We start from the raw sequence: 288,358 nt of genomic DNA, 5'->3' as shown, positions 1-288,358 counted from the left end.
AAACTGTAAAACATGCCAGGTTGTAGCAGCCGGCTCACAGGTTTGCAGAGTGGATTAAATGAGTTCATATTCGCAGCGCACTTAAAGTAGTTCTTAGCACTGAATGTACGCGTACAGGTCGCTAAATAACTAATAAAGAAGGTGCGTGGGTTCCTTTTCATCTCCCTTGCCTCCCACCTCAGGCTGCCAGCACCACTTTCTAGAATCCTAACTGGAAGACAAGTTCACATGCATGGCTTTTTATCTACACGTCAAGTTCTGTAGGTATATACCTAGTATAGGTTATTTCTTGTACTGAGATGAGTTGCTTTCTGGCTTGTTTTTTTGATTTTCTACATATTTTAGAGGTAAAATCATTTGTTTCTTATACAGTGCTTCCCTCTCCTTTCCGCCATTATTTGGTCATGATGCCATTAGTTCTGGGTGGTTATTCTTCCCGACTCTTTCTCACTTTTTCTCCCTCGAAGACGCAGTGAAAGTGTCCCGGCCATTCTTGAGGCTTCTGAGTGTTCACAATTAATCTTTGGCTCTGGTGAGCGAGGGCTCGTTTGGAGAGAGAGCCTACATCTTTCCACCAAGACGGAGTCTCTGCTCTTACTCCATTTTGTTTCTTTCTGAATTAGGGGAGGGCATCGTGAATTGCGTTAAGATTCTTCATCTCGGTGTAGCTCTCTGACGAGGGATTAGAGAAGCTGCTGTCAATTCTGTCAGTTCGATTTTAGGATTAAAACGTGCACAAAGCTCATCTACCAGGAATAATGCTCAGGAGGTGCACAAACATATACACCAAACCTAATTAAAGGTGTGTGAAATACTAAGTTTGACATCAGTTTCTCGTTAAAAATGGCTAGGTCTGATGAATGGTGCAGATGAAATTTTTACCTAATATATATGGAAAAGGACATGTTTATTTCCTAGTAACTAATTGCTACGTTTACAGTCGAATATGCACACATGTGTTGTCAGTCACAATAACAATACCCTTTTTACCTGATATCATACTTCTAAATAGAGAACTGTCACGATGAGAAGGAGTTTCTGGCTCCCAGTGTACGTCCCTGTAACTAACGTTTTTATAAACTCATCCTAGGGCTCATCCTACAAGTATTTCACCTTAGGAAGAGAAATACACCACATGAAAATACCTTGCCTGCATTTGCCATTTTCAGAGTAAGGTATAATTATCTTCAATTTTCTCTTTTCTGAATTAAAAATACTTTTAGCTCATCTGTACAAACTCTAGAAATTTCCACTTAACGGTAAAGGTCAGTGAAGCAACTGAAATAGAGATACTTAGAATAAAGACAAAAAATCCTTTTACATAGGAAAATAGTCAGAACTTTCTGTGATAGGTCAATGGTTGCAGAGAAAGAAATGTTTCAAAAATGAAGAAAGAGAGGCTTCGTCACTTCAGTTCTTACAGGGTACATTATCTTATCAGGTCTTTCACCAAGTGTTTCACCAAAGCTCATTTTCATCTGTGTCTAGACTTCAGTATTATTTCTGCAATTCTTGAATATTGGGGCCCTTTCTTTATTCTCAGCCCTAAAAATGGAGTTGTCAGAACAGCAGAAAACATAGCATCTGACAGAACTGTAGGAGCCAAAGTCACTTCATTACCCAAAAAAGCTCCTTAAGCTATAAAATTGTGCGTCAAAACCCCTTTGAGTGAAATTCTCCTCAGGCTGGACAAGGAAAGTAACTTTGGGGGCTCACCCTGCTCTTTGCCCTACAGTTGGTCTTTAGATGCCCATTTGAAACAAAATAAGTGATTTCCTTTAAGACTCTAAAACAAAAAATCACTGTCACCTCTCTCAGTTCATAAACTACAGCATTTGTTCTCTTTAGAGATACACTTGTGTTTTAACATAAGCTTTTGTTTTAACTCCTCTTAGAGCTAGTCATAGTGGCATTAGGGAGGCTCTTTCTAGCCTCTTAATTGTAGAAGTCAGTCATGTTCTTGATTGGCCTAATAAGGTTCAGTGTAGTCACATATATATTTCAGCTGTCTCACCAGGCAGTTGTAGGTTCAAGGGAAATAGTCACAGTTACACGTGAGGAGCATGGATCTGGGCTTCCAGAAAACTGGGGGAAGAAGCCTGTCCTCTTTTTAACATCATTATACTTGAAGATAATTTTCTTGTATTCCTATCTACATCATTTTGTATTTTCACCTGTAACTTATTATTTAAGAGATCCAAATAAGTGGGTCTATACACATTTTTATTCCTGTTTATATAAAGTTCGAAACAGATTAAAGTGGTTAAGGATATATAAGTGATAAAAGCAAGGAAGGGGCCTCTAGAAAGGTTAGGGGAGTGACATTAATTTAGTGGTTGTATTCAGTAGGGGCAGGCTATAATGTTCTGGAATGAAAGCTGTATGTATTGATACTTCTTGACTTAAGTGGTGTGATAATGGTGTTCTCTGTGTACTAATTTGTTAAGCTGTACATTTTTATTTTATGATTTTTTCTGTTTTCTCCCAATTAAAATTTTAGTAGTAACAAAAGATTATCTTAAAAAAATTCTCATGCATTCAGAAGCAAAAGAAAGATAAATTTGATTGAAATTTTAAGTATTTTATTGGTTAAAAATAAATATAAAATAGAATAAAATTTCCAGCTTTTTTTAATTTTAAGAGCAGGAAAAGTAATGCTCTTTATTTCTCCAATCCTGGCGAGCCCCTAAAATGGATTTGAAAAGTCAGAATTATAGATAAAGAATTGATAAGAAAACAGAATTATTATTGTCAACCTCAGCAATACATGTGAGATTATATGCCTAGACTGGAATTATGGGCAACAATATAAATGATTTTTACCAGATGAGTATCTCTTATAGTTTGAACCCCAAGTTGAAATAAAGAAGCTTAAATTTAGACAAATATTGATCAATACTTAAGCTTGATTAAATAAGTTGATTAAACATCAGGTCTCTAGGAACTAAACTGAAATTCCTCAAGCTTTTTTATATTTTCAAATGTTTTTTCATAACTATAGCTCTTAACAGACAGAATACTAGAGATCACATGATAAATAAAAAACATTGTAGCAGACGTTTCCAAATGTACACATACTTTACAGATAGAATTTAGAGTGGAAGTTCTTGGTGCATCTGAATTAGTTGTTTCGATTGATATTTATTTTTTTATGCTATAACATATTATTGATATCAAATAGCACAGTATATATATATATATATATATATATATATTTTTTTTTTTTTTTTTTTGCGGTACGTGGGCCTCTCACTGTTGTGGCCTCTCCCATTGCGGAGCACAGGTTCCGGACGTGCAGGCTCAGCGGCCATGGCTCACGGGCCCAGCCGCTCTGCAGCATGTGGGATCTTCCCGGACTGGGGCACGAACCTGTGTGCCCTGCATCGGCAGGCGGACTCTCAACCACTGCACCACCAGGGTAGCCCATGCACAGTATTTTAAAAGGAAAATGTAGACTCAGTGACTTGTGACAATTTAGACATTAAATATTTTGAAAGTTAATGATTATCTTATGTTTAAAGAGTAGGACACATTTTCCTTGGCTGACACTGATTCATGTAATTGCTCCTTGATAGAAAGCCCCAATTAACTCCTATAGATTTGTAAAAGACAGTGAGGTAAACGTAGTGTTCATACTTAAGCATTTTGGGTTATTCCTCCAGGCTGTATATTTTACTCCATATTCATTTAGGTAGGATTTCTGAGCAAGAATTTTAAGTGAAATGAAGAATCCAAATTCAAAATATTAATTCGTTTTAAAGGTATTTAATTATATAATTTGTATGGACATCAAAAACACATTAATGACTAAATAGAGACCAGTTAAGTCCATTTAACTATTGTGACAACTATAAAAATAAAAACGAACTCTGCACACATTTTGAGAAAGGTTCACATGGGACCCTGTACTTTCCAGTTTCATCTATAAACATAACAAGAAAATATCTGGAATAAACGAAAATGTTTTCCCTGTATTTAATGATGATTTTTCCAAAAATAAAAATAGCATTTATACTTTCACTTGAAAAATGAATCCCCAGGTCTGTCTTTAGTACAAAAATTAAGAGAAAAAGGATAAATTTCAGTGTATTTTTGAGACTGCCTGATGCAACAAAAAATGCTAAATGCTAATTTTATTAGGAAAAAGATTGCCTTGAGTCACTTCTGAAACATTTCAGCAGAGATGAAGATATCTCCCTATCTGAGACATCACACTTAGAGGATATAGCTACCTCATTATCTAAATCAAACATCCCAGGGGCAGTAGAATTGCTGGTAAGAGCGATGCTTACCTCAGTCTAGAGTGAGTAAGTAGTGAGTAACTGAAACAACAGACAAAAAAACAAAACAAAATAGCCCCCAAACATGGAGTTGTTTATCTTTTAAAATGCTTGCCTATGCTTTCAATCATGACAATGATGCTAATTAGGTAATAGCTTTGAATACCTTGTACTAAAGAGTTTTTAATATAGTAGAATTGATATGGTGTACATTTTTATCCTATTGTTTTGTATTGAGTTCTTCAATAATTTCCTCAAGCCTTTGACTGATACTCTTAACCCTATATGACTGGTAACCTTGTAAGAAGAGACAGACACAGGGAAGATGGTCACGTGAAGATGGAGATAGATTAGAGGGATGCATCTACAAGCCAAGATGATGAACCACAAGGATGGCCAGTGGCTATGAGAAGCTAGGGCAAAGCAAGGAACGTTCCTGCCCTAGATCTTTCAGAGAAGGAATCAACCCTGCTGATGCTCTTTATTTTGGACTTAGAGCTTCCAGAATTGTGGGGTCATACAACTCTGCTGTTTTAAGCCATCCAGGTTTTGATGCTTTGACTTTTTCCTCCTCATTCTGTGTCATATGAAACTGACACAGTTGCCACAGGAAACTAATACAACATATATGAGAATATCTTTCCTGGGAGTAAAAAAGACCTAACAGAATTGTGATGGATGGATGTATCCCTTCAGTCTCTTGATCGGCCATAATTCCATAGAGGAAATCATTGTTGCTCCTTCAGCCCCATCTTGAGTGCTTATGATTCTAAGCTCACCATGGTTTGAGCAATGCTATGAAAATATGTTTTGTGTTAGGTAGATTTTCTGATATTTGCACCAATTTGTTCTTGTTCTGAGTTTTTGAGCTATAGAGCATAAATTTACCATCCATTAACATTAGAGCTTTTAAAATATTTGAAAGAGCACATTCCCTATACCCTAAATCTTCTCTTTTTCTCAGAATACTTGCAATATAAAGGACTGAAATGTTTACAGTCACATATTAAGGGATGTAACTCAATCATTACAAATGCATGCGTGCACACACACTCACACCTATCTGTTCTGTCAAGTAGATCTTAAAAGAAATCCATTCGGTCTTAACAAGTGATATGATAAAGTCTGAAGGGATAGCATGAAAAAGTTTGTCATAAAATAAATTCTTAAAGGACTTTACTAGTTAAAGAAACTACTGTTAGCCTGTGAACATCATGGAGTCAAGATTAAGACAAGCCTTTGAATATCTTGGTGAATATAATGGTTTGTACTGCGCAAGCTTGCCATAAATAATCAAATTGATTGGTAATTATGGGTCATAGTTGGAAAAAAATTCAAAGTAGTATTTGCGCCTTTTGCGTATTTGTTAGACTCTATAAAGAATTTTAAAAAATCATCTAAAAAAATCACAATACTCTTAAAATACGTGGATATGGAAGGGCAAGGCAAATCAAAGCCACATAACTTCGACTTCACGTTGCCCTTGGTACAAGCAGCTGGTTCTCCGACACATGGCATGTTCAGACACAGAAACATAAAGGGTGAATGTGCATCTCTATTAACTACCACATGGTGCTCCTTCATGGGTTTTTTTTTCATTTTTTCTGTTTGAGATTCATGATATATTCTCTTACTACATTAACCTCTTATAAAAGATCTTCAAATTAAGAAGAGAAACTGGGGGCGGTGGTTGTAGATGGATGCATGTGTCTGCGTTTATGTAATAAATAGTCTTTGTTACAAGCATCTCCCTGGAGGCTTATTTTAGGACTGACTTGTGATCCACCCGCCGGATGAATCTGTGGTTTAATGTCACTTGCTCTGATAGTCTGTCCTGCCTTGCTTTCATATGGTTTTCTACTTCATTCTTAGGTTATGCATTTTGACACTCCATCTGGTGTTCAGATCCTTCACAGAACTCACAGTAGAACAGCCTGTCATTTTAGTAGCTGGAAGTTTTGAATAGTCTGTGTCTTCTCTTCTTCAACCATTTGGAGATTTTTTTCCTGTCCTCATAATGGTAGGAAGCCCTCAAGAGCAATGCATGGGATTGGATCCTTAGGATGTGTGAGGGCCCATGTCTATCTCACTGCTAAACTGCAATTACCAACCTACCCTGAAGCATGTGAAAAAGCATAAAACCCAGAGGATTTGAAGGAGGCAGTCAACTAGGAATACACTGTTAGGATAAATTTAACAGTTCATATTTATGGCTTAATGGAAGTCATTTCTTAGCAAATGCTAAGTATTTATTAGCTATCAAAGAAGGATTTGTTTCAAAATCTTCTGAGTTGGGATTGTACAGATCTTAGTTTAGATTGTTCATGTGTATGAATGGCAAACTGAAGTCTTTGATCTTTGGTTATTTTCTTATTGTATCAGAATATATGGGATGGATAATGTTCAGAATATTCCCAATACTTAAAAAAATTTATCACTAAATTTTAAGACATTAATTAGCTATTTAATTTCATAAGTTGCAGTTTGGGATATTTTATAAAATACATTAATAATTTTATTTTTGCTTATTATCCTTTTCACCTTTGTCCATTGAATTGGTAATAGAATCAAACCATATTCCAATATTTTTTGCAGAAACTTTAAGGATTTCAATAACTAAGTTGCTTATAAAAATGTTACATGTAACTTATTTCTCATTTTAAAAATTTAAAAAAATTTTGAAGATGCCCGTATTCAATTATAGGTAATAAAAATCAGAGTTTATCTTTTTATGAGTTTTATGTTGTAACCATTTTCCAAGTAAAATACCATTTGAGCTTTCTCAGATTTGAGGTATTTCACTGTATGGATATTAATGTATATCAAGGATCAAAAGTATGTTTCAAAAGATAAAGTATTTTTATTTATTTTACTTAGTTTACAGTGTTTTTCCTGATTACAAAATGTAACTTCAGAAATGCAAATGATATAGGTAAAAATGTAACTTCAGAAATGCAAATGGGGGCTTCCCTGGTGGCGCAGTGGTTGAGAGTCCGCCTGCCGATGCAGGGCACACGGGTTCGTGCCCCGGTCCGGGAAGATCCCACATGCCGCGGAGCGGCTGGGCCCGTGAGCCATGGCCGCTGAGCCTGCGCGTCCGGAGCCTGTGCTCCGCAACGGGAGAGGCCACAACAGTGAGAAAAAGGAATGCAAATGATATAGGTAAAAATAACCTCTATGAATCTTCTAGAGTAGTGTTTAATTGTACACACACGTATCTGTGTATCTGTCTATATGTAAATAATTCAGGACTCTTCTGATTGCTTCAAAAACATTATGGGGCTAACAGAAGATGTTAGCTTAACAAAGCCCAAGACTAGAGATATTGAACACACTATCAATAATTACATATCTTTAGAAGATCATTTATTTTCTTTCAGTTTCATTCTTTGGAATAGTCACTTTGACTTTCAGAATTCTTGTAATTCAATATTTTTAATGGCTGGATAAATACATACACACTTAGGGCTTCCCTGGTGGCGCAGTGGTTGAGAGTCCACCTGCTGATGCAGGGAACACGGGTTCGTGCCCCGTTCCGGTAGATCCCACATGCCGCGGGGCCCGTGAGCCGTGGTCGCTGAGCCTGCGCGTCTGGAGCCTGTGCTCCGCAACGGGAGAGGCCACAACAGTGAGAGGCCCGCGTACCGCAAAAAAAAAAAAAAAAAACAGAAAAAAAAATACAAACACGCTTAAACTCATGCACACACACGGTGATGATCGCCAGTAGTTGAAACAATTTGAGCACATTTCTTGATGATTGAAGGAACACTGGCATCTCTGTAATCACAGAAACCAGGAAGACCTGGTATGAAACTGTAGCAAGTTCCAGAGCCATGCTTCTTAAACATATAGATCACCCAGTGATTGTATTAGAGTGTAGATTTTGATTTAGTAGGTCTGCGGTGGGATTGCAGTTCTAAGAAGCTCTCAGGTACTACTGTTGCTGCTGATTCTAGGACCACATTTTATATGACAAGATGCAGCAAGGAAGTCCTGTTGAGTGGGCCCTGGATAAGCCTGTCACACTCAGCACTTCTTAGGTTAGTGGATAATCAATCAAAAGTGTCCACAGTTACGGTTTTATAGATGCGATATGACTACAAAAGTCAATGCGAAAGTATAGTGATTGTTCCTCATTTTGTTATAAACTATAAACAATGTAATAAATTGGCACACATGGCAGAGTATGAAACATGGAAGTTCAGTCTAGGTAATACGGCTTACAGAAGGAAGTTTGTGTACCCACATGAGCTGAATTTGCTGAATTTTCAGGAAGAAATGGTTGGGCTGAGCATGTCTAGCAAATGCCCCATAGGTGGTTTTCACTTATTTGGTAGAACTCAGTGGTGCATAGATTAAAAACCCACTGAGATAAATACCAACCTGCCCATAACCCTAAAGGACTGGGGATACTTGAGACGTCAGGCTTAAGTAGTATCTTCCATCTTAACGATATTTGAAAGAATGCAGCCTTTGGGCTTATTACAGTCAAATATAACCTCTGCAGATTTGTATGGCAGATGCTCATTTTTGGCAAGACTCAAATCCAGGTGTTCATGGCACTTCATTAGAAAACCTAAAAATCATCTCTTGGTTTAAGCCCTAGCAGGCTAAAGATAGAGAGGTGGCCTCCTGATTTTTGGAGTGAACCTAAGCCTGGGACCCTTGGTAGCTCAAGATCTTAGAGACTTATTAGGACAGTCTCATGGGGAACCAAGTTATCTAATTTATGCTAGAGATTCAGTGTGGTGTCTTTGACTGTGGATGTTCCCATTTAATATTTATAACAGACATATGGATACGGTTCTTTTTTTTCTTATGAAAAGTCCAGAGTCAGCAAGATTAAGTTACTTGTCCAAACAGCATACCAAGAATTTAGAGTTAGAACTTGATTTTCTGACTAAATGTTTCACATAACAAGTGCCAGTGATTCTTTAAATGTAGCATTCAATCATTCAATCATTTGCTTGCTGTGTATTTTCTTGTTGGTCTATATTAAGCTTTGCTGGCTTTCCCAATGTGACAATTGAATAATATTTGATAGGTATTTTTACCAGGGTGGTAGTGTGGTAATTGGGTCCATGTAGAGGGAATTCGCAGTCTGTAAATCCCCAAAGGACACTCATCCCCAAATATACACGTATTACAGATATATATTGTCTAATTAGAAGGTGTGTGCTGCTTGGTTAAAGATTTTCAGATGACCCTGTTGAGAGTTTCCATTCATGCCCAAGATATCTAGAATAGGTATTTAAGGAGAAGTCATCAGGAGGCTTGTCAGAGTTCCCTGGGTACCCAGCTGTCAGCCACTGTGGTAAGAGTCCAGGGAGCTGTCCTCAGAAAGGTGCTTCTGTGCCACTGTGCCATATCCTGAGAAAAGATGTATTGATAACATAGGAGCTATGAAGCAAGGGCCTTGGGGGTGCCTTGTTATCAGTGTGCAGTCCTAGACTCAGACCAACGCTGCCCTATTTCTACTAGTCGCCTCTCTAACATTTAAAGGCGCACTGGTTTAAAAGTGTTGAGGGAAACTTTGACCAGGGGGCTGTATGCATGATGCAAAAAGAATAATATGGAAAAGTACTTGGCAGAAGTGTAGGAACAAAAAATTAAACTCAATTTCCATAAATGGCTAGCATTCGTTTATAGTGTTTTTATTGTCTACAAATGCTATGACTCAATTTCTTCCACAAGATTGAACATGTAAAGGTGGCCAGTTAGCTCAGTCGGTTAGAGCATGGTGCTAATAACATGTAAAAATTTGAAAACTGATTGGGAATATTTGAGAAGCAGTACGTTTTAAAGGCAATTTTGGAGGAAGCTGCAATAATTATATTTATTAGCTGTACAGTGTTGAAGTAAAGAATAACAATCATAGGAGAATGGTAATCTTGGTGTTTCAATGCAATTATAGAGACAAATAATTTGAAACAAATACACTTCTTCTACCTTCTAATTAAGATTAAGATAAGATTCTTAATCAGGAAAATATTACCAAACAGACAAAATTATTCCTATGCAAAGGTTACTTTAAGTTTCTTATGTGTAATAAATTTTGTGTTAGGAGTAGTCCTTAATTACTGGGAGACGAATTATCTGCTTTGTCAGTATCCCAGGACCTTTTTATTGCCTAGATTTCCTCCAGTTGGCCACTTTTTGCTGCTCCCCATACCTGTTGTGTTTAGGGGGTGCAGAAACTGGAGAGCAAGTTCTAAAAGCCAATACACAGAAAAAAGAGAGAGAACTCAATTTCATCCATTTTGATATTTAATTAAAGACAGTAATAGATATCTAAGAATGAAGACGATTGACAATTTAAATGAATTTTCAGATATTTTGTGACTATCAATTTGAAATGAGTGGAAGAGAAAATTCCTTTAAATCAATTCAGCAAAGAATATTATAAATAATATGCAAAATATATTTCACATTTGTCACCAGTAGTGCTAAGAATTCAACCCAAATGAGTGCTCCTACCTGTGGCTTGAGTCTTCACACAGGAATTTAAGCATCTGTTGTTTACAGTCAAGATATTTTTACTCAGAATATTAACAAAGTTCATATTTCTTGAAAAATAAAATGTTCGCAACTTGTACTCATTTATTTTATACTGCCATATCATTTTTATACTTCTCAATAGCAAAAAAGAACTGTCATAAATTATTTCCAAAAGTCTTGATTATTTTGTCCTACTGCAAGGAAGCACTAGTCTTAGCAATGAAAACTTTCAATTAATATTAAAGTATTATTTCTAATGAAGTGAACAAATTTGGGGCACAAAAGTTCAAAAAGTGATATGTTACTCTTTTTGGTAACATATCAAAAAGTGATATATTACATAACACATCCATAAAGGATACCGATACCTCAATGGTAATGCTAGAAGTGCCTGGGAATCCTGCGACACTGGGTGTATAGTAGATGGTAACTCTTGTCATGTAACAATCCTCCTCCATCTAGAAACAGTGGACTAATTTATTCATTTATTTTTATTTCATTTTTCAACCATTACTGATACATAACTGACACAAAACATTGTGTAATATTAAGGTGTACAACGTGATGACTCGATACATTTATACATCTCGAAATGATTACCGCAAGAAAGTTAGTTAACACATCCCAGTGAGTTTCACTGTCCCTAAAACACAGTATTACGGCTGGAGCTAGTCCATTGTGTTCTAGTGGCTATACAACAAATTACTCCCAAATTAGTGCCATTAAAGAACTGTTTATTTTACTCAGATTCCACTGGTTAGGAATTCAAGGAGGGCACAGGAGGGGGGATTTTCTCTGCTTTGTGATGCCTGAAGCCTCATCATAAGGTGTGAAGGCTGAGGTGTGGAATCTTATAAAGACTCACTCATGTGTCCGGTGCTCTAAGACTCACACAGCTGAAGGCTGGGCTGCTGGGGCATCTGTCTGTACGGTGGTAGTCTCTGTATCTCGCCAACAAGATGGCTTCAAGGTCACCAGATTTCTTACATAGTGACTCAGGGCTCTAAAGTCATATCCCCAAAGAGAGGGCAAGTCAGGAGGAACATGTATCGCCTTTTCTAACCTGGCATTAAGGCTAGCCCTCCCGTATTCACAAAATAATAATAAAAAATAGGAAAGTGGAATCAATTATTCTCAAATATGTCTTTAATAAAAACAAACAGCAAAGCCCATAGCACAGTGTAGGCTGAAGGCCACTGTGTACCGAGTGGCCCTGTTACCATGCAGGTCACTTAATTCACACAAGGGGAGCCCAAAGGACTGTTTCTAGAATTAGAATTTTTTTTAAAAACCAAACTTTTAAACAATTGAATAAATTGCCTGACTATAGATAAAACAGAAATGATATTTATGATAACAATATGTTGTCTAAAGTTTTGTATCTTGAAATATATTTTACAAAAAAGTGGACAAAATAGATGATTAGAGAAAACGGTCTCTCATATGTTGTCTCCCATTTGCTTCACACAGAGATAACTCAAAACTGCTTCTTCAGATTTGGGCAGAGATTTTCACATGTGACAAAGACCAGGGATGTTTCTTGATAATAAAATGTTTAGACAGCTTCATTTTTGGTCTAAGCATGACATCATTTTAGACACAGGCATTCATTTCACATTTTTGTTAATTTTGGTTCTTTTAGTGGTAATTCAAAAACAAATAACACCTTTACTTATCATTACTCCACTGTGGAACTCTTTACTTTAGATACAGGCATTTCTTCATCTCTTTTCTTTACCAGGTGATGAAGCAGGGTGCTAAATGACTAGAGGCTTCTAGATAGGAAATAATGTATGAAGATGAAGTTTTTGTGTGAGCTGTTTACAGACACTCATAGTTGGGAAAATATCTCAAACTCATCAAATTTATAGTATAAAGGGTAAAATATTAAAGAGCATCTTATGGTTCTCTTTGACAGCTTTCCTAAATTACATGGCTGGATTTGACATAGTATCGTTTTAACTTTCTCACAGGGGAATGTTCACCCCTGTTATCTCTTGACAAAAATTCCTTTAAAGGGAAAGAAAGCAATAAATTCCTTGATTATAGAGAGAACTTGACAAGTATTTGTCAAAGAAAATGCACGTGTTGTATGAATACATTTCACTCCCAAAATAATAAGTGCTCTGATGTCATGGGTGTGAAGGCATGGCGGGATAAACCAGCAGCTGTTAAGGGAAAACATAATCGAAAAGAAAGATTGGAAGTGCTGATAGATTGAAAGGACTTCCCAATGTTCAACACATATAAATCTATTCAAATGCTTTCTTCTTCTTCATCCATCGTGTCTGTGTGCGCACACACACACACACACACACACACACACGCAATCTGGAATGGTATTCACCTGATATTTATACACATTATTTCTTGATGACAGAATTTGGGTTTTAATTGTGTTCGGTGTGTCTCAGCATTTTAAAATATTTTGATTATAATACTGCTGAAAACCTGGTTATAAGAAACACATATTACTCTAAAATTTTATAATTTTATTAATCTTAAAATTTTCATTTAAAAAGTTTGTTACCCATTATTGTGTACTAATTTTCATGGTACTATTTTCATAAAATTAACACAAAATTCGTGGACAAGCACAGCACATACCAAACAGGATAATGATGATAGTTTTAGAAATCTGTGGAACTTTCACTGTGCTTGGCTTTCAATGAAGTGAACATGGCTCGATACCTTTGGTCAGTAGAAATCTTGCAAATCTAACTAAACATTTTTAACATCTTTGAGAGATAATTGACATATAATAAACTGCTTATATTTAGATTGTAAAACCCAAGTTTTGTCATATGTGTACACTTATAAGACATCACAGCAATCTACTTGATGAATGTATCCATCATCCCCCAAAATATCATGCTCCTTCCTCCCAAAGGCCCCCACCCTTCTACCCCCAGGCAACCACCCATCTGCTTTATTTCTTCATAGATTAGTTTGTTTCTTCTAGAATTTTATAGAAATGGAATAATATGGTATGTACTCTAATTTGCCTGACTTATTTCATTCACCAATATTTAACATAGATTAGGACATCTTTTTTAGAGTAACTCTTTAGTATTTTTGAAATAGCCTAATGGTAACTTTATTCCCTATTGCATATTACTTTTGTGTGTGTTGGATTTTGCAGTGGGCATAAGAATGTCATAAAATATTATTCTCCTGGACAGACCAAAGTATTGAAATAAAACAGTTTCATAGCTACATGACAGGCTATAATTACATTAAGAAAAATATCAACTCTAATAGGTGATGAAAGATTGGTTCACCTTATAGTAATGACTTCTTTTCTTAATTTAAAGCTATAAGGTATTTCAGAATAAGGCATGTTCTTGGAGTTCTGTAATTAATGTTATTGGAAGGCCAACATATATAAATGTAATATATTCAGGCTTATTTGACAATAAAAACCTATGAATGTCTAAAAAAATTAAGGATGCTACCTATAATCCATAATTTCTGCATAGTTATAATCCGACTGTATGTACAATATATATATGTACAATATATATAAATTAGCAATATATCATTTCTTGTCTCTACACTACTACCAGGCACTCTCTCTCCTGCCTTGTCACAGAGGCCTCCCAACTGGTCCCTCTACATCTGCATTCATCCTCCACGCTCTGTTCTCAGATAGACTGGTCCTTCTAAAATATGTTAGGTCATGTCACTGCTTTGCCCAAAACACTGACCCAGTAGCTTCTCATTTCTCTCTGAGTAAGAGACAGATTTTATCTCTACCCTTGCTTTTGCTTATGTCAATTTTGGCAGTAATGTAGCTAGGTTTGACAGAATAATTTTATCCAAAGATGTAAGGATCTTAAACAAGGTTAAATAGCTAGTATCCTTCTCGCCAAATGAGATTTATTACTTTGTACTTTTCAGGTGCATTGAAACAAAGCAGAAACATAATTTAACAACTTGCAGAGAATTCCCTTACCTTGTCCATGGATGAACAGAAAAGTTCATTATGCACATTAATTCACTTTTGATTCATATTAAGTATTTTTCCCATTTGTAGAACGTTGAAAGTTAGTTTAAAGCCATGAATGGTGACCTGGTTCTAAGAACTTTCCCAAGAAAACGTTGCATTTTCAATGATTTATTGACAGAATACAAGAATGAAATCAGTGTCTACTAGAACTAATGTGGTCTCTGCTATGATTCTCCTTTGTCTTTTTAAAAAAAATTTTTATTGGAGTATAGTTGCTTTACGATGTGTTAGTTTCTACTGTACAGCAAAGTGAATTAGCTATACATATATCCCCTGTTTTTTGGATTTCCTTCCCATTTAGGCCACCACAGAGCATTGAGTAGAGTTCCCTGTGCTATACAGTAGGTTCTCATTAGTTATCTATTTTATACATAGTATCAATAGTGTATATATGTCAATCCCAGTCTCCCAATTCATCCCACCCCCCCTTTCCCCCTTGGTATCCATATATTTATTCTCTACGTCTGTGTTTCTATTTCTGCTTTGAAAATAAGATTGTCTATACCAATTTTTTCAGATTCCACATATATGCATTAATATACAATATTTGTTTTTCTCTTTCTGACTTACTTCACTCTGTATGACAGTCTCTAGGTCCATCCACATCTCTACAAATGACCCAATTTCGTTCCTTTTTATGGCTGAGTAATATTCCATGATACCACCACTATGGAGAAGAGTACGGAGGTTCCTTAAAAAACTAAAAATAGAACTACCATATAACCCAGCAATCCCACTACTGGGCGTATACCCAGAGAATACCATAATTCAAAAAGATACATGCACCCTAATGTTCATTGCAGCACTATTTACAATAGCCAGGACATGGAAGGAGCTTCTCCTTTGTCTTGTAAGGTGTTTGGAGACTGGTAGTTGTATGTTCATCCAGGTTAGCACCATTACATGGAGATAAAAATGAAGCACTAAAATGGAAAAATCAAAGTAAGTTAGAAAACCTTAATAGATAATGTCATGCGACTTTAAGGTTGTTTACCTGTTGTGCGTTATAAAGGTATGTATCAATGAGTATGAAAAAATGTCAGTTTATGAGTGAAAAGTAGACACTTTTTCCATTTATTTGCCTCTCAACACATGCTCGCACATACACATCTGCTCACACATGCAAGAACGTGCGGACTGAAACTGGAAAGCACACAACTTTCTCCAAGAAGTTAAATTTCACAGGGTCAGTTCAAGGACTGACGCATACAAGTACACACACACACACACACACACACACACACAGCTTAATTTTGACTTTTTATTTTTGACTAACCCTCTTCAAAAATCCTCATTCCAGTAATTCAGTTGACTGAACTAGAGCAACAAAACACAAACACACATGAGAAACATTGAAAAGTTTAAAAACTTGACTGTGCTCTCTAATGCAACGAGAAGGTAGATGGTTTCTAAGGTGGATAATGAGAGAAAGAGTGAAAGAGACCTAAGAGTCCAGTTTAAGTGAAGTGGCAAACCCGCAAAATGCTTGAAATTTGCATGGATCATTTGGTTTCTCTGGGCCTTTGTTTTCTTATTGATGAACCTTAAATGGAACAAATGGTCTCTAAGGTCCCGTTCAGCAACGATACCCCAAGTCCCTGATTGCACTGAAAATGACCATGCCATTGATGCCAGCTGAGATGTGTCTTCCTTAAACCTTAGCTTCTGGTCTGCTGGGAAATTTCCCTGAATTCTTTGGCTGTTCTTACTTCCTTGTGATCTTTCTGATCAGAGTCAGCACCTCAGTGATACTGCCTGAAAATATCCAGGCCTTCTTTTTATTGCTTTCAAAAGACTGCTTGTTATTATGGGACGTGAGGGCATGGAGTTGATAGAACTCTATCAATCTAATCTCTGAATTAGAATAGCAATAGTCACATGTCTGGATAGGGCTCTTTTCTTACATAAATCTTCATACTTGGATACATAATTTTCTGACAATCCACATTCCATATTGTGCCAGTGTCACTGGTTGAAAAGTATTCTTATTATTGGTTCATCTTCTTCAAGGACCTATTATGTGCAAGATTCAAAGAAGTATAAAAACGATCCTCCAAAAAGAAAGTACAATTTAGTTAAATTTTATATATCAATCCAAATGTATTTGCAGGAATAAGAAAATCATAATTACTTTTTTGTTTAATTAAAATGATGAAGCATTTAAGAGGTGACACATCCTTAGAGGAGGTAGGTGCTGAAGACATGCTTTGATTCCATCTAGTTACACTGTTGCAAATGTAAATTGACTTAGTCTGAGTTCAATATGTATAATGAAGACTTATAAGAAATAGCATGTTCTCAATTAAAATCCTAGATGGCTATCTTAGTTAAGACATCGTTAGATCCAAAACTGATTCAGAAATGGCATATTTCCTTGTTTTTGCTTTTGTGTGATTATGTTATTTCTTCAAGGTCATAGATATTACAAAAAATTTAGAAATCATCCAGACTAAGACAATCCCCCTCATTTTGCAAACTGAAAATGAGGACCTAAGATACAACTTTGTAACAGTTTTATGTGGCTTGTTCCTAGAATGTGGGCAAGAACCCAAACCTGTCCAGAGACCTTGCTAGTGTGCTTCCCCTCTCCCAGCCCCCAGCATACACACAAATACTCGTATACGTGAGACACTCTGCTTGGGCAACTCTTCCATATATTTCTTCTGCTCATACATACATACATATGTACGTACATACATATATACATACATTTATTTATTTATTTATTTATTTCGGTAGGTGGGCCTCTCACTGTTGTGGCCTCTTCCGTTGTGGAGCGCAGGCTCAGCGGCCATGGCTCACGGGCCCAGCCGCTCAGCGGCATGTGGGATCTTCCCGGACCAGGACACGAACCCGTGTCCCCTGCATCGGCAGTCGGACTCTCAACCACTGCACCACCAGGGAAGCCCTGCTTATACATATTTTACCTCTATCTATACTTACCTATCTATCAAATATCATATGTGTATTCTTATATGAATATATTAAATTTACTATATATTTACATACTTATGTATTTATCTACTTCTAAATACTCACCAACTTATTTTCTAAAAGATGCATTTACTTATGTTAAATTTTATCAAGAAGTATCCTTGAGGGTAACATTTAAGCCACCTGCAAATATAGGCCGACATACTATACTCTTAAGATTAATACATGTTAAATATGCATTATATATGATGTGCCTATACATATGGGTATACACATATACACACAAATGCATTCACAGTGATGAACTGGCTATCAAGAAGAGTAATAAAAATGCTAATTAAGCCAAGTGACTCTCTATATCAAGGTGTATATTCTTAAATTTAATCCACACAGATATTTACATTATCTATTTTCTGTTGACTTACCCTGTAGCAGCAGTGCAGAGCTAACCAGCTCTTCGGATTTACTTGGATTACTTGGGTTTACTTTGCCTGCTTGGACATTCACAGACCCTGAGGTACTGTCTTAAGCACACAAGTAAAAGCCACATGTTGGATTTACTGGACTTTAGTGCTGAGGAAGGATAATGAAAAAAGTTCAGACCCTGTTAATTTTTTCCATTTTATTCTATAAAAACTGAGCACAGGAATGCAAAATACTATCTGTTCTATGACTAAGTTATAAAGACAAAGATAACCAGACTTGAAGGAATCAGGAAACCCATTCCCTGCTATGCAAACAAATGGGCACGATTGTTCAGAATACATTAATTTTGAGAGGAAAGGGCAAGAAAATCGCAGCCTTGAAAGCCGTGGCTTTGACATTTCCCCCAAATAGAAAAAGCTCTCTTGTTAAAACATCTAGAGAGAGAAAGAGACCTAGAAAAGCATAGAGGGCATATTCTGGCTGGTAGAGAAAGGTATTCATAGAGATTGTTTGTGAGAGATGGCATTTCCTTGCTGAGTTGGAAGGTGGGGAAGTTATTATTTAAGTGGAGGTAGTGAAATTCTTTGATAACAAAATGTGAGGGGTTTATAACTGATATGGAAAATTTGGAACCGTCTCAAATGTTAGTTTGTATTTTCATATTGATTTTAAACATGCCAAAATGGAAGAAATAATTCCTTTGGGGGTTTGATTAAGGTTAACACTGCTATATAATAAAAGGAGATACACTTTGGTTTTGTCAGAGACGGCTGTTGCCTCTCAAGTTCCATTTTCACTTTCTTTAGTAATAATACCCCAGTTGTTATTCCTGTGCATTGCCACTGTGATGAAGGCAGAATTTCCAGGCTACCTTGCTGTTCCATGTGGCCCTGTGACTAAAACCTGGCCCGTGAGAAGTCTGCACCATTGTCAGGGGCGCTTCTGGGAAGTTACCTTAGAACAGGGCACCTTCTTTTTGCACGTACCTTCTCTGTGAAACAGACACATGACAGACAGCTCAGTGTCTAGCAGTCATCAAAGAGTATAAAGATGCGGAAACTTGGAAGCCTGAGTTCCTGGCAACAACATGAAACTACTTTGCCAGGACTGGACTGCCATTCTGCCAGAGACTCATTTTTAGTGTAGAATGTTCTTTGTTTGCTTATTTGAGGTTTTTTTTCCCCCCTTGAAGGCACGCCTATCCTAGTTAGGTGTTACTGTTGATATCTCAAAAGATACAACAGCACTTACTCAGAAGATGGTATTGATAATTCTCTAACAATTTCATATAACATAATGATAATATTGTAAGGTCGAATCTTAACCAATGGCACCGAGAAACAGAGGAAAGCTTCAAGTGAGCTTTATTAGGGAGCGCTCCTGGGCGAGGTTCACTGGTTCGAGAGAAAGGGGCCAGAGAAGTCGCACCTGGGGAAGGTTGGGCAAGATTTTATAGGGGAAGAAGGGAAAGGGGTGTGGTGAATCTGGGAGGGCGCAGGGTATTCCTTATTTGGTGGTCTCTTCGGGTATCCTGGGGGACCGTTAGTCCCGCCCCTCGAAAGGCGGGAAGGCTGGGCCGGGTGGAAAGTCGCCAGGTCAGTTCCTGGAACTGGGTGGTCCGGAGAGTTTCGGTCTGATGCAACCTGTGAATCTGATTGCGTTCCCCTGCCTCGGGCCAGTTGGCCTTACAAATATAAGAATTGATATTTTTATGGAGCTTCAGAATTTTAGAGTTAGGATATACCTGATACCTTTAAATTCCATATTCAGTCAGCATGGGGAATTAGTGATAACATGAATTTATGAAAATGCAATAAAATTTTACAGACTGTTTCCCTGGCAAAAACACCCCTCAGAAGGAGAACTCAAGTCGAATCTGAATGATTTCCTCTTTGTAGTATCAAGTGGATTCATTCTAGCAGATAAACCTCAATTATCACAACTAGGACATTTTCTTGAATGTACTAAAAATACCCAATCTCTATGCTGTTGATAATACCCTTTAATTGTCAGTATAGTTGCGAATCCCTGTAAGTGGAAGGAATTGCCACTTCCTTGTGGATACAGATGAATTAGGTCGTCATATATAGAACAAAATACTATTTATGTATATAACTGGGATTAAAAAGGAGATGCTGAGTCTTGTGTCAAGACCCTGGGATATTTATGGGTACAAATTCAATATAATCATGAGACATAAGATATAATGTAAAAGAAATTAGCTTCCATATTAATGGGATTAGCAGAGTGCCAAGATGAGGTTGTCTCATATGCAATTTGCCTGCCCCTATCAGAGAGATATTTTGCTTGAGATTTGAATTCAATCTTAAATCTTCTTATAGTATATTCTCCATTATCATTAAGGTTGTTTTTCATATGTAGAGCAAAACATGTCCATCTTTTCTGGTTCAACAAAGAAGATCAATATTGTGATGCATATTTACATTTAAATTGACACCGTGGAATTCAAAGACCCTATCACTACTCAAGTATTCCTCTTGCTAAAAACTCTTACCTCCTTTCAATTACCATGGTTCCTGTGCTATTAGGAAAGTAATTAGTCATTTTAATAAAATGTGACTTTCTTAAAAGTTAATTATTAAATGGAAAATCATGGCTATCAGCAAAATGTTAGCTTTTCCTCCTGACATTAACTTTAAAGTTGTTATGTCTTAATAAAAGATAGCTGAATACTTTTCATGTTATGTGTTAGTTTTATTGTAATCTCCATTCTAAAATTAGATTGTTTTTTTAATCCCTAATACTAATTCAAAGACTATAAAACTACTTAAAATCACACATTCGATCTTATCTTTACTGAACAATTATGTTTACTAGTTGTACTAAAGTAAGATTTCCGGAAAAACTGGTGGACTAGTAGGCATGAAATTTGTTCTATAGCTTTAAAAATAGTTAATTTTTACATTTTTGTCAAATAAAAATCTAAATTACTTACCATTCGAAGATTTATTTCTGGTCGTTCCAGTGATTCCTAATGCATATTACGTTTAGGAAAAAAATAGTTTTTATGTAAAATTAAACACTGATTTTTCAAGCTAGTGAGAACAATATTAAAAGAGAATAACAAATAAATACACTGTGTATCCAACTAAATTTTTCATTTCCTGACTTTTTAAAACAACTTTATTGAGGTATAATTTACGTGCCATAAATTCTCCCATTTGAGGAATAACAATTCAGATTCAATGATATTTCGTAAATTTATTGAGTCATGCAATCATTTTCACAATCTGGTTTTATTTACCAACATAGAGATACAAGTAATAACCTGGTGAAGGAACCAGGTGGTAGAAATCCATGCAAAAGCAAAGTGTAGTCCTGGAGAGGTGGGAAATACTTCTCCCTTGAAAAATCAACATATCTAACTAATCGGAAGTTTTACTTCAGTTAATGATGCCAACTTAAAGTTTTCATTATAAAATGTAATGACCAAGTCTCACTTAAAGGTTAAAATCTAAAAATAAAATCAAATGGTAGACTTCCGCTTTCCAGTTCCTCATGTAACAAGCTTGGAAGGTGCCACTTTATCCTAACAATAAGCTGAGCAGACTGGGAAATCAGCAACTCTTTGGATCTGTAAGAAAAGGAAGACAGAGGTCAAATCACTGCCCCCAAGATTGCAGAGACAGGTGACTGCAGTGAGTCAAGTCTTCTCAGAACAGAGACTCACAAGCAGAAACATTCTGCGAACCAGGTTTGGGGGGACTGTAGTTGATGAATTGCTGGAGGCTCAGTGCTGACAACTCAGAGTTTTAAAGACCCAGTCACAGGAGGGTCCCAATAGTATCGTGAGATTTACCTCCGGGGCTTGGCCAGATTCCCCTCAGACTTCCTGCAGGGAGAGGGAAAAAGAAACGTTCGAAATATACCTGGGCACTCTGTTCTTCCTAAGGAGTCCTGCCCTAAGGAGAAACTAGTTAACTAGATCCCAACCTGTTGGGTGTTACCTGAGCCTCACTGCCCCGGGGTAGGGCAACACACAACTCCAGCCATCCTATTCCACCTGAGTGGGGAGAGAAAACAAACACTGAGTTTCACAGTGCAGAGGCTCAGGCTCACTGAAGACTGCTCACAGGACTATGGAATGCGTCCCCTCCACCCCCCCCTCCACCTCACTACCACGTGACTAGAGGCTTAATTACAGTAGTTCCTTTACCAGTGCATCATGTCCGACTATCAATAAAAACATACAAGGCATACCAAAAGCAAAAAACACAATTTGAAATGACAGATCAAGCATCAGAAACATATAGGGCAGGGATGCTAGGAGTTATCAGACCAGAAATTTCAATCAACTATGATTAATACAGTGAGGGCTCTCATGGATAAAGTAGACAGCACACAAAAACAGGTGGGCAGTGTAGGAGAGGTCAGAATTCTAAGAAAGAACCAAAAAAAGTTACAGATTTTAAAAATAACAGAAATGATGAATGTGTTTCATGGGTTGGACACAACAAGGAATCTCTGATCTGGAGACTATATCAACGGAATCCTCAAACCAGAAAACAAAAAGAACAAAAACTATAAAAGCCAGAACAGCCTATCTAAGGACTGTGGGACAATTGCAAAAGGTTTACCATACTAGTCATGGGAATACAGAAGGAGAAGAAAGAAAGGAATAGAAGAAGTATATGGAACAATAATGCCTGAGAATTTCCTAAAATTGTCAGGTATCAAAGCGCAGATTCAGGAGGATCAGTGACTACCAAGCAAGATAAATGCCAAAATAATAAAAATAATAAAAATTAAAAAAAACTACACATAGCTCATAAACCATAAAGAACTTGCCTAAACAAAAATAGGAAAATACTGATCTGTGTATTTAATATATTCCCATTTCATAAAGGTAAATTTAATTTTGCATAAAAATGTCAAACTGAGAACCTCAAAATAGTGAACAATGGTAATTTAATAACGAGAGTGCTTTTAAATTATCACATTAAAATAGAGGTGAACAAGTGTTTTATTGAGCAGTTACTGTTCTGGTTTCTGGTTTCAATGAGACCCCGTGGATGTCGATAAATTAAATGGCACTCGTGCACTTTTAATTGATTCGACTTGAGAGGGATTCGTGCACCTGATGAAATTCAAAGCAACATTCGAATAGTGTGAATCTTCAAGAATATAAATTGACAAGCAGCTGCCTCCAAACACTAGTTATTAAAACAAGCTGATTCACAGAATTCTGACACCTCCACACTTGCCCAGCTTTCCTGCTTGTCATTTATTCGCTTTATAACAAAGTAGATAAAAGGAAATTAACATTTCATCTTCTAACTTGGAATTTATAGACTCTGTCAAGTGTGTCATATATTATTTAGATACCTCTATTTTAACATCTTGCATGAAACATGAGTTGAAGAAATATATAGGAATCTAAATAGGATGTTGTGAGCAGCCTCTTGTACGTGGACATTTTTCCTATAGATGTTAATTCTTAAACATTATGAATACATTTGTGTTCATTGGAATGTGATTTGTAAATAGAACTGGAAAATATGTGCAACCTTGGCTCGACTGGGTAGGAAAATCTCAAAAAGAATTAAAAGTGTAGGTGATAATAGGAAACACAAAATAAATTGCTGTGGTATAGGTTGAGTCACAGAGAAAATCCTAAGAAGCAAGACTGGGTGCCTTGAGAAAAATACGGGCTAGTTGACCTAGACTGGATAACCTGGAAAAAAGATGTCAGGGCACAGGAAAGGCTCGATGAATGAAACAGCATAGGGACTGGCCTTATTGTCTGAACACATGGCGGAGAGCACCCTTGAAGGACTATATATTCCTAAGAATGGAAAGGTGGAATAACTTGATTGAAAATCAAAGCAGAGAAAAAATTTCCAAGAGACTACCTTTACCAGCTGAACCTAACCAAGCAAGTTTCTATGAGTAAAGTGTGTGCATTCATGGTTCATAGCACAGTCTGTCCACCAAGAAAATGGTTTCTTATGCTCTAAATAACTGCATGAAAGATAAATACTACACCTTCTAAATTTGAATTTATAAATCTGTCAATGCATAACATTGGTTGTTTAGCCACCCCTCTATTAAAATGTGAACTGGATAAACATATAAGGAGAACTGAGAAAGATTGTCTTCCTTAAGGTTCGGTTTTCTCTTTGAAAATCCGAGGAGTGTAGAGAGAACAGTGCAGAGAGAGCTCTGCATGGAAACAGCCCTCCTGTTTCCTAACATAGGGAAATCATTTCTACTTGACTGTTTACGAGGCCGACACTGTTTACAGGCTTCAAGCATTTTAGCATTTGATTAGACAGGTATATAACAGAAGAAAATTTAGGTGTATTGCTTGATGCTATTACTGGCTGTTTTTATACACCATTCAGGGAAATGATGGAAACGCAGTTAAATTTCAGAAATGATCTGTTATGACCCCATGAAAGGAACAGATGGCAGGTGAATTCATTCACTGGTGCTTTCAAAGGTTGACAATGACTACTCAGTTTCAGGTTCTGAAGTAAACAGTAATCTAATTACCAAAATGCCTGCCCGTTACAATGGGAGAAAGTGCAGTGGGACAGAGCATCTTCATTTTCAGTAACAGCTGCAGACACTAATCGAAACAAACGGTGCTAATTAAAACTGGAATAGAAAAGAGCAGTGACAAAAAAAACTGATTCTGTAGGATAACAACCACTGAAAAATGGACTCCATCTAACAGAGAAGTAGCCAAAGATACCATATATACAGGAGAATGCGTGAGAGAGCCATACCTTTTGTAACTCAATGAAAACGATTAAGCAGCAGTCTACAGGTGGGAAATTCTAAGAAAAACTATATTCATTACAGAAAAAAAATGAAGATTAAAAGATAACACTAATTAGAGCTAGAATTCCATAAGCATTAAATGAGGTCATCCGAAGGCTTTAGAAGAGCATTGGGAAGAGAGAGACTTCAAGAGAATCACACACAGAAGTTTAGAGTCTTCAATAAATATAGATGCAATGCTCAGTTAGATTCACTGAAACTGTGCTATTCAAATCATGGTTTGCAGATTGATGCTGGTCCTTCAATAAGATGAGGAATTTGTGCCAGAATATGAAGCAACTGCAGGTAAAGCAACTAAGCATGGTGTTTACTTCACTTAAAAATATATATAGTAAGACTTTATTAATGAGGAAATTAGTGTGTTGATTTACATCTTAGATGATCTCTATCGTGCTGCAGACAACTTTTAAGCAGTTATCTTAGTAGTACCTCTAGAATTCATTTTGCTGTGTTATGACAGTAATAATACTGAAATATAATGTTCCCTAAAATATAGTCTTTATTTTTAGATAGCCCATTAATACTTTAGATATTGTAGCTTTTGTCACTATAAGGATTAATTTCAAAAGCCCCGTATGTGCTGTAAACAAACAAGATGAGTGGTTAGAGGTAACACTTATTGAATATGTATATCAGTTACAATCCAGTCAAGAAACAAAAACACCACCAGTATCTGAACAAGGAATTTAGAAATTCTAAACTTTCATGCAGTATAGAAATAAGAATAATTGCTTTTCAGGCGACTACAAAGAAAATAATTATGATATCTAATACATTTAATTTTATAAGAAAAAATTGACCATAAAGTTGTCGGTGTTTCTGATACTTTTAACTCCAAAGGTAAGCATCTCTGTAGAATAAATATTCAATTTCTCAGAAAACAAGAGTGACACCATTTTCAGTACTACCTCCCAAGTAAAATTTAGTAGCTATGTGATTGACGATTTTTTGAGATCTTCTACATGCCATACACTGAGATTCACGTTTAATATGTAGTATCTCCCAACCTTGCAGTTATTCTCCATCTACAGTTTGCTTTAGTGGGAAAATCCTAATACATAAAGTCAATGACAATAGACCAGGCTGATAACTTCTAGATTCAAGGCATTCATTATATGAACTCACCATCTATGCAAAAACAATCCATGACATTGTAACTCAGTCCTTATACTTTTTAACTACCTCAGATTTTGTACTGGAGCAGGTAATCTATTCATAAACAGACAACCTTCTACATATTTATTGTAAACCACCATCAAGCCATATAAAAGGAGTTTTCTATGACAGGATTTTTTGACAGAAATATCCATTATATTTAATTGATCCTCTTAGACTGGAAATTACCAAGTAAAACTTATGCATATAAAATGGAGCAGAAAGCAATCATTTTAATTATGCAATCATTAATTATCACCATGTATGTGTAATACCTATTCCTTAACTAAGATATGTATAGACTTGGATCACTAGGTTTTCTTTTCAAATCAGTTACTGAAGTAATATACAAATATGTAACTGATTTTCATGCTCTCATCTAAACCACACAAAAGAGTGGTGTCCACAGTTTCATAATAAAAATAGGAACACACGGGATAACTTCCTTGCTCCAATCCATTTGCCCAAGGCTCACTCTTTGTTTAAGCCCCAGTTAAATTATACCCTATCAATCCGTGTACATCAGTCCTTGACAATTTACCATCCTCTCACACTTCTTAAAAATTTTTATAACTTCCTGAAAAGTTTGTACCCTACTTATCAGAATAGATCAAGAGGCTTTTAAGGCTAGGAATAATGTTATATGTCGTATTGTCCCCCAAGAACCTGTGTCCTATGTAGTTCATATATAGTAACCACCACAGGACAAAGCCTTGGACAGACTATTCCCAGCTAAGCTCAAACTCAGAACCAATAGACTCTTAGATTTACATACTGACATTGAGCGGCATTGTGTGATGGGAGATACTATACTCATCATAGACAAGTGGATATTTTTTGGTTTTACCCATAGTGATTATATGTAGCCACTGCCACAGCCATTGTAAGCACAGTACAAAGCAAGAGAACCTGTAGTGTATCACTAGTTATCATTTTATTACATGCACTTGAAGGATAGCCGTAGAAAAAGACAGTAAGTAGAGGTAATTATCTCTGTGTAATCAAGGCAAAGTGCTTCTGTATTAAGTAATAAATTCTGAGCATTTAAATCATTCCCAAAACATTCCCATAGCATAGAGATTCCCTCAAAGCATTCCTTTATATAAAAATCGATTATCTTTTCTAAACACAACAGAATTTAGAGGAATATTTTGGAGTGTGTTTTTGATGCGTATTAGGTGCTATATAAACAAGAAGATGTGTTTTTTGTTGTTGTTGTTGTTGTTTTGCGGTACGCGGGCCTCTCACTGTTGTGGCCTCTCCCGTTGCGGAGCACAGGCTCCGGACGCGCAGGCTCAGCGGCCATGGCTCACGGGCCCAGCCGCTCAGCGGCATGTTGGATCTTCCCGGACCGGGGCACGAACCCGTGTCCCCTGCATCGGCAGGTGGACTCTCTACCACTGCGCCACCGAAAGCAGTGTGTTATTCTTATTATTTAAAAAAGACACAAGGCAAATTTATTGATGTAAGATATGGGGCATCTCAACCAACCAATCAACAAAGCAAACCTAAAATATTTACTGGCACCCGTCATAGCACGGATGCCCATTTACCAGGCAAACTTACAGTGTCAAAATGCACTGTGCTTTAACTGTAGCCACGGCAGTAACTGAATTACCTGGCACATCTGAAGCCTGCTGTTACGGGTTTGGAAACTTGGAAAAGACTCTATCAACCTCTGGTTTCTTTTTCATTAAAGAAATACTTGAGGATCAGAAAACAGCAGTGATCTCCAGTTTAAGCTATGCAGCTTCAGTCCCTGTACTGTTTATAGTGACAAAGTCCATCACTGCATAGTGTGGTCTTATAAGAAATAAAAACATTAAAAACAACCTGATACCTCTCCACCATTCTGGGAAGACATCTGTGGCATGCCTGAGGAAGGTATATATTTCATAAAATAGACTATATCTCATCCCCAAATAATCTCCCCTCTGCTCTTGGGTCTTAACGTTTCCAGCTGCATGCTGGCAATATTCATAGACAGCACAAATGGACATTTCTAATCTAAAGTTGTACATTTGTCCATTCTCCACATAAAAATTCCTTTACTTCTTATATCTATGTCTATCCATATCCAGATATTTGTGTAGGTAATATATACATATATAATCACACACATTCTTAGTGCAATTGTGAAATGAGTGAATTATTCCTCGTGCAGAGACTTCTGTCTCATTTTTCTCCCCACTTTCTTCTAATTCAATGATAATAGAGTTTTAGATCTAAATATATCCTGAATCCAATTTCCAAAAACTGACATTTTTTTCACCTAGAGCCCTATTCCTACCCTAAATTCTTCAAATTTGATGGAGTTCTCATAATGCTCAACTTCAATCCTAAACCGGGTACCACCGAGACTGCAAGTTTCCCCAGTTAATGGAAGCACAAGATAAATGGAAATAAACAGAGGTGCTCACAGACACAGTTACAGCTCTGGTGGCTTCATGCTGAGATGCTGGAAAGGAGCTTGGCGCTGCCACTTTCACTGCCTCTATGACAGCTCCATGCAAAATAAATGCTGAAGGTTATATTTGCTTTTTGCCTTTTTATTTTTGTACATGCAAAAATCATCTTTGGATTTCTTTCAGTTAGCAAAAACAGGTACTAAAGTAGGTCTTTCATAAAGCCAAAGTGGCAGAAAAGGAACTTCGGAGAAGCAGGGAATAGCTGTGTCATATTTTTCCTGATTTCGAGGGTACAACAAGGCTACAACAAACAAAAAAAACATGTCTCAGAGGTGTAACTGACCTAAAATATAGGTTAATAATGTAAGTTTGGTATATTGCTTAATTCTGTCATGTTAAAGTATTTTAAAATAATTTGAGTCACAATTTATTGATGGAGCAAACACAAAAAATAGTTTGTTTTTTTCCCATTAAACCACCTAAATTAATTGTGGCAGGGAAAACTTCTAGCAACATAAGTATCATCATCTATTTTTCCTTTAGTAATCTTTATCTTGTACTCCTGGGACCAAAGCCTTGGGACTGAATAGCCTTTAAAAAAAAAAAAACATATTTATTGGAGTGCAATTTCTTTATAATGGTGTGTTAGTTTCTGCTTTATGACAAAGTGAATCAGCTATACATATACATACATCCCCATATCTCTTCCCTCTTGCGTCTCCCTCCCTCCCACCTTCCATATTCCACCCCTCTAGGTGGTCACAAAGCACAGAGCTGATCTCCCTGTGCTATGTGGCTGCTTCCCATTAGCTATCTACTTTATATTCGGTAGTGTACATATGTCCGTGCCACTCTCTCACTTCGTCCCAGCTCCCCATGTCCTCAAGTCCAATCTCTAGTAGGTCTACGTCTTTATTCCCGTCCTGCCCCTAGGTTCCTCATGACCATTTTTTTGGAGTCCATATATATGTGTTAGCATACGGTATTTGGTTTTCTCTTTCTGACTTACTTCACTCTGTATGACAGACTCTAGGTCCATCCACCTCACTACAAATAACTTTGTTTATTTTTATGGCTGAGTAATATTCCATTGTATATATGTGCCATATCTTCTTTATCCATTCATCTGTCGATGGACACTTAGGTTGCTTCCATGTCCTGGCTATTATAAATAGAGCTGCAGTGAACATTTTGGTACATGACTCTTTTTGAATTATGGTTTTCTCAGGGTATATGGCCATTAGTGGGATTGCTGGGTCATATGGTAGTTCTATTTTTACTTTTTTAAGGAACCTCCATACTGTTCTCCATAGTAGCTGTATCAATTTACATTCCCACCAACAGTGCAAGAGGGTTCCCTTTTCTCCACACCCTCTCCAGCATTTATTGTTTCTAGATTTTTTGATGATGGCCATTCTGACCGGCGTGAGATGATATCTCATTGTAGTTTTGATTTGCATTTCTCTAATGATTAATGATGTTGAGCATTCTTTCATGTGTTTCTTCAAAATCTGTATATCTTCTTTGGAGAAATGTCTGTTTAGGTCTTCTGCCCGTTTTTGGATTGGGTTGTTTGCTTTTTTGATTTTGAGCTGCATGAGCTGCTTGTAAATTTTGGAGATTGTCAGTTGCTTCATTTGCAAATATTTTCTCCCATTCTGAGGGTTGTCTTTTCGTCTTGTTTGTGGTTTCCTTTGCTGTGCAAAAGCTTTTAAGTTTCATTAGGTCCCATTAGTTTGTTTTTGTTTTTATTTCCATTTCTCTAGGATGTGGGTAAAAAAAGATCTTGCTGTGATTTATGTCATAGAGGGTTCTGTCTCTGTTTTCCTCTAAGAGTTTGATAGTGTCTGGCCTTACATTTAGGTCTTTAATCCATTTTGAGTTTATCCTTGTGTATGGTGTTAGGGAGTGTTCTAATTTCATTCTTTTACATGTAGCTGCCAGTTTTCCCAGCAACACTTATTGAAGAGGCTGTCTTTTCTCCATTGTATATTCTTGCCTCCTATGCGTGGGTTTATCTCTGGCATTTCTATCCTGTTCCATTGATCTAAATTTGTTTTTGTGCCAGTACCATACTGTCTTGATTACTGTAGCCCAGTAGTATAGTCTGAAGCCTGGGAGCCTGATTCCTCCAGCTCCATTTTTCTTTCTCAAGATTGCTTTGGCTATTCAGCGTCTTTTGTGTCTCCATACAAATTATGAAATTTTCTGTTCTATTTCACTGAAAAATGCCAGTGGTAGTTTGATAGGTATTGCATTCAATCTGTAGGTTGCTTTGGGTAGTATAGTCATTTTCACAATGTTGATTCTTCCAATCCCAAAACATGGTATGTCTCTCCATCTGTTTGTATCATCTTTAATTTGTCTCATCAGTGTATTATAATTTTCTGCATACAGGTCTTTTGTCTCCTTAGGTATGTTTATTCCTAGGTATTTTATTCTTTTTGTGCAATGGTAGATGGAAGTGTTTCCTTAATTTCACTTTCATATTTTTCATAATTAGTGTATAGGAATGCAAGAGATTTCTGTGCATTAATATTGTATCCTGCTACTTTGCCAAATTTATTGATTAGCTCTGGTAGTTTTCTGGTAGCATCTTTAGGATTCTCTATGTATCCTGTCATAGATATGTCTCATTCTCTGTCTCATGTCATCTGCAAAGAGTGACAGCTTTACTTCTTCTTTTCCAATTTGGATTCCTTTTATTTCTTTTTCTTCTCTGATTGCTGTGGCTATAACTTCCAAAACAATGTTGAATAATAGTGGTGAGAGTGGGCAACCTTGTCTTGCTCCTGATCTTACTGGAAATGGTTTCAGTTTCTCACCATTGAAGATGATGTTGGCTGTGGGTTTGTCATATATGGCCTTTATTATGTTGAGGAAAGCTCCCTCTATGCCTACTTTCTGGAGGGTTTTTATCATAAATGGGTGTTGAATTTTATTGAAAGCCTTTCCTGCATCTATTGAGATGATCATATGGTTTTTATTCTTCAATTTGTTAATATGGTGGATCACATTGATTGATTTGTGTATATTGAAGAATCCTTGCATTTCTGGGATAAACCCCATTTGATCATGGTGTATGATCCTTTTCATGTGCTGTTGGATTCTGTTTGCTAGTACTGTGTTGAGGATTTTTGCATCTATGTTCATCAGTGTTATTGGCCTGTAGTTTTCTTTGTGACATTTTTGTCTGGTTTTGGTTTCAGGGTGATGGTGGCCTCGTAGAATGAGTTTGGGAGTTTTCCTCCCTCTGCTATATTTCGGAAGAGTTTGAGAAGGATAGGTGTTAGCTCTTCCCTAAATGTTTGATAGAATTCGTCTGTGAAGCCATCTGGTCCTGGGCTTTTGTTTGTTAGAAGATTTTTAACCACAGTTGCAATATCAGTGCTTATGATTGGTCTGTTTATATTTTCTATTTCTTCCTGGTTCAGTCTCGGAAGGTTGTGCTTTTCTAAGAATTTGTCCATTTCTTCCAGTTTGTCCATTTTATTGGCATAGAGTTGCTTGTAGTAATCTCTCATGATTCTTTGTATTTCTGCAAAGGTCAGTTGTTACTTCTCCTTTTCATTTCTAATTATGTTAATCTGAGGCTCTCCCTTTTTTTCTTGTTGCATCTTGCTAATGGTTTATCATTTCTGTTTATCTTCTCAAAGAACCAGCTTTGAGTTTTATTGATCTGTGTTATTGTTTCCTTCATTTCTTTTTCATTGATTTCTGATCTCAACTTTACGATTTCTTTTCTTCTGCTAACTTTGGGGTGTTTTTGTTCTTCTTTCTCTAATTGCTTTAGGTGAATGTTAGGTGCTTTATGAGATGTTTCTTGTTTCTTAAGGTAGGATTGTATTGCTATAAACTTCCCTCTTAGAATTGCTTTTGCTGCATCCCATAGGTTTTGGGTCATTGTGTTTTCATTGTCATTTGTTTCTAGGTACTTTTTGATTTCCTCTGATTTCTTCAGTGATCTCTTGGTTATTTAGTAGTATATTGTTTAGCCTCCATGTGTTTGTATTTTTTACAGATATTTCCCTGTAATTGATATCCAGCTTCATAGCATTGTGGTTGGAAAATATACTTGATACGATTTCAATTTTATTAAATTTACCACAGCTTGATTTGTGACCCAAGATTTGACCTCTCCTGGAGACTGTTCCATGAGCACTTGAGAAGAAAGTGTGTTCTGTTGTTTTTGGGTGGAATATCCTATAAATATCAATTAAGTCCATCTTGTTTAATGTATCATTTAAAGCTTGTGTTTCCTTATTTATTTTCATTTTGGATGATCTGTCCATTGGTGAAAGTGGGGTGTTAAAGTCCCCTACTATGATTGCGTTACTGTCAATTTTCCCTTTTATGGCTGTTAGTATTTGCTTTATGTGTTGAGGTGCTCCTATGTTGGATGCCTAAATATTTACAATTGTTGTGTCTTCTTCCTGGGTTGATCCCTTGATCATTATGTAGTGTCTTTCTTTGTCTCTTGTAATAGTCTTTGTTTTAAAGTCTATTTTTTCTGATATGAGAATTGCTACTCTGGCTTTCTTTTGATTTCCATTTGCATGGAATATCGTTTTCCATCCCCTCACTTTCAGTCTGTATGTGTCCCTAGGTCTGAAGTGTGTCTCTTGTAGACAGCATATATACAGGTCTTGTTTTTGTATCCATTCAGCCAGTGTATGTCTTTTGGTTGGAACATTTAATCCATTTACATTTAAGGTAATTATCGATATGTATGTACCTATTACCATTTTCTTAATTGTTTTGGGTTTGTTATTGTAGGTCTTTTCCTTCTCTTGTGTTTCTTGCCTAGAGAAGTTCCTTTAGCATTTGTTGCAAAGCTGGTGTGGTGGTGCTGAATTCTCTTAGCTTTTGCTTGTCTGTAAAGTGTTTAATTTCTCCGTCAAACCTGAGTGAGATCCTTGCTGGGTAGAGGAATCTTGGTTGTAGGTTTTTCCCTTTCATCACCTTAAATATGTCCTGCCACTCCCTTCTGGCTTGCAGAGTTTCTGCTGAAAGATCAGCTGTTAACCCTATGGGGATTCCCTTTTATGTTATTTGTTGTTTTTCCCTTGTTGCTTTTAATAGTTTTTCTTTGTATTTAATTTTTGAGAGTTTGATTAATATGTATCTTTGCGTGTTTCTCCTGAGTTTATCCTGTATGGGACTCTCTGTGCTTCCTGGACTTGATTAACTGTTTCCTTTTCCATATTTAGGAAGTTTTCAACTATAATCTCTTCAAATATTTTCTCAGTCCCTTTCTTTTTCTTTTCTTCTTGTGGGACCTCTATAATTTGATTGTTGGTGCGTTTAATGTTGTCCCAGAGGTCTCTGAGCCTGTCCTTAGTTCTTTCATTGTTTTTTCCTTTTTCTGCTCTGCAGTAATTTCCACTCTTTTATCTTCCAGGTCACTTATCTATTCTTCTTCCTCAGTTATTCTGCTATTGATTCCTTCTACAGAATTTTTAATTTCACTTATTGTGTGTGTTCACCATTGTTTGTTTGCTCTTTAGTTCTTCTAGGTCCTTGTTAAACATTTCTGGTGTTTTCTCCATTCTATTTCCAAGATTTTGGATCATCTTTACTATCATTATTCTGAATTCTTTTTCAGGTAGACTGCCTATTTCCTCTTCATTTGTCAGGTCTGGTGGGTTTTTACCTTGCTCCTTCATCTGATGTGTGTTTTCTGTCTTCTCATTTTGCTTATCTTACTGTGTTTGGGGTCTCCTTTTGGCAGGCTGCAGGTTCGTAGTTCCCATTGTTTTTGGTGTCTGTCCCCAGTGGCTAAGGTTGGTTCAGTGGGTTGTGTAGGCTTCTTGATAGAGGAGAGTAGTGCCTGTGTTCTGGTGGGTGAGGCTGGATCTTGTCTTTCTGGTGGGCAGGTCCACATCTGGTGGTGTGTTTTGGGGTGTCTGTAACCTTATTATGATTTTAGGCAGCCTCTCTGCTAATGGGTGGGGTTGTGTTCCCGTCTTGCTAGTTGTTTGGCATAGGGTGTCCAGCACTGTAGCTTGCTGGTCGTTGAGTGGAGCTGGGTTTTGGCATTGAGATGGAGATCTCTGGGAGATTTTTGCTGTTTGATATTACATGAGGCTGGGACGTCTCTCGTGGACCAATGTCCTGAACTTGGCTCTCCCACCTCAGGGGCACAGACCTGACTCCCAGCAGGAGCACAAAGACCCTGTCATCCAGACGGCTCAGAATAAGAAAGAAAGAAAAGAAAGAAAGAAAAGAAAGAAAGAAAGAAAATAAAATAACAAAGTTATTAAAATAAAAATAATTATTAAAAATAATTTAAAAAATAGAAAAGAAAGAAGAGAGCAACCAAACCAAAAAACAAATCCACCAATGATAACAAGCGCTAAAAACTATACTTAAAAAAAAAAAAAAAAAAAGTGGAGACAGAACCCTAGGAAAAAATGGTAAAAGCAGAGTTATACAGACAAAATCACACACAGAAGCATACACACACACACACTCACAAAAAGAGAAAAAGGAAAGAATATACATATATCATTGCTCCCAAAGTCCACTGCCTCACTTTGGGATGATTTGTTGTCTATTCAGGTGTTCCACAGATGCAGGGTACATCAAGTTGACTGCCCAGATTTAATCTGCTGCTCCTGAGGCTGCTGGGAGAGATTTCCCTTTCTCTTCTTTGTTCGCACAGCTCCTGGGTTTCAGCTTTGGATTTGGCCCCGCCTCGGCGTGTAGGTCTCCGGAGGGCGTCTGTTCTTCACTCAGACAGGACAGGGTTAAAGGAGCCGCTGATTCAGAGGCTCCGGCTCACTTAGGCTGGGGGGGCGGGGGGGGCGGAGGGGCACGGAGTGCGGGGTGGGCCTGCGGCGGCAGAGGCAGGCATGACGTTGCACCAGCCTGAGGCGCGCCGTGCGTTCTCCCAGGGAAGTTGTCTCTGGATCCCGGGAACCCCGCAGTGGTGGGCTGCACAGGCTCCCAGGAGGGGCGTTGTGGATAGTGACCTGTGCTCGCACACAGGCTTCTTGGTGGCGGCAGCAGCACCCTTAGCGTCTCATGCCCATCTCTGGGATCTGCGCTTTTAGCTGCGGCTCGCGCCCGTCTCTGGAGCTCCTTTAAGCAGCACTCTGAATCCTCTCTCCTCGCGCACCAGGAAACAAAGAGGGAAAAAAAAGTCTCTTGCCTCTTCAGCAGCTCCATACTTTTTTCCCCGGACTCCCTCCTGGCCAGCCGTGGTGCACTAGCCCCTTCAGGCTGTGTTCACGCCGCCAACCCCAGTCCTCTCCCTGCGCTCCGACCTAAGCCCGAACCTCAGCTCCTAGCCCCGCCTGCCCTGGTGGGTGAGCAGACAAGCCTCTCAGGCTGGTGAGTGCCGGTCGGCACCGACCCTCTGTGCGGGAATCTCCCCGCTTTGCCCTCTGCACCCCTGTTGCTGTGCTGTCCTCCGCGGCTCCGAAGCTTTCCCCCTCTGCCACCCGCAGTCTCTGCCCACGAAGGAGCTTCCTAGTGTGTGGAAACCTTTCCTCCCACTGGTGCAGGTCCCGTCCCTATCCTTTTGTCTCTGTTTGTTCTTTTTTCTTTTTCCCTACCCAGGTACATGGGGAGTTTCTTGCCTTTTGGGAGGTCTGAGGTCTTCTGCCAGCGTTCAGTAGGTGTTCTGTAGGAGCTGTTCTACATGTAGATGTATTTCTGGTGTATCTGTGGGGAGGAAGGTGATCTCCACATCTCACTCTTCCACCATCTTGAAGCTCCTCCTCTCCTTTTTCTGAATAGCTTTTTATAACCAAATCACATCAGTTATGTGGAGATACTTTATTATTAAAGATGTAACAGAGTCAAGTCGGAAAATGTTGATTTAGGAGCATTATGTATATTCAGAATCAAAGGCACATGTGTGTGCTTAGTGGGCATTGCAATATAAGTTTGGATTTTGGTGTTGGTCATTTATTTAATCTGGAAACTGGAGAACTGAGGGAAAATATATTCTCTTACATCAGGATATATAGAAACATGGTAATAAGTGCAAATAATTGAAATATTTACAGTATTCTTCCAGTTCTTCATGTGTATAGTTTTATTCCCAGAAGAATGTAAGGTGAATTCATAACGTTTATCTCTAGATATAAAAATCAGGTTCTATTAAATTCAACATTTTTTGCCAAATATCAGATATCTTAAGTGTTAAATAACATTGTTTAAACTATAATTAAAATTTGAGCAACATGATTTAATTTCATATTAATTTATATATTATTGGACATGTTGAAACAGCAATGAAGTTTAAAGGATCCAATATCTATTACAAGAAAATGAAGGAAACGTCTTAAAAAGAGAATGATTAATATTATGGTTATTATTAATTTGTACTTATTATTAAAAAAGGATATAACCTGAGGAAGATAACCCCCAAATCATTAATTCTCTCTTCTGTCATGTGCACCCATAAGTGTGTACTTTGTAAACTCCTCTTACTGGCTTCTATTCCTTAATTTGATTTATTTTAAACATATTTATGTAAGATAGAAGATATTGAAATACAAAGGATAAAATAAACTTCCTTAAGGTTATACTTCATTTGTTGATTCAGCTTACGTCCAAATACATGGTGATTGTTACAAAATGATAATGATTTTGTTTAATTAAATCTCTGGGAAGAATGTTCTTTGCAGCTAAGCAGTTTACAGACCTGGGTTTGGAAGAGAGGGTTTAGTAATAGAAAAGGTACGGTGTTACACAGTTGACCCTTGAATGACATGAGTTTGAGCTACATGGCTCCAATTATACAGATTTTTTTTCCAGTAGTAAGTGCTACAGTACTGCATGATCGGTCGTTGGCTGAATCTGCTGATGTGGAGGGCCAATTATAAGTTATACATGATTTAACTCAGTGGATGGTTGGTGTCCCTAAACTCTGCGTTGTTCAACTGTATTTACAAACATCCTGATTATAACCCCAAACACACAAGTTCAGGCCCAGTGTTCTGTGCAGATTTCTATCCCATTTTACTGGAAGTGTAAGATTATATGTCTTCTTATTCCTCTAGAATATGAGCTCCAAAAGCATCAAAATTTGTCACTATTTGTTCACTGTTCGTTCCCTAGTGTCTAGAAAAAAATCTTGGCTTATTGCAGTCTCACAACAGTTAATAGCAGGATGAATGAATGAATGGAACGTATTATGAATTACTCTTAAACCAGATGCTTCCCACATCTATTAGTAAGTGTCTAATAGATGTTTTCTGAGCTGATTCTGTCTCTTTTATCCAAACTGCAGAATCCCAGGTTGATTACCAAATATGTATTGAGCAGGACATTAAAGCACAGATTTAATTAAGTTTGCTTACTTACTTAATTGTTAATTTGTATTTCTCAGGAAAAGTCTGCTACATATAATGTGTTTTTTTTATTATAAGAGATGCTGTTGAATTAGATATCTATTATTTTCTTAGTGCCATCAATTCATCTGTTTTAACCTCTAAATTGGAATGAGTAACTATTAAAATTGACATTTTACAAATGTTTTATAAGAACTAGATTTTAAGTGTTGAAAGAATTTATATATATATATATATATATATTTATTTATTTAGTGTCAGCTTTACCAACTTTTTAAAAACTATTTACTCTAGCTGGGAGAATAAAAAATATGTATTTGGGAAATTAGGAAAAGATATATAAAAAGCACTGGCAACATCTTGATTCCAATATTGGAAGATAAACATAATGAGTAGAGGGAGATTGTGCAAGTTCATTGTCTATGTTCAAAAACTGGGTTTCCTGCTGATGTCCAGCTCCATATAGTTTAAACAACATGTCTGTAGCCAAATTATGCTTCTGAGCCAAGCAAATACTGCAGTGGAAAAGTCATTCTGCAGAAATAATAGTACCTTAACTTTCTCTTCTCTGGGTGAGTTAATGCCATGATGTGGATACCTTCCCCATTTAGATAAGAGAAGATAAAGGAAATTGTATTGCAATTTTAATATTTCCTTTGTCACTTTGAATAAAATCCATTAATGCTTGGGCTTTTACAAAGATGTCCTATGTGAACGAAAAATACAGGCAGGTTATTAACCGAACGTAATTGCCTGGTGATAACAGATTCTCTATTTGACACTTATTTAACTTCAGAAAGCTATCAATTAGGACACCACATTTAAAGCAAGTGGGAGAATTATGCACGGACACTTTTATCAAAAAGGTGACATTTGCATAAAATAGTACATATCATTTTTAGAATACCAAAGTCCTACTTTAGTATTGTTTAAAAATGAAAGAACTTAATATCTTTTTTGTGTGTATCCCCAAGTGCCAAAAGGCATGAGCTAGCTAAACATACCAGAGCCTCCAATGCTGTGTGGAATATATATCCACACAATCATTTACCCCTTATTCTGGTGAATCTGCTCAAACAATTCAGATGATGCCAATAAAATAAAGTGTGTGTGTGTGTGTGTGTGTGTGTGTGTGTGTGTGTTCTAAGCGTTCCTAGTAATGAAACATACTAATTAGAACATTGAAAGTGTCTTTGGCTTTAGAAGTCAGATATCTAATTTTGAAGTCTAGAATCCAGAGCATTTTGTGTTCAGAGACATCATTTATATTTCGATTCCTGAGAGGGAGGCAGCAGACATTGATGGAAGGACACTGACTCTGGTAAAAACCTAAGCCCAGAACATTAGCTCTACAGAATGACTTTTTAAAAGTTTTGAGGGATTCCTCTGTGACAGGCACTTTTCTAAACACATAATAAATATGATATCATGAATTTAGGTGATCTTTCTAAGTATGAGTTTCTTCTTTTGTAAACATGTGTAATATATACGTTAGGGGAGACATTCTGAGTCATACTCAACGCACTTCTTCCTCTTTGCACTTGTTTTATTTCCCATGGAACAGGGAACTTAATCTGACCAGCCTGTTGGGCAAACTCCATATTCAATAGACACATTATACTTTCAGAGATCAGTTGAGATTATGATTACTCTTCCACTTTTGCCACGCCCTCTCTTTATTGTTGCTTTTTAATGACCAGGCATCCTGCTTATCATTGGATAAACTGTGATGAGCAAGATGTGTGGTCTGTGTTCTCATGGTCTTGGGGTCTCTGTCTCTGTCTCTCTCTTACAATCAGAATTGGTTAATTGACCCCTGAACTGTTTCTCTGGGACAGACCTGGCATTAATCTTTCTTCTCTCCATTCCACTCAGTAACAAAAGGTGAAGGCCACTGCTTCTGCTCTTTTTACTCTCCATGGGCCAGACCATGAAAAACAAATCTGAGAATCCTTATCTTGGGTGAAATGAACAAAAATGAAGAAATACCTTAATAAATATTTTACACTTGAAACTGGTAGCTTTCTCAAGCCATAAAAATTAAATGGGCAACATTTCTAAGCATTAGTTTGAGATACATTTTATTCTAAAATCATTTTATATTATGTTTTCCTCTTCAAATCTAATTTCGGATTGATACAATACTTTCATTTTCTCTAAGAGAGCTAATAGGGTCTGTATTTTTGCAGCTGAACAGCTTTAGACTTGAACAAACAGGAAAGTATCTTCTGGAGATACCTAGAAGAACACCTCAGAGTCTTGTACAGAACAGCTCCCAAATCTGAAAGAACTTGGTGGCAACTTCCAGAACTGATGAACATTCTAACGTATTACCGTTAGGGTAGCTTAGAACTGCAAACCATTCCAGCCTGCCTATTTGGGGAGGAAGCATCCCTTCTTCTTTTCCCAGAAGCCTCTGGAGAGATGCCTAGCCCAAACATAGAAGCAGAATGATCTGTGACCTCCACCATATGCATTTAATTTTCTATCCATCCAACCGCATGCCCTACTATTCCTCCAACATCACATTGAAACTATCTCTTGTCCCCTTGTCATGCTTCTGCATTCTCTCCTCTTCTCTTTGCTAAAGGTCCCATCTTTTCATTTACCCAAAACTTTTTGACACTTAAGTGCCCAGCCCCATCTCACCTTCTCCACAGATCCTGTCCAAAACTATCCGTTCCACCTAGATCATCCTGTCTCTGAATTCCCACAACACATATTCCATAGATTTGCCACACAATAACCTATTTCTCTGTGATACCTCTTCTCATTCTGCCTTGTGGCAGAGTTGCTTGAATGTGAATGAAATTTATACACCTGTATAACTCCTCTTTTCTACCAGCAAAGGAGCCCCTTGAGTGCTTCAAGTGAGTGTCTTGAATATAGTTCTACGGCACCGTGACACTATTGATGATAATTTTAAATTCGTGATTCCAGACAGCATGTTTCCAAGTTTTTTGGATAAGCCACCTTCGCTATTTATGTCACATGTGAGAATGGGGCACAAGCTCTCAGAGTCAACTAGGAACAGAATTGATGCATGTCTGTCAATTATACACTAGAATAATATAATTCTTTAAATACTAACAACAAGAACTAACATTTATTGAAAAGGGACAATGGGCCAAACTATTTCCCACTTTTAGGGTGAGGAATCGAGGTCACACAAGCCAAGGAGGAGGCAGGGGCCGGTCTCAAACTCAGGTCAGACTTTCTCCAAAATATTTTCTTCTCCTTAAAAATAGTTATCTAATAGGGAATACACATGTTGATTGATAGGACACAGGGCACCAAATCTCCTGCTAACACTTCAGTTCACTAGATCTGTCTAATATCCAAGATGATTTTTACACTATTGGCTATTACTTACTAGTGGCTGCATGGACAACTATTATTAACCCAGTTTTGTAGATGAGGAAACTAAATGATCTAATCGCCAAAGCATATGTCTACTCTGACTTCTCAGTCTAAGATCTTTCCATGATTCTATGTACTTTTTCCAACAAATTGAAGTACTTCCTGTACTTCAAAGGCCTTTCCCAACCCTGCTTACCTGGTGATTGCCCCTTCATCCCCAAAGACTAGCCAGTTGTCACTTTCATTATGTAGCTTTCCTGAACACTTTCTCTACAGAGAATGTGTTTTATTTATTTTTGTATTGTCAGCATACAGCAATTCCATAATAAGCTCTTTGGGTTAAAAATGATCCTGTAATTTCAATGTTGTATACTTATTTAAAGTTAACATTTCTTTTTTCTTATTTATTTTTGTGGCAAAATCTTTTCTTAGTCATAACTTTGGAGTTTAGATGATGAGGGCTGTTTTTTCCTTTTAAACATTACTAACATTTTATTTAGGCATATTTTTCCTCAGTGAGAAACAGTAGAAATTGGCATCATACCAAATAGGCTGATTCAGCAAGAATGCACCTGGCAAACTCAAATAATTTTGCTTCATACTTTTTGATTTTCTGCTGTGAAAGGCTATAATAGGTCACATAGTAGCTAGAGAGAGAACGATCATGCAAATTTGATTTTAATTCTTAACTGTCTTATATCAACTATGTTGATTCTTTTGTCAATATAGAAGACTTAGTATCTCTTGGCTATATGAGTCGTGTAAGCAAGACTCCTATTTTATTTTAATTATCTCCCTGTATACGTTCCTCCCTTTTGTAGAATTAAAAATTAAGCCTGCATATATGAGTCAATGGTTTGGCCAGATCATTATCAGTAGCTGATTTTAAATATAGAAACACTGTTTATAAATATAGGATTAAATTCAATAAGAGACCATGCTTTAAAATACATTTATACAGGCATATTCTTTTATTTTCTTTTTTTAACATCTTTATTGGAGTATAATTGCTTTACAAGTTTGTGTTAGTTTCTGCTATGTAACAAAGTGAATCAGCTATATGCATACATATATCCCCATATCCCCTCCCTCTTGCATCTCCCTCCCACCCTCCCTATCCCACCCCTCTAGGTGGTCAAAAAGCACTGAGCTGATCTCCCTGTGCTATGCAGCTGCTTCCCACTAGCTATCTGTTTTACATTTGGTAGCGTTTATATGTCAGTGCCACGCTCTCACTTCATCCCAGCTTACCCTTCCTCCTCCCCGTGTCCTCAAGTCCATTCTCTACGTCTGTGTCTTTATTCCTGTCTATACAGGCATATTCTAAAAGTCAAAACCCTAAAGAATATTATCTATCATAACTGTACAGAATATTTCAAATATTTTCACCAGCTCTTGGCTGAGATATAAGAGCGATTCTTTTCCTCAAAGTAATCAACAGCAAACTAAAATGTACTGGGTTCCTTCAATGTCCTAACAATTATGCTAAATTTTATATATTTTTACACATTTCACTGTCAAAATAATTCGATATAATAGATATAATATTCATATTACAGATACAGAAGGAGGAGCTAAGAATAACTTCTCAAAATCATACATCTTCTAAGTAATAAATAGCTGTGTTGGACTCCCAAATCTATGCTTGCTTTACATCCTCAGTTTATTAGAGAGAATGTGATACAGTTGTGAGACTATTAGAAAAATTTTTATTTGTTTCATGAGCATAAAGACGGTGACTCAGATTCTTTTTTTGGAACTATGACCCTTAAAACGGTCACATAACATAAACACCATCCCTCAAAGCCCCATTGTTTCTTTGCTGGAGGAAGTACGAATGTGATTAAAAATTCTTGGTTAGCAATACCACCAATAGTGCTGAAAATGACAATGTGTATGTCACAGAACAAGACTGAGGAAATCACAGTCTCAACAATACAAATGACTTAATTGTTAAGAGTTCTTAACATTTCCAAACAGAAGTGAGTATGGAATGGTGGCTTATAAAATTAAACCTTTCAAGGTTAGTTTTTGTTTGTTTGTTTTAAAATGTGTGTGAGTGTGTTGATAACATTGAGAGGGACTTCATGTTGGCATCGAAAATAGCAGGTCACTCTTTGCCACAAGAAAGGGAGGATTTATATTTGGCCAATGGAAAAGAATGTTGATATATATTTTGGTATTATACTACTGAAGAAAAAATGTCAGGTGGTCAAATTCTGAATAAGCAAGCCAATCTTCGGTTTATGGTCCTTAAAAAGTGCTCAATAATACCACAACTAATAAAGTTATTCATAATTTTTATCAATAATAATTCAAAACTTCTCTGGCCAAAACCCATTGACTTCCAAATTCCTTTTGCAAGAAAAACTTAAACTGCATATAAACTGCATATAATTTAATTATTTTGCTGTTTTATTTTTAAAAATCTGTAGTGTAACTTCCTTGATAAAACTTTATGCTTTTAAGTAGATCATATATAAAAATAATATGTGAAATTTCAAAAATAAACATTAAATGCGTAAATTAATGCAAACCATCAAGGATTCACAATGTAAAGGATAAAATACCATCTCTTAAAATTACTAATCATAAGCCTGTTTATATTTTAACAGTTAAAATTTCAAGGAAGAAAATCATTATGCAACCTTAATGTCGAAAGACTATACATTTTTAAAAAAAATAAATCATTTATTTATTTATTTATTTTTGGCTGTGTTGGGTCTTCGTTGCTGTGTGTGGGCTTTCTCTAGTTGCGGTGAGTGGGGAGCTCTTTGTTGCGGTGCTAGGGCTTCTCATTGTCGTGGCTGCTCTTGTTGTGGAGCACGGGCTCTAGGCGCGCAGGCTTCAGTAGTTGTGGCATGTGGGCTCAGTAGTTGTGGCTTGCGGGCTCTAGAGCTCAGGCTCAGTAGTTGTGGCTCACGGGCTTAGTTGCTCCATGGCACGTGGGATCTTCCCAGGCCAGGGCTCGAACCCATGTTCCTTGCATTGGCAGGCAGATTCTTAACCACTGCACTGCCAGGGAAGCCCAAAAGACCATATACATTTTTGTATTTTTAAATATTAAATGTATTTTGTAGGTTTACAAGCAAGGTAAACAAAATCATAGGTGAGAAGCTAAGTCTAATTTTAATTGAGGGATGACAGGTTGTTTGCAACTCTGAGAAAATATTCTGAATCAAAAGTAGATTTCCTTAATTCAGTGGCTACATTGTCACAGGGATACCTCTCATAAAAATAAAACTGAGCATCAGATTTCCCACTATTCTTCCTCACGTGGCAGAGTCTTTATACTAGGGCCCAGGGTTGTAGTGCAACAAAATGAGTATAAAATGAGCCATAGGGTCTGGTAGAAATGTGCTTGAAAGTCGGGCCTACGATGTTCTACCCATCTATAACTGGACAAGTTCCAGTACATGTGTGAACCTTGATTTGTTTGTCTACATAACATAGATAATAACCGTACCCCAGGAAACTCACCAAGTGCAGTGGACAGCACACAGAAGGAGTTAAATAAGGATGCCTATTTTTAAAGTCTGTTGCAAAGTGGTATTGTTATATAATGAAGTCACCTTGCTGCATAGGCATTTCATGCCTATGGTAGGTGTGAAAAGCATACAGAGGACTAACTAGGTTACCAGGCAAATTCTTAGTATGAAACCTTGTTCCCAAGCCTTGGCATATAAATACATTTTTTGTGAGTCTTTCTAGTAGAATACTTATAAATATACAGTGAGCTTTATGCTTGTATTTGGCATGTGTAGCTGGAGACAACTTCCAGAAACACCTTTGGGTCACCTCAACTCATCATTAAGTGATCTAGTGGGAAGGCAGAGAAATGGAAGCCATGATTATCCATTGGGTAAACAATACACACGTATATAATCAAATACCAAGTCAACCGTACTCTGCTTTCAAAGCAATATATGAACAGCCTTAAAGTCATTTAAATATATAAATGTGATATGCCACATGATATAGGATATAATACCTGCTTTTCCAAGCAGAATAAGATGATTAAAATAATTCAGTTGGGGGGCTTCCCTGGTGGCACAGTGGTTGGGAGTCCGCCTGCTGATGCAGGGAACACGGGTTCGTGCCCCGGTCCGGGAAGATCCCACATGCCGTGAAGTGGCTAGGCCCGTGAGCCATGGCCGCTGGGCCTGTGCGCCTGGAGCCTGTGCTCCGCAACGGGAGAGGCCACAACAGTGGGAGGCCCGCGTACCGCAAAAAAAAAAAAAAAAAAAAAAAAAAATTCAATAGGATAGAGCCATGGTACCCTTCATAAAACAGGATAGAAAATGAGATAATAACAATAAAGTTAATTATTGAGATACTAATATAAATCATTAAACATACAGAAAAACTCTCGACAGTTGAACATAACTTCACCTGAATTCTTAGGTTATCTTAAAAGAGAAAAATCTTTGCATAGGGGAACATTATTTGACACTCATGATCTACAAATAGTGAAGTTGGAAAGGTAGCAATTCCATAGGGCAGAGACAAAAACAGAACCAGGGTAACAATCACAAAATGGACAGTATTTAAGCTTTTCTATTCCACTTCTAAACTTTGCAAGATGACAGTCTTCTAGCCAAAGGCATCACCTAAAATAAAAGAAAAATGATTGTTAATGCACATAAGAAGCCAAAATAATAACAAAGTAGACAGAAATATAATTTCTTTCCTTTATTGCCTTCATGAGTCAAGGTAAAACTAAATTTTGCTATAGCTTTAGCATGTTTGCACTCACAGGAACAACTAATATCCCATCTAGAAAACATTCTCCCACAGGGAATCTGGCACAAATAACCTACAGGACACTGCTGCATAGATTAGCTTATAATTATCTATTTTGTAGATAAATATATTTATCTTTGGATTTTAGCTCTCTCTAAAATCATGCATCAGAACAAAACATAATCTTATGCATACATACAACAGACTACTTGAACTTCTGAATACGTCATACAGGCAGGAGTAAAGCTAATAGTCAGAAGATGTGCCTGGGACCCTGCAACAGAGGTGCTGTGAGTTCTAGCTGCATTGAGAGAAGAAATGCATAAATGCAGAGGCAGTGGTGTCAGAACATGGCAGGAGTTTGTTCACCTACACTTTTGGCATCTCTTGTTTGGACCTCAAATTATGGTTATGTTGAGCTCAAACCTTAATTGGCATTTTGCAGACTCTTTGATACCACTCTGTTTAATGCTGGTGCTGAGAGGTAAGACAGGAGTAGAACAAGGAATGTTGGATTTAGGGAAGATATTGCTATGGTCTGAATGTTTGTGGCCCCCAAAACTCACATGCTGGAATTTTTTTTTTTTTTTTTTTTGCGGTACATGGGCCTCTCAATGTTGTGGCCTCTCCAATTGTGGAGCACAGGCTCTGGACGCACAGGCTCAGCAGCCATGGCTCACAGGCCCAGCTGCTCTGTGGCATGTGGGATCTTCCCAGACCGGGGCACGAACCCGTGTCCCCTGCATCAGACTCTCAACCACTGCGCCACCAGGGAAGCCCCACATGCTGGAATTCTAAGGCCCATTGTGATGTATTAGAAGATAGGGCCTTTGGGAGGTGATTAGGGCAGGAGGGTGGAGCCCTCATGAGTGGGATTAGTGCCCTCATAAAAGAGACTCCACATTGCTCCCAGCCCCATCCACTCCATGAGGATATAAAAGGAAGTCTGTCATTGAAATACAGCCTTCCCCTGACCATGTGGGCACCTTCATCTTTGACTTCCAGCCTCCAGAACTGTGACAATTTTTTTTTTTTTTTTTGGTTTATAAGCCACCCAGTCTGTGGTAATTTGTTATAGCAGCCTGAACAGATTAAAACAGACATGGAGGTGGGACTGTTGAACATATTTTCAGAAATGAAAGCAGAAGGAAAATGGGATAGGATACAATTTATGCTAACTGGTCTTCCCAGCCCCCCAGGACAGAAACAAACAAGAAAGGGGAAAAATGATGTATTTTTAATGATATTAATGTTTTATCAATTTCAATTTTACCTTGATTCTTTACTAATTTTCACTTTAGATTGAAGAAAACTCATTGTTGCTAGAATTTGTTTTAACACTAAATAAATAGTATCTTTTGATACAAGAAATATTTAAGTATTTCTGATGTTAAGGCTATATATTTTGGACAAAGGAAATAAAACTAGGAAAGGGATGAGTAGTAATTAGCATGATTCTGGAAGGCTGAGCAAGTGGGTTTATAAAGATTAACAATGAAGTCCTCTGTTCTAATGGGACATCCACAAGTTACCCCTTCCTTTGGTTTGATCCAGAATACATGAATTCTTTTTGTAGTTCTGTAGTTCTATTTTTCTCTGAAAAATAATTTCTGTATGCTCAGTCATGACACAATGTAATTTCCTTACAGATGGGAGCTTCCCTTCTGAAGACATTAAAACACATTGAGCAGATTCTCACCCATAATAAAAAGCTATCAGAAGGTCTAACTGCAGTAATATACTTAAGGAAATAGATAAAGCATCATTTCCTTTGCAAGCTTAGTATGTAAGAATCGGGAATAGTTTCTTGCTTCATGATTCTGAACATAAACACCATTTCTCTTTACAAAAAAAGAAGCATATGAAGAAAAAAATTAAACATCCCTTTTCAAAAAATTTTTTAGTGGTGGACATTAGTCTTGCAATGAATGTTTTACTTCCCTTGAATTGTGAAAACACTCTCATGGAATTTGAAAATAATTATTTCAGTAAAAGGGTGTAGAGCTCCTGAACTTGCATAATTTCCCATAAGAAAAATTAAATCAGAATTATGTAAGTATATCATTCCAAATCCAGTTGGCCTTGAGGCAGTGCCTGGGAAGAAATAAGGATGCAGTGAGCCACAAAAATCAGGCTAGCCTCAAGGTCTACTCGTCCCCGGCAATCTTACTTCAGTGACGACTTGGAGTCACACCAAAGTGCATAAACTATCCATGGTGTTGAAACGATTTAAAGTGAAAAGCAGTAGAATATTTTACCAAAAACCCAAGCACAGAGTAAGAAAATGAAAGGGAAGAAATTCACTACATTAAAAGCAAGAGAGGTTGAATAATATGCAGCTAATTTGGCCTCGGCCTTCAGTGAAGCCAAGTGATTTGTGGAAGAAAACAAAATTAGCAGTGAGGCTAGGATTATTTGAATGAATACTCTACATCTATCAAATTATTCATATGGATGGTCATTTTTCCTTTCCAAACAAAGATCCCCGGAAGGAATTTTTAGAAGCCCTTTAGATTTCCTGGCCAAACTATAGTTCTTAGCTATGATATTTTTATATTATTGCAAATAATAGAAACCATAAAGTAGCTTCTACTCTCACACTATTGTCTATACAGTATCCTGATACTTCCTGTCAAAATAGCATGGAATCTTATTCACATTTGCATCTATTTTTGGATGCCTTGCCACCCCCCCCCACACATATTGACTCACTAACACACCCAAACATCAGTGACTGTATCTGTCTCCTCTGTCTCTAGAGTATTCTTAATAATGAAAAATTAGAGCAGAAATTTATATCCATAGATGTTTATTGCATTAATATGTACAATATTTAAAGATCTGAAAGGAGAAAAATGTTTAACAATAGAAAATAACAATATAATCATACGTTAGAATATTATGAATCCATTAAAATGGTGTTTTAATAATTTTAAATAGCAAAATATTTAAAACATAATTTTGAATAAAAAGCAGGGTCAAATCCACATAGACATCATAATTGTGGTTATACTATATACATAATCATGTAATTAACATATAGGTATATATTTAGCATATGTATGAGACAGAGAGAGAGAGAGAGAGAGAGAGTGTGTGTGTGTGTGTGTGTGTGTGTGTGTGTGTGTGTATCCCCAGAGAGAGGTTGTGTAGAATAGACATTATATATATGAGTTTGGACTCCAGAGTCATGCTGCCTGAATATGAATCCCAGTTTTGCCATTTAATAAGCAAATTATTTAACCTCTCTTTTCCTCAGTTTCCTCCTTTGTGAAATGGTGAAAATAAATATATGGTTGATGTTGAGATTAGATGGGTGAATTCTACTTAGAACAATGCATAACAGAGAGTATATAATTTTTAGCTCTTATGATCATCTAAATATATACACACATAAGTACACAAAATGAACCTATGCATACACACAGACAATTGCAAAACTATGCAAAATCGAGCAAAATGTTATCAGTATTTCTGACGTTTGAGATTGTGGATAACTTTTGTGTTTACATGTTTTTTTCTGTTTTCCAAGATTTTCTGGAATGAGCAAATCATACTTTTATAATCAGAGATAAATGTTTGCATGGTATTTAAGAACAGATGGATTGAGTTGCACACACATATAATGTGCTTAAAGTACAATACTGTATTAAAAATACAGTATTGCTTAAAGCAGTGCTCAGCCCATAGGATGACTTACAGAAACATTTATTAAATTAACATAAACGGTAATTGAGGAATTGGACATAGTAATTAGTAACTAGAGAATATTTAGCCCAAGAGTTTTGCAAGAAAGGAAGATAAAAAAAAATGAAATTGTAGAAGAAGGTAATATCTGTCTAGCAAAGTTTGGGTTTTATAATTCTAAGACTTAAGTATACATTTTCTAGGCAGCATTGAAGAAACCAGTACAAAAAGAAACTTAGAAAATCTATGAAGAGAGAAAATAAGCTTCATGGCCAAATTTAGACTCCAGAAAAGCTAGGGAAAATCAGAGCAAATGGGATAAATTTGTTTTAAAGAGGAAAAACTTTTACATGATCCTGGAATAAGGAATGTAGGGCTGGGTGTCGGTATGTAAAAGTTTGTGTTTTAAAAAGAAAAAAAAAATCCTTTTTTAATTTTTTGAGGAAACTCCATACTGTTTTCCATGGGGGCTTCACCAATTTACATTCCCAGCAAGAGTGTACTAGGTTTCTTTTTCTCCACATCCTTGCCAACACTTATTATTTCTTGTCTTTTTGACAGTAGGCATTCTGACACGTATTTGTTGATATCTCATTGTGGTTCTGATTTGTGTTTCCTTGATAATCCAGCAATTCTATTTCTGGGTATCTATCCAAAGAAAATGAAAACAGTAATTCAAAAAGACATATGTGCCCCAATGTTCATAGCAGCATTATTTGCAATGGCCAAGATATGGAAGCAACCTAAGTGTCCATCAACAGATAAACGGATAAAGGTGTGATACACACACACACACACAATGGAGTATTACTCAACCATATATAAAGAATGGCATTTTGCCATTTATGACAACATGGATGGATCTGGAGGATAGTATGCTTAGTGAAATAAGTCAGACAGAGAAAGACAAATGGTGTATATTTTCACTTATATGTGGAATCTAAAAAACAATCCAAATGAATATCACAAACAGAAACAGACCCACAGATACAGAGAACAAACTGGTGGTTAACCAAAGATGAGAATGAGTGCAAGGGGTGGGCAAGATAGGTGAAGGGGATTAAGAGGTACAAAGTACAAGGTATAAAATAAGTTAAAAGGATGTAATATACAGCACAGGGAATATAGCCAATATTTCATTGTGAAGAGTTAGACACTTACCCTTGAAATCAAGGCCATTTCTCTTGTCTTTAGAAATCACTGTGGGTACAAAAATGGGGAGATATTCCCTTAAACAGATAAAATGCCCTGCTTTCACATTCTGAAGCATATTTCTATGTAGAGATCTAGCAGTGAACTAAGATATTATAAAAGAAAATGATGAGGATAATATATAGAGTAGTATTTAGAGGATATAAATAAATCAGAATACCATGTAAGACAAAAATATGAATGATAAATTATATTAATCCATCTTAAGTTATATATATACTACATACATAAAGATCTTTAGTTAAGTCTATATCTTTTACTTGCTTCCTCTCAGTCAGTTATTTTCACCAAATTCTACTTAACTTTTATATGTTAAAAGAAGTAATGACCACATGTGTGTGTATATTTCTATATGTCTGAAAACAGAACATTTAAAAGTGTTCTAGGTAGCTGCATTAAGAATTCTCTTAAAAGTGTAGCTCCACTATGACTGTGATTGTGAGTTACTTAGCTATACTATAAAATAGCAGTTAGATAAGATTTAATGTAAAATGTGGTTTTTCATTCATGAGGTTGGTGAAATTTGGTTTCAATATACTTTTCCCACTGTACAATGAAAAAATAAACAATCACAGGATGGTGTCATATTTTATAATCTCATTCATGAAAATAAGAAAGGATTTAGAAATATATAAACTACATAGAAAAGTGCAGATTTGTTCATTCACATTGAAATTTTTCTTCTCTAAACCAAAATAAGAGGAAGATGAAGAAAATCTATTGAGAAACAATATAAATCAATATTAAATGCAAATAAATATGTAAGGTGATTACCAGCTCATTTTTTTGTAAATAATGCAAGCACATGCGTACATACACGACCCCCAAGAAAAATTAGAATGTTTGTTTGCTATCTTGGAATTCCATCTTTTAAAATGTCAAAGCTTTCCTATTACAATATTCACCTTGCCTCCAAAACTTAAATATAAGGCTTTATTTACTAACAGCATTTGGATTCTGGACTCAGAAACAAAAGAACAGAAATTGTGCTTCTATTTCTATAGGTCTTGTAGATAATATTACATTTTCAACCCAAATAGTATATGTTTCAAAGATTCATTAACTTACAAGTCTAGAAAAATTGGCAAACTGACATTAGGATAACATTTCCTTGTTTCTACTCCGTAAAATGTCTTATTCAGTTTCCCCACCAAAAAAATTACCTTTTGCAAATTGGAAATACACAGAATGACCCCTTTTTATGTATTTTTAACACAAAATTATCTAATCCAGCTGCCATGATAGTGTTTTTAAATAAAGGGGATACAGTTAAGAACAGTATATAATTTATTTCTTTAATGGGAAACTAGGATTTTTTATCAAAGAAAATATTTCTTATACATGTCATGTGTTCCAGACATTGTTCTAAGTGTTTGTTATAATAATAACAAACGATATCCTTGAAATCATGGAGCTACCTTTCTATCTATGTATCTATCCATACAAGCAATATCCTTGAAATCATGGAGCCACCTTTCTATCTATGTATCTATGTATCTATCCATCCATCCATTCCCATTTATCTATAACATATATGTATGTATAACTATTTTATCAAAACTGAAAACATTGCATCCACAAAAAAAAAGACTTTTGGAATTTGGTTGTGTTCACTGTGTTAGTTCATTTTTTTTTTTTTTTTTTTTTTTTGCGGTACGCGGGCCTCTGACTGTTGTGGCCTCTCCCATTGCGGAGCACAGGCTCCGGACGCGCAGGCTCAGCGGCCATGGCTCACGGGCCCAGCCGCTCCGCGGCATGTGGGGTCTTCCCGGACAGGGGCACGAACCCATGTCCCCTGCATCGGCAGGCAGACTCTCAACCACTGCGCCACCAGGGAAGCCCCCATTTTTAAAGTAATATAAATTATCAGAAGACATAACACCACCACCTGATCTTGTTCTTAAATTTGTGATTTCTAAGATAGCTAAAAGAAATGTTCCTAGGAAAATGTTATGGACATTCTTATATTTGACTTTAATAGGAAATACTATTCAGACAATGTTTATCTATGAATAAGTTGAACACATTCTACTTGCCTGCTATACAATTTTTCACAAGGTCAGTAAACATGTCATAATATCTATGAAACCAACAACCATTACCTTATAGCTTTAAGTGATTATTAATATGTGATGATGATTGAAGGCACCTCTTTTTTTATTTGCTGTCAGAAATAGCTATTCTTGAAACTTTACTCTCTTCAATGTGAACATCAGTACAATTTGACAAGTTCCATGCAGATTTCTGTTGATATTCTGATTGGAAATGTGTAAACTTAAAGATTAGTCTGGAGAGAAACGGCATCATTATTATAACATATTATCTATGAATGTAATAGAGCTCCTTATTTATTCAGGGCCCCGTTCAGCACCTAAAAAAGTTTTGGAAACTTCTCAAAAGGAGAAGTTGTTTTGATTTATTCAAAGACATCTTTTAAATTATTGGTTCATAAATTTTGGATTATTATTGGAACTTTTTTCTTATGTTTTTAGATTGTTGAACTTTTATCAAGAAAAGTTGTTTAACTTTTTATACAACTGGTCTGTACCTTGGATGTGTATTTCATCTGTATAAAACAGAAAAATTGACTCTTTTTTTCCAGTATTTACACCATTTTTTTCTTGCTTATTTATGACCTACTGTGGTACAACATTGAATAGCAGATTTACTAGTTAGTTTTGGGGTTTTTTGTTTGTTTCTGAACTCAGGAGGTTAAACGATTCCCTGTGAGGAACAATGTTTGATACTTTAAAGTAGAAATCCTAAGTGGATAGTGGAACTTCTTTTATATTAGTTTTAACCATGAATATGGGTTAATATTTTTTAATGATTTTATTTTATGTAATAATCATCCCATTTTTCTCAATTGGAGTGGTGGAATACGTTAATACATTTTTGATAGAGAATCTTGAATTCTAAGAATAAACATGATATGGTCATGATGAATATTTTATAACCCTTGTATATTCCATTTGCCAAGATTATCAGCTAGAACTTTTTCACCCATAATCATAGATAAATCTATAATTCACTTATACTATTTTCATCAAGTTTGTTTCAATAATTTCCTGTCTCATAACATAGGTTAGGAAATGCACTCTTGAATTTCTCTAAAACATTTTTTATCTGTTTCTTACAGTTTTGATAAAACTCACCTATAAAAATCAGCTGTAAAACTTGGTTTATTTGTTTCAAGGAGGAATAAGAAATTTGATGCATGAGCAAAGTATTTAATAATAATAATTACTCTATCAGGTTTCTTTTTTACTTTTGATGGAGTACTGGAAATTATTTTCCAGAAAATTTGAAGTATCTCAATTTATAATTTTAAAGTACTAAGGTTTTTCAGAATCTTTAGTTGTATTTTGTGATTGTCAACTATAACTGTAGTTATATTCTGTTTTTCAATCTTTAAGTTAGTTGGATGTTTCCTCCTTTTTCTTGATTAATTTTGGTAACAGGCTTTTGATATGATGAGAATTTTGGGGGATTCTTCAGTTGTCATGAATGTTTTTCCTTTCTCTCTCCCTCCACTCTGTTTTATAAGGGGTGAGTTTGGTTCTTGCCCCTCTGAGTCATACTCCCAGTCATCATGGCCCACATTTGGATCCAGATACAAGCAAACTCTTGCCTGCAGCTACACTGCTGTTTTGGGTTTCTGTGTTGTTTCTGGCCAATGGAATGTTTTATTTGTACCCCTAAACATGCCTAGGTTTCTTAATGACTTTTTAAAAACAGGTCTTATTGGTTAGTGCTATGTTTAGAGTAGAAAGTACAATCAATGCATAATCTTACCACATCATCTTGAAAAGGATTGCTTACATATTCTCATGTCAGGATTTTACATATGAATGTATAAATGATTTGTGCTATTAGATTTTAGTTTGATAACTAAAACACCCATATATCACATATAGTTTATATTTTTATTCACCCAGAATCTTAAAAGGATCAGATATGTAATTAGACCACCAAACACTTCCCCTTTTCCCAGATTAATGATGATCCATTGGCAGCAATTTGGAAAATGTAATTTATTGTGCTGAAACAATAACTTGTATAGTGATATCTGAGTGACCCTTCCAGTTTTAGAAGGGTCTAATATAGTCCCAAAGAAGAGCTAGGAGAAAGTGGGTCACTCTGTAAGCAAACCTCTACATCCCAAAGAATAGTGGTGATAAAAATGATTCAGAAACAGGGGCCAAAATAACAAAATAATTCAATTTTGCAAATTACTTCATGCATATAAAAGCAAACAACTGTGTCTGTGACTAGTGTTTAATTTTACTTATTTTTAAAAATGTATACCAGTTCTTTAAAATTATTTATGATTACAGTGGGCAGTATTAGAACATTTCATTTAAAAACTTTGAAAATGCTTTCAAATGTATTTCCTCACTTGACCATATTACAATTCTGTGATATGGAGTTTAGATATGCTTCTAAACCACACACACACACATACTGAGTGGGTAAGTAGATTTTCTATGTTACATATGAGTCTTCTCATTCAAAACAGTTACTCTATTTACTGTAATGCATACATACACAAAAACATTTTCATTTCTTTTTTTGACAATAAGATAATTAATGGGCAGATATGAACACTATATTTAAAATTTTTGACTTATCCTTGTTAATGTTAGCTAAAACACTTCTTTTTTTCCATAAATTCATTTTTTTAAATCTATATTTAATTTTGACTGACATTCAAAATTTGTAGTACACACAAATATGAATCATTAACTGTGCATAGTGATAAAGAAATAGATCTAATATATAGCTTAAAGAATACCAATAATGATAAAGCATCCAAAATGAAATGTCATTTTTTAACATTCAATGAAATGTAAGAATAATTTTCATTTCATTTTTCATTACATCTTTGAGAAGTTTATATTTGAACTCACTGTAAGGAGTTCAAATATTAACTGTAAGTTTAATAAGAAGCTATTGAGAAATTTCACCCAGAGAGGGACATAAGTTTTCTTTCTAGAATTCCACTCTATAATGTAGAGTATGTGCTGGAACTGGAGACATGAGTTGAAAGCTAGTGTAGGAATCCAGGGAAGAGATTATGATAATCTAGACCAGAGTAGTAGCAGAAAGGTAGACAGAAAAAGTGAAGATAACAGATTTAATCGAGAGTTTGGTCCTGCACCAGCCTGGCGGGCTTCCTCCCTGTACAGCCTGTGAGCACCAGCTCTTCTCTCACACCTGACTGGGCCTCTGGGGTAAGGAAGTGTGGCACGAGAGGAAATCTGAGGCACAGAGAAGTTAACTGCCTGGCCCAAGATCACAGAACTAAGCCGTGTGGCTGACAGGGTCATGTGGCTGACAGGGTTGTGGTGCTCCGGCCGGGTGTCAGACCTGAGCCTCTGAGTGGGAGAGCCAAGTTCAGGACTTTAGTCCACCAGAGACCTCCTGGCCCCACATAATATCAAATGGCAAAAGCTCTCCCAGAGATCTCTATCTCAATGCTAAGACCCAGCTCCACTCAATGACCAGCAAGCTACAGTGCTGGACACCATATGCCAAACAACTAGCAAGACAGGAACATAACCCTATCCATTAACAGAGAGGCTGCCTAGAATCATAATAAGTTCACAGACGCACAAAAACCACCACCAGATGAGGCCCTGCCCACCAGAAAGACAAGATCCAGCCTCATCCACCAGAACACAGGCAGCAGTCCCCTCCACCAGGAAGCCTACACAACCCACTGAACCAACCTTACTCACTGGGGGCAGACATCAAAAACAACAGGAACTATGGATATTCAGCCTGTGAAATGGAGACCCCCAAACACAGTAAGTTAAGCAAAATAGGAAGATAGAGAAATACACAGCAGATGAAGGAGCAAGGTAAAAACCCACCAGACCAAACAAATGAAGAGGAAATGTGCAGTCTACCGGAAAAAGAATTCAGAGTAATGATAGTAAAGATGATCCAAAATCTTGGAAATAGAATGGAGAAAACACAAGAAACGTTTAACAAGGACCTAGAAGAACTAAAGAGCAAACAAACTATGATGAACAATACAATAAATGAAATTAAAAATTCTCTAGAAGGACTCAATAGCAGAATAACTGAGGCAGAAGAGCAGAAAAGTGACCTGGAAGATAAAAGAGTGGAAATAACTACTGCAGAGCAGAATAAAGGGAAAAAAATGTAAAGAATTGAAAACAGTCTCAGAGACCTCTGGGACAACATTCAGTGCACCAACATTCAAATTATAGGGGTCCCAGAAGAAGACAAAAAAGGTACTGAGAAAATTTGAAGAGATTACAGTTGAAAAGTTCCCTAATATGGGAAGGGAAATAGTCAAGACCAGGAAGGGCAGAGACCCCCATACAGGATAAATCCAAGGAGAAATACACCAAGACACATACTAATTAAACTATTAAAAATTAAATAGAAAGAAAAAATATTAAAAGAAGCAAGGGAAGAGCAACAAATAAAAGACAAGGGACTCCCCATAATGTTAAAAGCTGATCTTCTAGCAGAAACACTGCAAGCCAGAAGGCGTGGCAGGACATATTTAAAGGGAAGAAAGGGAAAAACCTACAAGCAAGATTACTCTACCCAGCAAGGATCTCATTCAGATTTGATGGAGAAACTAAAACCTTTACAGACAAGCAAAAGCTAAGAGAATTCAGCACCACCAAACAAGCTCTACAACAAATGCTAAAGGAACTTCTCTAGGCAAGAAACACAAGAGAAGGAAAAGACCTACAGTAACAAACCCAAAACCATTAAGAAAATGGTAATAGGAAAATAATATCGATAATTACCTTAAATGTAAATGGATTAAATGCTCCAACCAAAAGATATAGACTAGTTGAATGGATACAAAAAGAAGACCCGTACATATGCTGTCTACAAGAGACCCACTTCAGACCTAGGAACACATACAGACTGAAAGTGAGGGGATGGAAAATGATATTCCATGCAAATGGAAATCAAAAGAAAGCTGGAGTAGCAATTCTCATATCAGAAAAAGACTTTAAAATAAAGACTATTACAAGAGACAAAGAAGGACAGTACATAATGATCAAGGGATCAATACAAGAAGAAGATATAAAAATTGTAAATATTTAGGCACCCAACATAGAAGCACCTCAATACCTAAGGCAAATGCTAACAACTATAAAAGGGGAAATTGACAGTAACACAATCATAGTAGGGGACTTTAACACCCCACTTTCACCAATGGACAGATCATCCAAAATGAAAATAAATAAGGAAACACAAGCTTTAAATGATCCATTAAACAAGATGGACTTAATTGATATTTATAGGACATTCCATCCAAAAAAACAGAATACACTTCCTTCTCAAGTGCTCATGGAACATTCTCCAGGATAGATCGTATCTTGGGTCACAAATCAAGCCTTGGTAAACTTAAGAAAATTGGAATTGTATAAAGTATCTTTTCTGACCACAACACTATGAGACTAGATATCAATTACAGAAAAAAAAATGTAAAAATACAAACATATGGAGGCTAAACAATACACTACTAAATAACCAAGAAATCACTGAAGAAATCAAAGAAAAAATTTTAAAAAGTACTTAGAAACAAATGACAGTGAAAACACGATGACCAAAAACCTATGGGATGCAGCAAAAGAAGTTGTAAGAGGGACGTTTATAGCAATACAATCCTACCTTAAGAAACAAGAAACATCTCAAATAAACAACCTAACCTTACACCTAAAGCAATTAGAGAAAGAAGAACAAGAAAACCCAAAAGTTAGCAGAAGGAAAGCAATCATAAAGATCAAATCAGAAATAAATGAAAAATGAGGAAACAATAGCAAAGATCAATAAATGTAATAGCTGGTTCATTGAGAAGATAAACAAAATTGATAAACCATTAGCCAGACTCATCAGGAAAAAAAAGCGAGAAGACTCAAATCAATAAAATTAGAAATGAGAAAGGAGAAGTAACAACTGACACTGAAGAAATACAAAGGATCATTAGAGATTACTCAAAGCAACTCTATGTAAATAACATGGACAACCTGGAAGAAATGGACAAATTCTTAGAAAAGCACAATCTTCGGAGACTGAACCAGGACAAACAGAAAATATGAACAGACCAATCACAGGTACTGAAATTGAAACCGTGATTAAAAATCTTCCAACAAACAAAAGCCCAGGACCAGACGGCTTCACAGGCAAATTCTATCAAACATTTAGAGAAGATGTAACACCTATCCTTCTCAAACTCCTCCAAAATATAGCAGAGGGAGGAAGACTCCCAAACTCACGCTACAAGGCCACCATCTCCCTGATACGAAAACCAGACAAAGTTGTCACAAAGAAAGAAAACTACAGGCCAATACCACGGATGAACATAGATGAAAAAATCCTCAACACAATACTAGCAAATAGAATCCAACAGCACATTAAAGGGTCATACACCATGATCAAGTGGGGTTTATCCCAGGAATGCAAGGATTCTTCAATATATGCAAATCAATCAATGTGATAAACCATATTAACAAATTGAAGGAGAAAAACCATATGATCATCTGAGTAGATGCAGAAAAATCTATCAACAAATTCAACACCTACTTATGATAAAAACCCTTCAGAAAGTAGGCATAGAGGAAACTTACCTCAACATAATAAAAGCCATATATGACAAACCACAGCCAACATTGTCCTCCATGGTGAAAAACTGAAACCATTTCCACTAAGATCAGGAACAAGACAGGGTTGCCCACTCTCACCACTATTATTCAACATAGTTTTGGAAGTTTTAACCACAGCAATCAGAGAAGAAAAGGAAATAAAAGGAATCCAAATAGGAAAAGAATTAAAACTGTCACTGTTTGCAGATGACATGATACTATACATACAGAATCCTAAAGATGCTACCAGAAAATTACTAGAGCTAATGAATGAATTTGGTAAAATAGCAAGATACAAAATTAACGCACAGAAATCTCTTGCATTCCTATACACAACTGATGAAAATCTGAAAGTGAAATTAAGAAAACACTCCTATTTACCATTGCAACCAAAGGAATAAAATACCTAGGAATAAACCTACCTAGGGAGACAAAAGACCTGTATGCAGAAAACTATGACACTGATGAAAGAAACTGAAGATGATACAAACAGATGGAGAGACATACCATGTTCTTGGATTAGAAGAATCATAATTGTGAAAATGACTATACTACCCAAAGCAGTTTACGTATTCAATGCAATCCCTATCAAACTACCACTGGCTTTTTTCACAGAACGAGTACAGAAAATTTCACAATTTGTATGGAAACACAAAAGACCCCTAATAGCCAAAGCAATCTTGAGAAAGAAAAATGGAGCTGGAAGAATCAGGCTCCCTGACTTCAGACTATACTACAAAGCTACAGTAATCAAGACAGTACGGTACTGGCACAGAAACAAATATAGTTGAATGGAACACATAGAAAGCACAGAGATAAGATACCCATTGGTGCATGGGTTTTATCTTTGAAAAAGGAGGCGAGAATATACAATGGAGAAAACAGAGCCTCTTCAATAAGTGGTGCTGGGAAAACTGGACAGCTACATGTAAAAGACTGATATTAGAACACCCCCTAATACCATACACAAAAATAAAAAATGGATTAGAGATCTAAATGTAAGGCCAGACACTATGAAACTCTTAGGGGAAAACATAGGCAGATCACTCTCTGACATAAATCACAGCAAGATCCTTTTTGACCCACCTCCTAGAGAAATGGAAATTAAAAAAAAAAAAAACAAATGGGACGTAATGAAACTTAAAATCTTTTGCACAGCCAAGGAAACCATAAAAAACACAAAAAGACAACTCTCAGAATGGGAGAAAATATTTGCAAACGAAGCAACTGACAAAGGATTAATCTCCAAAATATACAAGCAGCTCATGCAGCTCAATATCAAAAAAACAAAGAACCCAATCCAAAAATGGGCAGAAAACCTAAACAGACATTTCTCCAAAGAAGATATACAGATTGCCAACAAACATATGAAAGGATGCTCAACATCACTAATCATTAGAGAAATGTAAATCAAAACTACAATGAGGTATCACTTCACACCAGTCAGAATGGCCATCATCAAAAAATCTAGAAACAATAAATGCTGGAGAGGGTGTGGAGAAAAGGAAACCCTGTTGCACTGTTGGTGGGAATATAAATCGATACAGCCACTATGGAGAACAGTATGGAGGTTCCTTAAAAAACTAAAAATAAAATTACCATATGACCCAGCAATCCCACTACTGGGCATATACCCTGAGAAAACCGTAATTCAAAACGAGTCATATATTACAGTGTTCATTGCAGCTCTATTTACAATAACCAGGACATGGAAGCAACCTGTGTCCATTGACAGATGAATGGATAAAGAAGGTGTGACACATATATACAGTGGAATATTATTCAGCGATAAAAAGAAACGAAATTGAGCTTTTTGTAGTGAGGTGGATGGACCTAGAGCCTGTCATACAGAGTGAAGGTAAGTCAGAAAGAGGAAAACAAATACTGCACGCTAACACATATATATGGAATCTAAAAGGAAAAAAAATTGGTTCTGAAGAACCTAGGGGCAGGACAGGAATAAAGATATAGAGAATGGACTTGAGGACACGGGGAGGGGGAAGGGTAAGCTGGGATGAAGTGAGAGAGTGGCATGGACATACATATACCACCAAATATAAAACAGGTAGCTAGTGGGAAGCAGCTGCATAGTACAGGGAGATCAGCTCGGTGCTTTGTGACCACCTAAAGGGGTGGGATATGGAGGGTGGGAGGGGGGGAGATGCAAGAGAGAAAAGATATGGGGATATATGTATATGTATAACTGATTCACTGTTATACAGTAGAAACTAACACTCTATTGTAAAGCAATTATACTCCAAGAAAGATGTTAAAAAAATTTAATCAAATTTTCCGATTTTTAGGGAGTGGCTGAAGTAGATATGAAGAACTAATTAGTTTCTGAGCAGGACAAAATAGCTGGTATCAAACTTATTCAACTGCTGTAAACAATTATAAAAATGGTGCAAAATGTATAAAACACGTTTGAAAGCAATGACTACACTATGAACGTTAATAGAAGGGAAGCATATGAAGTGGGATCCACATTAAACCTGCATTTCTCACTGGGGACATTTTTTTAAATGTTGCACCGAAAAATAGAGGCAGATAGCACTGGTCTCAGTGAATGGAGGAGACAGAGATCAGAGTCTAGGGCTCTGGAAGTGGATGGGATTTAGATGGTAATAAATCAGGAGAAAAGGAGAGAGAAGCATTCCGAACATCTGCATAGAATATGCCCTAGGTCCTTTGACAGGTCCCAAGCTGACCATGTGCAAGACACGATTCCAGAAGGTCCAGCGGAGAATAGATACTGAGAAGCTAGGAGCTTTAGAGGTCTCACAATACTGGGGGAGTTTTGAGGTTCCTTCCCAGTTGTAATGGAGAAAACTTGATATACACATAAGCTTTGCAGTTGAGACACCAGAAACACTATTCCCTACATGCCTTAGTAGTAAGAGCTCTGCTCTGATGTGGGTATAAGTTAAAATACACCTGTGATAAAATGAATTAACAGCAAGCACCAGCAGTGTCTTAGTCTGTTGAGGCTGCCATAACAAAATACCATGGACTGGGTAGCTTACAAACAACAAACTTACCGAGATAGCTTATACTGTATGAACATTATACAGTGTTCTTACAGCATTGGAGGGGTATGTAATAAAATGATGAAATGGAAAATACACTTAAATTTTAGTAACTCATAATTTAAATGATAATTCTGCATTTAAATAAGTATTTGCAAGCAATGTACTGTAAAATGCTATTGACGTGCATAACTTTCTTTTCCACACAATGTATTTCTGTTTTTCAGAAAATAGACATTCCAGAAATTCACTGGTCACAATCAAACAATTAGAACAGTGTTAGGACTGATATTTTCAATAGAAATATAAGTAAGCTCTAAAAATTTATTTATATGCCCACATTTTGGAGGAAAGTCACTACAGACGAACGGGCAAAACAATGGCAGATGTTTGTAACTTGTGGCTTGGGGTAGAAAACGACCATTGTAAGTTGTCCAGATGGAAGGCAAAAATAATAATAATTAAGGAACATAAAATTTAAAAAGGTAGTCCCAGCCATGAAGGATCAGAAAGTGAGATTGTGGGTCTTCATCTCTCCCTCCTTCAGTCCTTAAATGAGGAAAAGTTCAGTTAAATCACAACAGTTGAACACAGAAAATATATTTTCACTTTGTCTTGATGACATCCATTTAGTAATGGTGAAAATACATTGTCAACAGAAAATAAGGGAAAAACCTATAATAACATGATATCCAAAGACATATTTCAATTATGTTCAATAATTATTGACCCAGAGACTTCTATTCCACATAATTAAAACATAAAAGAAGGAAGCATACACAATATTATTCATAAATGCATTCATTAAACAAGGAATTATTTTTAAGATGTTCCAAAGATTATTAACATGTAAAGATTATTATTCATGTAAAGACACTGGTTCACTGGCTCAATACAGAGTGGCCAGTAAGTGGTAGCTATTACTTCCTCAATTATAATTAGAATTAATTACATCTATATGAGATTTTAAAATGTGTGTTTTCCTATTACAAATGCTTAGAAGTACTATAGTAATTCAGAAAATCATTTAGTTAATTTAGTTTATCTAGGATAGATACTGCTTTTTGCTTTTCTCTCTTTTAAATTGTAATGTTTAAATAACCTTATTTGGAATATATAGAATTAGTATAAAAATAAATTTTGCTTTTTCTCAAATATTTATTATGACCTCTAGAAACAAAGAATTCAAATACTCTGCCTCACAGCTTGCTTCTGCACTTTCCAAAGTGGTAGCCACTAACCCCATTTGGCTATCAAGCAAAAGTAATGTGGTAGTACAAATAGAGATGTGTTGCTCTAAGTATAAAATAAATATAAAAAACTTGCAAATACTCTTTTTATTAAGCTATAATTGACATATTAGTTTCATGTGTAGAGCATAATGATTCAATATTTGTGTATATTATAAAGTGATCACCACAGTAAGTTTAGTTAACATCCATTACCACATATAGTTATCATTTTTTTCTGTTGATGAAAACTCTCTTAGCAACTTTAAATATTCAGTACAGGACTTCCCTGGTGGTCCAGGAGTTTGGACTCCATGCTTCCACTGCAGGGGCCACAGGTTTGATCCCTGGTTGGGAACTGAGATCCCGCATGCCGTGTGGCATGGTCAAAAAAAAAAAATTCCATATAGTGTTATTAACTATAGTCACCATGCTGCACACTACATCCCCATGCCTTCTTTTATAACTGGAAGTTTGTACCTTTTGACCCCCTTAACCCATTTGACCTCCTGCTGTCACCCTTTGCATCTGGCAACCACCAATCTGTCCTCAGTATCTGTGAGCTTCATTTGTTTGTTTAGATCCACATTTAAGTAAGATTATATGGTTTTTGTCGTTCTCTGATTTATGTGGCATAATGCCCTTAAGGTCCATCTGTATTGGACCTTGAGCGCAAGGTCCAATATGGCAAGGTCCAAAATGGCAAGATCTTTTTTTATGGCTAAATAATATTCCAGTGTATATTTATATATACCACATTTTCTTTATTCATTTATCCATTGATGGACACTTAGGCTGTATCCATGTCTTGGCTATTGAAAATAATGTTGCAATAAACATGAGGGTGCAGACATTTTCTTGTTACTATCTTCATTTTCTTCAGATAAATAACTAGTAGTGGATTGCTGGATCATATGGTAGTTCTGTTTTTAATTTTTTGAGGAACCCCATACTGTTTTCCATAGTGGCTGCACCAATTTACATCCTACCAACAGTGCACAGGGTTCCCTTTTCTCCACATCCTTCCTGGCATTTGATGTTTCTTGTCTTTTTGATCATAGCTGCTCTAACAGGTTTGAGGTGATACCTCACTGTGGTTTTGATTTGCATTTCCCTGATGATTAGCTATGTGGAATATTTTTTCATGTACCTGTTGGCCATCTGTATGTCTTCTTTGGAAAAAATGTCTATTCAGATCCTCTGCCCATTTTTTAATTGGATTGTTCGATTTTTTGCTATAGAGTTTTACGAGTTATTTATATGTTTTGGTTACTACCCCTTAACAGATTAATGATTTGCTAATATCTTCTCCCATTCGGAGGTTGCCTTTTTATTGATATTTGTTGATGGTTTCCTTTGCTGTGCAGAAGTTTTTAGTTTGATGTAATCTCAGTTGTTTATTTTTGCTTGTGTTACCTTTGCTTTTGGTGTCAGATCCAAAAAATCATCACCAAGAGCAATGTCAAGGAACTTACTGCCTATGTTTTCTTCTAAGAGTTTTATGGTTTCAGATCTTACATTCAAGTCTTTCATCCATTTTGAGTTAATTTTTTGTGTATGGTGTAAGACAGTGGTCCAGTTTCATTCTTTTGCATGTGACTTTCCAGTTTTCCCAACACCATCTACTGAAGGGACTGTTCTTTTCCCAACATATATTCTTGGCTTTTCTGTTGTAAATTAATTGACCATATATGTGTAGGTCTATTTCTGGGCTCTGTATTCAGTTCCATTGACCTATGTGTCTGTTTTTATGTCAAAACCTTAACGATTTGCTTACTATAACTTTATAATACAATTTGAAATCAGAGAGTGTGATGCCTCCAGCTTGGTTCTTCTTTCTCAAGATTAGTTTGGCTATTCAAGGTCTTTTGTGGTTCCATACAAATTTTAGTTTTTCAGGGTGTATTTCTGTGGAAAATGTCACTGGAATTTTGATAGAGATTGCATTGACTGTAGATTGCTTTGAGTAGTATGGATATTTTAACTCTTCTAATCCATGATTATGGAATATCTTTCCATTTGTTTATCTCATTTTTATATTTATTGTACATTGATAACGGTGATAGGCTGGATATGTTAGGCTATAACTAAAACATAGTATTATAGTTAATTTCAGAAACTCCTTTTTCCTTTTCTAAATGTGGCTCGTATCTGGCTCACATTGTATTTCTGTGGCACAGTGCCACTTGAAACATTAATGTTTAATACTGAAAATGAGAAGAAGAGAAAATATGTATTTTTCTGGTCAGCTCCTTTTCAGAAAACTTAATATTCTTTAGGAATGCTAATCTGCTGATCTAATCCACTGTGGATGCCACAGGGAAAGTCCTAGAAATAAGAGCTTATGCTGTACATTAAACAACTTGCTGTATCTGTTATTAAGGTAATTTAGTACGCTGTTTTACTGTGAATTATTTGGTATTGACAATGCACTGCCTTAAATCCCAAGTAACATTTAATTGACCGACAGCAATCCCAGTGCAATACTAGACCATAAACCATTGAAAAAAACATGTCAGCAGTTGACTCTTTTGAATAACATTAGACATTGATGACTGCAAGAGACTTCAAGTACCAACTGGGATTATGATACGATAGTATAGCTGTTGTGGTATAAAGCATACCACAATGACAGCCAAGTAGAAAACCTTAAACACATAGGGACTGAATCAACTAATTATGCCATATATCCTAAAGTCATTCATAGTCTTTTGCTTCCCTGCCAAGAGTTCCTGTCAAAACAGGAGGAGAGAATTATTCTGGCAGAAAAGGATAGAGAGTAGGGTGAGGAGTGGAAGGCATTCATGTGGTGACAGAAGAGCTGCCAAGCTAAATGAGGCACGCTCTTCTGTTACAAAGAGTGAAGAAAAATTAAAATTAGGACAGAAAGCAGTCAGAGTAAGCAGGGACGTGTGTGAGACAGAACAGAGAAGGAAACCAAAGATCTAGATGGTGCTTGGGTTGGGCACTCGGGTCCTGCCACTTCTCGACATAAACCCTATTTTCTCTCCATGCCAAAAAGTTACAGTATACTCTTTTCCAGTGCTGCTGAAATGGTTAAGATTTTGCAATGTTTAATAGGTATTTTAAAAGTAAGGTGTCAGAGCATTTCAACTATGACTAACACGGTACTACCAAATTGCTATAGATCTTTTTGCTTAAAAACCAACAGCTGGAACAAATTTTATTCTTACCCTTAGTCCCTATGACTCACTGTCTACATTGTCAAGGTAACTGTCATTCTGTGATAAGTTTGAGCTGGTGATGTTTTCTCTATCCACATATTATGAACGCTACAAAGCTTTTAGAAAATGAATTGATAATAATGTAGGTGCTTTGACCTGAATAAGTATCTCCTCATATAAGAAAAATTAAGTATACAAAACACTTAGCAGAAAAAAAGTGAACAGCCAGGACATTTTATCCAAGAAAAAATATTATATTAAAAAAGGAAAGGAAATAGTATTGTTAGAAGTCAAAATAAAGGAAACATTCAAAGACACCTTAAATTTGAAATTGTGTGTGTGTTTAATTCTGTTGGGCATCTCCTACAAGATGTAATCAGAAATGGCCTTTATGATGGAAGCATGAGACATAGAGAGAAGCTATGCTTAGTTAATGACTACCATGAAAAAAGAGCTGTCTAACATAAGAGAAAGACAAAAGGAAACCCATAAAACAGATCTTAAAATTGTCTTGAATGCAGAGTACTAGCAGCAATGAAAATTTAACAAATTTGAGAATCCCTCTCAGAATTCAGAGGGAGAAAATACCTAAGAGTTTAAAATGCACAGAGAGAATGTAATTGATACAGTAAAAAAAAAAAAAAGGCAAAGCAAACATCTATTGACATTGCTGAAGGAATAATTGATGATCCTGAGGTGGAAAGAAAACAGAAAAATAACACCTAAGAAATAATATTGCATCTAAACTCTTAACTGAAATTTAAAGACGTGAACATATAGATTAAATGTACTCTTCACACTTACATCTAACTTAAATCGACTATACTTCAATAAAAACAATTACATCTAATTATTAACTATGTATTTACTTCGGAATAGTGTCTGTTCACATTCAAAGTGAAAGAATAAGACTAATTTTAGTACTTTTGTAGGAAAAATAGTATACTTTCAAGAGGCAAGCATTAAATTGATGACAGATATCTCTTCTATAACACCAATATAGTAAAACAGTGTCTGTTGATGGCAATATTTTGTGAATCTAGAATTATAAGCAATCCAAGTTGTTCTTCATGTGTGAAAGCAACAGGAGCTGCTTATTATTCTGGGGCAAAATTACTGAAATGTATATCCTGGATTACTGAGTGAGGAACCAAAATAAAGAGGTCAGTAATAGCAAGAACTAGATCAAAATGTCAAACTTTATAACTAAGCAAGAGTACAAATAAAAATACTTAAATATGGTTTCATTTAAAAAAATGCAAATACCAAAAAATCTTAGAAGTATGGTCAACAAAGAAAATATGAATCTGAGTCTAATCCATGCTAAATAAGTTAATAAATATGAATTGGGAGCATGACCTTTATTGTAAGTTTAAATGTATCAACATATGAAGTTCTGACTTTGTTTGGCTGGACGGAAAAGATAAAGTACCCAAGGAACTGTCCCCCGCACACAAACAGACCTCAATCACCTGAAAAGTGACATAAATTTAGGGATTCAGCAATATGGAAAGTGTGGTGTAGGTTGACTACAAACGTAAAACATGATGAGTCATGGATTTAAATCTAAAGCATAACAGTTACAAATGGAAAATCAGGGTAAATAAAACTTATTTAATAAAACTATAAATTTATAGCTCCAGTTTATGTATTTTTACTCATGTAATATCTAGAAGGACAGGAAGAACAAAGGCAAGTATTAAGATAAACAATTCTTTATATAGGGAATATTTAAAATGTAATTTTATTATTCACTTTAATTACAGAGATGTAATCAAGAGGTTCAAGATTTTAAAAATAAACTTAAATGACTTTTCATAGAAACGAAATCAAGATATTTAACTCCCAAACCAAGTACAGAGAAGAAAACATAAAAGTAGTACTGCACAGCATAATCCCTGTAGGAAAATACAGAATGCATAGACAATCTCAGGCATGCAAAAGCAATAAAGAAAACATGCTAATTTTTAATTTATGACATTTTTGTTAATATTTTAAACCCTTTTACACATGATGAAACATTGACTTAAAGTAACACCCACTTATATTCTGTATAAAAGAGGCACAAGAGTGAATCTGGGAAGACGAAAGATGGCAATTTGAGCACAGACCCAGTGTTGGTCCTTGTGCCTGACCTGCACCTGCTTTTCTTCTCCAGACCCCCCCTCACTGCTCTCTGTAAAAATACAGAATTGTGGACCCAGATGTGCAGCCCCTAGAGGATGCTTCTTATGTTTTGATTTCTACTAGAATCATGGGAGTGAACAGCTGTGTGGGATCACATGGTTGATGGAACTGGGTAGATGCAGTTGGAAAACAAATGCAGCCTTGCCTTCCTGAGGGGTTTTCGGTCCCTGAAGGTCCTAGCTCAGCCCCTAGGAATCCCTTAGTGGAAACTGTGTGCCTTACTGTGGCTTATTCCTAAAGGGCCCTTCTAATCTGATCCAGAGGGTCTGGTGAATTTTTGGAGAACGGCATTGGAGAATGGTCTCAAAGTCTCTGGGTTGGTAGTGAGATGCATGTGAGTATATAGGGGCCTGAGAGCAGAAGAGCTTTCTCCTGCCACTCACCAGTGTGAGTCCTCCAGTATCTCCCTGTCACAGTAAGAGCGCAAACTGTGGGGCATTCCACGTCCATGGGATGTGCTCCAGCTGAGGGACTCTAACATCCTAAAATGTATAGCTACTGAGGGACAGAAAAATTAAATCCAAAATGATGATCTAGAATAGTACTTTGACCAGTAGACAGAATAATCCCATGGGGATGAAATCAGACTATAAAAACTACATTTTGTAACCAAAAAAAGTCACATAATGTTATAATTTAATTGATGGGACCTCTGCTTTAAAATAACAGATAATAGATCACCCCAGGCCAATCCCACTGCCAACAATTAAAAAGAAAATGGCCAGATTTCAAAAATCATAATTTTAAAGTCATCTGAAATGTGTAGACAACAGAACTAGATGGACTAAAAACTTCAGAGAGGCGAGAAATATTTGGATGTGAGCTGATGACCTCTGGCTGTTTTTTATTATTTTATTTCCCGGGAGAGCATGCCAGTTCTGATGGCTTAGTTCAGGCAGAGAACGGCTGCTGGGGGGACTGTGATGGGGGAGGAAACAAACAATGCTTCTAGGGGCCACAAGTGGCTGGAATGATGAATCCAGGAGTTGAAGGCCAGCTTTCTCTAGACATTTGTCAATTCTGAGGCTGTTTGGGAGGCTAACAAATTAAGCCAAAAGTTTCTAGAAAAAAGTCTCTTACATTCCACTAAAGAAAAGGGCCTGGAAATACAGCAAGCAGGAGATGAGAGCCTCAGAGAAAGCAGAGATTCACCCAGGGGCACCTACCAGTCCTGGGTGAAGATAGAAACTTCAGAATAACAAAGGTTGAAACCAACAAGCAAGAAAATTGTAATTAGGAGGAAAAAAGAAAAAGAGAATAAAATAAAAGTAAGTATTTACCTATTATCTTCAGAAAGGTCCCAAAGGACAATGCATCCATAAAACAAAGATGATATTTAACAAAAGAGAATAAGAAAAAGCTTAAAGGGTTAAATATTTTACCTTGATGCCTTTTTATTAAATTATGAGTAATATACTATAATAAATGTGTGATGAAGCACAAAAGATAAAGACAGGGAATTTAAGAATGTTGGGAAATGGAAATTCCAAGATGACACAGCTGTGCTTAAATAGCCATCACTCCCTATTAGTTTATCAGATATCACTGTTCACTTGAAATTAACTTATTGAGTAATAACAAAGGTAGTCTGCAGGAAAAAAATTAAAGATGGGTACATTGAAAATTACACAAGTAAATAAAACTAGGCAATGATTAAATATTTAAGAAAAAGGAACAGGTTCAGACAGAACACTTTGATATAGCACACCCCTGGGCTCTGCAGTAAACAATCTTAACATTCTCCCGAAAAATGTATCTCTATTTGATGCAAAATTTGGCATAAACTATATTGGCATGTTGAGATATGTAAAGAGTGGTTGAAGTTGTGGTCATGTAAGAGTTTAGTTTTGATCCAATAATGATTTCTCAAGAGATAATATGAAAAGAATAGTAGGAAAAACATATAATACAGATACATGAGGATAAGTAACAGGAAAAGCACCTAAGATACTTAAAAGTAGTTGGTCTGGGGAATGAACCTTTGATTAAAATAAATTTTAAAATTTCGTGAAATCAAATATGTCATAATTTATAACTTCTGAGATATGCGTTTGCTTTAAAAGGCATTCCCCCAAATGTTAACAATCTCTCATTTTCTTATAACACTTTCACCATTTACTTTTGTTCTCTCTTTAAAATCTACTTGTGAGCTTAATTTTATATGGTTTGTTATGGACGCTTTTTAAAAAAACTTTTATCTAACTCTGTATCTACTTTCAGATTTATTTTTAATGTTACTAATTTAAATAAACTTAGGTAGAGGGCTAATGGACTCATTTTCTCTGTTCAAAATCATAACTCCACTATGTTGTAATGAGGAAAAAATATAAAATTTATTTTGTAATGTTTTCAACATTATTTTATAGGTGTCTTACATATCACAAATGCCACTGTCATCCCCTAATAGAATTTAGTCACATTAAGGCATATTACGTTTCTACTTTTTGTAGTTATTATAGACTTCGAATTTTTAAAACATAAAGGGAATTTCATACAAGAGGAATTAGTAATCCTTCGTCAGAGGCTAACTATAGTTTTCAGTGGATTACTATAAAAGTTTCTCACATTGGTCACGTGTCAGTAGAATAATATAATCTTACTGAAAGCCGTGTGATTCATACTTTCCCTCTAGATCTCCTCCAGTCTCTGAGATTGGGGCACTGCCAGCATTGCCAAGCTATCAGGTCACAGCCATTGATAATCTCAGCACAGGTGTACTAAGAACAATCCTATCGTTGGTGAGTCTTGGCAACAGGGAATGCAGACTGCTGTTATGAAAGCATTCATGCTTTTCAATTCTGAAATTCCTGCTAAATATTACATTACACTTATTTTATGGTTCTGATGAATTTCTGGAATGAAAAAACACCAAGTTACCTGGCAGTCGTCAACATTTGTTGACCTATCCCCCTATCTCCCAGTTCCCAAATACTTGTAGTAACTATTGCCCCTTTTAAAACACCAGCTTATAATTGGAATCACTGAGTTATCAGAGCCCCAGATATTATCCTCATTCCTACTTTTGATGTGGAATAAGTACAACTGATCCTTGAACAACTCAGGTTTGAACTCTGTGGGTCCACTTGTACAAAGATATTTTTCAGTAGTAAATACTATAGAACGACAGGGTCAGTGGGTGGTTGAAGCTACTGCTGCTTCTGAACATGGATTAACCCCAGAGTTGTTCAAGGGTCAATTGTATTGGCATTCTTACATTTTCAAAAATTACATCATTTTTTCTTACTAACATCTGCACCATGTGTAGGTTCAAAGTAGGGGGATTGTGACGTGTGAATGCCTGTGAGTATTTTGTAGGCTCCAAATAAATATTTTTTTTTTTCATTTTCTAAATAATGGGTCAGATTCTGGAAAACTTAATCCTATCATACCACTGCAGGAATCTCTACTAAAATAAGATATAAAAGTACTAAATTCTATTCAACAGTTAAACTGAAAGAGTCACTTCTTAGATGTCACATTTAATATCAGAGAATTTAGCTCCAAAATATATTTCATACTTAGAGAAATTAAGTTAAAGATTTTGTATAAAAGCAGTATTTCCACTCAACCATAATATTCTGAGTTATTACCTAATCATTCACAGAGAATAAATAGATCTAAAAGCAAGCTAAAGAGAACTTATATAATGTGATTTTACATAACTGAATTAACCATACCTCTAAGGGTTCAGTAAAATGTTCATTCACAAAATTCTAATTTACAGATCTGAATACTATTATCTCTTTATCCTAAATTATAGCTTAATGTTAAAATGTCTTTTTAAAGTTCACATTTTTCTATTTAGTCATCTCTTGCTACAGAGGATTGCCCAGCATCCTCCTCTGAAAAAAATTTAATTTGTTTGATGGTAACAGTCAAATTGGAGCAACTGTTAAAAGTAACAGAAACTTAATTCCTTCTACTATCCCTTTATGGGAAATATTCTGAAACCTACTCATCCTTGCCATTCTTCCCAAGATCCTCTTAAATTTATTTGTGGTGACTAGGACTGAAAAGTATGGTCAGATTTAAATATTAAAGAAAAATGTATTAAATGAATAGATTAAAAAATTATTAGTGAAATCCTGGCTAATGAGAAACATTTTATTGGTGTAGTTCTCATCTTAATCTATCTTTAAGCCTCATAAAATAATCATTAAACGTCTTGGCCTTCTTTGAAATGGCACAGTTAGCATACACTAAATTATGGTTGCAAACTCATAAATAGGCATTGTTGGGGTTTTGTTTGGGAGGGTATTTATTGGAATTTCACATGACTTTTTTAATGTATTTTTTCACAACTTTTTTTTAATTGAAGTATAACTGATTTACAATGTTGTATTAATTACTGCTGTACAGCAAAGTGATTCACATACATTTTTAACATATTCTTTTCCATTATGGTTTATTATAGGATACTGAATATAGTTGCCTGTGCTATACAGTAGGACCTTGTTTATCCAATCTACATATAAAAGCTTACATCTGCTAATCCCAATCTCCTACTCCATCCCTCCCCCAACCCCCTCCCGCTTGGCAACCACCAGTCTGTTCTCTATGTCCATGATTCTGTTTCTGTTTCATAGGTAGGTTCATTTGTGTCATATTTTAGAGTCCACATATAAGTGATATCATATGGTATTTGCCTTTCTTTTTCTGACTTCACTTAGTATGATAATCTCCAGTTGTATCCATGTTGCTGCAAATGGCATTATTTCATTCTTTTTTATAGCTGAGTAGTATTTCATTGTATATATGTACCACATTTTTATCCATTCACCTGTTGATGGACATTCAGGTTGCTTCCATGTCTTGGCTATTGTGAATAGTGATGCTATGAACATAGGGGGTGCATGTATCTTTTTGGATTAGAGTTTTGTCTGGGTATATGCCCAGGAATGGGATTGCTGGATCATATGGTAATTCTATTTTTAGTTTTCTGAAGAACCTCCATACTGTTTTTCCACAATGGATCCACCAACTTACATTCCCACCAACAGTGTAGCAGGGTTCCGTTTTCTCCACACCCTCTCCAGCATTTATTATTTGTAGACTTTTTGATGATAGCCATTCTGACTGGTGTGAGATGATACCTCATTGTCATTTTGATTTTCATTTCTCTAATAATTAGCAATGTTGAGCATCTTTTCATGTGCCTATTGACCATCTGTATGTCTTCTTTGGAGAGATGTCTATTTAGGTCTTCTGCCTATTTTTGGATAGGGTTTTTTTGTTGTTGCTGAGTTGTATGAGCTGTTTTTATATTTTGGAAATTAAGCCTCTGTTGGTCACATCATTTGAAAATATTTTCTCCCATTCTGTGGGTTGTATTTTCATTTTGTTTATGGTTTCCTTTGTTGTGCAAAAGCTTGTAAGTTTGATTAGGTCCCATTTGTTTATTTTTGTTTTTATTGCTATGGCCTTGGGAGACTGACCAAAGAAAACACTGGTATGATTTATGTCAGAGAACGTTTTGCCTATGTTCTCTTCTAGGAGTTTTATGGTGTCATGTCTTATGTTTAAGTCTTTAAGCCATTTTGAGTTTATTTTTGCATATGGTGAAAGGGTGTGTTCCAACTTTATTGATTTACATGTGGCTGTCCAACTTTCCCAACATCACTTGCTGAAGGGACTTTTTCCCATTGTATATTCTTACCTCCTTTGTTGAAGATTAATTGACCATATGTGTGTGGGTTTATTTCTGTGCTCTGTATTCTGTTCCATTGATCCATATGTCTTTTTGTGCTAATACCATGCTGTTTTGATTAATTTAGCTTTGTAATATTATTTGAAGTCTGGGAGGGTTATGCCTCCTGCTTTGTTCTTTTTCTTCAGGATTTCTTTGGCAATTGAGTCTTTTATGGTTCCACATGAATTTTAGGATTGTTCTGTTCTGTGAAAAATGTCATGGGTAATTTGATAGGGATCACATTAAATCCATGTATTGCTTTGGGTAGTGTGGCCATTTTAACTATTAATTCTTCCAATCCAAGAGCATGGAATATCTTTCCGTTTCTTTGAATCATTTTCAATTTCCTTTATTAATGTTTTACAGTTCTCAGTATGTAAGTCTTTTATCTCCTTGGTCAGGTTTATTCTTAAGTATTTTATTTTTGGGGGTGTGATTTTAAAAGGTTGTTTTTTTTTTTACATTTCCTTTCTGATATTTCACTGTTGGTATAAAGAAATGCAACTGATTTCTGTATGTTAATCTTGTATCCAGCTACCTTGCTGAATTCCTTTATCAGTTCTAGTAGTTTTTGTGTGGAGTCTTTAGGGTTTTCTATATATAGTATCATATCATCTGTATATAATGACAATTTTACCTCTTCCCTTCCAATTTGGATACCTTTTATTTTTTTTTTTTGTTGGATTGCTGTGACTAGGACCTCCAATACTGTGTGGAATAGAAGAGGTGAGAGGGGCATCCTTGTCTTGTTACAGATTTTAGTGGGAAGGCTTTCAGCTTGTCACCATTATTATATTGGCTGTGGGTTTGTTGTAAATAGCTTTTATTATCTTGAGATATGCTCCCTCTCTACCCACTTTGGTAAGGGTTTTTATCATGAATGGATGTTGAATTTTGTCAAATGCTTTTTCTGCCTCTGTTGATGATCATGTGGTTTTTGTCTTGTCTTTTGTTTATGTGGTGTATCATATTGATTAATTTGCCTATGTTGAACCATCCTTGTGAACTTGAGATGAATCCCACTTGGTCATGGTGTATGATCTTTTTTATGTGTTGTTGATTCAGTTTGCTAATATTTTGTTGAGAATTTTTGCATCTATATTCATCAAAGGTATTGCCCTGAAATTTTCTTTTTTGGTGATGTCTTTGCTTTTGGTATCAGGATGATGATGGCTTCATAGAATGTCTTTAGTAATGTTCCTTCCTCTTCAGTTTTTTGGAAGAGTTTGAGAAGGATCGGTATAAGTTCTTTGTATGTCTGGTAGAATTCACCTATGAATTCACCTGTGAAGTCTGGTCCTGGACTTTTGTTTGTAGGGAGTTTTTAAATTACAGATTCTCTTTTATTTTTAGTGACTGGTCTGTTCAAATTACCTATTTCTTCTTGATTCAGTTTTGGTGGGCTGTATGTTTCTACAAACTTGTCCATTTCTTCTAGGTTGTTGAATTTTGTTCATAGTATTCCCTTATGTTTTTTTGTATTTCTGCAGTATCAATTATGTCTCCTTTTTTATTTCTTATTTTATTTGGGTTCTCTCTCTCTTTTCTCCTTGGTGAGTCTGGCCAGAGGTTTATCAATCTTGTTCCTCCTTTCAAAGAAACAGCCCTTGGTTTTATTAATTTTTTTCCTACTTTTAAATCTCTGTTTCCTCTCTGATCTTTATTATTTCCTTCATTCTGCTGACTTTAGGTTTTGTTTGTTCTTTTTCTAATTCTTTTAAGTGGTAGGTTAGGTTAAACAGGCATTGTTAACTCCACTTTACAGATTAGAAAACAAACACGTCAAAGGATCAAGTGAATTGCTTAAATGTCTTATGCATGTCTGACAGTTTCCAACCCTCTCCTCTGTAATTCTGGCAGGTCTAAAGTGAAAGGTCTTTTCCAATCCACAGACTTGCATATGACACTTAAGTAAGTCATGTATTCATTGAAGTCACTGTTTCTCACCTGTGAAGTGGAGATTCTAATTTCTATCTCATAAAGCAGGTAAGATAGTGCCTATAGGCCAAAAACATGAAATCCAATGTTAATATTACATTTGTGTTCCAGCAGCCCTTTCTTTTTTTTTCTTTGAAATTTTTACTTTCATTACTGATTTTTTTTAACAACTTTATTGGAGTATAATTGCTTTACAGTGTTGTGTTAGTTTCTGCTGTATAACAAAGTGAATCAGCTATTCATATCTCCATATCCCCTCCCTCTTGCGTCTCCCTCCCAGCCTCCTTATCCCACCCTTCTAGGTAGTCACAAAGCACCTAGCTGATCTCCCTATGCCATGCAGCTGCTTCCCACTAACTATCTATTTGGTAGTGTATATATGTCAATGCTACTCTCTCACTTTGTCCCAGCTTACCTTTCCCCCTCCCCGTGTCCTCAAGTCCATTCTCTGAGTCTGTGTCTTTGTTCCTGTCCTGCCCTAGGTTCTTCAGGACCTTTTTTTTTTAGATTCCATATGTACCTGTTAGCATATGGTATTTGTTTTTCTCTTTCTGACTTACTTCACTCTGTATGACAGACTCTAGGTCCATCCACCTCACTACAAATAATTTCGTTTCTTTTTATGGCTGAGTAATATTCCATTGTATATATGTGCCACATCTTCTTTATCCATTCATTTGTCAATGGACACTTAGGTTGCTTCCATGTCCTGGCTATTGTAAATAGAGCTGCAATGAACATTGTGGTACATGAATTATGGTTTTCTCAGGGTATATGCCCAGTAGTGGGATTGCTGGGTCATATGCTAGTTCTATTTTTAGTTGTTTAAGGAACCTCCATACTCTTCTCCATAGTGGCTGTATCAATTTCCATTCCCACCAAGAGGGAATGCAAGAGGGTTCCCTTTTCTCCACACCCTCTCCAGCATTTATTGTTTGTAGATTTTTTGATGATGGCCATTCCCAGCAGCCCTTTCTTATATCACTATGTTTTATTATGTGACTTATTCTTTAAAATTTTTCCTGGTTACATTCTCTTTAGAACAAGTGTTTATTTCTACTAACAGAAAATAATGTAGAATTTCATATTTGCTGTTTCTCTGTTTCTTTATCTGAGGCATCAATGTGGCTACTGAATAGGACAAATCTCTTTCACATTACTTGTTGCCAAAGATTGATACCTCGCTCTAATAATTATGGTTGAAGATGGACTCAGGAGTATTTTTTCCCAATAGAATACATTCAGAGACGAGGTATGTTCAAATGAGAACAATGTTACATTCAGTATACAAACTGTCTTCCTAGTTAAACTTGCTAAAGCTGTTATTGTGGAAAAAATTATATCAGTCTGTTAGTTTGCTTTTGAATAAGTCTTTGTAGTGTTTTAGCTGCTTTGGTGGATACAGTGCATATAGATGTATGAACACATCTCTAAAAATTACTCTTTTCCAGCCAGCAGAATCATCCTCAATGAGAGTAGAAAATTTCAAATGTTCCTTCATTAGTTATGTTCCCAGATGAATATAAATTTTAACCTTCATCTGAAGATACAGAAAGCAGATACTTGGAGGTGATTTCAGAAAATATTACTGTCTTCACAACAATATATAAAAGGGAGAAAAATATTATGTGTACTTCTTTAGAAATGGATCATGCCAACAAGATGAAAATATATTAAGATTAAAAATAACCATTCTCATGCTTTCCACTGCATTGGGTATGATGTACCCAAAGTTCAGTCACAGTGAAGACAGCAGTATGCCTACCAAGGTGAGAATGCTTTGGAGGTCATTTAATTCCCCACGCCAATCAAAGACTACAGTTTTATTCGTAGGAGTAAGTGAGGGCCAGGGGGCACACAGAAGGTCTTTGCATTTGGGAGGGGAAACATGCACAATGTATATGTTAGGTCGACACTAATCTTTGAAGTCTGTGTAACAGCTCCTCTTGGGATATGTAGACAATACCATATCTTCATTAGTTTGATTTAAAATCAGCTGACAGCTCATTTCTTCCATGCATTTTTTATAAACCTCTGTAAGAGCAGTGTCATAAGATAGGAATTATATTTTCTGTATATATCATTTCATATTTGGCATAAATAGGTGGCACTTTGCAGTATAATACTAAACATTCCCCATTGTGATATCATTTCTTTAGGGTTTTCAATATAAACCATGCTTAAGTTACTATAGTTCTATTTTAAAATGTTTATATTTGAAACTGGTTGATTTTACAATTAGTGCAAAGGGGTATTTTTAAAACAGCATTGGGGTTTCTTCATTAATGTGGTTATGAGTATTCTAATTTATGAAAATATTTAGATTTCAATTCTTTTATTAGTTTTCTAATATTTACAATATTTTCCTTAAAATGACAGATAACAATGTTTAAAGGGAAAAATTTCTGACGTTTCACTGGTTAGTGCCTATCTTTTTATATCACAATATTGTGTTCCTGACATTTTTTAGTCTAACATACAGGAGTTTAAGGTGTGTAATGTCAGGATTATTATAAAACGCTGTTTAGTAAAATGTGAATAATCTTACAAAGCGATTTCAAAACAGGTAAGAAAACATACCCAATAGGAGGTTATAGGTTTATGTAGTTGAAGTCAAGGGCAAGTAGTATTACTTTTTAAAATTTTTCTAGGAGGCATTTCCAAGATTTCTTTAAAATTTATTTTCTTTTTTGCACAAAAAATTTCTTTCTAAATATTTTCTCTGAAGGAAATTGCCTCTTAAAAAGTAGAGTGGGGCTTCCCTGGTGGCGCGGTGGTTGAGAGTCCGCCTGCCGATGCAGGGGACATGGGTTCGTGCCCCGGTCCGGGAAGATTCCACATGCCGCGGAGCAGCTGGGCCCGTAAGCCATGGCCGCTGAGCCTGCGCGTCCGGAGCCTGTGCTCCGCAACGGGAGAGGCCACAACAGTGAGAGGCCCTCGTACGGCAAAAAAAAAAAAAACAGTAGAGTGAGATGAATAAACTAATATTTGTTGCATATTTATTAATGTATAAGAAACATCTGACACAGCACATGACATTTTATTCAGTCTTTAAGGGGGTGTTACATAGTTCTATAAGTAACTTGCTCAAGGTCACAGAAATAATAAATAGCAAAGCTTATGTTCTGATTTAGCCTGAGGAATATAGGTAGGAGTGAAGTCTAATCAAAAGTTGCTGCATTTGTGGTACCTGCCTTGTCTGCAAAGATGATGGCAGCAATGTCTAGGATGTCCCTATGTGCACATATGGTTCTTTCCATAAAGCCATGGGGTCAGTTTCCTCAACTCTTGAACCTGGGATGGCCTAGTGACCTGCCATAGACTCTGACCAATAGAATCTGAAGGAAGGGGCACTGTGTGACTCCCCAGGGTGATCTTCAGGGCAAGGGAGAAGCCCAAGAAGCAACAGCCATTTCTCACTCCAGCTGAAGTATCAGATATAGGAGTGAGGTCATTTTGGACATTCTAGCCCCAGGGAGCTCTCTGTGGAATGCAGATGCAAGAGTTAACCCTGCCACCTCTATGTGAAGGAGAAGAACCACCCAGCTGAACCCAGAAAAACCCACAGAACTGTGATAAACAATAAATGTTTTAGGCAATTCAGTATTTGGGTAATTCATTTTGCAGCAATAGAGATCTCAGACACTGGTATCTGGAAGTGAGGGGCTGCCATAACAAAATAGGTGGCATTGGTTTAGGGAAATCAACAAGTAGAGAATGGAAAGATGGTGAGGAAGTTGTTAGGGCTGGTGTAAAAGCAGTGAAGCGATGGTCACTGGAGGCTGGAGAAGGGGAGACACTTATGCGTTGGTGCAACAATTAGCATTAGTGTCACCTGTGAGAACATGGAACCTATAACAAGCATGTAATAAACCTGTGGGTCAAAAAAACAAGATTCCCAGGCAGAATGTGAAAGTGAGAAATGGCTTCTTTTAAGTGGTCTTAAAAGAAAAATAAGTGAAAGAAATTAATTATTCATTTTTCAAGCAGATTTTAGAGGAAATAGAGAAGGCAGTCTCAAAGTAAGAAACTGTCTCCAGGTAAAGATAACAAGAAGTGTTATGGCCAATTTGCTTTTAAGAACTAAGCAAGACTTAAGACAGGGCTTAATAGAAGTTTGAAGGGTGTGCTGAGACGAAAGCCCATCCTGGGGCCCACACTCTTCACCAGTGCATATGCAATGGTCAGTGGAAGGCCACTGGCGGGCCTCTTTGTCTCCCCAGGCCTTAGAGTTCCCACCAGGCAGACCTTCCCCCATGTTAGAGAAAGACACAGGCACGGAAGGGAAGGCTGGGTGAATGATGAAGCCTTTTACAAAGAGACAAGCTGGATGATCAGATGAGAGGAAGCTTTACTTACAAATCAATTAGTAAATTTTCATTTGCACTAATGGGAAAGGAGGAAGACCAGGTATATTATTGACTGAGTTAAATTTTACAAGTAGGATTATATAGGGTCTCTTCTTAAGGTAAATTTCTTTATCTAAACGTAAATATGAAGCAGTAAACTATACTATATAAAAAGGTCTCAAATATTCCTCTATGTACAGTTTTATACTTTGCTTTTGTTTCATCCAACTCGAAGGAAATCATAGCTTTATTTCCACCTGATTTATTTCTAGATACTATTGTACTTGCCAGTGCTGGAGGGCTCTTCTATGACTTTCCTGCAAAATGTCTATCCAGTTAAAAGTCAAAAGCCCTTAGTTTCTGAGGTGCTTGTTGCTTTTCCTTAACTTCAGTCACAGGTGATCTATTACTTTGAGAGTATTCATATCAATTGGAGTGCAAATCTTAGCTTTGCTCCTTCAGTCTCTTTCTAATGCAAATCATAGCGTTTGACACCTCTGTCCACTTTTGCCTTGTATGAAGAATTATACCAAATTTATTGTTACCTCTCTGGGGTAAAAACATTTTTCACACAACACGCCACCCTTACCACATAGATTGTGAATATGTGTTTAATGTCTATCAATTACTTAAACCATTACTTTTTCTTAAGTACAGTGATTCTCTTATCAACTACCCAGCAATCTGTATGGTTTACAACTTCTGTTTTCTTGCAGGTATTATAACCCTTTCAGTTTGTGAAATGTATTCTGAAAGCTCCTTTTGCCTTTCAGAAATTTTACACCTTTAGAACTAGAGTTGCTTTTAAATGATATTTAAATTGTCTTTATCATAACATGTAACATTTATTGGGGGGAAAAAACAATAAGAGCCAAGAAGCCCATAAATTTAAGTACTGAGTGCCTGTAAGTTTCTTTTAATATTTCTAGTTAAATATCTATAACATTATTTTTGTTAAGAAAATGAGGAAAAAAGGACATCAAGATTTCCCTAAGATCTTGATCTTGAATTTGACATATTTTGTGAAATAATTACCAGTTTTGTAAGTGCCTGAGTTTAAGTTCCAAGTTTTCATTTGTTTCTTTCTGTTCATCCAAAGATCTCTGGAGCTTATGGATCTGATTCAGGAAATCATCAAGCTGAAAGCAAAATAGAAAATACCTCAGGTAAGATGATTGAAATAAGAAAATCCTTTTAAAAGCAAGTTTTTTGCATGACACATTCTTTTTTGTATATATACATGAATCCCAATTCTCTGATCTCTTGGTCAGTGTTATTCAAGTTAAATCATTTTAAACATTGGAAAGAACTATATAGAGTTGAGTTGGCATTATTATTTTCCAGGAGAAAAAAGCTATTTCTCTTCATACCCTCACCATTCTATAAACCCTTTTCATCAATTACTTGTGCCCATGAAGTAAACATTGTTAAGGTGTATCAAAATTAACTCTCAAATATTTTTATTTCTAGATGTCAAACATTCAGACATTTTTAGTAATACACACTTTTTTTGACATCCACAATTCTTAAGTTTATATATACACCTAACAGAATTACTTTTATATACATAATCCAAGTTTACTTTCTTACCATCAAAGTTCTCCCTTATCTAACCTGGGCAGGTTTTTGTGGACCTCACTTTTCCTAGTTTCTGCTTTATATAGATAAATGTTGAACCAGAAATTTTTTTACAGATATTCTACATGTCTCTAGTTCTAATGTTTCTGCAGTTAATGTAACATGTATTTGTTAATATATTAGGCTCATGTTGGATTTAATCATTATATTTTACATCGTTATTCAAATCAAGTGTTGCGTATTTTGCTAGATAAATGTTACAAAAATATTTATTAAAGTACAAACATGTCTGTATATATATTACTTAAAAGCTCTGATAAAATTCGCGTAGGCCAGGCATCCAGACTAATTTTGCTTCTTCAGATACAGTCTTGCATCCAATTTCATTATTTGGGGAGGAATCGGGATGCTCAACGTTCATGCCTCATTAAAGATTAATTTTCTATCAGGATAAAAATTAGAAGAATAAGGTAATAGGCTAATAATGATTGACTTATTATTCTGGAATGTCGGATTATTTCACATTTTCATTTTCTTTCAAATATCTACTTGGAAAAAACCCACCTATTTGGCATTACCAAGGGCAGTTCCCAAATCATTTACTTAACAAATGAGAAATGTTATCTTTTTGTACTTTTTCTTCAATTTATAAATTTTCAGCTTTTCTATCACTTGGGATTTTAATACTATGGGATATATGGTAACTACTTGGAAAGCTTAATTACAGACAGGTATTTTAAGGAATATTTTGGTACAACTATAAGAACAGCAGAGTTTAAGTTGATACTTAAGTTATTTATTATATTTGAAATTGGAATAACTGGAGTAAATAAATTTTGTAATGCATTTTGGAAATGTATACCAAAAGTTTTAACATTCATATTTTTAAAAATTCTTGTATTGAAATATCTGAAAAATAATATCAGACACATAAAAACTCTTTCATTATGTTCATGAAAAAGTCAAACTGACCTGAATGATTACTGAAAGTTGTATGTTTAATTATAATCCATCACTCTGACAGAACATTCTGCAGACATTAAGATGTTTAATTAGAATTCATAAAGCTATTTTATGATATTTAACTTTGGAAAAAAGGCTCACAATATTGTGAGTGATGCATGACATTTCTTATGTAAAATAACATACAAAGAAAAACCCAAAATGATACAAGATACTGGTGGAAGTGTTATATTTTCTAAATTTGCGTTAAGGATGTTGAAAATGCAATGGAAAATACCCAAGGTGTAATTCAGACCTCACCTTGGAGATTTGGCTAACATCCAATTCTGATCTTATCTCCCCACTTGACGAACCCCTCAAGAGCTCACAGTGCCCAGATGAGCACATAAACCCTCCTCCCATTTTCTCTCTCATATTACCTACCAGGGTAATCCCAGGTTTTCTTTTGTTCTCCAGCAGCCCCGAGCTTTTTGTATTTTTAGCCCACAACAGGGTGGGTTGGGTGGCAGTCATGCTCATTTTCTTTCTTTCCCCAATGTCTTTGCTCACATTCTCTCTTCTCTATGCAATGGACTATGACTCTACTCCTAAAATCCTTTAAGGGCTTCCCTGGTGGTGCAGTGGTTGAGAGTCCACCTGCCGATGCAGGGAACGCGGGTTCGTGCCCGGTCCGGGAAGATCCCACATGCCGCGGAGCGGCTGGGCCCGTGAGCCATGGCCGCTGAGCCTGCGCGTCCGGAGCCTGTGCTCCCCGCAACGGCAGAGGCCACAATAGTGAGAGGCCCACATACCAACAACAACAACAAAAAATCCTTTAAAACAGGCTTCTTAAACTTTAACATTCTATGAATCACCTTAGGATCTTGTTAAAATGCCAATAATGACTCAGTGGGTGTCAAGCAGGGTTCATGATTTTTCCATTTCTCAAGCTGCCAGGTGATACTGATGCTGCTGGCCCTTGGAACACACTGAGTAGAGGTCGGTACAATTACCCTGGCCCAAATGATGTAGCTTTTCTTAAATTCTCTGCTATGGAGCTTAGGCCGGGCTGCAGTGGATGCAGCCACAGAGTCATGGAGTCGGAAGGTCCTGGCAGGTGGAGGGGAAGATAGAACAGATTCTGAGGCGGCTGAAGGAGAGGAATCTGCAGGCCCTACCTGCAGCGAGGCCTGTGGAGAAGAAGGGCATCGGGAGAGTGACCCTTTACTACTGGTGGGACGATACTCCACCCACTCTAGCATTAATCTGGACAAATAGGAAAGGGACCAAGAGAATCTGGATCCTCTCTTAGAGGTCTGTGCTGTTTGGATTGGTGTTGATCCAGTGCCTTCAAAAGTGCCTCTCTTTCCTTACAACCTTTAAGAACAAATAGGACTGGAGTAAAGGCAAAGGTCCATCCTTCCCTAAGAGGGACCCAAGGCCACATGCACTTGTCAAGGTTGATCTGGAACAAAGTAAGTTTTTATTTTCCACTCCCCAGACAAAACGGTGGAGTAGAAGGACCTGAGCTCACTTCCTCTCACAAAAACACCAATATCACAACTAACTGCTGAATAACCATTGACAACAAAGGACTGGAACTTGCCAGGAAAGATACTCTACTTCTAAAGGCAGAGAAGAAGCCACAGTGAGACGGCAGGAGGCGTGCATTCATGATACAAACAAATCCCATACCCTCCGGGTGGGTGACCCACAAACTGGAAAATAATTATATCACACAGATTCTCCCACAGGAGTGAGAGTTCTGAGCCCCATGTCAGGCTCCCCAGTCTGGGGGTCTAACATCAGAAGGAGGGATAAATTAGGAGGTTGGAATTAACATATACATACTATTATATATAAAATAGATAATCAACACGGACCTACTGTATAGCGCAAGGAACTCTACTCAGTACTCTGTAATAACCTATATGGGAAAAGAATCTGAAAAAGAATATATATATGTATATGTATAACTGAATCACTGCATTTAAGTCAAATATACTCCAATATAAAATTTTTTAAAAGTAAAAAAAATGTTTTTAAATTTAAGAAACCAAAATCTACCAAATAAAAACTTATTTTTTTATTTTCCTCATTCACAGTTATAAATTCTGATATTAAGTAAGGAATGAACTGTTGATGAAGGTCTTGTGACATTTAGTGTATTCTTAGGCATTTAGATAAAAAAATTTTATTTAGATAATAAAAGCCTCTTCACATTAAAAACAAATACTCTGCTATGTCTGTTGTTTACCTTTACCCTTGATCTTAAACTTATCAAACTAAATTATCATAGTCATCGTCTCTCTCTCACAGGCTGTGAGGTTCTTGAAAGTGCTGCAGATACATACAAACACACTTTAACTTTCCCTGTTCCCACTTGTGCACCAGATCCCATGCTCGTTCACCTACTCGAGGACACACACAGTTTCATCAATACACGGTGCTGGGACTTCCCTGGCAGGACAGTGGTTAGAATCCACCTGCTAATGCAGAGGACACAGGTTCGAGCCCTGGTCCAGGAAGATCCCACATGCCGTGGAGCAACTAAGCCCATGTGCCACAACTACTGAAGCCCACACGCCTAGAGCACATGCTCCGCAACAAGAGAAGCCACCGCAACGAGAAGCCCCCGCTCACTGCAATTAGTGAAGAGCCCACGCGTAGCAACAAAGACCCAACACAGCCAAAAATAAATAAATTAAAAAAAAAAAAATACACGGTGCTCTCATATATCTTCCTGTTTCTTTCTCTACTTGATCCTTCCCATCAGGGGCTTTGCACTGACTGTTCCTTCTGCCTGGAACCTTCTTTCAACAGTTATCTGCATGATTAACTTTCATTAACATTTTCCATGTATTTATTCAAATCTGAGGCCAGACACCATATTTAACATTGCAACCTGCACCCAAAGCAAGAACACCTGTTTTTTTCCAGCAGTCATATGATTTATATATAAATTGTCTCCATCTCTCTCCACTGGAATGCAAATTCCATGCAGAAGGGATATTCATTTTATTCATGTATAGATTTCAAGTGCTTAGAATAGTCTTTGCATGTTTAAAAAAAAGAATAAATTAACGTTGGGTAGGCTAAAGCAACAGATGTCCTTCCACTTTTGTTAAATATGCCAAGAAAGAAGACCATAATTTGCAAATTCTATATCCATAGTATCCTAAAACATTCATATGCCAGATAAATTCAGTTCAATACTTACTGTTGAGCACAGAATAATTGCTTTGATCCTATTGCCAATCTGGTAAGGCCCTGGCCAGTCTGGCTGACATCTGGGTAGATTCCCAAAAATTTATGATTCAGGAAAAATGTTTACACCATATATTACAATCTGATCAAACTGGCAGTATAATAAGGTCCAGCTATCGTCTAAGACTTGGTAGTATGGAGACAATGACTTCAGCTAAAAAGGACTTGCAATTCCTGGAAAATGTTAATCTCCATCATTGAAAAGAAAGGAAAATAAAATGACAAAGGAAAGACTAGAAAAGGAAAGCCTGTTAGGTGATGCAGACAATAGCACGTAAACCCATTTTTTTTTTTATTACATACATCCTTACCTAAATATAGCTGGAAACCATTGATAATCAGTTTTGATACATCTTTCCATTAGCAATTGAGTGGGACCCATGTCACAGAAATTGAAGTGACATGTTTAGCATTGGGTATTCTGGCAACTCTTTCTGGCCAACCTGCTCCAACTCTGCTCTAGGGCATCCACAGTGGGGTGTCTTTATAATCTCTGCAGTTTGGAATTTGATTAAGGTAATGAGGAAAGATGGCACAAATTCAGATAAGTGTCCTGTTCACAAATTCCCTAAACCCAACTCATGTAATGTAGAGCCTCTGTAAGGAATAAGTGGGCATGACAACTTGCTGACTTTAAATAATTAGTACAGACTAATTTTTAATTGGAACTGAAATATTCTGAACCATTTCATTAAGGATTATACCACAATATGCTCTTCACCTAAAAAAGAAAAAATCATTAAAATCAACAGGAACATTTTACTAAAACTTCCTGGTGATCTCTGATGGAAAGTGGTTGCCTTTTGAGAAGTTTGCTAAGTATATAGCATGTGTTACATGAGTATACATATATTTCAATGTAAGAATTAACTTCAAGTTATTAAATATAATATCTTATTGCTACCTATATGGAAATTATTGGATGATTTATATTCAGTGACTCCAGCTAATTCTTACTAAGGTATTCAAAATTAAAATGTGATCTCACTTTAACAGAATACTAAATGTTCTGTAGTCTTGTAATCCATGATAATAGGTGTGATTTGCCAGAATTATTTATCAGTTTCCTTACTGGCCTTCTTTTTAAATACATATGTCACTGAATTTCACAGGCCTTTCATGAAAGGGCATAAATGTAATTGCTGAAATAATTTACTAAACTATAAATTTTCTAATGAGCTAAGGTAACAGTGCAATTATTATATAGGGTTAATGAAAGTACTATATCTCAGCTGAATGACAGAATTAAATTCTTCAGAGCAAAAGGAATAAGTTTGCTTTTAAGTGAATGGTTCAACTGAGTAATTCAATAAAGAATGACACATGGTTCAGATTTGAGAGATTCCCATTTTAAGGAAACTATTCTGGGAAACCTGGAGACAGTTTTCTCTAAGTGGACCTTACAGTGAATGAATGATAAAAATTACATTCCCAACGATGTGAATCAATTATTTCCCCAAAGGTTTTATTGTCATCTTAGTGACCAAAAAACAAAAACAAAAACAAAACCAATCCAGAATAATTTTCCAAGTAGCTGTACTTTAGTGCCAGTATTTCCTTCTCTTTGGGAACACATGTGGTTAAATCTGTGATGAAGCTCAACATTCTTAGCAACAACAAAAGTATGAAAACAGGAACAGAAGAATTACAAGAGAAGAATAAATCTGGAGAACTGACAATTCCTGATTTCAATACTTAACTAAAACTGTAGTAATCAAGACAATGCTTTACTGGCAGAAGGATACACTTTTAATCCATCGACCTAAATGTCTATCAAGAGTCCAGGGTCAGCTGGATTTTGATATGGGTGTCAAGATACTTCAGTGAGGCAAAGAATTATCTTTTCAACAAGTAGTTCCAGGACAATTAGATATCCACAAGCATAATTCTGAATTATGCTCACCTCATTTATAAAAATTAACTCAAAATGAATCATAGACCTAAATATATCTAAAACTGTAAAACTCTAAGAAAACATGGGAGTCAATCTTCATGACATTGAAATAGTCAATGTTTTTTACACAAAACAGCAGAGCACAAGCAACAAAAGAAAAAATAAACAAATTGGACTTGATTAAAATTATTTCTGAAAGTTTTATGCTTCAAATGAAACTATCAAGTTGAAAAGACAATATATGTAATGAGAGAAAATATTTGCAAATCATGTATTTGAGTAGGGATTTATATCCAGAATATACAAAAAACACAACTCAATATTTTTTTAAAAAATGGACAAAGAATCTGAATAAGTTGTTTCCAAGAAAATATACAAATAGCCAACTAGTACATGAAAACAGGATTAGCATTATTAGTCATTAAGTAAATTCAAATCAAAACCACAATAAGGTACCACTTCACCTCCACGAGGTTGGCTGTAATAAAAAAGATGAACTCTGACAAGCGGTGGTGAGAATGCAGAGAAATTGGAACCCTCAGACATTGCTTGTGAGAATGTAAAATGGTACAGCCACTGTGGAAAAGAGTTTGGTGCAAGGCAGAAATAGACACACAGACAACAAACATTTGAACACCAAGGGGAGAAGGGGGGCGTGGGATGAATTGGGAGATTGGGATTGATATATATATACCAATATGTATAAAATAGATAACTAATGAGAACCTGCTATATAGCACAGGGAACTCCACTTCACCGTACAGTAGAAACTTACACAACATTGTAAAACAACAGTACCCGAATTAAAAACAAATGTTAACAGAGTTACCATATGATCCAGCAATCCAAGGGAAATAAAAACATCTACACAAAGCTTGTAAATGAATGTTCATAACAGCATTATTCATAGTAGACAAGGAGTGTAACAACCCAATAACCCAAATACTCATCAACTGAAAAATGAAGGAAAAATGTGCTATATCCATGCAATGCACTATTATTCGGCCATACAAAGAATGAAGTATTGATCCCTGCTACAATATGGATGAACCTTGAAGACACTATACTAAGCGAAAGAAGCCAGTCACAAAAGGCCATAGCTTCTATAGATTCTATAGAATATAGAATAGGAGTTACCTATTCTAAAATAGGTAACTCCACAGTGATAGAAAGTAGGCCAGTGATTGCCAAGGGCTGGGGGTCTAGGGAGAATGGGGAACGACTGATAATGGGTTTGTGTTTTCTTTTTTGAGATAACGAAAATGTTTTAAACTTAGATTGTAGTAACTGTGGGACAAGTCTATTTTACTAGAAACCAATGAATTGAACACTTTAAAAGTGTATATGAATTAGATCTCAATAAAGACGTTAAAATAAACACCATAAGAGTAAATATGGCATACATTTCAGTTGCTATAATATTTATATATTAAGCCAAATCAAAATTAATTCTAAGGTATCTACAATAGAATTAAGCCAATTGAATATATCCAAGGATTCCAGAGCTCTTAAGAATGTTATCTTAAATAATAGTATCACTTGAATCTAGAATATTTCATTGCTTTACCTCTATATAATGAACTTTTGAAATATTCAAGAATTGGATGGACTTGATGCCTTAACAAGTCTAACAATTATTGGCATTGCTTTAACATGTATTGACCTAGATAATCTTATGTGACTATTTATTTATATACAAAGCATTCTATTAAACAGTTTATTTCAGCTCAGAGCTATTTTTCTTTTCTTTTCAATAAATTAAACCAGCATCATGGTCAGTGGGAGCTAAGCACCTGACATCCTACAGTACTGATGATTCTTAATTTATGTCCTGAGAGACTAATACTGAGTATTTGTTCAGGGTACCATAGCAACTGTAGAATCAAAGCTATGATATTATGTGACAAATTTGTAGCTGAGAGAACACTTCAGGATTCCATTGGATCACCTGGGGCAGCAATATTACAAGTGTTTATGGTGTGGTTTCTTGATAAGGGACACTTAATTTGTGTTAATTTTATCCAAATTACAGACAACTATAGGGCATCTATTTCCATAGAGTAGAAAAGTCTCATCAAGATGTGTGAGAAAACACTAAGTGTATTTAATTTGTAACTGGTATCTCACAAAGGTTTTGATATTGATCTTTATTAAAACTGACTTCAAGTTGCATTCACCTAACCAATATGCTAAAGTGTTTGCGCAGAGAATAATAATATCTTGTCTAACATCAAAGGAAGACAAAACATTGTGAAATAATATTAATTTTCGTGACAACAGCACTTGTATTTGATCAGCACCATAATGTATATATTTCCCACTTTCCTCTTTGAGAATCTGAATAGTAGAGAACACTAATAAAGTACCCAGGGAACAAACAATCCTTCCTTCCCTGTTTTATTTTACTCAATTAACACACAACAGATGTCTGCTTTCAGAAGGAAGCTTTGTAAGAGCACTGGGCTATGTGCCTCTTTGCCTTTGGATACTGGAGTGAATTCCAGCATCATGAAACTTAATGAAAGAAATGAAATTGCCATTTTTGTCCCAAGTTTTAATCTTGTATCACAGGTCTTGAATCACCAGGCTTAATCTCCAACTAATGTTGAACATGGGTATAAAAATACTGTTACTCCTCGTTATTTTAACCAAAAGAAAAGGAAATTGCAGAAACAGTTACAGAAATGCAAAGATGAAATGTGATTAGAATTGTAAAACTCTTATAGGAATGTAAACATTAAGAACAAGAATATTCAGTACGGAACTACTCAATTTTACTAATTATAACAGGGTTTGGAAACTCTTCCTCATGGCTCTGTACTCTAGCAATTCAGCCTAGGTATGAAGACAGTGCCTGGCACCCTATAGGCCATCTACACAGGTGACAACCTGCTAGTGAGTCAGAAAAATCTGTTTCTACAAATATGTGGTGAAACCTTTATAAAACATAGAAAACGGAAATCTTACTAAAAGCCACATGACTTGTATCTAAAAAACCACAAAGAAAAACAAGTTAGAAACTAACAGAATATTTAAAAACCAGTAATTACTCTTAATTGATTACAGCTAAGGCTCAAGCTCTTATTAAAACAAGAATTAGATAGCCAAAATTAGAAAGAGATACAATGTTATTTCAAAATAAAATTCATGAAAAGAATAACTAGAAAAGAAAAAGTCTTCAAAAATACGTTTCATAAATAAGCAGACTACAAAAATACATAAGATATGTATGTTAAGAGAAAGGGAAACAAGTGATATTTTTTGATTGATAAATCAAAGGACTAGTGCCTAATTTCCCACAGAGGATAGGGAAGACATCATAGTCTAATAGTCAGCTTTTATTCAGAAGAGACCCTTTAAGTGTTTGAAAAGGACTATAATGATAAAAGGGATAATTATAATGATAAAAGGAAGAAATGTTTTCCTCTATCATACAAATATCTTTCCAGATTACAATTTTCCAAAATGACAGAAACATATGGAGTGGAAGTTACTTACCCTGCAACTTCTCCACGAATGAAACTGTTTTCACTTATAGGCACCTAACTGCATTTATATCGGTTGCTTTCCTGGGGTGGAAAGTTAAGACGGAACAAAATCCTTCTTTAACTGAATAAGATTCAAATAGAAAACTTTATAATTAAAATATTATACTCTTCCTTTAAAGAGAAGATGCAAACTGACTTGGGAATGAACTTCTGCATACATAATCTATAAACGTGGTTATCGGCCACTTTTAATGGAAGTTTCAAAGAACTACAAGAGATTCCAAAAGTGCAATGTTTCTGAAACAGAAATGGACACCTCGTTATTTGTTGAATTATATTTAAGCTTCTGAGTTCCAAACTTCTGCAACTATCTATTATAACCTTGGTTATTTTGTAACTGAACCAACAGCCGTATCATTCCAGAAATCTCTTCACCAAGAAACTTTGATTAATTTCCTCTGAATAATTTTGATGACTGTTATCTAAAATAATCTACAGTTATAGCAGTAGCTGGATTGCTTAATATAAGAAAAAAAGTTAATGACACAGTAGGATAAGTGTTTTAAAATACAGAAAAATATTTAAGTATTTTGTTTTACATATTTCCTAGTAGAAAATGTTTATGATCAACTTAGCTTAACTGTGGTAGGGAAAACTCTATTTTAAATAACAGCAAGGAATAAGTAAATGGAAATGTAGTCATGATTTACAAAATTTATACAGTATTGAAATATGAAGAAAATATTTCTTCCCCTAAGCAGTAAGTAGAATAAAGCTGGCACACTTTAATTGCAATGCATCACTGCCATCATAGCCTTAGTAATATTACGAAAGTCAAAGGAGACCTAGTGCTGATGGAATAAAGATGGAAAACAGATATGTAGAGCACATATCTTAAAACAGAATTCTAATTCTGTACTTATGAAAACTAATGAGACGGTAGTAAGCATTCTTTCACTAGAGTAACATTCAGATTCCAAAATTTCAAAATATTTCCTTGCACCTTTCTTTGAACATAATCACTGCCCACCATCTGAGTCACTAGAACCAACTGTAAAGAGATTTACCTGCCATTTATTTTGTACTATCAAAACGAAGTCAATATAGTAAAAAGGGTGAAACACATCTTTAAGTTATTATGAAAGCAGTTTTGACCTCACAGACCTCCAGAAAAATTGTCTAGGACCTTCAGAGTTAAGAACTGCTGGTTTAAAGAACGTTTTCCCAATGAAGTACTTTCTAAGTTGGATGAGTTCAAACATGATTGGTTTACTTTGCATTTGGCTAGAAGTTTCTAGAAACAGTATGAAAAATATTCTCAAATATCTGACTCAAACCTCCTTGTGTATAGGTTATATATATAAATGAGGAAGCACATTATCCAACCTGATGGAGAATGGCGGCTTCTCATATTTAGAATATCACACAGCAACACATTAAAGTTACCAGCTTGGAATGCTGCTGTCCAATTCATCTAAGAATATCTGTAAATAATGGAGATTGCTTCCACTAATAGTGTGCAAGCTCTAGCACGTTTAGCCTCCTGATAAAGAACTATGAGGTAAGCAAGTAAATGAAAGCAAACCGACATGCCCTGAATGCATATAAATTAATGAAGTGGGAAATGTACTGGAAAAATTCCCGAATGCTATTGGTCATCCAACAAGGTATTTACTGCCTTTTTTTTCCCTCAACACGTCAATTTTGCCCGTCATACCTAGGTCATCACGTGAATACATCCCATGTAGATAGGCCAACGTAAGACTTTCTACAGCTACTTCGTGAAATAAAGATCATGCAACTCCTTGGAGTTCCAATTTGTCCTCAGTTTGGATAAACATAAACTGATTTAGCTATTAATACCTTAAATATTCTACATTAAAATGACAATAGATATTTTATGTAATAGAGACCTCTAGTTTTAAAAATAAACTGTAAACATCAAAGAAATGTTGCATTAGCTAAAGACTACAATTCAGAATGTCCTGGGCTATTTGTTTACTTTTTGTTATTCAGAGAATTTTGTGAAAAATTGACATCGCTATAGGATACCACTATAATTACTGCACTTGCATAAAAGACAGCCCTACTTCTCCTACATTTAGGAAGGCAATTATATTTCTCCTTTTGAAGACACTGTATTTAAACTGAGGGTTTTTTCCAAAGAAGACCATATTCTGCTAACGGACAATATGCTATGAAGTATTTAATTTTGTTTACTTAGTAATTAAAAGGAAATGCAGTTTGTTCAGTAGTATAGATACTGAAGTTAAATGTTATACCACTAGAAACGTTTAACTGACTACAGACTTAATAGACTTTTAGCATGTAAGATTTTTAGGGATTTTAATAGACTTTATTTTCTAGAGCAGTTTTAGATTTACATAAAAATTGAGAGGAAAGTAAAGAGTCCTCATGTAGTCCCTATGCCTGCCCCACACACATCCCCACCCCTGTTTCCCATTATTAACATCTTGCATTAGTGTCGAACAGACAAAAGATAATGTCATCTTGAGCAAGGCTGGCAGTCATGAGGGTGGTGATAGGTGGTCATTTTGTGATATGTTAGGAATACAGGACTTAAAGAATGTGAGGATTGATTTAATATGGAATAAGTGAGAAAGAGAGGAGTTAAAAATGATTAATTGTTTTGCCTGAGTAAAGGAACAGCTAGAGAAGTGGGTTTAAAGATATAAAGTTGAGAGTTCTCAGCATATAGATGGAATCTAAAGCCACGAGGTTTGAAGATATCACCTTTCTGACGCGCAGGCTCAGCGGCCATGACTCACGGGCCCAGCTGCTCCACCGCATGTAGGATCTTCCCAGACCGGGGCACGAACCCGCAATCCCTGCACCAACAGGCGGACGCTCAACCACTGCACCACCAGGGAAGTCCTGAAGATATCACCTTTGGAGCGAGTGTAGGTAGGCACAGAATAAATGAAAGGATAAGACACACATATAGAACTGAAGACGTGAAATCAAGATTGAGATCAAGAAGGGCAGAAGAAGGTGAAACCCCCAAAAAACACTGATTTTTCTAGATGCCTAGAGAGTATGTTACTTTAAGAATGGGACTGATTGTGTCAAATTATTATGATAGTTTGAGAAAGATGAAGCCCAAGAATGGAGCACTGGCTTTAAAAGTATGGAGCACATTTGTGGCCTTGAGGACTTTTCCATTGGTAAAGAGGCAGTGGTCAGAAGTATCACTGCTGTGATTAGAAACAGAATGAAGCTTGTGAAGATAAGAAGTTAATATATTTCTCTCAGGTTTTTTTTTTTTTAACTGTAAAGAGAGTTTAATAATAGCAAAAATGGAACGTGTACTTAAAGGAAGTCAGTTCATTTACAATACTTTATATATAAAATATTTAAATATACATGTATGTGTATATACACATGAATATATATATATATACTTGTGTATGTTTTTTTGTTTGTTTGTTTGTTTTTGCTGTACGCGGGCCTCTCACTGCTGTGGCCTCTCTCGTTGCAGAGCACAGGCTCCGGATGCGCAGGCTCAGCGGCCACGGCTCATGGGCCCAGCCGCTCCACGGCATGTGGGATCTTCCCAGACCAGGGCACGAACCCGTGTCCCCTGCATTGGCAGGCGGACTCGCAACCACTGCGCCACCAGGGAAGCCCCTTGTGTATGTTTTATATATATAGGCTGACCACAAACAGGAGCTGAGAAATTTCATCCATAGGATCAGATATGTAAGCAGAATATAATGGTTCCAACTGATATAGCTAATTTGGTAGATGTGATGGTGAGAAGTGTGTAAATATTCTGTATTCCACATTCCTGTTTCTTTTTGTTTCTCAGTAAATTCAGAAGAAAGATTATCATCTGAGAGTATGGAGGAGTGAGGAGGGATTAGAATAGAGATAGGAAGTGAAACAGTCATTTAGAAAAGTTAATGCTGGAATGCTAAGATGCTACTTGAGACTAGTGATCATGAATATAAACCAAGACCTGTTACCATAGCACTAGGTTCTTTAGTGCCACATGCACAGCTGATGAAGCAGAAGGTTGCATTTAATGATGAAGCAGAGCTTGAGCTTTACAAGTGAATGTCTACAAAGGATATGGGGGCAAGGAAATTAAGGTATATGCAGTGAAGGGATTATAATGTAGAGACATCACATTTATGGACAAGGGGTGAAATCAGAAACGGAAGTGGATAAGTGACAGTGAAAAAGCAGTATCATCAATAGATTATATGCCCCAGGGGGTTGAAGTTTTGTAGTACTTGGTACTGAAGAAAGTAAACTGGAAAGATAAGAGTATGTTTGGAGAGTTCGAGACCCTGAAGAAAGTCTAGTAATTGGTGAAGATAATATCTGCAATGTGACCTTGGGAGTAGGTTGGTAAAGTCGAGTGAAGGACAAGATAATTGGAAAAGAAGAATTTGAGGAACTGAGAGTGCAAAGTGCTGAAAGTTTTCATTTGGGATACTGTACTCAGTAATAGAGTCCAAAAGAATAGAGGAGTGACATTGCCAAGATGGTGACAGAGGTTGTTTTTGACTTCACTCCCCATCACAGGAAGAACAACTAGCAGCTACTCATGGACAAGGCATCACTGGGAGAATCCTAGAACACAGGAAGGAGGCTGAGGCAGTCGCCTGCACCCCAGAGACCAAGACACACTGAGGGGGAAGGTGAGAGGAACGGCTACACACTGACTGCATTGCCCCTCCCCCAGGCTGGGGCAGCACCAAGATCCTGTCACCTGGGACCCTGATTGAATCACTACAGTCTTCTCCTTCAGAACAAGAGTTCTTCCTTAGAACTCCATCCGAATGACTGCAAGTGCCTTTTATGATGGATGCTGATGACCGTACAATACCTCACCTTCAAAGACTACCCCTGGCTTCTTCAGAATCATGCCTACAACACCCATTTTGGATTTCTCTGATGTAGACTCTCTACCAAAAGGGTTTCAATCTAGAGTTGACATCCTGGCTCTGGCTTCCCTGCATCCCAGCCTCTAGATCAAGCTCTGGATCTCAACTCTCTTACTCTGCTCTACCCTTCTACTGTTAATGGAGTCCTGTCCCATTGTATTCTGAAATATGATTATCACCTCTGGAACATACAACTCAGTCATTCAATGCACTAATTTAACTCTCAAAAAGTGATTGCTTCCAATCAAATGCGCAATTATCGAGAAGTGACAGAACTATACTTTTCGCTTTCTTAAAATAATCAGGTAAATACTTGAAACAAACAACAACACAAAAAAGCCCACCAGAATCTGGTGGGGTTTTTTAATCTATAACTTTAACCAAAAGTAAAATATTTTCTGCTAATTAAAGCAATAATATGTGAAGATACAATAAGAACATAAATCTTATATCTTTAGGAGATGACTATAACTGTTGAATATTTCTTCATAATTTGTGCCAACATAAATTTGTCTTGCATTTATACTCATTGAGTGTGAAATGCATCAAATTACAAATTTAAATATGTCTAATTGTGTGCAGTTTATATTTTGTCATCTGATTTTCCAACTACAGCAGAACCACACAAATGAATAGTTATAGATTTTGCATATATATCTTTTTAAACATCAAAAGTTCTTAATTTATTATAGCATGAAGGGAAAATGACTCATAAGAATTTCATAGCCTTAGAGTTCTGAGTGTTTAAATACAAGTAGTCATACCTTTTTAAATAATTCCAGTTGAGCAACACTAAAAAAAATTTGTTTTCATATTAGTTAACTGAAATGTCTTGTAATAAATGACCTACCTGACAAATCTTTAAAAAAGACAGAAGTTCAAATATCATGATTATTATTTTAGAAAGTTAAAAAGCATGTAAACCTAAAAGTATAATTCCACTCTTGACATTTTTTTACAACACAATATTAATACCCTAAATATGTCACTCTTTCTCATTATATATTCCATATAAGAAAATTTTGAGAAAGATTTTTATTTCCTTTGACATAATAAAATGTCCCTTGTTTTATTTTTATCTTACTGGAACATTATTTGAAATGCTTTACCATTAAGCTCAATTATGGTTTTTTTCATGAAAAGAATATTCCAATTAGAGCAGAAAAAAAATAATTGTCCCTGAATATTCTCTTTGAAATGACCCACCAGAAACTTAAAACACTAATCTTTTTTTTTTTTTTTTTTTGCGGTACGCGGGCCTCTTACTGTTGTGGCCTCTCCAATTGCGGAGCACAGGCTCCGGACGTGCAGGCCCAGCGGCCATGGCTCACGGGCCCAGCCGCTCCGCGGCATGTGGGATCCTCCCGGACCGCGGCACGAACCCGTGTCCCCTGCATCGGCAGGCGGACTCCCAACCACTGCGCCACCAGGGAAGACCTAGACAGCAAATTCTTTTAGACAGTAAGTGGAGTTCAAAGGTTCTTCCTGAGTCTTATGGGCCTTGATTGTTTTCAGCTCAAAATAATCCACATGCCAGAGTGGCACATTCTAGGATGGCCTGTTTTGAACTCCATCAGAGACAATTTAGGTGGTTGGTAAAGTGAAGGAAGAGCAAGATCATGAAGAATGATTGCAGGAAATGGTACCCTTCAAATTATCCACAGAAAGTGGAGCAAAATTATTAGAAGGATTTAAATTAGCTGCATACATGTACAAGGATGCAAGACCTCTGTTCATGTGGTAGTGCTATGATGTCTTGATATTAGGGGTACCTGAGACCACTCTACTGATGCTGGCCCAGTTAGAGGCACAGGCTGTGCTGGTCCTTGCCCATATATTCCGGTTGGGGTGTCAGACAACAAATAATTAAATGCATAATTACAAATAGCCCTTAAGCACTGGAAGGAAAAGAAACATGGCCACCTGTTTCTGCTGCATCCTGTAAAAACCACCATTTTGACATTTATTTTGCTATATTTAACTTCAGACATTTACGTTGGACTATCCCCAGCCACACTGTAAACCTCTTCTTGGGAAGAACTCACTCAAGTATATTCTAACATCTAACACAGAGGTTAGGAAGTAATTAATATTAAATGAACCGGGCTGGTTTTTTACAGTTCAGTTCAGATCCTGGGTCTGTGGTTACCGCTTGTGTCCCCATGTAAACCTGAAGCCGGCCTCTTTATTATTTTTTTTTAATCTTAACCTGAAACACTTACCAGATCTTTTCCTTAGATAAATGTGAATTTCAGTCTACCGCTATTCTCACAATCTTAAAATTAGCAGGGTGTAAATTAATGAGATTTCACCAAAATATATTTCGGGCTGGGAAAGAATTCCTGTCCTTCCAAATAAAGGCTTGCTTAAAAAAATCAGCTGTTAATTTAGATAATTAATGTTCTGTAGGTTTAAACAGTGTCTCTCACATTCATCATTGCTGATGATATCAGACTTTTGAAAAGATTCACCTTTTTGACACCAGAAGCATTAAAATGTGAGGCCAGAATTAGCTAAGCAGTAATAAGGTGATAATTGCTAAGTGTGAAGCCACACAGACAATGCATTTAGAAAAACACCAGCACTTTGAGAGTGAACTTACAGTGCTCAATAGTACCTATTCTTTCCATCTGTTTAAGTGATTTTTTATCTTTTGAATTTCTCTCAAAACTAGAAGACATCAATTTGTTTTGCACATTACAATGCTACAGGTAGACTACAATGGACTAAACCTCATTTCCATAGCAAGCCATTTCATTTATGCCCTACTAGTAAAATCTGTTACAGTAAACACATGTGTTCAGTGGGGACCAAAGTTATGAATTTGAGTCTCAATGGTGGCAGTCTTTTCTCATTAGACCAGTGGTTCTGATATTTCAGTAGACATTAGAATCATTTGAGAAGCTTTTAAAAAATACTCATACACAGGCTCCACCCATAAAAATTGACTCGGCTAGTGGAGATGAGGCTTGAGTATTAGTATTTTTACAACTCAATCAAAAGATGCTCAGAAGACCTAAATAGACATTTCTCCAAAGACATAGAGATGGCCAAAAGGCACATGAAAAGATCCTCAACATCACTAATTATTAGAGAAATGCTAATCAAAACTACAATGAGGTATCACCTCACACCAGTCAGAATGGCCATCATCAAAGTCTATAAACAATAAGTGCTGGAGAGGGTGTGGAGAAAAGGGAACCCTCCTACACAGTTGGTGGGAATGTAAATTGGTACAACCACTATGGAGAACAGTATGGAGGTTCCTTAAAAAACTAAGAATAGAGTCACCATATGATCCAGCAATCCCACTCCTGGGCATATAACCAGAGAAAAAACATTGTTCAAAAGAATACATGCACCCCAATGTTTACTGCAGTGCTATTTACAATAGCCAAGACATGGAAGACCTAAGTGTCCATTGACAGATGAATGGATAAAGAAGATGTGGTATATTTATACACTGGAATATTACTCAGCCATTAAAAAGAATGAAATAATGCCATTGGCAGCAACATGTATGGACCTAGAAATTATCATACTAAGTGAAGTCAGACCGACAAAGACAAATATATGCAGAATCTAAAAAAAGTATGCAAATGAACTTATTTACAAAACAGAAACAGATTCACAGCCTCAGAAAACAAACTTATGGTTACCAAAGGGGAAAGGTTGGGGGGAGGGATAAATTGGGGGTTTGGGATTGACATATACACACCACTGTATTTAAAATAGATAACCAACAAGGACCTACTGTTTCTCATAGGGAACTCTACGCAATATTCTGTAATAACCTAAATGGGAAAAGAATTTGAAAAAGAATAGATACATGTATATGTATAACTGAATCACTTTGCTGTACACCGGAAACTAACACAACATTGTTATTCAACTATACTCCAATATAAAATAAAAATTTTTTTTAAATATCTAAAAAAAAAAATACTCCAAAAGGTATTTATTGCACAGACAGATTAGAAAATCATATTAGACTTTGACCTTTACACTGGGAATATATTTTATCTATAGCTATATTTGACTTACAATTGTGCTGAGCACTTATATCAAATTTCAGTTTTATGAAAAAAATCCACGAATTTCTGAAAGCAGGAATGTCATCTAAAAGTCAGGTGATTCTTCTTCCCTCACCATAGGACTTTTATTTGTCAATTACTATAGGCTAACTCTCACCCTCTGCTGCTTGGTTTGTGAATTGTAGGCATCTAGGGGCTAAGAACTACTTGAGCCCTGATTTACATCTCTTTTTAACACAACATAGTCACTAAGTATTTTTAAAGTCCTCTTACTATTAGAATCTATTACTAAAATATAAATAGAGAAAATAAGAGTAAGTATTGAGCTACAGTAAGGGAAAAGAATTTAACAAAAAGAAGAAACTGAAATTGAGAGTAAATCCAATTAACAACTCAGCAAACTGAGTGATTAAACTCTTAGCTTTATAAACAAATCATTTGAGATTTAACTTACTTTTGCATCAGTTAAGATGCAGTTAAGATTTTGCATAATAGCCAACGTTTCCACAATTTGACCTATCGCTGAGAAGCAAAGAAAATTAGTAATTCTGAATATATCAAGAGTCATATTATATTCATATCCTTTAAGCCCAATAATTCCACTTGGAAAACTTTTTTTTCCAATGGGGAAAAAGGTCTGTACAGTTGAATTTGAACAGCTTAGAAGTTAATCATCCTATAACTTAGAGTTGGCCCTACATGTGTGCGGATTCAACCAACCACGAACTGGGTAGAAAGTAGTATTTACTATCAAAAAATCTTCGTATTAAGTGGACCCACAGAGTTCAAACCCATGTTGTTCAAGGGTCAACTGTACATGAAAGTAGTCATGGTACAGTTATGTTGAGAAAAAAATCCAAACAACCTTCAGTAAAGGAGGCTTGGTTGATTAAATAAATTTATATCCAAGGAAATAAATATTATCCCACCCCTTAAAATACCAAGTATGAAAACTACATAGCAGCAGGAAAACTGATTATGGTAACTGGTAAAGCAGAGTATATTATTTCAAATGATGACTGCAATTCTGCATAAAATTGCCTAGGCATTAGAAGTTAATATACACTGAAGTAATATGATACGATGGTGTTATGATGGTTGATTTTTAAAAAATTTTTCCTTCTTTATATGATATGATATTGTTTTACAAAATTTAAAATATTCCTTGGCAAGCCTTATCTCATTCAGTCCTTCAGTCTTCTTGATACTAGTACAGTGTGGAGCACCCATGTGTCTTAGTAATTGTTTATATTATACTCCTTGCTTCTTAGGTACTATCTGTCCTGTCTCTACCAACTTTGGTTATTGCATCATTATATTATTCATTAGACTGTTTTTCCCACCATATTTATTAAAGTGGTAAGTTATTTTGGTATCTTAATGTGGATATATATGTAATTAGTTCTGCAATTCAATAATGAAGTCTCAATTAAAATTTGCCATCACATAATGGCTTCAATGAAATGATGAGAAAAGAATGTTTGACTTCTAACAAATACACATCAATTTAGAATTTTTTTTTTAGTAAGTTTGTTTAAAGAAAAGCAACTCATCCAAAATGAATTTTTTAATTTGCTCATTTCTTTAATCAGACCCTGGGTTTTCTCTTAAGGGCCCCCAAGTGTCCATTTCTCTTTTCAGTATAGAGGATTAATATCTCATTTTCATTTAATTAAAATTTGTTGACTTGTGGGAGTTGGGAACTTTGTATTTGACAGTTCCAATTAAACATTAATTTCAACTAATTGCAATTTGAAGAATTTGTTACTATGAAATTAAAAAACTCAGCAGTGAAACTAACAGAATTTCCTTTGCTTCTCTATGATAAGTCAAATTATAGTAATGTTGACTGCTATCTAATGCAAAATCTTATTTCCATGAGAAATATTTTCATTCCCAGCCACCAGAAAGCGTATGACCTTTAATCAAAGAAAAACTGAAGACTGACAACTGCAATTAAATAATCCAGATTACAATACCCATATGAGTTGATCGTGCTTTGGATCAGTCCTCTCCGGTGATCAACTGATTGGATGGAGAGGTGCAGAACACTGAACTATTTTACGTTTTGAACATATATTTCAATGCATCTATTTTTAAGCTTCAGATATGAAATATGTCCAAATACTTATCCATATGGAATTATAGTTCCAAAGGTTCTATTTCAAATCTGCACAAATTCCACTCGCCAAAGACCTCACAGGACCATGCCCACCATTTATGCTTGGGAACTATATTCCTCCCACAGATGGGGATTAAAATACACACACATACCCTTTCACTCATTCCTGCTCTCACATACAATACAACACAGCCCATCTTCCTGGTCACAAATGTTTGTTTTCCTTCCTTCAGCATTCAAAAATTTTCACCCTTTCTCCAAGAGAAATTACCCAAGCAACCTTCCAATCACAACCTTGATCTCAAAGTCAAAGATCTCATATCTATGTCAGATCTCAATACACCTTCTCTTGCTCCAGAATCTACGTACTCAAAAGTCAAGTAATTTATACTCTCCTCCCTCACCCACCCAATATACTATAGTGAAACTAGGACAGGAAAACTGCAATAAAAACTTCCATGTAGAAAAGAAAATCGAAAATATTTATGAAATCTAACTTTTCAGATGTTTCAAGGAGCTCCTGTTCTGCTCATGGGGAATGCTCCTTTATCCGGCCTGGGTTCTCCTCCCTGATAATAGCTGCCTAGTCTGTAGTTCTCCATGGTCTTTGTTCTCTAGGTGGTTCTTTTGCATTATTCACCATGTCCTTATTTGAATATGGCTCTGGACGTTACTCCTTCTCAGGTGTGGACAGCATGCCCAGCCAGCTCCTTGTCCGAGAAGTTTGGAGGAATGAAGAGTTCTTTCAAATCCTGATAAATCAGTCTATTTTATCCCAGGCTGGAAGCTCATTTGCCAGCGTATCTTTCACAAAAACAAGTCCTTTTTTCTTTTGATTCCAGCAAATACCACAGGTCAGTTGTCCCATCTGCAGTTCTCTGGGAGACATTCTATTGTCTCTGAGCTACCTGCAGTTGCCTTGAATCTGTGGGATGTTCTGAGAGAAGCACAATCTCATTCTCTTCTCCCTGTGCCATTTTGTTCAGCTTCAAGGATTTATACAAAATGACATTAATTAAGAGCTTTTAGCAACAGGCTTGAAGGCCACACTGTTGAATTGGTTCTTGCCTAAGCTTAATTGATGTTCTTGCTTAATTGATGTTCGTTGTTCAAAGCCATCCTCAGTTTTATGTATTACCATTTGCAAATGAAAATCAGACCCTGGCAGTCACAGAACTACTTAAATTTCTGTATTATCTTACATATCTTTTTGAAAATTCGACAAGTCTTTTCTGAGTTCATCTCTCTTTTAGGCACTAGTCAAACACACCAATAGCAAACAAGAAATACTAGCTACATACCTATTCATCTAAAAACCACAGCTGATTCTGTCCATCATCAGCTTTCCAAGGTATTAGAGGATATAATGTACCAAACCTTTCAGGACTCCATAAAATGCGTTGCCATCATTCTAACCTCCAATAAGTTTTCTCACCACCTACTTCTGGCACTGGAGTCAATGTAATATAAGCTGACCATACCAGTCAGCTTTAGCTAAGTTTTCCTATAGCAACAAACAAATCCAAAATGTCAGTGGCTTATCACAACAAATATTGATTTTTTTTTACCCATGTGGATCCATTTGGTCAGCAAAGCTCTGCTCCATATCCTTTCCACTTCAGAATTCCCGCTGAGAGGATGATGTCTACTTTGCACCTGCTGGCCTCATGACATGAGACAAGGCAGAAAAGACACATGGGAAAAGAGGCACAGCAGAGCCCTGTTTGGGCTCATAAAGCCCCTGATGGTAAGTGGCACGCGGAGCTTCTGCTCGTCAGGCAAAGCAAATGTCACATGTGCCAAGCCTGATGTTGATGATGTGAGAAGAATGATTCTCCTACAGGGAGGGGCAACGAACAGAATCCTTCTTAAAACCACAGCCGTTTTTAAAATTACATGATTAGATGGCTGTATCAGATTTTTGGGAACTAGTACTTCATTAGCCCTGGAAAACTGTGTATTATCACAATTTCCTTGCTGATGACTCAGTCCCAAGCAATTTCTTAAAGCCTGTATTGGCAAACCCAAAGGTTATTTACCACCACTTGCAACAAATGCTTTTATATCAAAACTATTCACAAGAATAATGGCTATGATGAAAATAAAAACCCAAAACCACTCTACATTCCTCTCCTGAATTACTCTTCCACAGTCCAGCCTCACTACCCACGTACACCATTAAAAACTACATATATGTCTTCATAAAAAGAGACATCAAGGATGAAATGCCCACGGACAAGTCAGCCCTAGTAAGATCAGGGATGATGTATGAGCCTCACTGGTCCAATCATTCTATTTTCATGTGATGTTATTAGATTAGAAAATCTGGTGTGCTTGACTGGAGTAGTTTTGATGAAAAATTAAATCTTAAAATGTGGACTGTGTTCTGTTACTGAATTACCCCTTGGAAAAACAATTCCGTTTTCTTTTTTAAATTTCCAACTGTTTGGCATTATCTGCAAACAGTCTCTCTAACCAGGGAAGTAATTATTTTTGCCTCAAAAGTTGTCCGCTAGAAGCAGATGCCGTGCCTGGAACCCCATCTGAAGTACTTGCCGCCATGGGGTGGCAGACGCTATCACATTGACAGTGGAGACCACTTCTTTCAAGAAAAATCTCTTTGTTGTCTGCAACTGCAGCTGAAATCACACCTCCCTGTTGCAGGTGTACTGTCAAGGTATCCCATTCTTAAACATGCCATAAACCATTAGCAAGTTGACCTTTCACAACAAAACAAGATGCCTACATTCTTTAAACATCAGAGAGCGCTGGGGAGAATGTATATATCATAACATGTAATCACAACATACATCATGTTTCTATAATATATAGAATTAAAGCTTAAAACTTAAAACACCAAGTTGTTTTTTTTGTTTTTTTTGTTTTTTGCGGTGCGCGGGCCTTTCACTGTTGTGGCCTCTCCCATTGCGGAGCACAGGCTCCGGACGCGCAGGCTCAGCGGCCATGGCTCACGGGCCCAGCCGCTCCGCGGCATGTGGGATCTTCCCGGACCGGGGCACGAACCCGTGTCCCCTGCATCGGCAGGCGGACTCTCAACCCCTGCGCCGCCAGGGAAGCCCAACACCAAGTTTTAATGATACCTATGGTACCATGCCTCCCCACACGACCAAGCTAAAACATACCTGAAGCGATAGGGCACACGTAAAAAATGCACTACTAACACTACAAAAATGAGCATGTTGTTTACAATAATAGTTTCCTCTCCTTACACTTACACTTTTTTTGATTTTAATTTTTAAAAATGTGAAGTTTTTACCTCAAGCAATGCCATATGCTAATAAAGAAAATGCTTTTTCTATGCTATGAAATGCAATTTTGAATCTATGTGACATATGTTCCACTTATAAGATACCTTATTTTCCTTTTGGTTGAGTCCCCATTTTAGTTCTTCTACTTGAAATCTCAGTTTCTTCACTTCGGCCTCATTTTGATCCATGAGGTTGTTGACGTGGGTCATTTCTGCCGTCTTTGCCTGGTGCTGCCTGCTTAGTTTATGGTAGGCATGTTGAAGGTCCAACAGTTCCTTTTAAAAGAAAACAGGGATTCCATTACTTATAGTTTACTCTGATAAAGTCAGAAGAATGGCAACTTGTTTGGAAAAAATAGAAAAGCACTTTAGGAAGAATTCAGATTAGGCATCTGGAACTCTACATTTCTGCAATTACATATTATGATTCGCATATAACTATAGGTGGAAGGTGTATTTCTGTGTGGCTAAAATACAGTGCAACTCTTTACGTGCTTGAGGGAATGACCTATTTTTCATGTTGTGCAAATTTAGTTTTTATGTATGCTTTCCAAAAGAGGAATCTCATCTCCATAAATGAAGAATAAAACATAATAAAAATAAGTACAAGAAGAACTGGTCATCTGCTAAATCAGCCTAAGTATTAAAAGTAAGCAGACTATCTGTTTTTAATTATTTTTCTCAAAAACAAAAAGGTTTTGTGCTGCTGTACTCATGCCGTGAATGGCACCCTCCTGAAACCACGTGAATCTGGCTCAGAGACCTGACGGGGCTGACCCTGGGGAAAATCCAGAGCAAATCCACCATGAAGTGACTGGATCACCAGTCAATCTTGTTATAATCAACATTCTACAGACATGAATTGACAGGTTACATTAATTCGCCTCAGATTTCTTACAGCTGCATATAAATCTACAATTATCAAAAATAAAAGTATAATGAAAAGAAACACATCAAGATGCCACTCCTCATGTCTTCAGACTGGCAAGATTATGTGTGATAAAATAATCTGTTGGTAAAATGTGAAGAAACTGAGATTCATTCATGGAAAAATGTTGACAAAACTATTTAACATGAAAAATGCATTAAAACTCCAACCCAGCCATTCTACTTCCAGGACTGTGTCCTACAGATACACACACAGTTGTGTGAAATGCTGTATGCATGTGGACATGTAGCACAGCATTATTTTTATGTTAATAGTGAATGATTGGAAATGAAGATCGTCATAATATCATCATATGGAGCTGATTAAATAAAAAGCCATTAAGCTTTTTAATGCTTAAAATATAATATGGCAGCCTTTTGTATAATGATATCTCTCAATATTCTATTAAGTAAAGCAAAATGCAAAACAGTGTGAAGCCTAAAAAAAAAAGCTGAATTTTTTTTTTAATAAATTTATTTATTTATTTATGGCTGCGTTGGGTCTTTGTTGCTCTGCGCGGCTTCTCATTGCAGTGGCTTCTGTTGTTGCAGAGCATGGGCTCTAGGTGTGTGGGCTTCAGTAGCTGTGGCTCGAAGGCTCTAGGGCACAGGCTCAGTAGTTGTGGCGCACAGGCTTAGTTGCTCCACGGCATGTGGGATCTTCCCGGACCAGGGATCGAACCCTTGTCTCCTGCATTGACAGGCGGATTCTTAACCACTGCGCCACCAGGGAAGCCCTAAAGTGAATTTTGATATGACACCATTGATTACTGGTAGCCTCCTGGTCTATATGAAACACAACTCCAACCAAACAGGTAAATGTCCTGCAGATGTGAGAAGAGGGTGTGGACTAGAGCGCAGGACCTGGGAGAAATTGCTGACCGCTCTCAGGAAGCCAGGAGGAGGAAAAGGCTCCCACGCCCACCAGCCACCCACCACACCTCCATGGCAATCTATCAAATAACTGAGAGATTCCTGGAATCTTGCTGCTGTTCTGAAAACCCTGGCCCCCATAAGAGTCAGAATCACAACCATTGGTATTTAAACCTGAGCAGTGCCGAAGGGCAGCTGGGAACAGGCAAACTTGGACAGGCAGCTAGACCCCTGTTGATGGGACAGGCTCATGGTCCCTTCCCTTGCCTCACAGTTTATGGCTTCATGGCAGTGTTCTATCAAATTACATCACAAACCACATTTAAAATGCAAACAGATTTCTCCTTTCTTCAGAGTACAATTTTCCAATGCCAAATTATATACCTTATGCTTTCACAGAAAGATATGCAGTAGGGAACACAATTCTATTATTTGGAATGACAATGGAGCATTTAATGAAAGATTTTCTTGATCTGGCAAACAAAGAATTTGCCACAAAAGTAATGCAGAGCTTAATGGAAGAGTAATAGCAAATCTGTAAAATGATGGCTTTTCCTCAGGAATTATGCAACTACCTAAAAAACCTTTGTGGGGCTTCCCTGGTGGCACAGTGGTTGAGAGTCCGCCTGCCGATGCAGGGGATATGGGTTCGTGCCCTGGTCCGGGCAGATCCCACATGCCGCAGACCGGCTGGGCCCGTGAGCCATGGCTGCTGAGAGGGAGAGGCCACAGCAGTGAGAGGCCCGCGTACCGCTAAAAAAAAAAACAAAAAAAAACCCTTTGTGATTTAGTAAAATTATTTCTCAGATAGTCAATGCTTTGACTTTAGGCTTGTACAATTCACTTAGATTGGTTTAAATGGAGCTAAGTAAACAAAAAGAACCTTTGAGATGTGCATATAGGAAGGGAGAGAGGGAGGGAGGGAGGAGAAAAGGGAGGGAGGGAGGGAGGAGGGAAGGAAAATCATTGCTGTTTGTCAGTACCAATTCCACCCCAAGCATGTCTCATCCTTGTAGGCAGACCTCTAGCATTCATGCTCTACTGCATGGCCATTTGCTCAGGGAAGGCCACCTTATTCTCAGGCCCAGGAGGTGGATATATGTTAGCCAACGTCTGTTCTCTGTGAGTGGTCCCCAAGCCTGCAGCATCAACATACCCTGAGAACTCCATCCAAGAACTACTGAATCAGAAGCTCAGGAGTTGAGGCCCTGCAACCTTGGGTTTAACAAGCCCTCCAGATGTTTATAATTCAACATAAAGTCTGAGGACCACTAGTATATGCCAACTGTAGTAAACTTTACTCTTGGCAGTAAATGTTTTAGGAAGGTAGATGGAACCTAACCGAGCAATGAAATATGAGACGTCTCCTTGGGTGGGAGGAGGTGATCTAGGATTTTTAAGCACTTAAAAATATACAAGGAAGATGTATGCCTGGAGGTACTGGTACAACAGTCTGGGCCAATAGGAGAATCATGCTTACAACTGAGGTCCGCAGACCTGGCCTGGCCTTGGGCACATTTCGTTACGAGAAAATATATCAAACTGTATCTATAGCCAAATGTATTTTATTTATGTTCATAGGATACCTTTTACTTTCTATTCTAAAAAGATGAAAAGTAGATTTCAACATAGGAGAAAAAAAATTATTTCATTAGTAAGGATATTTAAAAAAAAATCAGTTTAGGGGAAAGAGATTAGTATTAGCCAAGTACCTACTATCACTGAACTCTTCACATACCTTGTCTCTCTTGTCTTTTCTATTTTCCCCATTCAGTCTCTGAGAGGCTATACACATTGCTTATGGCCAAACTAGCTGTAAATTACTCCTCCTTTTTTCATTGTTTCAAAACAATATCCCGGCTGGCTTTAACCTTGTTAGCAGGCCTTATCTTCTAAGACTTCACAGGTTCTTTGACATTTTAATCCATTAGTTCATCAACACCCCAATTTTACTTTCAGGAGAGAGATGGATTTCTTCCTTAATTCTCAAAGCTATGACATTTGCTACTATAGACTCATTTTTTTTGTTATTCTTGTGATGAGATTCCCCCCACCCCCAGTTCTTTCTTTGAATGCACGTTAGAGTAAAGGCACTTAGGATCACAAACCATAATCCCCTGTATATGTTTTGTTTGATGCTTTTATCTGAAATCTCAATTTCCCCTGTAGCTTACTTACAGACCTCCAGTTGGAAGGCATCCAAATAGATGTTCATTTAGAGTTAATAATTTGCATATAAAAAGAGAATAAGTCAATAATAAAGATCCATATGGATTTTTAGAGCAAGCTTATTCTAATATATTTTTAATGGTAGAAATGCATAAAACCATGATGTGATATATTTTATTTTGGCAGAGAAAAATCTGAATAGAAATTAAACATATAAAAATATACAGTACTAGAGAGTATTTGTCAGTATGCAATCCTCTATAAATCCAAAGCTATAAAACTGAACAGTAAATATAATTCACAATCCTTTTATAAGTTGATATGAATAGTAATGTTGAATCGATATAGAAAATAAGCATATACAGTGTGTTTGTATATGGATATTTCTGATAGAATAACATTAGTTCCTCAAATAGATTGACTCTGTTTCTAGTGATGTGAAGAATTTGATAGGTTTTAAATTCTGTATATGGCTTATGAAATCATGCATTAGTTTATGCTCTTGTAAGAATATTGCTTTCTACCTAGAATTAATATTGTAGCCGATACGTGAAGTGCTGAAGCTTAACTGATTTTGATTGTGTCAAGCTGCCAGAACTAAAATACATTTTCTTATAATTTTAAAGGACATAATGAAACGCTGGTTAAAAATGAATCAGATAAGTTTATATGCATCAATTTGAAGGAAAAACAAAATGACATACAGAAAATTTTAAAGTATTAAAGTTGTTATTATATATGTTATTTGTTCAATTTTTTAAAAATCCACAGAAAATTAGAAATTTTGGCATCTGTAATTTCAGAAACGCATAACAATACTGTACTGTTATATAGAGAACCTGAAATTCTCAGTATGAGTCAACTATATTTAATAAAGAGAAACACGTAAAATTGGAAATAACTAGCTCATGGTCTGTTGATAGCCTTGTTAGACTCCAGCTGTGAGTAATAATGCTATCAACAAGGGCAGATTTCCTCTTCTCAAAAGTTGACTCAGGCACATTGGGTGGTTATTACAATCAAATCCATCTACTTGAATAAAGAACTCACAAGCGCATCCAAATTAAGTGCATTCGAAAAATATCTTGTACCACCTACTTATAAGGATAAATGTCAGTCTCTATATCTTCAATTCTGACCTCAAGAAATACAGAAATCAAAGGAACGTATATTTCTACAGAATTCAGTGTTATTCATAAACATTTATGATACTTGGTGTCAGATAATAGCTTTAAAATGAGAACATTTTTGTGGTCTTAAGTGGCAACTTCAGAGGGTTCATTTAATATCTTATATGTTAAGTATAGAGTATTTTAGTGCTCATTGTAGACTTGACACATTATCAGTGATTCAAGGAGCGTTTACTGAGTGTCTACCACGTGCCATGTAGACTGGCTTCTACATTCTTTTTATAAAAGCAAACAAGGCAGACACAATTTTTAACCTCACAGACTTAAAACCTAGTAGAGGTAATAGATTAAAGACAATTAAACAAGAAAATTTTCCCACTGTGAAAAATACTAAGAGATAATCCAATGAGCTAATAAGATAGGAAACTGTTTATGAAAGGTGGATGATAAGCAGGGAGGACATGTTGTGAGGGGATGCTGTCCTGTGCCCTCCAGGTTCTCCTGCAGGATGAGAGGATGTATTTCACCGGGTGCTGGAAATGTCTGATCACAGCCCTTTCCCCTTGGCTATAAGGAGCCTCCTTCCTGGGACTTCCCTGGTGGTGCAGTGGATAAGACTCCGCACTCCCAATGCAGAGGGCCCGGGTTTGATCCCTAGTCAGGGAACTAGATCCCACACGTATGCTGCAACTAAGAGTTCGCATACCACAACTAAGGAGCCCACCTGCTGCAACTAAGACCCTGCATGACCAAATAGATATTTTTAAAAACCAAAAAAACAAAAAACAGGCTCATTTCTAACTCCACACCCCCTTCCTGGGGCAGCCTGGTCATTTTAAAAGTATGAAGGAACTGCTCTTCTCACCTCAATTTGGGACAGCTCCAAAGATCTATGCCAGCTTCAGAGGTATCCAGAGGTATTACTATTATCACTTCTCCCCAGTCCTACTTCTCCCTCTGCCCTTTGCTCTCTGGCCTCTTTCCCCATGGGTGTTGTACTCCCTAATAAACTTCCTACATTTTGATATCTGTCTCAGAATATGCTACCCAGGTAGCACAAACGCCAACATCATGTCCCATGGCTGTCACCTGGGGAGATCTATCCTATAGAATTAAATATCATAGTACAAACACCATGGATGGAAAATAGATGATGGAAACTTTACTAAGAAAGAAATGTGCAAAAAGGGTGCAAAGCCACAATATTGTGGCTACATTGTGGCACTTATATTGTGTGTGTGTGTGTGTATGTGTGTGTGAGGCCCATAGACTGAATATCACACATTGGAGTTTGGGTTTATTCAATGCCATTTGTGCTTATTCAGTACCATAGATACATAAGCAATTGACCAAAAAAAAGTTTGTTGAGCATCTACTAATCTCTCATATAATCAGTTATGTCAATATTCCCAATAATATTCAAGTTTTTTAGAAAATATAAAAAAGCTTCATTAACTTTAAATTAAGTCCTACTTTCCTCATCTGTAAAATGCATACAATAGCAATTTCATAGAATTGTAACCTTCAAAAGACAAAATATGTGTAAGTCATTTGTGATACATTAATTAAACGTAACAGGATAGGTAGAAAAACTGGCTAGGATAGTTTAGTTAGTTAGTTATCAAATGCAATAATAAGGTGAAGTGTCAGTAATCCAGAGTAGATAGAGCATCTCAGCAAATGCCACCACGGACTGGGTTCTTTTTATCTTTCTGTTTTGTCAGCCTTAGCTCATACGTGGTCTTTGTCCTTAAGCTTGAGGTATTATAATCCCGAAATATCTGCTGAATCTTGCTGGGAAGGAAGTAGGAAGGGAACAAGCAAGGATAAAGGTGGTTTTCTCCAAGTGAAACTTTGCCTTTGTGTTGATAAGGCAACCTCTCAATGTTATGTTTTTGGGAAAAAAATGCAAAAAAATTGCACAAAATATTGAGCAGAATAAAAATATATAGTAAAAAATCAGACATGTTGTAAACAAACTGAGAAACAACAAAGGTCAAGGGATATTATTACAGCACAGACGGATTGTGGGAAATAAAAACGTATAAAGAGAGGAACTAATAGTAAACTTATAATCAGCAACAACAAGAAGCCTTATTAAATACAGTAATGTCTTCAGTTGCTGAGTAACCTAGAATTCTAAGCCCAGCTAAACTAATATGCGAGAGGCAGGGCAAAATCAATTTTTTTTTTTTTTTTTTTTTTGGCGGTACGCAGGCCTCTCACTGTTGTGGCCTCTCCCGTTGCAGAGCACAGGCTCCGGACGCGCAGGCTTAGCGGCCATGGCTCACAGGCCCAGCCGCTCCGCGGCATGTGGGATCTTCCCGGACCGGGGCACGAACCCGTGTTCCCGCACGAACCTGCATCGGCAGGCGGACTCTCAACCACTGCGCCACCAGGGAAGCCCCAAAATCAATTTTAGTTTTAGGCAGAGGCAGGATTTTCCATCCACATATTCTTGATGAAAGAACTCAGGATGTTCTCTACGAAGTTATCTTTCTAGAGTTCTTTGAATTCATCAAATCCTTTCCTGTCTCAAAGTATTCGGACATGCTTTTCCTTTCGCCTACAAAGAGCTTTTGCAACTCTACACTCATGTGGCTCCTAATTTACATTCAGGTCCCAGTTTAAATAGGATTTCCTGTGAGATGCTTTCTTGATTACTCAAATGTGAATAATGATTCACAGTATTATTTTTAATTATCATTCAGATACCTGTTCATTTCCTTTATAGTCTTTATTGCATGTTGAAATTTATACCTCTTTGTGCATTTACTTAAGATTGCTTTATCCTACTAGTCAATATATATTTAATGCACCTATATCTGTAGAGTAGAAACAATTTAGAGTTATGTGGAAATGTGAAAATTAATTAGTTGTCAGGTCCATAGAAAACTGGAGCTCTAATTGTAAAATTTTGGAAATAATGAATATACAATGCAAACTTTAGAGAGATAAAGCTGTTGCTAGCAGAAAAGATACGATCTCAATTTAACTACAAAAAGATATATATAAAGATATATATATCTTTGTATATGGCAAGCAATCAATTCAAACTGTTGGATAAAGCATACCAATATTATCTGAGGAAAATTGAAGGAATGAATTATTAAGGATAAAAATAATCTATTAAGTACAAAAAAATGAATTGATGAAGAATTGGTCTATTGGTAAACAAGCAGAATAGTATAGAAAAACTATGAGCCAGCCTAAAGAAAATTTTAAAAAGAACACCTTGAAAATATACAAAATTGGAAATGAATTGGTATTTATATCAGATTAATAAATAGGAGTAGTTTTGTTAAGCTTGCCTTTCAATGGGACACTGAGACTAAAGTCCGCCTGATGGAATGTGGAAGGAACTGGCTTATAGCTCTTCTAGCTCTAGCAAGGAGATATCCCATGGGAACTTCCATGATGTCCCACTTCCTTACCTAAGTACCTAGAACTGAAGGGCTACAAGATGACGAAGCTAAAAGCTGACAGTTACAGATCCCTGAGTCACCACATGGAGAAGAAACACCAAGGAGAGCCTCCTGGCTTCACTGGATTAAGAAATGAGCAAAAAATAAACTTGCATCAGCTGCAGAGATCCGGAGTTTGTTGTAGCGCTTTATCCTTACTAATAGTCTAGCACAATAATATTAGGTTACACCAATTGACATGCTTAAAAAACATTTTGATTGACTAATTCACTGGCAGTTTCAGTGCATAACAAAGGTTACTAGGCTTTTAGTCATTTTTAAATTGACTCATTTTACAAAAAGATGTCTGTCTCTCAGATACACCATCAGGGTCACAGGGACAGAGCTTTTTTTGGTCTTTTTCTTTTAACTGTATAGTTCATCAATTATCTGTAGTGTGTTAAATAGTGCCTGGACACTGAAGGTGCTCAACAAATGATAAATGAATGTATGAATAAATGAATATACTTACAATATGTCTTACTGATTGGTGAAGCAAACAACAAAATGTGTTTATGATTCTAGATTGTATGCAGGCTGGATTGTACTGTGCACAGGAAAAGGAAGAGTCTCTTTACACTCATTTCCTTTTAACAGCAAGCATTCATCACCAATTCAATCTACACATAATAAAGTTTTGTAATAGTTGGCAATACATTAAAATAGTTTTTATAATACATATCCTGACTCTGTGTGATATTTAAAGATTTCTAAAGAATTGCAAATACGGCTATTAACCCTAACCATAAGTTGCAAGTACAATTTAGTACTCATACAGCATCCTTTGTCTCCAGAAAACATACAAATATTAAGTTAAACCCTGAATTGTTAGTCACCAAAATTGTAGATGGAATCAGAAGTTCTTTTTCTATTTTCCAGGCTCCCATGGGGGGAATAGAGAGAGAGAGCACTGACTCACACTCAGTGGGGAATGCATCACTCCCACACAGTTTTTTTCTTAAAGCCATGCACACTTAGCTAAGTAATGCTTTATAACCAAACTTTCCAACCTTCTCTCTACCCACACTGAGAAGAGCCCTGTAATTGTACAAAGCTACAAATGTTCAGAGAAAATACTTTTCTGTGGAAAATATTTCATTTCATTTGATAAATCAGGGTTTCTCCAGGTCCTCTGTGCAGCCCTTTTACATGAAAGTGGTTCTGCATAGAGCAAACTCTCCTGACAGATAAGGGTATTGCTTTTGCTCATAATTCTAGGGAAATAAATAATTTAAATAATATACATAGACTTGTGTGTTGAGTTTGACAGACCCAATAGCCAAACAATTCCTACTTCCATTCGTGGAAAAGAAAGAGCAGAAGGGTCAATAAAGGCGAGAAAAAGGAAGTGATCAGAAAGGCCAGTAGAAATAAAACCACAGTGAGTGTTCATAAAAATTAATAGGAAATAATCCAGAGATTAAGATAAAGATAGAAAAAATTCTCAGAAGAGGAAATACAATAATCCAAGAAATGAAAAAATATTAATAAGGATATCAATATAGAAATGGTAAGAAATACACTCATATACCACTGAAGGAAAATGTAAATTTTCATGACATTAAGATAATTTATGAAAATATATCATCAGTTCTTAACTCTGTCCTAGATTTTATAACAAGAAAATTATTCTAGGAAAATACTATATATATATATATATGTATACATATATGTGTATATATATATATGAATATACATATGAATGAAAGTTTTATGTTCAAAAATAGTCACTCTGCATTATATCTAACAATAATATGTTAAAAAGTAATCTATATGATCGGACCCTTACTGAATAAATTATAATTAATCCTTATACGGTGATATTATAAGCCCTTAAATTATGTGGGAAGAATTTTGATGATGCAACAATAATGAGGCTATATAATGTGGAATAACAAAGCACAGGCACAATTTTATGTACATGACTGCAATTATGTATGTATGTATGTATGCACCACACAAACACACAGTAACAAGACATACATGAAATAGGGTTTTTACTTTTGTCCAGTTTTACGTAAGACCTCAACACTGAACTCCTCTCCTTCTAAAACAAATGACAAGAAAAATAAAAGTGTGGTAGAAACCTGGTCCTGCACCCACTAGGCCCTGCCCACCTGGAGGGTGTGTAAAGGGCGGATCATAGGTGGACAGGGAGACCCTGGGAAGGCCTGTTATCTGAGCCCGGGGGCAGTTTCTCTCCTCTGTCCTGGGAACTGGAATGGAGTTACCTGCCCCACATGAAGACACATCAGTTTTTCCAGAGAAAAACCTTAAAAGTGTCACCTGGTGTTTGGAGGACAGACTGATTCCTCATTCATACTAGAAAAAGTATAAGCAGCCTGTTGCTATAGAGCAGGGAGGTGGTGCTTCCCTTGCAATTGCCTGTGCTTTCAGAATTTCTTGGAACAGGAAGGCATAAATGTTTGGGGGTGAGTCTGAGTGGCCCCTGCAGAGAGGAGCTGAATTTGCATCATTAAAAAAAAAAAGTCCCCCACTTTAAAGGACCAGTCGGTTGGGCGAGATGACACCAACAGAAGAATCCCGCATGGAGTGGACTGTGGGAAAGCTCAGGGTGATGGTAGGTCAGGGGCTGACTGAAGAGGCACTGCGGCAGAAGGGGCTGGCCTGGAGCATCGTGCCTGAAACCACTCCAGTTCATAGGACTGCTCCCTCCTCTGTCCTCTCTTCCAGCCCTGAGAAGTAGAAGGAAGCCTATCTAGTCCGGGCGGGGGTGGTGGTGGGGAAAGCAACGTAGGGAGGAGGGAGCAGAAGATCCCATCCTCACTGCCCACCGCCTGGTCTGATGCCAAACTGCAGAAACGCAGAAGCTTCGACCCTGAGGTCTACAAACGGAGGGGATTTAACAGAGCGTTTTCCATCTACTGGACACGCCCTCAGAGATACAAAGTGCATGTTGTAAGAAGGAAGTGGTTTCCTCTTAACTCATTTCTGTATCTTTTTCAGTGCCTGCAATGTATAATATGACATGTGGATGATGTTTCAAAAGGAGTATATCAAGTTGAAAGATGAACTGTCGATGTAGAAAAGATTGAAAAGGGTTTTTTTGCTATTGCATCCCTAAAAATATTGTATGACTTGTTATTAAATAAATATTAACCTCTAAAATATTAACCTCTAAATAAATATTAACCTCTAAAAAAATTCCTATTTCCTGGAATACAAGTGGACCATCATTTTCGACAGAGCATTTGCTTTGGGAACAAGATGAGAGATCACAGGTGTACAGATTGAGTGGGCCTTTTACTTTCTGTTGAAATAACCAAACTTAGATCTAGAACCCCAAAGCTAACTCAGTTTTCCAATTTGATCTGAGAAAGATCGAGCATATTTTATTCACAACCTCAGATTGTCTCAGAACTCAGGAATTAAACACCTATTCATAGCATTTATTAACATTTAATCCTCCAGATCGCCTCTATATGCAGAAATCATTATCTGTTACCTATATGAAATTATCAAAACTACCCTATAGGTTAACGTTAATTGGCACATTAAGGTGATCTCATAGGGAGTCTGGAAATATAAACCAGTTTAATGAGTGATAAATTAAGGCACACAAATAAATCCTTCAGTGTGGAATAACTGAATTGCTTCTCTCCTCTCGTTGTGTTGGTGTTTACAAAAGAGAAGCATTAGAAGCCAAAGTTAGGTAAAACGTTAAAATCAAATTAGGAAAACAAATAAGTTAGTTCATCTAAAACTAAAAGTAAGTATCCCCATACCTAATTTCCAAGGGTTGCCTCTTGTACAAAGTGGGTCCCTTTGTGGTTGCCGTCATGAGTCATGAATTCAACAATGTGGTATTGCGTGGGTTAAGGAATGGAGTTTCTCGGGGAAACAGCAAGTTGGAAAGGTTGGATTCACAACAGAAAAAAAAGCATGGGTCCCACACGTCAAGGAAAACCTCCAGAGCTAGAAACACTGTTTGGATGTGTCCTCCAGTCAAGGGACGGCCCTTCCTCCTGCTCTACTTAGCCGTGTCTGGCAATTGGAACCTGGGTGCTGCCTGTTGACACAAATAGTAAGTGCCAGTTGCCCAGAACCTGGAACATTTGGGTGGCTCACAGAGAGCCAGTTGATAACTTCTGAAAATGTAGTGAGCCCTATGTTACATGTGTAACACATCCCTGGCCAAGGGAGCTCACATTCTACTAGAAAAATGAGATGAGTTAAAATACATGAAAATAGAGTACGGTGAGCGCTGTGTCAGGGTTGGGAATGGTTGCTATAAACACAGTTGGAGAAAATCCGAGTGACTTTCCTACACATGGAACTTATTCTAACTCCTGTTATTCATGTTAAATTTACTTGTGTCACTGGTAGTTGCTATCATCTCATTTGCTCTTTTTAAATTTTGATGCTAAAAACAGGAATTTAAGAGACTTTAACATCTGCCATCCCTACCTTTATTTGTACATGTTCTTATCATCTTATGAACAGGCCTAAGTCTCAGGAGGGAAAAAGTGATTCTACAAATGGTTTTGATTTTTCTTTTTTTTTGCAACTTTATCCTCCCAAGTTCATAATTGAAAATTAGGCCACAGACATTGTTTGTATACTCTTTTTTTATATTTTCATGCTATAGCTATTCAATAAAAATCACTCATGCAAAGCTTCTGTAACAAAGTTTAAATATAACCCTTTACATACAAAATTGAACAGGGTTAAAAGGTCCTATACTAAACATTATACAAAGCATTCTGGGCTCTAGATACTGCTTTATCTGCTCTGTTTATATGGCATATCTTAAATATACATGCTCTGAAAATACTTTTTCAACTACCTATATTGTCAATAGACTCAATATTTATAATTTCAATGGAATTTTGTCCATAATTTTTAAGTAAGTGAAATATATTAGTGGTTATTTCAGTCTGTATAAGCCCAAGTGTTACACAGATACTAACACGGTCTAACACAATTGCAAGAAAGAGTTTCTTCCACCATGAAAATGGTATATTTCTTCCAAAGGCACAAATGCACTTACAGATGCAAAAGTAAGGCAATGAAAAATGCAATTCTGTTATACAAGAAGGCAATTTTCTTCTAAATTCCTTTATGTGGAAAATTTTCTTGAAATGCTATAAAATCAATATAATTGGAATTCATTTTGATTTGATTATGACCGTTATTATTCAGAATAATTTTCCCTCCTTCAAAAATACAGCTGTAATTATTCCCCAGTTAATAATTGTACAAGATCAGTTTCGTATCATCCAAAAATCAGACGACTAATTATCTAGCATTTTGTTAAATTAACTTCAACTTGTAAATATGAAATCATGCTTATTTTAAGCCTAAAAAAACCAGTGAACAAGTTTCCTCTTATCAATAATAAATGTTAGCCTCTAGTAAACATCTGGTAATTGAGTATGTAAGGTGATACATCATAACAAATTTTTTTTTTCAGACTTTTCACTTCAAATCATGAAAGAAGAGGACTTGGTTATTATGAGTTTCACGCATAGTTGAGAAAAATATGCATATTGTTGCATATGTAGTTGAGATGGATCCAGTCCATCTGGTCACAGGCTTGTAAAATAAGAAAAGTTGAAAACGCTTGTGTTCAAATGTCCAGCTACCCCCATTTTCTGTGAATTTTATAGGGTCAGTTCATCTAAGGTTAGGGATAAACTATCCCTGCAGTTGCATCAAACCATTTGGTCCATTAAGACTTGACTTTAGCTGCCAAATGGCATTTTCCCCTGCATAATACTGTTTGGCATCTGCATTGATCAAATTAACTGGTCACTTGCCAAATGTCCACTTCACTTTGGCACGTAGATAAAGACTATGGGAGTGAGAGAATGATCTACTAAGTGTCTGAAAGAATTTATATATTCACCCTAATTAAATTATACTCAAAAATAACAATCACCCTTTAGAGTTCCTCTCAAATTAATGAATACTTCCAATTATAAGGAAAAAATACTAAAAATGGAAATTGAATAATCTAGACACAAACAGATGATAAAAGCACTTATTTTAAAAACTATGTTTTATTTATGGTGCAAATCTTTGTGGTTTGTGATGCTAACTAGAAAAGACATGAATACATTCTAAACTTTCTATAGAATAGTTATGTACAATTTTGAAAGAAAATAGACATATATAAGATACATTACTGTGATTTTTCACTAGGTTCTTAGTCATTTAAAAAATGTTATTCATTGGTACTATTCTCAAGACACTGTCTATTTCTTATGGAAAGAAATTGTAATCTAGAAGATAACATATTCTAATGACTAAAATACAAGGAAAGAAAATTGGCCCTGTAACCAAAAAAAAAGGAACTTATTTGCCAGTCGTATCCATATAAAATTAAAATATAACTACCTAGCTTTTACTAAAAGTAAAAATGTTTAAGTGTACTAGAAAATAAAAATTGCATTGAGATGCAGATGGAGAAGAGACTTAGATACATCTGTTGTCTTTTAAGAGGGATACACAGTCCAAGGGAATGTGTCTGGTTATAGTAGAAAGAAGAAAACATCACGACTAATGCGTTTAGATACATACACGTGTATTGTGTGTGTAATTCTTCAAGTTACCATATACATACATACACACACACATATGTACTAATTCTGATACATCATAAATTAAATTACCCATATACTGGACTTAATGTTTTCTTACACTGTTGGCGATGAACGAGGACAACATTTTTGAGATATTGGACTATAGCAGTTAAGCATCATATGTTTCAACCAGAGAAAATTTTGCAAGAAGTTTTCTCTAGAGTAGGTTACAATCTTACCAACAGATAATGATGATATCTCACACCACATTACCTCTAGCTCACTGACTTTGTTTTTCATCCTCAAAGGAATCTCCTTTCTGTTTGAAAAGTTCTGATATCCCCACTAATTTTTCTAAATGATTCTAGATCCTACTTCTTCTAGAGCTCCAGCTTAAATGTCACTTTCTCATCTCCTGGTCAGGAGGAATATGTTATGATATAATCTCAGAAGTCTCCGTATTGGTTCCTTAATACACTAATGAAACAGCAAGTTTCATGAGGCCAAGGTTCTCATGTGTTCTTTCACTGTCTAGTTCTTTTGTTGCCAAGTTCTTTCACATAACACAGAAATAGTTATTATAGGCACTAAAAGATGCTTGTTTTCTTAATGAGTTAATGGCTTAGTCATAATAAATCTTGATTTCAAATCTCTCTGGTCAACCGGTCCTAACTGTTGAGTTCAACTATTCCAGTATTTCCATGTCAGCAGTTCTCTGGATGTACCAAGACCTCCAAACCATTTGTCAATAATCTATACTTTTTTCTTTACTTCCCTGTTGCCTTCATATCAATTCTTAACCAGCAAAAGTGCAAATCAGTTCAATAAAACTTCTCCCTTGTAAACAAGATTCTTTTCCTGAGTCTTTCTCACCATTTGTTGGGCCAAATGTCAAATCAACCGTAATGAACGCTGCACATTACTGGTAAATTCACTTCCCCAATTTCTAAGACGTTTTCTCGTGAAATCTCCACTTTCCTTCAGCCTCAATCTCACTAATCACCTAACTGGAAACATCACAGAAGAACAGAAACATACAAGAAGTATCTCATCTTTCTGCACCCAAATCCAACCTCTACCTACATCTTCACCTTCTGTCTTCTCTCCTGTGACAAAGGAAGAAACATGTACTTTGCTATTTAAGACCAACCTCTCCACCTACTCCTTAGGGTCTTTCCAAGGACTTCACTTCTCACCACAACCCTCTTCTCACCTGCAACATCATTTTTTTCATATCTCAGTAGACGAATCCCCTTGACATATATAATATCTTTAACACCTTTAAATATTCAAGGATACATAAATATATTTGATACATTTAATTATACTAAGATCTTTATATCATTAAATATTTTAAAGTATCAAAATGCCCTTCCAAGCATCATCCTGGTTTTCCCATCCATATTACAACAAAACTCCTAGAAAATATATATTCACTGCTACCATTGTCTTACCTCTAATTCTATTCTCAATCAACATTAATCAGGGTTTACTGTCTCCATCAAAACAAGTCTCACTCAGATCACTAAAATGTTACAGATAGCCAAGACCCTGGGTAGTTATCTATCCGTGTTCTAATCCATGTAGCAGAGCTTGATGATGGCCTTGGTCCTTCTTAAAGGGTCTTTTCCCTTTGACTTCTGGGGCAGCCTTGTTTTCCTCTGTTCTCCATGTCTCTTCCTTATTTTCTCTTTATTCTTTCTCTACCTAAGATAAAAGTTGCAATGCTCACTAAATTTCCTACCGTGCCTTGCAGTTAGTCTGGGCACCTGACTGTCCTGGTCTAATACTCTGTCAGCATGGTTCAGGGGCAGGTGTCTGCTGCAGGGAGCGCTGAAGAATATATTGAGATGGCTCCTTCTCAGAGGGCCCCTGAGTGAATATGGGAAAAAGACCTGACCTCCACACTGAGCGTGGAGTGAACAAGAAATAATCTTTTGTTTTGGTTACTCTCTGAGATTCTAAGTTGGTTGTGATTATTATTATTATTTACCAGCACAGAGGTTAGCATTACCATATAAATGGATAAGTTTTGTGGTAATTGCACTTTACCGTTATTATAAACTTCGTTCATTCCTTTCATCTCTTCCCTTCCCCTCCCTCCCTCAATGTCCATGTTGAATTTTACATTATTTTAAAGACTTTAACTGCACCTGTATTTCCATCCAAAGCAATTATAAGCTCCAAAGGCCGAAAAAAAGTTCCAAAAGCTAATTATAAGAGCCTAAAGAAAATCATGTCACATTAATTTGTTAATTTATATAAAATCAAATCATAACTCTCCTTTTCAAAAAGTAATCAAGGGGGCTTCCCTGGTGGCAGAGTGGTTAAGAATCCACCTGCCAATGCAGGGAACATGGGTTCGAGCCCTGGTCCGGGAAGCTCCCTCATGCCGCGGAGCAACAAAGCCCGTGTGCCACGACTACTGAGCCTGCGCTCTAGAGCCCGCGAGCCACAACTACTGAGCCCGTGTTCTACAACTACTGAAGCCCGTGCACCTAGAGCCCGTGCTCCGCAACAAGGGAAGCCACAACAATGAGAAGCCTGCGCACCGCAACGAAGAGTAGCCCCCACTCGCGGCAACCAGAGAAAGTCCTTGCGCAGCAACAAAGACCCAAAGCAGCCAAAAATAAATAAATTAATTAATTAAAACAAAAGTAATCAAGTACATTAAAGGGTTGCTATAAATAGCATCTTATGTACTGTCACATCGTGTGTAAATCTGACTGTTAACGTGATGATAAACTACATTTTCTAAGCTATTCAACAAATCTTCAAATAAAAATGAGCTTTTTCAACTGTATATGGAAGCAAACTAAGTATAAATTGATAAATCCAAACTAAAATAGTAGCGAATTGAATTCACTGGTAAATTAAAATGAATAGTAAAACATGACAAAGAAGTGCTTACTCTAGAATGGCAGAAATGTTATTACTATAAGGTTATTTAATTTATTCTGCCAAATATAAAATGTGTGGAAAAAATCCTAAACTGTATTAATATAAGCCCAACAGTATTTGATTAAATGTTTTAAATGTATTCCAAAAAATAAAAATTCAGTAAATTAGAAAGAGCAGGATATTCAGACTCAAAGTCTCCATAATCAATCATCATATCACCATCATCATCATTATCATGTTTGTTAAAACATTACACTTTGCCTATAAGATCAGGGAAAAACCTAGGATGCCCATTTTCAGCCCTACTTTTTAGTGAAGCCATTTAAAATTTGGCCAAGTAAATATTTTAACATACTTAAAAGTTACAAATATTAAAAATATGGGGACAAAAATCACTATTCTTTGCATAAGATTATAAACAAGTGAACCACAAGATTATTAACTGAATAACATGAAAACATATTAGGGCCAATCTGATTATATGTTAGAAAATAAATATATACAAACCATAGCATCTCTTATAGTCCAGAACTGACCTGAGAGGAACTATAATTTCCAAAATATAGCCAAAAAAGATATGAAATATCTAAGAATAGACTGAATAGGAAATTCATAGGAAGTTTATGAAGAAAATAAAGAAACTTCTTTAAAGGGGAAAAAAGACCTGAATAGTGTGAACAGTTATCAATGATGTATTACAGCCAATCTCTAAATTAATTCACAAATTTAATATCACCCACATCAAGGGGATCATAATGATATGATACAATATCATAATACAATAATATGAACAATAATATGAAAAGTTAGCTGCCAATGAGTGTGATAAAAGAACCAAGAAGACCTGGAAAAGAAATACTCTGCAATCCTCTATGAGTTAAAATACAGTAAAGGCACAATATTAAAACCAGGTGGTATTATGACACGAATAGACGAACAGATGAGTTTAAAGAAGGGAGAAACCCAGAATTATGTCTAGATAGTCAGGATTTATGTGAGTTGTCCATTGCTAATGAAAGTAAATTGATAATACTTTTTTAGAGACAACTTGGCAATGCTAATAATGAAAATGGGCCCAAATTTTGACTCAGTGATTGCAAAAGTAATAATCAGGTATGTGCTAAAGATAACCTAAATATCACTTATTGGGCTTCAGTTAAATGCATTACTCTGGATGCATTATAATGCATCCATTAAAATCATTTTCAGAAGAAAATGTAATGATTTTATAAAACATTCCTTTTAACGTTTGTGATATTTTCTGTATTTTCCAAAATTTCTACATGAATTCACATTATTTTTGTTATCAAAATAAGACAATTTAAGAGTTGTTTTAAAATAATTACTGCTCTAAGCATAATTAGCTAATTTATTTTAACATTGACACTTAAGATTTGTGAAAATGTGTTAGATTTTTAGTGCAACTTTGAGTTTCATTAATCAAATAGTTGGCTGTTTTTGTATGGATTATGTACAAATAAATAGGAATCTAAGTATCAAGTACTTGAAACCTAAACCAAACCTAAGAGAAAATATTTTATACTTTATAAAATTTGGTATAATTTTAGCAATAAAGGGGAAATGTCATTTAACTGGGAATAGGGAATTTTCTGTGGGCAGTTTCTTCTCGGAGCAAACTTCTCTGAAAGGTATGTGGATTTCTATTGAATCCTATGGGCATAAAACTATAATTATTGTTAAATGTCCCAGGGAAGAAAAGCAAAAAATATTGATTATGAGAAAGTCTGAAGAACTGAGGTCCCATTGGGTTGGTCTACACAGATTCATGGAGGGAAATTTTTTTTTTAATGAGCCACTGTAGGAGATGGGATGTGCTTTTCCTCTGCACACAACAGGGACGGGGTTTGTGAATCACTGAATGAAAGAAATCACTTGTAGAATGGCCCAAGAGAGTGCAAAATTTCTAGGCAATTGCTTATGGTATCATATTATTAGGTAACAATGATGGTACACAGAAAGCCTGTCAACCTCAGAAAAATTCTCAAACCACGTACATCAACTTGGAAACAGACCTGGAGTTCATAGCCTTAATTTATCATGTTAGTATCCTCTCAATGAGACAAAAATATCCAAAATATTCAAATGATACACTTCAAAAGACTCAGAATCAGTTTGACAATATCTATGATAACAACTGTTAGAGGTTAAATTACAAAAATAAATTCACAGAGAATTCTCAAACATTATCGTAGACTGCACAGTAGGTATCAGCTTCCCTACTCCAGTATTTGGTGAGAGTCCCGCTATACAATGAATTGCTCTATAATCTCCTTACTGTTTCCTTAAGACAAAAATAATAAGTGAAATATTTAATAAGCAAACTTCTGCTTTCCCTTAACCTATGGGATGCTCATGAGAAAACAGTGATTAGAAATTTTAGCCATAAGAAGACAGGGGCAGGCAAAATTCCCAGAATAATTAATCATGAAAAATTAATCTCACAGTATAAAAGTATAGATAGAGTTGGCATTGGTGCCTTGGGTAGATGCCTATTTGACTTTGGGCATTGCTTCTTGTAATCTTTCCATGTGACATGTTTTAAATTCTCAACTAATTTGTATGCCCCTTGAGGGATTGCGATGTCTTAGGAATCTTTAAATTTCTCACAGCTTTTAGCACAGTGTTTTTCAACATAGTGTGAGGCTGAAGGAGATAATTTTGACAGATTATATATTTGCCTATTAAAAAAAACCTATCTAAATGTTTTAAATTATTTCTGGTAAATTTTACTTTTAATAATGATCTCTGGAAAAATATCTGACAGTCTATTTTAGGTCAACAACTGCAACATTTTTCTTAAAAAAAAAGAGGTATTTAGTAGTTTAATTTTATTCTAAATTTTATTAATAAAATGGTTAAATATAAATCAAATTGCCAATAAAAATGCTGATAAAATTTGTAAAATCAGCAATGATTCATAGTTAATTCCTTTTTATCAGCCTGAGTATTTTTTATATAATTTACATAGAGTGGCTCAGGCCTTGCAAAGATTGGTGCTGCAGAACTTAAAGATGCAATGAATTCAATGTTTGTGGAATTTGCAAAACAGCAAAAAGCAAACCTATGGCTATTTTGTGTTAGAAAAAAAATTAGTCAGCACTTAAAAACCTAGTTCCTAAACAATAAGCATATCTGCCACGATTTTGAAGGTTGCTTTTTCTGAAAAAAGAACTGTTCTTTGTGAAAAAATACCCTACTTATGCAAAAATAAAAGGAAAATATACACAAATATACATTTGCTGAGGGACAGGGAGACAAATGGATGAATATGTGAAAGAGGAACTGTAAGGAAGTAAGACGGAATGTAAACCTGAGAAGCAACAATAAGTGATAACCAGTTAGCTAAAGCAATGGTCAGATGAAGAAGTGATTCTAATTACATACAATTTGGAAATACTTTTGCAAGCACACATTAAGGTCCACATACCAGTAACAAAAAGAAGTATGGAAAAATTGGAGCTAATCAAAATGAATTTGATTAAAAGCTCACTGAGAAAAATTTGATAAAAAAATATTTTATTATGATTAATTACTAAAACTACAGACAGTGTTCTCTCAGAAAGTAATGTTTTTATATCCCATATACTTATTTCACATTGTTTTTCTTGAATACTGCTACCTTGACTGTAACGAAATATTTGTCTTCAGACTTATATACATACTTTACTGCACACTAAAATCACATTTAGTTTATTTACCCCTTGAGTCAAATTATGAAACTCATGTACATAACAAAACATTCTTCATATTGCACCTTTAATCTAGGATGCAAGGATTACCCTAGGTACCTACTACAGAAATTATTACAAATTCCACACATGTTGTATGTAACTTATTGAAGTGTTTCATGTTAGGCAATTTTATTTTAAAAATACGGTATATTGCATTCAGAAAATACTAACATCAATATATTATTAATTACTATGTGCTAGAGACTATTCTATGCTAATTACAAATGTGAAATAATCTAATTCTCAAAAAACTCATGGCACTATTATATCAAAAGTTTACAGATGAAGAAACTGAAATATCATAGATGAATATAGATGCAAAACTCCTCAACAAAATACTAGCAAACAGAATCCAACAACAAATTAAAAGGATCATACACCATGATCAAGTGGGATTTATCCCAGGGATGCAAGGATTCTTCAATATACGCAAATCAAACAATGTGATACACCATATTAACAAATTGAAGGAGAAAAACCATATGATCATCTCAATAGATGCAAAAAAAGCTTTTGACAAAATTCAACACCAATTTATGATAAAAACTCTCAAGAAAGTGGGCATAGAGGGAACCTACTTCAACATAATAAAGGTCATATACGACAAACCCACAACAAACATCATTCTCAGTGAGGAAAAACTGAAAGCATTTGCTCTAAGATCAGGAACAAGACAAGGATGTCCACTCTCACTACTATTATTCAACATAGTTTTCGAAGTCCTAGCCATGGCAATCAGAGAAGAAAAAGAAATAAAAGGAACACAAATTGGAAAAGAAGAAGTAAAACTGTCACTGTTTGCAGATGACATGATACTATACATAGAGAATCCTAAAGATGCCACCAGAAAACTACTAGAGCTAATCAATGAATTTGGTAAAGTTGCAGAATACAAAATTAATGCACAGAAATCTCTTGCATTCCTATACATTAATGATGAAAAATCTGAATGAGAAATTAAGGAAACACTCCCATTTACCACTGCAACAAAAAGAATAAAATACCTAGGAATAAACCTACCTAGGGAGACAAAAGACCTGTATGCAGAAAACTCTAAGACATGGATGAAAGAAATTAAAGATGATACCAACAGATGGAGAGATATGCCACGTTTTGGATCGGAAGAATCAATACTGTGAAAATGACTATGCTACCTAAAGCAATCTACAAATTCAATGCAATCCCTATTAAATTATCAATGGCATTTTTTATAGAACTAGAACAAAAATCTGAAAATTTCTATGGAGACACAAAAGACCCTGAATGGCTAAAGCAGTCTTGAGAGGAAAAACAGAGCTGGAGGAAACAGATTCCCTGACTTCAGACTATACTACAAAGCTACAGTAATCAAGACAATATGGTATTGGCACAAAAACAGAAATATGGATCAATGCAACAGGATAGAAAGCCCAGAGATAAACCCACACACCTATGGTCAACTACTCTATAACAAAGGAGGCAAGGATATACAATGGAGAAAAGACAGTCTCTTCAATAAGTGGTGCTGGGAAAATTGGACAGCTACATGCGAAAGAATGAAAATAGAGCACTCCCTAACACCATACACAAAAATAAACTCAAAATGAATTAGAGACCTAAATGTAAGACTGGACACTATAAAACTCTTAGAGGAGGGGCTTCCCTGGTGGCGCAGTGGTTGAGAGTCCACCTGCCGATGCAGGGAACATGGGTTTGTGCCCCAGTCTGGGAAGATCCCACATGCTGCGAAGCAGCTAGGCCCGTGAGCCATGGCCGTTGAGCCTGCATGTCAGGAGCCTGAGAGAGGCCAAAACAGTGAGAGGCCAGCATACCGCACAAAAAAAGAAAAAAAAAAACTCTTAGAGGAGAACATAGGAAGAACACTCTTTGACATAAATCACAGCAAGATATTTTTTGATCCACCGTCTAAAGTAAAGGAAATAAAAACAAACATAAACAAATGGGACCTAATGAAACTTAAAAGCTTTTGCACAGCAAAGGAAACCATAAACAAGACAAAAAGACAACCCTCCGAATGGGAGAAAATATTTGCCAACAAATTAATGGACAACGGATTAATCTCCAAAATATATAAACAGCTCATGCAGCTCAACGTTAAAAAAACAAACAACCCAATCCAAGAATGGGCAGAAGACCTAAATGGACATTTCACCAAAGAAGACATACAGATGGCCAAGAAGCACATGAAAAGCTGCTCAATATCACTAATTATTAGAGAAATGCAAATCAAAACTACAATGACGTATCACCTCACACCAGTCAGAGTGGGCATCATCAAAAACTCTACAAACAGGGCTTCCCTGGTGGCGCAGTGGTTGAGAGTCGGCCTGCCAATGCAGGGGACACGGGTTCGTGCCCCGGTCTGGGACGATCCTACATGCCGCGGAGCGGCTGGGCCCGTGAGCCGTGGCCGCTGAGCCTGCGTGTCCAGAGCCTGTGCTCCGCAATGGGAGGGGCCACAACAGTGAGAGGCCCACGTACCGCAAAATAAAAAAACTACAAACAACAAACGCTGGAGAGGGTGTAGAGAAAAGGGAATCCTCTTGCACTGTTAGTGGGAATGTAACTTGATACAGCCACTATGAAGAACCTAGAAAATGGTACAGATGAGCTGGTTTGCAGAGCAGGAATTGAGACACAGAAGTAGAGGAAAAAACGTATGGAAGATGGCAAAAGAGTAAGACATGGAGATCACCCTCCTCCCCACAAATACATTAGAAATACATCTACATGTGCAACAACACCTACAGAATACCTACTGAACGCGGGCAGAAGACCTGGGACCTCCCAAAATATAAGAAAGTCCCCCACGTACCTGGGTAGGGCAAAAGAAAAAACAGAGACCAAAGAAAGAGACTGGACCTGCACCTTTGGGAGGGAGAAATGAAGGAGGAAATGTTTCCACACACTAGAAACCCTTCTGCGGGCAGAGACTGTGGGTGGCGGAGAGGGGGGAACTTTGGAGCCGCGGAAGAGAGCGCAGCCACAGGGGTGCAGAGGACAAAGCGGAGAGATTTCTGCACAGAGGATCGGTGCTGACAAGCACTCACCAGCCCGAGAGGCTTGTCTGCTCACCCGCCAGGGCAGGCGGGGCTGGGAGCTGAGGCTCAGGCTTCAGTCGGATCCCAGCGAAAGGACTGGGGTTGGCGGCGTTAACACAGCCTGAAAGGGCTAGTGCACCACGGCTAGCCGGGAGGGGGTCCGGGAAAAAGTCTGGAGCTGCAGAAGAAGCAAGGGATTTTTTCTTCCCTCTTTGTTTCCCGGTGCACGAGGAGAGGGGATTAAAAGCATAGCTTAAAGGAGCTCCAGAGACGGGCGCGAGCCGCGGCTATCAGCGCGGACCCCAGAGACGGGCATGGGACGCTAAGGCTGCTGCTGCTGCCACCAAGAAGCCTGTGTGCAAGCACAGGTCACTCTCCACACCTCCCCTTCCAGGAGCCTGTGCAGCCCGCCGCTGCCAGGGTCCCGTGATCCAGGGACAACTTACCCGGGAGAACGCATGGCGTGCCTCAGGCTGGTGCAACGTCACGCTGGGCTCTGCCGCCGCAGGCTCGCCCCGCATCTGTACCCCTCCCTCCCCCCGGCCTGAGTGACCTAGAGCCTCCGAAACAGCTGCCCCTTTAACCCCGTCTGCTCTGAGCCGGAACAGACACCCTCAGGCGACCTACACAGAGACGGGGCCAAATCCAAAGCTGAACTCCGGGAGCTGTGTGAACAAAGAAGAGAAAGGGAAATCTCTCTCAGCAGCCTCAGGAGCAGCGGATTAAATCTCCACAGTCAACTTGATGTACCCTGCATCTGTGGAATACCTGAACAGACAATGAATCATCCCAAATTGAGGAGGTGGACTTTGGGAGCAATGATATATATATTTTTTTCCCTTTTTCTTTTTGTGAGTGTGTATGTGTATGCTTCTGTGTGTCATTTTGTCTGTATAGCTTTGCTTTTACCATTTGTCCTAGGGTTCTGTCTGTCCACTTTTAGATTTTTTCTTTAGTATAGTTTTTAGCACTTGTTATAATTGGTGGATTTGTTTTTTTGGTTTGGTTGCTTTCTTATTTCTTTCATTCTTTCTGTTTTTTATTTAGTTTTTAATTATTTTTAATAATTATTTTTAAAACTTTATTTTATTTAGTTATTTATTTTCTTCTCCCTTTTATTCTGAGCTGTGTGGATTACAGGCTCTTCTTGTTCCAGCCAGGTGTCAGGGCTGTGCCTCTCAGGTGGGAGAGCCAAGTTCAGGACATTGGTCCACCAGAGACCTCCCAGCTGCACATAATATCAAATGGTGAAAATCTCCCAGAGATCTCCGTCTCAACGCCAAGACCCAGCTCCACTCAATGACCAGCAAGCTACAGTGCTGGACACCCTATGCCAAACAACTAGCAAGACAGGAACACAACCCCATCCATTAGCAGAGAGGCTGCCTAAAATCATAATAAGGTCACAGACACCCCAAAACACACCACCAGATGTGGACATGCCCACCAGAAAGACAAGATCCAGGCTCATCCACCAGAACGCAGGCACTAGCCCCCTCCACCAGGAGCCCTACACAACCCACTGAACCAAACATAGCCAGTGGGAGCAAACACAAAAAAACAATGCAAACTACGAACCTGCAGCCTACGAAAAGGAGATCCCAAACACAGTATGTTAAGCAAAATCAGAAGACAGAGAAACACACAGCAGGTGAAGGAAAAATGTAAAAACCAACCAGACCTAACAAATGAAGAGGAAATAGGCAGTCTACCTGAAAAAGAATTCAGAATGACAGTAACGATGATCCAAAACCTTGGAAATAGAATGGAAAAAATACAAGAAACGTTTAACAAGGAACTAGAAGAACTAAAGAGCAAACAAACAATGAGGAACAGCACAATAAATGAAATGAAAAATTCTCTAGAAGGACTCAATAGCAGAATAACTGAGGAAGAAGAACGGATAAGTGACCTGGGAGATAATATAGTGGAAATAATAACAGAAGACCAGAAAGAAAAAACAATGAAAAGAATTGAGGACAGGCTCAGAGACCTATGGGACAACATTAAACACACCAGCATTCAAATTATAGGGGTCTCAGAAGAAGGAGACAAAGAGAAAGGGACTGAGAAAATATTTGAAGAGATTACAGTTGTAAACTTCCCTAATATGGGAAAGGAAATAGTTAATCAAGTCCAGGAAGAACAGAGAGTCCCATACAGGATAAATCCAAGGAGAAACATACCAAAACACAAAAAAATCAAACTATCAAAAATTGAATACTGGGCTTCCCTGGTGGCACAGTGGTTGAGAGTCTGCCTGCTTATGCAGGGGACACAGGTTTGTGCCCCAGTCCAGGAAGATCCCACATGCCGTGGAGTGGCTGGGCCAGTGAGCCATGGCCGCTGAGCCTGCGCATCTGGAGCCTGTGCTCCACAACGGGAGAGGCCACAACAGTGAGAGGCCCGCGTAGAGGAAAAAAAAAAACAAAACTGAATACAAAGAAAAAATATTAAAAGCAGCAAGGGAAAAACAACAAATAACATAAAAGGGAATCCCCATAGGGTTAACAGCTGATCTTTCAGCAGAAACTCTGCAAGCCAGAAGGGAGTGGCAGGACATATTTAAAGTGATGAAAGGGAAAAACCTACAACCAAGATTACTCTACCCAGCAAGGATCTCATTCAAATTTGACGGAGAAATTACACCCTTTGCAGACAAGCAAAAGCTAAGAGAATTCAGTACCAACACACCAGCTTTGCAACAAGTGCTAAAGGAACTTCTCTAAGCAAGAAACACAAGAGAAGGAAAAGACCTACAATAACAAACCCAAAACAATTAAGAAAATGGTAATAAGAACATACATATCGATAATTACCCTAAATGTAAGTGAATTAAATGCTCCAACCAAAAGACATACACTGGCTGAATGGATACAAAAACAAGACCCGTATATATGCTGTCTACAAGAGACCCACTTCAGACCTAGGGACACGTACAGACTGAAAGTGAGGGGATGGAAAAAGATATTCCATGCAAATGGAAATCAAAAGAAAGCTGGAGTAGCAATTCTCATATCAGACAAAACAGACTTTAAAACAAAGATTATTACAAGAGACAAAGAAGGACACTACATAATGATCCAGGGGTCCATCCAAGAAGGTATGACAATTGAAAATATTTAGGCACCCAACATAGGAGCACCTCAATACATAAGGCAAATACTAACAGCCATAAAAGGGGAGATCGACAGTAACACATTCATAGTAGGGGACTTTAACACCCCACTTTCACCCATGGACATATCATCCAAAATGAGAATAAATAAGGAAACACAGGCTTCAAATGATATATTAAATAAGATGGACTTAATTGATATTTATAGGACATTCCATGCCAAAACAAGAGAACACTCTTTCTTTTCAAGTGCTCATGGAACATTCTCCAGGATAGATCATATATTGGGACACAAACCAAGCCTTGGTAAATTTAAGAAAACTGAAATCGTATCAAGTATCTTTTCTGACCACAATGCTATGAGAATATATATCAATTATAGGAAAAAATCTGTAAAAAATACAAACACATGGAGGCTAAACAATACACTACTTCATAACCAAGAGATCACTGAACAAATCAAAGAGGAAATAAAAAAATACCTAGAAACAAATGACAATGAAAACATGACAACCCAAAACCTATGGGATGCAGCAAAAGCAGTTCTAAGAGGGAAGTGTATAGCAATACAATCCTACCTTAAGAAACAAGAAACAACTCAAATAAACAACAAAACCTTACATCTAAAGCAATTAGAGAAAGAAGAACAAAGAAACCCCAAAGTTAGCAGAAGGAAAGAAATCATAAAAATCAGATCAGAAATAAATGAAAAAGAAATGAAGGAAACCATAGCAAAGATCAATAAAACTAAAAGCTGGTTCTTTGTGGAGATAAACAAAATAGATAAACCATTAGCCAGACTCATCAAGAAAAAAAGGGAGAAGACTCAAATCAACGGAATTAGAAATGAAAAAGGAGAAGTAACAACTGACACTGCAGAGTTACAAAGGATCATGAGAGATTACTACAAGCAACTATATGCCAATAAAATGGACAACCTGGAAGAAATGGACAAATTTTTAGAAATGCACAACCTTCCAAGACTGAACCAGGAAGAAATAGAAAATATGAATAGACCAATCACAAGCACTGAAATTGAAACTGTTATTAAAAATCTTCCAACAGAAAAAGCCCAGGACAAGATGGCTACACAGGCGAATTTTATCAAACATTTAGAGAAGAGCTAACACCTATCCTTCTCAAACTCTTCCAAAATATAGCAGAAGGAGGAACACTCCCAAACTCATTTTACGGGGCCACCATCACCCTGATACCAAAACCAGACAAAATGTCACAAAGAAAGAAAACTACAGGCCAATATCACTGATGAACGTAGATGCAAAAATCCTCAACCAAGTATTGGCAAACAGAATCCAACAGCACATTAAAAGGATCATACACCATGATCAAGTGGAGTTTATCCCAGGAATGCAAGGATTCTTCAATATATGCAAATCAATCAATGTGATACACCATATTAACAAACTGAAGGAGAAAAACCACATGATTATTTCGATACAGAGAAAGCTTTCAACAAAATTCAACACCTATTTATGATAAAAACCCTCCAGAAAGAAGGCATAGAGGGAACTTACCTCAACATGATAAAGGCCATATATGACAAACCCACAGCCAACATCGTCCTCAATGGTGAAAAACTGAAAGCATTTCCACTAAGATCAGGAACAAGACAAGGTTGCCCACTCTCACCACTATTACTCAACAGTTTTGGAAATCTTAGCCACAGCAATTGGAAACGAAAAACAAATAAAAGGAATCTAAATCGGGAAAGAAGAAGTAAAGCCGTCACTGTTTGCAGATGACATGATACTATACGTAGAGGATCTTAAATATGCTACCAGAAAACTAGTAGAGCTAATCAATGAATTTGGTAAAGTAGCAGGATAAAATTAATGCACAGAAATCTCTTGCGTTCCTATACACTAATGATGAAAATCTGAAAGTGAACTTAAGAAAACACTCCCATTTACCACTGCAACAAAAGGAATAAAATACCTACGAATTAACCTACCTAAGGAGACAAAAGACTTGTATGCAGAAAATTATAAGACACTGATGAAAGAAATTAAAGATGATACAAACAGATGGAGAGATATACCATGTTCTTGCATTGGAAGAATCAACATTGTGAAAATGACTCTACTACCCAAAGCAATCTACAGATTCAATGCAATCCCTATCAAATTACCAATGACATTTTTCACAGAACTAGAACAAAAAATTTCACAGTTTATATGGAAACACAGAAGACCCCGAATACCAAAAGCAACCTTGAGAAAGAAAAACAAAGCTGGAGGAATCGGGCTCCCTGACTTCAGACTATACTACAAAGCTAGAGTAATCAAGACAGTACAGTACTGGCACAAAAACAGAAATATAGATCAATGGAACAGGATAGAAAGCCCAGAGATAAACCGACGCACATATGGTCACCTTATCTTTGATAAAGGAGGCAAGAATATACAATGGAGAAAAGACAACCTCTTCAATAAGTGGTGCTGGGAAAACTGGACAGCTACATGTAAAAGAATGAAATTAGAACACTCCCTAACACCTTACACAAGAATAAACTCAAAATTAAAGACCTAAATGTAAGGCCAGACATTATCAAACTTTTAGAGGAAAACAGGCAGAACCCTCTATGACATAAATCACAGCAAGATCCTTTTTGACCCACCTCCTAGAGAAATGGAAATAAAAACAAAAATAAACAAATGGGACCTAATGAAACCTAAAAGCTTTTGCACAGCCAAGGAAACGAAGACGAAAAGACAACCCTCAGAATGGGAGGAAACTTTTGGCAATGAAGCAACTGATGAAGGATTAATTTCCAAAATTTACAAGCAGGTCATGCAGCTCACTTTCAAAGAAAAACAAACAACCCAATCCAAAAATGGGCAGAAGACCTGAATAGACATTTCTCCAAAGAAGATATACAGATTGCCAACAAAGACATGAAAGAATGCTCAACATCATTAATCATTAGAGAAATTTAAATCAAAACTACAGTGAGATATCATCTCACACCAGTCAGAATGGTCATCATCAAACATTCTGCAAACAATAAATGCTGGAGAGGGTGTGGAGAAAAGGGAACCCTCTTGCACTCTTGATGGGAATGTAATTTGATATAGCCACTATGGAGAACATTATGGACGTTCCTTAAAAAACTACAAATAGAACTACCATATGACCCAGCAATCCCACTACTGGGCATATACCCTGAGAAAACCATAATTCAAAAGGAGTCATATACCACAATGTTCATTGCAGCTCTATTTACAATAGCCAGGACATGGAAGCAACCTAAGTGTCCATCATCAGATGAACGGATAAAGAAGCTGTGGCACATATATACAATGGAATATTACTCAGCCATGAAAAGAAACAAAATTGAGTTATTTGTAGTGAGGTGGAAGAACCTAGAGTCTGTCATACAGAGTAAAGTAAGTCAGAAAGAGAAAAAAAAATACTGTATGCTAACACATATATATGGAATCTATGAGAAAAAAAAAGATCATGAAGAACCTAGGGGCAAGACAGGAATAAAGACGCAGACCTACTAGAGAATGGACTTGAGGACATGGGGAGGGGGAAGGGTGAGCTGGGACAAAGTGAGAGAGTGGCATGGACATATATACACTACCAAGTGTAAAATAGATAGCTAGTGGGAAGCAGCTGCATAGCACAGGGAGGTCAGTTCAGTGCTTTGTAACCACCTAGAGGGGTGGGATAGGGAGGGTGGGAGATGTAAAATGAAGAGATATGGGGATATATGTATAACTGATTTGCTTTGTTATAAAGCAGAAACTAACACATCATTGTAGAGCAATTATACTCCAATTAAGATGTGAAAAATAAATAATTAAATGAAAAATAAAATAAAATACATAATAGTGAAATGTAAAAAAAAAAAAAAAGAGAAAATGCTGATATTCCTTAGATATAGTTAAGAATAAGTTTGAAAGGTCCTTGGCCAGGTAAGTACAAAAACGAAGAGTAAATATTTAAAAATTTTAATAGCAGTCTGTCAGTGATTTTAAGTCTGTTGAATTCAATTTTTTTTTTTTTTGTGGTACGCGGGCCTCTCACCTTTGTGGCCTCTTCCGTTGCGGAGCACAGGCTCTGGACACGCAGGCCCAGCGGCCATAGCTCATGGGCCCAGCCGCTCTGCGGCATGTGGGATCTTCCCGGACTGGGGCACGAACCCGTGTACCCTGCATCGGCAGGTGGACTCTCAACCACTGCGCCACCAGGGAAGCCCTGAATTCAATTTAAAAATAAAATGGGGACTTGTATTTTTAACATCTTTCTTCCCCATTCTTTTTAGAACTACTTTGCTATAGCCACCAATAATTTATTAACTGTGGAATCCAATACACACTGCATAATGCTTTTCTTCAAAGCTATGTTGAATTTGACATCCCTCTACTTTGAGGCAACCACTCACTCGTGGCTCTCCTCCCATTCAAACTCCTGACTCTTTTTCCTCTATCCTCCTCTTAAAAGATAATATTCTTCAGGACTCCCTGACTTTGAGCCTCTCCTCTTCTTACTCTCATGTAACTCTTCAATAATTGCCAGTAATGACAACTCTCAAATCTTTATTTCTAGCATAGACGGCCTTCTGAACTCCATTTCATGGGGTGTTTCTCTACCTAAATACCCCCAGGCCCTGAAAACTCACATGTTTACCTGACAACCTAGTGAACTTGCACTAGCTAACTTGGTGAATGGGAAACGAAAAACTCTGAAAATTATTTTAGGCTTTTCCTTTTCCCTCTTCCTCCACATCTACACATTGAAGGGCTAATAATTCAACCTTCTACCAGGGAAATTTAAATTTTGATATTCAAAAGGAAAGAATAATAAAAATTTTCATGCATCTTAACAACTTTTTAGGGTAATGCATAAGCTTCTCAAACAAAACCACAAAGGTAGTAATACTCCTTTCCTAAGGGCAAATCTCACATCTATTGACAAAAAATACTCAAAAAAACAAAAAAAAAGAACGTATGGACACCAAGGGAGGAAAGCGGCGGGGGTGGGGGTGGTGGTGGTGGTGGTGTGATGAATTGTGAGATTGGGATTGACACTGCATACACTGATGTGTATAAAATGTATGACTAATAAGAAAATAAATAGATAAATAAACATTTAAGAAATACAATAAAGAGTAAAAGGATAAGTATGAAGATGTAAAATAGGACATCAAAATCACAAAATGTGGGTAAGGGGAGTATAAAAATGTAGATCTTTTAGAATGTGTTTGAACTTGAAAGACTATCAGGTTTTAAATTTTATTTATTTATTTATTTATGGCTGTGGTGGGTCTTCGTTTCTGTGTGAGGGCTTTCTCTAGTTGTGGCAAGCGGGGGTCACTCTTCACTGCAGTGCACGGGCCTCTCACTATCGCAGACTCTCTTGTTGAGGAGCACAGGCTCCAGACATGCAGGCTCAGTAATTGTGGCTCACGGGCCCAGTTGCTCCACGGCATGTGGGATCTTCCCAGACCAGGGCTCGAACCTGTGTCTCCTGCATCGGCAGGCAGACTCTCAAACACTGCGCCACCAGGGAAGCCCATGACTATCAGTTTTAAGCATGTAGATTTAGTTATGGGTCAACATACTTAACCCCATGGTAACCACAAATCAAAAACATGCAACAGATTCACACAAACCAGAACGAAAGGAACTCAAACCTACTACAAAAGAAAATCATCAAACCACAAAGGGAAAAACAAACAAAAAGAAATGAACAAAGAACTACAAAAACAACTGGGAAAACAAGGATTAAAATTCCCTGCAAACAAAAGTCCAGAACTGGACGGCTTCACTGGGGAATACTACTAAACATATAAAGAACTTATACCTATCCTTCTCAAACTATTCCAGAAAACTGAAAAGGAGGGAACGCTCCCAAATTCATTCTACGAGGCCACCATCACCCTGATATCAAAACCAGACAAAGATACTACAAAAAAGAAAATTACAGGCCAGTGTCTTTGATGAATATGGACGCAAAAATACTCGACAAAATATTAGCAAACTGAATTCAACAATACATAAAGGGGATCCATGGTCAAGTTCAATTCATTCCAGGGTTGCAAGGATGGCTCAACATATGCAGATCAATCAATGTGATGCAGCACATCAACAAAGGAAAAGACAAAAACCATGATCATCTCAATAGATGCAAAAAAAGCATTTGACAAATTCAACATCCATTCATAATAAAAACTCTCATCAAAGTGGGTATAGAGAGAATATATCTCAACATAATAAAGGCCATTTACAAAACAAAAGAAACCGAGGTAAAAACAAGTTAAACATTCCCAAGGGCACATGGCAAGTATACGGGAAAGATGGGATTAGAAAACAGCAGAAAAAATAAAACACTAAATAATACAATTTAAATGATAAAGTCTAAATGTGCATATTTTTAAAGAATAACATATAAGAATCTCAGCACATCATTTCCCCAAGTTTGGTGTCAAACAGAAGCATCAGTTGTTTTTCTTACAAGGTATGGAAAAACATTTTTAAAAGAAAAATTATGTTAGATAAAAAAAATCATGAATATTTATGGTACTTCTAATTTATAGTAGAAGTTCTTGTTCTTTATGTTTTTATTTATTTAATCTAAAAATAAACTCCTAGCTATATTCTTCTCGTAAGAAATGTGATATCCAAAAATCTTGAAAGATAAAGAAATAAGTGCTCTTTAAAGATTTACTACTAATACTGTATCTCTGTTTGCTGTTGAAATACAGTCTATGATTACCATAGCAATAAATATGCTAAATATTTCTCATTTGCTAATATATTTTATGGAAGTCTCTCATTCTGACAGCTTAAAAGGAACCTAAATTTCTCATTCTCAAATTCAATAAGGGAAATAGCCAGGGCTGATAGATTTACATGATCAAAGATTTGCTAAAAAGTAATGAAATCGTATTTCAAGGCTATATAATTTGCTCTTTCCAGAATGAATATGTATATGTAAGTTACAAAATATCTTTACTCTTGTTGAATAATGTTTATACCCCCATTGATATGAGGGTGCTAATATTTTTGATGATTATATACTTCTCACATTGATAGACGAAAAAGATCATTCATCAAAAAAATCTTGTTATACAAATTAATACAAAAGAAAAATTATAGTTTAAAGTATTAAGTTTTTTGTCAATCTATATGTTGGAAAAAAAAATAAGACCCTGAAAAATAACATCAAAAAAAAGTGAATTTTGTGGCACATATTTTATCACTGTGTATAGTATGGTAATTAACATATACTGCTTATTTACTGGGTTAACAAATATTTAGGTAGCTACTGTGTACTAGGCCCTGTGTAGTTATGAAGAAAATATAGGAATCGACCTTATAGAGCTTACGGTTGCTGATAGGGCATCAGGAAAAACAACACAAGACAAAAACTCAACTCCTATGGGAGAGGCAGGAATACACGTTACGTTCAGCATTGTATCTGGAGAAAGGGCAAGAACACTTGAAAAAGGCCACTTCCCTGATACTGAGCTCACAGTGCCTGCCTGAGACTGAGGTTCAGTCAGAACCTCAGGAGGTATTTCACTCTCCCATCCCCTCAATACCACACATAACAAAATAACAGTCAAACATAGCAGGGAGAGCTGAAAGAGATGTTCTCTGGAGAGCAGTGTAGAGGGATAAACCAAAGTAAAGAGTTGATCAGATATTGAGATGAACCCTCTGACATATTAACCAGAATCCAAAACACCCCAAATCAGATTAGATTAACATAACTCACACTCTATAGAGCTAACCAAAGGAAAGTCTTGCTCATCTCCAGGCATAAACAAAAACGTATGTACTTATTGTGTTATTCAACTTGTCCAGCATTCAACGAAAGATTATTACTTAAATAGAATGGCTTAAATGGCAAGAAAACACAGTCTGGAGAGATAAAGCAATCATCAGAATGAGATAGCTAAGTATGACAGATTTGTTGGGACTATCAGACAGGGATCACTAGTAGACTGCACAGCTATGGAAAGAATCATGAAATTGGAGACAGGTCATTAGAAACTAATTGAACTGAAACAGTAAGATTAAAGAAAAGTGGAAAAATAGTATCCAAGGGCTGCAGGAAAGTATCAAACAGTGTAAAGCCACACCAAAGTGTCAATGGAAACTATGGGGTATGTAGTAACAATGAAGCCCTCCACCCGTCAGTGGGATGGTAACAGAAGAGGCCTCGTGGGGAGCCTGAATTTACACCCCTGCCCAGCGGTAATGAGAAATCTCTCACCTGTGGGTGATAACAGACGCTGAGCAGGGAAACTGGAAACTTTCACCAAAACTGGGAATTACCGAGGTGTTATACCCCTCCATCTCCCGAGGTAGTGTCAGAGACAGCCAGATAAAACAAAAGTTTTAAATGAGATCCAGAGTCTTATAACATAATGCCTCAGATGTTCACATTTCAATTTAAAAAAATCATCCATCATACCAAGAACCTGGAAAATCTCAACTTGAATGAGAAAAAATCATTAACAGACATTAGTACTGAGATGACAAACATGTTGGAATTATCTGACAAGGATTTTAAAGATACTCTCATAAAAATATTTCAACAAGCAATTACAAACACTTGAAACAAATGGAAAAAATAGAAATTCTCAATAAGAAACAGAAAATCTAAATAAAGAAAGAAAATATATGCAAAATAATGTAACAGAATTGTAGAAGTGAAAAGAATAATATGTAAAATTTTTTTTAAAAAATCAGTGCATGGGCTTGATGGCAGAATATAGGGGACAGAGGGGGAAAAATCATTGCACTTGAAGATAGAACAATAGAAACTACCCAATGAACAACAGAAAGAAAATATGTGGAAAGAAATGAACAGAGCCTCTGGGACTTGTGAGATGAGCATGGAAGGTCCAACATGTGTGTCACTGGAGTCCTAGATAAGAGGAGAAAGAGATGAAGGCTGAAAAGGCACTAGAAGGAATAATGGCAACAGTTATGATCTTACAGATTCAAGGAGGTAAGCAAACACCAAACAAGATAAACTCAAAGCAATTCATGCCAAGATACATCATAGTGAAACTTCTGAAAACAGAAGACAGAGAAAATCTTAGAAGCAGTCACGGTAAATAATGCTTTACCTATGGGGGAAAAAACAGATTTCTCAGAAGAAACCATTAAACTGATAGGACATGGCTCAACATTTTTCAAGTGCTGGGGGAAAAACATGATTTGTCTAGAATTCTATTTCAAGCAAAATTATCCTTCAAGAATGATGCGAAAATGAAGACATTCTGAGATAAAAGAAAACTAAGAGATTTTCTCAGCGGTAGACCTATGCTAAAAGAAGGCTAACAAAAGTTCTCTAAAAAGAAAATAATTTAAAAAAATAAATCTAAGAACATGAAGAAAGAAGGAAGCAAAGAAAGGGGGGAAATGTGGGTATCATAGACTTTCCTTCTCCTGAGTTTTCTAAATTATGTTTGATAGTTTAGGCACAAATTATAACACTGTCCAATGAGGTTCTCAAGCGTCAAAGAGAAAATATTTAGATAGTTCTGTTATAAATAGATGACAACACGGGGAAGTAAAGGTGGGTTTCTATACCAACTGGGTTGGTTTAATGGTGACACCAGTAGACTCGGTTATGTATATGTGTGGTTTTACTATTTGATAGCGCCAAATTGTTTTCTAAATGAGGTATAATAGTTCCCATTTCTTTACATTCTCATCCTTGTACTGTTAGACTTTTAATTTTTGCTAGTCTAATAAGTGTGAAAAATATATTGCTTAATCATTTTAAGATGCACATCCCAGATGACCATAAATTTAGGCATCTTTTCATGTGTTGATTGGTTATAGTTTCTCCTCATGCGGATGCCTGTTGAATCATCCCACTTCCTAATATATGGTGGAAGTGTATTTATTGTCTGGGTGCTATGAATGCACTGGTAGCTCTAGGATCTGAAAAATAAGTTTGGGATCATTAAGAATTTTCATAAAGTTCTTGTATTCCTGAACACCAGGCCCCTGTACCTCACACTGGCATTCACAGCACATCACATATTTCCTGATGAAACTAATGCTTCTTTAAGGTTACATGATCCTGTTGGTTAATGGATTAGTATAATCCTGTGCAAATTATAGTACAACATATGGTTAATGATCTTGAAGAAAATGAAGGAACCCTGAACTGGTGCTATCACTAAGAAAAGAACAGGCATGGTAAATGGTCTAAACTTATCAATTAAAAGGGGAATACTATTAAATTGGTTACAAAACCATGTCCCAAGTATATGCTGTCTACAAGAAATTCACTTTAAATATAAAGACACAGCTGGTTATAAAAAGGAAAAAGAGGATGGAGAAAGAATGCCATGAAAAACATGAGCAGAAGAAAACTGGGGTTAGCTATATGAATTTCAACAAGATAGTTATGAACTGAATATTTCTGTGCCCCACCTTCCCAAATTCATATGTTGACACATTAACCCTTAATGTGAGTAGTTGGAGATGAGGCCTTTGGGAGATAATTAGGCTTAAATTAGGTCATCAGAGTGAGGCCTCATGATGTGATCAGTGGCCTTATAAGAAGAGGAAGATCTCCCCACCTACCCCTACCCCAAGCATAGAGGAAAGGCCACATGAGGACAAGGAAGGCAGCTATCTGCAAGCCAGAAAAAGAGTCCCCACCAGAACCCAATCATGTTGGCACCCTTGTCTCAGACTTCCAGCCTCCAGGACTATGAGAAACAAATTTCTACTGTTTGAGCCACCCAGCCTGTGGTATTTTGTTATGGCAGCCTGAGTTGGTTAATACAATGATGTAACCAGAAATCTTAAACAAAAACTAAATTCACAGCCAAGATTCAATAATCAATTAAGAAAAGCCAAATCATAAAAGAAGCACCATATTAAACACAACGTATTCCCTTCAAAGAAACAGTTAAAAGCAGAAAAATTTAGATATTATTAATAACCTCAGAGAGATACAAGAGAATTTTGTATCAATAAAAAGTTAACCTGAGATTTTGGAAATTAGGATTTGGTCATGGAGATTAAAATGATATAGTATGTGAGCTGAATAACAAAAAGGTGCAGCTGAAGAGTGCATTTGTTAGCTCAAAAATCAAGTCAAGAAACTACCCTAGAAAGTACTGCAAATGACAACTTGTAGAAAGCATGAGATAAAACTGAAAAGAAACAGAGGGCATATCAAGAACTTCAAATATCTACCTAACTGAATTTCCAAAAGAAGAAACATCTGTGGTTATATAATGTGAAGCAAGAGGCATGGAAATTTTCTGCAACTTAAGACAAACATCATCTCTTTTTCGGCCTTCCCAGTTCCTGATCTGACATATCCACCACAACATATCTGGTCTTCAGTGTCTGAGCGTCATCAGCAATACCTGAAAGTTCTTGGAGCTGTCATTCAGCTCTCAGTTTGAAAAAGGAGGAGCTTTGTACCACCTGGGATGATACCGTCTAGGAAGTTTATCTAGAAAAAGCAGTAGAAGATTTACCAAAATAAGTGTGTGTGTGAGTCTGTGTGTATCTCCAAATATAGTTGTTAGATGTTAATGCAACATTTGCTATTTTTTTATTATAAAGAAATTCTCTAAGTAGAATCCCAGATGACTATGGAAAGGGCACAGAACAGATGGAGAGAGGAAATGGGCAGATGTGAAAGTTGTCTTCGTGGGCAGGGAATATACATATTAATTACCTTGGGGTAATAAAAATATACCTTTTAATATTTAAAGGTGATCACTTATATAATATATACAGGATATATTTTTGCCTATTTTTTAAAAATCTATTCTATTCCTATCTTTTTATCTAGTTACTTTATAGGAATTCTCTATATAATCTGTAGATAGACTTTTTTCTTACTGACTTTAAAATTGCAAATACCATGTCCCATTCTATGGGTTGTGTTTTCAGTCTCACTGAAGTGTGCTTCATCCAACAGAAATCTTTCATTTTTATTCATACAAATAGACCATGTTTTGCTTTTGATTTTTTGCTTTGGAGTTTTAAGAATTTCCTCCTCGTGACAATGTCATGAACATATTCACCTAGATTTTTATAACATTATGGTTCTGCTATTCATAATCAGGTCCACAATAAACCTGGATATTTATCTTTACATATTGTATGACTTATTTTTCTCCAAGCCATCTACTAAAGAATCCTTTCTTGCCTCACATGAATTGAATTATCATTTTTATAATGTATTAAGTTTCCACATACACATGACCTGTCTCTCTCTCCATTGGTCCTTTTCTCCAGTCATGTGCCAGTACCACCGTATATGACAAAGGTAATTCTCAAGGAAGTGACAAACAAGAAGGGTTCACGTATACCTGCAGAAACCCAAATTTACTAGCAATCAGAGAAGAGAACTCAAATTTACTAGTCGTCAGAAAAACCTAAGTAAAACAATGAGATGCGACTTTTATTCACATAGAGAAAAGGTCTGAAAAGATGCAGAACGAACTGAAAATAGTGGTCAAAGGCTTCTGAAAATGAGAATAGAATGAAGGGTATTATCAAGGGTAACTTTTGTTTAGTCTGTATTCTTTGAATTTCTTAAAGTGTTGATATTTGACTTGCTTGATTACATGTAACATGAGATTAAGTCGGAGTCTCTGTCTCCCTCTCTATCACCCCCTCCTGTGCCCCAACTCATTCTCCCTCTAAACCACTCTAGTATGTAAGACTAACACCTATTTTCTCTATATTTACAACTGCTTGCCTCCTGGAAGCTCTCTATAACCTCCTGACTTGTTTAAGTCATAGCACTCTCTTCGGATCTTACAAACACAGCCAATCTCTCACTAGATTGGGACTATGGGTTTACAAGTCTTTTCCCCTGTTAAACTGCAGACTCCCTGAGAAGATGCTGCCAGTCCCCATGTTGCTAAAGTGTAGTGCCTGATACATGTATAAGTGCTAGAAAAAAAAGTAACAAATCAATATAAGGACACTTATAAAGGAGTGAATCAATGAAACAATGCCTTTAAAAATAGGAAAGACAGTTTAGATCCTTTGGCATGATAGGAAATAGAGTCATAAAATGTCTTTGATTAGAGGAAAAACAATACATCTGCTTTGGCCAGTGTGTAGGAATCACTGAAAGCAAGTCTAGAGCTTACCACCATAGACGGACTTCAATTACTGATGGGAAAATAATGAAAATTTAGGTGAGGATACCTGACACATTCGTAAGGAAAACATCAACAGGATATGAACTGCATTTCCCTATTTGACTCCAAGCTCCATGAAGGCAATGACTTTGTTGGATTTGACTTTATTGTATATACCAGGCCTAGCCCAGGACCTAAACATAAGTGGTCAATATATATAATTATTGAACACTGACTGGAAGAATGGATAGATTGACTGGAAGATGGACAAAATAATAATCAATAAAAATTCAATTTCTGTAGATAGGCAATGATATAAAATTATGGTATAATAACTAAAATACTTTGAGTATGGAATAAAGGAAAGTATTACTGTCATTGAAAAGCATGTTTTGTCTGGAAATAGAAATAAAGAGTAGATGTTGTACTGAGGTGTTAGTGAGTCACACAAGGCATTCACTTCTTGGATAGCTGGAGGTAAAGGGTTGAACTGAGCATGAGCGAACCAGACCAAAGACATGCATTTACAAGTTTCCCATGAGCTAAATCTCAGGGGACTCCACAGAGTAAATGGAACAAAACTTTATGTGCTTTTCAGAACTACATCACAAAACTAAGGAAACATTACCTCAAAGTAATTAAAAGAAACTAAAGTAAAACAAATCTAAGGATGGGATAAATTCTGGAATACATTAGAAAATACGACAGTTCTTAGGATGACATTTCTAAATAATAATTTGGCTGCTCTTTGGAAAAGCAAGAACCAATTCTCCAGGATACATTAGCAAAAACATCTAGTGAAAGAAATGTTTATAAGACATATACTCAATATAGAAAAATGTTTGCAGTAAGACATTCAGAGATCCTATATCTTATGAAACTTAAAAATAAATGTATAGAGTCCCACAGAGGATAGATATATAAAAGCAAGCAGAATTCTACTAAAATCTATAAAGAGGTATGTTAGCTGGTATCAAATTATACCCTTTTGGAGAACTTAAATTACCATAGTATTTCTTCAAAAATGCAATTTTTATATGTGCATATACATAATACCATAGGCATAAAACATTCAACATGAAAAAAAAGCTACAATACAATTTGTAGAATGAGAAAGTATAAGGTGAATTTCAAAGATTCCTTTTTCATTTCAAGAACTCATTTCAATTTTCTTGGCAGAATAGCTTGATTATTTTATAGGTACATTCTCACTTTTTACAACAAATGGTATCCTAAAAATTCCTATAAATTTAATCATATAATAAGAAAGTACTATGTAAAAGAATTATTGTAAATTCCTTTTAAAAAATGTAATGTTTGTCTTATTACCAAAGTGTGAACATTTGGTAATATCTATGAAAATTTTCTCATAATCCCATATCTAATTTTGTTTGAAAATATAAGCTCACCATTTTTTCCATGTTACTGTGAAGTATTTGCTACACAAAACAATTCAGTACGAAAGATAATCCTCTCATACTTTAAAAGCTCTTCTGAGAAAATCCAAATTTGCATTTATGTCTATGTGTGGCAATGCATTTAACACATCCCTTTTGAGTTAACATTAAAATCCATTTGTTTTATAACATCAATAAGGTAGTAATTCATTTGTTTTCTAATATTTCAAACTTAAATTAAAACTTTTACATCTTAAAAGGCAATGGAATATTTGTTTTGGGGCTTAGTTCTGTGAGGTGAAGTTCAAAAAAGGAAAATGATGTGTCATCATGTTTTCCTCCACTAATGGAAAATATCGTCTTGTGCTTCTGTGATAAGAGGCAGGTGAGGGTCAGTATTGACAAGAAAATCCAAAGTCAGGCATTTCTACCAAGATCCAGGGCAGTCACAATATTCATCACTAAAGGACCAAGCAACTTAATTAACATTTCACTCCAAAGATGTTTCAAGTGTTCGGTGAAATTCACAAGAACATTTTTCACCTAAATAAAAATGTAAAAATTACCCCCCAAAACTCCTAAGTGATTAAATTTCTATTATTTATTATATTCAAACATAGAATGTTATGGGTAGAGACATGAAAGAAGGAATTAATTTCCTGCATAGGTAGCCAACTGGAATCCATATGTTCTCTGCACGAAACTTATACGTACAACCTACTGTATAAAATAAATTGGTAGCTGATAATATGTAATACAAATGCACAAAGTACCCCAAGTTTTTTTAAGTTTAGTAATATAAAAAAGTGACTGAGTCCAAACCTTAAGAATATTTCATATTTCGCATTGAGTTTAGACACATTTTTCTCCGCTGTTCTTGACAGCTTCTCAAATAGTCATGAGAGCATTACAGATACAGAATTCACACTCTTCTGGAATCTATGACAGTATGGAAAATGTTAAATGCATTTAACTCCATTATATAATAGCTCAAATTTACTGAGGATTGTTTTTCCAAAGAAATAAATTTCTTGTTTTCAAATAAGAGACAATAGTTCCAACATGCCAATGGAAGGAAGGTACGAGGTGGTTAAAGGCAACAAGTTCAGAGGAAGTAGATTTCTGAGACTCAGGGTTACAGATGTATTAAGATATTCAGCAGCAAGAAAAATAGTCCTCCCTCTGCATGGAAGCTAATGGTTTACCTTCAGCACAAAGTCTCTGAGGGGCCATGCATCGACTTTCTTAGTCACATAAAACATAAGAGAGAGAAAATTTATACTGCTGCTCCCAGCATAGATGGGGTAGGGTGGAGCAGAATAAATGGAGAAAACAACTAATAGAGATGAGGAGGGGGAAAAAAAAGAAATACACTTCACCACGAGGAAAAAAATGAATGTATTTTAAGTTCTCCAGTTTACTGAAACACACTTCATCCACTTTCCTACATGTGCTTTAAAATGGAAAATAATCACTTCTCTGCCACCCTATGCAATCTTCTGAATGTATTTTTAAGTAATGTGTTTTCCTAAATTGACAGGTACCTCTGTGTGACCATCTAGCTGGAGTACATCTAGTAAGTAAAATCATTTAAAAATAATGTTGATTTTAAACAATTAATACAGAAGCAACATGCACTTTAAGAATGTTTATAAATCAATATTTGCTTTACAAACAGGTGATTTTTCCAATTCTCAATTCAAAGCCTTATACTATTGGCATTGCTTTTCTGATGAACACGAGGAGAAAGCTATTCGAGGCATTTAAGTTCATTTGTCTTTGCAGGAGTCATCTTGTCTTATGTAAATATAAACTAATCTCAAGTAGAGATTCTGGAAAATTATTCTATGCAGCAAAGATATCCTTACAATGTTCAAAAAGAAGATATACAAAGTTTGGTCACCAATATTGAAATCTTCATATAGAAATGATAAAGTCTTTCTTTTATCAGCATTTGGAAATGCTGAACTTTTAATAAACGGTTACCATGGTAGGGCAGATGGTAACTAAAGCATTAAAAAAAAAAGTTGAAGAAATTTAAGTTTCTGAATTTCTTAATCAGAAGTTGCGTATCATGTAACTTACGTATGCAACTTACAACTTGCACATACAACTTACATATCATGCTCATGGAAATGGCCCAGATTGTTATCTGTGCTGGGAGGATCTCTCCCTTAGTGGTGTGGTGAGCAGAATCCTAATTGGCTCTAGCAGGAAAGATTTCATTCCAAGTATTCTTTTTCCACTGTGTGAGTGCTGTTGGCATAGGTCATTAGCGTCTCTAAATCTCAAGTTTTCCTTCTGTAAATCAGACTGTTAATAGTTCTACAAGGTTATTGTAGATTCATAAATATTAAATCATATAATATATGCAAAATGCCTAGCACAAAATACAGAAGATAATGGATGTCTGAAAATGTCTTTTAATTTTTCCCCCTTCTTCCATGTAAATACTATTTTGTATTATCAAAAGGTAAATTTAACTTTGCTATAGTCCTCATGTCTACCAAAGGAATAAATTAAGGTTAATATTTTAATAATTTTTAAGCTAAATATAAATGCATACATTTGAAAGTTGTCATATCTGATGTTTAGTGCTGTAGATATTGTTCAGTACTTTTTCATTAGACAGTTTTCAGACAAATGAAAAAAAAGTGAAATAAAGCTATGAGAATAGTTCTATTCTTTGTTAGAAGAGCTAGCAGGATATTTCCCTAGATCAGCATTTCGCACGGATGCTGTGCCATTGCTGTAAAGTGGCACTTCATGTCAACCCTGTGTCCCTGATGGAAGTGTACTCCAGGGTTAGGGTGTTTTCATACTGAAAAAGTACGTAAGTATCCCTGCAAATATTCGAGTAAAGAATGCCAGTGATGAGGTGATGCAGTCATAAGTCAGACATTAAAGGAAGAGGCAATTCAATGAACATCACTCAAGCATTTTAGTGCCATGTAAATAGATTCAAATAATGCTCCAGAAGTTATGAAATTATCCTAAAAGTCAGTTTGCTCTTTAGAGCTTCATGAAATCACCAGTATTAATGGTGGGAGATATTTACAGGAAAGTAAGATTTCTTCAGGTGTCACCTGGTATTCTTCCCCTTGGCATATCATAATTGTTCTCCTGAGGAAGCATTTTTATGTTCATGTAACTAATTCCACAACAGCAAATAAAGGAATACAAAACGAGATTTTTGTAGACAAAAATAATGAATCCAATTGGTCTAAGCAAAGCATGTAATAGATCCCAGAACAAGGTTTTAAATTACTTATTTCATTCTATTTCTTTCCTAGGACAGGAAAATTGGCCATTTAAACAAAAATCAATTCTTAAATTTAAACATGACTCCCCTTTAGTAAAGACAATTACCCAGTAAATGAAATTCTCTTTCTCCCATATACAATGATACATAAATAAAACAGTCTCTCTCATGACATTTATTGTGGTCATGAAATTCATGTTATTTTTCATCTAAACTTTTTAAGGCGATATTCGATTCTTTCAAATTATATGAAACATGAAGCATATAATGAAATGAATACCCATGAACCCAACCATAGACTTAAGAACTGGAACATTACCAATACTGTTATGTTTCTACCTGTATGTCTGTCCCATATCTTATCTGTCTGCCTTCTCCCCAAAGTAAACATGATATTCAATTTTATGTTTATCATCCTTAAGGTTTTTAAACAGTTTATCTCATGTGTCTATTATGTTACCAACAATACATACTGTTTTGATTTTTGTCTTTGATATTTATAAAACTATATTTATCCTGGATGTAGTATTCTGAGACTTGTTTTCTCACTCAATATTATGTTTCTAAGATTTATCCATGTTGCTGCATGCAGCTTTAGCTTTCTTGTTCTCATTCTTCTAAAATATCCTATTGTGTGTCTGTATCACTATTTTTCCACTGTATTTTTGATAAGCATTTGGGTTGTTTCTGTGTTTTGCTACTTTATGTAGTACTTCCACATATTTGGTCTCCATGTACAAGGATACTGGTATGGCTTGATGTCTAATGCTAAAATTGTTGATTCATGAGTAATGCAAACTCAGACAAGATAATGCAAAATTTCTTCCAAAGTGGTTGTACCATTTTAGTTTCCCAACAACAATGTATAAAAGTTTTTGTTGATATAAATCCTTGATGGCACTTGGCATTATCAAGCTTTATAATTTTGGCCAAGTAGCAATAATACTGTGTGTCTCTGGGGTTGACCAGGGAATTACAATGGCCCATTTTTTACCCACTGAACTTCAGCTTGAGCAAACTTCAGTCTAGCTTCTCTCACCACAGGCCCCTAAACTTTGGCTTGTCGCCAAATTTGACCAAGCGCTGAATCACGAAGGTGGCAGATAATAACGTGACTTCCACCCCCAACAACAACTCATTCTAAGAACATTTTTTCTTCCTCCCTGATTCATCTATCCCAGACAGATGTCTACTCCTATATTTCTGCTCATTCTTGCTGATGTTTTAACTGGTAACTAATATATTAGATAAAGTGCTTTAAGCACTTTATATAAATCTTATAAGTTTATATAAGATTTTATATATACTTAAAGACTTTAAGTATATATAAAATCTTAAACTCCACCAAAGAGTTGTGAAAAAACACACACACACACACGAAAACCACTAAGAAATTACTCTGAAAAAAAAAATTGTTTTAATCTATATGGTGGTTTGACATTTCTTAATAATGGAGTCAAGTTATGAAAAAGATCAGTGTTTTGTTTGTATGTTGATGAACGTAGTTCGAAGATGAATTCGGATGAAACAAATTGTTGTTAAGTGAAAAAACAGTGATGTCCTCTTTTTCTTATTAAACTTGATTAATTTCCAGTTAGGAAAGAAACATTAGATATTTCATTTTAGAACCATTTAATCTTTTCCAAATAGGGTGTCAGAACACTTAAAGTCATCCTTGTTTTGAAATATTTTACAAGTGAAACATTTTGAGTGCTTTCAAGTGCTGTATTCGTTAAGTGGATAAATTGAAATACGAGGTCTGCTTACCACTCAAATTTCACTTCCCAGGGTGGACTCTGAATTCTCAACTAGGACCAAATCCTCAGTCAACTGCTTCCCAAACACCTTGTCTGAATTTCTCATTTCTGCTTCTTACCATTTTTCTTCTGGGACCCTCTTCCCATCATCTGTGTTTATTTAAGTTCTATCCATCCCCCAGGCAAAGCTAAAATGGCCTCCTCAACAAAATCTTGCAGCTCTCTGTGTGCCCATTCCTCCCACCATGTCTAAACTCGGCACTGTCAATCTCTCTCCATCTGACTAATCATTCTTGGGAATTTTCAACCCTGCCACACATATATTTACATTTCCAATACTAAGAGTATCTTTCAGTAGTTGATGATGATGTTTTTCTATATTACGTGAAAATACATAAATAACTTGAATTAGCTTATCCCTTATGTCCATAATTTATCATTAGCATGTTTAATTTTCACACAAAAACATACTAGTTAAAAAATGAGTTTGTTCTTTTGGGTGATTAGCACATCACTTCTATAATAAATCAACCTAAAACTTGTTGCTATCTTTATAAACATATGAGGTTTATGCATAATTTTTTATAAGTGAACAGGCTGCAAGGGGGATATTTCTTCTTTTACTTCTCCCACACATATCTTATAAAGAATATATATATATATTCACAAACACTCTAACCTATAATGGAAGATAATCTAAAAATTATATATATATATAAAAATAATGGAATCACTTTGCTGTACACCTTAAACAAACACAATATTGTAAATCAACTATACTTCAATTAAAAATTTTTTTAATTATCATGAATGTCCTCATAATCTAATGAGTCAAATAGGAAACTGATTTAGAATAGTAAAAATGCCATTATTTAGAAATATAACAGAAATTCCAGAAAAGAAAATTAAAAAGCAAACATTTTAAAAAGTTATATAGTTCAAATACATTTTAAAAAAAATCTGGCATCTACCTAATAGTATACATGATATTATACTTTCTTCAGCTTATTTTCATTTTTAATACTTATATAAGTTATATAACTAAAACTTAGTTCAAGTATAATGTAGAAAGAAGTTCAAATGCTGTGAAAACATACAGAAACTCATGTATAAAAGCCTGTGGACTGGATACTATAAAACTCTTAGAGGAGAACATAAGCAGAACACTCTTTGACACAAATCACAGCAGTATCTTTTTCGATCTGTCTCCCAGAGTAATGGACATAAAAAAAAAAAAATGGGACCTAATTAAACTCAAAACCTTTTGCACAGCAGAGGAAACCACAAATAAAATGAGAAGACAACCCACAGAATGGGAGAAAATATTCACAAATGATGCGATGTCAAGGGGTTAGTCTCCAAAATTTACAAACAGCTCATGTGGCTCAATATCCAAAAAACAAACTGCCCAGTCAAAAAATGGGCAGAAGATCGAAATGGACATTTCTCCAAAGAAGACATACAGATGGCCAAGAGGCACATGAAAAGATGCTTAACATTGCTAATTATTAGAGAAATGCAAATCAAAACTACAATGAGATATCACCTCACACCAGTCAGAATGGCCATCCTCAAAAAATATGCAAATAATAAATGCTGGAGAGGGTGTGGAGAAAAGGGAACCCTCTTGCACTGTTGGTGGGAATGTAAATTGATACAGCCACTATGGAGAACAGTATGGAGGCTCCTTAAAAAACTAAAAATAGAGCTACCATATGATCCAGGAATCCCACTCCTAGGCATATATCCAGAGAAAACATGGTTTGAAGAGATACAAGCATCCCGATGTTCATTGCAGCAATGTTTACAAGAGCCAAGACACAGAAGCAACCTAAATGTCCATCAACAGATGAATGGATAAAGAAGGTATGGTACATATATAACAATGGAATATTACTCAGCCATTAAAAAGAATGAAATAATGCCACTTGCAGCAACATGGATGGACCTGGAGATTATCGAACTAAGTGAAGTAAGTCAGACAAGAAAGACAATCATATGATATACCTTATATGCAGAATCTAAAAAATATATATACAAATGAACATATTTACAAAACAGACTCACAGACTTAGAGAATGAATTTACTGTTACTAGGGGGAAGGGTGGGGGGAGGGATAGTTAGGGAGTTTGGGATTGACATGTACACACTGTTACATTTAAAATAGAAAACCAAAGACCTACTGTAAAAAGTAATACTAATAAATAAATAATTAAAAAATGAAAAAGGACAAGGACCAGAAAAAAAGAAATTTACTACTTCTCACATATTAACACCTCTGCACATTTAGATGCGTACATTCTGAAGTAGTTCTAGAGTTTGTAAAACTTCCTTATATCTACATTGGATAAAAATATTTTAGAATAAAAACACTGCCAAGAGCATTCAGCAAGTTCTAGTTACATTCAACCCCTGAAAGGAAGCACTGTAGGATTTTATGTCATATCACTTGCATAGAAATCAAGTACTTTAATTAATGTAACTATCTATAGGTTGTCAGCTTCTTAGGTATATTCATATCATTACAAATGGATAGAAGAATCAAAATATTTTAGCAATGACAAAACCAGTATCCTGGTTAAGGGCATTTCTCTTAGATTTTGACACTAGAAATCCTTCCTCTACTTCAACTGGCACTTGGAGTTAGTGCTGAATGCGAAACATATATGCTTAGTCAAATGATTTATTTATTAGACAAAAAATTCATAATGGATGCTTTCTCAGAAGTGCAATAGTGAGAAGGGGGTATAAGCTTTTTAACACTTTGTTTTATTTTATTTTTAGGACAGCAGCGTGTTAATAAGAAATATAAAGTAGAGGAAGAGGATAGAATATATAAGACAGAGAGAATTAATTGCTTGTGGGTGAGACTTCTTAGTAAAAAAGAGATAGTATTCCTGATGGAGGGATTGGCTTCTGATAGAAGGGTTCTTCTGTCATCATAGCAGGAGGTAAAGAGGAGAGACTGGATGGCATCCACCATGAACTTGGGAGACGAAGAGATGATTAAATACTCACCTAAGGGATTCTGTTTTCTCTATGAAATACAGAAATATAAAACAACATATTCTGCTTGTTGCTCGGATAAACCAAGCATGCTCCCACCTCATAGCATCAGTATTTGCTACTTCTTCCATATGAAACCATCCAGACCTGGGTATTGGCATGAATTGCTCAAGTGACAGATGCTTTCTCTAATCCTCCTATCCAAAATGCATGATCATCATTTTCTATCTCCCATGACTTGTCTTCATCTCCCCTGACTGGTCACCGTCTAACATATGAATGAATACTTCTTTACTTATGGACCATAATCTGTATGAGAAAATGAACTCTGCACCTTTGGGTCACAGGTATACTCAGCACCCAGAACCACCAGTGCCTGGCCAGCAGGTGCTCGATAAATATTCTGCTAGTGGTAGAGAGGATACAGAGAGGAGGGAAGAGAGAGTAGACCTATCAGAAGTTTCAGAAGAGCTGAAAAGGTTTGAAATGGGAAGGCGTGCAGGGAGTGTAAAAGCAAGAGATCCAAGGTCAGTTTTCCAGGCAATTTGAGGACCCATCTGAGGCTCCTGGTGATGCAGTGATCATGCACTGATGGCAGTACCATCTTCCATGTTTCATTAATTTCTCCAGATATTCCTCAATTATTTGGCTCAGCATGGATAAGGCCAGAAATTGAATAACATAAAAATGATAATACCAGATAGCATATGTTAGGTAGCCAATAAAAGAAAAAAGTACTATCACTGAACAATAAAGCTTAGAGTGGGTAGAATTTAAGTAGTGCCTTAAAAGAAGTTATGCATTTTATTTATGATAGAAGAAGGAGACTGGTATCCCGGGTTTAAGGAGGAAAAAAGAAAGTAAACACGTGCAAAACAATTACCCTGTACATCAACAGTGAGATTTTATTGTAATTCCAATTTATTTTCAGTATTGCTACCATGAAAACAAACGTGCTAACTTCATTCATATTGTCATGTGACAGTTCAGAAGCCATAAATTTCTAATTAGTTTAAACACACAGACACACACACATGTTCTAATTAATCAAAAATAACTTAAAACATGCCAAGTTCCTCTTCTTGCAGAATGAGAAAAATAAATATGTGTGGAGTTACGGGTGGTGGGCGGGGGAGCTTGCAGAGGAAAGGCTGAAAAATGGTTATCTATTAAGAGGAAACCACTTACGTGAATATATCACACTTAATTTCCTGAACTTCAGATGAATAATAGGTAACTGTGGAATAAACAGAGCAAAAAAACTTCTGGATCCACCATAAACTAAAGAGACGTGACCATCTCTCGCCTTTTCCTTACTTTTAAGCTCCCTAAGGTACCTATAATGCATGTGCAGCCATTATATTTTGGGCCCTATAAGTAAGCACTGGGTATTACTGTTAACAGGAGCTTCAAATTCCATTCAAAGTCTCTAACCTTAAATCTGTTTACTTACTCCAATTATTCTATGACTTGATCACCTATAACAATGACTGTATGTAAATGATAGGTAACATTAGATGAGATGGCTGTTTCAGAAATCGTAGGTCACTGATGCCCCTCTTTCTCTAGGAGGATGCAAAACCAGATTACCCTAAGGTCAGAGAAATAAATGCTTTACTCCACGTAAAAATGCCACACCCATACTCACTCCTTTTCTCAAATTGTTTCAAACGTCCATGCTAAGGCATTGTTCATACATTGTTACATTAATACTGTGATTTTTTTTTTGTCCTGCAACACACATTATGTATCCAATTCTTCATTTCCCCTAAAAATATTACATCCTGTATGTTATAAGAACTTCACTGGTCTATGGTGTATCCATTGGGGATTATTACTGTAATAATTACATATATGACACAAAATTACTGAAGCATGACTCCAGTCACAGAATAATGCAATTTACAAGTAAATCATGTATGACTGGGTGGTCCAATTTGGAATGAAAATCTTTATCTTAGTAGTTAAATTTTTAGTTTTAAGAAGCCATATTAAAATATAATTCAACAACTATTTCACCTCCAGAGCTCTTAACATTTGGCTAAATAACAATTTACCAGATGGGAACATCTTACCACTGGGATACCCAAAATGTAACCCTGCCACACTTCAAATAATCAGTAATATCTGGTCTTGATCGATTATATGAAAATTTCAGAACTTCTTCTAAAGTGCTTAGATATAAACTATCTGTAATTTATAAATTGAGATGATAACAAGTTATTTTAAACAGTATTAAAATGGAAGATCAATTTATGCTTATATGTGTATATATATCTATATGTGTGTTATAAAGCAAGTACATGAATCATGGTTACAGGAATATACGTTGCTAAGTGGAAATCAGAGGCTTAACTCTACAGTTCTTTTTGAGTATGTGCATATGATGTACATGAGAGATAATTTGTACGCATAAACACAGAAAAAGTCCTAATGGCATATATAACAAGTTTAATGATGGTTTGGTCTAGATGGTAGAATTGTGGATGAGTTCCAGTTTTGCTTCAATATATTCTGATTTTTCCTTTGCCATAATTTTGGAATACGAAAAGTAATAAAGCCACAGAAAAGCTACAAAGTGCTTAGCAACCAAAGATATTTAAGAACAACTAAGCCACTAAACCAAAAATTCAATAAAATGTACTGGAAAAAAAATAGGAAAATGAATACACACAATATATGTAAGAGAAGCAAAAAATAAAGTGATCATTTTAGGGAAGCTTGTATTTAAAAATGCCTTTTGGGGCTTCCCTGGTGGTGCAGTGGTTGAGAGTCCACCTGCCGATGCAGGGGACACGGGTTCGTGCCCCGGTCCGGGAAGATCCCACATGCCGCGGAGCGGCTGGGCCCGTGAGCCATGGCCGCTGAGCCTGCACGTCCGGAGCCTGTGCTCCGCAACGGGAGAGGCCACAACAGTGAGAGGCCCGCGTACCGCAAAATAAATAAATAAAATAAATAAAAATGCCTTTTGTCCAAGGCAGTAGTACGCAAGGTCAATCGTTTTAATATCTATGAATTAGATCAGAAAATCTAGTGGTATCAGCAGTAACAGGTCCCAATTACAATATCAACATTAAAACGGACAATTCTGAAAGGATCCTATCATAGGAACAAAGTGTATGGATGTGTTCTCTGGGGAATAAACAAGGACAAATTGCTTTACTGCTATTCTACAAGAGATTTTCCACAACATTTATGAGGGATACCTTGAGGTTACATTGTAACTGCATGCTTCAGTAACCAACACTATTAAAAACAGTTTCAACCTATTATCTACTGAGAGTCAACAAACTATAAAATACTCTACCGAGCAGCAAAACAAAGTCAGGTCAAATAAACTAGGTGGCTAACTTTTATATGACTACTTGTTAATTGTGGAATTAAAATTGTCAGAAGAAATGGTTTGTTCTACATCCATAGATGTGGGTGGTTAAATGAACATGGCTTTTAAATTTTGATTTGCTCATGATAAGCAAACTACATACATGACCTTGAAAGTATTAATTTTGCGATTTGTGTTTTATTATTTATATTGATTATTAGATTTAACTTAAACTAAAGCTTACAATGCAGACTACTCAGAAATTTTTTTATCAAAAAGAAAGTGATTTTATCACACTTTTCCCATGGTAACTCAATTTCACATCTGTGAAATGTGATACTAATACTGATCTGTTATTAATGATTAATTTTAGATGATTGGATCTATATAATGCACTAATTCAATGGCTGTGCTCAGTAAACAGTTGGATGTATGGCAGCTTTCATTTTTGTACATGACTCAAAATGTCTGTTTTGTTCAAATAAATCTGTGTCACATTATAAAAGAGACATTTACCCCCCGATTTTTAATTATTTATGAATAGCTATAAGGTAAGCAGGAAAATGTGCCCTGACACTGTAGAAATAGCCTAGAGCCTAGTAAAGTGCCATAATAAACATTCAATAAAAGTTTAAGAAGTGACAACAGAATTGTTTGCACAAAGATATGGGTAATATCTATCCAGTAATATAACAGGACGCTCGAAAATCAACTTTATAATATATGTATTTTGATTCTATCAGAAACTTTATAAGTCATTAAGAAGTACATGGACCCTTAAAGTTGAAATACTAGTTAGTCATATTACTTGGTTTAAAAAATATGTCTCTACAAAATCAAGACATCTCCACTGGAAACTGAAATTGCTTTCTGGCTTTTAAATTTTATGTCTACAAAACCATTTCATGTCTACATAGTTCACTCCACTATGACCGTATAGTTATTTTAACAAATAGTAAGTGGGTTTTTCAGTCACTTTTTCCAGTATAAGCTGGTAAGGTTAGGGGTTTTCTTTTATGGTAAAAGGCAGAAAAATTAATAAGACATTATCCTTGCATTAAGTAGCCCATACACCAGTGGGAAGGAAGAAAATATACAAACTGCTTAATGTCTACTATAGGTAAAATCAAGACATGTTCCATAAAGGAAATATGATTTTTTTCCTTTCGTGAATCATCCTCTTGAGGATAAACTACCGTTATGTTGGTTATACTGCATTCTGAGAAAATGAGGCTGTTCCTCTGTATTTCACACTTATAATAACATTACATTGCATTTTGATGTTTTTTGTATCTAATCTATGATTCCTCAGAAATATTGAGTGGGCCAAAAGTTTCATTCGCTTTTTTCATAAGACAGCTCTAGTAGCACTTAGTTGTCTTTAATTCATTCAAAACAATTTTCTTAGACTGTATGTGACAGCTGTCATATCAGCGTGCCTTTAAAAAAATCAAAATTGGTGAATTTTTAATACTGAAGATGGAAGAAAAAAGCAACATTTTCAGCATATTATGCTTTATATATTTTAAGAAAGGTAAAAACGCAACTCAAATGCACAGAAAGATTTCTGCAGTGTATGGAGGTACTGTGACTGATCGAGTGTGTCAAAAGTGATTTGTGAAGTTTCGTGCTGGAGATTTCTCGCTGGACAATACTCCACGGTCAGGTAGACCAGTTGAAGTTGATAGCGATAAAATCAAGACATTAATTGAGATCAATGTTATACCACATGGGAGATAGCTGACATACTTAAAATATCCATATCAAGTGCTGAAAATCATATGTAGAAGCTTAGTTATTTTAATTCCTTTGATGTTTGGGTTCCACATAAGTTAAGTGAATAAAACCTTTTTGACCCTATTTCCACAAGCGATTCCCAACTTAAACATAATGAAAACATTCCATTTTTAAAACAAATTATGACAGGCAATGAAAAGTGAATACTGTACAATAATGTGGAATGGAAGAGATGGTGGGGCAAGCGAAATGAGCCACCACCAACCACACCAAAGGCCCGTATTCATCCAAAGAAGGTGATGTGTATATGATGGGATTGGAAGGGAGTCCTCTATTATGAGCTCCTTCTGGAAAACCAAACAATTAATTGCAACAAGTATCACTCCCAATTAGACCAACTGAAAGCAGCACTTGATGAAAAGCATCAGAATTAGTCAACAGAGAAAGCATAATCTTCCATCACGATAACACAAGACCGCATGTTTCTTCAATGACGAGGCAAAAACTGCTACAGCTCGGCTGGGAAATTCTGATTCATCCACTGTATTCACCAGATACTGCATCTTCGGATTTCCATTTATTTCAGTCTTTACAAAATTCTCTTAATGGAAAAAATTTCAATTCCCTGGAAGACTGTAAAAGGCACAAAGAACAGTTCTTTGCTCAAAAAGATAAAAAGTTTTGGGAAGATGGAATTATGAAGTTGCCCAAAAAATGGCAGAAGGTAGTGGAAGCAAAGGGTGAATATGTTGTTCAATAAAGGTCCTTGTGGAAACAAAAACTGTGGAGGAGCTTAAAGATGGTGGTAGAGTAACACGTGGAGATCACCTTCTTCCCCACAAATACATCAGAAATACATCTAAATGTGGAACAACTGCTACAGAACACCTACTGAACGCAGGCAGAAGACCTCAGTCCCCCCAAAAGGCAATAAACTCCCCATGTACCTGGGGAGTGCAAAAGAGAAAAGGAAAAACAGAGGCAAAAGAATAGGGATGGGACCTGCACCCCTGGGAGGGATCTGTGAAGGAGGAAAGGTGAAGGAGCTGTGAAGGAGGAAAAAAAAACAGGAACTATGAATCTGCAGCCTGCGTAAAGGAGATCCCAAACACAGTAAGTTAAGCAAAATGAGAAGACAGAGAAACACACAGCAGATGAAGGAGCAACGTAAACACCAACGAGGCCTAACAAACGAAGGGAAATAGGCAGTCTACCTGAAAAAGAATTCAGAATAATGATAGTAACGATCTAAAATCTTGGAAATAGAATGGAGAAAATACAAGAAACGTTTAACAAGGATCTAGAAGAACTAAAGAGCAAACAAACAATGATGAACAACACAATAAATGAAATTAAAATTCTCTAGAAGGAATCAATAGCATAATAACAGAGGCAGAAGAACGGATAAGTGACCTGGAAGATAAAATAGTGGAAATAACAATTGAAGAGCAGAATAAAGAAAAAAGAATGAAAAGAATTGAGGACAGTCTCAGACACCTCTGGGACAACATTAAATGCACCAACATTTGAATTATAGGGGTCCCAGAGGAAGAAGAGAAAAAGAAAGGGACTGAGAAAATATTTGAAGAGATTATAGTTGAAAAATTCCCAAATATGGGAAAGGAAATAGTTAATCAAGTCCAGGAAGCACACAGAGTCCCATACAGGATAATTCCAAGGAGAAACTCACCAAGACCCATATAATCAAACTATCAAAAATTAAATACAAAGAAAAAATATTAAAAGCAGCAAGGGAAAAACAACAAATAACATAAAAGGGAATCCCCATAAGGTTAACAGCTGATCTTTCAGCAGAAACTGTGCAAGCCAGAAGGGAGTGGCAGGACATATTTCAAGTGATGAAAGGGAAAAACCTACAACCAAGATTACTCTACCCAGCAAGGATCTCATTCAGATTTGATGTAGAAATTAAAACCTTTACAGACAAGCAAAAGCTAAGAGAATTCAGCACCACCAAACCAGCTTTGCAACAAATGCTAAAGGAATTTCTCTAGGCAGGAAACACAAGATAAGGAAAAGACCTACAGTAACACACCCAAAACCACTAAGAAAATTGTAATAGGAACATACATATCGATAATTACCTTAAATGTAAATGGATTAAATGCTCCAACCAAAAGACATACACTGGCTGAAGGGAAACAAAAACAAGATCCATATATATGCTGTCTACAGGAGACCCACTTCAGACCTAGGGACACATACAGACTGAAAGTGAGGGGATGGAAAAAGATATTCCATGCAAATGGAAATCAAAAGAAAACTGGAATAGCAATTCTCATATCAGACAAAATAGACTTTAAAACAAAGACTATTAGAAGAGACAAAGAAGGACACTACATAATGATCAAGGGATCAATCCAAGAAGAAGATATAACAATTGTAAATATTTAGGCATCCAACATAGGAGCACCTCAATATATAAGGCAAATACTAAAGCCATAAAAGGGGAAAACGACAGTGACACAATCATAATACGGGACTCTAACACCCCACTTTCACCAATGAACAGATCATGCAAAATGAAAACAAGAAAGGAAACACAAGCTTTAAATGATATATTAAACAAGATGGACTTCATCAATATTTATAGGACATTCCATCCAAAAACAACAGAATACACATTTTTCTCAAGTGCTCATGGAACATTCTCCAGGATAGATCATATCTTGGGTCACAAATCAAGCCTTGATAAATTTAAGAAAACTGAAATCATATCAAGTATCTTTTCTGACCACAACACTATGAGACTAGGTATCATTACAGGAAAAAATCCGTAAAAAATACAAACATATGGAGTCTAAACAATACACTACTTAATAACCAAGAGATCACTGAAGAAATCAAAGAGGAAATAAAAAATTACCTAGAAACAAATGACAATGAAAACATGACGATCCAAAACCTATGGGATGCAGCAAAAGCAGTTCTAAGATGGAAGTTTATAGCAATAGAATCCTACATTAAGAAACAAGAAACATCTCAAATAAACAACCTAAACTTACACTTAAAACAATTAGAGAAAGAAGAACAAAAAAACCACCAAAGTTAGCAGAAGGAAAGAAATCATAAAGATCAGATCAGAAATAAATGAAAAAGAAATGAAGGAAACCATAGCAAAGATCAATAAAATGAAAAGCTGGTTCTTTGAGAAGATAAACAAAATTGATAAATCATTAGCCAGACTCATCATGAAAAAAAAGGGAGAAGACTCAAATCAATAGAATTAGAAATGAAAAAGGAGAAATAACAACTGACTACAGAAATACAAAGGATCATGAGAGATTACTGCAAGCAACTATATGCCAATAAAATGGACAACCTGGAAGAAATGGATAAATTCTTAGAAAGGTGTAACCTTTGGAGACTGAACCAGGAAGAAATAGAAAATATGAACAGACCAATCACAAGTAATGAAACTGTGATTTAAAATCTTCCAACAAACAAAAGCCCAGGACCAGATGGCTTCACAAAAGAATTCTATCAAACATTTAGGGAAGAGCTAACACCTATCCTTCGCAAACTCTTCCGAAATATAGCAGAGGGAGGAACACTCCCCAACTCATTCTACAAAGCCACTACCACCCTAATACCAAAACCAGGCAAAGTTGTCACAAAGAAAGAAAACTACAGGCCAATATCACTGAAGAACGTAGAGGCAAAAATCCTTAACAAAATACTAGCAAACAGAATCCAACAGCACATTAAAAGGATCATATACCATGATCAACTGGGGTTTATCCCAGGAATGCAAGGATTCTTCAATATACACAAATAAATCAATGTGATACACCATATTAACAAACTGAAGGAGAAAAACCATACGATCATTTCAATAGATGCAGAGAAAGCTTTTGACAAAATTCAACACCCATTTATGATAAAGCCATCCAGAAAGTAGGCACATATTACCTCAACATAATAAAGGCCACATATGACAAACCCACAGCCAACATTGTCCTCAATAGTGAAAAATTGAAACCATTTCCACTAAGATAAGGAACAAGATAAGGTTGCCCATTCTCACCACTAATATTCAACATAGTTTTGGAAGGTTTAGCAACAGCAATCAGAAGAAAAAGAAATAAAAGGAATCCAAATTGGAAAAGAAGAAGTAAAGGTGTAACTGTTTGCAGATGACATGATACTATACATAGAGAATCCTAAAGATGCTACCAGAAAACTACTAGAGCCAATCAATGAATTTGGTAAAGTAGCAGGATACAAAATTAATGCACAGGAATCTCTTGCATTCCTATATAGTAATGATGAAAAATCTGAAAGTGAAATTAAGGAAACACTCCCATTTACCATTGCAATAAGAAGAATAAAATACCTAGGAATAAACCTATCTAAGGAGACTAAAGCCTTGTATGCAGAAAATTTAAGACACTAATGAAAGAAATTAAAGATGATACAAATAGATGGAGAGATATACCATGTTCTTGCATTGGAAGAATCAACATTGTGAAAATTACTCTACTACCCAAAGCAATCTACAGATTCAATGCAATCTCTATCAAATTATCATGTGCATTTTTCACAAAACTAGAACAAAAAATTTCACAATTTGTATGGAAACACAAAAGACCCCGAATAGCCAAAGCGATCTTGAGAAAGAAAAACGGAGCTGGGGGAATCAGGCTCCCTGACTTCAGACTATACTACAAAGCTACAATAATCAAGACAGTATGGTACTGGCACAAATACAGATAGATAGATCAATGGAACAGGATAGAAAGCCCAGAGATAAACCCACGCACATATGGTCACCTTACCTTTGATAAAGGAGGCAAGAATATACAATGGAGAAAAGACAGCCTCTTCAATAAGTGGTGCTGGGAGAACTGGACAGCTACATGTAAAAGAATGAAATTAGAACACTCCCTAACACCATACACAAAAATAAACTCAAAATGGATTAAAGACCTATATATAAGGCCAGACACTGTCAAACTCTTACAGGAAAACATAGGCAGAACCCTCTTAAGACATAAATCACAGCAAGATCCTTTTTGACCCACCTCCTAGAGAAATGGAAATAAAAACAAAAATAAACAAATGGGACCTAATAAAAGCTTTTGCAAAGCAAAGGAAACCATAAACAAGACGAAAAGACAACCCTCAGAATGGGAGAAAATATTTGCAAATGAAGCAACTGACAAAGGATTAATCTCCAAAACATACAAGCAACTCATGCAGCTCAATTTCAAAAAAACAAACAACCCAATCCAAAAATGGCCAGAAGACCTAAACAGACATTTCTCCAAAGAAGATATACAGACTGCCAACAAACATATGAAAGAATGCTCAACATCATTAATCATTAGAGAAATGCAAATCAAAACTACAATGAGGTATCATCTCACACCAGTCAGAATGGCCATCATCAAAAAATCTAGAAACAATAAATGCTGGAGAGGGTGTGGAGAAAAGGGAACACTCTTGCACTGCTGGTGGGAATGTGAATTGGTTCAGCCACTATGGAGAACAATATGGAGGTTCCTTAAAAAACTACAAATAGAACTACCATATGACCCAGCAATCCCACTACTGGGCATATACCCTGAGAAAACCAAAATTCAAAAAGAGTCATGTACCAAAATGTTCATTGCAGCTCTATTTACAATAGCCCGGAGATGGAAACAACCTAAGTGCCCATCATCGGATGAATGGATAAAGAAGATGTGGCACATATATACAATGGAATATTACTCAGCCATAAAAAGAAACGAAATTGAGCTATTTGTAATGAGGTGGATAGACCTAGAGTCTGTCATACAGAGTGAAGTAAGTCAGAAAGAAAAAGACAAATACCGTATGCTAACTCATATACATGGAATTTAAGAAAAAAAAATGTCATGAAGAACCTAGGGGTAAGACAGGAATAAAGACGCAGACCTACTGGAGAACGGACTTGAGGATATGGGGAGGGGGAAGGGTGAGCTGTGACAGGGCAAGAGAGAGTCATGGACATGTACACACTAACAAACGTAAGGTAGATAGCTAGTGGGAAGCAGCCGCATGGCACAGGGATATTGGCTCGGTGCTTTGTGACAGCCTGGAGGGGTGGGATAGGGAGGGTGGGAGGGACGGAGACATAAGAGGGAAGACATATGGGAATATATGTATATGTATAACTGATTCACTTTGTTATAAAGCAGAAAATAACACAACATTGTAAAGCAATTATACCCCAATAAAGGTGTTAAAAAAAGAAAAAAACTACAAATAGAACTACCATATGACCCAGCAATCCCACTACTGGGTGTATACCCTGAGAAAACCATAATTGAAAAAGAGACATGTACCAGAATGTTCACTGCAGCTCTATTTATAATAGCCAGGACATGGAAGCAACCTAAGTGTCCATCAACAGATGAATGGATAAAGAAGATGTGGCACATATATACAATGGAATATTACTCAGCCATAAAAAGAAACGAAATTGAGTTATTTGTAGTGAGGTGGATGGACCTAGATTCTGTCATACAGAGTGAAGTAATTTAGAAAGAGAAAAACAAATACCATATGCTAGCACATATATATGGAATCTAAAAAAAAAAAAAAAAAAAAAGGTCATGGGACAAAGTGAGAGAGTGGCATGGACATATATACTCTACCAAATGTCAAATATTTAGTGGGAAGCAGCCGCATAGCACAGGGAGACCAGCTCGGTGCTTTGTTACCACCTAGAGGGGTGGGATAGGGAGGGTGGGAGGGAGGGAGACGCAAGAGGGAAGAGAGATGGGAATATATGTATATGTATAGCTGATTCAGTTTGTTATAAAGCAGAACCTAACACACCATTGTAAAGCAATTATACTCCAATAAAGATGTTTAAAAAAAGAAAAGAAAAATGTGTCTTTTACTTACAAACCAAAAGCACATTTTGGCCAACCCGATATTTATGCTTTCTACTGAGTAATCAACAAGTAAATATGTCAATAGTGAGCATCTATCTAAATTAAAACTAACTCAAAAGAGTGACTTCTGGGCTTCCCTGGTGGCGCAGTGGTTGAGAGTCCGCCTGCCGATGCAGGGGACACGGGTTCGTGCCCTGGTCTGGGAAGATCCCACATGCCGCGGAACGGCTGGGCCAGTGAGCTATGGCCGCTGAGCCTGCACGTCCGGAGCCTGTGCTCCGCAACGGGAGAGGCCACAACAGTGAGAGGCCCGCGTACCGCAAAAAAAAAAAAAAGTGACTTCTGAAATATCCAACAGGTCCTCATTCACTGTCAAGTACTATGGGTACCAAGGAGTTGTGCTACCTTGGGAATCATGCAAGAAACAAGCAGTAGAAGCAGAACTGACTGCATTAGAGGTAACACATACATTTTACACATTATTTGTCATACTTTACTATACAGAAATATGTTTGGAAAAAATGAATTTAGATTTAGCTTTTACCATGTACTCTACTTAACCTTTGGCTCACATGTTTAATAAGATAAATTCTAATTTAATTAATTACTAAATATTATGCCATGATTTACCTGCCAAATGAATTTTTAATTATTTGACTTAAAATTAAAAACAATGACTTAAAATTTCTGAGTTGACTCTTTGGCTCACCATGGTTATAAATGAATTTCCTTGTTTTGCTCACCTCTCTACCACTGGCTTTAAACGTCATATGCTTTCTTAAACAGAGGTTAGTTAATAGACCCATGTCTATTTTTTTATATTAAAAATTATATATAAATATGCATAAAGTCAATGCTAAGTGTAGGCCACTGTGACTTATGCTACAATTTGATGCAACAGATATTTCCTCCAAGTTTCAGAATTTTCTTGTTAAATTTAATATGATTATAATGCTCTCTTGTCAGGAGTTCTGACTTTTTTAGTAGTTGATCCAACCTGGATGAATCATTAATCCCTTAAAAATAAGGTTCATCCTGGGGAAATATACTGACTTCTAGTTTACTCCTGTTGATTCAGTCACGTGTGCTTTCTATTTTCTGTAAAGGTATTAATACTTCATTAGCTACTATATGCCAAAGAAATTTCCCAATTTATAATAAGTGTAATAAAATTAAATTGTGTGCTTTGATTCCAGCCTTCTATTTTTTAAGTCCCTTATATATATTTTTGTCATTATAAAGTTCTGTGCATATCCTTTTCAAATACTTAAATGAAAGAATAAACTTTCCTCCAAGTTTATAAAAGCAAAGAAAATTCTTATGTAATGAGGAATGATCAACTCCTAATGAGAATTCATTAACTTGTATATCACAAGCTTCTTCTGAGATTTTCCAGAGCAAATTTATATATAAACAAAGAGTTAGTAAGCATTTCCTGTAATGGACCATGAACTACTGTAATGTTAGCTCCTATAAGATGACTTTCCCTGTGTGCAGTGTGATTCATCAATGCAAAGAAACAGCCTGTGCAGAAAGATAGACTCATCTGTGGATACTTTTGGCTGTTTAAAAAAAAAAAATGACAGAAAAGAGAGAAAAGAAACAAGTATGACAAATATTGTTCTCTGCTTTACTTGCAATACATTTGAAAATTCAAGCATTTCACAAACATATTTCAAGGGAAAATATTTATGATAATAAAGGCTTAATATCTAAAACTACATATTTTATATGCCAAGCACATATTTAATAAATCACGATTAAAGGTATTTAAGAAAACATTATTACTCTTTGCAGAATTCTTATTTCACTTTTTTCAATATTTCTAAATCCCCTTACTTAGTATCATCTAATCTTTATTTCTTTATTCTCCAGAAAGATCATAATATCTAAAAGATAGAATATTGAAAAAATGGTGTTTGAACTTTGACCTGGAAAAAACGGAAACCAAACTTATCAGATTATGTCACAGATAATGTTATCAATATAATCACTGAATAGATACATTTTGTGGTAGGCAAAAGTAGACATCAGAATTGGCATGCCCATATGTTCAAATGATTCATTATTACTCATGGGTTTATGTACACTAATGGAGTGAATTATCCAACATTGCCACTTAATCATAGGATATTAAGAGTCTGCATGTTGAGTGCCCTGGGTTAATTTCATTACAGTTTTAATCTGTTGAAAAGGAAATGTTTAAAAAAAAAAAAAAAGGATGAGGACACATTTCAGATTCATGAATGACTGCCCCAACCTTAAGGCCCTGTGGATTTGGCTACATACCCCATTCAACATTATCTACTTTCCCAAGAAAGTCAAATGTTACCAGTTAAAATATTAAGAGATCTAGAAATTTCTTAAGAAAAATAAAAAGTATACAGTATACATTATTATGTTTAAAATTAAGAGTATTTGGTTTCCAAAAACCCTGGGTAAAAATGAATTTATCTCCTTAAAATTCGACTTTAAATTGGGAACAAATTAGCAAAAAGAAACATGAGAGTTTCCTTTAAATGATTATGGAAAGGTTATGGAGGAGCACTTCAGAGTTCTGTGTGGAGTGGCCTTTGCAGTCAGCCAGCTCTGGATCCAAACCTCGCTCTCCCCTCACAAGCTTTGGGTCTTCCTGCCACCTCACTTTTCTCCTTTGTAAAATTATGATGCTCAGAGAACAACCTCTTCATAAGATTTTGTGAGGAGTAAATAATATTTTTTAAGTTCTTAATACAGAGCTGAGGAAACTGTAGTCACTCAACATATACACTAGCAGAAATACAAAATAAAAAAGAATGTGCACTACATTTTCGGCTGCAACTACTGAAATGAATACCTAGCTGAACAAATAAGACGAAGTGTGTGCTCTCAAGATGCCTAGTGGGCATTAAATTTATTTGTGTTATCATCCAAGAGAAGAAAGGAGATTCAGAAAGAGAGGGGCCTTTCTGTATCACCTGTCTATAAAGCAGAAGAGATTATACAGTTCACCTGAGGAAGGCCCTCCATTTACTTGAGGAAATTAAGACACAGAGTGATTTAATGATCTGTATGTTTCATGGTGAAGGCAGGTCTAGAACCAAGGTTTCTTGCTTCTCATAACAGTGTTATTTATTTTTCTCCCCAAACCCCATTACCTCAAATCTAATCCTGAGCTAAACTTTTTGAAATGGATAGAATTTGTCTCAATTTTTTTTTCAGAAGATTGTTACATAAAATGGAATAAAGGAGAAAGAAATATTAATCCAAGGAATATGCTGGAAGTAATCGTATGCTCCAGTTTGCAGTTTAAAGCATATAGGTGTCTTTATCTACAATCCTCTCCAATATAAGCAATCTACAACTACAACGTGGTATAGAAATTTTTATCATCTGGTTATTGTAAAGAAAAGGACTGCTTCTGCATTCAAAATGGTTTATCCTATATCTACACAAACAATTGTTCAAAAAGTATTTTTAAGAAAGAATAAGACGTTTATAGATTAGCAATAAGAGGCACTTTATATAAGATAAATTCATATTTAAATATCAAAATAATATCATTCAAAAATAAGAGACACAGCAAAAACCTGGACTAAACTCACAGAAATACTAATAGATTATGTAGTGTCAACACTGAGTAAGAAAGAACCCAAAAAAAGGTAAAATGGACTCAATTATCCATAGTTGGTCAAAAACCCATTGACAAGATCTACAGAGCTGGGATCTGAGGTATCTGAGAGAAGCTGACACAGAGATGTGTACGTCAGCTCAGCAAACAGTTCAGGAAACATTCACTGAACATCCACCCTGTGATAGGTATGTGTCAATGAGTTGGAATTTAACGACCACTAGCTACTCGCCAAAATCTGTTTTTGTCTTGTCCTGGACACACAGCTAGACTATGTTTCCTAGCTTCCCTTGCAGTTAAGCTACAGTCACTCCATTCTAGCCAGTGGTTACAGCTGGGAGTGTTCCAGGCCACTTGCATGCTTGGTCATAAAGCCCTTCTACACATACTCTTCTGCTCTCTACTATCTTCTATCAGGTGGGGAAAAACAAAACAAAACCCAAGCAAACAAGAGCAAAGCCCCAGCAGACTGTTTGTCAAACACCCCTTCCCATTATTACTTTCCCCAAGGAGGCTCTTCAGACATCTTTTTTCCTTAATCCTCCCTCCTCATGAAATTTTAATACTATGGACATATTGTATATCTGTTAACATACTGTGTCTCTTTAGAAGGCCACAAAATATTGTAATATCTAAAATATTTCACCCTCACCCCCCAAAAAACAATTTTCACCATGTTGAGAATGCATACCTTAGGGGATCATGAAACCACAAAATGGAAGGTGTCAGGGTCCAAGTTAGATGGCTATATGAGCATGAAATACATTCCAGTATGTTGAGGCATTATACTTTTTAGGCCCATATGTTATAGCAGTTTAGGCTATCCTAAGTAGGCTAGTACAAGTGTCTTTAAAATGTATTTATATAAAATGCAATAATATTCCTTGCCTGTTTAGCTATACAATCCAACAGCTGGCCAAAAACAACAAACTGTAAAGTCTCTATACACAAAACACAAAATAATTTCTCTAGACAGTAGAGACTTACAGATCATATTTCCCTTTAAAAGATAAAGTCTGACCACAATGTGATCAGGCTGCTAGTTTATCCCTTCAAACACAGAACTCCCTTCAAAACAAACATAAGGAGAAGGTGGGTTGGGGTAGAGGGTGGGGCAATGAAGGGCCTAATTACAACCCAGTAACCTAATCGCACTGCCCTCAGAGCTGTCTCTATAGAAAACTAATCATCATTTCTTAGAATATCCCCAAACCCAATATTTCTCACTTTAAACACATAGTAAACATAGTAGTAAACACATTCTGCCATCCAAATAGTTCCCTTTTGTGTTTCCACAAAAATATAGAAGCTTATCAAAATGAAATAAACTTAGAATCCTTTAAGTTCACATTTACATTAGTTCTGGAATATAAAATAAATGCAACATGTAGAGTACATAAATGCAAGATAACTTATTATTTTAAAAATTTAAATTGTATGATATAAGCACAGTGAATGCTTCCTGAATACAAATTGTCCTCTGATATATTTAATTAGGTAATGAAATATTCTAATTCTTACTACTTTGACAGTTAAACTTCTGTTATCATTTTCCTCCAATCATTTTAATTTTTTAAATATATAGGCAACTGAAGGTTCAGCTGAAATTCTATCAACTAATGATAATTTATGTCATTTGTTTTAATTGGAAGAGAGGGGTGGCAGATTTCCCAATTCATCTATTATGGCTTCATGAGTGTGAAAAAAAAACATTCAGCTTAATAGCATGTGTCACTTAAGGGACTAAATTTATTGAATAAAAAGTGATCCTTTGATTTCCCAAGTATACAAAAGTGGTGTCAGATTAGAATAAGTGTAAGAAAAATCTCTACCAAGAATTTGCATTATGACTAAGAAAACTGATAATCTCAAAAACAAATTGTAAAACCTACCTTAAATTGTAAGATGTCTGAACTATTGGAATATAAAAAACTAAAGTGATTGATCATGCTTCTAAGTGAGGTATGTGATGTAAAGCAAAATCAGAGTAATTGGAGGGTGCTCTAGCAGGTGAAATAAAATAGGCTTTTCAAATACATCACGTTTGAGAAAAAAGTCTGTGTGTATGCGTGCATACAATTGCTATAGTGATTTGTGTTTTCTATAGATTTCTTAACATTGTACATAATCAATATTCACTTTTTAACTAGGCTTTACTAATACAATATACCTAAATGTAACCAAAGAGCCATTTTGGGGATATAGAAAGGTAAGTTAACCATCAAAATGCCGCTTTCTGACAATTTTCAAAGGAAATCACTTAGTCACTACTGAAATATTTTGACCCTTATATTTATACAATTTGACAGTTATGGGCGGGTAGCTGACATGCAGCTTTCCAATAGATTATAAAAGTTATTCCCCAGCAGACACAGAGCAGAAGCCCAGAGCCCATGATTTGAGGAACGTGGCACATTCTTAGTTTCAGCCCCTTCACCCTCTGTTCCAGGTGACCTTCCACAGGATCCAGTCAGCACAGAGACACACAGCAGACCTGACTGCATGTCACTCATCATCACCCTTCTACAACAGTGGCACTCACTGAATTATTTTCCTCGGAATAGTTTAGTATATGATAAATCGGTAACAGTCACTATTAGGGCAGTCAGTCAGTGAGATTTGCCTTTATTAGTGTCCTGAGAACACCTGTAATAAAAATAGCCTGTAAAAATATGAATCTACGTCTTGCATACTTAAATGTCATGTAAATATGAATCAAAATATCTGGGTCCTTTATGGCTTGCATTGCCCTATGTTTACTTGTAGATCTTTCCAGCAAGGTCAGTGTGGTTATCACAATTCAGTCCTAGGAAACTTCTGATGTTAGAGAAATTAAAGAGGAGCAAAATGAAAACCATAAACCAAACAAGTAAAACACTAATGCTGGCATAGCAGGCAACACAATTACTCTTTTGATTTTCAGAATTGTGTGAAACTATAGTAATACATTTTGTCACAAAATATTAAAGACCATGTAGATTTGGTGATTCTAGTTATACTATACACACACAAAATTTCTTCACTTCGTGCCCATACACTCCATCCCTACTTGGCCTAAGAAAGGTAGGACCCAAGAAAATTTTATCGAATTATCAGAAACTCATTCTCTGAAATATTTAGAAGCTATTGAGATGGTTCATGGTTAGAAATTTAAAAGCAAATTAAGTCGATGTACTTGACCCATTAACTCCCAGAAATTTTCAAACAAGACAGAAGAATTTAAGTTGAAATACCAACTTAAATTTTGCACTGTTTTTAATGCTTAAAATACTCAGGTCTCCTGGTGTTTCTGCCTTGCTGAGGCAGGAACTGAAGCTTCGTAGAGTCCACCAGCAGGGGCTTCCATAAAAGCCACATGCTTGCCTCAGTAAAGCCAATGCAAAGGCAGTCTGATGGAAAACCAAAGCTTTTATAAAGTGGAAAACTTAGCAGAAGGTTAAATGGTTCCATTTCGGGTAGAAAACTCTTTACACAGCCTTTCCATCCATTTGGTCAAAATTGAAGTTTTTAGTCTTATGAGACACTGAAGGGTGAAATCAAGGCTTTACTAGCTTTGATACCCCTGCTGTGTGGAATTTCTGAGAGAGAAAAGCCCTCTGGTAGGCCATGTTTTCTGCTCAAATTAAGACTTCTGCTCCAATCAAGACTTCTGCTCCAATCCAATAAAACTGACATTGAGTTTTCAATGTCTTTTTCAATGTCCTTTATAGGTTTGAAAAATACATAACTTTATACATACTAATCTTTACTTGTGATGATTTACAATACATTTGATTAAAATCCTAAACAACTCATTGAGCACCAATTCCTAATCTTCTAGCTGATCTGCTTTATTGCTCTCATCACCACCACCTGAGCACACACCTATTCTGCCATTTCATCATGACCTCCAGCCCATCACCCTGTAATTTCTCCACCACTTACATTATTAAGCTTAGGTACCAAGAGCCATCATTTCAACTGCTTTCTTGCCCTACAATAAGTGTTGTTCCCCTCTATTCCACCTGCCCAAAAAGGCATCAGTCATACTCTTGACAGAAAAAGGTCCCTGCATCAGCATACATCTGGTCTTCCTCCCGATTTACCAAAATAAAAGAGGTGACAGCATCCCATTGCAGCCAATGCATCCATCTATGTTCAGAAAATTTTAATTACTGGTTATCTCCTTTCTGCCTCATAATTTCAAACCCTACCTCTCCACTCACCAGCAATAAAAAGGCTCATGTCTCTAATAAAAGAAAAATTACTCCACTACCTAATATAATTATTATTCTATTTCTCTTTTTCAAAAATTTCACAATCAGACAACTTAAAATAGTGGTCTATAGTAGCTTCTTCCATTTCTTCCCCTTTCACTCCAATCTATTCCTATTCCATTCCAATGGCTTCTGCCCCATTACATCTCTGAAAAGCTCTGACCAAGATCACCATGGACTCCCATGTCCTAAATGCAAAGGATGTCATTTAGTCCCCGTGTGCTCTCAGCAGAACTTGACAGAGGTGACCGCTTCCTTTTCCTGGAGTCAGTGTTTTTCAAGCAACACCACCTTCAACTTTTCCTTCTTCTGATGCTCCTTCACAGCCTACTTGGCCAACGCCACCTTCTCTAACTACTTATCATATATGATTTCTATGGGATCAATACCAATGTCTTAGTTTTGCTTCCTCCACTGACAGTTATTAACCTTTTCATCATCCCAACAGAATCAATCATCACCTGTGAGTCCAAAATTCTGAAATTCATACTTATAATCCAGACAGCACCTCTGATATCTAAGCCCATATAATACAATCGTAACTTCATAACTGAAATGTTTTGAGCCGTTACTCTGCTCTGACCATGAGGATAAGCTCTCTGAAGTATCTTATTTAATCCTCACGCATGTTCTTTAAGGTAAATGTTTATTATCACCACCACTTTATAAATGAGAAAACAGTCTCAGATCAAAGAGGTGCTCAGGTCACACAGTTAGCAGGTGGAGAAATCAGAATTCAACAGCGTCCCAAGTTTGAGTTTGTTAACATTACCTAACTGCCCACTTATTGCCTGCAAATGAGATGTCTGTAGTGCTCCAAACTAAACACACCTGAGAGAGATCTGGTGACTGCCTTTGTTCCCCTCTCCCATTCCCTAAGAAAAATCCATCGCATGTCCTGTTCTTGATGACATACTTCTAATCCTTAAATTATCTGCAATTATATAAGACCCTGCTTGTCTAGCAGCCTTTACAAACCATTAGGGCATTTTCTGTCTTGGTCACTATTGTATCCCCAGAGGAAGGGAAAATATTTATAATTATTTGACTTTCAAACAAAATAAAAACTCTAACCGATGGACTAACTGTATTTACTATTGATTTCATATCATGTGTAATTATAGAAATTTAGAACTACAAACCTCTTGTCATATCTGACAGCTATTAGGCCACTTCTCAGTTAGGAAAATTTCGATTCAATATATCATGTACCAGATAAAATAGACCACTTACATGAGGAGAGGGAATAGGGGAGGTAAAAAACCATTGAGCATTAACATCTAAACGCTATTAGCAGAAGCTAAGTTTCTTATTAACACAGGGCCTTTCATGCCTGCCAGAGTGGTCTTGCATTATAGGTGCTCACGCTATTGAATGAATACATGCTTACATAACTGAATGAAACAACGTTCATGTGTCAAGCATTAACAGGGTGTAATAGACATAATCTTATTTAATGTTCACAATATTTCTATGAGGATTTTTAATCAGGAATCTAAGACTTGATGAGGTTTAAAAACCTATCCAATGATAGATTTCGGAACAAATGCATGTCTGATTCTGATGTCCACACTTTCTTGTGCACCTCACTGCTTTCCCATTCCATATGCTGACTCCATTTATTTTAGACTCAAGTATTTCCAGGTAGTAGAAACACATGAAATTTCAAACAAACTCTAATCTTTGGCTTGTTTATTTTATGAACTTCGTATAAGCCGTTGGCAGGAGAATATTGTTTGACATGTAAAAATCTTAAAGAATGACTTAAAATTTAGTGTTTTCCTGATGCATTTATTCTTGATCTTCCAAATTTTGCTTCAGATAATAAGTTGAAATTTTTAATTTAGAAACAGGTATCCATACTGCACTTTAATTATAAATATACTCCATAAAGAATGATGAACACAAATCAAACTTGAATAAACCTCGGAAGGAAAAAGCATTTCAAAAGTGAAATGCAGCTTGAAGTAGGTATGGAAAGAAGGTAGTGCCACGAAGATATTCATTACATAAGGGGGTTTAATAATAACAAAAGTTACTCATGGAAATGAGGGCAATCATTGTCATTATGGAACTATTTTCACAGTAGCTCAGGTACTTATGACTTTTAATGTGTGTGAAAATAACAGACATTTACTTTCAATCAATTGAACAACTATGTCTATTGTAGTTGTTCTAAAGGAGAATTATATTCTCATTAGCTCCTGTCTCCTGGAATATTATACTGTTTTTTAATTTATATTGATAGATACCAAGAGCAAGTCAAAGATAAAGAGTTTAAAATCTATTTTTCCCTAATGCATGTTTTATCCATAAGTATACATATTTGATCTCATAATCTGATTCATTATTGCTGGTGCAAAGAAATAATAGACATTTTAATAGGCAGAAGCACTGATTAATATAAAGTTGTAAATCTGGGGACCACATTAATTAAACGGAAAAAAAAATTTTACATTTTCTCCTAGTTACCTTTCTAGGTTAGAGTGTGAAACTTTTCTAGCCCTTACATATTTAAAAATAATCTGTATTACTACCACTATTGTTATAATGTAAATATTTAAGAAAATCTAATAAAATAGTCCTGCACTACATTTCTCACGAAATGTTAGCAAAAGCCATAATATGTCCACGTTGGCTTTCTTTCTTTTCATCCTCATTTTTCATCCAGTTTTAACAATATTTGGCTAATTTATTATTCCCATCAGAAGAAACTCTTAATTTATAAATGTAATATCAATCAGAATATTTGAGTTTTAAGTAGTTTGTTCATAAAAAGCAATGTGTTAAGACGTTGGTGTTTTATTAATTCAGTCTTTAAAATATGTCTCATAGCTTTTGTATAGCTAGTGTGCTACCAAAATAAATTATTAGAACAAACGTGTGTCCACTGTAACGGTGCTCCCCAATTTAACCGTTTGGCAGTGGGCTTTGTGGTAGGGGAATGATCATCGGTAGGTACATTTATAGACCGGTGTGAGATCTTCCGAATAAACACTTGCTCAGAGTGACATCTTCCTGCCACTTTTTAAAGATCAGCGCTGCTCATCTGAATTGGTGTAACCAAGCAGGACCCTATGAGGCCTTCCCTGAACAGACCCCTCACCTCTGTCCTCTATTCTTATTCTCTAAGAATAAACTTAGAGAAGTGAGAAAATGCAGAAAGAAAGGAAAACCATCAAGCAAGACAAAATAATACTTTAGCCATTAAACAAAGTCAAGGACCTTTAGTTCTTCCTCAAGGACTATAGATAATAATCTGAACCACATCCTTTGAGCTGTTTTGCAGATACTGAAACCCTCACCAGGTGGAAGATGTTAACTGCATGCTGCCCACAAGCATATAGACTCCAGACCAGTTGGAACCAGAAGGTTGATGATGCTGACTCCCCATGACCTCACGACCGACCAGTCAGAACAATGTCCACGAGCTGACCATGCCCCGCTCCTTGAACACAAGACTTCTCACGACCCCCTCCAGGGCAGGACACACAGTCTTGAGGGCATGAGCCCGCTGTGGCCCCCTTTGCCAGGCAAAGCAATAAAGCTCTTTCTTTCTACTTCACCCAAAACTCTGTCGAGATTTAATCCAGCACTGGTGTACAGAGGCCGAATTTCGGCAACATTAGTAACCAAATATAAATACAAGATGAAATAATTGATGTCACAGCCTGGGAAAGCACTGACACATGGTAGATACTCATGAAACAAGAATAGAGAGACGTTACTCACAATACGTAAGGGAGGAGGCTTTGTAGTCAACAACATCGTGAAATCAGGAAATGGACTATTTGGAGCTCCATTTCATTGTCTGATTTGATGACACCCCCATCCCCCGGTGGAGGGTGCGACTAGGAGAGAAAAGTAATCCCGAAGAGAAATAGCGTCTGGAGGAGCTCACCTCAGAAGAGGGCTGGAGGGAGGTCGAAAACGAAGAGCCCCGTCCTGGATTCTTTTCAACTCCCTCCCTCCCATCCCTTCCAAGGTGATTGGGCGTGGTGTGGTGATTGTGAAAACCCAAAACAAATGGAGACCAGCCTCGAAAATTCCCTGAGCAGACAAAACCAATTTAGTCACACAAACAAGTTTAATGCAGATTATTTTGCCAGATTAGCATTACCTGGGGCCTTTCTTGCTTATGTGTCTGGAAACCATAAGCCAAAACTTAAACTGTTTCCCAAAATTGATACGAGGTAACCACTAACCAATCCCTATCATTTAAGAAAACTCTAATATTATAACCAACTTCTGTGAAGGATAAACAGTCACTGCCTACTCACTATATAAGCTGCTTTATCTCAATACACCCCTGAGCCTCCTTCCACATTTGGTTTGAGGGCTCCTGGTTCGTGAACTGTCTCTTTGGTGCACACACAATAAGCTTTCACTAATTGCTGCCTTGGTGGTGCACTGGTTTTCTTCTGCTGTGGCTAAACTTTTGACCTGATATGTGCTCACACCTTCTCAGATGAGCTTTGCACCGAGCAGAGGGGCAGAGTCTCCTTTTGAAGTCATTCATCGTGTCATCCTTTAGGAAAGAAGCCTCTGTAGGTAGAGAATAAAGAAATAAGTGAAAAGGACCTCAGCTTAGGGAAACCTTGAATCTTTGGGCCATTGTGATGGGAGGAGACCATGCAAGTGCATCCAGGATAAAGGAATGGGAGGGCTGGTTGCTGGACGCCTGTCTTAAACTCAGGCCTCCCTTTTTGGGTCTACATCCTGGCTGCACATAAAATCACTTGGTGGAAGTGGGGTGCTTTAAAAAAAATGCTATCATCTCAACAGGCCAGATTGACTTCATGACTATCTGGGGAGTGGTATCTGAGTACTTCTTAATAACTTCCCCCAAGTGAGTTTAATACGAAGCTAGGGCTGAGAACCAATGGGTTGCAAGACTGTTCTCTCGGAGAGGCTGTGGATGCACGGAAGATGGGAGGACTTAACAGAGTGCTTATCCGTAGCAGGATCAGAGAACTGTCATTTGGGGGAACATTTGTTCTTCCTGCTTTTTCCATGCTTCCTTTCTGAGTGCTTCAGCTGTAGCAGTGGTTCTTAATGTGTGGTCTTCAGACCAGCAGCATAAGCATCACCTGGGAGCTTGTTAAAGATGTAAATACTCAAGCCCTACCACGGACCTTCCCAATCAGCAAACCTGGGGATGGAGACTAGTAATCTGTGTTTTAACATGCCATCTGGGTGTTTCTGGAAACTCGCTAAAACTTGAGAATTACTGGCAGAAAGTAAGAGGTTGATACAACTCAGCTAGGCTAAGGCGGGGTCAAGAGAAGAATTCATTTCTTCAGGGCTTGACCAGAGTTCACAGGTCGATGAAGCCCAGCATGAGCTAACAGGTAATGTCAGTGGGACTCTGTGGTGACCTAAATGGGAAGGAGATCCAAAAAAGAGGGGATGTATGTATACGTGTAGCTGATTCACTTCAACATTGTAAAGCAACTATATCCTCCCCCCCCAAAAAAAAACCATCAGAGACCAAAGTGAGGGCCCTGGCAGATAAGAGTCAGTGAATCTACTTGCTTCCTTTCACATGGAAATATTCTTTCCAATTTGAAATGCTGTGGATCCAGCATGTTTTGATGTTGTAATATTGTTGATATTTCCAACCAAATCTGCTGCATTAAGGAAAAGGTGAGGCATGCGTCAGTAGAAATAGAGAGATCTGCTAAGTGTCGGAGGGAAGGAGGGAGAGAGGGGCAGAGACCATATCAGAAGTTATAAGACTAATTTTAGTAAGCTAGGAAGTTCAATCATTTCACTCATAGGAGAGTTCCCTGGCTGGTTATGATGCCCCCTACAGCAGTAAACGTGGGACAAAACAAGCACTTCATGAAAGTAGCTCTGTACAAACAGCAAGTTTTGCTGATGAGCGCTTGTCATAGTAAATTAAAAGCGCTCCCCTGGGATCCACATATTCATTATTATGAATCCACCCACAGCAAATGCAGGCGAATCATGTCCCAGGATGCCATGTACTCTGTGTTGGTGGCTACTCATGTGTGATATTATTTTCCAGGTGATATAAAGACAGCAAGCTTAATGCGATTTTGTTACTAAGGTTGCTTCTAGCTCTTTAAATTCTAGTTCAGAGGAAGGCAGCATGACTCAAATATTTTTTTTTTCATCATTCAGTGGAAACCTGCATTTGAATACAGGTTCCTCTATTTATTGGCTGTGTTACTTAACCTCACAGGATGTCAGGTTTCTCAGTTATAGAAGGGGAATGATAAAAAAAAAATACCTATCAGCAACTTTTATATGATGCCATGTTTGCAGCATACCTAGCTCGAGGCATGGTACATACTATGTGCTCAATTTGTGGAAGCTGTTTTCTGTATATTATGTTAGCATCATGTACACTTTGTATAGTTTGCAGAAGTATTTTATACAGAGATGTAAGTATGTATCCCAGCCCCTGTCAGAACATCAGATCCAAGTGCAGTGTAGGAGCACGGTGTAGTTCCCTACTGTTGCTGTAACAAATTGTAATGCACTTAGAGGTTTAAACAACGCAAATATATTATCTTAGAATTCTAGAGGTCAGAAGTCTGACATGGAAACAACCTAAGTGCCCATCATCGGATGAATGGATAAAGAAGATGTGGCACATATATACAATGGAATATTACTCAGCCATAAAAAGAAACGAAATTGAGCTATTTGTAATGGGGTGGATAGACCTAGAGTCTGTCATACAGAGTGAAGTAAGTCAGAAAGAAAAAGACAAATACCATATGCTAACACATATATATGGAATTTAAGAAGAAAAAAAATGTCATGAAGAACCTAGGGGTAAGACAGGAATAAAGACACAGACCTACTGGAGAACGGACTTGAGGTTATGGGGAGGGGGAAGGGTGAGCTGTGACAGGGCGAGAGAGAGTCATGGACATGTACACACTAACAAACGTAAGGTAGATAGCTAGTGGGAAGCAGCCGCATAGCGCAGGGAGATCAGCTCGGTGCTTTGTGACTGCCTGGAGGGGTGGGATAGGGAGGGTGGGAGGGACGGAGACGCAAGAGGGAAGAGATATGGGAACATATGTGTATGTATAACTGATTCACTTTGTTATAAAGCAGAAAATAACACACCATTGTAAAGCAATTATACCCCAATAAAGATGTTAAAAAAAAAAAGATAATTTGGGATTTGGGTTAACTTGTGTATTTAGTGTTTTGATACTTTTATGAAGCCTCTTCAAGGGCGAATGGATTCTTAGTCTATATTAATTGAATTTGAGCAACTAGTTAGATTGAAGTAAAAATTCTGTTTGTCACACTGCTGAAGGGCTTCATTGATACTAACTTCCTAGTACTTGTTTTAATATTATCAGATCATGGTCTTTTGAAGAGCAGGAGTTTGTCTGAAATTTTATATATATTTCTGTAAATTTTTCTTTGAATAAATTAGTTTGGAGCAGTCAAAAAAAAAAAAAGAAGTCTGACATGGGTCTTACTTGGCTAAAACTTCCACTTTGAACTTCTAGCCTCCAGAATTATGAGAGAATAAATTTCTGATGTTTAAGCAACCAGGTTTGTGATGATTTGTTATGACAAACCTAGAAAATCAATACAGTCATCTCCTTTGGAATCCTGTTACTTCTGGCTACTCTTCATGAAGTTGGGGCTCTTTCTCATAAAGAATATGCACTGAATTATGTATTGTACACTGTTATCTGTATCACATGCTCTAATGCAGCATTCCCGGGGGCAGGGATTTTTATCATTATTATTATTATCTGTTTGTTTGTCTTCCCACAGTACCTACAAGAGGACCCGGTGGCTTTTTTTTTATGTTTAATAATATGGTCCCTCAGGATGCAGCATCATTCAGATTCTTGCCAAAATTCAACTACACTTTTGAAATAGCATAGCATCTTGGTAATTAAGTCCTTGTTATAAAACAAGAATGCAAGAACACATGAAAAATTCACCACAAAAAGCACTGACGTTATTTTTGCACAAATCTTGGAACCACACATCTGAATAAACTCTAATACCTCAACACAATTTTGACTGGAGAAACTGTATAACTACTTCACCCTCACATTTACAAATACTAAGAGGATTTCCATAACGAATTCAGGACTTAAATAGGAAGAGAAATTTTTGTTTGGCACTAAATTTGGAGCAGAGTTCAACTTCGCATTGTGTACCTCTAGAAGAATAAAAAGACTTTCAGGGAAACACAGTTCTGTACGTTAAATCTCCTCATATTCCAGTATGATCACTACCTTAACAAGAGGAATAGTTTTTCCAGACACTGAAATGCTGCTTCTGAATGTCCAAATTTAAAAAATTTAATTGCTGAAATATGCCTGGTAGAGTTTATGAGGAAGCCAATGTTTTTCAGCTCAACATAGGTAAGAAATTTATACTTATCTCTCTCAGGTTTTGCCATAGAGAAGCCTAGATTTCTGCTCATAAGAATGTGGTCAATATAAGTTTTTCAATCCCTCTACTACTGTCCAGATATTTACATAGATACTGAATAACCTAGTTTCATTGTCACTTTAAATATATTGTGTTGGTAACTAGCAGTTGGGGAAATTATTTAATGTTACGCCATTTATAAGTAATAAAAATATAATCTATATAATGGAATACACCTCTCCAAATAGATATAAAAATATAAACTACATCAGGGAGTAGTTTTCTCCAGCACACATATGAAAAAAATCTACCCATATTTCACATGTATTATTAAGCACGCCTCTGTATGTGATTGTGATCATGCCTTTCCCTTTTCTTTTTATATATAACACATACTTGATAGCTAGAAGCCAAATACCACTTGCATATCCTAATTCCCTGATTTCTCTTGAAATAGAAGAGTTATTTTAACCTACTTAAACTCTATTTTCCTTTAAAAACTGTTTATTATAAAGAATATATTTGCTTTTAATACTGCAATGGTTTTAATTTATTAGAAAATAAATTTTGATTTATTGGAATTTATTGGGAACTCATTTCAAATTTTCTTAAATGGAGAAGAAAATTCCTTGACACAAATAACTGATAATCCCAGGGGCATCTTAATCCAGGCCATGTTGAAGGCAGAGGCTCAGTGTGTCTCCTGGTCAGGTCCTTCTCGAGGCTTCTGCTCTCACTTTTCCAGGTGGCTCCATGTGATGGGAAGATGGCTTTTACTGCTCTAAAGCTATATTTTTTCAGGTTTAATTTTAACAGACAAGAAAATGTGTCTCTGAAAAGTCTAAGCATCATTACACTAAATTGTCTCTGATATGGTTACTTGCCCATACTAGTGTGTGTGCCCAGAAAACTTAAATATTTTGATTAGCTAAAGATGAATCACTTACCCAACCTAGAGGTAGAGGGGGTGTCAGCCCTACCCACAAGATGGGGCCTGAAATTTGGGGATGGAGTTGAACCTAGAGGGAAACCAATGCATGTTAAGTAGAAGCCAGGTGAATAGAGGTTAGGGGCCCGTAAACAACAACCATCCACGAGGCTTTAGAAGACAAAATGAGTGTTGAATCTCCAAAAGTATTTAATTTTCTAAGTTTTGCTTTGATAAAATAGAGATTTATGTGTAGATTTTATATCTTCTGATCTCAGGTGACCATGTCATTATTCTAAAAAAAAAAAAAATTACGAACTTCTTACTTGTCTTTATTATATTGGATTTATCACTATTTGGCCTACCACATTGTCATATGTATATGTGACAATGTCTCGTGTATATGTAGCTCTGCATGTCTGTGTGTATAAAGAGGGGAAAATGTAATATGTGTTTCTATAGTATGCATATGGCAAACAAAAGGAGTGGGCATATTCTTATGTCAGGAGTGACAGTGTCACCCTGTCCATTTTCTACTTGAGATTTATTTTCAGGTTGTATACCAATAAAAATAACTCTGTATTTCTATGGTGAGGCAAACACTGATTGTACTTCAGGCTTTTGGAATAAAAAGAGATAAAGATTCAGAGCAAAACATTGCCATTCTTAGGTAAATAAGTAATCAACAAGTATTTTGCAGAGGATGGTAACAGAAAACGTCCAAACTAACCATTTGACACAGGCTTGATAATTAAAGAAACTAAACTGTGTCATTAGCATACACCAAGAATAATCTGAATTCATGGAGGAGGTCCCTAAAACAATATACAAAGGTACTTTAATTTCAGTGCTGATACATTTGGACAGAGAACAACAGGATCTAAGGATAAAGCAACTTGAAAAGATCATAACATAACAATTCCTTTAGCTGCACCGACTAAGTATAACTGCCAGATTCTTCCAGGGGGCTAGTTAGGAGGTTAATTTAGGAGATCCCATGACCCTCTCTTTGTGCTTGCCCTACCACTTCCACGGCACACGAACTCTGGCTGAGCAAGTCTCCTCCCTAGACTCACCAGCATTCCTTGAAATTCTATCACCAGCCCAAGGACTTGGGAGACAGTAGACATAGACTGCAGAGTCTCAGAACCTCAGCTTTCTTCCAAGTATCTCTCCCCAAAGCCATGAGACACTTAAAATGATCTCAGAAAAGAAAAGAAAAGGAAAGAAAAGAAAAGAAAAGAAAATTAGTGGTTTTCAAGGAACTTAATTTCCCCTAAAAAACAAACTTCACCAGTAGCAAATGAGCTCTTGCCCTTCTTCACTTGGTGTGGAATGCTCTTATATCACTCTTCCAGGTAACTATTTCCTTCCATCTTTCTGATCTCAATCTGAATCATCATTTCCCAGGAAGAAGCAATGACATGAATCTACTAATATGCAGCATTTAACAGAGTCACCATTGTAGATCTCTACGCTGATGATTTGATTTAACTGTAGTTTTCAGGAGGACAGCTGTAATAGCATGTGTCTTGCCACCCTTATATCCCCTATCTACACTGTGTCTGTCTGAACCATACAATAGATTGACTATATCAACATTTTTCCAGACTCCTTCTAGTTCCCCCTTTTGTAATGCTAAACATTTGTATTTTCCTGAGTCTCTTGTAGCTAGAGTTTCAGATTAAGATTTAGATGCTGGAAAAGAGATGCTCTCAAGCGAGGCTTGGATTTAGAGCTGATTTCACTGGGAAGAGAGTCAACAAGAAGTTACAGGGCTAGCAGGCCCAATGCTATGGGTGACTTCCTTACCCCCAGCTTGTAGCTAAGGTGGAGTGATCATGGAGGTATGGATGAAACAGGGACATCCGAGCCCCATGTCCTCCTGATAAATTCCCGGGGGAACCCATTCTCTAGTTAGGCTCATTCCATGGTGGTCTACCAGGAGTCTTTCTTGTACATCTAAAGCAGAGTCTGCTCCCCCGATCCTTTGAAATCATCTGATTCCTTGCATTGTATACTTTTGTTATTTATCTATTTTCTGATCCCTATACCCGAACTCTGAGTGATACAGAATTCAGTAAATGTTTGTGGATTAAATCAACAGACTAATGAAAGTAGGTGCTACCTGGCTTTAAATGAAATTTCTTATACCTACACTAGATAGGATGAGATAATTTGAACCTTTTATAAAATCATGTCTTAATGTTATCTTTTTATTCTTTGTAAATTATATGTTACAAACATGTGAAATAAGTAGTGAGATGGATTACAACATTTGAAAGCTCGTGTTCCCTACATTACAGGAAAAAACCTGGAAATCCTTTTAACTCATTTTGAAAAATAATTCTTCATTTATACTTCTTATACAGCTATTAAAACTAAAAGAAGACTGAAATTGATGTTTTCTTTCTTAAAATGGATTACCTGCTAATAAGCAAAAAGTAGATAAGACAAATCTAACAAGAAGAAAGATTAAGAGGGACATTTCTTATACAGTACAGGTTAGGCTAATAAGCAGTGACTCATTCAAATATAGACTAGAAAACATTAAAACTCAGATAATTATCTGGAGAGAAGAACACATTTGGGTTTTAAAAATTTGTAGATCTGAATTTTTTTTCTTTTTTCCTGTATTGTACATAGAGCCAAAGGACATTGTACTAATTATAAGATGCTCGTTAATATGGGTAAAAAATACTCCAGCTACACCCCAGCCCACAATCATGCCAAATACACAGTTTCTTTGAGAGAAACTGAATTAATTCTATCTGGCTTAAGGTAGGATAATTAATTTCAACTGGCTAAAGGTAAAATTATTCTTGTAATACAGACTCAGCCAGCTAATTATTTCTCCATACGTTACTGTTCCCCTAAACCTGCCTCACCCTGGCATGGCAGACCTCTCACATTTCACTGCTTGTCCTCCACACTGTCAAGGACATGCCACTAAAACAGCCACCAACATGCCTCCAGTGCAAAGAGAACCAGATTTTCAAGCACTGGTGTAGCAGATTGGAAAATAAATTTCATTTGTGATATTTATTTAAATTCACTCTAAAGTGTATAAAACATCCTTGAAAATAAATAACTAAAAATGACCATTAACAGATGGTATTTACCCCAATCATCATCCTCCCTAAAGTTACACACACACACGCACACACACACGCACACACACACTTCAGTAATGCCAGATCAGAACCAACCTGAAGTCGTGACAGTTATCACAAAGGGTATTATAAAATATTTTGAGAACGTTGATGTTAACTGGTGGTTTTCCAAGTCTTAGAGCACAAAGAAGTCACCTAGCTATTTGTTTTAAAATAGATACATTTCTAGTTCCCAAGTCACATGCCTACTAATTCAGAATTTTTATTTTCAGACAGCACCCTATCTGGGACAGATAGGATCAGGATGCGATATTAAGAAACATCTACTCTAGGAGATCAGAACATCTAATCTCTTTTTAAATTCCTTCTCTTCACCATGTAAATTCTACCAAATGTACATGAAGTAACATGCTTTCAGAGTAATAGAAAATAGAATGTGAAATATGAGTGTTATATGTAATTATTATTTTTGATTGATTTCCTATACATTTTGCACTAAAATAGAGCCACACTCACAAAAGAAAAAAAAAGAAACTATGTAATAGAAAATTAAATAGAAATTGGTTAAAAAGCAAAGAGATGATTCTTGTTAGTTACTGATGTGTTGATGCATCCTCTCCTCGATTTTCCTAGAATTTAGAGAGAATTAGAAAGGCTGCCAAATGCTGTGGAGATTTAAATACTATTAAATTAAGCATAATAAATTGATAGGGAAACAGAAAGTGATGGCCAGTAGCAGAGAAATATGAAATGAAAAATCTCTCAATTATGTCAACAACCATATTAAATTTAACTGTGTGAATTAAAAAGAAATAGATTCAGCAAGTAGAAAGAGTACACTAAGCTGTACCAGGAGCCAACAGCTATTTTAGTGAAAATAAACTGAAATTCCAAAGAAATATTACGTTGTCCTCATGAACCTGAATGAGTGTCTTTATTTAAATCAGTAGCTAAATTTTGGAAAACATAATAGGATCATGAATTTGGGTAATGGAAGAGTCTCAGGTATTTATTCCAAACTCTTCTTTTAAAAATTAAAAAACTAAAGCACAAAGAGTATTACTTCGCCAAAATTACTCAAATTTTGAGCATGGACCCAGGATAAGAGTTTTATTCTTTCATTCTTTAACCTCTGGTCCTATTTTCCTGTTATATATGAGTTGAATCACACATTTAGCGGTTACCACTTTCATTGAATAATAATGTGGCATGCTCTCTGGAGCCTCTTTTATAAAGGCACTAATTCCATTCATGAGGGCTCTGCCCTCAGACCTAATCACTTCCCAAGGGCCCCACCTCCAAATACCATCACATTAGAGATTAGGTTTTAACCTTTGAATTTTGGAGAAACACAAATATTCAGCAGATCTCAATATTCCCAGAAGTCATTTACAGATCCAAAGGAGTCCATATCAAACTCCTTATGGCATTTTTTGCAGAAATGGAAAAGCTCATCCTCATATTGATAAGGAATTTCAATTGGCCCTGAATATCCAAAATGATATTGAAAAAGAAGAACAAAGTTGGAGGACTCCCATTTTCTGATTTTGAAACTTACTACAAAGGTAGGTGAATTCTCTGGCATAATAGTAAACATGTAGACCAATGGAATAGAACTGAGAATCCAGAAAATAAACCCATACATCTATTAGCAACTGATTTTCAACAAAGATGCCAAGACCATTCAATAGGGAAAAAAGTAGTCTCTTCAACAAGTGGTGCTGGGGCAACTGGAAATCCATATGTAAAATAAGGAAGTTGGACCCCTATCTTACAACCAACTACAAAATTTAACTCAAATTGGATCAATGATCTAAACGTTAACAGGTAAAATTATAAAAGTCTTAGGAGTAAATCATCATAACCTTGGATTTAGCAATGGACTCTTAGAAATGACACTTTAAAAGCATGAGAAGAGAAAAAAAATAAATTGGAATTCATTAAAATTAAAAGCTGCATGCAAAAAAAAACCCAAAACAAAACAAAACTGCATGCATCAGAAGACATTATCAAGCAAGTGAAAAGATAACCTAAAGAGTGGTAGAAAATGTTTGCAAATCATATATCTGAGAAGGGTTTAGTATTCAGAATATACAAAGAACTCTCACAACTCAACAAAAAGGCAAACAACCCTATTTAAAAATGGGCTAAGGGCTTGAACAGACATTTCTCTGAAGAAGATACACAAGTAGCCAAGAAGCACATAGAAAGATTTTCAACACTGTTAGTCACAAGGGAAATGCAAATCAAAACCACAACATGATATATCACTTCACACCCACTAGGGTGGGTATAATTTTAAAAAGACAAAACCAAAAAAGAACAAGTGTTGCTGGGGATCTGGAGTAATAGGAATTCTCATACATTGTGTGGAAAAAAAAAAAAATTTTGTTGGTCTTTCCAAAAGTTGTATATAGAATTACCATATGACCCAGAAATTCTACTCCTAGATATATACTGAAAAAAATTGAAAACTTGTATCCAAATTAATACATGTACATGCATGTTCATAATACCTCTGTTCAAAAGAACCAAAAGATGGAAACAACCCATGTGTCCATTAGCTCATGAATGGATGAACAAATTGTGGTATATCCATACAATCAAATACTATACAGCCAATAAAGGAATAAAGTACTGATGCTTGCTGCAAAGGGCATGAACCTCGAAAACCTTACGTTATGTTGAAGAAGCCAGACACAAAAGGTTACATGTATGATTCCATTCATATGCAATAGCCAGAATAGGTAAATCCATGGAGATGGAAAGCAGATTTGTGGTTGCTGGGGACTTGGGAGAGTTACTGTATAATGCTTAGAGGATTTCCTTTGGGGATGATGAAAATGTTTTGGAATCAGTTAGAGGTGATTGTACACTGTCAATATATTAAATGCCACTAAGTTATTCACTTTAAAATGGTTAATTTCATGTAATGTGATTTCACTTTAAGATAAAGAAAAAAAAAGAAAAAAAATAGTGAATGTTTCAGACCTATTAAAGTTATCTGAGTTTCCATTAATCTTATAGTTTTATTTTTAATTTGAATTTTAGCTTTAATTTTAAAGAAATATTATAACCATAGTGTTTTGTCATTTTAAATAAGAAGCTAAATATTATTTTTTTATCACTGCTTTAAATCAAGCTAATATAAATCAACTGATAGCAGCTATGGGAACTGCCAGTCATTTTATAATAAAATAGTGGATTATTAGTAGTATGCTAGTCATATCAAATACAAAATGAGATATAATTTCATACCTGAATATCACAACTTATAAAATTTCATGAAGTTCTAATTCTGTAAAATATAAGTGACCTGAAGTATCAAAATTTACATCTTCATTTTAACTGGTTATGGGACAAAATGTAATTTATTTGATACACAAGAAGGAGGTTTTAAAAGATGATAAAAGCTTCCGTTAACCCTACAGACTTTGTTGTCATCTAACATTTGCCCTGTAATAGAATAAAAGGGAGACTACAAGAATTAAAGATAAATCAAAATACACAATAAAATTTAAATAATGAAAATCAAAGTATAAACACATACATTTATTTATTAATCTGCCACACATTTATGAGAACGTGCCAACCTCTGTGGACTGAGATTTAATATTCATAATTTTAATTTAACAAGACATGACAAGATTTGGTGTTTTAGTAAGAGAAAGTGAAACTCCACCCAGCAATAATTTATTCCTAGAAATAATGCTTCACACATACAAAATCTTATGTGTGTACCTTTGCTGCAGTAGAGAATCACAAAACAGGAAGAAAACTAATACTCCTATTTTAGAATTAATCTTGTAGAAATCAATTCATTGCGTGTGTGTGTGCATGTATGTGTATGTGCCTGCACGTGTGTGTGTATTTGAGAAGGGGTGAAAGCAATCATATTAAAGTAAATGCCACCCTATTTTGCAGTATATTGATTTATTTCAGTTCAGTGGGGCACTTTCAGTAGATACCTTCCTTATGACATTAGTAAATGGTACTTAAGCATTTTTCTCTCTGCTAACTTCAGAAATTCTTGGGCAAAAGGACATTGCTCTGCCCAAACCACACAATCCCATTCACCTTTGTTAAAATGTATACGAAATCACGGGTGTGTTTCTAAATTTCATAAAATAATTTATTTTGAGGAATGTCTTGTGTGTAGCCTAGTGTTTTGATATACACGTCATTCCTCAAAATAAATTATTTTCATTTTTTATAAACAAAATATAACAAACTTCACATACAAAAGGGTTAAAATTTTCCATATATCTAAAAGTCTCTACAGTAATAAAAGTTTATATTAAAAACTATATTAAAAGTTGAAATTTCTAATGTATCTCAGAGAACAAACTGGCTAAGAACAGCTAAAGGAAGACAAAATGATAATATCTAATAATATCAAATTATAATGTTCTATATTTAAATTATTACTACTTCACAACAGTAAAAGAATAGATAAAATTATTGTTTATTCTTAAATTGTTCAATAATTCTATGAGTAGAAGCAGGCTTTGGAAGAACAATAATGAATGGGGAAAAATTAACAGATCCATAGGTGTGACTGCTACACCACTGAATGGAAACAAAATATTTCTGAAGACAAAGTTGCCAAGCAAAATAAATATAATGCCATTCCTTGTTGTAGGAATGGATACTGTCAGTAAATTCATTAGGAATTGACTTTGAATGCCTTTCCACTTTCTGATTAATTCATCATTTTCCTGAGACACATCAATTACCACTCTGTCACATTAACTTTCTGAGAATGACCCATTATGTGACCTGAATGAAGGGAATCAGTTGGCAGAATGATTTAAGAAAACAAGCTTCCAAAGCTCTTCATGAGAGGCATGTCGACTAGTCCATGGGGCTTTGCTCAGTCGAATACTGACCACTTTTTCCAATAACATTTCACTCGAAAAAGTATTGTTTGCAATGGGAAATACATATACCGCACATCAACAGAATTAAGGCTTCACAAGCACAAGAATCTGTGCCATACATTGAAGAAAGCAAATCAGCCTTTATAGGATAGGTATCATGATTTTTTAAAAAATCATTGGGAATTGCAGTTCTACTTTTCTCCATTACAGCAAAATGATGACATATTTTGATAAATATTAGGTTATATGTGTCTGTTTCCTATTTGGTTGTTTTGTTATGTTTTATCATTTTATGGTGGTCACAAACCCCACTTTTCATTTCCTTTTCTCTCATTCATCTTTTCTTATCCTCTGTCTTGAAGTTCAAAGAAGTGAACAAAGGGAGAAACGGGACAAGTAAGAGCTCAGAAAGGGAATAGAATTAGCAAAGTACATACAGCTGTTTATTTTTATATTTTTCTTTTCACCAAGCCCTGGAGAAGATGGTCCTTTCTAACACAGTCCTCCAGGTAGGGTTTTCTCACTCTAAAAGGACGAGCAACTTTCAGTGTCTTTAAGGTATTTTACACACAACTCTGTAATTTCTAGATAACCCACAGCAATGCATATTATTCTCATCCATAGAGCTGCAGATTAATTCTGCCTGGTGGCAGTGCAATTTATGTCCTTACCCCTCACGGAAAAAATCAGTTTTGCATCTATTAACCAAATTCATTTCAGCATTCCTGGTTGTCCCTTGTCTGATACTTAGATACTTCTCTCAACTGGCTATAACATCTTACTGGTTTCTTCAGGAATGAATGGATTAAATAAAACCTTTCACATGTGTTCATTTTATGCCTATATGAGATTTATGAATTTAGCATTTTTAAATGATTATATTTAATGATTATTAATTGAATAATATGTTAATCTGATTATGTTATTTGGAGATGCTATTTTACTAATTTAAAATATTTTATTTTATTATTCTTCATAACATGGAAACTCAAAAAGTAGGAGTTAAAAAAAGTATTAGTAATTTCTTTCCACATTACAGTATGACATGAACACCCTACTTTAGATATCACCATAACTTTTAATACACTTCAAATTTTTAGTGACATTGATCTTGTGAAAGAAAATGAAGAACATTTTTTAACAAATATTTCAGGTAACTGAATTCAAATTTGCTGACTGCCTGGAATATGTTTTTAAAAATATGAAATATTAATGATACCAATGTATGTGTTTCTGTATATTCATAAGTGGATTTTTTTTTAATGTTGTATGGAGATACACAGACTAATGATCAGGCATCGCCAGTGGAGTCAGAGTTTCAGATGTAGCTCCATGGTTCTCCTCTTAAACCACACACTTTGATTCCTTTTCCAAAGCTATTCTCTTAGCTGTTTTCCAAAGCTATTCTCAAGCATCTTTGCCATCATTTAAAATGCAGCTTCATTCTGATAAGAGTATCCTCAGTACTGCTGCAGAAGGTCCATTATCAGGTATCAGTTGCTCTGTCGATTATACTAAAGCCATGGAACAGTGCAACTATTACCCAAAACAATGACAAACCAAAAGATCCACATGCTGAAGTTGTTCTAGAAAAGTCTGTGGCAGTGGTTTATGCTTTAAAAATAATTTGCTACTACTAGAGTAATAATTTTCCAATCTAGCCATTAAAAATTCAGGTATACTGCTTTTTATTAATTGTAAAAAATTGATACACACATAGCCTTAAACATAAGCTATAAAAGCAACTACCAGATGGAGATTTATGTGATGAAATCACTCGTGTGAGGAAGAATCTTTGTCTTTAAATTAATAGTACAATTTAAAATTGAAAGCCATTTTCTTTAAAAATGCATTCCTTATAATACTAAAGCCAAAAACACTATGTAAAAGTCCTCCCCTCCCAAATAAGTAGGATTTATAAAAATTTCATTGAATAATGAGATTGTTAAAACTCAAGAAATTAACAAAATTTATTGACATGGAGATTTCTGTGAGCAGCAAGTAGAATTGTATCTGCCACAGATATTTGTTAAATGTGATTAGATGTAAATATAATGTGGTAAGATACCTTACATCTCTTTTAGAGGCCAATGATGAGTGATGTTTACAGTTGTGTCTCTTATATGCCAGCACCTATTTGCCCATCTCACTCATATATTGTACTTTTATGCATTTAGATATCTGGTAATTCAATAGGGTACTTATATACATACATATACGTGTTTCTCCTTTATGGTACTTATGCACATAATTTTATACATATAGATTAGTTTTCATTGAAATGTTAAAACCACAATTTAGCTTTGTGTTATAATGACATCTATACTATTCCCTGGCCTTTGGCATGTTCCATATGCAGCTTTGATTCATTTGACATTTGGGGACATCTGAATCTTGATATTTTGACCTATGGGGATCTCTGTGGCACCAAGGATTTTGACCAACAGCTGCTCCATGACAAGTAATTATTTTGGTTTAAGTGGTGAGTCTGAATTCTTAATGAAGATTGTAAAATATTGCTAACACCTCCTCCCAGCCATCAAAATGATATACACTTAGGGAACAGTCTTCTGATTGATGAGCACACACACTGAGTTGTTCAGACCTTCCAGAATCTTCCCAGTTTCCAAGGTCTGTTCAGTTCTAGGCCAAAGAACTACATTGGTCCCAAAGAGCCCAGGTCTAAAGTTAGGGTGGCCTGTTAACAGGACAAGCAATTGGCATATATACTAGGTCCAAGCAGACCCCAATCAGCCCTCATATTTCCTAAATGACACACTTTATGCTATAACAGTTTGATATAACTAGAAAGGCATCAAAGTGGAATAGAGTGAATTACTTCTTTATCCACTTTACTCTTAGCAATCATCACAATGTAATACTGATAACAATTTATGTGTATATTGTTACACATAGATATATTGTGTATATCTCCCCAGACAGACTCTAAGCCCATGCTAGGCAGGATAAAGATTCATTCATCTTGGGACTTTCTTGGTGGCGCAGTGGCTAAGAATCTGCCTGCCAATGCAGGGGACACAGGTTCGAACCCTAGTCTGGGAAGATCCCACATGCTGCGGAGCAACTAAGCCTGTGAACCACAACTACTGAGCCTGCACTCTAGAGCCCACGAGCCACAACTACTGAGCCTGTGTGCCACAACTACTGAAGCCCACGCGCCTAGAGCCCATGCTCTGCAACAAGAGAAGCCACCGCAGCGCACCGCAACGAAGAGTAGCCCCCGCTCGCCGCAACTACAGAAAGCCTGCGCACAGCAATGAAGACCCAATGCAGCCAAAAATAAATGAAAAAATAAATTCATTCATTTTCACATCACCAGCATCTAGAGCAGTGACTGACACAGAGTATAATATAAATAAATGCTTGTTCTGTTCAAGTGAACCAAAGGGAAACAGATATTTTGATGACCAAAACTTGTTCCATAATCGAAACAATTGTGCTTTCACAATGGCAATCTGCAAAAATTTCTCTACAGATTTATCAGTTGTGTACATGTCAGAACGATACACCGTTACGGATGGTTTATGAATCCGTATAATAGAAAATTATGATCACTGACCATAACAGTTAACTTTAGTTATTTGCATTGCCAAGTCATGAAACACTAATCCAATTTAATCTTGCATTTGCAATAAATCCCTAAAATCACAAAGAATAAATAATGTAGAATTCAATTTTTCTGCCCATTTAGCTACTAGAGCTCATATGAGTATGAACTACTTACATAACTCAAAAATATGAACTTTTCAAACTCACTTTTAACTCACTGTTAAAGGAATTGAGTGAAAAAAATACAATTGTGCATTAAGGTACTATAGATACTTTCATGGAAGAAATAGAAACAAGCTGTATATGTTTTGTGGCATATTGACACTAAAACACATAAATTACAACTGCCACTAAGAGAATATTTTAAAAATCTAAAAACCATTTATCAAAAATTCCCATCCATAGCAGTAAATATGTCTGTTGGCTTTAGGACAAAACAATTCCAAAACAACCTAAATTTCCCAAAGTCAAAATCTGAATTTAATTCTGGTTTTAACATTTATGTCATAGCCTATAAAGGCTATTTGTAACACGATGTGTTTAATTGACTCAAAAATAATTTTTCTGAGACTAACTAAAAAGAAACCAAATAGGAGTGAACCAGCTACATTTAAATGTTTATGCAGATACTTACCATAGCTATTGACAAATGCTTATTACATAGTTGCCCAAACTAATGGAGAAATATACTCGTTGAAAATAAGATCAGTTGCGTGGAAAACTGAGACAAAGCTGTAACAGGAAACCAAACACAAAAAGGTTCATCCCTTACTTCATGTTTTTCTTCCTTTTGGAAAAGCTTGAAACTCTCAGATTTGTCATATTTTAACATCTTCATACAAAATTTGTCACACTCTCTTTTCCTATCATGAACATTTTATATATTTTTTATATTACAATGGGAAAAAATCAAACTATCAGATATGAGATAGTACAAAAGAAAATATTCAGATTTGAGGTATGTGAAAGTTAAAGCAGCATCTACTAGACATCAGGGCAGGAATATACAGAAAGTGAGAACATCTGCTTCCAAAGAGTGCCCATACCTTGTTTTTTTCCTGTAGTTCAATTTGTGATTTCTTGAAATCAGGACCTGGAGAGTTTGCAATTAATCTATTTTTCCTATCCAGGAGCTCTTCCATGTCTTTCACTTGGAACTTTAGCCTTCTATTTTCTCTTTCCAGTCCTAGTTTTTCTGTTTCAAGTATCTCCCTCTTGTCCCACTCGGATGTATTTTCAGCCTGCAATCTCTCTAGCTAAACACAGAAAACACAGAAAAGCAACAGCATTTGTAATTGCCAAAAGGCCAGGCACCCATCAAACAGGCGTCCACTAAGGAAGGTTCATGGATATGTCCATTTATACAATTTTTAAAAAGAAAACTCTATTTGTCTGAAAAGTTGAGGACAACACAAAAGTCCTAAGACCCATGCCCTAAATAAATATACCTGCCTTCTTGGTTATGGCAGTATTTCTATAACCAACCAGACCATATTGTCAAATAAATACGTTAAGTGGAAAACTGATAATATTTTGTCAATAATCTCCACTCAATTGATGAACATTTATCAGTTTAGAAGGCACAAAATCATTTCTTGGGCAATTCTGGTTGGATGGATATAGTTCATGTATTCATTTACTCATTCATTCAGTTATTTACTATAGCTTTCAACTTGTAGGCACTGCAAATAAAGACAAGTGAATGTAATAAAACATCATAAATGCCATGATTAAAGTACTATACAATCGGGCTTCCCTGGTGGCGCAGTGGTTGAGAGTTCGCCTGCCGATGCAGGGGACACAGGTTTGTGCCCCGGTCCGGGAAGATCCCACGTGCCGCGGAGCGGCTGGGCCCGTGAGCCATGGCAGCTGAGCCTGTGTGTCCGGAGCCTGTGCTCCGCAACGAGAGAGGCCACAACGGTGAGAGGCCCGCGTACCAAAAAAAAAAAAAAAAAAAAGTACTATACAATATAATCAAACTCACCTGAGTGAATGGCCAATTTGATTTTCAGGGAATAGAGATTGGCAACATGATTAAAATATGAGGTATTTTTAAACTATTTGTTATGGATAAAGATTGAAAAATACTTATTTTTACACTTAGTTTTAAATGGCTTGATGGCAAAGTATTGAACAGTATTATACTATTTTAAAGTAGTTCTCATGACATTTTAAATTCTAAAAGAGAAGTCAACATTAAGAAACTGTTAGACTTCAATAATATCTTTGGAAATTAATTCTGATTAAAAAAGTCTAAAAACTGCTTTTTCATACACATATAATTGTGCCATTATTGTCAAAAATGTTCTGTTCCCAAATCTAAGTGAGGCTTTAGCTTCTTAAAAACAAGAAATTAAAATTACATTCTTGGCACTAGACCTTGTTTATCAATTAAATATAATAGACTAAGGGATCAAATTTTAGATGACGTGATTTGACATTTGGGATGCCTGTTTGGGATATGAGGTGAAAACAGTATTTCAAAATGCAATTTAGAACATGACATGTCTTTAATTATTAAGATTAATGCTTAAACTTTTTGACTAACATCACATCACTTATCAGAATGAAAATAATAAAGTTGTAATAAAAGTCACCAACTTAGTGATGAAAAATTAATTTTAGGAGAATAAATGTACTCTTGGTCAAGGACAAATACAATGCTATGTCAAGTCTTTGTAAAATTTTAGGCATTTAAAAGAAATTGCTGAAGTCAGTTTTATACCTAATAACAGATAAGAGGTACAAATAGGATTTTAAATAAGTAATAGATGGTTTGAATGAGTAAACTCTAAATTAAAAAAAAATAATTGAAGAAAGGAATTATATTAACAGTAATGACAACAAAGCTTAAATAATGATGTGTGATTATTTACTATTTGAAGATTTTTAGTGACATGCCAATTATCTGATAAATTTAGGTATATAACACATATCAAAAAAAGTAAAGGTTTTGTGAAAATTGGATCATAAATATTATTAGCAGTTTTATTTTTGATTTCATTTTTCAAAATTCTTTCTTGTAAGATTATTCTTTTCTAAGAATCATACGAAAATCTACCACCTTAAAAGCCATTCAATTAAATGCAAGTTAAAATGATGAAGGAAAGATCAGGTAATATTTTAAACTTTCATGTTTTTTTGTAAGCAATTCTAATAACTGATCAAACTGAAATGGAATTCCATTGATTTGCTTCCAATGATCAAGAGAAACATTCTAGAACATTTTAATTCTAACTCTAATATGCTATGAATTTTAACTAATAGTGGGTACTACTCTTAAATGAATTTCAGGTAATACAGGAATTATTGAAAAATATTTTCTAAAAACTTTTAATGTAGAAGTATATTCTAGCCAGAGTAAACACTAAAATATTTGTTGATTTAATGACCTCCAATTTTATGAATATTAAACATTGAGAAAATATATAAATATCCAACTATTCAGCTGTTTAACAAATATTTATTGAGTATCTTTCAGGCACTGGATATACTGTTGTCAAAATACAAGTATATATATAAGTATAAATTGGGCAACATCTTGTAAAGGAGAAAAAGCCCTGGATGCTATGGGAAAGACCTGCAGTAAATTAAGTAATCAGAGGAGGTTATTTGAAGAAACAATACTTAAGCTGAAACCTGAAGTTTAAGAAGGCAGAGAGGCAGAATCAAGCTAAGAGTATCTCAATAAAGGGAAATAGGAAATAGGTTTGAACATTATAAGATCCAAGAGTCCAATCATGAAGTATTAGGAGTTCAGGAGAATAAGTATGAAAACAGGTAGTCACTGATGCTTAAAAGTAAGGGTGAATTTAAGAATCGTTTGAGTTCCTTGTGAAAAAATGTAATATTGTGGTTATTCCCAAGGATGAAATATTGGGTCATTTATTTTATTTATATAGATATATATGTATATGTTTATGTGTTTGCTTGCTTCCTTCCTTCCAGTTTTACTGAGATATGATTGACATACAGCACTGTACACATTTAAGGTGTGCAGTGTAACGATTCAGTCATTTCTAAACATATTCATCTATAAGCTCGATCTTTATGAATTGTCATTGCTTGATACTGCTGAAAGGACATCAATAATAGACTGCAGTGAACTCGATAACTAGAATGTAAGTTTTATGAAACCAGAACCGTGTCATTTTGCTCATCAGCCTGGCACCTGACATGTGCTGTGTCAGTGCTTCATAAGGACCTGTTGAGGGGAAAAAGCTCCTCTGTATTGCAATTACAACAATTGTGCACAAAGTGAAATTAAGGTAGCATCCTAGAAGAGCCAGTTATTTACTCACTATTACTTAATACCAATAGAATTTCTCAGTACATTTACTCTTAACTCTTATTAATGCTGTCATGGCTGCGTTGCATTTTGTGATAGGTAAATACAGCGAGGTAAAGAGAGGATTTTCAGTAAAATGACCTAGAATTGAGTCTCAATTCTTTTTATCCTGAGAGCCTCTATTTTTCATTTATAAAATATGGAAAATATTTCCTACAGCTTAGTGTTATGAGGCAGTAATTATTTAGGGAAAATAGTTATTAAATGTTCAAACTCAACACAAATATTTCCTGTCATAAATTTGTTTTCTAAAGAACAAAACATACCAACAGCCAATTCAAGTAATGACAGGTGAAATAGTGTATTATTTTTCATCATGTTTTATCAAAATGGCATCTTGTAAATGGACCTTTTCAATGGAGAAAAACCCCAACAGAATGCACAATATGGTGTTCTGCAGGCCAGTGAAGTGCCACCTAAAAACAATGTGCATGTTCCAGTAATTGATTGCAAATATTCAGAATTTTCATTTCAGACAAGTCAGCTATAAAACCTCATTACAAGCACTGTGATTTTGGAAGTAAGAGGTAAAAAGTAGGAATCTTGTTATTTCCTAGCAGTAGGAGATGATTACCCTTTTACTGAAGACCTAATATATTCCTGGTAAAGAGCTATATAGGTTATTTCTTATCCTTACAATAATCCTGTAAATTTGTATGTGCTACACAGGAGGAAACTGGAGTTCTAAAATTAGAAGTAATTCTCAAGGTGGGCAAAGAGTCCAAGCCATGGTTCACCTAAGGTGTTTCTCTGATTCCAGTCGTGAGGTCACTCCACCCGCACCACGCTAACAGATAGCCACTGATGTATGCATATCCCCTTGCCATAGCAACCAACACACTCTGAATCCATTGTACTACACTGCAGCAAAGATTTTGTTGATGTTTTTCTTTTGTTTTGATATATTTTGGGGATTTTGATCCTTGCTTCGTTGCAAATTAACTCAGGAGAAGTGATTCTGTAGACTCACATTCAAAAGTCTGGAAACTGAAACCTAAATGCAGTGTGCATATTGCTGATGTCACCCCTCCCCCTCCCCTGGATCTTTTAACACTCATCCTCTAAGCATGTCATGGAATCACAAATAAGAAGTGGGGACACCTCCTCCTAAATCACTCTACTTCCCTCCTGTCCACAGTTAACTATAGCTCAGTGATAGCTCACTCCCTCTTTTACCAAAAGTCAACAGAGCCATGACTAATTTTAGCAATAGGTAATGTCATGTGTATTTTAGTTGCTTTAATTTCATTTAAAATCCTTGGAGAATTTCTAAAAGTAAGGAGTTCTAGAACTAATTTGAAACTAAATGTATGTCTAACTTAAATACAGGGAGAGGGATCCACATGCAGAAACAATTACTCTAGACACTAAACCTGAACAGAAATTAACCCAAAATGGATCACAGACCTGAATGTAAAGTACAAAACTATAAAACTCATAGAAGATAGATAGCCTAGGAGAAAATCTAGATGACCTTCGGTTTGGTGATGACTCTTTAGATACATCACCAAAGGCATGATCCATGAACGAAATAACTGATAAGCTAGACTTCATTAAAATTAAGAACTGCTCTAGAAAGACAATGTCAAGAGAAAGAGAAAACAAGCCACAGACAAAATATATTTGCAAAATATATCTAATAAAGAACTGTTATCCAAAATATACCAATAACTATGTAAATTCAACAATAAGAAAACAAACAACCCAACTAAAAATGGGCCCAAGACTTATGGATAACAGACATCTCACCAAAGAAGGTATACAGATATCAAATAAGCATATGAAAAGATGTTCCACATCATATGTCATCAGGAAAGTGCAAATTAAAACAATGAGAGGGGTGGAGTCCAGATGGTGGTGTGGGAAGATGCGGAGTTAACATCTTCCCACAACTAGGGTGCCTGCTGGCTGCTGGTGGGTGACTCTGATGCCCAAGGAGACGGGAGGGACCCTAAAGTGAACTGGTAGGACGTAGGGGGACTGAGGGGGGAGGAGAGATGGAAGCCAGACAGGATTGGCGTCCCTGAGGCCAGAGAGATTAGGAGAGGCAGGCGGGAGGGGCCCTCCCAGACTGGAGGAGCAGGAGAGGAGAGGAGGGTGTTTGCCCCACCCATTCGAGCCCAGGAAGCCTGCTGGGCTCCCAGGTTAGGTCCGCTGCCCTCTGAGACCAGGGGTGGGGGGCACGCCTGGGCCCCTTCTGTTACTTGAGCCTAAGCCCCAACCCCCCCACAGCTCCCAGGGTCTTTTCCAGCCCTGGGGGTCCTAAGCATTGGCTCTGCCCACCACCCAAACCTCCTCCTTGCTTAGGCCCCACCCTCCACAGCCAAGGCATTTCCCCCCCCCCCTTTTTTTTCTTTTCCCTCCTCCTCTTTTTTACTATTGTGGTACTTATGTACCTTCCGGTTGTTGATTCATCTATATTTTTATTTTTATATTCTTTTTAACATATCTGTTAGTTTCCTAGTCTAATTTTATTTTTTACTTTATTATTGTTCTTTTTTTTTTTTGCTGCCCACGTGGCTTGTGGGATCATGGTTCACGAGCCCAGAGTCGGGCCAAAGCTCCTGTGGTGGGAGCTCTGAGTCCGAACCACTGGACTAGCAGAGAATCTCAGGCCCCAGGGGATATTCATCAGAGTGAGGTCTCACGGAGTTCCTCATCTCAGCATCAAGACCCAGCTCTACCCAATAGCTTACAAACTTTAGTGTTGGAAGTCTCAAGCCAAACAACCAGTAAGACAGGAACACAATCCCACTCATAAAATAAAGAAAAAAAATATGAGATGGCAAAAAAAAATGTCACAGATGAAGGAGCAAGGTAAAACCTATAAGACCAAATAAATGGAGAGGAAATAGGCAATCTACCTGAAAAAGAATGCAGGATAACGATAGTAAATATGATCCAGACTCTCAGAAATAGAATGGAGGCACCGACTGAGAAAATACAAGAAATGTTTAACGAAGATCTAGAGGAACTAAAGAACAAACAAAGATGAGCATCACAATAACTGAAATGAAAAATACACAAGAAGGAATCAATAACAGAATAACTGAGGCAGAAGAACGAATAACTGTGCTGGAAGACAAAATGGTGGAAATAACTGACGAGGAACAGAATAAAGTAAAAAGAATGAAAAGAATTGAAGACAGTCTCAGAGACCTCTGGGACAACACTAAATGCACTAACATTTGAATTATAGGGGTCCCAGAGAAGAGAAAAAGAAAGGGTTTGAGAAAATATTTGAAGAGATTATAGTTGAAACCTTCCCTAACATGGGAAAGGAAATAGTTACCCAAGTCCAGGAAGCACAGAGAGTCCCATACAGGATAAACCCTAGGAAAAACACACCAAGACACATATTAATCCAACTAAGAAAAATTAGTCAAAGAAAGAATATTAAAAGAGGCAAGGGAAAAACAAAAAATAATATACAAAGTAATCCCCATAAAGTTATCAGCTGATTTTTCAGCAGAAACTCTAGGAGCCAGAAGGGAGTGGCAGGATATACTTAAAGTGATGAAAGAGAAAAACCTACAACCAAGATTACTCTACCCAGCAAGGATCTCATTCAGATTTGATGTAGAAATCAAAAGTTTTCAGACAAGCAAAAGCTAAGAGAATTCAGCACCACCAAACCAGCTTTAAAACAAATGCCAAAGAAACTTATCTAAGTGGGAAACACAAGAGAAGAAAAAGACCCACAAAAACAAACCCAGAACAATTAAGAAAATGGTAATGGGAACATACATATGGATAATAACCTTGAATGAAATGGATTAAATGCCCCAACCAAAAGACACAGACTGGCTGAATGGATACAAAAACAAGACCCATATATATGCAATCTACAAGAGACCCAATTCAGACCTAGGGACACATACAGACTGAAAGTGAAGGGATGGAAAAAGATATTCCAAGCAAATGGAAATAAAAAGAAAGCTGGAGTAGCAATACTCATATCAGATAAAATAGACTTTAAAATAAAGACTGTTACAATAAAATAAAGACAGTTACAAGAGATAAGGAGGGACACTACATAATGATCAAAGGATCAATCCAAGAAGAAGACATAACAATTATAAATGTTTATGCACCCAACATAGGGACACCTCAATACATAAGGCAAATGCTAACAACCATGAAAGGAGAAACCGACAGTAACACATTAATAGTAGGGGACTTTAACACCCCACTTACACCAATGGACAGATCATATAAACAGAAAATAAATAAGTAAACAAAAGCTTTAAATGATACAATAGACCAGATAGATCTAATTGATATTTATAGAACATTCCACCCAAAAGTGACAGAATACACTTTCCTCTCAAGTGCACACAGAACATTCTCCAGTATAGATCACATCTTGGGTCACAAATCAAGCCTCAGAAAACTTAAGAAAATTGAAATCATATAAAGCATCTTTTCTGACCACAATGCTATGAGATTGGAAACCAGTTACAGAAAAAAACTAAAAAACACAAATATATGGAGGTTAAACAGTGCACTACTAAATAACCAAGAGATCACTGAAGAAATCAAAGAATGAATTAAAAATACATAAAAACAAATGACAATGAAAACACAATGACCCAAAACCTATGGGATGCAGCAAAAGCAGTTCTAAGAGGGAACTTTATAGCAATTCAATCTCACCTCAAGAAACAAGAAAAATCTCAAATAAACAACCTAAACCTACACTTAAAACAACTAGAGAAAGAAGAACAAAGAAAACCCAAAGTCAGTGGAAGGAAAGAAATCATAAAGATCACAGCAGAAATAAATGAAATACAAATGAAGAAAACAATAGCAAAGATCAATAAAACTAAAAGCTGGTTCTTTGAGAAATTAAACAAAATTGATAAACCCTTAGCCAGAATCATCAAGAAAAAAAGGGAGAAAACTCAAATCAATGGAATTAGAAATGAAAAATGAGAAATCACAATTGACACTGCAGAAATACAAAGGATTATAAGAGACTACTAAAAACAACTATATGCCAATGAAATGGACAACCACGAAGAAATGGACAAATTTTGGGAAAGGTACAATTTTCCAAGACTGAACCAGGAAGAATTAGAAAATATAAACAGACCTATCACAAGTAATGAAATTGAAGCCGTAATTTAAAATCTGCCAACAAACCAAAGTCCAGGAACAGATGGCTTCACAGGTGAATTCTACCAAACATTTAGAGAAGAGCTAACAACCATCCTTTTCAAACTCTTCCAAAAAATTGCAGAGGGAGAAACACTCCCAAATTCATTCTATGAAGCCACAATCACCCTGATACCAAAACCAGAAAAAGATATCACAAGAATAGAAAATTACAGACCTATATCACTGATGAACATAGATGCAAAAATCCTGAACAAAATACTAACAAACAGAATCCAACAGCACATTAAAAGGACAATACACCATGATCAAGTGGGATTTATCCTAGGGATGCAAGGATTCTTCAACACTCAAATCAATCAATAGGATACATCACATTAACAAATTAAGGAATAAAAACCATATGATCGGGCTCCCCTGGTGACGCAGTGGTTGAGAGTCCGCCTGCTGATGCAGGGGACATGGGTTCGTGCCTCGCTCCGGGAAGATCCCACATGCCACGGAGTGGCTAGGTCCGTGAGCCATGGCCGCTGAGCCTGCGTGTCCGGAGGCTGTGCTCTGCAACGGGAGTGGCCACAACAGTGAGAGGCCCGCATACCACAAAACAAACAAACAAACAAACCATATGATCATCTCAATAGACACAGAAAAAGGTTTTGACAAAATTCAGCACCCATTTATAATAAAAACTCTCCAGAAAGTGGGCATAGAGGGAACTTACTTCAACATAATAAAGGCCATATATGACAAACCCACAGCAAGCATCATAGTCAATGGTGAAAAACTGTAAGCATTTCCACTAAGATCAGGAACAAGACAAGGATGTCCACTCTTGCCACTCTTATTCAACATAGTTTTGGAAGTCCTAGTCACAGCAATCAGAGAAGAAAAAGAAATAAAAGAAATACAAATTGGAAAAGAAGAAGTAAAACGGTCACTGTTTGCAGATGACATGATACTATACATAGAAAATCCTAAAGATGCCACCAGAAAACTACTAGAACTAATCAATGAATTTAGGAATGTTGCAGGATACAAAATTAATGCACAGAAATCTCTGTCATTCCTATACACCAACAATGAAAAATCAGAAAGAGAAATTAAGGAAACACTCCCATTTACCACTGCAACAAAAAGAATAAAATACCTTGGAATAAACCTGCCTAAGGAGGTGAAAGACTTGTACTTAGAAAACTATAAAACACTGATGAAAGAAATCAAAGATGACATAAACAGATGGAGAAATATACCATGTTCTTGTATTGGAAGCATCAATATTGTGAAAATGACTATACTACCCAAAGCAATCTACAGATTTAATGCAATCCCTATCAAAATACCAATGGCATTCTTCACTGAATTAGAATAAAAAATTTTATAATTCATATGGAAACACAAAAGACCCCGAATAGCCAAAGCAATCTTGAGAAAGAAAAATGGAGCTGGAAGAATTAGGCTCCCTGATTTCAGACTATACTACAAAGCTACAGTAATCAAGACAGTATGGTACTGGCACAAAAACAGAAATATAGATCAATGGTACAGAATAGAATGCCCAGAGATAAACCCACGCACATATGGGCACCTAATTTACGACAAAGGAGGCAAGAATAGACAGTGGAGAAAAGACAGCCTCTTCAATAAGTGGTGCTGGGAAAACTGGACAGCTACATGTAAAATAATGAAATTAGAACACTACCTAACACCATACATAAAAATAAACCCCAAATGGATTAAAGACTTAAATGTAAGACAAGACACTATAAAACTCTTTGAGGAAAACATACGAAAAACACTCTTTGACATAAATCACAGCAAGATCATTTTTGACCCACCTCCTAGAGTAACAGAAATAAAAACAAAAATAAACTTAATGGGACTTAATTAAACTTAAAAGCTTTTGCACAGCAAAGGAAACCAGAAACAAGACAAAAAGACAACACTCAGAATGGGAGAAAATATTTGCAAATGAAACAACAGACAAAGGATTAATCTCCGGAATATACAAACAGCTCATGGAACTCAATATCGAAAAAACAAACAATGCAGCTAAAAATTGGGCCGAAGGCCTAAACAGACATTTTACCATGGAAGAAATACAGGTGGCCAAGAGGCACATGAAAAGATGCTCAACATCACTAATTATTAGAGAAATGGAAATCAGAACTACAATGAGGTATCACCTCACGCCAGTCAGAATGGCCATTATCAAAAAATCCAGAAACAATAAATGCTGGAAAGGGTGTGGTGAAAGAGGAACCCTCCTGCACTGTTGGTGGTAATGTAAATTGATACAACTACTATGGAAAACAGTATGGAGGTTCCTTAAAAAAATAAAAATAAAACTACCATATGACCCAGCATTCCCACTGCAGGGCATATACCCTGAGAAAAGCATAATTTAAAAAGAGACACATACCACAATGTTCATTGCAGCACTATTTACAATAGCCAGGACATGGAACCAACCTAAATGTCCATTGACAGATGAATGGATAAAGAAGATGTGGTACTTATATACAATGGAATATTACTCAGCCATAAAAAGAAACAAAATTGAGTTATTTGTAGTGAGGTGGATGGACATAGAGTCTGTCATACAGAGTGAAGTAAGGCAGAAAGAGAAAAACAAATACCGTATGCTAATGCGTATATATGGAATTTAAAAAAAAAAAAAGGTACTGATGAACCTAGTTTCAGGGCAGGAATAAAGAGGTAGACATAGAGAATGGACTTGAGGACATGGGTAGGAGGGCAGAGCGGGGGCGAAGTGAGAGTAGCATCGACATATATCCACTACCAAATGGAAAATAGCTGGCTGGTGGGAAGCAGCCGCATAGCACAGGAAGATCGGCTCCGTCACGGCTTTGCAGTGACATAGAGGGCTGGGATAGGGAGGATTGAGGGACGCTCAAGCGGGAGGGGATATGGAGACCTGTGTATGCATATGCCTGATTCGCTTTGTTGTGCAACAGAAACTAACATAGTATTGTGAAGCAATTATACTCCAATAAAAATGTATTAAAAATTTTTTTAAAAAAAACTAAATATTCCCTGCAAAAACTTAAAAATAAATAAATAAAACAATGAGATACAACTACACAGCTGTTAGAATGGCCGAAATACAGAACACTGACAACACCAAATGCTGATGAAGACGTGGAGCAGCAGGAACTCTCAGTCATTGCTGGTGGGAAGGCAAAGTAGCACAGCTATGTTGAAACAGTTTGTTGGTTTCTTACAAAACTAAGCATATTCTTACTATGCTGTCTAGTAATCGAGCTCCTGGCTATTTACCCAAAGGAGTTGAAAATGTATGTCCACATAAACACCTGCACACGGATGTTTATGGCAGCTTTGTTTATAATTGCCCAAACTTGAAGCAACCAAGATGTCCTCCAGTAGATGAATGGATACAATGTGGTATGTCCACACAATGGAATATTGTTCAGCACTAAAAGAAAATTAACTATCAAGCCATGAAAAGATATGGAAGAAGCTTAAATGCATATTACTAAGTGAAATAAGCCATCTGAAAAGGCTATACTCTGTATGATTCTAACTATATAACGTCCTGGAAAAGGCAAAGTTAGAGAGACATTGAAAATATTAGAGGTTGCCAGAAGTTGCAGGGAGGAAAGCAGAAAGGTGAGAGCAGGGAAGGATATATAGGTGGAGCACAGAGGATTTTTAGGGCAGTGAAAATACTCTGTATGATACTATAGTGATAGATACATATCATTATACGTTTGTCCAAATCCATATAATGTACAACACCAATAGTGAACCTTAATGTAAACTATGGACTTTGGGTATTAATGTTGTATCAATGTAGGTTCATCATTTGTAACAAATGTACCACTCTGTAGGGGATGTTGAAAATGGGAGCTTCTATGGTGGAGGGCATATGGGAAATCTCTGTATCTTCTCCTCAATTTTGTGGTAAACCTAAAACTTCTTTAAAAAATAAAGTTTTAAAAAAATTTAAAGAGAGGGCTTCCCTGGTGGTGCAGTGGTTAAGAATCCGCCTGCCAATGCAGGCGACACAGGTTTGAACCCTGGTCTGGGAAGATCCCACATATCGCGGAGCAACTAAGCTCATGGGCCACAACTACTGAGCCTGAGCTCTAGAGCCTATGAGCCACAACTGCTAAGCCTGTGTGCCACAGCTGCTGAAGCCCATACTCCTAGAGCCTGTGCTCCGCAACAAGAGAAGCCACTGCAATGAGAAGCCCGCGCACCGCAACAAAGAATAGCCCCTGCTCGCCACAACTAGAGAAAGCCCGCGCACAGCAATGAAGACCCAGTGCAGCCAAAAATAGAATAAAATAAATAAATTTATTTTAAAAAATTTAAAGATAAACTATTTATATTTTGGATACTCATCTTTTCTCAGATATATGTTTTGCAAATATTTCCTCCTAGTTTTTGGCTTATGTTTTAGTTATCTTAGCAGTATATTTCACATAGTAAAAGTTGTAAATTTTAATAAAGTCCAAATTAACTTTTTTTAATAAAAAAGGAGGCCAAAACTTGTATCTCAGATTGAACATGAATCAAAAGCAATGCGAATTTAAAAAGGACTATGCATCTATGTCTAAATGAGTCAGTATATGTTATAGCAAGAGAATGACAAGAGAAATGTATTCGTAAAGGCTTTACTGATGCCCTGGTAGAGAACACTTACAAATTTCACAAGTAAACCTCTAAATGGTTATTTTGGACCCCTGATTTTGCAACAGCCAGGCAGTCTCAAAAATTCTTAGTGGTGTTACAAAGTTTCATAAGCAAATATTTTCCTCATTTCATGTAGAAGTTAATAATCATCTATATATAGCCTAGTAACTATTAAGATAAAAAATATGAATGAACACATTGTTATTATCCCAAATGATTTTAACTGTTTTATGAGTGTGTCCAAAACAGTCAGAGAAAAGCTTTAACATAAAACGAGAACAGTGAAATATGCTTTCCTGCAACTCTCCTGCCAAACTTTTATATGCTACAGTGGATTTCTTATAAACTTAGTAAGGTGTGAACTTTTACAAAAGCAGTACTTAGAGAATTTTAGAAGTGACGCACAACAGAGGTTTTAAAATGTGGATCTTGTTGCAGAGATAATAGGAACCAGAGGTTTATATATTATATATATAATAGGAATTAATTTTGCCACTCACTAACTACAACCTCAAGTGTGTTCTACTACTAGGAAAAACTATGTAAATGTAAAATGCTTAATAAGATCTGCATCAGGAAATTAAGCAACCCATAAAGGGTAGACCCTCTTTATTTCCAGAATCTCTCTTAAAAGTAATTTTAAAAGCAGACAAACTGGGCGCTTCCCTGGTGGCGCAGTGGTTGGGAGTCCGCCTGCCGGTGCAGGAGACGCGGGTTCGTGCCCCAGTCCGGGAGGATCCCAAGTGCCGCGGAGCAGCTAGGCCCGTGAGCCATGGCCGCTGGGCCTGCGCGTCCGGAGCCTGTGCTCCACAGCGGGAGGGGCCGCAGCGGTGAGAGGCCCGCGTATGAAAAAAAAAAAAAAGTAGACAAACTATCTTGGCCCCAGGGATGGTCTTCTCAGAGATTCTTATAGCTCTCAGTGTCTAAATAACATGAAACTGCTGATACGACCTAAAGCAAGGTTTTCCACTCGGCTGAGATTATGATTCATGTTAATCCATGTATTTATTTTTTCTAAAGGATTAACAACCATTTTAATTAGAAGTTATTTTGACTAATTGTACTCTGATGGTTCAGATACAATAGAAAGTTAACTTTCATTACTAACACTGAGCTGTAAAGAAGAAAAAAGTACACAGTACATGATTTACAGGGGGGAAATAGTAGAAAAGGAGATGGTAGAGTGAATTAAATCTAGAGGATGATGATAAAAATGAAATAGTGCCAGAAGTATTAATGAGAACCCCCTAAATCACCACTTTACATCAAAAATGCCTTAGTGTAACAATTTTATGTTTTAATGTTGCTTTTTTAGTATGTTTGGGGGGAAATCTGACAAAAGAGATATATTGATGAATTCTTTCAAAAACATAGTGAAGAATAAAAAATTAGTTTTGTCTTGTTGATTAAGCCAGAATCACACAGTCTTTTAAAGCATTAAACTGAGATTGTTCATTAAAAAGATGAATATTATAATGCAAGTTAATTCCTTCCATTCATCTTTAATCTAAAGTCAATGCTTTTTACTGGCTACACTATTTACCACTGGCTTCCAAAGACAACTCTGTTGATAGATCAACTGTCCATATGTGGGTGGCTCTGTGTTTGGGCTCTTATTCTGTTGTTTCTTTGGTTTACCAATCATTACACAAATGCTACTCTATTTATAATACATATATATTTATAGATATAATTTTTGCTGGTATATACATATTAATTGCTCTTATATCCTGTGGTATCTCTAAACTTTTATGAATTATAATTTTTAGATTATTTGGTGTTTTCTAAATAGGTAATTGCACCATCTGTGATCATTACAGTTTTGTATCTTTCCAATTCTTGTAACTTTTTCTCCTTTTGTTGAACTGCCTAGCATCTGAAATGGAATGTTCAATAAAAAGTGATACCATGCTTCTAATATTTCATCATTAAATAAAATATTGTTCTCTAAAATTTTGTTACTCTATCAGATTTAAAAATTCACTTTGATTCTTTGTGCGCTAAAATGTTTTTCCCTATAATCATGAATTGAGTTGTAGCAACTGAAAGCGAACTTGTAGATAACCACATAATTGATTTTTTCTTGTACTCTGTTTAATGTGCTGACTTATATAATAAGTGATCTAATGTTATAGTATACCTTGCACTCCTGTGACAAATCAAATTTTTTATTCACCATAAGATTAAGACTACTCGTATTTGGTTAGTATTTTTGCCATTATACTTATGTGTGAAATTGATTATAACTTTCCTTGCTTATATGACCCTTGCCTAGATGCAGTATAAGGATTAAACTAACACAGTGGGAAGAATTGGGAAGTTTTTCCTCTTTTCTAGAAGATGTTCTATAAAACTGGAATTATCTACTTTGAATGGTAGAACTTAACCATAAAGCATTCTGATGCTGGAGTTTTATTACAAAAAGTTTTAATTCATTAATTTTAAATTTACTTTATTTAATGTTACAAATCAATTCAGACGTTCTATTTTTACAAGAGTCATACTGGGTAAGTTATATTTTCTGGCCAATAATTCATCTCATGTAAGATTTTATTTTGATTAGCATCCTTGCTCTATCTAAAGCTGTGTCCCTTGTTTATCACTAGTGCTCTCTAATTATAGCTCTTAATTAATTCTGCCTGAATTTCATTTTTTCTTCAAAGAACCAACTTCTATCTTTGCTAACTCTATTTTATATATATATATATTTTATTATTAACTCCTAATATTGACTTTCCCTCTTTCTACATCCATTGTTTCTTTTTTTTCTGCTAGAATTTAGCTTGCTAACTTTTTGTCTTTGTTATTGGGTTATTCTGGGTACTTGAAGAAGCAACTCTTACAATTGGCATTTTAAATGTAATGATTTATTACAGGGAATGCATATGAGAGATAATGCAGGTCAGGGGAGTCAGGAAAGGCAGAAAACAGTCAGATTGTGGTCAGGATTGACTCTGAGTAACGGAGAGACAGGGAAAGAAGGAAGGTTGGGTCCAATCATCTCAGACATCAGTGCCTTCCAGGGAAAGGTAGGTGAGACCACAGAGGAGCTTTTAAGTCAAAGTCGCTAGTTGGAAGGGTTGCATCTCCCAAAACAAGGAAGCCTGTCTTTGGCTGGGAGTAGTCTATGGCAAGTGCAGTGTCATTGCCTGGGTTTCAGAGTACAGCAGCTGGGGTTCTGGGTTAATCACACTCCCTGTAATTGAGATCTGAGAAGCATTATCCCACGGCAGACATAACTGTTTCCTAATATAGTCATTGACGTTATAAGTATCCCTGCGTTTCGCAGCATCCCTCAAGATTTCAGCGTTTTTGTCCTTCAGTCTGAAATTTCATTAAATTTCTTTCTTTAACCTATATTACTTAGATGTCTGTTTTCCAATATCCAAATAAATGAGTTTCTTAAAGTTATCTTCTGTAATCAATGCTATAATAAATGCCCACCTGTGATCAAAAAATAGTATCCTTTGGGGATCACAGTTTAGAACACGACCACAGACTAAATCTCTCTTTCTCAACACAGCCTCCAAAACTCAAAAATGGAAAGAAATAAAATCATCTATTCCATAAATATAATTGAGACAGTGTAATAGAAACTTTGATTCACATGCAAGAGGGTTAATAAATATCCAAGAGCAGCAGAGCATTCTCCGGAGACCATGTGGGCATAGAGTCAAATGGGAATTGTGCAGAAGAGAGATCACCAATCAGGGTGGACTCCCTGTAAGGGGAGTCACATAACCTACAAAGGGAAGTATTAACAACAGATTTGAGACCTGGAGGAACAGAACTAGTCACTAGTTTCTGGATATTTTTGGCCCTTAAAAACGTTATACTCGGGACTTCCCTGGTGGTCCAGTGGTAAAGAATCCACCTTGCAATGCAGAGGATGCAGATTTGATCCCTGGTCAGGGAACTAAGATCCCACATGCTGTGGGGCAATTAAAGCCCGGGTGCCACAACTAGAGCCCGTGTGCCGCAAACTACAGAGACCACGTGCCCTGGAGCCTGCGCCCCACAACTAGAGAGGAGAAAACCCACACGTCACAACTAGAGAGAAGCCCATGCGCCACAACTAGAGAGAAGCCCATGCGCCACAATGAAGAGCCCGAGTGCCACAACGAAAGATCCCGCGTGCTGCAACTGAGACTGGACACAGCCAAAAATAATTAAATAATAACTAAATCTTAAAAACAAATGTTATATCCACCAAGCTGTATTAATAGGCACATAGGAAGCCAGTGTATTTTGAACACATCAAATGTAGTCAAATATAAAACACATCAAATCATTTTCCAAATGAGTATGTTATGCTCAGTTATACCTTCTTCCCATTTTGATTTTTTTTTTTTTCCGGTACGCGGGCCTTTCACTGTTGTGGCCTCTCCCGTTGCGGAGCACAGGCTCCGGACACGCAGGCTCAGCGGCCATGGTTCAGGGGCCCAGCCACTCCGCGGCATGTGGGATTTTCCCGGACCGGGGGACGAACCCACGTCCCCTGCATCGGCAGGCGGACTCTCAACCACTGCGCCACCAGGGAAGCCCTGATTTTTTTTTTTTCAACCTCACAGACGGTTGAAACAGAAGGCTCTCATCTTTTTGATATGTACCTTACCTTCTCCTCATCCATTCAACCAACAGCCATGTTGAGGGCAACTACCATGAACCAAGCCCTACTGCAGGAGGAGGCTAAGATCTCCACCATCTAAACTGACAGGCCTCTGCTTCACCTTTTATGCCATGTTCATATTAACCTGGGATTTTTGTGGAAGAAGAGAGTGTGACTGCTCATTTAGTTTAAAGCACATGTTCCCAGAAGGTCTCTGTTCATATGGAAACATGTTTTCTAAGGGAAGCATTTTTAAGGATGGCACTAGGAAAGTTCTAAATCAAATGTCTCTAGCGTAAAACAATATTTCTCTTTACTGGAGATTTGAATCCTGATTCAGTGCAACTATACTGTAACACTTTTAGCAAAGCAGTTTTGAATTTGAAGCATTGAGAGGAATAATTGATATGATGCCATGAAAATATGAATAGCATATTAATATGAACTTGCTAAGTTCACTTGTTGCCACCATGGAAAGCAGTAAACAGGATCTTGAAAGAATTGTACAGAGCTTATGGGCCAAAGGACCAGGAAAAGTCCCAAAAGCGTGTGTGTGACCCAGAGAGGACGAGACATAGAGGGCATCACCTGCGGACACTGAGGAAGCACTAGGTGCCTTGAGGTTGGTTAGTTTTAGGTTGGCACCAAAAACATGCAGGGATTTCTGAAGACGTGGGCTGATTCTGAGACAAACCAACATTTAAGAGTTTTGATAAATACAGTTTCTTCTATTACCGCCCACATTCCAATCTTTGGTAGACTGTTTTCTATCCAACAGAAGTTAGTAAGAAATGTACAGTTAAAGAAACTAAATCTCAGATTGTAATTAAATCATCAATCTAACTCAGCTAGAAAACTTTTCCAAAGACCTAGTTACCAGGGAAAAGCTACTGCTGTTGAGATACCTGAGCAAAGATGTTTAAATACTTTATTCTACTCCACATAATTTAAAACCCTTTTTGAAAAAATAAAAGCCTGTTACTCAAGGCACTTAATACTTCCTGGAAAAGTGATCACAAGCTTTCATCCATTGTTTGATTTTGTGTTTATCAGTTTTCTGTAACTCCAGGACAAGTGACAGTTTTCGTCTTGGATAATTAGACCATTTAGACTTATATTTGTCTAAATGACCAGAATGCATATCCATGTGTGACAGTATGATTTTCACTTTTACCAGAATATTATTTTTCTCTAATGGTTTACTCATATCAAATATCTTTTTATAGATTCTGTTTCCTGAGTTTCGTCAATATGAACTCACAGTGTGCCAGAATGCTTAAATCCATACCATTAACAGACTTCTAAATTAACCTGCTTGCAAACATCAATATCCTCTTTCAAAATTATATAACCATTTCAGATACATTCATAGTATTATCAGTAACCTAACTCTCTTTGCTGGAACACGTAAAGTCGATAAGAGGTATGAGATACAAGAGATTTAAATCAATTCAAATCAACACCTATTGTGGCAATCTCAGAAAATTAAATTATTACGGCACCGGATTTCTAATTATACAACAGCCTTCTCATAAAGAAGATTCTATTTAACTATGTTAGTAAATAAATCTCAGGTATTTAAAATTTTAAATCTAAAGTTCCTAACTAGGTCAGCTCCCCCGCCGTCATGCACATCTGTTATGTAGCTCCCGTAGAGCTGAAAACATGCAATTAACGGTACGATTTTTGATGAATCCTGTGTCTCTCATTGAGGCAGTTCTCTGAGGACAGGCCCATTTCTACTTTGGACACCACTGAATTACTAGAAGCTAGCACAGTAGATACTATAAAATGTTTGCAGGACTAAAAATTGAATTTGTAATTTAAGAAAACACGTTGAAAATATTTTCTCTTTTTAAACAGAGAACAAAACATTTTTCTGCCCTCTGTATTTTCCCCCACCTTACCTGAAATAAAAAACCCGGTAATGAATTGCTCTCCGCTAGACTGTTACTCTTCTAGTGATCAAAATATTCCCCCCAAATGAGCATAATTCTATAGTTGCATAAGAGGGAAAGAAGGAATTTTTGCTTTACTCTCAATATCCCAGTATTTAAAAAAGACTTCTCAATATATTCTCCTACTCAACAGAAATGCTCTAAATCTTTTACAGGTCAGAACATTCTTTTTATTACATTTATTTCCTGGCAATACTGTGGTCTCTAGCTTTCTCACGGGCTACTCCCTTTATCATTTACAGTCCTTACCTCTACCTTTCCCCTTTACGTGGGTTAGATGCTGTTCATCATTCACATCTCATCCTCGACATCTTTTCTATGAACTCACATAGATCACTATACATTACCCATCAAAGTACATAACACACTGTTTAACTGCTGGGTTTCTTTGTTTGTTTTCCACTGTGGCTATCACTCCATCAACTCCTCAGTGCTTAATTCCAGTACCAAGGACACTGTAGATGGTTGATAAGTGTTTGTTGAATAAATGATTGACAATAAATGAATGAGCATACAAATTACTTATTTTGTTGCCTTGCTTTGTTTTTCACTTCACTATCATTTTGCCTATGCAGAGAGAATCCAGTTGGTACACATGTGGAGGAAAGTTCCCTTAAACCTCAACAATGATACAATTTCTGGGTGTGAAAAAATTTTGTTACAAAATGTTTATGTTTTATCTTGCATAAGCAAAATAAAGAGGACTACTTATATAATCACAAGTTAAATTCAACATGTTACCCATCTGGGTCTTTTTTCCTTAATTGGGAAGCAACATTTTAAAAGTAAATAAATAGAGACATTCTGAAAGAGAGAAAAAATGAATATACTTTGTTCCTTCAACTTATATCATATTGCAGTTTAGGAAGAAAAAAAAATCATTTAAAGAGCATTCTCTCATATTATGTGGAAAGATTTTAATCCTAATGAAGTATCAAAGACAATGTGTGTCAACGGCATGGGGATGGGGACACATCTAGAGCCGGAAGAGCCCATTGTGGGTAATTCGCTAACGTGAGAAAGGGAATCTGTGAAATGAAGGACTAGACTGTACCTTTTAGGTTCTTTCCTGCTCAAGACTTTCATGGTCTTTGTCCATATAATCATTAAAGACTTGCCTTAACTGTCAATGCGTGAAGAGATATATGCAAGACACTTGGTGATTCAGGAATGGGAAAATGTATGCTACTCCTTTGGAAGATTTACAGACTAATTTTGGAGCTAGATTATTCACATTAAAAGATGCATTTCCCCCTGTCAAACATTTATTGGAAACCTATTTGGCACCAGAAACTGTGCTCAGTGCCGTTGCTGTAAGACAGTAGCCTTAAACTCCAAAAAGCGTACAGTTGAGGAGAGGAAGAACACACACATATAGAAGTATTCTGAAGTTTTCTATGGGATATCACAGAATTATCTACAATGTTACTAATATCTAAAAATATGGATTGTCATTCCAATATAGGATGTACTAAATGAAATTTGAATGACAAGGGAGAAAACATGTATTTCTTGCATACCTACTACATACACATAATGTAAAATTTTTAGCACTTTACATATATGGATGAATTAATCCTTTAGATGAGTTGTTACTTAAATACTATTTTTCAGATAATCAAACAGACTTAGAAAATCCATGTAGTTAGTAGGAAGTCAGACAGCAAGTCAGTGCCAGGTTAAGAACTTGCTTGGACCCAGGTCTCTCGGATCCCAAAAATGGAAATAAAATGAGGGATACATATTTTCAGAGGAGTATGTAGAAAGGGTGGAACTTGTCATACATATTGAGAGAAGATTGGGATTTTTTAACTGAATTTTTATTTTGAGATAATTGTACATTCTTAAGCAGTTGTAAGAAATGATCAAAATAAATCCCATGTGTACTTTATCTGGTTTTCCCTAATGATAACATCTTGTAACTCTATAGTACAGTATAATAACTAGATGTCAACAATAACATAGTCAAAATACAGACCATTTCCATCACAAGGATGCATTATGTTGCCATTTAATAGCCACACACACTCCCCCCCCCCATCATGCCTTCTTCCCCGGCAACCACTAATCTTCTCTCCATTTCTAAAGTTTTGTCATTTCAATGCTGTAATATAAATGGAATCATGGGCTATACTGTCTTTTGAGATTGACACTTTTCATTCAACAAGCTTCTCTGCAGATGCACCCAGATTGCTGCATAGATCAAGAATTCATTCCACTTTTTTGCTGAGGAGTTTATCCCAAGGTATAGCTGTAATGGCTTTTAATTATTTACCCATTGAAGGTATCATTGTTGTACCCAAGTTTTGGCATTTATAAACAAAACTACTTTAAAGATTCATGTATAAGTTTTGTGTGGATATAAGTTTTCATTTCTTTGAGAGAAATGTGCAGGAGTACAATTTCCTGGTCACATGATAGTTGTTATTTGGGAACACACCAAACTGTTTCCCAATGTGATTGTTATCATTTACATCTCCTGTAGCGAGTTGGGTGGCCCAGTAGCTCTGCATTCTCACCAGCATTCCTGTTGTCACTAATTTTTATTTTAACCATTCTGATAAATGTGTAGTTTTATCTCACTGTGGTTTTAATTTGCACTTCCTTGATAACTAATGTGTTGACACCTTTTCATGTGCTTATTTACTGGAGACAAATTATCTTGGTTTTCTTTCATCTGAGAATGTCCTAAAAGGTATTTTCATTGGATATAGCATTTTGAGTTGACAATTCTTTTAGAACTTGGAGAAAAGTGTGCCACTTCTTTCTGGCCTCCATGGTTTCTGATGAAATTTTCACTGTCATTTGGATTATTTTTTCCCTGTAGGTCAGGTGTAATTTCCTTCTTGGTGCTGTCAAGATCATTATTTCTTAGTTCTCTGTAAGTTTGACTAAGTATCTGGATGTGGATATACTTGAGGTTATGCTGATTGGGGTTTACTAAGCATCTTGACTATAGATTTGACCCATTTCCTAAATTTGGAAAATTTTCACTCTATTTCTTTGAGTAATATTCGGCCCCTCATAATTTCTCCTCTCAAACTGGCCTCCAGTGACATAAGTGTTTGATCTTTGCTAGCATCCCACAGGCCCCTACCTCAATCCCTGTTAGCAAAGGCTTTGTTTTCTTTCAGACTATTTTCTTTTTGTCATTTGGACTGGGTAATTTCTATTGCTCTGTCTTCAAGTTCACTGATTCTTTCTTCTCTTCCTTCCATTCATAATTTAAAAAAATTTTGGTTATTGTGTTTTTCCCTTCTAACTTTTCCATTTGTTTCTTCTTTGTATTTTCTATTTCTCTGCTGAGACTTTCTGTTTCTTTACTGAGGATTTCTATTTTTTTCATTTGTTTCAAGCATGGTCATGATTGCTGATTAAAGCATTTTTATGATGGCCACCTTAAAATTCTCACCAAGAAATGGAAACATCTCTGTCTTTGCAGTGTTGGCATTTGTTGATTGTCTTCTTTCATTCATTCTGAGATATTTTGGTTCTTGATATGATGAGTAATATTCAACTGCGTCCTGGACATTTTGGGTATTATCTTATGAGACTCTGGTTCTCATCTAAACATTCTGTGTTAGACAGGTTCCTCTGATGTACCATTCTGGAAGGTAAAGCAGCAGCATGGACTCATTACTTCCAGGTGAAGGTAGAAGTCCAGGCCCCACCAAACCTCCGTTGGTACCCGACTGGGGATGCTCCTAGTTACTGCTGGATGGGGATGGGTGCTCCAGCTATCCACTAGACCTCTGTAGCTGGGAGAGGGTGGAGGTGAAAGTACAGGCCCCCTACGTGGTTTTCACTGACACCACAAGCTCTGGGGGTCTCACTGCTGCCCAGCAGGGATGAAACCCTGGTTCCAGCTCAGCCTTCTATGCCAACACTCCAGAAGGAAGGACTGGGCAACTTTCTACTGTCTTGTGAGGGTGGAAATGTAGGCTCCCCATTCAGATTTAGTAACAGGAGCTGAGTGGGGCACCACTGTTTTCTGTAATATTTGGTGGATTAGAACAATTATTGTCTAGTGGCTTCCTGTCTTGCTAAGCTGACCATTCCCTAGTCCTTTAACTAGAGCAAGAAGACTTCAGTTGCATTTTGTTTTTGGTTTTGTTTTTATCTGTGCCTGTTGTTATTTCCAGGCTGCTAGCTTCTTCAGCTCCAATTCTGGCATATATGCAGAGAAAAGAAAACCCAGGAAACTCCTCCATGTAATTTCTTAGGTCACAAGATACCTAGCTGAATGCCTTTTCTCTTCAACTTTGAGTCTTTTATGTTTACTTTACATATAATGTTCAGAGTTTTTATTTGATTTATTGAATTAAGTAGGGAAAAGTATGTCTACTTAATCTTTCCAAAGTGGAATAGGAATAGGATATAAATGTGTGAATAGGTGAGAAAAGAACAAACCACAGAAAAGAAATATGAAATCAAAATTCCCCAAAATTTGAAACAGAAATGTAAGTGATATATTTTTGGAATAATACAAGATAAAATAATTATTTTCCCTTGGAAAATGTTTATCCCAAAAAGTTTGGCCTAAAAAATGTAATGTGAGTGTTTCCTGATTATGAGTTTGCTTTCAAGAAGCAGCCAGGTTGTAGAAAAAGGTAACAATTTTTTCACTCAGAATGCCAGTTCATTTCCATTCTAAATAAACTCTCATTTCTAGTTCAAGGGGTCTTGATCTTAAATGTGGAGAAAAGATCAAATGCATCCGTTACGCATATGCATATATGCATATGTTAAGATATATTCATTTACCAAGTGACTTCCTACTCAGAGAATTCACCTCATTACACATTGTCCAGAAGAGTCAATTATTTAAATACTCTGGGGCCTTTTTATCAAGACTGCATTTTGAATTTCTTTGACCAATCAGATTTCCAAAATGGGAAGATCATCATCAAACTATTTCTGAAAGAGACGGGGCAGATTAAGAGATAAGTAAAACACACTCCTCAAGTGCAAGCAATACTATTATCAAATTGGTGGGTGTTAGTAACAGGTTTGTTTTGTTTTGTTTTTGTTTTTTGCGGTACGCGGGCCTCTCACTGTTGTGGCCTCTCCCGTTGAGGAGCACAGGCTCCAGACGTGCAGGCTCAGCGGCCATGGCTCACAGGCCCAGCCGCTCCACGGCATGTGAGATCCTCCTGGACCAGGGCACGAACCCATGTCCCCTGCATCGGCAGGCGGACTCTCAACCACTGCGTCACCAGGGAAGCCCTAGTAACAGTTTTTAAAAGGTGCCCATGACATATGGGGATCATCAATGTTTAGAAAATCATGATGTTTGATATGAAGATACTATTTTTTAATTCCAACAATTAAAATCTATTGTATTTCCAGAGTTGTTGCTTCAGTAAACCCACAGAATGAGGACAGACCGGGGTAGCAATGTCAGATACTGACTGCTGGTAACATGTGGCTTCAGGATTTAACTCATGGGCTGGTGGCCTTTGGTAAGATCCTAACCTGCTGAACAATCTGACCTGAGTGTGTGCCTCTGAGAAACTGGAACTAAATAAGAACATAGGTAAAAGATTATCTATATAACATTTGATGTACCCTTGAGCATAACGTTTGTTGTACCCTTGATCACGGTAAGTCCTCTAAGATTCTTTCCATTAAAAGTAGCTAAGAATACACAGATCATAAGAGTATTAAAATATTAAATAAGATTTTATATTTCAATGGCTCAGCAATATATGTGTGATGTACACAGTAAGTTCTCAGTAAATGGTAGCTATTATAATAAACCTTATACTAATAAAAATGAGCAAACAACCAGAAGTGTATGTTTAGATCAATAAAATACAAATTAAAATGATCTTTTTGGCCTATTAGCTAGGAAAATTTTAAAAACAATAATATATACTGATGGCTACAGAATGAGCATGTTTATACATTGCAGGTGAGTGAGAATGTAAATTGATATAATTTTTCTAATGAACAATCTGGCAGTGTGTATAAAATACTGAAAAAATAAACATTCTCTTGAAAAAGCCATACCATTTCTAGGAATTTACCCTAAGCCATTTTTTAATGTTTAAAGATGCACGTGGACATGCATGTTTACTGCAATATTGATTATATATGTCACACTAAAACTAAACAGATTTTTAAAAATAGATTATATTTTAATTAAATTATGGTATAATCACCCAATGACTTTTATGCAAACATAAAAAGATTTTAAGACCTAAACATAACCAGTATAAAAAACAAAACAATGACAACAGAGTGGTTATATCTTCTTTTCCAAAGAAAGGAGGTAGCTTCTTTCCTAATTTAAAGTTTAAATGAACACATAGACTCATATATACAACACACACACACAAGCTCACTGTTTCTATAAGAAGTTGTCCCAATATTTGTTTTCTTTTGAACAAAGCCTTCTTTCTGAAATTTAATTCATTCGAATATAACATTCAAGTGCACAGAGTAAAAGACATAGGCAATTCATGTCTACATTTGCTTTCAGCATTAAGTGCTTCATTAAGAATTTCAAAATAGCAAAAATTATATATCATAGTGCTTGAATATCTTATGGAAAAGTGCCTTTAGGTGGGCAAAATGTTTGTATCCTAATTTAAGATACATAATTGAGCTCTATAGATGTGAAATAGCTTACTCAAATGAGTCTCAGAACTTTCTATTACACCAAACTAAAACAGTTGTATATCAGAGATCCTATATTGCTATGGCTCCCAATGTATCCCGAAAATGATGATCTAAGACAATGCCATCAACTTTTGAGGAGAGTATTAACAACCATATGTGCCTTCCTCTGCATTTGTCTCTAACTCCTAAATAAGCTTGTACATGACATAGTGTGCGATCCTTAATCAAAGATACCTCTCAGATCTCAGGGCCAAGGAAAACTGGTACGTATCCTGCTGGTTTGGTTCCTCTTAGAAAACAAAAGATATACGAGCCATCATTTTTTCCCCTTTGACTTCACTGTTAGGAAGTGATGTTTTCAACAGTTCAGTCTTTCTCATCACGGATGTCTCTATATATCCTCCCTCACCCCCAACATCCCTTACATGACTCATAGAAGAGGTGACAAGGGAAGAGCTAATCTCAGGAAGGGCAAATTCTCCTGAATATCTTAGCTAATTCCCAACAGTAAAGCACTCTGCCTCTGACAATTTTTCCCCTGCAATACATAATCTTTTCAAAAATCCTGTGTGATAACTAGTATTACTCTTACTTCCCTTATGACAATTTGTAAACTGATATTTAGAGAGGCTTAAGGAGTTGACCAGAATAAAGTAATCGGTAAGTGATGGAGCCACTTTTGTTCTGAAATCTATGCATTTTCCATTGCACTATGTTCATCTGATATAAAACATACTGAGGTGTGAATTCAGCCTTTACAGAATTTTATAAGGAAGAAACCTTCTAGTACAAATTACTTTCCTCCCAACCTATATTTTTCACTAACTTAATTCCATTTCCTGAATTGTTCTTACACATTTGTATCTAAGACATCTTCCAGAATTACCCGTTACATAATACGTAATTTATGATTTCCCACTTTTAATGCACTAACACAATGTTCTATAAAGTACAAATAATTCAATCTCCCCTCCTATCTCTAAGGATGATAATTCCTCCTTTACCAACAAGACAAAGAAAACAGAATGTATAATCTGTGAAAATTAATTTGTCGTTGGTGGTGGTGGTGGGAGCGGAAACTAGCTGTTTCCACCATTTTACTCAGCACACCTAAGAAATGAATTAACTATAACCAAAGTGAGGTAATTCTGCCTACTGCTAATTGCCAACAGCCATGTGAATTCAACCAGGAACTACATGTAACAAATTTTGAATGTCATTGTTCCTGATAATATCTTAACACATGAGATCCAGCAGCTGATCAAACTTTTAATAAGTATTTATTTACAGTAAGATGTATCAGCTATAAGGTAGGTTTTTTTTTTTTTCAGGCAAGTCTTCATTGGGGCCCCTGCTGCAGCAGGGGAGAACAAGAACAAACAGGTTCTCTTTCTTGCTCGCTTCCTGAGTGGGGGGCGAACTTGTTCCTTATATGGGGTGAGGGTAGGGGTGTGTCCAGGTGGTTTTTAGTCAATTTGTCTTTATAACATTCAGACAATTCAGATACAGTGTTGGGCCAATATCATTTCACAGCATTTTAGATCACATGTACACTGATACTTTATTTTTGATGTTCACCAGCATTCTTTTTCATAAAATAACCAAAGACTCCTCAGTTATACTTCTTAGGACATTATATCATTTAATAACCTTCAGATATGTTTTAGTATATTACTCTTTACCCAGTATCTTACCTCTGCTCTTAACTCATAGATCACTCTGTCACTGCTATTTTTAGATTTCGATCCTTCCTTTATATCTCCTGATATTTCTTCCATTTTATTTTTATGTTGACCATGAAGAATGTCAAACTGAAAAAAGAAAGTTAAAGTCATAATCACATGATATTACAAAGGCTGGTTCCAGGATAATTCACATTAGTCTTTCATTTTGCTTTCAGTTTTTTTTTTTCTATGTATAACCTGGTAGGTTTTGTTGTTGCTATTATAAATATTGTAGTTGAACCGTGTATTTCTTTACACTTGTAGTTGAAAAGTCCTATGTTGTTGGAAAACAAATCAGCAAGTCTCCATTAATCTAAATTCACAAGTTGAAAACTGGACAAAGCTTAGTTACCTCCACAGATTCTTAATAATTGACTAATTGGATTCTAAACTAATCCAATTAATTCTGATCTTTCAGTCTTGAATATTAGTCCCACAGTACTCTTTGAAATCCTACTTACGTATATTTTCGATGAAGTATAAAAAGTGTATAGATTGTAACAGAGACAAATTTGGGCAACGGAAAAAATACAACTGTATAATGCTCAAGCTGGTAAAATGTATGTAGAACATCTATAAAAGATGCCAATAAATTTCTATAGAAAACTACAGCAGGAAAACAGTATAAATAAACTCTGGCACATCCAGACAATGGAACATGGTTCAGCACTAAAAAAACAAACAAACAAACAAAAGCGCTATTAAACCATGAAAAGACATGGAGGAAACATCAAGGCATATTTTTAAGTGAAAGAAGCCAATCTGAAAAGGCTCCATACTGTATGATTCCAACTATATGACATTCTAGAAAAGGCAAAACTATGTCATCAATGAAAAGATCAGTGGTTTCCAGGGCTTGGAGGAGGAAGGGGCGACTTGGTGGAGCACAGAGGTTTTTAAGGCAGTGAAATTACTCTGTATGAAACTCTAATGATGGATGCATGTCCTTATACATTTGTCTAAACCAGTAATGTACAACACCAAGAGTGAACCTTAGGTAAACTATGGACTTTGGGTGATTATAATGTATCGTGTAGGTTTATCAATTGTAGTAAATGTACCACTGTGGTGAAGGACCTTGGTAATGGGGGAAGCTACCTATGAGTTGGGGGGGTGGGACTGTATATGGGAGATCTATGTACCTTCCATTCAATTTTGCAGTGAACCTAAAACCTAAGTCTATAAAAAGAAACATAGGAATGAGAAAAATCCTAGAAATGCAAACAATGATTTTTCCCCATAGCTGTCCTTATAATTAGAAGTTTTCAGCAGAATCATGAAATTTGATATATATATAATATGTAGATATATACACATAGGCTATTTTGTTTTATTAACATGTTTTTCCTACACTATGTAGGTTTCCAGAATTAAAATTACATAATTTGTATGTAATCTGACAATAAATTAGAATATAAAAGCTATCATTATACCACTTATTTAAAATTTTAAAATAATCTTACTCATGTTATTATTGTTAATAGTAATATTAAGCATGTACTAGTCTCTAGGAACTGGACTTGATATATATTTCCTTACTTAATGCTAACAGTAATCCTCTGTGTTAGGTATTATTATTATTACCCCCTACCCTAAAGAAAAATAAAACATATTTTTACTAGGCTTAAGTAACATTCCCAAATTCACAAAGCTAATAACTGGGGGAAGCAAATTTGAGAACATTCTTACCAAATTCATTACCTGAGTTCTTAAACCAATGCATAAACCAATACTGCATTTATAGTTGTAAAGCTAAATGTCATAATTTTCTGAAAGGCAGTAAGCTTACAGAAATAAATAACAGAGGGAGCATAACAGAAGATACTATCATGCCAACATACTACAAATGGACCATGGTGGAGGGAGGGGCTGATTTGCCAACTGCACAGAGGCTTCATGTTCAGAATTGGTAATGTGGAAAACGCACCACGAAAGTCAAGAGTGAAACAGGACATTATGCCACAAAGTCCATCGGAAGGTTGTCTATGCATGTTTCACTCCACTTTCATGTCAGTTAAATAGAGAGTGTGGCATTAATCTCTGGCCAAAAGAAAAGAAAAGTCACTTTGCTAAAAAAAAGAATAACAAATTTCAAGCCACAGGTTTTGGGTTGTGTCCACCAAAAAAAAAAAAATTAACTCATTGTGGTAATTGAGTGCCCCTAGCTTAACTTCTGAAATCTTGGTCATTACTTCTCAGGGAACTAGATCAATCATAAACCCCCCTCCCCATTGTCAACAGAACTTTCAATGAACCACTCAAAGGAGAGAAGAAGCAGGAAAATACACTTTCATATGCAACAGTAGAGGGAATCCACATCAATTACCTAAAATAATTCCATTTTCATTCATCACTGTGAGCAGAAAATCAAGGATCTCTGGACATAGGAAGAACCCCAAGGCTATGAAAAAATATGACCAAGATTAAGAAACAGAATGTCTGATAGAAAATAAACAAAACAGAAAAATGGTACAATTTAAGATATAAAAGAGAATGATTTTTTTTAAAAAATCTAATCACGATCTTCAGGAAAAAAATGAATATATATTGCATTCATAAATTAAGGACAAAGCAATTTCAAAAATTTAAAGAACAATAATAGGATATTTTTTAAATGTGTCTAGCCATCCTTCCTTCAGAAAAAATTTACTAGAAAAGTTAGAAGAAAGAGTTGAATGTTGGAATGTACCCGTTCTCTTGACGCATTTGCTCCTTTGGACAGCTCATGTGCACCCATGGCACTGCATACCAGTCAAAATGCTGACAACCTTCAAATGCCTCATTCCATCCTGAAGGTCTCCCCTCAACTTCTGACCCACACACCCAACTTGCTACTTATCAATTCTATAGGCTTCCAAAGCTTAACACTTTGAAAAGACTAAGTACTTCTCCTTCAAATGTTTCTCTTCTAGTCTTTGCCATCTCAACAAATATCACCTCCATCCACCCCTTTGATCAGGCCAAAAATATTGGACTTATGATTAACTTTTTTCTTTCTTTGATATGCCACATTCAGACTAAAAACAAATCAATTGAACTTAGCCTTCAATTATTTAATAAATCCATCCACTTTCTACCTTCACCACTACTGCCTTGATCAACCACCAAAATCTCAGTTATTTTAATAACTGCCACACTCTCTGCTTCTCCTCATGGATCTATATTCCCTTTCTCAAAACAGCCATCAAAAAAAGCTTTTTAGGGACTTTCCTGGTGGCACAGTGGTTAAGCATCCACCTGCCAATGCAAGGGACACGGGTTCAAGCCCTGGTCCGGGAAGATCCCACATCCCTTCATGCAATATCTAAAATCCGTGAAGCAACTAAGCTTGCGCACCACAACTACTGAGCCTGTGCTCTAGAGCCCACGAGCCACAACTACTGAAGCCCATGTGCCTAGAGCCCGTGTTCCACAATAATAGAAGCCACCGCAATGAGAAGCCCGTGCACCTCAACAAAGAGTAACCCCCGCTCGTTGCCACTAGAGAAAGCCCGTGTGCAGCAACGAAGACCCAAAGCAGCCAAATATAAATAAATAAATTTATAAAATTAAAAAAGAAAGCTTTTTAAAAAGTAAATCAAATCATGTAACTCCACTGCTCAGATCTTTCCAGAGGCTTCCCAATCCATTCAGAGTATAAGTCAAAGTCCTTACCAGCTGCTTGGTCCTATAACCCTCAGTCCTGATCTCCTATTCTTATCCCTTATTCTAAGCCAGCCCCTCTAACCTCACAGTTCCTATACACTCCAGACAGGCAAGAGCAAAAAAGAAAATAAAAACAGTAAATGAAATATTGAACGGCCAAAGCAATTAAAACAATATAACAGAAAAAAGTTGATTAACAAATTAATGAAACAACTATGCTCCCTCCTATTAAAAATCTGAGTTATTTTGATCATTTAAAAATTATTTTTGAACTCAAAATGACCTTAATTTTGCCACTTGCCTCTTCAACTTTAGGTTTAGATTAATGGAGTTGTAACTAAAAATCTATTTAGCAAATGAAAAATTGAAAGCCACGGATGGGGAGATGGTAAGGATTATTAATTTAGCAGAATTATGAATGTCATCCACAAATGATATGTTACATTAGTTAAATTGAAAATGACAGAAATAGAAGGTATCTGATGAAGGGAATGAGTCAGAATTAGAAAGCATTTTCCAAGTTCATGTCCCTTTATTTAAAATTCAGTCAAGTATAGTCTCTTGCAATAGTTTTTTTTTTTTTGAAATTGCATTACAGTATAATTCTAAAATTCCTCATTAAAATTCCTCTTTTCATACTGCAGTATTTGTGAAAGGTTAAACCAGGCAACTTATCATATCTCTGACTTGAGAAATATCTGCCATAATTTGCTTCTGGAAAATTAGCAACATTATGCATAAATATTTACTCTAATACATTTAGATTTAGCATAGAGTGGAAAAATCTTTCAGGAGAAAATGTCTAGAAAATAAAAATATTGTGTAATATAAATAAAAATATTTTCTTATTTAATCATATAATATAGGAGAAGGAAAATGCATTCAACATTCAATTAATCACCAAGCATCATGATTTCTTTCAATTGTATATTTCTCAACTCTCCACATCTCTCCACATCCCCCATCAAGCTTAGGGCATCTGATTATTTTTTTCCGGATTACCATGTTAGACTCACAACAGTTTCATCATCACCCATGCCCCCAAATCTCTTCTTCACACTGAAGTTTGAGTTATTTGTTTTATTGTAATCAGATTGACCCTGGTCAACACACTTTAACAGCTCTTCCCATTGCCTTCATGTTGATACATACATTTATAATTTGGCTTTTGGGATAAGTATTGACTATCAACTAGTTCAGAATATAAGACCAAATGTTTAACAGTTAGGCAGGTTCTGGTAGGGATACCATATTCTCATGAAAGGTGAGGAATGTAAGAAGGAAATGTGCCCCAATAGAAGGCTACCCAAAATGCAGTGGACCTAGGGACAGCTAACAACGAGGTTCAGTTCATTCAAGTAACTTGAATCAACTGTAAGTGTACAGAGAAGCCTCCAAAATGTCATCACTTATATCATAGCTCCAAAACTTAGCCAAAAATTCTTTTAAGTAAACTTTACCTAAATCCCTCCCTCAACCTTAAAGAAGGGTAGTAAAGATACTAAGGAATGTTTAAGTATGATTAATGCAAATTTTATTGTATCCTTCAAGTCAAAATAAAAACACTAGATAACTGATTTTAGTGGTCTTTAAATTCTTTTTCTCTCATGCTAATGTATCCTCTACCTTTTTAAAGTTTGTCTTAAAATATTATATTTATTTAGATTCAAAAAGTAAAATTTCTGGTGAATTTTAAATATTGACACTTTAAATAAAATGGTTGCATCACACTTCATGCAATATCTAAAATCCATAGAAATGTGATATTCACTGTCATCTGTTCAAAAAAAATTATATTGTTAATTTTATTTCTTAAACTTTTATTTCTATTCCACCTCCTCCACATCATCTTACTGTAACATATGTTTATACTTGAAGATGTTTTTACTCTACAACATGCAATAAAATTATGTATATAAAATATGTGTGTATTATATATATTACAACTGTAAGGTTCCAAATGTTAAAAAGTTTCTTTTGGATTGAATTACCTTAAGTATTATTACAGGTACATGGTGGCTTAAAAATAAGATGGGATAGCACATATTGCGATAAATAATTACTAAATATAAACTAATCATTTAATGGAAATGCATCTCTTTATGAGACAGATAGACACATTTTTTCAATTAGTTTGTTAATCAGTGGATGAAATTACTTATTGATAGAATAAAATAAGAATTGTCATCAGTTTTATTTATTCTTTTCAAAATAGGAGCACTGAGAAAGTTGATAACACATGTTGACAGAAATGGAAGATATTTTGTTATACCAGCCATTGTTTGTGTTATTTTTTAATATCCTACTAAATATACGGCAAAGCTACATTTTGATTTTATATCAAAATTTATTTTTTATTATCTATAAACTGACCAATCCATTAGGTCCTATTCCAGTATTTTTATGAAAAGGAAAAGTAGGAACCACCTGACATGCCAAAGGTTTTGTGACTCATTCGTTAGTTGGCTTATTAATACCAATACTTTAAAATGTCTCTGTGTCTGGCACTCTTTAGTTTTTCTCAGTCTGGCAAAATGTTCTAAAATAACACTGGGGATCAAGGGATCAGAAAGATAAATATGCCTTTCATTTGCAAAGTGGGTGGAGGGTAATGTGGGCTAAGATAACTTGCTTGCAAAGTACTTCCTTAGGCAGATCAATTTTTGAAGGCCCCATGTGGAAGTTGGAAATCTGGGGTTGAAAACCAAATTACTATCCCCGTGGGGAACTGTGAAAAGAAGGCAGTGGTCTGGTGGTGGTAATTATTTTAATGACGTCAGATCTTTCCATGAAAACAGAGCAATGAGAACAACAAACTAAAAAACCTATAGATACCTACAGCAAAATTAGGTGACAAGTTGTCCCTATGGACCCCAAGATACAAGTGGGTTAAGACAACCCACTCACAGCTTCAAGAATTGCAGGAGATCAACAGCTGCTTGAGAAAACTAAATGGAATCATCGTGATCTGAGAACAGGAGAACCCCAAACTGACAATATACAATACCTGGGAAGTGTGTCAAGTCAACATGAAAACAGTAGATGAAACTAGGGGAGTTTCACAATTTCTAACTGGGGAGCTTATGCGAGAGGGCCATTGTAAAGTCTGAAGAACTGGAGCAGTCTCTACCCTATATACTCTTTAAAAAAGCAGACAGGGCTTCCCTGGTGGTGCAGTGGTTGAGAGTCCGCCTGCCGATGCAGGGGACACGGGATTGTGACCCGGTCCAGGAAGATCCCACATGCTGCGGAGTGGCTGGGCCCGTGAGCCATGGCCGCTGAGCCTGCGCGTCCAGAGCCTGTGCTTTGCAACGGGAGAGGCCACAACAGTGAGAGGCCCGCGTACCGCAAAAAAAAAAAAAAAAGCAGATAAGACTTCTTTTAAAAATACCCCCTCCCCTCAGAGGATAATGCTGAGAACAGGATCCACATTGAGAGGAACAGTGGCAATAAAGGCAGAGAAGGGATCCATGTAGAAGTCTGCCGGAGAACAGGGCCAGGAGGTTTTGGAGAGGACAAGGCCATAATCTGGGGCACACTGCACAAATATTAAGAGTAATGAGCTCTAAAGCAGCGAAGCTAGCAAACATTTCTTTATTCACCCACTTTCCCTCCTATGTACCAAAAACACCTAAATCCATTTAAGAATGAGCAACAAAAGAGGGTCATAGTTGAATCATATGTAGTGTTATATAAGGACAAAAGAATGAGGAATAGAATGATCTTAAATACAATGAGAATATGATATAAATAGTGAGAACATTCTAGACATACATGCCCACTAGAGAAAAAGAAGAATCAAATTTTTCAATGTGACCAAAACAACATCAATAAAATTATAAATAACATGAAAGAGCAATGCAGCCAAGAATTTTAAATATTCAGAAATATAATAATATTCAGGAAAGAATTAGAAATAAAAATCACTTCCGAATAAGCTAAAAGGAACACAAGAGCAAAAAAGTGCAACAGATGCTGCCTTAAGAGACAAGGTAAAAAGAAATAAGATGCTAAATAACCAAAAGTAATGAACAAACTGTGATGAACAGAGGAGAATGATAAAGGAGATTCAACATATTTATAAATTTACCAGTTCTTTCCACTGAAATGGCCTGGAAATAATGACCATCTCAGCACATTTCTACACACAGATTGTGGTCTTGAGCTATTCCTCACTGAGAATCCAGGACTCTGAAGAAACGGCTTATTCCAGATCTAAAACAAAGATATTTTGGTATATCTAGTATATTTTGTCATACCACAGAGTAAGGAAACTGTAAGAGTTTTCTAGGATTGCATCAAATGTTCTCAGTAGCCAATATTAAGAAGTTTCTGCTCTCTAAATATGGGAATTTTTGAATATCAGTAGGGATAATAATTGCAGTATGTTAAAGCACACTCAATAAGTTTAAATTCATGAATTCATAATGATACTAAAAATACTAGTTTGATTAACACTGGGGAATGCTAGTGAACTAATTTATTATTTTGTAAATTGGTAAAGAAAGGGAAAATAATCTCTCATGTATCCTGACTATATCTAAATGCATAAAGTATTATGTGAGAAGTTCTCTTCATTTAAATATTCCAACTAATAGCTTAAGGAGAAATAAGAGAATATCACAATTTTGCAGCCCCGAATTAATCGATGGTTCTAGGCAATGAGCATCGGTCTGCTAGCACCTCAGGGACACCCAAATACCATGTGCTTCTTAAGGGAAGAATACCCCACCTAGGAGAACATCCTGAAAGAGAATTACATCAAACCTATTGATCCAGCTACCATTTTATAAGAAATATAGAGAACAGAGAAATGTAGCAAATCGTACCTTAAGGTGCAATCTCTAAAATCCAAAATAAAACTTCAGGACAAATGACTTGGCTTTTTAAATAAATTATAAGAAGGAAAAAAGGAAAAAGAAATATAAAAAAAACCTACATATTAAAACACACTTAATAAGATATATCCAATTAAAATGTCTGAGCTTCATGTGAATTATCTCTTGATAAATTAGTAAAAGGAAGGGTGATTAACAGCTTAGAAACCATGTAAAAAATAAAATGTTACACAAAAAAGGGTAATGACCTTTGTTCTTTTAATTCAGTAAAAAATAAAATATCTTGAATAAAAATATGAGTTATTTTAAAACAGGTTATCATGACTTATCAAAACATTCACAAAACATATATAAACCCATATTCTGTATAAAAATTGACTGCTTTTTCAAAAAATAATATTTAAATGGAAACAAGATAAAAAAACACAAACATACTTCTAATACATAATCAAAATGCTACTGACTGGTAAACAAGATGGAGTCACAGAAGCTAAATTTGCCAAACTGAAACCACTAAAAAGCAAGAAAAATGGAAGAAACAATTGTTGTAAAGACGTTGATTATCAGGCAATCCCTGAGAAAACAAAAAGAGCCCTAAAAATAGCCAGTTTATTACCTGGAAGGAGTTTCAGTTCACAGGGTAGGGAGGGGAAGCAAGGAAGAAGCTGGTGGTACCTCCGAGTTTGGGTGAAGCTGGGAGCGATGGGATGAGGGGTAGCTGAGGCAAAGGTACCAGAGCGGAGAGAACGGAGTAGAGGGGAACCCTGAAGGTCTGCAGAGTACTCACCAGGGTGGTGATCTGACCATACTTGTAAGAAAACTAACCCCCAAGAGAATTAAAAGAAACACATCCTAGGCCTCACAGAAGGCCAGTAATAATTCCTATTGCCAGCTGCCAAAATGGAAGACCTCATAATTCACATTTCCATTACAAAAAGGACTCAGAATGGTTTTGCCTCCATAGTCAGTAGGAAATATAGCCTTAGACTAAATGCTGCTCTGGTCTTATCTAACAAGGTTTAAAGGCTTTAAGACAAAAAAGATTAAATTATTTCCAAGTAATAAAACTACATCTCTGAACAAAGCTCAAAAATAATTTTAAAAAATGAAAATATTCAGTGCCACCCAACAAGAAAAAATTGCTAATGACAGAAGTCCAGTCAAAAATTGCGTGTTATGCAAACAAATAGGAACGCATGACCCATAAAGAGGAGAAAAATTCATCAATTGAAACTGGCCCAGAAAGTACAAAGATGATAGAATTAGAAGTGACCAAGAGGGCTTAATGTTTTCCTCAGCCTGACTAAAATTAGAGGGGTTTATTTGTGACTACAGGTCCTTGGCTTTCATTGTCTTAGAGTGTTTATTTTGAAAACAACAACAACAACTTGTAATTGTAAATTCTTTCCCTGCCCCTTTGAGGCATGAATCTGCCAGCCTTTTGCCAGCTTTATAACCCTGGGGGGTCCTTCTCTAGGACCTGGGAACTATCTCTTTGAAATGTAAACATTGAAGGAGATAGCACCTCTATTGCCCGGTCTCTATGGGAAGGCAGTTAGCAAACAGTGATAACCTAATCATAGCGAAGAACATTTGAAAACTCAGGAACAACCAAGGTGCTTGGTATATTGCCACTGACCAAACTTCCCCTTCCAAGCCACCCAGTACTCACCATTCACTCACCCCAGTAGGACTACACTGGGTGCCAATTAGCAAACAGTGGGACAACTTCAAGAGTCTTAACGTACTTATAATTGGCATCCCTGACAAAGGGACGAAGACAAATATTTAAAAAACATAATGATGAGAAATTTTCCAAATTTAATAAAAAGTATGAACACACAGATCCAAGAAATTCAACACACCCCCAAGAACAAAGATATATGCAGAGATCACAGCAACACACATTAAAATCAAATTGCTCAAAGCCAGCAATGAAGAAAGTGTTCTTTTTTTCCATCATTTATAACTACCAAATGTGCCTTAAAATATTTTTTGTATATTTTTCCAGTTTACTGAGACATAATTGACATGTAACATTGTGTAAGTTGAAGGTGTACAATGTGATGATTTGATACACGTACATATTGTGAAATGTTTACAATAATAAGGTTAGTTAACACATCCTTCACTTCACATAATTACCATTTTGTTTTTGCTGTTATGGCGAAAATATTAAAGCTCTACTCTCACAGTAACTTTTGAGTTACTATGTAGTAACTCAATACAATATTATTAACTACAGTCATCACACTGTCTTCCAAAGTGGCTGTATCATTTTGCATTCTCACCAGCAATGAATGAGAATTCCTGTTGCTCCACATCCTAGCCAGCATTTGGTGTCAAGTGTTCTGGATTTTGGACACTCTCATAGGTATGTAGTGGTATTTCACTGTTGTTTTAATTTGCATTTTCCTGATGACATAGGATGTGTGAGCATCTTTTGATATGTTTATTCTCCATCTGCACATCTTTGGTGAAGTGTCTGTTCAAGTCTTTGGCCCATTTTTTAATCCAATTGCTTATCTTCTTATTGTTGAGCTTTAAGAGTTCTCTGTATACTTTGGATAATGGTCCTTTATCAGATGTGTCAAATGTTTTCTCCCAGTCCTTGGCTTGTCCTTTCATTCTCTTGACATTGTCTTTAGCTGAGCAAAAGTTTTTGATTTTAGTGAAGTCTGGTTTATCAATTATTTCACTCATGGATCACACTTTTGCTCTATCCAAAATGTCATCACTATACCCAAGGTCATCCAGTTTTCTCCTATGTTATCTTCTAGAAATTTGATAATTTTGTGTTTCACATTTAGATCTATGATCTATTTTAAGCTAATTTTGGGGAAAAGTGTAAGGCCTGTGTTTAGATTCTTTTTTTTTTTTTTTTGGCATGTGGATGTCCAGTTGTTTCAGCACAATTTGTTGAAAAGACTATCTTTGCTCCATTGTATTGCTTTTGCTCCTTTGTCAAAGATTTGTTAACTATATTTATGTGGGTCTATTTCTGGATTCTCTATTCTGTTCCATTGGTCTATTTGTCTATTCTTTTGCCAGTGCCACACTGTGTTGATTACTGTAGCTTTATAGTAAGTCTTAAAGTCAGGCAGCATCAATCCTCCAACTTGTTCTTGTCCTTCAATATTGTACCAGCTCTTCTGGGTCTTTTACCTCTCCCTATTATCCTTAGAACCAGTTTTTCAATATCCGTAAAACAACTTGCTAGGATTTTGATTGGGACTGCATTGAATCCATAGATTGAGTTGGGAAGAACTAGCATCTTGACAGAATTGAGTCTTCCTATCCATGAATAGAAGCATCTTCAAGATATATTTTTGAATGTGATACCATTTTAATTGTTGCTGTTAAGGCTTTTAAACTCCACAGAGTATTGTTCTCCAAGTACACACACACACACACACACACACACACACACACACACACACACACACAGAGCTCCAAGTCCTTTAGCTCACAAAGAACATGAAATTATAGAATATCATAGTTCTTGGGGAGGAAAAACATGTTTCAGATTTTTACTTTTAGAAAAATGGGGTTTTTAAAGGATTAGCATGGTTTAATTCTTAATTAAATATTGCCTGAAGCTGCACATAATTACCATAGTATAAAACTAGGAAAATCAAATATTCATGTTTGAATATATTTTTTTTAGAGCTAAAGTATGTGATTTAACTTCACCAAGTGAAAAAAGAGTGCCAACTTTGGTAATAATGAAAAAATATCTTACATTTCGACAAAGCTTTAGAAATTGAAATGTTTTTCTTTGTTTTCTTTGTTTTCCTACTTAGTCTTGGTCTCTTGATGACCTGTACTTCTGTCAAAATCAATATTTTCATTTAAGAAAAGTAATATAATTTTAAAATGTTTACATCTTGCTTCAGACATGAATAAAACAGCTAAATGTTAATATATTTTCTTATGGGAAACAGAAACTTATGCCTCCTAATAGTTTTTTCTAAATGAGGTTGCCATAAAAAAATTCAACATGTTTATGTTCTTGAGTTGTAACAGGAAGAATTGGTAGAAAGGCAGATTATAGAAACTCTATTCAAAAACCTATGTAAGTTGAAAGAAGCCAGTCATAAATTTCCATTTATATGAAATGCCCAGCATAGGTAAATCTACAGTATTACATTAGATTAGTAATTAACTAAAGCTGTGGGGATTGGCGGGAAGTAAGGAGTCACTGCTAATGGATCTAGGGTTTCTTTCTGGACTGATGAAATGTTCTAAAGTTGATTATGGTGACCGTTGCACAACTTTGTGAATATATTTTAAAAACACCAAATTATATGCTTTACAATGAGTTGTATGGTATGTGAATTATATCTCAATAAATCTATTAAAATATGTAAAAAGCAAAGATTATTTTAGTCAAAAGATTTATAGCAATTACGCCTTCTAATTTAATTTTAAAATCACAAAGAGCTTCTGTTAGAAGCATACTTAATCAAATTAAGTATGAAACATGAGTTTTCATCTCTTAATTTGTCTCATTGGCACCCCTATTTTATGAAGAATCAAAAAGCCTCATCACCCACTTCTCTGTGTATTTCATAATTAAACATTGAGAATGTAATTCAAAATGAATTCGAACATTTCACACTTAAACTCTCTCTGTCAATACTAAAATGGCACTTGAACTTATGCATGTGATGCTGTTGGTAATGTAATTAAGTTACTCTTGGAAACATTCCATTTTACATGATTTTTCACTAATTTGGTGACTTGAAATTTGTTAATGCATTCTTACTCTCCCCTAACATATGGCGTTTTGAAATCATTGGAGACTGGAGCCTGACCTGTACAAATCTTTCCCACAACCAAATAGTTGATAAAATCACTTTTCTTCTTTGGGATTTTATGCTTTTTTGTGTAAACAATGCAATGTCTAGAATCAGCTAAAGAGCTAAAGCCATCTAAATAGTGAAAAAAAAGTCAGAACAATGGAAAATAGGCCAAAGAAATCATAAAATATATAAAGTATATATTTCACTTTATAATTGATGTTACTAACTAGGAGTACATGCAGTGCTTCCAATGCCAATTGCACAACTGGCAAAAGAGAGAAAAATCATTGAGTGGAAATAAACCAGGACTTGCAGCAAGCAGGTATGGTCAAGTTATGACTTTTCCAGTAAAGTTGGTGTATTAAGGTTCTTTAGAGAAACAGACTAAGACACACACACACACATATATATATACACACACACATATTCCCAAGATCTACAGTCGGCAAGCTGAAGACCAAGGAGAGCCAGTGGTGAAAGCTCCAGTCCAAGTTAAAAGACCTGAGAGCCAGAAGGGCTCATGGTAGAGCTCCCACCTGAGTCAACATGTTCCAGATCCAGGAAAAGCTGATGTTTCAGTTCAAGTCCAAAACCAGGGTAAAACTGATGCCCCAGGTCAGAGACAGTTGGGCAGAACGAATTCCCTCTTACCTGCACGAGAGTTGGACTTTTTGTTTATTCAGGCCTTCAGTTGATTGGATGAGGCCCACCCACATTAGGAAGGGCAATGTGCTTTACTCAGTCTACTCATTCAAATGCTAATCTCATGCCTAAACACCCTCACAGACACACCCAGAATAATGTTTGACCAGATATCTGGGCACTTGGTGGTGGCCAAGTCAAGTTGATCTTTAACATAAAATGGTCACAACTGGTTTTGGGGATTTCCACAGTCCCCAATCCCCTCCCCAGGTGATGTTTTAGAGCAGCAGATATCAATGTAAGGTGCACACCAGGATAACGAGCTTCTAAAAACACAGATATGTAATCGGTACTCCTAACGAATTAAATCAAAATCTTTCAAGAGACAGCTGGACAGATATATTTTTAAAAATTATTTTCAGTTGAATCTAATGGATTCTGCTAATTCAGTACAACTGCATTAAAAGATTATTTACCATTTTTTATAATATCCAGATTATCCATGTGAGAACTCTCATGAGATTTCATCAGCAACTCATTTTGTATATATCAGAAGATGTTTAATGTGAATATAGAATTATATCTTCGACCGACTTTGATCGTAACCTGAGAACTATATTACAAAGGAAAATTTCCTCAAGTGATAATTATACATTCTAAAGTGCATTTCAAAGAATACTCTTTGTTCTTGTGTGTCACCTGTGCCTTTTCAGTTCTCCCATATGATACCTCTAAAAATACCAGCTAAAGGAGCCTTCTGTCTTTATGATTTCTTAAGTCTCTTTAAAACCTCTGGTACTAATTAGGATGCACCACGGCCCTAAAGAGGAGACAGTGATGCCCTGAGTCTCCACCACATCCATAACCCTTTCTCAACAGAGCAGGTACACTCAGTTCCTCCCACATAACTTGCCGTACTTTGAGATGTGATCCTGGGCACAATCCCGAGGATGCCTCACTCAAATGCTGCTGTCTAGAAGGTGGTCAGTGACCCATAAAATAATCTAAGACAGGAACTCATTTCACCAGGGGATAATAATTAAATGAAAAGAGACTGAAAACCACATAAAGCCCTGCACACAGAAGTTCACAGCAGCCTTATCCATAACTGCTAAAACTTGAAAGCAACCAAGATGTCCCTCAGCAGGTAGCTGGATAAACTGTGATACATCCACTCAATGGAATATTACTTAGCCCTAAAAAGAAAGGAGCTATCAAGTTGTGAAAAGACATGGAGGAAAGCATATCACTAAGTGAAAGAAGCCAGTCTTAAGAAGTTACATACTGTATGATTCCAACTATATGACATTCTGAAAAGGCAAATCTATGGAGACAAGAAAATATCAGTGGTTGCCAGGTGTTGAAGGAGGTGGGGCAAGGAAGGATGAATATGTGGAACACAGAGGATTGGGGGGACAGTAAAAACACTACGTATGATACCATAATGGTGGAAATATATCATCATACATTTGTCTAAACCCACAGAATGTACCCTAAGGTACATTCACACCGAGTGAACCCTAAGGTAAATGGTGGACTTTGGGTGATTATGATGTGTCAGCATAGGTTCATCCTTGGTAAAAAATGTACCATTCTGTTGAGTGATGTTGACAATTGGAGAGGCTTGTATGTGTAGGGACAGGAGGTATATGGGAAATCTCCACTTCGGAGAGCAGTATAGTGTTTCCTCCAAAAATTAAAAATATAAGTACCATGTGATCCAGCAATCCCACTTCTGGGTATATAACCAAAATAATTGAAATCAGGATCTCTAACAGATACCTGAAACCTCACATTTACTGCGTCATTATTCACAACAGCCAAGATATGGAAACAACCCAAACTGACAGGTGAATGAATACAGAAAATGAGGTATATACGTACAATGGAATATCATTCAGCCTTAAAAGTAAGGAAATCCTGCCATTTGCAACAACATGGATGAACCTAGAGGAAATTATGCTAAGTAAAATAAATCAGTAACAAAAAGACAAACATAGCATGATGCCACTTATATGAGGTATTTCTAAAATAGTCAAATTTACACAAGCAGAGAATAGAATGGTTGTTACCAGGGGTTGGGGTTGGGGGAGGGCAAAATGGGGAGTTGTTTTTAAATGAATACAAAGTTTCTGTTGTGTGAGATGAATAAGTTTTAGAGATCTGTTGTACAACATAGTACTTTAGTTAACAATATAGTATTGTGTCCTTTAAAATATTGGGTTGGCCAAAAAGTTCCTTTGGTTTTTAAGTAAACATAAAAGACATATTTTTCATTTTCACCAAGAACTTTATTGAACAACATATTCATCCTTTTCTTCCACTACCTTCTGCCATTTTTCAGGCAACTTCATAATTCCATCTTCCCAAAACATTTTATCTTTTTGAGCAAAGAACTGTTCTAGGTGCCTTTTACAGTCTTCCAGGGAACTGAAATGTTTTCTATTAAGAGAATTTTGTAAAGACCGAAATAAATGGAAATCCAAAGGTGCACTGTGTGGTGAATACGGTGGATGAACCAGAACTTCCCAGGCAAACTGTAACAGTTTTTGCCTGGTCATCAAAGAAACACGCAGTCTTGCATTATTCTGATGTAAGATTATGCATTTTCTGTTGACTAATTCTGGACACTTTTCATCGAGTGCTGCTTTCAGTCGGTCTAACTGCCAGCAGTACTTGTTGGAATTAATCATTTGGTTTTCCGGGAGGAGCTCATAATAGAGGACTCCCTTCCAATTCCACCACATACACAACATCACCTTCTTTGGATGAAGACCGGCCTTTGGTGTGGTTGGTGCTGGTTCATTTCACTTGCCCCACAATCTCTTCCATTCCACATTGTTGTACAGTATCCACTTTTCATTGCCCATCACAATTTGTTTTAAAAACAGAACTTTTTCATTACATTTTGGTAGAGGATTGCATGCGGAAATACGGTCAAGAAGGTTTTTTTCACTTAACTTATGTAGAACCCAAACATCAAAGCAATTAAAATAACCATTTGCACCAATAGCTGGTGCAAATGATTTTCAAAACTTGACTTGGATATTTTGAGTATGTTGGCTATCTCCACGTGATATAACGTTGACTGTTCTCAATTAATGTCTCGATTTGATCACCATCAACTTCAACTCGTCTACCGGACCGCGGAGCATCATCCAGTGAGAAATCTCCAGTATGAAACTTCAAAAACCACTTTTGACACATTCGATCACAGCACCTTCTCCATACACTGCACAAATCTTTTTTTGCGTTTCAGTTGTGTTTTTACCTTTCTTGAAATAATAAAGCATAATATGCCGAAAATATTGCTGTTTTCTTCCATCTTCAATATTAAAATGACTACACAAAAATTCACCATCTTTGATTAGTTTTTTTTGTTTGTTTGGGTTTTTTTGATTAGTTTTTTTTTTTAATGCACGCTGATACGACAGCTGTCTCAATACAATCTAACAAAATTGTTTCGAATGAAGTTAAAGACAAAAACACAAAAAGCACTACAAAAAGCCATCTTATGAAAAAAAAAAGAAACGAACGAGTTTTTTAGCCAACCCAAAATATTAAGAGGATAGATCTCATGTGAAGTGTTCTTACCACAAACAAGCACACATACACACATACACATAAGAACACAAGAAAAATGCTGGAGGTAATGTATATATTTAGTGCCTCGGTGTGATGGTGGTACCATGGATGTATGCATATATATGTCCAAACTCATCAAAATGCATACACTGTGCTCAATTTTTTGTATATCATTTATACCTCAGTAAAGCTAAACAAAATCATTAGAAACACTTGGAACGCCCCACCACCAAAAAAAAAAGGTCACCCTCTAAATCCCCCGCAGTCATGTACTCCTAATTCCAGTGTCCTTGTCTTTAAACTATATATTTGAAAAAACAAAAAGGGACGTTTATAGAGTTACAAAATGATACATAATGTATATGAAAAGAATGAACAATTTTTAATTTATTGTTCCAGATCTTTTATACCGTAGAGAATTTTTAAATGGCATGCTATGTTTTATAGCTGATTCTTTCACTCAGGTGTATACAATCAACACCTTTGGTGTCAGTACATGGCAGGGCTAAGATGAGCAGAGTGCCTTGATTCAATCCCTTTTCAACATGAAAACTGCTCCTGCAGGTAAAAATCCTCATGCTATTTACTAAAAGGAAGATCCTTATCTTCAGAATGGTCTTAACTGAATATCCCTGCATAGGGATTTCTTATAGGAAAAGATAAAACCAGAATCTTTGGATGTATGAGGTATGCATCGCTGGAAAGTGTCCTGTCAGCTGGAATAGAAAATAAAGATGTTTTGCAGACTGAATGTTCCTCTCTATGTGAGGCCATTGTCACTGTGTCACTCCTTTAGGGACCTTATATTTTATTTCTTTTCAACCTACTTTTAACATCATTCTCAAACTATTAATTTGTATAGATTAATTAAATATCAGCTGGCTCCTTTGTACTGCGTTTTAAATTTTAAAATAGTGTTGCTTAACTTAAACAGATGCTAAAACATCTGATTTCAACCTATCTTTTCATCATTTTATGTTTCTACAAGTAAAGTAGATTCTGAAGAGCCTAATTTTCTTTCATAATACTTACAATAGCCTCAGAGTTAAGGAAGTCATCTCAGTGTTCTGAGGGTTACCTTGGTGATGTCTATGAATTATCCACTAGTAGTTCAATTAATTCTGACTTATGTAATTTAGTGCTTACATTATTCTTAATTACGTTTGTTTAAAAAGGTCTTGAGGGCACTTGTATGAGCAAAGTGGTGTCCCATAGGCTTCATTGTTCTTATACATTTATAGAATTCTAATATGGTATTTTATCAGCCTCACTCTTTGTCCTGATAAGCTAATTTATATCTGGCAAAGAACAAGCTAAACAGATTTTCATGATGGATAGGATGTTAGGGGCAAAGGTTCACTCCAGTGCCCTGGAAAATCTAAAATCTTCAGGGATGTAGAGCAGTAGCCTCATCAGGTAATAAAAGGCTTGACATGCACACACTGCTTTATTTAAAATAAAATGCCTTTCCATGAAAAAAAAACTTAAAAGAAATAACTAGCAAAACAAAACAAAAAAAGAAAAACTAGGATCTCAACTACTCTCCTTACACTATAGCCATAGCCACCATTCAGGAATACAAGCATATAGAGCTAGATAAAAAAGCTTTGGTCTTCACAAATCATAACCACGTTTGATCAGCACTGCATAGAGGCAAATGAATAAAGCAGACGTGACATATATTATCATGAAATTCAGAGTTCAGTGGGAAAGGCAAATAAAAAGTAAACCAAAAAATAATTGCAGTTGATAAGGTCTTTTAAAAATCTTGTACAATTCTCCGAGGGAAAATAGTAAAGGAAGTTTTTTCGGGAATAAAACCATTCCCTTTTATAAAGTGACATGTAAACTGAAGTTAATGGCAAGATGTGACTGGTGGATGGGAGGTGAAAGGGTTGTTGTGTGACTGGTTCGATGAAAAAAAAACAGCCTGAAACAGAAAATATAAACATAAACACAAACACACACACACACATATAAGGCAATGAGTACTCGTGAATAAGTGAAACAATGCACAGCACTCCTGGCCGGGTCCATACAAACCGTCCTCACGTGACCCCCACCCCCATTCTCTCCTGTGTCTAATCTCTGGTCTGATGCAGACTGTCCAGCTAAATGACCTCTGAGAGCTCAGGGCACAGCGGAGTCAGTGACAGAAGGAGAAGGCTGGACTCCAAACACAGGTAGGGAATGTATATGCATCAAAAATATTTCACTGCTGGGTACTGTCTGCTGGAATTTGGGGCATTGCCTTTTAGAGCAGTTGGGGTGGAAAGAGGGGTATTATTACCGGGCATCCACTAAACTGTCGACATCAGGTGGCTTAGCCAGCTGGACCTGGATAGCGGGAAGTCACTGAAGTGTTTTTATGATCCAGTTTACATTTTGAGAGCTGTCACCCTGCTTGCTGGGTGGACAAGTGAATAGGTCAACAGTGCTGGGCAAGGAACCTAGAAGAGAGGGCAAGAGGAGGAGACAGGATGGCTCCGCCTGGGTGAGGGGAGGGGAGGAGTTAGAATTGACAACCTACATTAATGTTCTGGGTCATTTCTAGGGAGTAGTTCCTTTAAGTCACAAAAATAGCAATATGAGACAGCTTTGAAATTAGCTTCGAGCTAACAACTGTACCCATACTCTACCATATGCCTATTTCAATTAAGTATCTTCAAGGACCCTCTCTTTATGTGGGCAGAGTAGCTCCCACCTGACACAACCTTTTTTAAAGTGAAGGTATCAGTATAGAATTTTAGCTACAGATAACTCATAATTCTAACCTTCTATTTCCCTCAAATTAGAAAGGTGTTTTGAGGCGTTTCAGATAAGGCTTCAATGTCAGCTATTAGTACCATAAAGAGGCCCCATGAAGCCTGTGTCTCCCTAAGTACTTCATACAAATATTTATAAAATATTCGTAAAGGAACACTGTAAATTATAAACTACTAGAAATGTCGCTATTATCGCAAAAAGGTAAAAGATTTCTAAATAAAATCCTTAAAAAGATACCAGGTAAAAACACAAAATTTTCAAAGGAAGATTAAAAAGTTGCCATTTCATTTTTTTAGCTTGAGACCAATTTTAAGATGCTAGCAGTTTTCTCCACATATGGTAAAAATAATCTTCCATTATGAAAAGAATCAGTCATTTATTGTTAAAGCAAGGTACCATACTTATTTGTAATCAATGTTACTTATCTGAATATTTGATTCTCTAGATCATGAGATTTCATAAAACTTGTCATTACAGCACTCTTGGAATTCATAATCTAATTCCAAATCAATATTTACAGACGTGCAGAGGAAAAGCTGACTAAGTATTAGATTCAGCATGGGAACAGCATTTTGAATATAACCGTCTCTGCCGCTCATCATCTTGGTTGCATTTTAAATACCTATTCAATTTTGCAATTAAATTCTCATATTTACTCTTCTCTAAATGTCAGTAATTTAAGAAAGATCTCCCTCTAAAGCACACCAGACTTCCAAATACATTTTTAAAAATTCTGCTCTATTAAGCACATCTGTTTCCAGCTCTAAAAATTGCTAAATATTCCAGCAGCCAGTTTTTAGCCACGTGTGTATTTGTTTGTAAGTTTCATGTATCTAAAAAAGAATTACACGGTATTCAAAAATTTTCATAGATGAAGAGCTACAGTGAAAGAAAAGGTCATTTATCAGAATTGTTGAGAAGTGGAATAAGAAAGGAGAATTCATGGGAAGGTCCAGAGGATGTATCATAATAACTTTTTCTGATTGTCAATCAACTTATGGGAATTTAAAATATTTTACACTTTAATTACTGTACAATGACCTTTCTAAATGTACCGTAAGATTATTGTTCTCTTATAATCTATTATAAAACAATTAAACAAAGAATATATAAAAATTACATGTGACTAAGTATTTTTATTTATTGTCTAAAAATTTTTTTAAACATTCCATAATGTTTTATAAAAATAACTTAAATATATGTTTATGCCACATGACTTCCAAAGGCTCTATGAATATCATAAACCCCCTTTAGGAAGTGGAAAGAAATATTTTTTAAAAATAATCCCATATAAATAATTCAAACAATATTTTAAAAATCTCTGTTAAATTAACTTTCCATCATCTACAATAAAAACTCTTTCTTTCATTCATTGTCACTTTTCTTCAAAGTTCAAAGTTGTGGTTCATCTAACTGAAACATACATTCAAAAGTTCAAATATTTAAACAAATTTTCCGTAACAGTCTTGAAGTTTCCTTTGTTCCAAAAGCCCTATTATTATTATTATTTTTTTTTTTTTTTGGTGGTACGCGGGCCTCTCACTGTTGTGGCCTCTCCCGTTGCGGAGCACAGGCTCTGGACGCGCAGGCTCAGCGGCCATGGCTCACGGGCCCAGCCGCTCTGCAGCATGTGGGATCTTCCCCGACAGGGGCATGAACCCGTGTCGCCTGAATCGGCAGGCGGACTCTCAACCACTGCACCACCAGGGAAGCCCCTAAAAGCCCTATCATTTTATCTAGTTGAAGGGTCACATATGTATTAATATATACTTCTGCATGGGTGTCAAAATATAGACCCAATTTACACTGTAAAATGCTACGTTGATTTTATTTTTTCTCGTCTATAAAGCTTTCTTAAGCAATTTAAAGTAGACATTTTCCAATTTGATACTCCAAAATATCATCTTTGAATAGAAAACATTAAACATTTTAAAATATACATATCGTTTTGTAAACCAACTGAAAACCATGACTTTTTTCAAAAACAGCTGCTTTGGAAATGTTAAATTGATGTTATCAAGTCTGCACTGCCCATTAGTGGCAAGAGATTGTAAATGCATGATTTTAATTAAATTGAAGACCAGTTCTATCTTCAATATTAGTTTTCTCAATCAAATTTAAAACTCGTTATAAGACAAACACACCTACACTGTAAGCATAACACGGTTTTTGTGTTATGAGATATTGTTCCTGTAGAACATTAATTTACTGTCAGTGCTCACACCCAGAGACCACGTTCAGTTAGGTACCTGTGAATATAAATATGATGAATCCATCACAAATGCATGTGTGTGTTCACGCATACACTACATACATGCCCACAGTGTAAGCTGGAAACAAAAACACTCTGACAATATAACATGAACTTATAAAGCAGAAATAAACTTTATCTAGCTTGTTAGCTTTGTTTAAATTACCCCTCATCGAAAAATATTCCCAAACTAACCTTCTGTGGTTCTCACTGAAATTACCTTCTGTTAATAAATGATTTTTAGGCAGGAGATACTTGTTTAAGGGTATTAGGAAACTCTCTCCCTCTTTTCATTTACTGACTTTGTTTCTTGTATGTTTTCAATGTAGATGTCATTTTTCAATTCTAGCTATGGAATGAAGAGAATATAAGGTGAAAGGAGAGGGGAAGCAGCTCCTTTTGAGCAATACTCAACAGTTTCCTAAAGCTGAGGAACAGCTTCTTCTTTTTTGGCCTGTGCTGTGGGCCGTGCAGGATCTTAGTTCCCCGACCAGAGATCAAACCTGTGTCCCTGCAGTGTAAGCATGGAGTCTTAACCACTGGACTGCCAGGGAAGTTCCCCCCACCCCTTTTCTTGGAAAACATTCTTTTATTTTTATTTTATTTATTTATTTTTTTGGCTGTGCCACACGGCATGCAGGATCTTAGTTCTTCAACCAGGGATCCAACCCGTGTCTCCTGCAATGGAAGCATAGTCTTAACCACTGGACCACCAGGGAAGTCCCTCCCTCTTTTCAAATCTCAGTGGTCCGCAGGGTTGACATCGTCGACTAGTTCTGAACCTCTGCATGATGATTACTATGCTCTATGAACATCAGGATGTCTGCATGTGACCCATAAATAAGGCAAGTGCTGGCAACTAAGGTTCTTGAATATTCCCTCATGGGATTTCTGCAAACTTGAGTCAATGACTCTACACTTTATCACTTGCTGGAAACAAAGCTGAAACAACATTCGTATGGAATTTCATAGACAAAGAGGAATGCTGCTTCCCACTTTTTAAACAACTGATGGAGGAGTGCTTTAGACTAAGGCATGATTACATAACTGATTTCGATATGCAGCTTCTTTCGACAGCTGTCAACACATGTACAGTTTGTATGTGTGTATATATGTATGTATGTATATAGCACACAGATGAACTAAATGCTAACTCATTGGAGAGCATTTAGCTTGTCATTATTTTTGCTCAGTATTTTTCTTTGATTTGCTTTGCTCATTATTCTACCCCACATACTTACCTAGCATAGTGCTTTAGTACACAAAATACACACAATTAATATTATTTAAATAATGAATATTAATAAATCATGGAAAGTGTTCATGACAGCATTTTATTGATGAAAGTGCAAAGGAAATGTATAAAGGCTAATGGCTGATTCTGAGTAACTATAATGCCAATGTGAAAAGAACCTAAATACACTTAAGATAAATTAATATTTTCAGAATGCTTTATAAAAGAGTAAGATAAAGTTGTTTATTATAGATGTTATGATATGATGGCATCTTAGGCTGTCCGTCCCCTCACATGTGCCTGGAATGGATAGTTAATTGTGTCATGTGGTTGATCATTAAAAACATGTGTTATTTAGAACAAGATTTCTTATGGCTTGAGTTTGACTGAGTCCACTATTAATACGTGAGTTCAAATATTCCTTTTATAGAGGGAATTCAATCTTTTAACCTCCTTTCCTCTTGTCTACTCAGTCTTCTGCCCACCAGGTTACACATCGGAACAGAGAAAACAGTCAGTTGCTTCCTCTCCATCACGCGTCTCCCTACCTCTTTCAGACTTTTTGCCTTTGATTCTTTCAGTTCTTCATACTTCCATTTCCACACAGACAAAGCTGACTCCAGCCGTTCTATTTCTTTTTCCAAAGATAAGCGCATTCTAAATAGAGAATTAAAAGCAAAATAGACTTACAATTTTAAAATAATTTTAGGAATGCATTCAATTTTAGATTTTCTATTTTGCTAATTTTTTATATTTGTATATGATCATTGTCATGACAGAAAACTTTTTTCAGCTTATTAAAAATATTGAATAAAAGTTGGTTTACAGTAGTTTAAACACATGTAATTCGGCTTTGCCAGTATTAAAATAATTGACTTTCTGCCTGCTGTCTCCTGAATTATTCACTCATTTCTTTCAATGCTTCTTATTCATATTGTTTCCTTACAGGGGAGGATATATATATGTTTCTAATTTTAACATGGTTTTTATCCAACTTCATATCGTGCCTGTATATGAATGAAGAATTCTTTGATATGACAGAGAATACCAAGGAGCCCACATAACCATTTAAGAAATCAGTCATTTGTTGGAGATATAAAAATACTTTATATCTGTTTTAATAAAGCAGTTTCACTGGGATCTCTATTTAAATTATTTAAAATAATTGAAATTAATTTCTCTATTTGTAGAATAAGTGACAGAACTTGGATGAAAATCTTTAATTCTTTAATATCTCATCACTGATTTATTTTTTCCATGCCCACACATCTATTAGAGTGAGTCACTGAAAATAATTGTTTATTTCTGGTGGTAACTAGCATATATCCACATTTGCAAATAGTCAGTCCTCATCTCTGTGGTAGATTATTGTTAAAAATACTCATTCTCTTTCCTCTCCTTCCATGGACAGAGTTGCTTTCCCCATCCCTGGATTCTAGGCTTTGACAATGGGATATTATCTGATGTGACAGATTACAGAAATCTGAAAAGAATTTGTGTGATTAGGCTTCTTTTATCCCTCAGCCGTCACTGTGAAAAGTCTCCCCCTACCCCCCGCGGGAACTGCTGTCCCCAAATAAACATATGAAGCAGATCTGAGCTCAACCTTACCAAGGAGCCAAGCCCAGCTGGTCCAGTGGAGGTCAGCTGACCTTGCATCCAGCCAGGTGAAATACTTTGTTGTCTTAAGCTACTGAATTATTATTATTATTTTATGCAGCAAAAGATAGCTGATACAGGAAATGATACTTAAAAGGGGATGCTGCAACAACAAAAATGAAAAATATGTAGACCTAATTTAGGGGTCATATGGTGGACAGGGGCTGGAAAGAAAACATAAAAAGCCAGAAAAATAGTGATACATGTTATTTAGTGGTGAAACACAAGATGAAATTGTCACTTGCTGTGCCTTGGACATAGAAAATGTGCCTGACATTACCAATGGGATGCTATTAGGCACGATGTGGCCAAAGACTTAAAAAGTGTTTGTGTAACTGGGCTTACTCACTTACATTTTGGCCATGACTATGAGAAATACATACCTGTGCAGGCCCACTGCTCCCAGGGGAAGATAAGAGCCATGAATCACAGCTGAGTTTTCCCTGCAGAGCCCTGTCCAGATTAACCAACCTCCAGTGGCTCACAGACTCCAACAAAATAACTTCTGATTGTTACATGCCTCTAAGATTCTGTAGTTGTTAGTTACAGTCTTACTGTATTTATAATTAGCTAATACACACACAGATCTATTTCAGTGATAACGCTGCTAGAAAGATCTTGGGACATATTCACAGAGCTAGAAGATGCGTCCAGAATCAAAATTGAATGCCATTTCCTTATTTATAAGAAATATGAATCTTCTAGGTAGCAATAGTATGCAAAGAATTTGAAATAGAATTAGGCCATAAATATACTAGTTTAATCCAATCGATGCATAAGCAGCCCATTAAGGGGTTACATAATAATATTTGCATGAATCAAGCCATAAAGTTGAAAGAGGATAATAAAAGAATTTGTTACAGCTTAACTTCACCTCAAAAGACTTAAGTTGCAAAAGACACCAGCACTATTTATAGGACTCTAATTTGGAATCCCTTATTAACACAGTACGTATATTACAATGAACAAAGAAAAAGGCTGAATAGGTTCTTCAGAACACTCCTACGGATGTCCACAGGTCCAGATTAACAACCGCAGCCAAAAATTCTGATAGATAAGTAAATTTAGCCAGCCGATGACACCCCAGTTGCTTACCATGATATGATTTTTGCTCTTAGTGACCGTGTTTGAGATTTTAAGAATAGGATTAAATATAGAAATTGGGAACAAATTGCCAAATAGTAACATTTTGTGTTAAATATAGAAAAAATACATAAAAGCCATTGTATATTAAAATATGTTATGTATTTGGCATTCAGGTTTTAAAGTTTTGGATGATAAGGTATTTTTGAATATTTAAAAGAAATTTAGTATTGACTTTAACCTGTAAATTTAAGTTGAAAAATATAATAAAATTGTATTGTTTGTGACTTCATTGAAATACTTAAGAATCACCATATTTATAATTTTAATTTATTAGAATTACATGAGTAGAACATGACAATGTTTTCATCAGTGAAAGGACTATCTTAAATTAATAAAATAATTTTATTAAAGGATATTGATCAAATACATTTGTGTAATGAAGCATACATTGAGAACATTTTCTCAAAATTAATTTTGAGAATTATTTATAAATAGATTAATATAAAAATTATACTTGAAAATTTGAGAAAAGTCTACATTTTTAAATTTACAAATTCAAAATTATACATGTTGAGACATCAGTGTCAGCTTTTAACATTACACTCTAATAAATCAAATGATAATGTTAGCAAAAAAGCTCATATTAACATAAAAATGATTTATAATTACTGTAGAATAAATGTTGATCCTCGAAATTGTCATCAGAATTACTGTGGCAACTATGCCCTCAGGGGTTTTATAAGAAGTTCAAAAAGAACATTGCAAATTATATTAAACTTTTAGTTACATATAAGTATAGATATAGTCTAAAGATATAATTATATGTAGATTACATCTAGACTAAGTATTCAAGGCCAGTTCATGAAATGAAAATAATTTTGAAAAGCATATTAACATGAATAGTTAACCATTTGTATTCTTTATTTAAGGCAGATTAGTCACATTTAAAATATAGCATTATTTCTCTCTTTACGAATGCATCTTAAATAAAATAACTGATATTTATTAGTTTAGTGAAAGAAAATTATGTATTTCATTCTGTAAAATGGTACAATTTAGAGAAGTGAGAGAACAGGCAATTCATAAAAATTTATTTAATAGCAATGTGATGCTTGGGTGTTTTTCAGCATAGCTTTATAAAAAAAAATTGTGACTATTTGTTTCAAGCATTAGGACATAAGGACTGTGCACACTTAAATTTATGCAGCAGAGGGCACTCTTTAAATCCTTAATTTTCTGGCCTAATCAATTTATTCTCCATGTTAGAGAGATTTTCAGAACTGATTAATTATACTTACATTTATAATTGAAATTTAAACTATCATATTGTTTGAACTACAAGAAGGCAAAAAAAAACCCTAATTTACTCTAAAGGATATTGCATATTTTATGCACAGATTCTTTAAAAAAAATTACTAAGACAAAGCTCAGAAAAAATATAGTATTTTAATATGATGATATAAACTTTTAAAAATCAGATTGCTAAAATGTATAATATTTGCAGGATCTAAAAAGTAGTGTATGAACCAAAATGATTTTTATGAAAAGATATGATTATATTTCTATGCAATCTTTTGATACTTTGTTAATCATCCCATAATGATCCCATAATAAATGGGCATAAATTTTAAACATCTAGACAGGAAGATTAATCAAACTTTTTTTCAGAGATAAAAATTCCTAAACATTACTTTCTGGTAATAAATATTAATCATTTTTGAACTGTGTGAAATTTCATTGTAAAATATCTAGTCAGTATTTTCTTAGAGGTCTATTAATGTCAAATTTTTTTGCCAGACAAAAATAATTAACTTGTAATAACATCTAGATATCCATTTTTTCATTAGTCTAAAATTTAGAGTTAGTATTAAATGATGAATAACAAAATTTTTTACAAGTATACTTTTAATAAGCAACCTATTTATCATTTCATGATTTCACTATTTATAACTACATATTTCAGCTGTAACATATTTCAATATTTTTCATTTTCATCACCTTTCAGCATTTTCAGCAAATAGCCAAAGCCATATATAGTTAATTTAATTAGAAAAGAGATGACTTTAAAGAATACTGTTAATCTCAGAGACACCCAGGAGAACCAGAGACCAAGGCTTGGACAAGGCTATGCAGCCAGGAACAAGACCCGTCTCATGTCACAGAACCGGCCCAATGAAGACCCCACTGCCTGTTGCCTGTACATTCTCCTGATATCAATTATGTGTCCAACAAACAAATATACTCAAAATAGCTAATTTAAATAGAAGACATTAATAGCACAAAGACTCTCTGGGAGAGCCAGTGAAGCAAATTGGGAACCGGCAGTCAGAAATACCAAAGATAAAGCCATAGAAATCTTCCCATCAGCACTTTCTTGGGGCCACCATTTAGGTACAGACATCACAGCATGACCTCAACATCCCCTCAACTCGAGTCTTGGGATGATGTCACCAGAGACTTGAGGCTGCTGCTGCCTCTGAAAACAAGATGTAGCTACTGCCACTGCCTTCTCCCCTCACCAGGATGGATGCTGGTGCTCTCATCTCCTTGGAGGATTAATTTATGCTAAAACAACTAGGTGGCTACATTTGAATAGCTGTTCCTATGTCAACCGTCTGCACCCTAACTGCAAAGGAGACTGAGGTAGAGAATTACTAGTGCTTACTAGTCTACACAGAGAGATAGACTCTCTCATTAGGTACAGGACTGCCCAAACACAAACATACTTTAGAGTAAAAAAGAAATTGTAAAAATACACAAAAATTAACTTGAAATGGATTAAAGACCTTAATTTAAGACCTGAAATGTAAAACACCTAGAAGAAAACATAAGGGGAAAGCTCCTGAATATTAGTAATGGCAAAGATTATTTTGATTCTACATCAAAAGCACAGGTACCAAAAACGCAAAAATAAATAAGTGGGACTACAGCAAACTAGAAAGCTTCTGCACGGCAAAAGAAACAATTAACAAGATGAAAAGATAACCTATGGAATGGAGGAATTATTTGCACACCACACTGGGGTTAATATCCAAAATATATAAAAGGAACTCATACAACTCAGTAGCAAAAAAAAAAAAAAAAGATGAATGTACAGCATGACGACTATAGTGAACAACATGGTACTGTATACTTGACATTTGCTAAGAGAGTAGATCATACGTGTTCTTACCACACACAAAAATAATAACTATGTGAAGTGATGGGTGTGTTAATTAGCTTGATTATGGTAATCATTTCCAAGTATGTATATGCATCAAAACATCATGTTGTATACCTTAAATATATACAAATTTTATTTGTCAGTTATAAGCTTACTGTATAGCCCATTAGTAACAGTGAATAAATAAGTAAAGTAGATCTGACTTTCTATTCTTTAACAATATTACATTAAATAATAGTAACCAGACTTGCATGCAATTTTTTCATTGTCTTGAGGAATATTCACAACCAGATATATAGATTTCTTTCTCATGCTAATCATTGGAGCATTTTCAGTTGGCTGTACTGTCTCACCAAGATTTAAAATCTCATTTTATTGAGAAAAAAACCATAACATTTAATGAAGCAAAGAAAAATAATTGAAGCATACTGCTCTTCTTATATAGAAACAAATTAAGAAAATAAAATTGAAAGGGCGATTAAAGCTCACATTGACAGAAAGCTAACATTTTGTAAGGGATGCAGGTGCCATCTGCAGTTTAACTTTAGAACTAATTCTAAAGGCTAAAACAGCACATCAAAATATTTTACCTCATCATCTCTCTTACTTAAGACGTAATATTGCCAAAGTTCCTCTTCCTAAATGCTTAGGTACACCTAGCTCTGTACGAGGATCAGTCTTCCTGCCCTCATCTCAAATTTCCTACCTGGGAAGGTCGGTTTTTTTAAGAGATCAGAAATATACAAATTCTCAGTACATGAGCAGCTTCCAGATACTGGGTAATTATTCATCAAACTGAACAGTATGAATAAGACAAATAATAGATAAACTTTAGTGATTTAGATGAGGGGGTTCTAGTCAGTCAATGGCGGAAATGATTCCCTGAGTTCTCTAGGTTGATTCCTGTGCTCTAGTCAAGGGAAGTTTCCCACTAGCTGGGAACATAGAAAAAATTATATTCACATCTTCTCAACTCCAGCCACCCACTCACTGAGATTCCAGGAGGAAGGATTTAAAAGATTAGACAGATTTATAGTAAAAGTATATACTGTATCCTTGGGAAACATTCTCTTGTGATAGAAAAAAAGGCTTTGCCATGGCCTCACGTGGATTGCAGGCTAATGTTAATTCATGGACATATGATACCCGTGGGACTGCTTCTTAAAGAGGAGCCTGAGAAAGCAAAATGGAATCAAAGGCCCCGTTTCCCCCTTATTCTTCGGCCTGTCTTTTGTTTATATGCTGAATTTGCTGAGAACTGGGGGACTTAATACTATGGGGATTGTTCATTTATTCCAAGGAAGTCAGATATATATGTACATGTACATGTGTACAAGTGAGAGTGTAAAGACACACATGTGTATCATTAAAACTGGTACTTTGGGGAGTTTACATGCAGGAAACAGCATTTTCACATTGCTCCTATTATGTTATGTAAGTGAAGTAGCATTGTGAGTGGGTTGGAGAGAAGTCTATAACCACTAAAAAGTTAAATCCTTCAAGAAATGAAGCCCAGAGCTTAGAACTTGACTGAGACCTGTAGTTCCAGAGAAAATTAATTGTTAATATGGGTGCAGGCGTTCAATTTTATTCTCTTTTCTACTAAGGTTGATTGCCTCTGTTAGGAATTTACAATTGATGGTAGAATAATAAATATTTATTCTCTACACAGATATGTGTATTATCACAATCTGTGCATGTGGTGAGGTAAGGCAAAGAATCTGAAAAAGGGAATTAGTGGTAGGAATAAATTTCAGAGGACTTGTGGCTGACAGAAAAGGATTGGCAGATAAAGAGCTTATAGTACTGGTGAAAGGTTTGTGTGCATATTTATCACTGTTTCAATCCATGTAAACCAGGGAAATTAAAACCATTATATAATATATAATTATATTCATACTTAGTGATAATATACATCACTCCCAGTTTTTTTTTTTATTCTGCCCATTCAGAGTCTTATAACTAAAGAGCTAGAAAAATAATTATTTTCAGATTTGGGGAACACATTTTAAAGTACATCAAATATTCCACTTATTAGTTTCTAGGGTGATCATGAGGGAACAACAAAAAAAAAACCATATTGAGTAATTCATATTAGTGGCCACTTTCCCAGACATTGTGTTTGATCCTCATAAGAATCCAGTGAAGAGGGAAGAAGTGATGCTATGTGACTTTTAAAGCCAGGTCATTAAAATACCATTTATTTCTCTCTGTGCTTGACAGATGTTCACTTTCAACCAAGCCATTATGCCGTGTGTTAGCCAAGTGGCCACACAGATAGGCTATATACAGATGTTCCAACTGAGATCCCAGATGAGAAAAAAGATCAGGTGCCAGATATGGGAGTAAGTGAGATTTCAGATAATTCTACACTGCCCCCCACACCTAAAGTCACCCTCGGCCTTGGAGCCATCCCAGCTGAGGTCACATGTAGCAACAGATGAGCTGTCCATATAAATCCATGCTCAAGATTCATGAACAGAATACGTGGTGATTGTTGTCTCAATAATAATCATTTGTGAACTTGTTATAAAACAATAGATCATTGGAACACAGGTATCACTGTCCATATTTTTACAAAGTTGACAATAGCACACCCTTTACTAACCCAATATCGTATAGCTAGAGTATGTCAGAAGCAAGATGAATGTCCAGGTGATTTAATCAAGTCTAGTTCTCCTTCCTCTCTACTATAAATGGTCAATGAATAAAGCATCTTTTTCTGTAATCAGTACCTCACAAAATTGTGAGTTTTCCCTTATGAATATTAACGTATCTATTCATTTTTATTGACTCACTGAAATCTATGAATGCTGTAAAAGTTAGATAATACACAGGTTATTTTAATCATAAACATTAATAATTCAAATATAATGAGGGTGATCTACCAGAGAAGATGAGAACAAGGTTATGATAAAAAAAATGATAAAAATGAACCTGTTATAACTTATTTTTCAAAATTCAAAAAATGAATATAAAATTCAAACTCATTTTTCAAATATTAGTACTTAATGACTAGTCATAGGTAAAATACATTAGCAGATGGCTAGTTTAAGAGACTTAACAATTTTAAGAAGTTTGAAAAACAGACTTGGTTAAGGAAGACGATAATTAGTACTTACTCTCTTTCTTTCCATAAGATTTTTTGGAACTCATCCAAATTCACCTGCAAAGCTGAAATTTCAGGAACTCCATTCTCCAGAGGCAGATTTATTGCCTGCAGTCTTAATCCAGGTCTCACTGTACGGTTTTCAGAACCACCATTCTTGAATAAATCAGGACAATCGAGATTGAGTTTCACCTCTTCATTTAATTTTAATGGGTCAATAATCAAACCTTCTTCCTGAAAGAAAAAAAAATACAAAACAATTATTATTGTTGAATTTTAAAATCCAATGTAGAAAAATCATGAAGAAAACATTTTTGAAAGGAAATAAAATGTTACGATTCAGCATCAAATTCATATTTTCATTCATTTATCATTCTCTAATAGTGTTATATGGACAAACTTTAACTTATATATTTTTGGCTTTTTTTCCTTTCAATGTTCTACCATATTCTAATAAAATAAATTTCCCTGCGGTCTCTTAAAATTTTCCATTTACAGTGGAATATGTTATATCTAACATACACTCCATACATCATGAAAAGCTTAACATTTTAGACGGAATTATAGAAAAGCAAGATATTAATTGATTTTATGTTTTCAGAGATGGAATTAAATAGAAAGGGGTAATAATATAAAGGGTAAATAATACAAACTATTTAAAGAGATAATATGAATTCCTAAAGTTTCCCAAAGTATGTTCCATGAGTTGTTAATAATATTTGTCAGATTTAAAAATACATATGGGGGGTGGTTCATCAACAGATAAGTGTATGCACGGCTAGATTAAAGTTTACAAACTTTTGTTACATGCAGAATGCTCAGAAATTTCAAGATTCCAAATATACCAAGAAATTCCAAAAGTGGGTAGTGTGAAGTATTCCTTAAAGGTATTTCCCTATGGTACCCATTTTACAGGAATTAATTGTGAGGCCAGAGTCCCAAACCTTGGGAAATGTTTTAAACTACTGCATGGATAATTTAAGAGTCGCTTATTAGGGTAAATGGAGAGAAATCTCTCTAAATATCTTCTTTTAACATAAAAAAATGCTGGGGTTTTTCTTTGGCTAAAAATACTAGTAATATCAGTAATATGGACTGAATCGTGTCTTCCCTAAAACCCATATGTTGAAGTCTACACCCCCCAACCCCCAGTACCTCAGAATGTGACTATATTTGGAGACAGGGTCTTTAAAAAGGCAATTAAGTTAAAATGAGAGTTATCAGGGTGGGCCTAGTGATGGTATCCTTATAAGAAGAGGAGATGCAAACTCATATATATATAGGATGGATAAACAACAAGGTCCTATTGTACAGCACAGGGAACTATATTCAATATCCTGTAATAGAAAATAATATGAAAAACAATATATTTATATGTATAACTGAATCACTTTGCAATACAGTAGAAATTAACACAACATTGTAAATCAACTATATCTCAATAAAATAAATTTAAAAAAAAAAAGAAGAAGAGGAAATTTGGACACAGACACGCACAGAGAGAAAAGGTGATGTGAAGACACAGGGAGAAGACCGCCATCTATAAGCCAAGGAGGAAGGCCTCAGCAGAAACCAGCCCTGCTGACACCTAGATCTCAGACTTGTAGCCTCCAGAAGGGTGAGAAAATAAATTTCTGTCGCTAAAGCCACTCAGTCTGGGGTACTTAGTTCTGGCAGCCTAAACAAACAAATACAGTCACCACTGGTTTTGCTATTTTCTCTTCCCTCCCCATTACTATATACAGCATTCAAATATGCACATAACCTCTAGATGCCTCTGGATTTTTTTCTGACCTTACTATTTATGTTCTCCTTGGTAGGATATTCTCTCTTTCCCAAGCACTCTCTGATGGACTCACACGTTTTGGAACCAATTTGAAAGGGGTCTCTCTGTGCATAGGACACTTCTATGAAACTAGGAAGCTTCCGGTCCTGGGTGACTCTAGCTTCCAAGACTTCTTTTTGATGTGACAAACTTTGCTTTTTTTTCAAGGCACTCAATTCCTTCATGGTCATCTCTAATTTTATTCTGAGTTGTCTTCCTTCCTCCCTGGCGCTGTTCCTTTCAGCTCGAACTTTACTCCACTTTTCTCTCCAGTTGGCCGTGCAGTCTGACCACCATCGCATGGTCTTCTCCATCTGAGCAGCTCTGGCCTTGACCTCCTCCAGTTCCCGCAGGCGAAGTTCTTCACAAATGCCCCAGTCGTTGATGTTGCAGGAATGAGCATGGGAGTTGTGAGCGGCATGAGATTGCAGCGCATGAAGGGGCAAACAGGAGCTACAGGTGTCCCTGCAGGATGAGGCAGGTGCCCCCAGGTCACATGGTGGTTTAACTGATGACTGCTGCATCTGGAAGATTTGTGTTTCTTCAATTAACCGATGAATGGAATCTAAATTCATATTTATCTTTTCAGGCCTAAAAAAAGACAGAGAACATAACTGCATTTGAATTTCCTCTGCAATTATAAGAGCAAGACCGACATTTAAAACAGAAAGTGATAAAAACAATGCATCTTCTCAACATTGTATATTTTTCTTCCCACTGTAAAAATAGAGAGGATTTTATGCATTTGTAATTATCCTCAAAGAAACAGAAATCATTCACATTTAATTTTGCCAAACGAATACAAATAAATATATAAAGATGCAACTGGGGATAGCACAGGACGTGATTTTAACAAATCCAATTCTTTTCACGTAATATTTATTGTAACACGTATTGTCCATTAATTGCTCAATGGTCCCCTTTTCCCCTGCTAACTAAAGCACAATTTGTTCAGGTGGAAGGCAGAAGCTGTTGATATCTGGAAGGATAAGCCCCTATTCCAATCCCAGGGGCTAAATCCTGAGTGGTCTAAATCTTCCATGACAACCCCCATTTAATTCACCATTCACTGGTTTTAAAGCAGCATATGACCTGGTTCTGGCTGATGAGATGTGAGGGGAAGTCTGCTAGAAAAGTTTCCCATCTAGAAAAATGTGAAAACATCAAAATGAGAAACCCTTTTTCCTCTGCTTTCTTCCTGCTTGAACAAAGACATGATTCTGGAAGAAGGTAAGTGTAACAGCCACCCTGTAACATTAAAAATGGTGCAACAGATGGATGAAAAGAGCTTGATGTAACAATGGAGCTGCAGCATGAAACAAAGAATCCATACCTCTGGTTTCCTTGCTATGTGAGAATGATTAGCTATATTTATTTAAGTTATGATGGTTGAGTTTTCTGCTACTTGGAGTCAAAATGACATCTAACTGATACATGAATTAATTTTCTACTATGGTTAATATTATGATAAATTCAAAAAATAAAATATGAATAAGACATGGTCTTTATCCTTAAAGATTTTATAGTCCAGTAGATGAGACAAGCACATAAAATACATAATATGCCTATAAAAATACATTTATTTAATCAAATTTTTTTAGCATTGTATTATGTGTCAAATCAATGTTAGCTTCCTAGGATATGTACGTGGTACTCTGGGGAGAACTGCTAAAGAAGTGATGAGCTGTTTCCTAGAAATTAAGAGGCTTCACAGACAACACTGAACAAAGTCTCAGTAATTTCAAAGCTTTAAAAAGGAATTAAAAACAGCTTTCCATATAAGTAGCAAAGACAAATTAATTGGTAAATGCAAACCTTTGTTATCAGTGTGTACACCCATTACTTTATTCAATATAGCAACATAACCACATTGAGGATTTAGCAAGTGGAACATTTTCTTTAAAATAAATGCTCAAATCATGCAGGTTAATCTAAAATTAATAAAGTTCTGGGCTTCCCTGGCGGCGCAGTGGTTGAGGGTCCGCCTTCCGATGCAGGGGACACGGGTTCGTGCCCTGGTCCGGGAGGATCCCACATGCCGCGGAGTGGCTGGGCCCGTGAGCCATGGCCGCTGAGCCTGTGCGTTCGGAGCCTGTGCTCCGCACGGGAGAGGCCACAACAGTGAGAGGCCCACGTACCGCAAAAAAATAATAATAATAAAATAAAATAAAATGAATAAAGTTCTGTGGTTGTATAAGATTAGCCATTTTTATTATCAAAGAAGATTTTCTGGTGTAAATAAGCTTAGATAACATTTTGTATTCATGACATTAACTACTCCCTTTTTTTCATTTCCTCTTATATAGTTACAGATCATAAACTGTCTTTTTATGAACCATCTATTTAATCAACTGAAGGGGTTTCATGATACCAATTAAGTTACAAAATAAACTTCTATTCACTGAAAACAAGGCTATATAATATTAAATGCATATCACTTGCAGTTGTAGAAAAAAACACATTTTAATAAGTGTTCTGTAGAGATGCCAAACCAATTCACTCCTTATTATAATACTTATTATAATAATATAGATTTGTGGTTGTAATTATTTTTGTTAGCATTAGTATATGCCCAATCATATTTGAATTAGTGCTGACTTGGAGCAACTGTTCTTTTCATTTACCGTAACTCAGAGAGCAATGATAATATAACTGACCAAACTTCTTGGACCATTGGTAAACCAAGACCAATATGAAAAAAAAAAAGAACAAAAGGAACTCTTAATTAGAAGCATACCAAGTATTATATGTATATATATATTTATATGTATATATTTTTATATTTATATATATTTCACTATTTAATGAAATATTTTTTGGTAGAAATTCCAAAATGAAGACAGAAAATTTATTTCAGCATATTAAACTTAAATTTAACCTTGCCATTTTTCAAAATAAATCAGTATCATAAAATTGTAATGTCTTTTAAAATGTCTAACTTTTATTTCACTAGTGTTTTGAAGACTCTATAATTAGACTCTGGTACATTGAGATCTTGCCTACCAATTAACTATGTATTTTTTCACATCTGACTAAACAAAATTGAGTTGGGTTTAATTATTCAGTCCTTGAATTTCAATAGTATTTCCTGTTCTAAAGTGTTTCTCAAGCAAGTGTAATGGGGATATTTAATCCTCATGTGTATTTATTAAAGCATTCATTTTCTCTATACATATGTACCTAATTTTCACGTTTTGTTTCAGATGACTATGAAAGTATTTTTCAGTGGTTGTAGCACAAAGCCTTTGATATATAGGAAAATATTTTAATGTTATTGACTCTGGTTTCTTATATTAATTTTTGGATTGTTTTTACCACAAAAAAAAAGGAGTGGGGAGCACAAGGAAACTCTTGGAGGTGATGGACATGTTTATTATCTTGAGCATGGTGATGGTTTCATGGGTGCACACATATGTCCAAGCTCATCAAATTGTATATATTAAATACATGCAGTATTTTATACCAATTACACCTCAATAAAGCTGTTTTTAAAAAGTTCATACAACCAGGCTACCACGATTACTGCAAGTATTTTTGAATGTAGTATATAGCCATATTAATAAAATTTGATGGGTCTACAATATGTAGACTATATTACTAAATGTATTATTTCTTGCCAAAGAGGAGCTTAATGTGTGAGACACTGGGCTCCAGAGTCTATTGGTCCAAGTTCTGACTCTGCCACTTTCTAGGTAGCTGAAAGTAAACAAACCACATAAATTGCCTTTGACTCATATCCTTATTTGTGAAGGAAAACAGAATCATCATGTACCTCACTGAGTTCTTGTGACGATTAAGTGGGAAAATGCCTACAGATTGGCTAGCCAATTCTTCTCAGTGCTATACAAGTCACTAGTATGTCACCTTGGACTATTGTACTATTTAATTTTTTTCAGTATCATTCCTCTCTTTTGAAAGAGAAATGCTATGCTTAAAAAATAGGGATAGCAACAGATAAATGTGATTTCTAAAAAAGAAAGCTCTGAATTTCATGTAATAAGGGTACAATCTCAATTTTTATATCATATTAATATTATTCAGTACTATTATTATCTCCATCCCAGATATGAAGAAACTAGGGCTTAGGGTTCTAATGTAGCCAGCCCAAGTCAGACACTAAGAAGGAATCAACCCACAGAAAACAAATTTATGGTTACCAAAGGGGAAAGGGAGGTGGGGAGGGATATTAGGAGTATGGGATTAACAGATACAAACCACTATACATAACACAGATAAGCAACAAAGATTTACTGTATAAAATACCTTACGATAACTTATAATGGAAAATAATCTGAAAAAATTATATATATAACTGAATACTTTTCTGTATACCTAAAACTAACTCAATATTGTAAATCAACTATACTTTATTAAGAAAAAAATTTTAAAAATAAAAGAAAGGATAAAGAAAAAAGAAGGGGTCAATCTAGTTTGGGAATTGAGGAAATTTGAACCCAGGGCCAATGCCTCTCCATATCGAAAATCTCCAGCTTCAAAATACCTATTTCCACTATAGTGAGATCACCTTTTAGATTATTTCATAAATACATTTGACAGAGTCTAATGCTGGATATTTTTACGTTCAGATATCTCCCATTAAATCAAACTACAAGTAGTCAACTGATCCCGACATTGCGTTTTGAGTCAATTCAATCTCCTCCTCATTGCTTAGAGGACCTGCAAGGTCTAGGCTTGTCCATTCCTCCATGCTTCCGCCACCCTGGTGTGTCTGTACCTTGTACAAATCTCACCTCAGTGATCTCCTTTGTGCAATCTGATTGCTATGCAGGTGCACTCTCCCCTCTCTCCACACACCCAGCTCCTCCTGGCTTCCCATCCTTCAGGTAGCAGCTGCTGGGACCTATGCTTGACTCTCCTCCATCCCCTGAAGGCCCTACATCTGAGGCCCTCCCTCTGGCCTCCTCTGGATAGTGAACAAAATAGACATGGCTTCTGCCATCCTGGGACCTTGCTAACTACCAATAGCAATAAATCAAGCTAACACAAATTTTAACTGTCTTTGAAAGAAATAGCCAGTGTGTTGTGATTTAACACATACCTATATACTGGGAGAAGTCTCTCTGAAGTGAAGGTATGTGTCTTAACACATACCTATATACTGAGAGAAGTCTCTCTGAAGTCTTCAGAAGCATGAGGTGGACCAGAAATAAAAGCATTTTTGGCATAAGTTACAATATCAGGGCAGAACAAAATAGGGTCCAAAGGGATTTTTGTTTTATTGTTTATATGTATTGCTTTCCATTAACCTATAGGAAATGAATTTTATATGAAACCCTTCTTAGTGTTTTTTCTAAGACACACAGGACCTCTAATGCATATGCAATAATGTTAATAAAAGCCATAGCAAGGAGAAAATAGATTAATACAGATATAAAACATAATGCTAAGGAATAGTTACTATAGATATGACACCATACACTGTGATAGAAAGAGAAAAAGAAGGATCAGTTTTTAATATTCAGGAAAGTAAAACATCATATTGTATTTTAAAATGTGGCCTGTCAAACATGCACAAGTGATTAGTATAAAAACATATGCATTTTGTATGGGTCAATGCAGAAAAATACAATATACCTTAGGAATGTTTTGCAAGAGAACACTAAATATTAAACGTGAAGACTGCAGCTGTGATAGTAAGTGAAATAATTACAATGAATGGCCATATGACATCACATCGATATAGGTCAAGCTTTGCCCACAGTATTTTAAAAATATTATATTTTAAAAATCCATATGGTGGCAAATTATACAGACAGTTATAGTCTACATTTGCTGATGTGAATGTGAGATTCTGGAATCATGTAGAGGCAGGAAATACTTGCACAAAAAAGGCAACTAAACAATATAAAACTTGTGCAAGTTGCCATTTATTTAAAGCTTAGATACTTTATTTTCTAAAAGTATAAAATAAGCACAAATGCAAACGTTTTGTCAATAAAACGTGTATATTTATGTTTTCCAAGAGTCATTATTGAATTTAAATTGCATTATCTGATCAGATAGAAATTATCTTTATTTTAAAGAACTGGAATTCATGTGATAAGCCCTGGCTTTTTTTAGCCGACTCTTCATTGCTTCCTATCTTTTTAACTTCTTACTATTACCTAGAATTATTGAAACCATGTATCACTGTTTTAAATTAATGCGATGTCTTTTCTTTAGTCTAGGTTTCCAGGAAAATTATTTGGGAAAAATAATGTTCCTTAGATAATGCTTAATAATAAAAAATTAACCTCATTTCTTATAAAATAAACTATTTCAGAATAATCTCTCCACATAGCATCTTGATGTTATCGCTACATTTCCAGACAATAGCAATGTTTTCTATGCTTTTAGAGGCTAAGAAACGAATTGCTACATTAAAATAATAACCTTTTGGGCTTCCCTGGTGGCGCAGTAGTTGGGAGTCCGCCTGCCAGTGCAGGGGACGCGGGTTCGTGCCCCGGTCCGGGAGGATCCCGTGTGCCGCGGAGCGGCTGGGCCCGGGGGCCATGGCCGCTGGGCCTGCGCGTCCGGAGCCTGTGCTCCGCGGCGGGGGAGGCCGCGGCAGTGAGAGGCCCGCGTACCGCAAAAATAATAATAATAATAATAATAATAATAATCTTTTAGGTCATAGGTAAAGTGATCAGTCTTACTTCTTCAAGAATATGAACGAAGGAGTAAAGAAAGATCCAAAATCCACAATCCATGTTATAAAGTACCAATGTATCATTTGTAATGAGCCTTGGAAAAATAAAATTTCTGTTTTTTGGCAGGCTGATCACCTTGAAGCTTTTATAGTGCTTTGCCTGCCAAGCACAAACTTAGGTTCAGATAATTTAGAATTTCTTGGAGGATATAACATAATTTAACTATTCTTGTGTGGTACTTGGGGTGTCAATCAGGTTCAAGAAAGTTCTGTTTTAAAATATTCCTGACATGTTTCACCAGTGAACAGATCTTAAGACAGAAAGATATTTCATCTAAGATTTGCATTTACAGCTTAAGTATATTTCTTCTAACAGTTCATATAAAATCTGTGCTACTTACTACCTATTTGTATGGGAGCCTGACACTTGTTGAATTCCTTAGCATTTTTTAATATTTATGTTAATTTCAAGGTTTCAGTGAAGAAAACCACAAACTATCCCAATTTTCTCATGCAATCTAATCCAACTTAATCTTGCCAAAATATCCATTGAGACCTTAAGCCAAAAGTTGACATTAGTATTAGCTGTGGTAGAACTATAAAGCCCAGTCGAATCTTATTTTCATGTAAGAATAATCTTGCTACAATTTCCAGGTGGCTAACAGTCAGGGTGCACATTTTATTAGAAAGAACAGCAAAAACATTGTCATGTCAAAGATCCTACCACTTTCCAAAGCTGGGCAGGTGGCCCTCAAGCTGGAATTTACGTTGCTGCTGTTTACACAATTTTGTGTAATTTCACAGAGATTAAATAATGTAGAGGACAATAAAACTGTGTCCATAAATATTAGAAAATTAAAATCCAGAAGAGCACACAGCCAACAACTCAAAATTATAATTATTAAGTCATAATGTGAGACGAATGACCCTATGAAATAACTCCTATCACAGTTTCACGACAAACCACATGGTGCTGAGAGGACCTATGCTTTCCATTCTTTCTTCTGTTTGTTCTTTATTGAAAAGGTATTCATTTGTTAACATTATAAATTTTCTTTAATATTGAATTCATCAACATTTTCCAATATTTATGTCCATTTTAGGGTTGCAGTGAACAAAACCACAAACCATCCCAATTTTTCTATGCATTTCCTAAGCAAAATTCCTAAGCCATCCACCCCATTCACACGTGCTCTTAAAGAATGTGTGCAGCTAAGTCAGAAATTCTTCATAGATCTGGTTACACTTTGTCCTGAACAAGAGAAAGTTCTTTTCATGTCAGTATGTTTCGGTAATGTTTTCTCACACCCATTTGATGGAATGTGTATGTAGCTGCCAAGCTATTCTACGTCAGCTGACTGGCAAGTTTTCACAGGCTTAATAATGAAGTTTGGAGAATATAACCCAAATGACTGTCATATTTACTTTTGAAATGCAGTTATAAAAGATTTTAATAAAAATATTTATTCTTAAAGTCTGTTCAATTGTCCTGACAGTACATTCTTTACATTAATAATACAAATTGACTGAAATGTATTCCACATCAAAAAGCTAAGAGAAAAAAAAATTGATATCAGAAGTAGAGACGTTCTAATGTATTTAGATATTTGTGAGCTATACCTATGAATAATATTTCCAAATACTTTGTTTCATTCACACTACTTCTTACTAAAGCAAAGCAATATTCACATAAAGGCATGTATGATATTGTTTGTGAAGCTTTACTTCTTACGCATGATCTGGAATTTAATTATCAGTGTAAAGAACTTAAAATTGGTGGAAGAGATAAAAATTCACCCTTTTGAATGATCAGATCAAAGAAAAAGTCTTTAAAAAGCCCAGTTACCCCAAATCACAAGAGTATTGGTTCATCATATGCTATAGAGAGCATACAGAAAAGATGGGGCAAGACAGGTTTTATTCCGGACAAGAGAAAGATCAGATTTAAGGAACCAACACCCCCCAGAGTTCAAGAGGTAACTTGGCAGCCCTTGGGTTTGCAGCTACTCTTTGTAAGAGCTAATGAGGGCCTCATACCCAAAATATTTGCCACAGTAATCTTCAGAAGTTTCAAAATTACTACCCCCCAACAAGAAGTTGTGTAAGACTGTCATCTTTGCCTTGATGGTCAAGTAAAGCAACATTTTAAATACAGAAGTTAGTATTTATTTATTCAGTATAATCATTAGACAGTGTCATGATAAAACACATTTAAGTTGAGCTCAGAGGCAGTAGACAATTCTGCAAATAATCAATACAGTAAAGGTGGTATATTAGTTTCCTCTTTCCCCTGTAGCAAATTACCACAAACTTAATGGCTTAAAACAACACAGACTTATTATGTTACATTTCTGAAGTTCAGAAACCCCAAATGAATCTCTCTGGGCTAGAATCAAGGTGTTGGTAGGGCTGGTTTCTTCTAGAGGATCTGAAGGGAGAATCCATATCTAAAGGCAACTGCATCCCTTGGCTCGTGGCCCCTTCCTCACATCATCCCAATCCTTTGTTACCATCATCACATCTATTACTAACACTGATCCTCTTTCCTTTTATAAGGACCCTTGTGATTACATTGGCCCTGCTTGGATAATCCACAATAATCTCCCCATCTCAAAATGCTTAAGTTAATCACACCTGCAGAGTCTCTTTTACCATACTGTATAATATAAGGTAACTTACTGCAGGTTCTCTGGACATTAGGGGTTAGGACGTGGGCACCTGGGCTGGGGGGCATTAGTCAGCCAACAACAGGTGACATAGTGAAAAGAGATTGAACTTTGAAACTACAAAGATATGAGTTCAAATTCTTGCTTTGTCATTTACCACCTTGTGACCTTAGCAACTTAATTAACCTTTGTGATAAAGCTTCTTCATCTATCAAATGGGGATATTAATAGTTTTATAATAAGTTGTTTCAAGAGTGTCACATGAATTTTCCCTCAATACTGGATCATTCTCTTTAGCACACCAATTGCATCATTACCACCTTCCTCACCAAGTAAATGTCCCATTTCCCTGCACCCATAACAAAAGAGACAATGTAACTAATGTGTTAGTTCCTCTGCTTTCATCCCCTCACATCCCATTTTCTCATCAACCCATTTCAACTGGAAATCTGCACACTCCATTCCACAGAAATTCCACTTGTCAAGGTCACAAATGACCTCAAATCGGATATTCATCTTTTTCCCTTGCCTAACTTGACTTCAGTAATATTCAAAACCGCTGAAAATTCCTTGCTTTTTAAACACATGTGTCTTTTGTTTTCCTTATCACCACACCCTTCTGATTATTCCATCACCTCCTCCTTCTTGGTCTCCTTTGTTTCTCCCTACTGTTCCTCCCTAAATATTAGAGAGTCCAAAGCTTGATGACACTAATGAGAATGTCTTTGCCATTGACTGCCAAATTCATATCTCCAGTCCCTCAATTGCTCCTGAGTTCTAGATTAATGTAGTATTTTCTCTATATCTCCACTTGGGTGTCTAATAGGAATCTACCTCGACCTTAACATTGACCAAATTGAAATCTTGATCCTCAGCCCTCTGCAAATTTGTTTTTTCCCATTGTTAACATCACAGTAAATGGCAACACCATCCATCCAACAGCTCAAGTCAAAAACCTAGTTTCTCTCTGACCCACATTTAGTCAGCAAGTTCTATTGCCTCATTTCTTCAAGCTACTTGCTAGATCCATGTACTTCCATCCACCTTCGTTGTCTCTGTCTTGTGGAAACAATCCCCACCCATCTCAACATTACTGCTACTGAAATGTCTATTAACACTTCTCTCTATTTGGTATGCATCAGCCAAAGAATCCTTTAAAAAAATTAAATAAAAATATATAACTCTCTAATTAAAACTTACCAATGCCTCCCTATAACAATTAGAATAAAATGAAAACTTTTAACCACAGTCTCAGTTTCAAATGACCTAGCACCAGCCTCCCTTCAGACCTCAATTCCTACCATGCCAGCCCTTCTCTACCTTCCCTGCTTGCTCCGGTCAAGCTGACTTTCTTCCTATTCTTTGAAGAGGCCGTGCTCATTCCTGCCTTGGGACCTGTGAGTGGAATGCTCTTCCCTCAATCCTTGGATTTCAATATGTTCTGCTCTGAGTATTTAAAATTTTAAAGGCAATGAAGGTTCAAACTAAGAGGGTAAAATGCTAACAGTAGAATTTCAAGCATCAACCTTCCAATGTATAATAAAATGTGTATAATAAAACAATTTTTGAAACACTTTTAATGTACATCTTACATGATGCTTATGGAAGTTCTGTTTGGTAGGTATGGGTGCCTGGACCAATGTCAAGAAACCTGAGAAGTGGCAGAGACAGGACTTAATTTAGATCTTTCATCTCAAAGTTTAGCACTATTGCTACTATACTGAATTGTTTCTTTCACAAATGTTCAGGATAAATATCAGCATCCTGACCCAAACACCACAGCAAAGCGTGTTGTCTCATTGCCTCTTAATTTAAGGAAAGCGAGGGCTTGGGGGAAGAATTTAGTTTCAACCCATCAAAGCATCCAGAAGGCTACAGAATTTATCAGCCAATTGTTTCTTATAATAGAAAGATCTAAATGCTAGGAAGGGGCTTCCCTGATGGCGCAGTGGTTGAGAGTCCGCCTGCCGACGCAGGGGACATGGGTTCGTGTCCCTGTCCGGAAAGATCCCACATGCCGCGGCTCGGCCGGGCCGTGAGCCATGGCCACTGAGCCTGCGCGTCCGGAGCCTGTGCTCCACAATGGGAGAGGCCACAACAGTGAGAGGCCCGCATACCGCAAAAAAAAAAAAAAAATTTTTAATAAAAGTAAAAAAATAAATGCTAGGAAGACTGGGTGAAGAAGAAGGTTGTGGCACGAACACTTCATGCCCTGTTCTCACAACCTTAGTCTCAGAGCAAGATTTTATTTTGGAGCCCAGCTTTCCCGCATCAACGTAGCATTAAACTGACTGTTGAAAAGAAGAAAATTAAGGAATTTAGGTCTCAGTACCCTGAAGGTGCTTTCCCAAGCCACCTCAAAAAATGTATACCACATACATGAGTGTGTATGTATATACATGTGTGTGTACGTGTGTATATACACAATGTACATATACATATCTATACAAATAGAAAATACACATTTTAACTGGGTTGTGTATGATTTTAATAGTATTATTTAGCAGATTGAACTACACTTTTGTGTGTATTTAGGAATGTCAACAGTACTTGGTGAAAATAATTCCTTCATGGCAAAATACTCTTCTGTTTTTGCTACAATTACACAGCAGCAAAGACTTAAGGGAAAATTATAGTTACTTTCAATGTATTTTGGATATAAATTTCTGTTTCATTATTGTTTCCAAGGTTCATGTAACATACTTATAAAGTCTTTTTCGGATTCAAAAGATATAAATCATCTGCATAGACTATCACGTTCTCAGTAAATGTTTATTTCATTGTAGACCATGAATTAATAATCACTAACATACACTAAGATTATATTTTTACATCCAAATCATACATGCTTACTAAGCATGGTTTATGCTATGATAGAAAAGAGCAGGGCCTATTTTAAAAGACTAGACTTTTAAAAAATTATTTGATAGGTCTGGTCAAGTAGAGGCAGATGTGCAGTTGAAATAGTTCACTGAACATTCATTCCTGTTAGATAGTAAGTGGTAAGATAAAAAAATATTTTTAAGAATTACTAAGAAAACTAACAAATTTCCAAAATCAAGTACACCTTAAGAATAAAATAATTTATTGACTCTGAGTTAACATTAACCAGAATTATTTTCAATGCCACTGATTAACCTTCAACTCTGTATTTATGGCATTTAGATTCAAAATGAGAAAACTTCTTGGCATTGTACAGAATCTACACATTATTGTTGTATGCTGAAATCCAAACTGAAATTTTTGGTTTGTGACGTAGTCTAATCTTGCCAAAAGATCCCTGAAAGAAGTAGTTCAAGAGAGTTCTCAGACATCAAATATAAAAAAGAAAAGAAAAAAAGCAGCCTAACATATTAAATTATAAACATATGGATGGAATTTCCTTTAAACTACTCTTGAGTCTAAACCTTAAGGGTAAAGAATTTAAAAAAAAACATATTTGAGGTTTCCATAACACAAAACACTTGAAAAGTTAGGGGATTCAACTACTCCAAAGACAGAAGAGATTTCTACTCTAATATTGAGTAAACTGAACCTTCTCTCCTACTATTTTGAAATATCTGTACTCTACAATTAAAATGTCAATCCTTATTATGTAGCCTTGTAATAAATATTAATGAATATATATATTAGTTGAGAGGTTTTTATTTATTTATTTTTTTTACATTCTGGAGCCAGAAATACTAAGAGATGAAGAGAAAATGCAAAATAAGAAAGGTACATACTTTATAATTGAATTTTTATTGAGATAACTGTAAATTTACATGCAGTTGTAGGAATAATACCAAGAAATCCATGAACATGTTAGCCAGTTTCTCCCAGTGATGACATCTTCCAAAACTATGTACAATGTCCCAGTCAGGATATTGAGATCAATACAGTTCACTGAACTTATTCAGATTTTCTCAGTTTAACTTGTATCCATTTGGTTTGTCTATATATTTTTTCCATACAATTTTATCATATGTATGGGTTTGTGTATCCACCACTCCAGTCAAGACAGAACCCACAGTCTTCATGTTCCCTCACCCTGTCACTAATCCCTGGAAGCCACTAAATTATCTCCATTTCTAAATTTTCTCATTTCTAAAATTTTCTCATCACAAAAATATTATGGAAGTTTAATAATGCATCATGCAATCTTTACAGATTGGCTGTTTCACTCATTCACTCTGCATAGTACTCTGGAAATCATCCAAGTTGTTGCAAGTATAAATATTCTGATTTGGAGTTTTTGTGTTCATTGCTGAGGAGTATCCCATGGTAGGTATATGCCACAGTTTGTTTAACCTGCTAACCTATTGAAAGACATCTGATCTGTTTTCAGTTTTTGGCTATTAGAAATAAAACAGCTATAAACATTGATATAATGGTTTTGCATGAACATAAATTTTCATTTCTATAGTATAAATGTCCATGAGTTCAACTGTTGGGAAATAAAGTAATTGCATGTTTAGTGTTATAAGAAACTGGCAAACTGTTTTCCAGAGTGACTATACCATTTTACATTTTCTTCCTCTCCAGCATAAGCATTGTCACTATTTTTTTCATTTTAGCCATTCTGATAGGCATATCTCTGTGTGGTTTTAATTTGCATTTCCCTGATAGCTAAAAATGTATTTTTATCTGTTTACATACTATACTATTCTAGAGCTTGTGCATTTCTTTATAAACTTTAAAACAATCTCATCTATGTGTACAAAAAAAACTTACTGGGTTTTGATGAAAATTGCATTAAACCAATACATCAGTTTGGGGAGAAGTAAAATCTTTATTACACTGAGTCTTCAAACCTATGGACACAGCATGCCTCTCCATTTATTTAGATTTTTGGATTCTTTCAGCAGAAGTTTGCAATTATCAATATACAGGGCCTATATATGTTTTAGGTTGCATTTTCTTTGGAGTGATTACAAATGATATTTTTTTCTTTTATTTTTTCATGCACTTATATTAGTATATAGAAATGCAATTGATTTTTGGTGTGGTGCTCTTGTATACTGCAAACTTGCTGAACGCACTAATTCTAACAGTTTTGCTTTGGGTTTTGCAAATTTCTTGGCATTTTTCTATATAGACAGTAATGCCATCTGTAAATGGGAACAGTTTTATAACTTCCTTTTTGATCTAAATGCCCTTTATTTCTTTTTCTTGCATTGTTGCAGTGGCTAGAACTTCCAGTGCTATGTTAAATAAAAGAGCAGACATTCTTTCCATGTTCCCAATCTTAGGGGAAAAGCATTCAATCTTTCAGCATTAAGCGTGATAATAGTTGTAAAGTTTTTTTCCAGGTGCTTTTTATCAAGTCCAGGCATTCCTCTCCATTCTTAGATCGCTGGGACTTTTTTCTATCATAAATGAATGTCGAATTGTATCAAATGCTTTTCTGTATCAGTTGATATAATTATATGATGTTTATTCCTTAGCCTGTTGGTATAGGAAATTACACTGATTTATTTTCAAATGTTGGAAGTCTTGTATATCTGGAATAAATTCCTTTTGGTCATTGTGTATAATTATTTGTAACGTTTTTGAATTTGTCATGGTATGATGTTGTTGAAGATTTTTACATAAGTTCATGCAAGATATCAGACTACAGTTTTCTTTTTTTGTATTGCCTTTGTCTGGTTTCAGGATCAGGGTAATAATGGCTTTAAAAAATTAGGTTGGAAAATATTCCCTCTTTTATATTTAGGAAGAACATGTGTAAAATTGGTATTGATACCTTAAATATTTGGTAGTGCTATGGTCCAAATGTTTGTGTCCTCCCCAAAATTATATGTTAAAATCCTAGTGCTCTGTATGATGGTATTAGGAGGAGGGGCCTTTGCAAGGTACTTAGGTCAGGAGCCCTCCTGAATGGGATTAGTACCTTTATAAAAAAGACCCCAAGAGCTTGCTTACCCCTTCCACAAGTGAGGACACAGTGAAAAAGCACCAGCTATGAATCAGAAAACGACCTCACCAAAATGCAACCATTATGGCACCTTGATCTTGGACTTCCCTGTGGTATTTTGTTATGGTAGCCTGAACAAAAGAATTCTCCAGTGAAGCTATATAGACATGGCAATTTCATTTTTGGAAAATTTTTAGTCATAAATTCAAATTTCTTTAATGTTTGTTAGACTTCAACTATTGTCTTTCATCTTGGTTGACTTTTGATATTTTATGGTTTTAAGGAATTGATCCACACCTTCTAGGTTGTCAATTTATGAACATAAAGGTGCTTAATAATATTCCCTTATTTTCCTCATAATGACTGCAGGATGTGTAGTGATGTCCCCTATTTTAATCTTGATGTTCATGATTTATGTCTACTCTCTTTTCCTTTTTGTCAGTATTGGTAAATGTTTATCAAATACTCTTGATTTTTTTGAAGAACCAGCTTTGAGTTCATTGATTTTCTCTATTGAGAAATACAGAATTTCCTCTTTTTAATTTCATTGACTGATTTCAATGAAATCAATTTCATTGAGAATTTCCTGTTTTTAATTTCATTGATATCTGCTTATACCTTTATTATTTCCTTCTTTCTTCTTTTTTGGGTATATTTTGCTCTTCTTTTTCTAGTTTCTTGAGGTAGAAACTTACATTACTGTTTTGAGACCCTTCCTTGTTTCTAATGTAAGAATTTAGTTCTACAAATTTCCTTCTCTGCACTGCTTTAGTTGCCCCACAAATATTTGATGTTATATCTTCATTTAATTCACTTCTGTATAATTTTTATTTCCTTTGAGAAATCCTAATTGACCCATGGATTATTTAGACATGTACTATTTAATTTCTACTTCTTTAGAAATATTTCTATTGTTGCTTTTTAGTTGATTTCACTATGGTAAGAGAACATACCTGCATGATTTCAATTTTTTGAATTTGTTGAAGATTTTTTTTTTTTTGGCTTAGGATTTGGTCTATCTTTGTTAACATTCCACGGCACTTGAAAATATGTATATTCTGCATTTGGGGGGTGGAATGTTCTATATATGATAATTAGATCATTTTGGTTGATTATCTAGATCTTCTACATCTTTGTTGGTTCTCCATCTAGTAATCTGCTAGACCCATCAGTTAACTCATCAGTTGCTTAGAGGGGTTGTAGAAGTCCCCAATTTTTGATATATCTCTTTCTCCTTTCAGCTCTATCAGGCTTTGCTTCACATATTTGGAGACTGTGTTGTTTTGATGTACACTCATTTAGGCTTGTGATGTATTCCTAATGGACTGATAAATTTCCCTCTTTGCCTAGGTCTATGGTGGTTTTTTGTTTGTTTGTTTTGTTTTGTTCTGCTATGAAATACCTTCTCTGACATTAATGTACTACCCTAGCTTTAAAAAAAAAATGTCTGGATGGCGTATTTTTTCCATTCATTTTTCAAGCTATTTATGTCACTGAATTTGAAATGAATTTTTTGTTAAATTAAATTTCTTGTTAAACACAATAGTATATAGTGTGCTCATGTTTTTTTGCTTTGTTTTGTTTGCTTGTCTTATCCACCCTGCCAATCTCTGTCTAATTGCTGTATTTAAGCCATTTACATTTGAGGTAATTATTGATATGTTGGACCTTAAGTCTAAGGAATTTTATTATGTTTTCTGTTTGTTTCCTCTGTTTCATTCCTTTCTCTTTTTTGTTTTCCTATAGGCCATTTGAACATTTCTTAGGATTCCATCTGCTTGATGTATCTGTAGAATTTTTGACTGTTCATACACTCACTTCATACAGTTTTCATACTGGTTGCCCTGGGAATAAAAATAGACAGATGTGATATCATAGTCTACTGGAATTAATGTTTCACCACGTTAAGTGAAGTGAGGAAAACTTCTGTTTAAGTCCTTTTACCTCCCCTGTTCTTAAACATCACTTTCTTGAGTATAAGATGGTGGTGTAATTATCATTTCAATCATCAAATGTGATTTACAAAACCTATGAGGAGAAAGACATCCTTTTATATGTAATCCTATTTTTGCTGTTTGATTTCTTTCTTGTTTTCCAATGCTCCAAGATTCCTTCTTTTATCATTTCTGTTTTGCTTGAAGAGCTTCCATAGCCAATCTTTAAGGGTAAGTCTGCTAATGGCAACATCTTTTAGTTTTCTCTCGTCTGATTTATTTCCCTTTCATTCCTAAAGGAAATTTCACTAGGTAAAATTTGTGCTTGATACTGATTTTCTTTCAACTTGTAGCTTCCATGACTTGTAGCTTCCTTGTAGCTTCCATGGCTTCAGGTAAAAAATACAATCAAATTGGTGTTCCAAGTGTTGACATTTTGTATTAAGAATTCAGCACTGGTTATTTAGCAACATAAATGTTATGGCATATAAAAATCTTTCATTTTAACTCATTTAAAAATATCAAATATAGATAGTAGTTATATAACAATTAATGTGATTAATCAGGTGTTAATAAATGCCAATAAAAAGCAAGACTATGGCTATGACTTCAAGCCACAAACCTGTGTTTTGTTCTATGGTTTCAAATGTTTCCTTAACCTAAGGATAATTGGATAAAATGATTTTTAAACAGTCAGATCAAAATGTTTTCTTTCAATGCACATGAATAATATCTTTATTATTATCATTATGAAAAGAAAGTGTAGTAAGCACATTTCTAAAATGTCCCCCCAGTTATTCCCACAGTTTGATAGTCACAACCTTGTGTAATTCCCTCCCACTCACTGGGGGCTAGTTCTAATGACATGATTCTAATTAATATAATATTGCAAAAGTGATGAGATGTCACTTCTGAAATTAGGTTATGAAAGGACACCACCTCTGTCTTACGAGCACTCTGCCTATCACCCCCTCTCTTGGTCATTCTGATGAAGCCAAGAGCCATGTCATAAGCTTTCCTGTGGAGAGGCTCACATGGTAAGGAACTGAGGGCCGACCCTGGTCAACAGTTTATGAGAAGTTAAATCCTGCCTACAACAATTTGAGGGAGCTTGGAAGCAGATCCACCCCAAGATGGAGCTAAAGACCACTGTAGCCGAGGCAGACACTTTAACTAAAGCCCTTTGAGGGACTCAGAGACAGGACCCAACTGAGCCATACCTGATTCCTAACCCACAGAAACTATGAGACAATAAATGCTGTTTTAAGTCACTACATTGTGGTATAATTTGTTATACAGCAATACAGAAAGACAATCCATGACCATTAAATCCCTTCCTCAAATTATCATTTACCATGGCCATCCATCACAATTTAGTCTAAGCTCACACAAAAGTGAAAGTACTTAAGAAATAAAATTTTAACAATTACCAATTAAAGTCAGTATCAATACAAAAGTTAAATGATATAAAATGAGGGAAAAGGAAGCAGTAAAAATCAATCCAAATGCCAATCACAGGATTAAGAGAAAATAAATTTTATGGTGTTTCTTCAGATAATGTTAAAATGTAAAGGGTTCATGGCACTACAGATATATTGCATTCAAGGGAATAAATGTAATAAATATTACCTTATTTAAATTAGATACCTTGACATTAGGCAAAACTGGCTGGTCTTTTTGAGAGCCATCACAATAAGAGACAGCTACCCATGTCATTAATTTACAGGAAAAACATCATGAAACCAATTCAAAAAATGAAGAAAACCATCACAAACCAAGCAAATGACATATGTCATCAGAACGACCACAACGAATCAAAAAATTACCTCTTATTGCTTTGACTATTGTACTTATATTGCAATTCAAATACTTTAGAGTATTTGAACAGCTTCAGTTTATTAATCACTGTTCTAAAGTTTTGATGTTAGTTTGGTAGCACAGAAAAGTTTCTTTACAGATTACTGTGAAATAGCTAAAAGACTGCAGTCGCCACACACGCAAAAATTGAATTGTCCAAAAAATCCATTTTTAGTCTCTGTTGATATTTGGGAAATCAAAAACCATAAGGGAAAAATATTTTGGATTTTAATTAGTATATTTTGGCTCTTTGAAGAGGTAATAATAAGAGGAAATATAAACTGACATTCAACAATGCCTTTAACAACTTAAAATTAGAAAATGAGGACAGTGTACAATTCACTTTCCTAAAATGTTTCTCAAGAGCACATGACGGTCTACAATTACAGAAGACTTGAAGTTGCTCTAGCACATTTAATTCAATGCATATGATTTTCCTCTCTAGAGATAAGTGAAAATGGGCATGCTCATTTTTACATTTTAATATTCTGATAAATTAATTTATTGAAAAGTATTTTTTACAATTGACAGTAAGATATTGATTTGCTTTTGGAAAAATGAAGAATGCCTGCTAGTTGTTTAGAATTTTTCTTTCCCATTTTTGAATGTGAAATACAACCATACGAGAAAAGCTTTCTATTGAAACAGCATTTTTTTAAAGTTCAGTAGTGATAATTTTGAACACATAAGGTGGCATTAAAATCATGAAGTTTTGTAATTTCATCAATCAAGTTTGATTTGAGGATAATTCGTTTTTTAAATGCTTATCAACTAACATATTTTATAACATTTATCTTTAGATAAGAATAATTTCTGCAAATAAAATTATAGATAAACTGAACTGTATGCCATCTTAAATTGAAATTTGGAGACAGAGAAAAAGAGAGAAAAAGCAAGAGAAACTGTCAAGCAACTTCCTAAGCATTTCACATATATTAACCTTTTTACTTCTCACCATAACCAAGAGGCATATCTGATTGTATTTCTGTCTTTATGCCTCTCTATTTTCTATTTGTTCTGAGTCTATGCGTGAGTGTGTGAGAGTATATGTATGTATGATAGACAAATAGATTCTTCAATTCAGCAAAAGTATATCCCACATTTTCATTATTGTAAATTGTTTTTACAAGGTGTAATTTCACAGAGCCTCTGGCCTAACAGAAAAGATTTAAAAATATTTATAATTCTACCTTAGTCTGGCTACTCTGTATTATTCAAACGATGACTTGTACACATTTCAATATTTTCATTTCTCTGAGTATATTTTTTCCAATAATATCGACTTTAGGAATGTGATCAAAAATCATTTGCTAAAAATTTGCTATTTCAAACTAAAGTACCAATTTGACATGTTAAACATTTATCCATTTGCATCTGTAAAATCTGTTTTAAACAATAAAAAATTCCATCATTGGAAAACTTCACAGCAGTTTTTGTGATATTTAGAATGGCCTCCAATTTCATAGTTTTACAAGTTTCTCAGTTAAAGTGATATTTGACGTAACGTATTTAGTAAAACCTCTACACTCACTATGTCCCAAAAGAACTTAAATTTAAAACTCTTTGACAGTTGTCTCCTTAGGGAATTTTGAAATTATTTTTGGATACCTTCTTTTATTTTTACCTGTAACTACATTAGTGTCTATATTCTTACTCAAAATGGTATATGTTTTTAAATTTAAAATAGCTTTTTACATTTATTAATTAAACACTACTGATTTTTTCCCTAGAAAATACAAAAGGACTTTGAAACATATTGTGTACATTATCCTGCTGCCTGTATTTGGCATGGTTTCATATTACACTTCCCACACAGAACAACACTTAGCATTTTTCATTATTGAGAAGAATTTTGAGGAAGCAAGGTTTGTTTTCTCTCTAGGGTATTCAAGTGTTGTATTTGAGTTCAGTAGAAGAGTTAGGAAAGTGATTATAATAGTGTATTCCAACAACAGTTAACATAAAATATAAATATTATATTTATAAAACTAATGAATAAAAAATTTTATAAAATACAACATCCTGGAAAATGCAGACTTAAATATATTTGTGAACAAGTGAAAATAAGAAAAACTACTATACTGAATTTAAGACAAGCAGCAAGTATTTATTTTAATCGTTGCTATTAAAAGCCCAATGAGGCTTGTTTATTGCCTGTAGTCTTTCTTTTTTGACTTAAACATGTAGTTTTTGTGCCAGATTCTCATTTAGTGCGAAAGCCATGAATTTGATTATGGAAACTCCTTTAGGTTGGGAAATTCTCTACAGAGCACAGAAAATGAGCCACATTGGATAGTCAGTTATTCTCATTTACAGAATTCTAGCCATATGAATTAGATGTCAGTTCAAATGAGAAAAATGAAATTAATTGATCTATTTCTGATTATTGGCTTCCTCAGGAAGCTTCCGCAATCATGACTCAGATCAGGTCCCCCTGCCATGATGTCTGAACACTGATACTCTTCAGTGCTCAACAGAGCTGTGGTCCACGTTTTAAAATTATTTGACCACTCTCTATCTCCCCCACTGACTAAGCTGTGAGTTCAGCGTGGGTAAGGACCATGTTTGTTTTTGCTCACCATTCTATCCCCAGGGGCTAGCATAATGCCTGAGTTAGAATGGACATTAAGTAAATATGTACTATATGAATGAATGAATGAGAGATATTTAAAAGAAAAGAGTGTCTAAAATCCAGCAACGATTATTTATGAAGAATTTATAAAGAAAATATTTTCACACCAGGAAATGGTACTAATTTTTCACAAAATTTTCCAGATAAAAGAAAATAAGTGAACACATCCCAATTCATTTTATGAGGTCAAAACAGCCTAGATACTAAGACCTGATAAGAACTTTATGACAAATATCTCCCACTAAAAACGTGAACAGAAATGTTAGCAAGAAAAATCTGGTGGTTAAAAAGATTAATATAAAACAAAGGAGTTGAATATATTCCAGGAATATGAAATTCATTTAGCATTTGATTATCAATCATTGCAATTTACACAATAAACCATATTAACAAAATAAACAAGAAAAATCTCAATAGATAAATAAGGTGAATTTGAAAAAATTGAGCATGAGTTTACCATTTTTTAAAAATTGACAAACTAAAAATAAAAGGAAAAACATGTGATATGGTAACAGCTATCTGCAGAAAACCTAAAGCAATAATCCTTAGTGGTGAATTATTGAAAGCTTTCCCCCACAAGTCATAAATAAGAAAGGGGTACCTTCTAAAACTAATACTGGTCAGTATTATACAAGAGGAGAGGTCTTAACAAGTGAAAAGGAAATTAAATAGGAATAGAAAGGAAGAAATGAAACTGTCATTTTCCTACAGTATGATTGTGTAAGTAGAAAATTCAAATCAATCCACAAACTATAAGAACTAATAAGTGAAGTTAGTAAGGTTACTGGATGTAAAGTCAACATACACAATCATGTGTATTTCTCTGTTCTAGAAACTAATACTTACATATCAAATAACAAATGTTAAAAACCAATACTATTTTGTAATAGCATGAAATACATCAAAATAGTTAGGGATATAACAGAAGATGGGAAAACTTGTGTTCTATAAGCTACAATATGTAACTGGGAGAAACTAAAGACTAAATAAATGGAGGAATATATCATGTTTGTGAATTGGAAGGCTCAAAATTGTAAAGATGGCACATTTATACAAATTGACCTGTAGATTCTGTGTAATTCCAGTCAAAAACCTCAGAAGGTTTATTTTGTGGAAACTGAAAAGTTGATTCTAACATTCATTTGGAAATACCAAGAGTCAAAAATAGCCAAGAAAATGTTAAAGGAGAACAAACTTAGAGGAATTATATGACTGGATATTAAAATAATATAAAGCTACAGTAATTAAGACAACAAGGTATTAGCAGGAGGAAAGACAGACTAATGGAAGAGAAGAGAGTCCAAAAACAGACCCAAATCCCTGTGGTGCCTGATTTATAACAGTTCAGTATGGAAACATTTTTTCAAAAAAAAAAAGGTGCCAACTCAACCATATAGCCACCTGGAACTAATTGCTACATCACACCAAATAAAAGACCACTTCCAATAGAGCACTGACCTATAAGTTTAAGAGAAAACAATAAAGCTCTAGAAGTTACCTAAGAAAAATCTCTCACTACCTTACAGTAAGCAAAGATTTCGAATCAGGACAGCAAACATTGACCGTAAAGTAAATATTTATAAATAGAACTTTATTAAAACTAAGAATTTCTATTCAAACAAGGATATCGTCAACAGAATGAAAATGCAAACAATTGCTTTGGAGAAGGTATTAGCTATATGTATTCTCCCTTGAGGATTTATATCTAGACTGTATAAAGAATTTTACAAATTCCAAGAAAAAAGTTACATGATTTAAAAAATTTTTATTTTAATTAAATTTCATTAATTTATTTTTTAGCCATGCCATGCAGCTTGCAGGATCTCAGTTCCCTGACCAGGGACTGAACCTGGGCCACAGCAGTGAAAGCCCGGAATCCTAACCACTAGGCCACCAGGGAACTCAACATGATTTTTTTTTAAACATGCTAGAAATTTTAAAATGTACTTCAAGAAAGATGATATTCACATAGTAAACACGTGGAATGTTCTTACATCATTAGTTATCAAGGAAATGCAACTTAAAGCCACAATGTAAAACCACTATCCATAAAAATTATCATACATTATTCCTAATAGCTCAAAAGTGAACTTGTCTGTTGTCCGTAAACTAAAAATGCATACATAAATTTTGCTATAGTCATGTGATAGAACGCTATATAGCAATAAAAATGGATGCACCGGTGCTAGAAAGAGAGGCATATCACAAATGGTAACTGAAAGAAGCTGGTACAAAATGATACATTCTGAATGATCCCATTTATAATAAATTCAAAAAGAGGCAAAGCTACTACCATGACAGAGGTCAGAATAGTGTTTACTTTTGGATAGAGTGGGAATGACAGGGAGCAGGCATGAGGGAAGCTTCTAGAACGCATACAAGTTTCACTATTTATTTGAGCTGGATGGTGGCTACACAGGTGTGTCCTTTTTAAAAATTCATTGAGGGGCTTATGCTTACAGTTTGCTCACTTCACATGAAGCCATCAAGGTTGAACCCCACCATTTAGATAATCAGAAAGAAGCCAGTAGCCAGGTGCTGTCTTTACTACATCTACCCAGAGTTCTAGCTGTCAAGAAGCAGCTTTCAGACTAGGCAGCAGAAGAGACATGATAAAGAGAATACTAACAACACAACATAGTAACGTGAGCTCTAAAGGGAGTACCGAGCACAGGGACAGCATAGGAGAGGGCAAATGTCACTCTGCTTGGTGGCTGAGGAAGAAGTATTATGGTGTGAGTAAGAAATTTTCAGTCCCACGGGGGGACATGATAACATGGACCAGTCCATGTGGCTCACAGTCCTTGGCAAACTGTAGCTCAATCAGCTCTGTTTGAAAGAAGATTGTGTTCCATGAAAAGACAACACAACATCTTGCTTGAGCTCAGTGGTTCCCAATTAGCTGTAGTGAAATAGAGTGATTTAGTATGGAGATTTAAACGGGCATAAAATACAAAAATGTCCAGTAAAGTCACTGTGTTTAGTTCCAATAAAATGCTTGATGAAATTTGTACCTACAGAATATAATTAAGATGAAAGCTTGTTTTGTTTCTCTAATCATGTCTCTTTAATACAAGGGAACAGACCATAATGCACTAGTTGATTCATGGTTTAGTTATCTAACTACTCAGATTAAGGTCTCCAGATGTTTCCTTGTCTTATGAAACTAAGTCTCATTAAAACAATCATGTTCAGATTATCAGAATTTCATTATCAAATATACTTCTCTTAATGGAAATAAAGCCATGATTCTCAGCAAACACATGGTTTGGAAAGCCCTTAACAAGTCTCCTAACAAAATAGTCAATTGGCCTGTTTGCCCCTACACACACACACACGCACGCATGACCCCCTATGATCATTTGCTTTATAACATCTCCCCAGTTATCTTTCTTGCATTTTCAAAATGTTTAAATTGAAAACCAACAGAATTCTCTGGGCCTGCTTCAAAATAATGAGAATTAAGAACACAAAGATAATTGGACTTGAGGGAAAAAGAAAAAAACAAACTCAACCACTTCTTCCAACCTCTTTGAACATATTTCCATTTTCAAACATTTGGGACACATAAAAACAGAATCAAGATCATTATTTTGCTATTCAAACGCTAAAATCAAAGTGGAAAATGTGAAAAAGAAAGTAACTGATATTTTGGAAGAAGACTAAATTCAAACGTCAAGTTCCACTTACTCATCTTGTTTATGACAGCCAGATCTACTTTTAAATTTCTAACAATCTTTGGCAGCATAAAAAATCTGACCTCAGAGTCCCATGTCTCCCAGAGCTCTGTTGCATAAAATCTAGAAAACAAACCCATATTCAAATTTCTTTTATACTTTAAGATTATCTGTACTATTACAAGTCAAAAGAATTTTCAGACAAATATAAGCCAATTAAGCATTTCATAAAAGTAATAATAAATTGAAACAGAAAATAGAAAAACACATGTAACATTTTATAACAGCAGATTGTCCCTACTAGTAAAATAAATTGAAGGTAACAGATTTTTTTTTTTTTTTTTTTTTTTGTAAACAGCAAAGCAGCAAGTGTTCTGATTACCCTGGGAACTGTTCTGGCTTGAATACAACTCAGCTTTTCTCCTTCCACGATGTAAAACAACAGAGGAGTCAAGCATATCTTTTAATCATAACAGAAGTTAACGTGAATACAAAAATATTTTCTTTTCATTTTGTAATACGTTAAAGTCAGACAAACCCTCTTTTTCCTATTTCCTACTGCTTTTAGCCATTATTCCTGATTCTAAAATAACTATTGGCTCTCAAAGAAAATTTCTGCAATTTCTTTTGTTACTCTAAAAAGTGAGAAGAAAATAGAAAGGTATAGTGAAAAGGGACTTGATTTAACTTCCAACCAGGTGTTAAAATTTTGGAGAAGTTAATTTTTCTCAGATTCAATTTTAACAATAAACCTGGAGTGATAATACCTTATCAGTTTGCTGTGAGAAGGTAATGCTATCATATACATAAAAATCTAGGGCTCCCCTGGTGGCGCAGTGGTTGAGAGTCGGCCTGCCGATGCAGGGGATACAGGTTCGTGCCCCGGTCTGGGAAGATCCCACATCCCACATGCCGCGGAGCCGCTGGGCCCGTGAGCCATGGCCGCTGAGTCTGCGAGTCCGGAGTCTGCGCGTCCGGAGCCTGTGCTCCGCAACGGGAGAGGCCACAACAGTGAGAGGCCCGCGTACCGCAAAAAAAAAAAAAAATCTAGGCACAGTGTAGACATTCAATAAGTGGTAGCTATTATTTTATGATTCTTTTTTACTACATAAAATTTCCTTTCTGTACATCATGAATTTGTGGCTGAAATTAAAATACATGATGTAAAACCAATGTTCACACGTTTCTAATCACTAGTACCAAAATTTCAGTGAAGCTAGGGGATATTATCCTGAGAATCAGCTCTTTCAACTCTCTCGTCTATTCCTCCTTTGGGCAATAAAATATCTGCTAAAATGAAATCAAGGGAAATGAGATTATTAAAATTTAGAAAGCAAAGCACTTAAAGATCAAATAAGGAACAAGATATGGCATGTAAACAATCCCACTTCCAACTTATCTAAAGCTATGGGAACAATGAAATGATAAATTGAAGAAAATAACTCAAACTGATTTTTCCTTGGTTCCTGCCCAAATAGGATGCACATTTCACAGAGACCGTAGAAACAGAGGAGAGGCTACCCTAGCCCTGTCATCAGCTCTTAGCTTATACTTATACTATAAGAGGTACACAGTCTAGATAAAAAGACAGGTCTTGTGCCTATAAAAAGATGTCGGAGCAGAAACTGTTAGAAAACGAAGACAGAGTT

General features: G+C 35.9%; 1 protein-coding gene across 1 annotated transcript; it reads right to left on the bottom strand.

The window, feature by feature from the left end:
• Window positions 1-65,789: 65,789 nt before the first annotated feature.
• CCDC102B (coiled-coil domain containing 102B) lies at window positions 65,790-262,136 on the bottom strand. The gene is made up of 7 exons (XM_022584305.2): window positions 261,368-262,136; window positions 259,587-259,807; window positions 251,105-251,213; window positions 226,761-226,877; window positions 198,779-198,988; window positions 106,681-106,851; window positions 65,790-82,208 (listed from the first exon to the last, which is right to left on the bottom strand). Exons 1-7 carry the CDS (start codon window positions 262,016-262,018, stop codon window positions 82,101-82,103), a joined length of 1,587 nt encoding a protein of 528 aa, XP_022440013.2. The 5' UTR covers window positions 262,019-262,136; the 3' UTR covers window positions 65,790-82,100.
• Window positions 262,137-288,358: the final 26,222 nt, after the last annotated feature.

The sequence above is a fragment of the Delphinapterus leucas genome, chromosome 14, assembly GCF_059928025.1.
Source record: "Delphinapterus leucas isolate spDelLeu-1000000601 "Yukka" chromosome 14, BTC_Dleu_Yukka2, whole genome shotgun sequence".
Taxonomy (NCBI): domain Eukaryota; kingdom Metazoa; phylum Chordata; class Mammalia; order Artiodactyla; family Monodontidae; genus Delphinapterus; species Delphinapterus leucas.
The sequence above is the reverse complement of the archived record's forward strand: the minus strand, read 5'-3'. Positions and strand labels throughout refer to the sequence as shown.

Coding starts and splice junctions, on each gene's coding strand:
- CCDC102B (XM_022584305.2), bottom strand. CDS start 262,018: ATGCAGTTATGTTCTCTGTCTTTTTTTAGGCCTGAAAAGATAAATATG. Junction 259,808..261,367: donor AGGAGAACATAAATAGTAAG/GTCAGAAAAAAA, acceptor TTTTTCTTTCAG/GAAGAAGGTTTGATTATTGA. Junction 106,852..198,778: donor AACTACAGGAAAAAAACAAG/GTATGGGCACTC, acceptor TTCTTTTAAAAG/GAACTGTTGGACCTTCAACA.